This window comes from Chanodichthys erythropterus, chromosome 9 (assembly GCF_024489055.1).
Source record: "Chanodichthys erythropterus isolate Z2021 chromosome 9, ASM2448905v1, whole genome shotgun sequence".
Lineage (NCBI taxonomy): Eukaryota > Metazoa > Chordata > Actinopteri > Cypriniformes > Xenocyprididae > Chanodichthys > Chanodichthys erythropterus.
The window spans coordinates 30,439,409-30,727,766 of NC_090229.1; the positions used below are offsets into that span (position 1 = coordinate 30,439,409).

General features: G+C 37.4%; 11 protein-coding genes and 1 pseudogene across 24 annotated transcripts in view; 7 read left to right on the forward strand and 5 right to left on the reverse strand.

Annotated features, from left to right (window-relative positions):
* The window catches only part of star (steroidogenic acute regulatory protein), a 3,898-nt gene extending 466 nt beyond the window's left edge, over positions 1–3,432 (reverse strand). The window contains exons 1-7 of the mRNA XM_067393988.1: positions 3,178–3,432; positions 2,837–2,944; positions 1,555–1,682; positions 1,181–1,339; positions 808–992; positions 608–701; positions 1–172 (exon numbers count right to left, since the gene is read on the reverse strand). The exon at positions 1–172 is cut by the window's left edge and continues 466 nt beyond it. Coding sequence (XP_067250089.1) covers positions 53–172; positions 608–701; positions 808–992; positions 1,181–1,339; positions 1,555–1,682; positions 2,837–2,944; positions 3,178–3,385 — 1,002 coding nt within the window. The 5' untranslated portion in view covers positions 3,386–3,432 and the 3' untranslated portion in view covers positions 1–52. The remainder of the gene's footprint in view (positions 173–607; positions 702–807; positions 993–1,180; positions 1,340–1,554; positions 1,683–2,836; positions 2,945–3,177) is intronic.
* Positions 3,433–7,640: 4,208 nt separating this feature from the next.
* grk5l (G protein-coupled receptor kinase 5 like) lies at positions 7,641–69,829 on the reverse strand. 4 transcript variants are annotated; one of them, XM_067395302.1, is made up of 17 exons: positions 69,146–69,829; positions 30,708–30,803; positions 29,627–29,739; positions 27,334–27,453; positions 20,657–20,734; positions 20,459–20,556; positions 19,427–19,519; positions 18,794–18,857; positions 17,043–17,183; positions 16,598–16,788; positions 16,474–16,511; positions 15,638–15,727; positions 14,691–14,899; positions 12,465–12,602; positions 11,479–11,616; positions 10,442–10,573; positions 7,641–9,174 (listed from the first exon to the last, which is right to left on the reverse strand). In XM_067395302.1, exons 1-17 carry the CDS (start codon positions 69,195–69,197, stop codon positions 9,091–9,093), a joined length of 1,875 nt encoding a protein of 624 aa, XP_067251403.1. In that variant the 5' UTR covers positions 69,198–69,829; the 3' UTR covers positions 7,641–9,090. The 4 variants fall into 4 exon arrangements, with proteins under 4 accessions (XP_067251403.1, XP_067251402.1, XP_067251404.1 ...); XM_067395301.1 differs by lacking the exon at positions 69,146–69,829 and adding an exon at positions 66,784–66,863; XM_067395303.1 differs by lacking the exon at positions 69,146–69,829 and adding an exon at positions 66,784–66,861 and having other exon boundaries at positions 10,374–10,573.
* A 2,169-nt stretch (positions 69,830–71,998) lies between these two features.
* Positions 71,999–74,017, reverse strand: lsm1 (LSM1, U6 small nuclear RNA associated). The gene is made up of 4 exons (XM_067393989.1): positions 73,880–74,017; positions 73,450–73,518; positions 72,801–72,916; positions 71,999–72,605 (listed from the first exon to the last, which is right to left on the reverse strand). The coding sequence occupies exons 1-4, from the start codon at positions 73,923–73,925 to the stop codon at positions 72,435–72,437; spliced, it is 402 nt and encodes a 133-aa protein (XP_067250090.1). The 5' UTR covers positions 73,926–74,017; the 3' UTR covers positions 71,999–72,434.
* A 609-nt stretch (positions 74,018–74,626) lies between these two features.
* On the forward strand, positions 74,627–95,038 carry bag4 (BCL2 associated athanogene 4). Of its 2 annotated transcripts, XM_067395305.1 has the most exons (5): positions 74,627–74,978; positions 79,245–79,364; positions 79,456–79,647; positions 84,617–84,874; positions 91,018–95,038. In XM_067395305.1, the coding sequence occupies exons 1-5, from the start codon at positions 74,841–74,843 to the stop codon at positions 91,504–91,506; spliced, it is 1,197 nt and encodes a 398-aa protein (XP_067251406.1). In that variant the 5' UTR covers positions 74,627–74,840; the 3' UTR covers positions 91,507–95,038. The 2 variants fall into 2 exon arrangements, with proteins under 2 accessions (XP_067251406.1, XP_067251407.1); XM_067395306.1 differs by lacking the exon at positions 79,456–79,647.
* A 727-nt stretch (positions 95,039–95,765) lies between these two features.
* Positions 95,766–97,163, forward strand: LOC137026597 (dual specificity protein phosphatase 26-like). The gene is made up of 3 exons (XM_067393990.1): positions 95,766–96,015; positions 96,510–96,718; positions 96,807–97,163. Exons 1-3 carry the CDS (start codon positions 95,846–95,848, stop codon positions 97,001–97,003), a joined length of 576 nt encoding a protein of 191 aa, XP_067250091.1. The 5' UTR covers positions 95,766–95,845; the 3' UTR covers positions 97,004–97,163.
* Positions 97,164–97,946: 783 nt separating this feature from the next.
* Positions 97,947–102,343, forward strand: rsph14 (radial spoke head 14 homolog). The gene is made up of 6 exons (XM_067393991.1): positions 97,947–98,294; positions 98,476–98,578; positions 99,413–99,531; positions 99,620–99,845; positions 99,917–100,053; positions 101,882–102,343. Exons 1-6 carry the CDS (start codon positions 98,096–98,098, stop codon positions 102,118–102,120), a joined length of 1,023 nt encoding a protein of 340 aa, XP_067250092.1. The 5' UTR covers positions 97,947–98,095; the 3' UTR covers positions 102,121–102,343.
* Positions 102,344–102,561: 218 nt separating this feature from the next.
* Positions 102,562–137,172, forward strand: LOC137026475 (dematin-like). The gene is made up of 17 exons (XM_067393829.1): positions 102,562–102,733; positions 119,374–119,433; positions 121,661–121,708; positions 121,870–121,950; positions 125,083–125,220; positions 126,218–126,262; positions 127,928–128,066; positions 128,157–128,201; positions 128,296–128,445; positions 128,781–128,917; positions 130,007–130,112; positions 130,832–130,881; positions 132,795–132,909; positions 133,305–133,312; positions 133,633–133,698; positions 133,835–133,915; positions 134,000–137,172. The coding sequence occupies exons 3-17, from the start codon at positions 121,694–121,696 to the stop codon at positions 134,111–134,113; spliced, it is 1,290 nt and encodes a 429-aa protein (XP_067249930.1). The 5' UTR covers positions 102,562–102,733; positions 119,374–119,433; positions 121,661–121,693; the 3' UTR covers positions 134,114–137,172.
* Positions 137,173–137,640: 468 nt separating this feature from the next.
* On the forward strand, positions 137,641–205,392 carry si:dkey-220o5.5 (actin filament-associated protein 1-like 2). 4 transcript variants are annotated; one of them, XM_067393992.1, is made up of 15 exons: positions 137,641–137,857; positions 160,968–161,105; positions 168,611–168,744; positions 183,065–183,161; positions 184,564–184,775; positions 186,071–186,247; positions 187,648–187,740; positions 188,096–188,189; positions 194,760–195,007; positions 195,874–195,977; positions 196,121–196,241; positions 197,489–197,579; positions 201,950–202,119; positions 203,491–203,601; positions 204,137–205,392. In XM_067393992.1, the coding sequence occupies exons 1-15, from the start codon at positions 137,842–137,844 to the stop codon at positions 204,161–204,163; spliced, it is 1,833 nt and encodes a 610-aa protein (XP_067250093.1). In that variant the 5' UTR covers positions 137,641–137,841; the 3' UTR covers positions 204,164–205,392. The 4 variants fall into 4 exon arrangements, with proteins under 4 accessions (XP_067250093.1, XP_067250096.1, XP_067250095.1 ...); XM_067393995.1 differs by having other exon boundaries at positions 194,793–195,007; XM_067393994.1 differs by having other exon boundaries at positions 168,614–168,744.
* An 897-nt stretch (positions 205,393–206,289) lies between these two features.
* On the forward strand, positions 206,290–226,348 carry fhip2b (FHF complex subunit HOOK interacting protein 2B). 2 transcript variants are annotated; one of them, XM_067393997.1, is made up of 17 exons: positions 206,290–206,467; positions 207,376–207,454; positions 207,652–207,818; positions 207,898–208,002; positions 208,425–208,544; positions 208,662–208,850; positions 209,820–210,016; positions 210,143–210,260; positions 213,381–213,457; positions 213,566–213,758; positions 213,839–214,008; positions 214,089–214,229; positions 214,621–214,711; positions 214,931–215,071; positions 224,472–224,612; positions 224,770–224,870; positions 225,346–226,348. In XM_067393997.1, exons 1-17 carry the CDS (start codon positions 206,417–206,419, stop codon positions 225,446–225,448), a joined length of 2,184 nt encoding a protein of 727 aa, XP_067250098.1. In that variant the 5' UTR covers positions 206,290–206,416; the 3' UTR covers positions 225,449–226,348. The 2 variants fall into 2 exon arrangements, with proteins under 2 accessions (XP_067250098.1, XP_067250099.1); XM_067393998.1 differs by having other exon boundaries at positions 208,461–208,544.
* A 20,122-nt stretch (positions 226,349–246,470) lies between these two features.
* Positions 246,471–254,941, reverse strand: nudt18 (nudix (nucleoside diphosphate linked moiety X)-type motif 18). 2 transcript variants are annotated; one of them, XM_067393999.1, is made up of 4 exons: positions 254,901–254,941; positions 254,238–254,414; positions 251,641–251,854; positions 246,471–247,393 (listed from the first exon to the last, which is right to left on the reverse strand). In XM_067393999.1, exons 2-4 carry the CDS (start codon positions 254,391–254,393, stop codon positions 246,768–246,770), a joined length of 996 nt encoding a protein of 331 aa, XP_067250100.1. In that variant the 5' UTR covers positions 254,394–254,414; positions 254,901–254,941; the 3' UTR covers positions 246,471–246,767. The 2 variants fall into 2 exon arrangements, with proteins under 2 accessions (XP_067250100.1, XP_067250101.1); XM_067394000.1 differs by lacking the exon at positions 254,238–254,414 and having other exon boundaries at positions 254,901–254,924.
* A 381-nt stretch (positions 254,942–255,322) lies between these two features.
* adam9a (ADAM metallopeptidase domain 9a) overlaps positions 255,323–288,358 on the forward strand; it is an 89,108-nt gene continuing 56,072 nt past the window's right edge. Inside the window, exons 1-4 of one of the 5 annotated variants that reach the window (XM_067395316.1) lie at positions 255,323–255,813; positions 260,986–261,083; positions 264,440–264,498; positions 280,840–280,918. In XM_067395316.1, coding sequence (XP_067251417.1) covers positions 255,732–255,813; positions 260,986–261,083; positions 264,440–264,498; positions 280,840–280,918 — 318 coding nt within the window. In that variant the 5' untranslated portion in view covers positions 255,323–255,731. Of the gene's footprint in view, positions 255,814–260,985; positions 261,084–264,439; positions 264,499–277,591; positions 279,820–279,979; positions 280,072–280,839; positions 280,919–288,358 lie in introns of those variants that run through there. The other 4 variants (XM_067395313.1, XM_067395314.1, XM_067395315.1 and 1 more) reach the window with 4 other exon arrangements.
* On the reverse strand, positions 273,220–275,733 carry LOC137027414 (E3 SUMO-protein ligase ZBED1-like; annotated as a pseudogene).

Here is a 288,358-nt window from a genome sequence, read left to right on the forward strand (position 1 = left end):
GTGTCTGCTTGTGTTATGACATCTGTGTTTTTATAGGGTATAAATGTAGACGTCAGCAGGCAATGGCTGCTTCTACACTACCATTGGATGCCATTCTGTGCCTGAGGTGATTGGCGAAATCCACCTGGGTTTGCGAAAGTACCCGGTTGATGACAGTTTTTGGGATCCAACCCTGGAGAACAGGGACAAACCAGACATTAGAACACTCATTAAGCATATTTAGTATAGTGTGATACTACAGTATACTGAGAGTGACTTTTCTTATCTTCCTTATTAAAGGTTCACAGCTGCTTTAAAAGGTAAACTGTGTCATTTTTAAAGCCACCAAACACCCAATAAAACTGAAAAAATAACGTTTCTTGAAAACTCCCCCTACTGGTTGAGAAAGAGATAGTCCCACCTCAAACGCATGCTATTGGTTGAATTAATGGGCTCAAACAAAGAGAGCAATGTTTTGATTGCAACAACAGTGCAACTTTTCAGGGGAATCAGTCTAGTAACGGCTTTCTTACAAATATTAAACTGGAATACGAGAAAGTATTTAACATCCAAGTCATTTCATACTGTATGTCACTTCTCCTTTTAACTGAGAGGACAATTGACTTACCTTAAGGTCTAAACTAAGCAACCAGGTAAACTTTGTCTTATTGGGATCATCTGCACTTGGTCGCATCACAATACAGGTGGGTCCATTCTCAGCCCTCAGAAAATAAGAATTTTTGTAAATTGAATACATTGCAAGAGCTTTGAATTTTTTTTATTTATTATTTTGTAGGGGTTGGGGGAGTGATTCAAATTTTCACTTACCTCACAAATCCTTTCTTTTCAGGCATTCCAGGGTGCTGAGTGGACATCCCAGCAAGGAAGCATGTAGATCCCCTGCGCTTGGCACAGCGGACACTTACAAAATCTCGTGGGCCCACTACATTTCCAGGTGTTTCACCTGAAATCTCATGTGTGATCATAGTATCCTGACCGATCTTCTGAAGAATCTGAGAGGGACCAAAACTGTACTGAATACCAAATATCTCTAGGCAACTGTAGCTGTATGTTTTGTTACATTGTGATGGAGGCCTAAAGTAAGATATGAGAAAGCAGTCCTTCAAAAGTGCAGTGACTAAAAATGCACACAGGCCTGCAGCATAGGAAGCTGGCAGTCTGTAGATCTATTTCTACCCACCTTGACTTGTTTGACATTGGGATTCCACTCCCCCATTTGTTCCATGTTATCCACAAGCTCCTCATAAAGGTCATCTGTTTGCTGTTCCAGCATTACTTCCAACTTAAAAACCTTCCCAATGTCCGGTAATACTTTACTCATCACCTTATCCCCTTTGACCTGAGAGAGAAAAGCCCACATTAAAAAACTTTTCATTACTATTATTACAGTAAATATGGACCAAAAAAAAAAGGGTTTTGCCTCTAAAGGCCTGGGACACCAAAGTGCAGTGTAAAACTTTATAATAATATATGCATGTATACATGGCCTAATCAGAATGAATGATGAAATCTGATTATTATTATTATTATTATTATTATTATTGTTGGTATTACAGTCTCAATCTCAGTTTGCCAGCCATCCTGGTCACTGAGGATGCTGATAGACTTCTGCAGAGCTTCTTGTCCCTGCTGCACATAGCACTGCTCAGCTTCACTGTACGTCTCCTCTGCAATCCGACTGCCTATGCAAAAAACACACACATAAATGTGATCATCTCCATAAAGAAAAAACTCATACATACTAGATTTCTATAGAAAATGTGCATGAAAATGGTTCAGAATTTTCATTGACCCTTTCTGCAAATTACATTGTTATGCCAGTAAGTGGCAATAAGTGTCTTCATATGTTACTGAATCATTCATTCAAAAACACTGAATCATTCAGGAAATAAACAAGTAATGCACGTGTGCACTTCAGAATCCCGTTGGTAGTAGTACGACTCTTTTCACATACTGTTTTTCACCTACTACATAGGAAAGTCGGAATATTTGGATTTAGAGACTCATTATCATTATAATGTCATTATGAGTGAGTCATTGAATCATTCACTCAACCAATTAATTAAAAACACTGAATCATTTGGGAACAAAACAAGTAACCGCATCCAAAATCACATAGGTTGAATTCAGGTGTCCCATTAGCGTAACATTTTTAAGTCTCCCAATTTACTTGAGTGGGTACATTTGATAAAGAACTTACTTTACCGTTAAAGAAGTACATTCTATATAGTATGAATGTGTGTAGTGTGAATGAAATCAAGACATACATCCAATGTTGTCATTGTCATGTGACCTATGACATGCATTGTGTTGCTTCACTGCCATCTCCTCTGCCGTGGCAATATGGGACAGTAAAGAGTCCATCAGATACACACTTCATAATCGTGCCAGATGTAGTAGGTCATCTGGGTACTTTTCACCCACTATGAATACTATGGATTCGGACATACTACTTATTTTTTCACCTACTGTACTATATAGGGTAGTATGTGATTTCAGATGCAGTGACTGTCTTTATGTATGTCATTGAATTATTCACTCAGCTGATTCGTTAAAAACATATATTCATTCAAGAACAAAACAAGTGATTGTTTTTATGAGTAATTCACACTCACTAATATTCAAAACAACAGCACTATTGCTCCTGTAATATTGCTTAAGCCTTAAATGATATATACAGTATATTGAACAGACAGTTAAACAGGACAATAACTGAGTAAATCATTTTGAGAATTTAGTTGGCTATTATATTATTAGCTATTACATGTACAGTTGAAGTCTACAGCATCCATATTTCTTTAATATGAATGTTCAAGGTGTGTGGAATTTCTCTTACTGAGCAGGGAGCTCCTTCTTCGGATGTGGTTAATCCAAGCACTAGGTCCAGGTCCAGAAAGCTTGTTCAGCTCATGATGGATTGCAACCATTGCATTCTTCCTCAGACCTGATTGTGAATAAAAAAAAAAAAAGTTTTTTTTTTTATTAGTTTTTTTTTTTAAGATATGTATATGGTCAGTGATTTTGCCAAGTAAGACATGTTCCTGGATCAATATATTTAGTTGAAAAGCCAAATCTTGACATAAATTGTAAAGTTGGCCCCTTAATAAACTTGAATTATTATTTATTATTATAAAAAATATATTTCAGAAAGTATTGATATATAAAACAGCTTCTTACCTGTCATGTTTCTCATGTGCCTGTAGGAAATGCCAGCACACAGTTTGAACGTTGCAGGCAACATTATAAAATTTTCTTTACTGATAAATGAAATGCGGGCACGGTGAGTTAGAAGTGGAATCTGAAGAACAGTTGGATGCTTTGGCCCCTTTATAGCCCCATCAGACAAGGCCGTATTCTCGTCACCTCGCAGATAAAACAGCACCATCACTCAACGCACGGGGGCGACCCTGTGTGTCAAGGATGTACAGTGAACACGACGGCCTATCTGTTACCACTACAAACACATTGTTACAGATAACGGCTAGTGCCTGAAGACTACCCACACAGAACACTGGTTAGTACTGTTTTCACTTATGTCTGCTTGTCTTCCTTTTTTGAGTCACAACAAACAGTACAGTACAACTAAACTTATCTACAGATATATTTTCACATTTGATAAGCCGGAAACTCTCAAAATGTCACACATGACTTGCTCGGCTGGTTTCATTACAGATTTAGTTCAAGAGGTCAAGTTTATAATGTGACAAATCATCATCATCATCATCATAAGTCCAAGGGGTCAAATAAAATGACATCATTACTTGGTGGCATCCCAAAAAATGAGATAATATAGTGGCTTCTTCAAAAATAAAGCAGAGTGGCCACTTTTAATGTTACCAATTATAGCTTTCATCAATACCATATTCTGCAAATCCAGGTAACATCTTATTACACGCTGTGATATATAAACTCACATCAAAGCTGCAACAAATCAATTCTCCATCAATGACAACATTAATAGGCCGGGCTGACAGCCTTGGACACAACGGCAATGGAAACTTTCCTAGTTCTATGAAAATATTGGTTTAATGACTCGTGGTTTTTAGCTTGATGTAAAATCAACTTGTTCAAGAACATTTAAGCAATATGTTGTGGGGGGAAAGTGGCTTTATGAGTGAAACTACCTTAACCCACAACCCTGCGTCCTTCAAAGTAATTTATACTTCAGGCCTTAACCTTTATCAGACAAACTTCTAATCAGGAGGTGTGGAACAGCCTCAGACTGTTGAAATGAAGCTGGAACAGGTGCAAACCATAGCTGTCAATGGATTACAAACTTACGTACTCATGAAATAGCTTCAAGTCACCATTTTAATACGGTTACTGTTTGGTTACTGATAAACTATCCATTTATTTAAAGAAACATTTGAACACTAAAAAACTATCATGAATTCTCTATGCATGGGATATAAATGTATTTTTAGGCCAGTGTGTTCTGGATTCCCATGAAGTCTATACAACTGAAATCCTGGACACTTTTTAAATGAGTACATTTACAGTTGGGGAAGATGAATGAAATGTCTTTCTACCAATTGGCATGTGAATTTAAACTGCATAAGTATGAGAAAACATCTGCTGAGGTATGAAACTTCATGAGTCTGGTGTATTGTGTGTGTGTGTGTGTGTGTGTGTGTGTGTGTGTGTGTGTGTGTGTGTGTGTGTGTGTGTGTGTGTGTGTGTGTGTGTGTGTGTGTGTGCATAAAGGCTGAAGTGAAGTGGTGCCAGTTTCAGTCTATTAGTGGATGAAATCTGATTAAATGAAGGAATATTTACATACCGAATCTGGAAGAAAACTGTTTTGTTGTCCTAAAAAGGGAAAAGGCTTGACTGTGTACAGTAGATGTATTATTAAATGGTCAATTCTGACTCCTCTTGGAGCTGAATTGAATCATTCACTCAACATTGAACTTAAACATTCATATTAAAGAAATATGAATGCTGTAGACTTCAACTGTACATGTACTGTACTGTAACAGTGGCAACTGTTGATCTATTTTTACTCCTCCAACTAAAATATTTATAAACAAAGCCACAGGTCTTTATGAAATGTACCTACTCAGGTGAATTCAAGTAAATTGGGACATTTGAAAATGTCACGCTAATGGTACACCTGAATTCACCCTATGTGATTTTGGACACAGTTACTTGTTTTGTTCCAGAATTATTTAGTGTTTTTAACAAATTGGTAGAGTGAATGATTCAATGACTGTCAATGGATTACAAACTTGAATTAAATTAATTACATGATGACATTTTTTAAACATTATTGTAGCATATGAGTAAAGCATTGAATTGACACAACAAAAAGTGTGCCTTTTTGAAATAAATTACAATAATACTTTTATTTATAAATAAAAATATTATAATTTCAAAACTGATAAAAATAAGAAATGTTTCTTGGACACCAAATCAGCATATTAGAATGATTTCTGAAGGATCATGTGACACATTTTAAAATGTTAAAAATGTTTTAAATTGTAATACTATTTCACAGTATTACTGTTTTTACAGAACTCAAAAGTTCAATTATTTTTTTTTTAGTTATAAAATATTTTTATATTATCTCATTAATTTAAATTGACATTCCTAACATAAAGTAAAACCATTTAAACCAAAATAATTCAGTTTTCCTTTCCATTTATTATTCAGTTTTATGTTTATTTATCGTTCATGATAATCACGTACGTTATCATAATACAAACACATTCACATTTCTAAAAGAACTACACAGTTATGTTCAGGCCAGCACAGGTTTTATTCAGAAGGACTGTCAGGTTTGGCTTCACATGCAGTCAGCGTAGTACAACACCTCTCTTTAAAACGTGTGTGTGTGTGTGTGTGTTTGTGCGTGTGCATGTTTACATTGTGTGAATGACTGAAGTGACACACAAAGTGCAAACCGTATCATGGGCACTAACCTGGACTAGACTACTAAAAAGGAGGCACTTCATTGGGTTTTTTTTTTTCTCCAGAATGTAATTAAAACTCACTTCATGACTTATACAAAAAATGAATCCAAAAGGAGCCATGTCCTCAAAATCTCATCTTCTCTAATTCCACTAGTTTTTACTCACCAAATAAACATCACTTCAGTTCCCTTTTAGTTTGGTCATTGTTTTAAAGGCAAAATTCCCTTTTATGCAGCAATTACACGTCACCACCAGTTCATTCTTCACATTGTTGTATGGAGGACAAACAGGAAGTATACATAAGCAAAGCATTAACTCCTAGTCTTAGGAAAGGTTCATTTTTCTAAACTTCACAGCTGTTAAATGACTTCAGAGGATATTGTAGAAATACAAAACCAATAGGTTTGAAGTTTAAACCATCAGGCCTTCAATTTACAACCCTTTTGTTTAAATTAGAGAAATAATTTACTGTGACTCAAAACTTTCCCGTCCATTTAGAAAACTCTAAATAAAATTTAAAAAAGTGGCAAACCTTTCCCATATGTTTCCATAGACCAAATCAACATCTACTTGCTGATATAACATAATATGAGTTTACATCAGTCCCTCTTAATGATATAGAGTGCTAGAAACACTTAATGAACTAATACAAAAATAATATGCACTTTATCTATGCATACTTGGGGAAAAGTCTGATTCAAAATCACTGTAAAATCAGTAACACGACTCTCAGTTGCTGGAGTATCATGTTAATAAAGTTTTATAATAACTAACCCACTGTGGTTAGAAGATCCCCCAATTTAGATACACAACCAAGTGGTAAAAGTGATGGATATTCCCTGTAATGGTAAATAAAGTACTTCCAAATCAACAATGGTCACAATTTTTAAAAATAGGAGAAATGCATTAACATAAATCTTTTCTGAATTTCACATGAAAGTGACCATGAATCGTCTCAACTATGTGGCATATAAAGTGAACAACAGCATGGCACTAGTATACACAGAGATCAGACCCCTAAAGCGTTAACAGACACAATGGTCCCGCTCAATTAATAATTGATTGACCATGCAGAGTGCAGTGCAATTTATGTAACATGTCATAATACAGTGCAATAACCAGTTATTACACACATTTCAGACGAGAAGAAATTTGAAATGTTAGAACCTGCACTAAGTATACACTTTTTTTCATTTTAAACCCTTCAGATGAAATTTCTAGCATGGTAAATTAATGGCATAACTGATCCATAATTTGGTAAACACACATCAGTTTAATGATTGGAAATGACATGGCACTTAGCATACGTACTCGTGAAATAGCTTCAAGTCATCATTTTAATACACTTGATTTGTCTTGAGATTCGCTATTGAACTTTGAGGCATAAAAAACCCTTGGAATGGTATTGTAAATGCAAGATTATGAGGTTGAGATTCATATTCTGTTCCTTCTTGAGTCGTTCCATTTGGTTACTGATAAACTATCCATTTATTTAAAGAAACATTTGAACACTAAAAAACTATCATGTATTCTCTATGCATGGGATATAAATGTATTTTTAGGCCAGTGTGTTCTGGATTCCCATGATGTCTATACAACTGAAATCCTGGACACTTTTTAAATTAGTACATTTACAGTTGGGGAAGATGAATGAAATGTCTTTCTACCAATTGGCATCTGATTTGAAACTGCATAAATATGAGAAAACATCTGCTGAGGTATGAAACTTCATGAGTCTGGTGTATTGTGTGTGTGTGTGTGTGTGTGTGTGTGTGTGTGTGTGTGTGTGTGTGTGTGCATAAAGGCTGAAGTGAAGTGGTGCCAGTTTCAGTCTATTAGTGGTTGAAATCTGATTAAATGAAGGCATATTTACATACGGAATCTGGAAGAAAACTGTTTTGTTGTCCTAAAAAGTGAAAACGCTTGACTGTGTACTGTAGATGTATTATTACATGGTCAATTCTGTCTCCCCTTGGAGCTGCCGAGATACAAATTTAGCACATTTTTAAACCCTTTTCCACATCAGCAAAATCTCACAGTAGCTCAGATTGAAGAGTCCAGCAACATCCTCTGATTCAATGCCAAATTGCCTATGAAAGCTGAATTAATCACCTTTTATCATATATTTTCTGTAAATCGGGTAAATGAGCCACTTATGAATAATGTGATGAGATGAGAAGTACTCCCTGACTGATTTATTGTGCTGTGATTGGCTATGTGTCTGCTGGTAGGTGGCCTACCAACCCAAAGACCACGCCCACTGAGACGGCTCCGCCTTTCACTATGGTCAATGGCCTTTATGCACAAAGAAACTGATCATACAGAGATACTTTTAGCTTATGTTTGTAGACCACGTAGTGTCCGACACATGGAGCAGATGAGATTTTAGAAAACGGACGCTGGTCTTAAGTGGACTGGAAGAGGCTGAAGCTGCCAAATTCAGTTTGTTTTTCAGTGATATCACATAATTTGCAGATGACAGGGAAGGAAAACATATACAGCTCAAATGAGCTCCTATTTCCTTGTGCTTTTAGGCCTTTCGTCACTCTCTGCAGCGAAATATGGCAACGGTTACTCAAAAACGTGTCTTCCTGTAATAAGCTCTTTGGCCTGAGAGAATGCAAGGCAATGCACATTTTGGGTTGAGGTTGGAGGTGTTACATGTAGACGGAAAGAAAAAAGGGGTAGATAGGTAGGTATAGCGAGAGAGGGATGGAGGAGGAAACGAGAGTGTGCGTGTGTTTGTGAGTGAGTGTGTAGTCTCTTAAGTTCACTATATTAGCTTTCCTTTGCAAAAGAACATTTAAAAAGCCCCCTTCCCATTCCCTGTGGAGGCCTCTCTTTGTCGATAAAATCCCCTGAATAATATGAGTTAATATTCTGTCATTGTCAGTGGCTCTTTACTGTTCCAGCAATCCTGAGGGAGCGTGAGGTGAAGGAATAAATGTTCTCCTTTCGGTCACAAAACGGATAAATAAAGGTCTTTAAACAGGAGTTTGTTTTTTCTCCTGTCCTCTCAGCGGGCCGTGGATGGATAGTGAGGGCCAAGGCAAGGAAAACAGACTCTTCCACGCTCTGTCGACTGGTCTTTAAAGGGCAGGAGGAGTTCTTCACTCGTATTCTTTCCTCTCTTTATCGCTCACTCGCTTTTGTTCCCTGCAGTCCCGCAGCGATCTGTCCACTAGGGGGCAGAGTTTGACATGGAGTCAACAGAGTTGACACTGGAAGACGAGACCCGGCTTTGAGCGATGGTCACCTCTGGATGCTGAAGGATGAGAGACAATGACAGATAGAAATAATTAATGTTAGTTATGATTTATAAATTCTCTCTCACATATAGACAAGTACAATCAGGGTCCAAAATTAACACTCGCCAGCAGTGTTGGGGGTAAGGCACGTTACTTAACCAAATCTTTTTCCCCCAAAACGATTGAAAAATTTTCTCTTCCCTTTCAATTTTCTCTAGAAATAGGTGCTAAATGAAAATAAATGTGTGTGCTTTAGTTCAGGCCAGTTGGACTTGTTTATTTGTAGGCAAAATATCAGAATGTGGGTATTGCCTCACAATGTAGATCTCTGCATCTGTAGAATGTAACACATGCAGAGGTTTACAATGCAAAAGTAACTTAATGCATTGCTTTTGACAAATTGTGATTAGATATCCAGGACGCCTAGTTATTTTGTAGTTTATTTACAAAACACATACACTACCATTCAAATGCTTGGTGTCAGCACAATTTTTTAAAAAGAAATTCATACTTTTATTTAGCAAAGACAGTAAATTGATAAAAAATAATGTAACAAAAGATCACTGGAGTAATGGCTGCTGAAAAATCAGCTTTGCCATCACAGGAATAAATTACCTTTTGAATTATATTAAAATAGAACACTGTACTTTTAAGCTGTAATAATATATGCAGAATGCAACTTTTTGAGTAGTGTATGTATTTCTCGCAGTAAAACATCAAAATAAAAATATGAAGAACAAAATCTTGATGTGTCTTAACGTTTGCAGTTTAACATCTATATATTTCAATGTTGATATTGTCTCATTTAGATATATATTATTATTAAGATTAATGTCAAATACAGATTTATGGCCGATATGAAATGACTGAAAATAACTTAAAATATATGATTCAAAATCTAATTTAATCCTGGAAATAAAAAGAAACTTTTAGGATTCTGAAAAACATAAAACAAAGAAACATTTTAATGTACAATGAAGAAGAAACATAAAAAAAAAATCTGCACTCTCTCTAAGTCACTAATCAAATAAGTAAATTTGTGAAATTTATCAAGTGAATTCCGGTGTAAAAAACAAAAACAAAAAAAAACAAAAAAAACATAATTTTCTAAATTAATGTGGCAAAGTTATTTTTGGCCCCTGGGTACAATGCTTCCTGATTGTTGCTGTTCTGCTCTACATGTGTGAGCGTGTGGTGTCCTGATGGGGTGTTTAACCTGGTCTGTAGTTAACTATTGTGTTCTCTGGGGTGTTCCTCTGTGGTGGAGGTGGAGGGGATCCTCACATGTCTCCTAAAGATCCTGTCCAGCAGGCTACGCCGAGGCGGCTCGGGAGGCTGGTTCCAATCCAGGTCAGGGGGCCGTGTTCCCTGAGGCCCGAATACATTAAGGTCGCTGAAGCACTCTGTCTCGATCATCTGCAGCAGGGAAAAAGAATATAAAAAAAAGGAAGGACAAAAAACAGACAAAATAGCAAGAGACAGACAGATACAGATAATCAAAAAGTCAAATAATCTTTTCTTAACATCTTTACAGAATGGATAATTACAGTTTTAGATGCTGATTAGATCAGAACTGCTCCAACGTTATCTATTTTTAAATTTATTATTTGATCTGGCTTTTAATCTTTGAATTAAATCTGTCTTTCTATGTTTTGTTGTTTACTCGTGGCTTTGTCTTTGTCTGAATTTTATCTAATGGTTATTAATTTTTGTACAGCACATTGGTCAATGGCAGTTGTTTTTAATTGTGACCCTGGACCACAAAACCAGTCATAAGGATAAATTTTTTGAAATTGGGATTTATACATCATCTGAAAGCTGAATAAATAAGCTTTCCATTGATGGTTTGTTAGGATAGGACAATATTTGGTGGAGATGCAACTATTTGAAAATCTGGAATCTGAGGGTGTAAAAAAAAAAAATCATCCTTAGCAATGCATATCCACTCACAAAAATACATTTTTGATATATTTACGGTAGGAAATTTACAAAATATCTTCATGGATCATGATCTTTACTTAATAATCTAATGATTTTTTGTATAAAAGAAAAATCGACACAACTGTGCTATATAAATAAATTGAATTGAATTGAAAAATGCAGCCTTCCAGTCATGCTAATATACACTATTACCAGCTATAAGCACTATTAACACCTATACAACTAAGGGTCAGCGACCTTTTTAATTTTTTCTTGTTCACTACTGTGCCAAATGGAATGTTAAAGATGATGCCAGGCTGAATGATTCATTATCGTGTTATCGGAAAAAACGTTGCCATATGGCATTACATTGGCAGCAGGGGATTTTAGCAGCTTCATACCTCATTTTGCCATGGGATGGAGACACTGCCAGTGGCAAACTTGGAGTAGAAATCATTGTCTGTTTGGTCCAGGTTGACACCCTTAACGGTGGAGAACTGCTCAATGTCCAGAACATCTTTACAGTAGACCGCCCTGGGCTATGAAATTAGCAAAGAAGGGAAACAAAAATAAAAAAACAGTAATAAGGGAATTCAACCCTACTCAAATATACACAATCTACAACATGCTTTCTGTCATCTGATTGACAGTCTAAACTGTTTTTTGTGAGTAAAAGGCCTTGTAGAATAATTATAAAAACTTTCCCCTTCAGCTTGTGGTACACGTTTGGTACTACTGATTTTTAAATGTAAATGTAAGAATAACTTTTATATTGTTAGTAATATTTCAAGATTGATTGGTTTACTTTATTATCCATACATAATTTTTTAGAAAAATCATGTTAAAATATGAGTATCAAATATTTTGAGAAAGGTTTATTAGAACATCTCTCAATCATCATTGTATTGCATTGCATCATGTTTTTTCCTCAACAACTACAGTTTTAATCATAAAACAAGGCATTTGAATACCATCTGACTAAGACACATTACTGAGCGATATAGAGTGACAACTGATATTTGTATGTATTTTATACAAGTTGTCTGCTATACTCTTATAATGTTTATAAACTGATTTTCATCACAAGCTATCAGAGTTTCATCTTACATTTTGGCCACATAAATATGAGCAACTGCACTAAATTGCATTTTTGATAAGTCTGAGCTTCTTAATAAAACTCAGGTGTTTTTACCTCCAAGTATGAACTCAATTTCCTGCTATACTATATGAGCCATAAAAGCCTGATGTATCAAATATGGGTTTTTTTTTTTTTTTGTCTCAAGGTTCAATAAACTGTTCCATTAAAAAAAATTAGATCGTTCTGACTATTATTTAATGTGTCAGGCTTTACAGTGTTAACATCGACTTCATGAGAACAGAAACTCACATCAGGCACAAAGGAAGGTTCCAGAATGCCAGCCTCTAGCCTCTTGAAGTTGATGTTCTTGAAGAATGGGTGGGCTTTGACTCCAGCAGCTCCATCCGCCTGGCAGCCGAGCCTCTGCTTGGGATCTTTGGCTAACAGCTGTGGGACAAGAAGCGGAGAGTAGCCAGCCAGACATTAGAAACACAGGTTTGTACATTCTTTAAGAGTGGAATGTAAGAGGCAAAGCTGGTCAATGGCTTCGAAACACTAGGAAAAAGAGCTTGTGTGCCAAATGAAGACATTTAAATGGAGCAAACATCCTAAAACTAAGGTCAGCAATCACAAACCAGACATCACAAAACCGCACACAGGAACGTGTTAGGCTTGGAACTTTTATGAGCTCAAATGTGGAGGCCATTTGCATGACGCAACATAGATTTTCAAATTAAAGTCAGTTAAAAGGATGGTTCACTTGAAAATTGTCATCATTTACTTATCTTCATGTCATTCTCAAATCCATTTCAATTCAATTCACATTTGTTTGTATAACACTTTTCACAATATATATTGTTTCAAAGCAGCTTTACAGAAAATGCATGTGTCTACATTATAATTAAGAGTAATCTGTTATCAGAGGTTACTGTGTCAAAGTCATTTTCATATTTCAGAAATGTACAGTTCTGAGATAATACATATCATGCAGTTAGCCTACAGGTATTAATTTTAGGCAGAAACAAGGTCATTAAAGTAATTATTACAAGTTGCGAACACAATGATTACAATATATAGAAAATCTGACTTTCATTCTTCCATGGAACACAAAATAGTAAGGCTGCATTTTCCATATCAGATTCAGCATAGTGTGAATAACAAGTACTCCATATGATATGAGCTATTTTTAAGTCATTTAAATGAGTTTCAGCAGAAGGCCAACTGTTGGTCTTCATGCAAAATCCTAAATCAAATGTGGGCTTTAGCTTCTTAAAAAACTTTAATTGGGTCAGAGTCAGTTAACTCAGAAGATTTTAAGCTTTTTTTTTTTGCCAAAATATTGTTAGAAAAATTAAGTACGCTTTTATATTATAATTGTACAAAAGCAAAAGATATTCTCTGGACAAAGCAAAATAAAATAGTAATTTTATCAAATTTGGTGAATGTAAATTTTTTTTTTATAAATATTTCAATATTATCTTATGGTGTAATGGTGGCTGCCCCGATTAAACTTAAAGTATTATTAAAGGGTTAGTTCACCCAAAAAATGAAAATTCTATCATTTATTACTCACCCTCATGCCGTTCCACACCCGTAAAACCTTCGTTAATCTTCAGAACGCAAATTGAGATATTTTTGTTGAAATCCAATGACTCAGTGAGGCCTACATAGGGTGTAATGACATTTCCTCTCTCAAGATTGATAAAGGTACTAAAAACATATTTAAATCAGTTCATGTGAGTACGGTGGTTCAATATTAATATTATAAAGCGACGAGAATATTTTTGGTGTGCCAAAAAAAGAAAAATAAGGACTTATATAGTGATGGCCGATTTCAAAACACTGCTTCAGGAAGCTTCGGAGCATAATGAATCAGTGTATCGAATCTGCGGTTCGGAGCGCTAAAGTCACGTGATTTCAGCAGCTTAGCGGTTTGTCACACGATCCGAATCATGATTCGACACGCTGATTCGTTTGTGCTCCAAAGCTTCCTGAAGCAGTGTTTTGAAATCAGCCATCACTAAATAAGTTGTTATTTAGTGCTAACTTTAGTGCTAACTGCTAACTTTCAAATCCCTAAAAATTTGTTTTTGTAAAATCTGGTTTAAAGCAACATGAGGCTAAGTAAATGACATATTTTTCACTTTTGAGTGAACTGTCCCTTTAAGATTACCAGAAAGACAGTCGCATGACAACTCTAATAAAAGACAGCTGAGGTTCTTTACAATACATTTAGAGTATTAAACAATCCTGAACTGAGCTGGTCTCAGAGAGCTCATTATCAGCTTCTTTCCCAGGCGAAAACATGCACTAGTAGCCAGAAAAATGAGCCAAACATACAGAATGGACTCAATTTGACCAGTTTTGTGCACTCAATCAATGGACTCTTAATCAGCTTCTATGGCGTGTTTGACTGAAGAGATAATGTAGCTTTGGATACAAGCTCTTAGTTGTACTCTGCTGTGTCATCTTTGATTCTGACCAGCACAGAAACTTCATTCTTTTATGTTTATGCGTGTGTGTGTGTGGCCTCACCATCCTGCAGATGGCTTTGGTGTCTTCTGAAAACTTGTCGCTGTACTCCTCTTCCTCCTCCTGCACCCTTTTCTCCACTTCTTCCCTCTTCACTCGCTCTTTGCGAGCGCGGAAAGGCGATCGGCCAGCGGTCATCTCATAGATCAGACAGCCCAGCCCCCACCAGTCCGGACTCATGCTATACCGCTCGTTATTGATCACCTCTGGAGCTGTCCCATCAATACAGTTTGAGTTCATCAATCAATAAACATTTCAAATGTTTCATATTGTCATGAATAGATATCTAGTAGGACTGAGTGGTGCAGCTAAAAACAGATCTTGATATTTTTCAGCCTTTTGATTATATTTGGTATATACACTAAAAATTCAAGATTTTTCATGTTTTTCAAAACCACAGTAAAACAGTAATATTGTGAAACTGTATTACAATATAAAATAAATGTTTACTATGTTAATATATTTTAAAATGTCCAGCAGCAATTACTCCAGTCTTTAGTGCCACATGATCCTTCAGAAATCATTCTAATATGCCGTTTGGTGTTCAAGAAATATTTCTTTTTATTAGCAATGCTGAAAACAGTTTTACTGCTTAAAATTTTTGTGGAAACCATGATCATTTTTTCCAAGGATTTTTTGATGAATAGAAAGCATTTATTTGAAACAGAAATCTTTTGTAACATCATAAACATCTTTACTGTCACTTCTGATCAATATAATAAATCCTTGCCATTGAAAAGTATGAATTTCTTTCGACTTTCGAATGGTACTGTGAATCAGTACATTTTTTATTTGATTGCAAAAAATACATTATAAAAAAAGTTATGATTCATTTATAAATTATAGATGTTATTTTGCTTCAATTTTAAATCAACAGCAAAATCATAAATATTTTACACAAGCTCTAATATTTCATACATTTATAAATCAATACAGCTAAAGATCATTACCCATGTAGCCCACAGTCCCCACTCGACCACGGATCTGTTCTCCATCAGGCACTTTAATGGCCAGCCCCAGGTCTGAGATCCGGATATGACCTGTAGGGATAGAGAGGGAATGGTAGCAAACAAACCAGAAAAACAAAAAAAAAACAAAAACAAACAAACAAAAAAAACAACGTTAAATGCTAAAATGTTAAATGTAAAATGATTTATTGTTGCATTTTACAATTTATTAAACTTCAATTTACTTTTATTTAAATAAACTTGTTACACATGCTACACATTTTTTGTATGCATCATTTTCTGTATTTTATAATGATGTCATGTTTAGTTGAAGCTTTTGTGTGAATTGATGAAAAACAAGCTTTGCTATCAGATGGAAGCCCAGTATCTTTGGAAGCTTTTATCTCACAATTCTGACTTTTGCGAGATATAAACAATTGTGAATTATGAAGACAGAATTTTGGGATATTATCTCACAATTCTGACTTCTTTTCTCAGAATTGTGAGATATAAACTCGCAGTTGCGAGTTATCAAGTCCAATTCTGACAAGTCCAAGACTTACTGTTTTACTCATGACTTCATAACACGCAACTGTGAGTTTATATCATGCAATTCTGAGAAAAAAGTCAGAATTGCGAGAAAAAAAAAAAGTCAATATTGTTACATAAAAAGTCTCAATTACCTTTTTATTTTTTTATTCACTGGCGGAAACAAGTTTCCATAAGTATCAGCCAGTAACGTGAAGAAAAAGTGGGATCAGTACATCCCTAGACCAAATCCAATTTAATGTAATGCCATATTCAACTCATTGAATGAATGAAAAATTGATTTGACTTACCATTATCATCTAAAAGTATATTCTCTGGTTTTAAATCCCTAGAGTGAAAGAAAGCAACCATAAAATTTCATTATTATTGAGGATGGATGCATTTGAGGATAGTAACACATTGGTTCCTGCTCACCTGTAGACGATAGACTCTCTGTGCAGGTGTTCTAGACCGCAGCAGATCTCGGCTCCATAGAACTGCACACGCTCCTTCTCAAAGCCCGGGGTTCCCATGTTATAGATGTGAAACTTCAGATCACCACCGTTCATTATGGTCAGCACCAGACACAGGGCATCTTTGGTCTCATATGCGTACGCTAAACTAACCTGAGAGTCAGAGAAAAGAGGATGCCGATACTCAAAAATACATTCTTTCCCCCTTTTCAAGCTGTTAGCAAGCCTTTATTGGACAAAGAATTGGACGGAGACAGGAAAGAACTGAGGTATATGCATTTGAGCTTTTATTACATGGCCACTTGTGACTGGATCGCCCAAGATGGATGTTTATACCAGGTGTAAACATGAGCAAAGTAAAGTAAAAGAGATGAAAGGATAACAGATAAACGAATGATTCCACTTACCACAAACCTGCTGTTGACCTTCTCCAGAATCTGTTTCTCATTTAGAGCCATGGCCTCCCCCTTTCTCTTCTTTATCCTTTTCTTCTCAAGCTTTTTGCAGGCATACATTTTACCTGTGGCTCTCACCTGGCATGCACACACCTAGGCAGGGATGGACATATATTATCACCACATATACGCACACATGAGAACATGGGAATAAAAGCATAAATTCTATGTTCATCATCATAAAGCAATCAAGTTATATGGATTAGTTTTACAACTTTTTGAAGCGTCAAAGTGGTAGTTGCATAGTTGGAGGGACAGGAATTGTTTAGATTTTATTAAAAATATCTTCATTTGTGTTCTGAAGATAATTGAAAGTCTTACAGGTTTGGAACGACATGAGGGTGAGTAATTAATCAACGAATCTTCATTTTATGGGGAACTAACACTTTAAGGTTTGGTCACAAGGTTTGCTTTGGAGCTGTCCATTGTCAATACTGTACAACAGCTCACCATGTCACTTTAAAACTTTTAAAGCTTTCTTTTGGCCAAAGTGGTGAATTCGCATGACCAATTTGAACATGAGCGAAAACTGCATAGGTTATTTAATCACCTTCATGAGAAACTTCTGCTCGTACAGATTCCTTTTGAAATGACTGGATTTTGCTTGTGAAACACTGTTAAATGTTACCCCACCTTTACAAGATAGCATCTTAACTGAAACGAAACCTCAACAAAAAAAAAAAGGTTGCTCTGCAAGATTTGAGGGTGAAAAAGTTTTGCTCGTGTTTAAGTTGGTCGTGCAAATTCGTTGCGTTCATCAGCAGAAAGCTGCTTGGTTCGAAAGTCACTTCATACATTGCTAAACTATTGACAATAGACCATTATTTAGGGATGCACCGATATGAAAATTTCAGTCAATAAGATAACTGATAATTCTTTATATTTGAAAGCTGATAACCGATATATTGGCCGATAAATCTAAATGCAAATTTTTATATAATTTTGGAGAACCTGCTTACAGAAACACAAGTCTCACCATTAAAAGCCATATCTCAAGCACACAATTATAATGTTCAAGTTATAATTTTATGTAGCCTATATGACAGACTTGTGCTGTACATGTTGCACTTAACTATTTTCTGTAAAGTGATTTAAATCATATTTCAAGCAATTCAAAACCATCACTGCGATCAGTGCGCATCTGAAGTTCCCCAGCTGAAGGAAATAATCCATTATTTATTGGCTTTTTCTTATTGGGCCGATAATGATAACATTAAAAATGAACATATATTGGCTGTTACCGATATTGTGGCCGATATATCATGCATCCCTACCATGTTTTTTGTAAAATGTCACTAATTTGACTGTACCTCTTCAAGAACTCTACACACTTTTTATGTGAGTTAGACAAGTGACTTGACTCAAAACTGATTCCAAAAAGTTTGAATTGATAATAATATATTCATCAACTATTCTTTTTGTTCTATCTGTCATCTTTCACAAAGCTATTTGCAGTGCATTCTGTGACTACTTTATCTATGATTAGGATACATGCTTCTTTACTGTTTGGCCAAAAAAAAAAAAAAAAAGGGCAGGATGAGGTTGCTGTCTAAATTTTGAAACAGCTTTGTGTCAGGATCACACTTGTGATATCTAAAAATACTGTCTAGGTAGGTAGCTAGAGAGGTTTTGATAGAGAGCAAATGAGGAAATATTCAGTACAGACACAGTGTGCATGTCATGACTTTTCACAATACCCTCACCTCTCCAAAGCCTCCTTTCCCCAGAACTCTATACTGCCGAAATGTGTCTTTTGTGATGGACTGCCTGGAAATGAAACCACAAAATCTGATATCAAACCATCACAGACAGGAAACTGACATTTTAACATTCAGACCCATTAATAAAACTAGGTGGAGCACAAGCTACATTACAAGTTATACACAACATTACGATTATAAAGCATAGTCAATAAGAAACACATTTTCCACCTCATCTGTGAAACAAAGCCTTCATAGAATTGTGTTTGCAGAAAAAGTGAGAAGGAAATTTTTCATAACTTTTTTATGGGCCACTCAAATGTAAAGTTGTTCAGTTCATATCTAGCATAGACTTGGACGCTGCAGAGTAACTTGAACGTTTCATGACCCAAAAAAGACTGTTTGCTTTCACGTGTTGAGCTGTTAACAATTACACTAACAAATAATTTAAACGGATTAACGTCCGCACTGCCATAACAGCTGAATATGATTTAGACAAATGAAACAAAAGCAGGACGTCTGGTTTAAGCAGAGCAAAGAACGTCCTTCAGCAAACTAAAAGAATGAAATACACGACATTTAAGTAGACTAAAAAGGTAACAGACAGAGAAATAGGAGATAAAGTGTGTAACCAACCTTTCCAGCATTTTCCATTGGAGAAAGCGGTCGAAGTACATACTGTTCTGATAGTCAGAGAATGGAGCACCACTTAAGTAGTCATGAAGAGCTCTGTTGAGATTTAAAACAGCATGGAGAATGTTAGACAATAAGCCGCACGGCTAGTGCACTTGACCACAGACAGAATATGCAACGGTTCCAGAAGTAATGTTTGCTTCTTTAGGGACAAAAATGTGTGAATGTAAATATATGTGTAAATGATCAATATCCCAGAAAAACTACACAACCCTTAATCCTGCATACTGTCTTTACTATATAGTATGCAATATTAGGTTTACATTGAAAATAGCAGAGTATGTGAAAGGTGTCCAGACTGAATACAATTTCCAGTGGATTTTTTGAAGTTACTGTTGCAGTCTGTCCCAATTATGGCAATGCCTACTACGTACTACATATCCTACAGGGTCAGTAAGATTTTTCCCCCCAAAGAAATTAATAGTTTTATTTTATACAGTAAAGACATTTACAATGTTAAAAACGTTTTCTATTTAAAATAAATGCTGTTATTTTGAACTTTCTATTCATCAAAGAATCCTGAAAAATGTTTCTGAATGATTATTTCTGAATGTGACACTGGAGACAGGAGTAAATTCAGCTTTGCCATCTCATAAATAAACTACATTTTAAAATCTATTTAGGTAGAAAACATTTAGTTTAAAATTGTAGTAGTATTTCATAATATTTCTGTTTTTGCTGTATTCTTGATTAAATAAATACAGCCTTGGTGAGCTTAAGAAACATCTCAATGGTTGTGTACTTCCCATCACTAGCGAAGAACATATCTTTAGCAAGTATACAAACTAATATAAAAAAAGTATTTATATAATATTTAATCTTTTATATTATAAATAACATTTGAATACAAATCTAAAAACTCCACAAGATATCTGTAACAAGAACGGTTGGGGCCAAGGTTAAAGTATTTGAATGTGCTTAATTTAAGAGCAACAGTAGTCCAGGTGTTTACAAGTGTATTTGCATTTGTCTTACTTGCGACAGTCACTGAAGATCTCCTTGCAGGGACTCAGTTCTAGATTTTCTCTGCAACTTTCAGCAAGACCTTCAGCAACATCTACACACTCAGAGGACTGTCAGAGAAACAACATGCTCTGATTACTGATGCCCACTGGGACATTCAAGGTCCAAAATTAACACACACACACACAGTAAAGTTAAACCAAATCGCACCTGCTTGGTGAGAAATTTCTTGATGATCTCATCTCCTCGACTCTTCCTCTTCTCGTCTGGTGTCACCTCGTAGTCCTCCTAAATTACCAGATATAAACAAATTACTCACGACAAGTTATAACTGAACATTGAGATAAACAAGCCATAACATAATCCAAAATATAAATTACACCTTATGACATAATGCACTTTTAGAAGTTATTGAAATAGTAGGCAGGCTCAGAAGCCAGTCTGATGTATTTTGCACATAAAAATGGCAAATTGCAGTTTCTAGGAGTCAAGAAAAAAAACAGGCTTTTAATGAGTCATCCACTGAGAAACAAAATTGGGTTTACAAGTTCCCAGCCCTTCTTGAGTTCCCAAGTTTTTAAAGTTCCATACTATTAAGATCAAACTAAATTATTCACACTTCACTCAGAGTTATTTCAGATTTATCTGCCCATCATGACACTTAAATTCAAAAGATGATATTTTGAAAAATCAGCATCTTTTTTTTTTTTAAGTTAATGTTTAATGAAAGTCCAATGATTTTGATGCCACTGACTTTCATATTATGGACAAAAACAACTGAAACATTCTTCAATATATTTTATTTTGTGCTTCACAGAAGAAAGAAAGTCATATAGGTTTGAAATGATATGAGGGTGAGTAAATGATGACAGAACTATAATTTTTGGGTGATCTATCCTGTTAATTCTGCAATAATAATAAAAAAAAAATTAATTGACAATCAGTTTGTTATTGTTAACTAAAACTTAAACTATTATAATTTGTTTTCGTTAATTCATATAAAGCTACAATAAAATATACAGTATCTCACAAAAGTGAGTACACCCCTCACATTTTTTTATATATATTTTTATTATATCTTTTCATGTGACAACACTGAAGAAATGACACTTTGCTACAATGTAAAATAGTGAGTGTACAGCTTGTATGACAGTGTAAATTTGCTTTCCCCTCAAAATAACTCAACACACAGCCAGTAATGTCTAAACCGCTGGCCACAAAAGTGAGTACACCCCTAAGTGAAAATGTCCAAATTGGGCCCAAAGTGTCAGTATTTTTTGTGGCCACCATTATTTTTCAGCACTGCCTTAACCCTCTTGGGCATGGAGTTCACCAGAGCTTCACAGGTTGCCACTGAAGTCCTCTTCCACTCCTCCATGATGACGTCACAGAGTTGGTCAATGTTAGAGACCTTGTGCTCCTCCACCTTCCTTTGAGGATGTCCCACAGATGCTCAATAGGGTTTAGGTCTGGAGACATGCTTGGCCAGTCCATCACCTTATTGGAGGTGTGTTTGGGGTCATTATCATGTTGGAGTGCTGCCCTGCGGCCCAGTCTCAGAAGGGAGGGGATCATGCTATGCTTCAGTATGTCATAGTACATGTTGGCATTCATGGTTCCCTCAATGAACTGTAGCTCCCCAGTGCCGGCAGAATTCATGCAGCCCCAGACCATGACACTCCCACCACCATGCTTGACACACTTGTCTTTGTACTCCTCACCTGGTTGCCGCCACACATGCTTTGACACCATCTGAAACAAATAAGTTTATCACAGGACATGGTTCCAGTAATCCATGTCCTTAATATGCTTGTCTTCAGCAAACTGTTTGCCGGCTTTCTTGTACATCATCTTTAGAACAGGCTTCCTTCTGGGATGACAGCCATGCAGACCAATTTGATGCAGTATGCGGCATATGGTTTGAGCACTGACAGGCTGACCCCCCACCCCTTCAACCTCTGCAGCAATGCTGGCAGCACTCATAAGTCTATTTCCCAAACGCAACCTCTGGATATGACGCTGAGCATGTGCATTCAACTTCTTTGGTCGATCATGGCAAGGCCTGTTCTGAGTGGAACCTTTTCTGTTAAACCCCTGTATGGTCTTGGTCACCATGCAGCAGCTCAGTTTCAGGGTCTTGGCAATCTTCTTATAGCCTACACCATCTTTATGTAGAGCAACAATTTTTTTTTTCAGATCCTCATGTAACGGAGGCCAGCTAGTAGTTGCTGTGCGAGTAAACCTCACTCCTCTGATCTCAAGAGATGCTCTAGCGACTGATGCTAGAGGTTGCAGCCTTTAGCCTCCTTGTTAGAGCGTCCGACTCCCACGCCGGAGACCCGGGTTCGAGGCCCGCACGGAGCGGGGCGAGTACGACCTGGGTAGGGGGGTAACACTTAGAGAGTTCTTTGCCATGAGGTGCCATGTTGAACTTCCAGTGACCAGTATGAGAGAGTGAGAGCGATAACACCAAATTTAACACACCTGCTCCCCATTCACACCTGAGACCTTGTAATACTAACGAGTCACATGACACCAGGGAGAGAAAATGGCTTATTGGGCCCAATTTGGACATTTTCACTTAGGGGTGTACTCACTTTTGTGGCCAGCGGTTTAGACATTAATGGCTGTGTGTTGAGTTATTTTGAGGGGTCAGCAAATTTACACTGTTATATAAGCTGTACACTCACTACTTTACATTGTAGCAAAGTGTCATTTCTTCAGTGTTGTCACATGAAAGGATATAATAAAATATTTACAATAATGTGAGGGAAACGTTTTGTCAGCGCTGCTCTGATGAATTAACTTTTCACATCAGTCTATTATTATGGTATAATCTATTTCAGAACCCAAAGCATGTAAAAACAACTATGGTGTGTCAAATTATAATGTCAGAGAGACAATCTCTTCCAGTCTAAGTAGATTTTTTATGGTCATTATAAGCTGCAACGTGGACCAGACTTTATGTATTAGTCAAAGATCTAGCCACATGACACTAATGTGGACCAGACTTTGTGCCGATACTGAAAAATCTTGAGACTAATGAAACTGAGACAGACAGAGAGTATTAAGTAAACTCATATCACTTATTCAACACTGGAAAAAAGAAACTACATCCAATGACTTCATTACTGATGGTATCCATTTCTATATGCCGAATGAGGAAGATGCATCATGTAATTGAGTCTGCGAGTGATTACACAATGAATGAGCTCCACAGTCTGGCACGTCCTTTCCCTAAGGGCCGAAAATGTGCCTGTGTGTGTGTGTGTGTGTGTGTGTGTGTGTGTGTGTGTGTGTGTGTGTGTGTGTGTGTGTGTGTGTGTTGGGGGGTAATACTTGATGACACCCTCATCAACACTCTCTCCAGCCCTCGTGCTCTGTGGATCCCATTACGCAAGACTCTCCATGACCACCTGCACCCCTCTCAGTTCCATCCAGATTGATGTAAACACATACACACAAGATCTCGCGCCCACACTGAAGCATATGTACCCACAAATATGTTTTCGCACAAATCACGTGTCCACACCCGCTTCACACGGCTCTGCTGTAGAGAACGAAAGGCACATACACATATGCTTCACGGCCGCACACACATGCTTCATGAAGCCCACCGTGTGTGACTTCAGGTTGCTTGGTAACCAGCCAGTCAACACGGCAGGATTCCATAAGGTCCTGGAGCGCCACAGCACGGCCCAACAGCGTCACTAAATACACTGAACGTCATTACATAGTGGGGGACTGTGTGTGTGTGTGTGTGTGTGTGTGTGTGTGTGTGTGTGTGTGTGTGTGTGTGTGTGTGTGTGTGTGTGTGTGTGTGTGTGTGTGTGTGTGTGTGTGTGTGTGTGTGTGTGTGTGTGTGTGTGTGTGTGTGTGTGTGTGTGTGTGTGAGCATACTGTGTCTCGACACATACAGAATGATTTCCATTCCCCTTAACACATTTGGCAACTCATCCACTGGAAGATTGCCGGGAGTAGTGACGGAGAAAAAGAATGTTACATGGAATGTTCAGAGTTCAATAGAAGTCATGTTCTATTGAAATAATTTCAACTAGTTCCTATGTAAAAGGGATAGTTCACCCACAAATGAAAAATTTGTCATACTCATTGTGGAAGCTCAGACATGCTTGTGTGACGCGTAAGAATAAACCTCATTGGTTATTGTGCGTCAAGCAAGTTTGAGCTGTCATTGACCATATTTCATGAGCTCCATGTATGTGTGTTGATCAAAGTTTAAATGAGAATAAAAGACTAAATTAAAAGGATTAGTTCACTTTAAAATGAAAATTAGCCCAAGGCTTTACTCACCCTCAACCATCCTAGGTGTATATGACTTTCTTCGTTCTGATGAGCTCAATCGGAGTTATATAATAAATATCCTGATGCATCATATCTTTATGATGGTAGTGAATGGGAAAAAATGAGTAAGAAGCTCAAGAAAGTGCATCCATCTATTATAAACATACTCCACATGGCTCCGGGGGTTAATAAAGGCCTTCTGAAGCAAAGAGATGCATTTGTGTAGGAAAATTTCCATATTTAACAAGTTATAAAGTAAAATATCTAGCTTTCACCAGACCGTCTTCCTTCCGTTTTCAACTAATTTTACGTAATTTGAATACAGAAAGCATAGGATGTAGCGTAAGCATTTTGAACCTCAAGAGTTTTACACTTTCTTCGAAAGTTGAATACGGAAGGTGGTCTGGTGAAAGCTAGATATTTTCTTTATAATGTGTTAAATATGGATTTTTCTTACACAAATGGACTGATTCACTTCAGAAGGCCTTTATTAACCCCCTTGTGCCATGTGGAGTATGTTTATAATGGATGGATGTACTTGAGCTTCATACTTGTTGGTCCCATTCAGTGCCATTATAAAGCTTGGATGCATCAGGATATTTATTAATATACGTAACTCCGACTGTGTTCATCAGAAAGAAGAAAGTCAAATACACCTAGGATGGCTTGAGGGTAAGCTTGTGGTAATTTTCATTTTAAAGTGAACTAATCCTTTAAATCTGTTCATCATATAAATAGATCACGTCTTTTCGGGAAACTTGGATCAAACTGCTTAATTCATATAGATTACTATTCTGAGTTTTGGTGGATTGGACTTACACCAGAGAGAAAGAAATCTGTTATCTAAGTCCTGCGGGTGGAATTTCAATTTACATGTAAACAGTGCTTTACAGTTTGTTAAGTCGCATCACTTTCTGCCATTCTTGTGAGTATCTTGCAAAAATGACCGGGTTTATTGACTTTATCAGCATAAATTTGTTCTTACCCTCATATGTTGGTATGTTTATGAATCTGGATTATTTTAAAGTGTGTGTCCACAGTTTGTAAGTAACAAGGACAAGTTATGTTTGCCATTCTCAACCATGATGTGCATACAAAAGATCAAAAATTTAGGGTCAGTAAGATTTTTATTTTAAAAAATAACTTATTCAGCAAGGAGGCAATAAATTGAAAGTAAAGACAAGAATCCAGAAAAAAAGATCACTGTAGGAAACATTAAGCAGTACAACTGTTTTCAACATTGCTAATACGAAATGTTTTTGAGCAACAAATCAGCATACTGAAATGATTTTTGAAGGATCACGTGACACTGAAGACTGGAGTAAACATTATGAAAATTAAACCTTCACAGAAATAAATTACATTTTAAAGTATATTAAAATAGAAAACAGTTATTTTGAATTGTAACAGTTTTCCCACAATATTACTGTTTTTACTTTATTTTTGATCAAATAAATCCAGCCTTGGTGAGCATCAGACTTAAACTTTTTTTTTTACTGACCCCAAACCTTTAAACAGTAGTGTAATTTTTGTTAATATTATTATTAATAATAATAATAATAGTATAATTCAATAATAATAATAATAATAATAATAATAATAATAATAATAATAATATACACAATGCTGCATATAAAAACTCACAAAAACTTACTGGATTATTACAATATTTGCAAATGTTAGAAAATTAAAATTGATGTTTCCTAAAAACAATAAAGCAAGGACAAGGTTATAAATGTTATTCTTTTAATCATGTACAAATGACTATTTCTGCATGAAAATATTCACACAACGGGATTACACATAAATAAGCATCTACGCACAGTTAGTGAATGTACAATGTTTAGATCTTCTGGCTATACTTGTAAAAAACAATGTGTATTGTCTATGTATATGTTTATTCCCTGGCTCCACGTACTGCCATTGTAAGCACTTTATTGGAACAGTAATTTTTGCTGGTTACGTGCCAATGTTCTTTTTTGGCGTGCTATTGTACCACAAATACTGTTGATTGAAGTTCATCTAAACTGAACCCAGAAAACATCTTTTTCAACTTTATATTTTATACTGTTGTTAAATGATAGTAACATTAGGAAAGGAGACAGATTAAATTCTGCTTTCTCTGCCATCTTTCGAATGGGAAATGATGGAATTTGCAGGGGAATTTGCTATGCCTGCATGTTAAAGGTCACCGCATGGAAAAAAGCAGCAAATATAAACACTCGCAATCTCTCACACTCACACGTTGGGTTTTCATGTTTTATGGGTGACTTTCCACAGACATAATGATATTTATAACGCACATTCTATCCCCTAACCCTAACCCTACCCATCACAGAAAACTTTTGCATTTTTACATTTTCAAAAAACACCACTTTGTATTATTTATAAGCGGTTTTCCTCATGGGGATCAAAAAATGTTCCCACAAGGACAAAGATTTCGGATACATCTATCCATGTGGGGACATTTTGTCCCCATATCGTAGGGTTTACCAGGACCACACACACACAAACACATATATAAAGAGAGAGAGATAGGGAGAGAGAGAGATCCAATCATAATAGTGGTTTGAGAACAGACCTACGTCAGTGGCTTTGAATGGTACAGTAGAGCTACCAGGCCAAAACAAATGGCGGGCTGCCTCTGACACAGGGGAACTGGGCCAATCTGATGTGTGTGATAACATCAGAGTATTCCGCCTCCACTGAGATGGAAAAACAAAACCCAGACCAAAAAGGTCAGCGGCATACACATTTCATTTGTCTTTGTGTACAAATAAACCTAAATAATGTGCGAGGAGGTTTCTCGCAATAAAGTTCTTGCACTTCTTTCGTTCTGTCACACACACAGAGATCTCACACAGAGCAGACACAGAGAGTGCCGTCTAACTCGCCACAACAATTGAGATCCCGCTAATTTCTGACGTCAGAGCAGGCCTCAAAATACCCCCCGGGCTCTTTCCTTATGGTGGCTCGCACAAACACAGACATGCACACTTGCTGCAGGCAGAACATATGCGTACATACATCAAACACAGAGATGCATCGAACTGAAAATACATGAATGTGTTTACATTCAATTTGTTATTCAAATCCAGAACTGATTTTGTTTTTGTATGTCAGGCCATGAAGGGCATTTTTTCTTCTTCTTGACTACAGAATACACTTTAATTGGGTGAATCTCACAAAGCCGAGAGTATGCAGAGTATTTCACCCTATAAATCAAAACATTGGAAAACATATATTGCATAAAAAAGTTTGGGGTCAGTAAGATTTGTGTGACAGTAAAGCAATTTATCATGTTAGAAAAAAAGATTTATATTAAAAATAAATGTAATTTAAACTTAATACGAGCATAAGTGACTTCTTTCAAAAACATAAAAAATCTTACAGACCCCAAACCTTTAAGTGATCATGTTTATTATATTTTTTTGGCACTATAGTGATAAGAATTGTGGGGTCCTATTTTATTTCTAATGACACTTAAATAAGTTTTATTTACTTCAGGCAAAATATTATTTTCTTGACTTGATTTTGGGGTGAAGCACAACACTGAATCTCCAAATTAATGTAGAAACAACATTAAGATGGTTAAATATTTGTTTAATGGCATCTTTTACTAAGTACTATGAATGAAGGGCAGTATCACCAATACCAATACTGCTACTGATGCCTTTAACAAGCTCATTGCTTCTGTGCATTTCTGACATATTGACATTTATTTGTCACTTCTGATAACAGATTACTCTAAATTGTAATGCAGAAACATGCATTTTCTGTAAAGCAATTTTGAAACAACATATTGTGAGAAGCGCTATACAAATAAAAGTGAAATGAATATGAAATGAAATGCAGACCAGAGGCATTTTTTAATGGATGTCAATGGAAGAGAGGCTTTACTATGCTGAATAAGCTGCTTTTATGGGAAAACAGCTTATTGTTTAATGAATCAACAGCCTATCGACTAATCTTTAACACGTTTGCCATTAAACATTAGTTTTGGATTGATCTATTTTTAGAGTTTACACAGAAAAAATGCTGTTTTATAAGAGAAGTCAGACAATTTTGCAACATGTAAGATTCCGTTTACGACACTGAACGTAAATGACTGACTGTTGAACAACTTTAAAAGAAATTTAATGACGTCAAGGCTGTAAGGTAAGGTGTGTATGGTTATCAAGGAACACGTGATCCTAGTTGGTCATTATGCTAATGGTAGAGCCTCAGACCATCAAAGGTCCAATGGTAACGCCATGGACCCTCGTATCTCCCAATAATAAGACCATCTCTGGTAACCCAGGGATGACTGTACGATGCTTTTATGTTTAGGACTTTTTTTTTTTAATTTGACTTTCAGACATTCACATGCATCTCTGTATCAATAAATATTCAAGTATACAGTGCCAGAGCACAAAGACTTTTTGTTAAAATGAGGAGGAAAAAGTTCCAAGACCCCATAAACAAGATGAACACCTTTTCCATGTCCTAAAAAAACACAAATATGCTGCCCCATGTTTTATGATAGTGACTTCCTGTCATGGGTTCAGGTTCCTGGGGTTCAGACTGTTTGGGGTCTATAGGGGTGTTGGAGAGACCAGACAATGGACTCATTCAGTGACCACATGCCGGTACTGATATTTTGGGCTTTATTCCATGATAGCCAATCTAGTTATGTGGGAGGCATGTACTCCAAGCCAGTGGAACATTGGTGGAGGGGTTAACAAGAATCCTGAGAGAGTTTAAGCAGGCAAGAGATTTTGAGAGAACCAGTAATTAGTGACTAAAACGCTGTTTTGATTACCTTAAATTCGGTTTTAATTAGAACATAAAACAGGTGCATTGACCATTGGAGACGTGTGTATGTGTGCCCTGACATACCATGGCGTCCAGAAGTTGGATGCATCGCTGCATCTCTGGTCGGGTCTCACAGTAGAGGCGGAACAGAAGTCTTCCGATGGGCTGCTTCTCACACAGGCTGAAGTAGTCCCGCTCTGAGACACAAAACAAAAGGAAAACTTCTCAAAAATGTGCTGTGGTGCTATCATGATATAGTAATTGATGGTGACTTTGGTATATACTGTGTAAAAAAAAGATGTAAATGGGAAAGTATATACTTTCATAGGAAAGTCATACAGGTTTGGAACAACCTGGGGGTGAGTAAATGATGACATTATTTTCATTTTTGGGTGAACTATCCCTTTAAGTATGTATTAAGACAATGAGTAAGTATTGGAATGTGATACCATGTCATAAAATCACATATCGTTAGCCTCATAGCATAACTGCCCAAGTCATTTTTTCAAATTGTGATATCTGCCTTTGAAATATGATCTGGGCAATTATGCTATGAGGCTAACGTTATGGATACCGCAGTCCCCTTTTTCTAGCATGTGTTAGCATCTAGCTAAATTAATTACATTAAAATGTATCATTACTTAACTTTATACATTTCTAATTTTGATCTATAATATACACAACAGTTTAGAAGTTTGGGGTCAGTTAGATTTTTGTTTTTTGAAACAAATTAATACTTTTGTTTAACAAGGGTACATTAAACTGTTGCTGGGGCGAATTGAGTCTTGAACTGGTTGTTACTGTTAAACAACTGAAAATGTTGATGGATGTCACTCCTTCTCATCTGTAGCTAAAGAAATTGTGCACAATATTACATCAAAAACATGCAAGGATGCATATTTTGCAAATCCACTTGGACAAGTATGACATCCGGGCACTTGACGTATACTACTGTAATTTGGGAAGCTCCAATCCTCATCTCAAATACTACTTCTCAGATAGTAAGCAAATTGGGATTCAGACAATGACAAAACTCAGAGATGACTAAACAATGCTGAACAGCAAAATGACATCACAGTTTGGCCAGGAGACCACCACAGCTGACAAGGAGCCAGAAAATAACAGGAAGTTCATGAACAAGACAAGTTGAGTGTGGACAGTTTACCGATGGTTTTGCTCAATTCTGTGCACTGACTGATATGAGGAAAACGAAGTATCTCCCTCCATTTTTTACTTCTTCCTTTCCGTTTTCCTCCTCCACCTAGATAGAAAAAAAGACAAAAGTAGCCATTACAAAAAAAAAAAAAAAATGTCTAATCAACATCAATATAAACAGGTAAAAACAACATTTAAACTTGTAACCATATAAAGTCTGTTGTATCATATTTGATATGCTAGTTTCTAAATTATCAACATGATCAAAACTTTGCTGGAAAAACCTGTTGTACCCAATCTTCTTCATGCCTTCTGCCCTCTAATTGATAGATCATGCTTTTTTTTAGCAGGTAAAAAGCCTTTTAGTATACTGTAATTATAAAAATGTCCCCCTTCAAATCGTGGTTCACGTCTTTTTGCAGTGAAATCTTTACCTACTTTTATAAAGTTTATAAATCTAAGATTAACTTTTTTTTTGTTATTAATATTTCAGGATAAACATTTACTAGACAGAAGCAACTTAGGTTTACTTGTTTATTCATATATACATTTTGACATGACTTCTATAAAAATAAAATTAAAAAAAAAGATGTATCAAATATGATACATAAAGTCTTTGAGGAAGGTTTATTTGAACAACTGTCATCATTTTATTGCATTACATCATATGTTTTGCTCACACAGCTTTGATCATAAAACTAAACATTTAAATATTTTATATATTTTAATAACACATGTAAATATCAGTTGTCTCCCAATTACGTCTTATTAAAATATTTAAAGTCCCTGTAAAGTCAATTCTGAGAATTCTTTCTAAACACTTTATAAATGTTACAAATGTATTGCTAAAACACATTACAAAGTGTGTGAATTGAGTAATGCTTAATTGTGAAGTTAGAGCGTTAAACAGTTTTTCACCAAGTCTCTGCTCAGGATTTTTTGGGCGGAGCTAAACCGGGGGTCTAATGACGCACATCGTCCCCCGAGCATAGCCCCTCCCCTAACACTATATAACTGTCGATGACGCACCGAGCGTGGCGCCGCCTCTACAGCGGTTCACTCGCTGTGTCTCGAGCCTATGGTCTCGAGTGTCATTACAGTCATACAGCCCTTTGTACATTTAGCTAGTAATGCCTTCGTCACGCAAATGCATATAACATGGTTGTTATAATATACAATACAGCTCGGTCTTCTTATTTCCTCCCGTCTTGCGGCACCGTCATTTGTCGACTCGAAAACAGTCCGGCAGTAGGCTACGTGCCCACCAATGAGTGTAAGTTACCGAGTTTGCGTATGTTATAATTAGTAGGTAGTCCACAGTAACTCTACTAAAATGTGCAACCCTCAAACGTGATTCTTTTGTTTATATGCATCAGCAGACCCCGCGCCAGACACAAATACACGGACGGGCATTACATTTTTTTCAGGGGGGCACAAATGAGATCAACCTTATATTGCATAATAACATTAATTATTAATTAAATGGATTTAAAAAAAAAAAAAAAAAAAAAAAAAAGAGGAAGAACTAAACATGTCGCATGGGCTCGACATTGCCCGGGACAATTAGATTTTTTTAAAGGGGCAAGAAAGAGAAATTTCCTTGCCTGGCCTGATTAAAACGCCAATAACATAAAAATGACTAGAGAATCACCAAAATGCGATAATGCTGCTGCATTCATTTAGTCTAAGTGGCTTAGTGCATAATAATTATCGATAGTGCATAATATATAGGCTGATGTAATGTACTGACGCTAACAAAATGTTGCGCTGTTGAGGAGCTCGCGCTGCCTCTCGAGGAGAAATCGAAACAAATGTTGTTTTAGGATGTTACAAGGTATGTAGAATTCCAGCGAAGAAAAAAGTCATGTCTATTCTCAGAAAAACATAAAACAAACACAACAGAACTACTGTATGTAGAAGCTATTCACATGAACTAAAGGGTTTATCCTCTCATTTATTTAATAAGCTACTCCACATAGGAAGAACAGACATGCCAACTAGTTACTGACCTGATACAGACACATATGTGAAACGGACTGATGTTGTCTTGACCTAGAGCGAGGTTTACGTGACATAACGTCACTTGGAAGTAAGCTGGGCAGCCAGAAATCTGCTCAAACGGCTGCTCAAATTGGTGCTGCAGTTCCATTTTTCACCACAGGTTTACATCATAGGTTTACATTGGAAATTTGTGGGGCGCTGTAGAGCTGGGAGGGCTCTGAGACAGGCTGCCCTGCTTATCATGATTCATGCCTGCCGAATCCTTGCGCTATATTATAATATACCCTGCTCACTTTACGACTAGAAAATCTAAAAAAAATATTTGTTGCAGAATGCTGGACACATTTACAATATATTATTATTTCAGTCTATTTTTGGATGAATATTTTGTTGGGCTATGCCCCACCCAAACGAGCGGCGGCTGAATAATGCAGTAAAAATTAAAATGTGGAGTTTTTATATTTATGACATTCAGTTAAACAGCATCACACGACCAAGAGTGCCGAATAATACCATCACGACTGAAAATGTGACACTGATTTCATATGGCAGTTCTATAAACAAGTAATTAATATGAATTTATTTACATTTTAGAAGCAATATTCACTGTTTTTGTTCCGTTTTAGCAGCGAAAATGGTTCAGACAAATATCATAGCAGAAGCGCGTCAGTCTCTGCGGTTCTGAAACTGTGGTGCTGCGGGTCTGCAGCTGGATATGTCTCAGTCTCACAGCAACACTCGGGCTTTCGCCTAGCATTACCTCGCTGATCTCTCCTGCCAACTTTGGTGGTCTTTGATTAAAGAAACGCCGTATATCCTCAGACACTGTCACACGAGATAGTTCAGCAGTTGTTTAAAAAATGACCGCTAACATTAAGCGGCAGCACTATGCTTAGCACACAATCAACAAAAATATCCGCGCTCAATATTTACAAACTAATCAAATCCGTTTATTTTATTTTTTTTTATTTATTTATTTTTTTTAATCAGATCGAACAAATTTTTATCCGGTAGTTATGATACAAAATGATAACTTTTGATGATAGTAGCCTATTGATAAAAAAAAGCAAGGACTGGTGGTTGGGGGGACGTGGAGTTGTCGACTCGTCCAGGGCAGGCACTAGTGACTCACAGGGCAGGCCAGGCCCCCCAATGCCCGCCCATGGCGCCGGGACTGTGCATCAGTATGTTTGACTCATTAGACAAGTAAGTTGAGACGGCAGCTCTGGCGAGTGGGTGTGGTTTCAGCGCCGAGAGCGGACACGCCCCCAGCGTTTGAGAGCAGAGAGCGCTGCCTATTTTTTCGCGATTTTGATAACTTATTTCATTTACCTGCAGATTTTTTTAATCATTCAAATTTGGCTGGGTGGTTAATAACACATTTTTCTGTGGTGTGAAAAGCTCAAAACACATACTTTAAAATGACTTTACAGGGACTTTAAATGTTTAGTTAATTATTTAAATGTTTAGGTTTTATGATCAAATCTCTCTTAGGTTTACTTGTTTATTCATATATACATTTTAACATGACTTTTCTCAAAAACAAAAAATTATGTATCAAATTTTTTTACATCAGCTGAGAGACCAGATGCTGACATGTTTTATATGACCTGTAATTGGGAGATATCTGTGACAACTGATATTTATATGCATTTTATGTAAATAGTCTGCTATAATGCTATCAGACCTTAAGCATACTTTTTGGCCATATATAAATAACAACATCTGCACGCACCAATTTGCATATCATACTATATGAGCCATAAAAGCACAGGTTCAATAAACTGTTCCATTTATAAAAAAAAAAAATAATTAAAAAAAATATACACTATTATTTCATATACAGTATCAGGCTGTACAGGGTTAATAACTGTGAAAAATATTAACCAATAACAAAATATCACACATTTTTCAAATTACAATTCCAAATCCCTATAAATAAAATACAGTTTACAGGACAATAGTTGAATTCCAGTTGAATATGCTGATTTATCTCAGAAATACTTCATATTATACAATGCGTTGCGAATGCCGTTTCATGCTGTCTTTAAATGCCAGGATACTTTATGTGACCGCTAATTAGCTTTGAACCTCATGAAATCTCCTTGTGACTTTGAACATGTGCAGTGTAATAAAACATGTCAGCATCTGGTCTCTCAGCCTGAGAGTAAGTAAGCTCTAGTTAAAACGAGTGTGTCATTTCTGACGTCAACACAGGTCAAAAATATGCATTCCCTCCCAAGAGAAAAGAGGAGCTTTTACAACAAACTATGTCACGCTCTGCAATAACTGTTTGCCTTTTGAATCATTCAAACTTATAGAGGCCAATAAAACAGAGCAGCTTCAGCTACAGTTAGATACAGTTAGTACAAAAGTGCCCTTTATCGCTTCTTTTCACTCGGGATTTGAATTCAAGGAGAATACGCTGTATGGTGCTCCCACTCTGGAATGGGAACATGGAGCATTTAGCCATTGACCATTCCCAGCACTGTGAATAATGCTGAATGTTTCCTAACACAAACAACCAGGGTAGTTAAAGCCCAAGTCCAGTCCTTAAAGACATTCATTTCACGTACATGACAGGCCTTGCTAATTAGGAGCCACTGGCTCATGAGATGCCACAAATCAAATCTTTTCCCACCAAACTGCAGGATCTTTAAGGGATGTTAGTACAAGCCAAATTTAGCCACCTTAAATAAATATGAGAGGAATGTTACAGTAATTGTGTGTGTCTAAATTAACAATTTAAGAGCAATGAACCATATGAAAATTACTAGTGGAATATTTGGTAAAACTTTACTTAAAGTCTTTATAATGCATTATAAAATTATATTAATGCATTAATTATACCGTATAAATTGCATTTTTTGTCCCATGAATAATTGTAACTACAGTTATAATACATTATAATAGTTATCTATTCACTGTTACACTTTTAGAAAGTTTGATGCATTAAAACATGACAAACAACCAATTTCAGATGCAACAAGGCATCTGCAAATATTATAACGCATTTTTACTTTGGTTATAATTTATGAAAATAATGTACAGTACTGTGCAAATGTCTTAGGCACGTCAGTATTTTCACCCCCCCAAAAAGATTTTAAGCCAGTTATTTATATCTTTTGCTGTAGTGTGTCAATAGGAAATATCCGTTCACATTTCCAAACATTCATTTTGCCATTAATTGTAATAATCCAGTGAGATTTTTGAACCTTTTTTGGGGGGGTGAAAATACTGACGCGCCTAAGACTTTTGTACATTATGAATTCCTGTGTGTTACTGAATATTTCACACAATATTATTTATCTTTTTCCTTTTTAAATTCCCTTCAAATCTTATTTTTATGCAGGAAATTCAGTTTAGTATATGCTCCTGCAAGTCACTAGCTGAAATACACATCAAGTGCGGCATTTGGGACAGGGCACTTATTCAACTAGGGGTACTTTTGGCCCTGTGGACTTTTGGAAAATAAAATCTCAACACTTTTTACACTGTATCACAAAACAATTCTGTCAATTGTCTGAACTGTCATATTTTGGAACCAACAGATTTTGTTTTTTTCAGTCACATCTTCTACACATTTTATTTTTTTTTTTTTTTTTATCAAATGGCAAACTCCTTTGTCTTCCATATGCTAATTTCATAGCTAGTACTTTATGTATCTCAAATACAATTAAATATTTCGCATCAAATACTGACGATTTAAAATAACCAAATTAGAAAAAATATATTCGCAAATGATGATATTTAACTTGATATTTGTTTTCTTCATACCTCATGTTTCAATATTTCATTTCAAGCTCTTCACTGACACTGTTACTGTCTCCTTAGTAAACAAGGAAAAATTGTTGATACAGACTAAAGATATGGTCAAATGATGAAATGGAGAAATATTTCAAACAAAAAAGCTTTCAATTGTGTAATTCTGTTGTGTAAAGTGAATTTGTGTAACCAAAACATTTCGCCCTCAAGCAAAAAAATAATGTGTTACAATATAACATTACTCCCAAAAAAAATAACTAATTGTATAAATAGTTACTTTTTATGGAAGCATTGTGTTATGTTACTTTTGCATTACTTTTTCTCATGTGGACTGGGCTTGCTTGTTTGTTTTTTAATAACAAAAAGGTTATATTTGGCAAATGTAAAGGCCTTTTTCACAACAAAAGTGAAATGAATTAGCCTCAGGCTGGAGGAAATGCAAATTCACAACTTTCAGCTCATTCTGGATTGCAGAAGAACAGGACGCAGGAGAAGTTCAATACTCTTACTTCAGCAATATTAATGATAACAAAGTGATGTTTAACCAAGTCAGGCTTATTAGTATGGTTGAACTGGATCATCAAAAGTCAGCAGCAAATACATAATAGGAGAGATTAAATACAAAATGTATATTTGAGTAATTTAATATTTAATTTTGTGTAATATTCTGAGTTTACTGCATTTTGCCGTTTTATTAATTTTGAGGAATACCGAATCTGTTTTTGTGCAAGTGAGATGAGTAAATGCAAACTCACATTTAGTCTAGATCTACAATAACCATCATGTTCACACAGCACACACAACACCTCTGCACTTGCTCCTGATTTCTCTCACCATTGGAACAGGAGAGGTGTCAATCAATAAATGGGTAAACAAAGTAACTTGCATTACTTATATAAAAAATAAACATAGTTATTTTATTGAAAATTTAAAAGTAATGCGTTACTTTACTAGTTACTTGAAAAAAGTCATCTGATTATGTAACTTGTAATGCTTTACCTACAACACTGCTTTTAACACACACACACACACACACACACACACACACAAAAAGGTTTGTTTTTTTATAGAATAGAAAAAAGCCGGAAAAGACTAAACCATTTGCAACAAACGCAATGATCTGATCATGAGAAATGCATTATTTGCCAAAAACTTGCAGCTTACATAATCATTAATGTGTGTGTGTGTGTTACAGATTCAGGGGAATGTGACGGCAGGAGTAATGGTGACCATATTGCCACAGAAAGAAAAAAACAGATGCTAATCACACCAGAGAAGAATGTTTGCTTTACATCATCCTGCCAGAGGTCTGTTCAAGTCAGAGCACGCATCACGGGCCAGCTGAAGTCAATGCATCAAACAACGTTAAACACCTGGAAGAATGTGGGTCAAAAAAAAACAGAGATGTAATTAACCTCCTTCCTTTCAGTCTATCCAACTAGAAGAGTCAGATCGACAGCGAAGGTCAGAATGCTTGATGCTCACTCATCCAAGTAATATAAACAAGAATCGAATTTTCTGAGAATGACATTTAGAGAGCTTGATGGAGCCCTTGCTGATTATTACAGCTGGAAAAGTGAAGTTAAAGCACCACCCTTATGACTGAAGCGGGATAGGGATCCGGTCTCATTATTTGGAGAGGTTTAGGTGGATGCAAGGCGTACACAGTTTCATGTAAATGTTTTGTACATATGTGCTCAGATCAGCTCGACATGCATCAGATCAGAACAACTGCAGTAACCGTTTACTTGGTCTTTATTTTTAAATTACTGGGACTCTGATGTGCATTATAAGATGAGATGATGAAAGAGAGCATTGGTGAAATCTGCAGTGCTTCATCCACTTGCATTCCACAACAACGCTACTCTCATATGTCTCCCTGTGCCAAAACTATTGAAAACACTGTCTGAACAAACAGATTGAATCATTTTCAAAATGACAGTGCAGATATTCGGTCCTAACAAATCAGACAGTTAGTCAAATCTTTATCATGAATGATGACTACAGAACTACTCCTCAAAAGTAAACAAATCACATACACACACGGCTAAGCTGAAAACACTGTGAAGGAAAGCGGATCCCAGCTTTTAGCATTTACAAGTGCTTGGCAAACTCACTGTGTTGTTATCATTATCAAAATGAGTGAGGATTCAGTCCTGGAATTCCAGTCATGGCATGAATTACTGTGTGTGAGCCACAGCACGGTCAGGTGTATCTTCATTTAGGAATAGCAAGCATCCTTTTGTATTGGGCCCGTTTCAGTTTCTCACAACCAGCTTCAGTAAAAATGTATAATATTTCTTTTGAACGAGTGGGGGAAAAAAAGGCCCGTAGGCCTCAAAAAATGACCCTATTGTATACAACAGAATTTCTATTTAAAAATGGGTCCCATGATGGCTGGCCAGCAGGATTTTTGTATTTTGAGAAGTTCCTGCAAATTTTCAGAAGCTGTACTAGGATGTGCTTGATGTCATATATTTGATTCATAATTTTATCAGTTCTCAAGTCTTCAAAACATTATTTCAATTTGTCTGGATCAGTCAAAAATGTGGACACACATTTCTCATATTTTAAAGGGTTAGTTCACCCAAAACTGAAAATTCTGTCATTTATTACTTACCCTCATGCCGTTCCACACCCGTAAGAGCTTTGTTAATCTTCGAAACACAAATTAAGATATTTTTGTTGGAATCCGTTGGCTCAGTGAGGCCTCCATAGCCAGCAATGACATTTCCTCTCTCAAGATCCATAAAGGTACTAAAAACATATTTAAATCAGTTCATGTGAGTACAGTGGTTCAATATTAATATTATAAAGCGACAATAATATTTTTGGTGCGGCAAAAAAAAAAAAAAAAAAAGACGACTTATTTAGTGATGGCCGATTTTAAAACACTGCTTCAGGAAGCTTCGAAGCGTTATGAATCAGCGTGTCGAATCAGCGGTTCGGAGCACCAAAGTCACGTGATTTCAGCAGTTTAGCGGTTTGACATGCGATCCGAATCATGATTCGACACAGAAGAATCATAACACTCCGAATCTTCCTGAAGCAGTGTTTTGAAATCGGCCATCACTATATAAGTCGTTATTTACTTTTTTTTGGTGCACCAAAAATATTCTCGTCGCTTAATAATATTAATATTGAACCACTGTACTCACATGAACTGATTTAAATATGTTTTCAGTACATTAACGGATCTTGAGAGAGGAAATGTCATTGCTGGCTATGGAGGCTTTCAACAGATTTCAACTAAAATATCTTAATTTGTGTTCCGAAGATTAACGAAGGTCTTACGGGTGTGGAATGGCATGAGGGTGAGTAATAAATGACATTATTTTCATTTTTGGGTGAACTAACCCTTTAAAGCATGCTCAAATGCTGAAAAAACAACAACCCAGTAACAATTGTGCTTATATTTATACACTACCATTCAAAAATTTGTTTGGGTAGCCTTATTTCATGGATTTTGTGAGTTCATTACTATTATTTTTTGACTATTACTGGTAACCTTTGACTGTTCATTTATTTTGACAATAGATCTCACAATTTGGGCAGCATTTATAGAGTACACTCACTGTGCATAGAGTGATCAATACACTAAAACACACACCACAAAGACAATGACAGGAAATCAATTGTGTGTCTCTCTGTGTCCTTACATACACATGAATGTATTACATGTCAGAGACGGGCTTTAAATAAAAAAAAAAAAAAAAAAGAGAAGGCCATATTATGTTGAAGAATTAGTGAGCCTGTTTAATTTGTTCCACAAGACTCAGACTACACCCTTTTGTTTCATGTTCGTTTTATGGATGTGAGCTAATGTGCACAATATAAAAATATGCTTCACAACGGTCTGCAGTGCGTCAGTCAGAAACATGGAGAGCGGCGGCAGATACACACCCCGCATGACGGTAACATTGTCGTCATTTACTGCATTGCAACTTTAGGCCGTTTTACTGTTGATGATTGTTTTACTTGGTGATTCAGAGGTTTAAGTCTTTAGAGAGCACATTAACTACAGTTAAATGCAGATTATATGACAATTCAAATAATGGGAAGCAGAGTTGTTATAGGAACACAACTGTAAAATAAAAAATACAATGAATTGTAGAACCTGTTCAAGTAATTATGTTCACGCGTCTGTGAGCGTCACATTAAGGGTTTGTTTATTGACCGCAATCCACAAACTGAAGTACAAACCATTTACAACAATTTTACACCACCTCAGTATGTAAAATCCAGACTGCTGAAATGTATAATTGTATTGCTCTGTATACTTTATATAATGCCTCAAATTACATTCTTCAGACTGAGTGATTTTAAACTCAGGAAATGAATTCTATGGAGCTTCTGTACTTGGTGCACTTCAACTTCACATTATGACGTCCACTTTCTTGATCCCATGGATTCAGTGTCTATTTTCTTTTTCTGCAACCAGAGCGCTGGTGTTTTAGTTAGTGGTCTGGTGAGACTATAACAGGTATTGACTCAACAGACGCGGTGTCATGGAAAAACGAGTAGCCTAAGCGATTGCATGCAACACCTAGTCGACTTGATAAACAATCTATGTTCAACATCAGTTAAGGGTCTAAAATTAGCAATGAATTGATAATGGATTATGATCAATCATTAACTTTTAGTCTTCATGGCTTGAAATAATACCAAAATCCATTCTGCAAATTGTTAAACAGAAAACGTTATACTCTTTTGGTGGCTGAAAGCATAATTAATATTAGTCTAATTATTAAATAAACACATGATGAAAATCTAGTATTTTTAAGAATTATTTTGCAAAACACATTTTGCAAAATCTGGAGAATTTTGTCATGTACTTGTCATGTCATGTGTTTTAAATTATTTAATTAAGTCAAAAATGATGACAAGACAAAAACTAAAATATTACAATTATAGATAATAAACAAAATTAAAATATCATGGGTTTTAATTAAGCTAGTAATTAAAATACAGCTGAGGAAAATATTAACAACATAAAAACAGTGCAAGATATTGACAAATGCACTAACAATGTTTTTAGAAGATGGAAAAATTAGGAAAGAACTTATTTAAATAAACCAATCCAAACAGTTTGCATATTATTACAGCACATGTACGTTACACTTGGCTACACATGCGCAAAACTAAACTAAATGACTTGTGACTGCTTGAAAAATTGACTGTGAATTTAACGCCTGCTGTCAGCCATCACAGTTGTTTCAAAACCCCATAAACTTGTGATTGACCACACTTTTATCATGATGATCAGTTACAAGACCTGCTAGAGAATTATTAAGGTGTGAAAGCACGAGAGGAAAAGAAACAGTCGACCGACCACAACCTAGTTTCACTTTCTGAGCACAAAACGGCGCTTTTGTGTATACTTACTCTGTGTATGTGTGTACTATACCTCTGGCTAAATATACATGTGTGACTGTGTGAACTAAAGAGGAACCTGACCGCACTTTGATTGACGAGAAATCTGCAGCGCAGCAGCAGCACTGCTGTTTCCTTGTATGGTTATAGAATCGATCTTTGGGGAGAGGTTTTTCAATGATGTCTTGTAGGCCAGCTCACATCGACTGCTACATCGGATATGGTGGAGGTTACCAAGTATGACAGATAAATGAAGAAGGCCTAGATATCGACAATAGTTCAACCAAAAATAAAAATGTAGTTATTTTGTTTTTCATTATATGTTATTTACTCATCCTAATGTCATTCTCCATGATTTTTTTTTTTTACATGAGAAAAAACAAAAGCATACAAGTTTGAAAAGAAACAAGGGCAAGTACAGTCAAAACAAAAATTATTCAGATATTTTAAATATATCTTTACTAGTGGGTGCAGGACACTATAGTTCATTTATGTAAGTGAGGATAGCAAAATAAACTGTGACATATTATACCCCAAAAATCTGTAATACAGTGGACTACCAGTAAAATTGATAAAAATTTGGAACCAAAAATTATTCAGACACTTTGACCTGAACATGTTTTGCTCAAGTGTTATCTTTTTTCTGACACAGTTTAACTCTGAGATCTTGTCATATTTTATTGTTTAAATAAATAAGGTGTCTGTCAACGGCAGTGATGTCTGACACACATTGAAGTATATGGGCGAGACATCACTGCCGTTGACAGAGCGCGATCAGACATCACTAAAGGAATCCTGAACGGAGTTGGACATAGTGGTGTATTAGAGGTAAAAAATTATATAAATACTGTTCGGTTTCTCGCACAAACCGATCGTTTCGTGTCTTAGGACATTAATGTGTCGTCACGAGCCGCAGGGTTTCATTTGGATTTGTCTAAGCAAGGTTTATTCACTCTTATAGATGAAGTTCCCATCAACCGCCATTATTTGAATGACAGAGAGCAGTGGTTGCAGTTAAAAATCATAATTTGTGATTGACTGAAGAAAAAATTTCACCTACATCTTGGATGCACTGGGGGTAAGCAGATAAACATCAAATTTTCATTTTTGGGTGAACTATCCCTTTAACAATGTCGATAGAAAGGAAAGATTTTAAAATGAGCAGTTTATTCATAAATACGTAAAATCGCTGTGGAAATACAAATCGGTAAAAAAAAGACAATGAGCGCAGCTCGAGATTGTTTTAATCTAATCAAGATTGTTTTAATTAATCAAATTCAAAATAAATTTTTATGGACGTATTGGATATTAAACTTCAGAATAATGTCACAGAGTTCATTCATGAAGTTTTGTGAACAACACACGGCATCAGTGGTACGTCCGAACACATGCGCACTTTGGTCAGAGCATTTATTTTTGGTTTGCATTTTTTATTTTTTTGCGTACGCCACATAGTTTAATGCGATTATGGTTACTAAGATTATGAGCTTAAATCGCAGTACTTTAATCGAAGTATTGCCCCTAACTACCATAGTATTTTTTCCCTACTATAGTAGTCAAAGTGGTGCGAGATCTGCTTGGTTACAAACATTCTACCAAATTCCTTTTTTTTTGTGTAAAACAGAACAATGAAATTTATACAGGCTTGAAACAACTTGAGGGGGAGTATATGATGACAGAATTTTTTTTTTTGGGTGAACTATCCCTTTAAGCAGACGGTCTAGTAATACTTTAATGTGCTGAAAAGGGGCAGGGCTACCAACAAACCAATCAATTCCTAATGGACAAAATCAAGTCCCGCCCTACATTTTTTCTTGTTCAAGAAGTCGTTTCACTTGAATATACGTCACAAGAAAATAAAAGTCTATCACAACTTCCGTTTACATGCTGACTTTAAATGTGCAGGAATACTGTAGTTCTTTATCTCTAACAGATCGCTCATGTTGTGCGTTTTTTTCTTTTGTGCGAGCTGCAGAGCTCAGACACAAAAGTGCATGCTTTTGCTGACTGCATTTTCTTGCTTAATCGTTCATCCACACAGACTGTTCACCAGTAAACCACATCCTGAGGAAGGGAACAAATCAGATGAAAAATAGCAGGCCCATATCAACCAGACAGAAAAAACACAACTGTACATGCACTGTATTGTTGCAAACATGAGGTAGCAGGTATATTTTTACATCGGGGCGTTTTCTCTGAGAAGGCAAGGGATGTAGTCTACATAAAAAAATAAAAAAAAGCTGACGAAAAAATAGACAATACAAAAACTAAAATAGTTAGGCTATAAGTAATAAGAGATCAAATCAGTGTATACATTTTTTTTTTTAGCTACACTTGTTTTTGATGGTCCACTTTTGACATTCTATGTAACTTTGATGAGCGTTAGTTGACATGTAGTTGCAGAGTATTATTAGACTGTCTGCTTAAAGGGATAGTTCACCCAAAAATGAAAATTCTCTTATTTACTCCCCCTCAAGTTGTTACAAACCTGTATAAATTTCTTTGTTCTGCTGTACACAAAGGACGATATTTGGAAGACTGACTACATTTACACATGCACCAACAATGCGATTATTTCTAATAATCAGAGTAAGGAAAAAATGGCATTAAGATGTTTACATGACATGAGCAGAACTCTTCACTCCAGTTTGCATGCTATTTTCATTACTCTGATTATTTTGCTTATAAGTATGGTGATACCACACTCGAATAGGCCACACTCGAATAGGTAACATTATACATGTTACCGGCCATTGTTTTAATCTAATCAAATTCAAAATAAAATTATGGACGTACTGGATATTAAACTTCAGAATAATGTCACAGAGTTCATTCATGAAGTTTTGTGAACAACACACGGCATCAGTGGTACGTCCGAACACATGCGCACTTTGGTCAGAGCATTTATTTTTGGTTTGCTTTTTTTTTTTTTTTTTTTGCGCACGCCACATAGTTTAATGCGATTATGGTTACTAAGATTATGGGCTTAAATCGCAGTACTTTAATCGAAGTATTACCCCTGACTACCATAGTATTTTTTCCCTACTATAGTAGTCAAAGTGGTGCGAGATCTGCTTGGTTACAAACATTCTACCAAATTCCTTTTTTTTGTGTGTAAAACAGAACAATTAATTTTATACAGGCTTGAAACAACTTGAGGGGGAGTATTTGATGACAGAATTTTTATTTTTGGGTGTACTATCCCTTTAAGCAGACGGTCTAGTAATACTCTAATGAGAGTTAGTTGACAACCACACCAAGTTGCTTCGTTTGGCCAGAACTGGCCCCCCAACTGAGTTTGATTCCTTCCAAGCTTTTTTTTCTCCATTCTGTCACCTGAACCTGAAGGAACCTTTGGGTTCCTTGCCACTGTCGCCCCTGGCTTGCTTAGTTGGGGACACTTAATATTCAACATTATTATTGATCTGACTGCACTGACACTATTGGATGAGAACTGAACAGATTTGGATGATGACATCACTGTTTTTCTAGAGCTGCTTTATAGCCATATTGAACTAATTTAATAATTGATGATCATTACAATGGAACTGAATCAGCACTGAACAGACTATAAAATAAGACTAAAAACAGACTAGAAAAAAATAAAAGGTGACTTCACTTGACAGTTGCAAAAATACTTCTAGTTAGTAGATTGTCTAAAGCGGACCATCGAAATAAAGTGTTACCAAATTTCTTTTTCTGAGCGTAACAAACAGTGTCTCTTTCGGCCCACTTTGAACTCATTGTGTTCTCAATGAGATTGAGAATGTAAGGGGAGAAATGCAGGTGAAATTCTCATAAGAGAAGGCAGTGTTTCCATGGCACTGTGAATGGCTGATTACTCAAATAATACAATATTCCAAACCAATCATAATTGCAAAAGTCAGCAAATCGGCCTGAAAGGGTCACAGTGGTGGAATGGTGACAAAGTTTGGTTGTTTTCTGCTAACCAGTTCTTTTGGACACTTCAATTTCAATGAACCGGTTTAAAAACAAACAAACAAAGCTATTAAAGCTATATTAAAATACATGCTCAAACACATTCCAATAAAGCCATGTAAAAATTCACTTGAAATACTTTTAAACATTAATGATTTGTGAGTGAGGTAGTTTGGGGGAACATTCAGCTCTGTTAAATTAAAACTGATTTTCATGACACCTGCAAGTGTTTTCAGAGCATCTAATGATCATTTATCATGTCATAAAATTAATATTTAATATTAATAATAAAAGCTAAAGAACAGTTGATAACTAAATTGCTACATAAAATATGCTTTTTATTTTGAAGCAATTTAAACATGTTAAGGCCAGTTCACACCGCATAGACAAACACGTTTGTTGGGTTTTGTCTGATCAGTGTGTTACCCCTATTGGCGTCTGTTGGAGTTGGTTTTCACCTGACTGACCATGTTCAATCAGTGTTTGTTGGTGTTGTTAGTGTGAACATGACAGTTACACTTCATAAAATTCGAAATCCAACTGCCAACTTGTTTGTTGGCGTTTGTATGTGCAGTGTGAATTGGCCTTTAAAGGCTAAACCATTACTAAACATACCAATGCTTGTTGACAGTGTATCAAACATCACAGTCTTATCTAGCATCTCTTGTGCTCTGATGGCTGAAAGCAGATGTCAAACAGGAAACACTGGCAACATTCAAACACACTATACCACAATAATAAATTCTGTAAGTCAAAGATCAACATCAAAAGCATGCATAAGCAAAATGGTGCCTCTTTGGTTTACATGCACACCCTGACAGAAAGACAACCACATAATCAATTAAATAAAAGGTGACGTTGATGACCAATAAGCTGCACGTAATGAATGAAGAGAAAACAGACTTCTCTTGTGATGGCAACATGTCAGTTTCTGGAAAGCGATTTGCATGTACGCCACACAGTCAAATAGTGCCACATGCAAACCTCAGTGGCATGTAATCATGCAAAAGACTAGGGTTTTAATTTGTAGTTCTTGTTTGAATGGCATTCTTTTATTTACCTCAATGTCAACTCCGCTTCTTAAAAACTCATTAAAAGCACTCAAACGCAGACAACATGATTTAAGCATGACAGAATTTGATAATGTAGCACAGCAGACTAAGTGACTACATTTTCAAGACTAATTCATGGTTGGATGTGACATAATGAGCATTTTGGCCCATGGGGATTTTAGATAACAAAAAAATGATTTTATATTTATTTGTTAATTTAAAATTATATAAATATTATAACACATCTATTTTTTATTTATTCATTATGATTTCATTCCAGCTTATTTGTGGCAAAATTGTTGGTCAGTGGAAATGATACCACAACAAACTCAATGCAGGATTGTTTCCCTTGGTCAGGGATGAGGGTGAATAAAATCTATACATGAAAAGTATTTGGAAAACGTAGCTTAACTAAATTAAGGCATGAAAAACTATTAAATAGTATTACATAAAATGTGCTAATGGTTGAAGAAACTTTATGACAGCACTTCTGGTGCTATGTTTGCCATTTGTGTACATTCACTTTCACGTTTTAAGAAAGAAACTACAGTCACTGAATTCACAGAGCTAGCAGACTTGGTTTGCAAAGCATTCACAAACTTGTTCAAGATACACACACACACAAACACACAGACACACACACAAAGTGTGAGTGCATGCATTACACAAGCCTTTTATTGAGTAGAGAGGATCTTCCCGGAAGACAAGACAAAGCTGTTTATACTTATAATAATAGCCTGCACAATAAAAAGAGATTGTTTCTTTACTTGTGTTTAACCGTCTGTGTAGCACTTCTAAAATAATGTCAAACAACTCAAATAGTAATAATACATTGAATCATTATATATACACACACACTTTTCTAGCTTGTAGACCCTTTTTGTGTAGGAATGGGTGAGTTTTGTGTAGGAATGGGTGAATGGATGCCCCAGATATATAAAATGTGGGGATGAAAATGCCCTCACAGTGAACTTCTCTGTTTTTCATCCCTTATCTAAAGATAAGTATATTTCATAATAATTTATTACAGGTGTATCTACCTAAATGCTGCCGGTGCTCATCCCGGAACCAGTTGGAGGATCTGTGAACCACTCTCAAAAACCTGACTTCCCATAAAGACAAATACTTCATTACAGTCTTTTTAAAATTCACCTCTGTTTTGCAAACATTTGAATATCCAAAGTAACTAATTAACCACAAGGGCATTTAGTGGGTTTATGTAATGTAATGATTTCTTTTTCATTGATTTGATAGTCAGAAGTCATAGTTGTTTAAAGTTGAGAATTTATTATTTAAGGAACAGTTCACCCAAAAATTGAATTTCTGTCATAATTTAATTGTAAATTTGTAAATTTTTGGCATGGTCAAAAGTTTAGGGTCAGTAAGATTTTTTTAAAGAAATTCATATTTTTATTCAGCAAGGACACATTAAATTGATAAAAAGTGACAGTAAAGATTCTTACAGAAAAATAAATGCTGTTCTTTTGAACTTTAACTCTTTTCATCAAAGAACCCTGGAAAAAAGTACCAGGGTTTCCACAAAAATATGAAGCAGTACAACGGTTTTCAACATTGATAATAAGAGATTTTTCTTCATCTCCAAATCAGCATATTAGAATGATTACTGAAGGATCACGTGACACTGAAAACTGGAATAATGGCTGCTGAGAATTTGTTGTTGCAGGAAATTTTTTTTTAGAAAATATTTTAAATTCTTATAATATTTCACATGATTACTGTATTTGTGATACAATAAATGAAGCCTTGGAGAGCATAAGAGACTCTTTTGAAAAAAATCGTACCTTTGAACGGCAGTCTAAATTTTATCAATAACAAGCTGTGTTTTAATATGTCTAGGAAAAAATGCCCTTGAAAATCAATTTCAGGGTCAAATACTGTGCATCAATAAAAAAAATTGACCATATATGGAGTGATATTAAGGCAGCAAATTTTAAAGTATGTGATAATAAACAGCGTGAAATAATGGTAAAAGGCATGGCTTTATCAGGTTTTATGTCAGCCCATGTCAACATAAGTGAGAACACACAACTGGTTTCCAAAAGACGGCCAATGTGTTAGAAACTAACAAACAAAACCTCAGCACAGCTGGTGTTTATTTAACTCTGCTTTGCCACGGCCCGGACTACTAACGGTAGCCAACACAGTCTGGGTACAGAAAATAAAAGTGACCAGACTACCTGTGTTAAGTGAAAACAAACCTGCTCTATACATAGTTGATGATCTTGTCCATGTGCTTATGTGTTTAAGGACTTCTCCAAGGTGTGGCCCCTCAAACTACAACAGAAGCCTTTGTGCCACAGGATGTAAAAAAGTGCCGCCTTTTCCAAAGGTGAAGGCCAGCACTATTGGAGGAAGAGGCCTTTTGTTGAAATGTTCCAGTGCGATGCGGTCATTTGTCTTTTTATTATCGCTGTAAGGGCACTGGCTTCAAACGGCTTTACAAAGAACTCAAGGAGTCATGACCAAGAGAAACTTAGCAATCAGGCCATGCTCACTTTGGCTCAACTTAACAGTGCTTGCTTTGTAAAAGATTCAACATAAAGTCTGCGCCATTTAAAGGGACAGTTCTCCCAAACATAGAAATACTGTCATCATTTACTCACCCTCATGTCATTCCAAATCTGTAGGAATTTCTTCACAAAAGGTCATTTTTGGAAGAATGTACTGGCTGTGTTGAGGTGAATGAGGACAGTCAAGCTCCAAAAATGACAAAAAGCACCATAAAAGTATTATAAAAGCAGTCTATGCAATTTCTTTGCTTCAGAAGTCATATGATAGCTGTATGTGATGAACAGTTTAAAATTTGAAACATTTTCACAAAGAATTCTTGGCAAATTCATGATGTCTGAAACATGAACGAATCCTTCTTTTGAGTCAGATCTTTATAATAAATATGTTGATCCAGTCTGCAAAACCTGTTGTAAGATGCATTTACGTGTCAGACCAACCAATTTTTCGAGACTCAATGATCCGGATCATCTGTGATTAACATAATTTCAGTCTGTTAATTAAAAAAAAAAAAATTCTATGGCTTCAGAAGACTTACAGAAATATAGAAGAAATATAGAGATTTTATGGTACCGTTGCATACTGTTTAAAGGTCAATCTTCAAAAGTGTCCAGATATTCTTTAAAAATTATATTTTGATGAAATAAAGTCATACAGGTTTGAAACAACATGAAGACAAGTACAGTACTGTTCAAAGGTCTTAGTATTTAAAAAAAAAAAAAAAAAAAAAGGTTTTACATTAATTTTTTATATCTTTTGCTGTAGTGTGTCAGAGTTTACATTTCCAAACATTCCTGTCATCATTTATTGTAATAATGCAGTATTTTTGTATGCTCATGAAGAAGAGTGCTGGAAAGCATTTGTGCGTAGTCAAGTAAGTGGTTAAATACACGTGCACCTGCGCGGGATTAATGGAAACACAGCCCACTGCGAACACCCTTGTAATTCGCTTCAACCTTTTCGAACTTTATGAACGATATTTTAGGTTTAAGTGGTGTGTGTAAAGAAACTGAAGCAGAGTATGAGTGTTTCTAAATCAAGTAGTGCCATCTGCTGTGAAAAACTAAGTTTAGAATCGATTCGAGAGAGAATCGCGATCGGAAAATATCAGATTTGCTCCAGATCTTCACATCTCCATGTGGAGCATAGAGCATACCGGCTGTTGTCAGACACCTTGTGCATACCAAAATCTCACTGGATAATTACAATTAATGGCAAAAGGAACGTTTGGCAATGTAAACTGATATTTCCTACTGACACACTAATGCAAAAGATATAAATAACTGGCTTAAAACCATTTTTGGGGGGTGAAAATATTCTTTTTTGAGTCAATGACAGTCAAACATGAAACAGGATTCTTGTGGTACTCAGATAAATGCAAATGGCTACTTCCTTTTTTACAGCTGTACAAAGATATCAAATTTTTATAATATCGATCTTTGATCCTCAATGCGTATATCAGATTACAGAACAACAGGAAGGCATTTATCTAATCTACAGGCTGTGTGTCATCAAAAACGTTTTTTATTGAAAGTACAAAAAAAAATTTTTTCTGAAAAAATAAATAGCTTGGTCATATTGGTCAAAACATGCTCCAGGCTTTAACTGCCACTAAGTTAAGGAACACTATTACTATCGCTTGTATTAAGGGTTAGCGGTTTAGAACAAGATTGAGGACAGGTAGGCTAAAACTTTTCTAAGGGATCAGGTTCACTGAATTTTGCCTGGTGAATGATAAAACTGGCAAATCCCTTTTGGACTTCCATTAAAACCCAAGACACATCTAGGGAACATCCCTTCTGTATAGTATGTCAAAAGCAGTAAACCAAATGAATAATAATATGCCCGAATGGGCAGAAATCATTAAACAGCTGGTGAAAAATATCCACTCGAGAATCTAATATGTGCATCCGATGGATAGTTTCACTACCCTATGAGTAAAAGCAGCACACAAGTAAGTCATTATGTTAATGCCTTAGCAATGCCATTAAAAAACAATACCCAGACCATCTTAGCAACTGCATAGCAACACCCTGCCAACCATCCCTAACAATCTAGCATCAATCTGGCCTTAGGCAATACTCACATTTTCATAAGGAAATGTAAAAAATGAAAATTCCTTCTGAAGAACCGAGCAGCTGTTGTGTTCCTGCAAACCTGAATGCAAACTTTATGAATGTAAACATAATGCAAATATCTAATTGTCTTTGTTTACATATTGTACAACTTTAACGATCTTTCTTGCATTCTCATAATACAAATATGTTGAAGAGGCAGATTTAACAAGTATGACACCAGTTTTTATACCTAGAATCTAAAAATTAGCTCAGTTTAATTCACTTTATTGAATATCATTTCACAACTAACAAAGATGACACTACATCAGTGTTTTTTTTAACAATAATCAGAATTTTGAACAAACACCAAAGAAGAACAGCTTGTGGCAAACAGCTGATATACGTTCAATTAGTTCTCCTGAAGCCATGCATACTTAATGTGACATTTGATAATTACCAGAATTAAAAATAGCTTTTGAGCTCGGGGGCAAAATCTGTTGGTACACACAAGTCAGATGGGGTTGGATGCAAGTACGTTGACTGGGAACACAGTCGGGCTAGTGTGTGACCTTAGAGCAATTCAGCAGTGATTGTGAATCAAGTTCAGGCCTATTGTGCAAAAATGAAAAGTTCTGCTGACCCAGTGAGATCAGTAGTTCAGACAGTACTCCCCCCATCATAAATAAATGTAATAAATACTAATATTTATAATACATCTAAAGAAGCATTTAAAAAACTTAATTATTCCAAATCAGCATATCAGAATGATTTCTGAAAGATCATGTGACACAAAAGACTACAGTAATGATGCTGAAAATTCAGCTTTGCCATCACAGGAATAACACATTTTTACTATATTTTTCCCCAAATAAATGCAGCCTTGGTAAGCATAAGTGACTTTTTAACATTTTTAAAAATCTTAATTCCAAACTTCTTTTTTTTTGCCGGTTGTGTATACTAAATATTTTTCATTCAATTTTAAGTTTAAAAAAAACTTTAATTTTCTCATAATATACATTGCAACATCACCAGTTAACTCACAGAGTCTGAAATGGTTCGATAAAGAATTCGGTCTCTCTAAACCCCTCCTTTCCGAGAGCCTTCCCTGCTCTGATTGGTCAGATGTCCCAGTCGGTTGTAATTTGGTCTACCGTTTACAGCATATGTCAGAAACAAAATGCCTATTACGAATGAACCCATTTGAATTTCACATCTGGAGGGTTTCTCAGTTTTTCTATACACAGTGATAGGTTGGTTTTACAATATCAATTTTCAGCCCAAGTTCTCATCCTTTGGAAATGCATGCTAAGTAGATTTGCTATCGCAGAGATGGGAAAAAAAGAAAGAAAACAAACCTCCTTCCCGATATGTCGACAACATTAACCAAACTAACCTCAGCTACAACTACATGTTTGAGGGTAGGTCAAAGTAGATACATTTCTCAGACTGGCAGCCGATGAAGAACCTACATTGACATTATGCAAAATCTGTTACAAACTTATGTAGGAAAGACTGGAATTAACTAAAATTATTCTGTTCTGCCCTTTATGAGACAATAACGACATATATCATGCACTTTGATCTTTGAAACTTTGCAGACCTTTTACATTCACAAACAGCTATATTACATTCAACAAGAAATTATATCCAAGAAAAGCATAAAAGGGCAGTTTAATCGACTAGTTATTCAGGCAACCCATCAATTAGTCAACTTTGATAATGTAGTTTTGCACATTCCTAATTAAAAGACATTTGCAAGATAACCAAATGGTGACAACACAGCACTTCAAACAGGATGTTTTTTTGTGTTTAAAAAATGTAGGGTAGATTCCCCTAACAGTAAAAACAAACTCTCCCATGATCCTTAATGTTGAGCCCTGGACAAGATTGTTTTTTTTTTTTGTTTTGCTTTGTTGTTGTTTTTTTGTACGAATTTTACTCCCAGGTGCAAGGGAGAAAACATGAAAATGTATGTAATATATGTGTGTATTTGAGATATGTATTTCAGAGAATTGGCATGAGTGGGTGTGTGAGCGTGTAAATCTGTCTATGTTTAATCCTTGTAGGACCTGTACCACAAAGGAATCATTAAACTCTTCCTGAGACTTAAGCCAGGTGTCGTATCTCTCCTTGCACTATAAATAGCCACAGTGTGGAATGTGAGAAAGCATGCCGGTCTGAATGCCATCATGGATGCTTTGTGCTGCAATTACATAACACAAAAGCATCACATAGCATTTGCAGTCAAAGTATGCCACACAATGCTGTCACCAAGGCATCATCTCAAAAGTCCACAGGAAAAGAATAGATAACAATGGAGAAAAAAAAAGTGGAGGAGAGGCCGGTTACCTCTCGATACCTGCCCCAACATGAAAGATCAAGGAGAGGCAGATGGCATTTATCTCTTACACACACCATTCTTTCTTTTACACAGCTCATTCAGGTAAACATAAAAGGCCTGTTGAAATTAGGGATGATGCTTTAAATGGTTGCATGGAATGCCATCAAGAAATCGGACAATGGTTTTGTTACAGAACTTCAAAGCAGCGAAGCAGAAATACGTTCACAGTAGTTGTTTTGGACAGGGGGTCAAAGTGGTTTCGCTATTCCTCGTAGAGCCCCTAACTTCCTCGCCAGCTGTTCTTGATTTCCTCTACACCACTGCTGCTCCCTCCACCTCTTCCCCCTCAAGCTCCTCATATTCGTCCCATGGACTCCACCTGACTGTTGTTACGAGTTCAGAGGTTTCTTGTTACATCACTGTCCAATAAGAACATTCTGAGCAAAAAAAGTTTAGTGCTGCATTAATTATGATCTGAGAATAAATCCAATTTCTTTCATGCTATTGATCTTTTTCCTAAATGAAACCAAACAAAAGGAAAAATAAAAGAAAGCTTTGATGTTTTCTCCTGAATTGGAATAGCTGTTATTCCACTCTACACAAGCCCCACCCCTCACATGATCGGCTATTAAATATTTAGGAGAATATGCTTGTGCTTTCAACTACCAATAGGAGTGTAGTCCCTCTGCTTCATGCAACACATTTTGCAATTTATCCCACAAAATATTAGGATAGCCACCCCCCTCCCACCACCCCCAATATATGACAAATCTGGGACTACTTTACAAGACCTCAGACCTGTATTTCTCTGTAATGAACACCAATCATGCCCCTTCCATTTATGAAGGATGTTTCTGTTTGAAGAATTTTAATATGTATAGGGGAAACTTGTTTAAGTTGAGCAACTTTTAGTTAAGTTGTCCTCTATGCCAGCAGAAATGAGATAGAGGTAATATTAAAGGATTAGTTCACTTTAAATTGAAAATTACCTAAGCTTTTCTCACCCTCAAGCCACCCTAGGAGTATATGACTTTCTTCTTTCTGATGAACAAAATCTGAGATATTTAAATAAATATCCTGATGCATCCGAGCTCCGGGGGGTTAATAAAGGGCTTCTGAAGTGAAGCGATGCATGTGTGTGTAAAAAAAAAAAAAAAATCCATATTTAACAAGTTATGAAGTAAAATATCTAGCTTCCACCAGACTTTTTTCCATATTCAACGTACAAAGAAGTTGTAAAAGCTTATGCTACTTCCCATGCCTTCCCTATTCAACATATGGAAATAGCTTAACAGGCGTGACGCCAGTTTACACTTTCTTCGTAACTTGAAAGGTGCCCTAGAATTAAAAATTGAATTTATATTGGCATAGTTAAATAAACTCCATTATAAACTCTCAAACTCCATTGTTTTCTCCTTCTTATATAAATCTCATTTGTTTAAAAGACCTCCGAAGAACTTAGAACATAACACCGACTGTTACGTAACAGTCGGGGTGTACGCCCCCAATATTTGCATATGCCAGCCCATGATCGAGGCATTACACAAGGGCAGCCAGTATTAACGTCTGGATCTATGCACAGCTGAATCATCAGACTAGGTAAGCAAGCAAGGACAACAGCGAAAAATGGTAGATGGAGCAATAATAACTGACATGATTCATGATAACATGATATTTTTAGGGATAATTGTAAATTGTCTTTCTAAATGTTTCATTAGCATGTTGCTAATGTACTGTTAAATGTGGTTTAAGTTACCATCTTACTGTATTCACGGAGACAAGAGCCGTCGCTATTTTCAATCTGTATAATTCATAAACACAACTTCATTCCAACAGTGTGTAATGTTAGCTTTAGCCATGGAGCAAAACCTCAAACTCATTCAGAATCAAATGTAAAAATCCAAATAAATACAATACTCACATAATCAGACGCATGCATGCAGTATGCATGACGAACACTTTGTAAAGATCCATTTTGAGGGTTATATTAGCTGTGTAAAGTTTGTTTATGCACTGTTTAAGGCAAGCGCGAGCTCTGGGGGCGGAGAGCGCGAGCATTTAAAGGGGCCACAGCATGAATTGCCGCATTTCTAATTATGCCCCAAAATAGGCATAAATCAATGGGGTATTTTGAGCTGAAACTTCACAGACACATTCAGGGGACACCTTAAGACTTATATTAGATCTTGTAAAAAAAAACGTTCGATGACATCTTAAATACAGAAGGCGGTCTGGTGGAAGCTAGATATTTTACTTTTATAACTTGTTAAATATGGATATTTTTTCTTACACAAACTAATCACTTCAGAAGGCGTTTATTAACCCCCCGGAGCTGTGCGGAGTACGTTTATGATGGACGGATGTGGATGGAAGCAGCTCATACTCGTTGGTCCCATTCACTGCCATTATAAAGCTTGAATGCATCAGGATATTTATTAAAATCTGACGATTGTGTTCATCAGAAAAAAGAAAGTCATATACACCTAGGATTGCTTGAAGGTGAGTAAAGCTTGGGCTCATTTTCATTTGAAACTGAACTAATCCTTTAATACTCCTTATATCCGAGGACTGTTAGCAGCTGAAATTACAAGAAAATAACTACAGTATAAGGCCATAGAAATAAAATTTTTCCTTCAAATAAGTCCCACACATTAGGGGTGAGCTGTGTCATGGGATAAAATTAATCTTTGGGTTTTCACAGCAATGTCATAAAAACATTTTTTGGTTCACCAAAGAACCTCTCAGTGGTCAGTTCTTAAAAGTCCCATTTCATTCTTAGTGTGAAGAACATTTTAATAATCTAAAGTGCTTTTTTCTAAATTTTGTGCAATACGATGATTCCATGGATGTTAAAGGTTTTTCATGGAACTATCAATGCCAATAAAGAACCTTGTGCACAATCCCACATTGAAAAATTCCAATGTCTTATTTTGCTGCACATTATTAACCTTATAAATCCTGACATTTGAAATAATAAGTCTAAAAATTCAATTTAATGCAACAGTTTATTGAACCATTTTAAAATTATACTAAACGTTTTTTTACTTTTTACGCTGAAATTATAAACTATCAATCCGAAGACATAAGGCATAGACGATTGCGTATAACAGGTTTTTCAGCAAAGTTTGTCATGTTGATAATTTAGAGCCCTTAGAAATTTGCACATCAAATATGCTACAGTAGGCTTTATAGGGTTATTATCTGCATAAACCAGCCAAGAAAAGATTCAGTATTTGATATAATTTAGTGTAGTAAAAATGTTCAATATTTTGGTAAATTACATTATACATTTAAAGGCAAAGCTCACAATTACTATTGATTGAGCTGCTGGCACACTTTACCCCCACAGCTACCAAAACATGCTTAATTGAATAATTTATAATATATTTTTAGCAAAATGATTTGACCTGTCATATAAAACAGGAAATTTTTCAAAAAAACGTTTAGCCTTACTGCTTGTCATTTTTCTCATGTGTATCTTTGAGTCACATACAGCTCTGTATGATGAGCCTATTCTAAATATTTATAGCAGGAAATACACAGTGTGGTAGATTAAGGATGCCACATCTTTCCCCACTTTCCTCTATATACTGTAAAAATTTGAGGGTATTCAAATTTTTTATCAATAGGACACATTGTATTCGTTCGGACAATGTTATATGCAAAGCATGGCATGCACTCATGGTTTGTAATATGCAAAGCAGAATTTCAGACATGTAATGAGATATTCTACCAATCATCCGTCCTAAATGACATTCAAGGTTGGCACCATGGTACAGCGGTAATTGGGTAAATCGTATCATTCCCACTTTTATCTCCAAAAGTAAAAACAATCAAAAAGGAGGCAAAAAAGCTCTAAAAAATTATTTTAAAAAGCTGCTAATGAACACACATGTTGATGGATTTTTTGTTTGTTTGTTTTTTTAAAGCCAGTCCAAATTGAGCCTAAATATTTCACAGTTGGCTCTGTTCTCACTCTCACATAAACACAAGCAGGCTCTGAAGGCGAGGTTCAGACTTCATGATGATGGACCTTCCCTTCCATTAGAGTCTCTCCACTGAGAAGAGCTTTTAAAACTTTACTGCATTACGTCATACAAAAAAGACTGCAAGAGACTGCAGTTAAGGACAGGCAATAAAGCCAGTAAAAACCTTTAGAGGAAAATGTGGCAGATGAAAATGAAAGAAAACTCCCTTGCACTTCAGCAGGACAGAATGTGGTTAAAAGTTCAGCTGCTCTGACTCGAGCATTCTTAGCTTCATGTCATTGCCCTCACTGATGATGCAATTGCTGAGCTGCTCTTCATGGTGGAACATCAACTACAAGCACCCAAATCCTGTTGCAACATGCTTTAGTTTTATCAAATGTTGTTCATTCTGTACTGTTGTGGTGAAAATGCAAAATGGAACTCTATTTTACACCTTTTTTTTTTTTATACACCTACAAGATACCATCTAATTAGTCCCAAGTCCCAAGTCCAAATTCTCTCCAATGTAACACTGCCCTTTACAGGAAATATTATTTAGCTTTTCTCTACAATGACTGGCAAGTAAATAACAGGTGATCCACAAATATTCAATGTTATATTAATTTCTAAGAATTAAAAAAAGCAAATGATTGAGCAAAACAATGTCTAAATTTCACCATTATTTAATTTACACTTAGAAAATGCATAACAATGCCATAGAAAACACATTTTTAAAAGAACCATTTTTTTTATAGTGTGAAGAACAATTTTAAATCTAAAGAACCTTTTTCCACTATAAATAACCTTTTGTGCCATGGAAAGGTTCCATGAATGTTAAAGGTTCTTCATGGAACCACAGATGTATATAAATAGCAATTATTTTTAAGAGTGTACATTCATTAACAGATTGAGATCAGATGGATAATTTTCCCTTATTTTCCAAAACTGCACCTTGGCCCAGTACTTCTAGGGCTGTCAAAACCCAGTTCATGCCAACAATTATCTAATCATTTAGCAATGTATTGTATGAGTACCAGGACAGCTCAAGGTCACACTATCTTGACCTTTCCTAATGTTGGAACTCTGTTCTAGCACCTCTTCACTCTCAGTGAGCTGCTCTTAAAGGAACAGTAAAAAAAAAAAAAAAAAAAAAAAAAAAAAAAAAAAGGTCTTTTATTTACTTACATCGACACGGCTTATACAATAACAGTTTGTAGTACCCACGCCAATCAATATCCAAAAAAAGACCACAAACGCACAATTAATAGTAGTCCATAAGAACACAAAGCACTATATTCCGACTCATTTGAAGCTTCATGAAAGGCCAGAACTATGTCTTGAAAATTGATGGGTGATTACCATTTAAAGGAATTAAATAATTAAAGGATTAAAAGAGATTTAAGAGAGAGAAAAAAAAAGAAAAAGTCAAAAGAACTAGAATTTATTAGTAATCAATTTGAACTTTTGCAAATAATATTTTTGTTTTAAATTTAGCACACATTCACTTTTAACCAAATTCCTAATATGTTGTTAATGCATCTTGTCTTGTCACAGCACATTTAATATTGAATTACATGAATCACTAGAAATCTAAAATGGCGAAACTCAATTCAAAATGGCACAATTTGACAAAAAATTCAAGTAGTTTGCCTGACTACTGGATATTACTTTCAGTCACTTAACCTTTCTATCATAAAAAAGTTGTCGAATACTAAATGTTTAGCCGATTACATCTTACATTCACATTCTTTGCTAAAACTGAATCGTCACGCTGGAATTCATGTTTGCCTTCTGTGAACAGTAAAGCCCGCCTTCAAACATTTTAACATTGAGAATGTTTACATACACGCCGATATGATGAAAAACTCCCAAAAATCAGCTTATTGAATTAAACTGTTGTCCCGGGTTACATGCAAATCAATAATCCATAAAAGCAAGTAAACAAGTCTTTAATAAAAAAATTATCTGGTAGTGATGTCAAAACCTAATAATTTGTGTATCTGCCTCCAAGTATTCTATTTGTAATGTGAAATGTGATGTGAAATAAACAAGCAGTATTTTGACTGTACCACTTCTACTTTGGCTGGACGAGATGAGAAAATATTTTTATAATTTCTTTGGTCAAGAAAGAGTCAGAGGTCAGCGCCGATGGCCTCATGGGCAGCGCGCCGACATGTAGGGCCAATGCGCTTCGGGCGACCCGAGTTTGAGTCCCGGCTTGTGGTCCTTTCCCGATCCCGTCCCCCCCTCTCTCTCCCACTTCGCTTCCTGTCTAAATCACTGTCCTATCATAATAAAGGCAAAAACAGCAAAAATAAATCTTTTAAAAAAAGAAAGAGTCAGAGTTTGCCATACATTTCCAACCATGACATCCTTGCTCTGCCTGAAAAAATCCAAAGGACCCTTTCCAGTTACATATCACACATGCACACTTCAATAAGCCAATAGAATGCATGTCAATGTGTTTACATGCCAGGCAAAATCAGGGTAAGGGGCAAAAATGTTAATTGGTTAATTGGTTTAATGTGTTTACATAACCACATGCATTGTCGGATTATTAAGCATAATCGGGTTAAGAACGTGCATGTAAACACACGAGCGCTGTTTAAACACTGAAGCAGACCAACCTAACAATGAACTTTTAAAACTTTTTGTCATTCTACCAACATTCAAAGTGGTGCATAATAGAGTGCACCAGAGCAGCATCAAAGAATATCAAATATTGTGGAGGGACAATTTGGCCCATATCTGATTATTGGGGAAGGGACACGTCCTTGACAGTGAAGGTCATACTTTTTCTAGATTTTAAGATACATTTCCCAAACCCCCTGCCATCTTCTCTTAATACATCCACATTTGAATAAAAAAAACATTAAAGTCTGACTTCAAACATAACCCAGCCATTTCAGTAGCACACGTGACTTTCCCTCGACCACTTCTAAATGTAACCAATGCCACAAGTCAGTCAACAAGTTAGTATGGATATTGACCGTGTGGAATTAGATCAGACAGAAATGACATCAGCTAAGGCAACAGACGTCCGCTCGCAAACCAACCAGCCATTTACAACAAGTCAAATTCAATTTTCACGCCTATCAGTCTCAGCCCAACACGAGCTTCAGCACCTCTGCTACATATTTGTGTTGCTTGTACCACAGCACATCCATCCTTGTGGCAGTCATTTCTAGACTGGGTGTGGATAAACAATGGTTCAGCAAAATGTTATGTGAGAATTATGTATGCCTGGCCTACATAAAGTAGCAATAATAATAGTAATAAATAATAATAGTAACACATTTTAGCCTTTAGAAGACTAAAGTCAGAGTTAATAAAATAGATTCCATTGTTATTGTTATATTCATGTAATATTGCTACGAACCAATTTAAAACTGTTTTTCTATTTATAGAAATGAACGATTTTTAAATAGCCATTGTTTGATCATGCAGTACAGTAAATACAGTAAAATAATCATGGTATAGCTTTTCACTGAATGAACACTAAGAATTATGCTTAATTTTCAGTTATGCTATATGCACCAATATACCAGCCTACATGGTTTATGCTATTTAAGTAAACCATGTCAATAAATGAATAATGGCACACTGACACTTCTATGAATTACTTTGAATTATTCATTGAAATGAGATTTGAGAATAAAACTTCTCAAATCTTATGCAGCTAATGAAGAATAAATCGGAAGTTTACAATCACATTTATGCATTTGACAGACACCTTTAACCAAATCAACTAACACTATACTCAAAGTACACATTTTTATGCATTCTCTGAGAATCAGAGCCATGGCCTTGGTGTTGCATGGTCTACGGTTTCATCTACAGGAATTACTTTAAATACCTTTTTAATATACTATTAAATTATCTATTTTATCGTTAGGACACTTAACCAATGTTAGGCCAATGGCCAATAAAAGCATTAATTCACAGTGTTGCTTAAATGTACACTGCCAGCAAAATCATTGCCAATGCCTATGCCTAGTACTAAAGATGCTTACTTCAGCAAGCATCACCTATGATAGACTACCTACATAAGAAGATGCTTTGTGATGATAGAGTGCATTTTAACACAGGAAGCTGTATATTAACAACACAGGAATGTAATACCTCGATGCAGTGACACAACTTTTTAGCATCTGGCAAAAACAGCAGCACAAACCAACCCTTTATGTGTGTAACAATATTTCTTTTTCTCTTTTAGTTCTTTCACCTTTCTTTCACTGCCTTGCATTCGCTCTTACTCTTTTTTTGGTCTCTGCACTTTAGTCTCCTCATTTGCCTCTGACTACCTCTTCACATGGGTCTGGATGACGTTTATTCTTCAGGATTTCACACGGCACAGTTTCCAACGAAGAGGAGCAGTCTGCCAGATCCAGAGTTCTTGAATGGGAAGGAGAGCCCCTCGTCCACCGTCGTCATGGGTTACGACATGCACTCCACATCGCCTATGCTGTCTGAGGAGGCCAGGGTCAGATTACAGCCTTGCTTAGGAATTCACCCCCCACCATCTCTCAGACACAGTCACTCACTCACTCATTCTTTGAAAAGAAACCAATACAATGCTACTTCCATTAGAGGTTGCCAAAGGAAAAACATTACCTAAGGTCCTGGTTAACAGGGCTGCTCTTGGGTATTGTTCCATGGTACATTTAATTCTGTCAGCTTAATAATGGACCAATCTACAAATTGGGATGGGTCAGGATGATTGAATAGTTAACCACCAACTGACTAGCTGGCTAGTGAGGTCGACTAGACTTATAGATTTTTTCCCCTAACAATTAAAAAAAATACTTCAGCGTCTCACAGTTTTTCACATTATGCATGAAGTTTTAATTAATTATATTAAATATATAGAGCACTGTGTTTTTTTTCCATTCTGCTTCACATAGGGCTGGGTGATATATCGCATGAGATTGTCACGCGCATTTCGTCAGTAAAGCCGGTTCCCTGAATACCGCTAAAACTTGTAGTTCACTGACAAGCCACGTAATATCGCGTTCATTATCGAAGGCGATTAATCTGCGATATGAACGCGATATTGCGTGGCTTGTCAGTGATCTACGGTTCTGTCTATTAAATGCCGCTCCATTTGAAAGCAGGTGATGGCGATTTAGCGGTAATCAGGGAACCGGCTTTACTGACGAAATGCGCGTGACAATCGCATGCGATATATCGCCCAGCCCTAGCTTCACACCACATAGCTGTTTTTAAACGTAACGCATGGATGGCTGTTTTTAAACTACATGAATGGCTAGGGCTGGGCAGTAAGACGATATATATCGCAGGAAGGATATAAAGGGTCTATCATTAGAGATTTTGCCATATCGTTTATATTGTGGTATGAAAATAGCAATAAAACTACTAACTACTTAACTAAAAGTTATTGAAAAATTATAGTGATAAAGAAACATGGATTAGTGAGAAAATAAAGAGCGTGATTGTTTAGTCATGAAAAGAGAACTCAATGTGGTACTTGCGCTAATAGACACACCTGAAACGCGCACAGAAAGCCACCTCTCTTAGACAGCATGCAATCTCAAATTCAGTTCTCTTTTGTGGCTAATTTTGATTATTCAGTTTACTTTATGTTAAATAAACCCACTTAATTTGTAACTTTGTTCGATTGTATTTGTCTTATTTGCAATTTGCTTCTTTGTTCTTATTTTTAAAGGGTTAGTTTACCCCAAAATGAAAACGATGCCACCCTCATGTCGTTTCAAACTCACAAGATTCATCTTCAGTACACAAATGAAGATCTTTCTGACGAAATCTGAGAGATATCTGTCTCTCCATTGACTGCCTTTGCAACAAACACTTTGACACTTCAAAAAGATCATAAAGAGGTCAGAAAACGAATCCATATGAATTGAGCGGTTAAGTCCAAATTTTCTGAAGAGACTCGATCATTCTTTTATGATGAAAAGATATAATTTATGCTTTTACTCACATGTAAACATTGAACATGAATAACACACAAGAACAAACCTCTTCCAGAAGCTCAAACGTGCTGCCTATAACACACGAGAATGAACCTCATTGATTACGCAGCACGTTTGAGTTTGTGTGTTATTCATGTTCAGTTGAGCTTCCGTTTATGTTCGCGAGTCAATGTTCACATGTGAGGAAAAGCCTAAATGGAGCAGAAACAACGCAACCTCAGCATCCATTTTCAGGCCTTCCTGTTTTGTTCTCCAGCACTAGAAAGCTTTGCTAATATTAACGCAGGTCCTAAAGCTCTTGCCTGATCATAACTCTTCTTTTTCCAGTGATATTCCTCTGACATTTTCTCTTTTGGAATGTCTCTCTCTCAGCCATCTCTCTTTCTGTAGTCTTTCTTCAAATCTCCTTCTTGCTCACTCTCTATCCTCCCCCCATCATGATTGTATCTATATGACCCCTACTGCTGATTGGCTACAATTGTGTTGTGGTGCTCGGTCCGATCCACTTCCAACAGTGTTTCTCAGAGATCACTTACTGCACCTTTAAGACTGGTCAGTTGTCCAGAAAATGCACTGACATTCAATTGTCAAAGTTATGAAAATACAGAGATAGAGTTGTGGAATATAATAGTTTTTACAATGCTGCTGTAAATGATTCTGCATCGATGCATAAAAATGAAATAATCAATTATTTTAAAAATTAAATAGACCTATAGTACATATTAATGTACTGTTTTATTGTAAATAAAGTACTCTTACTATATATGAATATGAAAAAAAGTTGCATGTGTCCTTTGGGATCAAAGCACTTGCATCTGATGTTTGCAGATAACAACAAAAGAACTATATTGTGATTATTAATATAGTAATTATTATTTAAAAAAAGAATTGGATGAAGATGCATCGAGGTGCACTGAGAATCGTTTTATAATCAAATTGTTACCCTCTGTATTGTAATCAACTAGAATCATGAGGCAAGTGAAGAATCACACCGGCTCTACACTGAGATTTAACTGATAGTAATAGAGTGCCCCAGGGATGACGCGTTTTTGTAGGCAAAACCCGGAAGCGAGTTAGCATTTTAGGACTTCCGGTTCCAACGGCGTAAAGTCTATGGGTTTTTTTAATGGCTTTTTGCTAAATCGCCTGAAATAAGGTCTGTGGTTAACAAAGCCTCTAAATACTTTCATGTTTTGATCTATGACATAAAACACACCAGTTATAACCCGCGTGTGATCTTTAAAACTTTTACTGTGTCTTTAAATCGGCGGTTGCTAACAAATTGCTAAAAGGGACTACTTCCTTTGGCGGGGACTTTAGACGTCATCATGACAAACAGGACATTTGGACAGCATTTCTCATGAAAAAGTGGATAAGTATTCATACACAGCGCAGATCATAATCAGTGAGCATGTTTTTAAATAGAGTTGTTTTCTAAATAAAGTTTGAGGACGTTTGGTGGTGGTGACGACGTTGATCCGTGACCATGGTGTGCTGTAGTCCGTTTATAGCCTACTGTTAGCCTTTTATATCTGACGACTTTATTTAGGCTTCAAAATCTATAAATGGTGTGTTAACTTGTAAAGATTATCTTGATAGACAAAACGTGTAAGTGTCATAACCCTTTGTTAAACACAGAGCTTATTTTCTGCAATTTTCCAAAAGTCTATGGAAAAACCCATAGGCTTTCAGTCGAGGGAACCCGTGCGCGCTAACTTCCGAGTTGGCCTACAAAAACGCGTCATCCCTGGGACACTCTATTATTTTCCTCATAGATCTTTTACTGTTTTTTGTTTTACTGTTTATTCCACCTCCAAACCATAATTATTCAAAATTGTTTGTGGAACCATTGTAATGGTAAAATGGTTCGATGGTAAAAAGTGGGTGATCTATAATAGAACGAAGCCAAACCAAACAAAAACATTTGCTAAAATAATGCCTAATAACCGTCATCAGTGACATCAGCTGAAAAGAAAAGTTGTTTCAGAGGAAGAGTGCATTAATACATTATTAAGAAAAAAAAGTATTTCTTTGGAATAACATCCACCAATGAACCATTCCCATTACATAAAAACTAAATGGGTCAGATTTGATTTCATGTTGACTTTACATCCTACTCTGAGCTGACCCTGGACTGAAGACAATGAGGCTATTTTATATGGCCTATCTGCCTGTATTGTCTATGTTAATGACACCAGATATCGGAGGTCATGAACTTGACTGATATGTTTGCCTTATGTCATTTTGATATTTCTCCTCTTGCGAATGAACTTCCCTCATCAATCCAAGCAATTCTTGCAGCTCATGCTTGTGGAAATTCACAAGGCATAAAAAAACTATATAATGTCAGCCTATGTGCAATGGGACTTATTATAATATTGAATCGCTTCACTTGGTGCAGCAGCTTGCACAGTGTCTACACCGGAAGCAACAGTTGTCGCATCGCGTCGCCACAACTAGACGCTGTCTAGTTGGAATTTGTCTTGTGTCACATCCAGTGTAGACAACATCACTGATTATTATGGGTTCTATTTGTCTTTTGGCATGTCACGCCACTTGCATCGGATGTAGACATGGTGTTACAGTAGTAAATGTTGTCACTAGTGGTGGCAGAAAAGGCTGATCATGATCAAAACACTCTACTCAACTCTATGCAAGTGTGAGAACAAATGCTGCAATGCCGGCTCAACGTATCAATGCATTGCAAACTATGTTAGAATGCAATCCATGATGTGACACAAGAACGAGTTCTCAGCAAGTCCCTAGATTATAGTCCATATAATATGGAAGCCCATTTTGTGCCTTTATATCTGACATTTGCGAATTTACATCCTGTAATTAAGTGGAGTGAGAAACTTAATTTTTTTTGTAAACTCTCACACTTTTACCAATTACTTTTTATCTTTTACTGGGCTTCCATATTATAACGTGCATAAGTATAAGATGTTTTCTGAGCTCTGGCTATGTCAAAGTGGACTGACAGTTCAAAGAGAAAGTTATAGTTAAACTGTCATAGGCTTATAGCAGGCTACATGAATAATTGAGAATATTCAATGAAATTAAATATTCAAATTCAGTAAAGATTAAAACTACACACAAGGGCCTACCTTTTTCATTGTCAACATGAAGTCCGTGCTTGAACATCTCCAAGCAGAATATCATAGCAGACGTAGATTGGCTTTCTGTTTAGTTTGGGGCTGCCTGGCTCTGGCCGGACTCTCTAATGATTTCGGAAGCATGGCTTCAGCCATGTAAACAGACTGTGTGGCCTGTAAACTCTGCTTTTCCTGTTATCTACTGCTAGTCGAACATTTGGACAAGACTCTGCGTGCCTTGCGCCTCATTTTCTGCTCTGAACACAGCGTGATAAACAAATGGGGGGGGGGGGGGTCAGTCACACACATGGACAAACAAAGCAGACCCTCACTGAACAAGTGCTCTCTCTCACACATATGCACACACACAGAGGCCTGCACACATCAATAAACACAAGACCACTTTAAAAAGACTGATTTCCTGATGTTCACTGTATGTTCAGAAGGGTTTGAACTTGAATAAGAGCAGTAGCATGACGAGAAACATGTTTGTAAAAAGGCTTTTTTCAATATTTGTACAAAGCGTTGTGAAATGTCCCTTTAACTATTAAACTATGTACACTCACCCACATTACCATCGACAAAAACACTCTTGCAAAGCCTGCTGTCTTTTAAAAGAATCTCTTTTGTCTACTATCTAAAGCGTGGAAAAGCAAAATAAACTAAAAAAAGTTGCTTTTTTAATAAATGCACATTTTAAAAATTCTCTACAGTTTATTCAGTTAGATCAGCTAACATTACTGGCCTAGGCTAGTGCTCTCTGTTCAGCAACATAGTAAGAGTACACTGTAAATCTTACACTTGTCAAAACCTGGATAGCGTTTCCCAAAAGCATTGTATGCCTAAGTTGATCGTAGCTTCAATGGTGGCAATGGAGCTACGATCAACTTAGGTTTACGGGGAAACGCAGGCCTGGTCATTTATGGTAAACTCTGAGCAAAGGAACTCAATGTTTGGGCTTGTGCCTCCAGTCGACCAGCCCACAAGAGAATTTGGGTAATTAATGGAGCCAATGGAGCAAAAAATTTGTGGAAGCTATATGGCTAACAAGATTCACCAGCTCCATATTTTGCCATTTTTGCTGAACGATGTCATAACTGTGCTCTGAAGGATCACGGCGGATGGCAAGAAGCACAAACTGAAAGACACATTGAGATGTAACCTTAAGATTAAGATCACAACAAACTGCAAGAAGCAAAATTTGAATGACTGATTGAAATGTAACTGTTGACTGGGATCAAAGGAGATATAACAGTTAGCAATTCACTTCGGACTCACTTTCTAAGCAAAAAGTGAAGTGTGAATTGTAAATGGAATCTTGTTTAATGTCATGTTTCTTTTGAAATGGACAGAAAAGTGGCTACCATATCTAAAACAAGTTTGTTGAAATCTCGTTTCTCGCCTTTCCTTCTCAAGACCCATCAGGACTCCATTATAATTTCCATGATGCACACAGGTTCAAGAGAGCAGCTTTGCACTAACAGTGCTTTTAAAGCTAAAGCGTTTTCTCACATTGATTGTCAAAATGGGGGAAAATGTAAAATTAAAAACTTTGCCCTATGATAATTCTATTCAAGGCCTGACAAAAACACAACACATACTACAACTCTTTCTACCCAAGTATTACGGTCCTGGTTTACATTTGGCTCATTCTGAATCAAAGTCAGTTCAAGCTCCAGCGTAATAATGGTCTTCTTACGAGGCCTTCTATCAAAACACCAGCAAAGGAAGTAGCGGTTATTGTGGTATTCGTGGTAACGACGACAAGCGTCGTTCTCATCGCCTTTTCGACTGCTGGTTTGACGGACCTACCGAGTTAATATCAGCTAGTATTGTGTGTTTGTGTGGAGAACGTTAAAAAGGTGGTAGCTGTAACATATCTACCATTTCCTTACACACAGCTCACGTTATGTAGCCTACCTCGCTGAAAATGTATCGTACAGAAAACATCATAAAAAAACGGGCTATTCAAAGAGAGAAGTTTGTAGTCTCCCTACACTTAATCTTAATAACTTGCATTTAAAAAAAAAAAAAAAAATCACGACTCGCTTTTCAACGCGTAAAACGGATGTGGGAGACTGATGTTTTCAGGCGTTCAATCCGTAACACGTACCAACTGTCAAACGATACAATGTTACAGCATTATGACGCTGGCGTTATGACGTCGGTTACAGATGAAAGAACCGCTGGAGGTGTTCGAAACAATGTTACATGTAGTACTGGATAAATTCAAACAGCATCTGTTTGAGATTACATCATCACAAAAGGTGCACGAGCAGCGGTTTCATGGCTTTTCCTGGCTGTAAAAACTAGCATAACTACACACGATTAAAATATAATAATAAATCACATTTTGTTCATTTTCCGTACTCACCCTCTCTTGCCTTTAAGAGTACCGTGTTTGCAACAATATTCTCCAGCTCCATCAAAAAACCACCGTGATATTGCCGTGGAAGCCGAAGAGTAGATAGAGCTCCTTATTGCTCCTCCCAGCAGAATACGCTATTATCCGTCCTTATAAAAGTATTTAAATCAAAACCTAGGCATTTTAAACTATCAACACACGTATACACAAGTAAAACAACGAATCGCTGACACACGCGTGTGGTTGTTGTAGTTTGCGCCACAAAACGCGTAAGGAAGGCATTGCCTGTTGAAACACAGCGTTGTCGAGCCACTGGCGACAAGTCCCGTTAAAACGTACATGCCAAGAGATAGCAGGCCGATGTCTACATCCTTTGAGGGTGCACGGCAGAAAACGGATCAAATAGAGTAGCTACGGTCGATCATAGATGAGTTGTTGAAGTGCCGCTGTCACTATCAGCGTGCTCCCTCTCTCGGTGCGTAATCGAAGCAGGGCTGGGTTTCTGCTTTCAATTGTAATTTTTGGCTGGATCCCAAACGGCTTTCCCCGTGGCTCCGTTCAGATTTACAGCGGTAGAGCGGCATTCAAATGGAGTAGCGATGCGAAATGATGAGCACTCGCGCAGTTATAACGGTATATGAAATTCATCGTTAGCGCTTGTCATGTTTCCTTGTCATTTCTATTCAACAAGCATTTGGAAGGGGCGTGTTCAAATGCAGCTGTGACGCACGGGCCTTGAAGAACAAGCATGCATGGCTGTCAAAGGATATTTGATAGCAGCACATTCAAGCCGCTCCCGCTCTTTCAGTCTGCACTGGGCGCAATAATAGAAAGAGGGATAGCCCGGGATTGAAAGCCAAGGCCAACAAATAGCAAAGAAGACAAATTACACTTTTTTTTTGTTTCATTTAAGTGGTGGCCATTTCACTTAACATTTACATGGCGCGTACAAGTTTTGCGTTCTAAGCTAATTGAGCACCATGAGGACTTTGAACAGATGTCAATTCGAGCGGGCAGGATTTTATTTCTCTATATAACACAAACAAGAATGCTTTTGAGCACACGTGATTCAGCTGCTGAGTTAATCAGCCATGCTGACATTTTGACCAAACAAAACACAAATGCGATTTGTGCTATTGCTTCTATAAAATAATTCAAGATATCAATACTGAATAACTTAAGTTTCAGACCAAATTTGATTTAGTTTGTATATTTTTGCTTCTTTGTCGACAAAAGCATTAAGCAAAGCATCACATACTACTGAAATCCGGACTGGAAATTTCAATGGTAACAAAGAAAATTTCACCTCCCAAAGGGATTTCTAATCACCCGGTTCTAATTCCGCTCCGGGTTTTCTGTTTTCCATTTCCACTCACTAGTGAGAGAGAAACTCGCTTTAGGGAGTGTGAACATCAAACATTATTTGTAGTCACCTGTATCATTGTGCTTTCTTATTTAAAGTAATATAATAATACTAATAAACACTTAAATCCAAGAAAGTTAAATTTCCTCCCTAATGACATTACTGTACATTTGATGTATTCTGAAATACAATGAGCTTATTAATAGGAAACAATCATTAAGAGCTTATAAACTGTGATTGGGCATCAAACTCAGCCTTTGACCTCTAGATAAAATTATTATACTCACTGTACTAAATGTGCAATTTAGTCTAATATATTAACTGTAGCCATGACATGCCCTCTTCTCACAATGCGAAAAAGGACCGTTGTCTTAACACAAGCTTTTGATGTCCTTCTCTCTGAGAACTGTTGCCTCAAAACAGAACAAATGCAAAATCACCCCCTAGCTACCGATGAATGCAAGGACATATTTTACATGAGAAACCTTAAATCATATTGGGCAATAAGGGCACCATATAAGCATATGGGTCAATGACTTGACACTATTTTTTGTGTGTGTGTGTCCATATGGTTTCGTTAAATTTAAAAGGGTTAAAATTTCAAAATAAATTTGCAAATTACTTGTATACATTCTCTTTTTTGAGAATAAAGTCGAAAATGTCTGATTTTAATTCATTTTGAGAGAATATTTGGGGGATGATTGCAAAAACGTTAGTGTGGTGTAACTGTAAAAACTACCAAATAATTCATCTTGTTTAAAAAAAGGTGAAATTCTCAATAAAGAAATTCTCAGAAAATAAAAGTAAATGGAACACCATTGTTCTGGATATTATAAATAATTTGGGCAATCAGATCAAATTTCTGTCAAATCAAATTTCTGAAGTGTCAAGGTGGTGCAACCACCTTTCAAGGAGCCATTTTGTTCAAATTGTGCAAGACCATGTGACATGAGTATTAACTTTTTAAAATATTCCCTCCAAGGCCATGTGCTTAACATAGGTGTCCATGATAATAACCGAACCGGTTACACCATTTGACTCCTATTACAAGCCTTTCTGTTATAGGGGCCAATTTAGTCCAATTGAATTAAAACAGACTTGATCCTCAAAAAAAGAGAATGTATGCAAGTAATATGCTAATTTATTTTGAAATGTTAACCCTTTTAAATTTAATTAAACCATATGGATACAAAAAAAAATTGTGTCACATCATTGACCCATATACTAAACCTCTGCATACTGTATGTGGAGATTTTAAAAATAAATATAAAAAACCTTAATATTACTTAAATATAAAAATATAGTTTTATTTTATAATAATTCCATTCTCTTTGTCCTAATCTAGTGTAAATACACCAGTTTTAAAACACCAGCCCTCTGTGTTGATTGGCTACTAAGAACATTTCTGGAGATTAGTAATAAAAAAAACATAATATGTCAAAATTATATTTGGTTTCTCAGAATCAACTAGAGTGACAATTAATTGAAAGACTGTCATTAGTATAAAACAGGTTTAATAGAACAAAAATATTTTCAGTGTTTCATGCGTTTTACATTATACCATTATACAGTACACCAACTTAATAACCATAGCGTCATATCCATAACATAGTGAACACTGAAATAAACTTTTCTTGTATACCATTTACAGTTACTTAATTTTAAACTAAAAGCCAACAGGCCAAGTGCTTCAGTTTGGTCCATCCTTTATCTCACTATGGCATCAGCCATACAAAAAAACAAAGATGGTAGGCAATTCTCAAAATGTGCCTTTACAGCAACTAGTGAAACAAAATCTTGAAGTCACAATCTTGTGAGACTCACTCTATCTTGGACAGAATGATTTCAATGTCAAGACAGACTGTCATCTCATACCAAACAAAACCATCCAATAAAACAGAAATAAAATCATCCAAAAAAACCCTAAATGTTGTTTCAGAAATCATCTAACGTGTCAGCTTTAGGGATTGATAAACCTCGCTCTTTCACTGCCTGTAGCTTCAGTCTCTCAGACTCCTGCTTGGCTTGCTGTTCTGTCCGCTGTTCCTCCAGAATTTCCTCAATGGAAACTCTCTGGAGGATTTGATCACATTCTTTATCCAGATCCTGGAAGGAGAAAAAATAACACAATATTAAATACTACTGTATAACTAAAAAATTAGAATTTTTGTGAGTAGTGGCAAGATTTCGGATTTGTTACCCTCATGAAATGTCATCTCATCATAAACCATATGCCTTGCAAATATTACACAAAGTCATAAAATCATAACAAAAGTAACAGGACAATGAACATGTACTTACTACTTCTCCAAGCAAGACGACATTTTCTCCTCTGACGACAAATATTCCACGAGGTATGTCACCAAATTTTTTTCCTACGTGGATTCGTTCAACTGTTTGATGCAAAACTAAATTGGCTGTGGAAGAAAAAAAAAAATCATGCAACAGGTTCACTGCTCAAATATAAAATGGTAAATTTTACAATAAATTTAAAAAATGTTAATAAAAAAATAAAAATAAAAAAACATACTAAAGACTGTCAGTTTTTCCTTTTACATTACTACTGGTCTTAAAGTCATAATTCAACCAAAAATTTATATTCTGGTCACCCTTATGTCATTCTAAACCTGCATGACTTTCTTTTGTGGAACACAAAATATTTTTTGAAAAACATTGGGGTCCAAATAACATTGACTTTACTGTATGGACAAAAAAGAAAATGAAAATGTTCCCCCCTAAATTTTCAGTGTGTTCACTGAATTGCATACAGATATGAACTGACATTAAATTACATACAAGTATTGACCTTCAGAGGAGTGTGTAAATGATGACAAATCAAACAATATTTAAATTATTTAGACCTTCACCTGAACACCAAACATCGGAATATCTTGGAAAAAAATAATAAATAAATAAAGCTTGCAAAATAATGTCAGGCCACTATACATACCAAACTGATCTATGCTTCTCAGGATCCCAATCAATGTTCTTCCATCCCGAAGGAGAACAAGATGTTTTTCTAAAAACGGGGAAAATTTAAAGCATCGTCAGTTACATGAATACTGTTGAACTTTAAGATTTCTGTCATTAATTCATTATATGGTATCACACGAACACCTGTATTGAGGTTATTATTCACGTTATTATCCACGCGAACTCGGTATTATTTGATTCATCTGACTAGTTCAGTTCGCAGAACAATAACAAAGAGGACTAGATTTCTATATTAAGCTTAAACATGTAACACCAACGTGACTTTTATAAATGCTCAAAGAGCCTAAGCGAACATCATTAACGTTACACAACGCCAACTGTGTGAGTGTGTCTCTCGCCGGGGTGAATTCATTCCAATATATTTAATTATTTTGCAATTAACTTACTATCAATGTCCTCGATGAGGCTCGCAGTCCCTGGCATGTAATTCATTTTGCTGACATTTGGGAGTTTTTAAACGTAAAGTATCAAGCCATGGACCATTTCAAATGTGTATCCTTATTTCACAGGATGTAACACAGAACCAAGTGCTTCCGGTTCAATTTAACCCTTTAAACTCCCAGCTCCTTACTGCTTTTTCCAAAAGTCCCAAGCGTAGGTTTAATATATATATATATATATATATATATATATATATATATATATATATATATATATATATATATATATATATATATATATATATATACATATAATGACGGCCAAATTGAGATAAAGTTATTTCTCTGTGTTTTTAGTTAGATTCACTGATGATTATAAAATCTAACCAGTTGCGATATTCGATTCATGAATCGTTAAAGTAGAATCTTTTCAATGAACTAGATGAATGAATGAAACCTAAAACATTTTAACTCAAGAGATGTAAATTAATTTAAGTATTATTTAATGTAACTAAATCTTATATTTATCTTCTAAATTAATGATATTTTCAAGTGTTCAAACAACTGAACCGTGACTTATTACAATAAAACTCTCATGTACATGTTGATGTTATTACGTTGTGATGTAAAAGAATCACTGAAATGGTCGTTTAAATTTTTGGAAAGAACTTTGTCACATGGGTGTGGCGTCACCATTGTGCTCGTCTCCTATTGGCCAGTTGAGATGTCAGTCAAGGCGCGTCTGCTGGCGAGTTGAACTGAATGACAGCGCCGTGCCTCAGCAGTGTATGTACCAAACAAAATGGGAAATATATCCAGTTGACGCACTCTAGCTATAGCATTTTTTTAAAAAAACGTGGTGGCCGATAATTAAAGACCAGTTTTGAGAAGATCTGTTTCATTCTAAATCAAGTTGTGATTGATAGAAGTGAACTTAAGACAAAAAGAGTTAGTGGTTTAGTCACGAATGGCTTTCGATTCAGTTGGCAGCGACAGAGGCGGAGGTGAGGCTGCGTGGATCATGCATCAGCAGATGCAGTCTGATCCCAAGTCATCCTGGCCTTCCAGCTACAACTCGGAGAACAATAACTGGAACAACGGCATGGTGAGTCTTTTGTCATCTGATACTGGTAGAGGTCGCTATGAGAAATAGTATAGAAGCCGTTACAGCATTTGCAACCATTTCTATCGCTCACACGGCAAAGCAACGAGCTGTACGCCACTGACTCAACAGTATGGCCCGCGGGGTTTGTTAGTAAATTATCAGGAAAAACCACATGTTTTCTGTCTTGCATGCTAGGGTTTGCATGGACACTGGAGAGTATTGTTTAGCAGCGCAAATAAGTATGACTGCTATAGAAACGCTCATTTAACGTGAAAGGTAAAACTGTTGCAACGCGTCATTACACATGGATTTCATTCATAGCTTGTGTTGTCCCACCTTAAGTAACCTGAGTTTAAAATGCCTTAAAAAGGCCGTGTTGATAAAGCTGAACTGTGTGCAGTAACTCTTGTTTATTCCCTGGATAACTTTTTCCTGAGCCTGAGCATGAACAGTTAGCACTCACTGATCATCCTCATCAGATAATAAAATGACTTGTCAAATATGTAAGTTATGTATGTTGACCATTCCGGCATTCACTTCGAATGAATGAATTTAGACTACAAGATAGATTCAAAATTATTTAAAATGTATTTTCCATCAGAAAATCTCACGGTGCTAGCTAAATGATTCTGCACATCATGTGTTAAGTGTAGTAGCATTTGTTTTTCTGGTGTTGCTATAGTTACTCAGGGGTGGAAAGAGTAATGAAGAAATATACTCAAGGAAAAGTACCATTACTTTCCAAAAAATGTAGTGTGAGTAAAGTAAAAAGTACTTGTCCAAGCGTAAAAATGTGTAGCTTATTTAAAAGTACTCTTGAGTACTGAGTAGTGAGTACTGAGCTGTGGATTCTACCTCCTTATATAATAACCAGTACATTGCAATTTTAAAATGTAGAAAACACTGTACTTTAATTCACATTATCTTTTGCTGTTTGTATCTTATGAGAGCTTTTGTATAGTTTTTGTATTTTGTTCTGAAGATTGATATATTATGAGCAACAATAGCTTGCTTAGTGTTCTTTAAAGGATTAGTTCACCCAACAATGAAAATAATGTAATTTATTACTCGCCCTTATGCCGTTCCACACCCGTAAGACCTTTGTTAATCTTCAGAACACAAATTAAGATATTTTAGTTGAAATCAGATGGCTCCGTGAGGCCTCCATAGGGAGCAATGACATTTCCTCTCTCAAGTTCCATAAAAGGTACTAAAAACATAATAAATCAGTTCATGTGAGTACAGTGGTTCAATATTAATATTATAAAGCAGCGTGAATATTTTTGGTGCGGCAAAAAAAAACAAAATAACGACTTATTTAGTGATGGCCGATTTCAAAACACTGCTTCATGAAGTATTGGAGCACAATGAATCAGTGTATCGAATCATGATTCAGATCTCGTGTCAAACTGCCAACGGCTGAAATCACGTGACTTTGGCGCTCCGAACCGCTGATTCGATACACTGATTCGATACACTGATTCATAATGTTCCGAAGCTTCCTGAAGCATTGTTTTGAAATCGGCCATCACTATTAATTCGCTATTTTGGTTTTGTTGGCACACCAAAAATATTCTCGTCACTTTATAATATTAATATTGAGCCACTGTGCTCACATGAACTGATTTAAATATGTTTTTAGTACCTTTATGGATCTTGAGAGAGGAAAAGTCATTGCTCCCTATGTAGGCCTCACGGAGCCACTGGATTTCAACTACAATATCTTAATTTGTGTTCCGAAGATGAACGAAGGTTTTACGGGTGTGGAACGGCATGAGGGTGAGTAATAAATGTCAGAATTTTCATTTTTGGGTGAACTAACCCTTTAAGGCCATACAACTTTAAATCTAATCTTTTCCTACAGAGATGAGTTAAAAAGAAATAGAGATAGCCAGTTTCTCTTCAGAATGGCACCAGTTTTAGCGTTTTGTGATAAAGAAATGAGTCGGGCTCAAATTGATATGGTAGAACTGATGCAGCATTACTGTTCATATCACTGTGTGTATAATATAAGTTCTGAGGAAGCTCCTGAGCTGACATTCAGAAATTATAACGTTTCATTTCCGACATGCTGTAAGTGATAGACCAATCACAACAGACTGGGCCGTCTGACCAATCAGAGCAGAGTAGGCTCCTGGAAAGGAAGGTTTTAGAGAGACAGAATTTTTGCAATGTATATAAAGGTGATGTGCAATGTATATTATGAGAAAATGAATGTGTTTTTTGACCTTAGATGCATGTAAACCTATTGTAGGAGACCTCCAAAACAAAATGAGGCACCTTTTTAAAGGGTAGTTCACCCAAAAATTAAAATTCTGTCATTAATTACTCGTACCATACCTGTAAGACCTTCGTTCATCTTTGGAACACAAATTAACCCTTTGACGCGTACGATCACACCGGTGTGATCAGTCTTGGCTGGCCCCAGGAGCGTACGATCACACCGGTGTGATTAGAACGTTCAGTGCATTACGTGATCAACTGCCAAATTCAAATGTGCGTGCGCGCTTTAACTGGCGCTAAACCAGAGACGGACACACGCAGCGCTTTTCATATATCACATATATGCAGTGTTTTCAACCAAATAATGTTCATTTCAGGTTTCAGACATTTAAATACACATGGGTACTAACAAAACAATATATTTAGAGTTTGTAAAATACACAATGATGTCTATAGAAGCGGAAATAACAACCCTTTCCATTATAACTTGACAACACGTTTAATTCATATCAGATACGCATTGTGAAAGTAACTTAAAAGCTGACTCTATTCTTCCCCAGTTCACCGGCACACTTACTTTCATTTATTTCGGAAGAAGTGGATAAATTCACGGGTTGTAAATCCAACAGATCCGATTCTCTGCGCGGTGCAAACTAACATGGCTGCGCCCATCGCTCATATGGCTCAACTAACGTGATCGGTATAAAGGTGTTTAAACAGCAAAACACATCCACTTGCACATATTTGGCAATCGGAATATTAGATATTTCATTGCTATAGTTAACAAATTTGTGAATATTTTGAATAGAAAAGGAAAAATTAAATGAAAGCAGATCATCATTCAAACAGTGCTGCGGTGTGCCACATAACAAGCAATGACGCGTCACCATGGAAACCATAAAGTGATACGTTCTAAATAACGGTCGCCTTAAAAAACTCACGCTGGGGGGTCAGACAGAATATTTGAAACTTACGTGCGAAAGGGTTAAGATATTTTTGATTCAATCTGATGAGGCCTCCCTTGACAGCAAGATAATTTACACTTTCAATGCTCAGAAAGGTACTAAAGACATATTTAAAACAGTTAACGTGATTATAGTAGTTCAATGATCTCTGTGAACCCGTGAATCAAGTCTATAGGTTTTACCTGATCTCTGATCAGATTTATACATTTGTAGATGTTTTAATTAGACATTACAAACTAAATTACTATAACCATTACTAAATTACTATTACTAACCTGTTTAGCTGAGCCATCCATGGAACAAACAAAACAAGCCCTGAAAATTGATAAAAGGCATTTTATACATATACACTTGATATTCAAACTTATTATATGACTTATAGATCCGTGGAGACGGATATCGGATTGTTTCGAAGCCTCGACACAATTAGGCTCATTTGCTTCAATTGTTTTAGTGTTTCATGAAGCTTCGCACTGCCTATCACTAGTTTACAGAGATCATCGCTCCCCCTGTGGTGAACCATTGAAATTTCGAAATGTTTCGAAAAACACATGACTTTGGCTGTTTGATATACGCTCCGAACCACTGATTCAAATAAAAGATTTGTAAAGCTTCGAAGCCTTATGAAGCAGTGTTTCGAAATTGCCCATCACTAGATTTGGTTGAATAACGTTTTTATTATTATTTATTATTTATTAATTTTATTTATTTATTTTTTTTTTTTTTTTTGGTGCACAAAAAAATTCTCGTTGCTTCATAACATTAAGGTTGAACCACTGTAGTCACATGAACTGTTTTAAATATGTCTTTAGTATCTTTCTGGGCATTGAAAGTATAAATTATCTTGCTGTCAATGGAGGCCTCACTGAGCCATCTGATTTCATCAAAAATATCTTAATTTGTGTTCCGAAGATGAATGAAGGTCTTACAGATGTGGAACGACATGAGGGTGAGTAATTAATGACAGAATTTTCATTTTTGGCTGAACTAACCCTTTAAAATAGCATAATAGGGGCACTCTAATATTTTGTCTGACCACATCTATAACTGTATCTGCATATACTCATTTTTACGTTAGGAATCTCAGTATCCTGGCTACTCAAATTATTGGTACCCCCAGTCACACACAGCAGGACCTTACGGCAACTCGTACCCACCCGGAACAGAGGTCAACGGACAGGCATCGTACAATCACCAGGTACTGCGAACACTCCATTCTTATGCAACACACTCTGTCCGTTAAATACACAGCAGACTTATCCAACTTCACTCTGCTGTGTCCTTTTCAGGCAATGTCAGCCTATCCCAATGGGGTGTACAGTCCAGCACAATACTCCACGAGTATGCTACATCCTTCCAATCCGTTCTACTGCAGTGACCAGGTTCCTTCAAGACAACCTCAGTATCACAACCAGACCTGCCCTGAACAAAATGTGAGGGGCTCAGCTCCTCCCCCTTACCCTGTACCTCACTGCCAAGGGGTAAATTCAGTTACATATAAACATAATATATGAATTTAAGTTTGGTTTTCACCAAGCACATTTCTGGGTCAATTGCAATAAGAGTTTTCATGATAAAGAAATGAAGAAAAAAATAAATAAATAACCCTCCCCCCCCAAAGTTTGGTTAGTCCCTACCAGCTATGTTATCGTTAACTAAAACTATTAAAAATGCATTTTTGGTATTATTTGGCATATTTTTATTATTATTATATTCCTTGAAAAACTTAAACTTAAAGGCAGGGTAGGTAAAAAATGTATAAAAAACTTTTTTTTCAAAATTTGTTTAAACTTTATATATATATCAATACATAATTAAAATGTAAGTACTCTGAAAAAGAAAGTATAAAAATCGAGTGTCTGTAGACCTCTCATGACTGTTTTAAAGACAGCTCATTATTTCCATTCAGTCCACCCCCTCCCTTCTGGGCTCCTTCCAAAGCCACGCCCCCAAAACGCATGAACGCGCGACTCCGACCACTGAGCTGGAAGACGCATTATTTACCTGAGACGAGCGGAGAGGAAGGAGCACAGTGCATGTAGTGACAACTTGTCAGAATCACATGTAATAAAAATAACTTTATAATTATGAAGATAAACAAACAAGATGTATTTTAGTACTCACTATCAAGCTAGCATATTGATATTGGTAAAGTTTAAAATATAAATTTTTTGATTCGCTAACGAGCTAGTTATCTATAAGGCAAACAGGTTGCATGATACACGTTTTTCCATTACCATCATTTACACTGTGATGAAGATTTTGTGTAAGATTCATAACATATACGTTGTTCTACAGATAAACAGAGTAACATACACTCAAATATCAACTCACAACTGCATTGCAGACACAAAATAATAACACGCATACAACAAAGTGTGTACGACACACACAAATACAAGATAAAGACATCAGTAAACATAGGTAGAGAATATAAAAACAAAACAAAGGCGAAAAAAACGTGCAGGTAAACTTACAGGTGAACATGGTAAAAGAGTTAGACAGAGGGTAAATATAGTTCTAAGAAAAGTTCCTAGATGGAGTAACGTTAGGCCTACTATCTGTTAAACATGTATTTAGTTATCTAAAGCAAAATTATGCACAATTCAACACTATAGCTATCATCTTGAGCTAGGCCTATAGATTATTTATCCTCTCTACTACGGCTCGCTAAGTAATGTTATGTTAGCTATATTACGCAGCTACGTGTGCTAATGACACATGCTTCATGAAAAAATAAACAAAAAAATATGTATGATCAAAATACAAAAAGACAGATTTACCTGTCCAGCAGAAATAAAGCCATCAAGGAGTCACTTTTCAGCCCCTTGAGTTCCCTCAGTTCTCGCCATCGCTGGAAAGCCACGCCGATATTAACCTTTACTCTATGATATTAACTCGCGTTTTATTTCTTTGTTTATCCAAAGACTTTTTGTTCATTGCCTTTTCTTGTACTGTTACTGTCTTCCTTTTTTTGCCTGGTTTGCCTTCACTAACTGCATAGGCCGGTACTGTGAATTTTGCTTGCTGTTTCTCTGCCCTTGTTTTGGTATTCCAAGGATCGCGTGCCTCTTGAATTCCCCAAATCAAACGTGCGCGCGCAAGTGGGCAGGTCATGTGTGGAAAAATGGTGGTTGCCATGGTTGCGAGAGAGTGACAGTCGCCTAAGCCAATCCTGTGTTTCGTCCCGAATGGAAATAATGAGCTGTGTTTAATACAGATTAAACGGTCTAAAGTCACTCGATTTTTATACTCTTTTTTTATCAGAGTACTTACATTTTAATTATGCATTGATATATATAGAAAGTTTAAACAAATTTGGAACAAAATTTCTTACCTACCCTGCCTTTAAAAGAAATGTTGGCTTGGTATCCAACTTAAATTACTAAAACTGAAATAAAAATAAATTAAAGATAAATAGAAATATTTTTTTAAAAATTCATAAAAATGACAAAAGCACATTACCTACTAAAACTTAAACTAAAATTGAAATAAAAAAAGCTAAATATTAATAAATACTATAGTATAAAAATAATACTGAAATAACACATTCTGATCATTATTTTCAAAATATAATCTTTAGTTAGGAAGTATTTTTTTTAAAGGGGCTCTATGTGAGATTTTTACTTTAATAAAGCATAAAAATACCCCAATATGTTTGCAGATATTTAGGAAACATGCCAAATTCACCTACTTGTTTCTCAGAATATTCTTCTTTGAAAATGTGCGTTGCATTCCATGTCGGAATGTCTGTTTTTGTTTTGGTCCTTGCGAAACCTCGTGCTGCAGTTTATCCAATAGTATTTCGACATCACAGGTTGCCAGTTGGCGGAAAACACCATGTATTACAACCATGGAAACCAGCAAATGAACTGGGTCAGAGAATCAGGCAACAAGTACCAAAATGAATGGCTTACTGAGCTTAAACTGTCAAATACATACAAAAGTATGTAAAAACCAGCGGCACAGGTAATCTTGGCGAATACACAGATAAACACTGTCAGTTTTTAATCGTTAAATAGCTAAGAAAGTGAACTAATGTTGTGTGTAACAGTATTGGGTCTGTTGAACACCGTTCGTAGACTCTTAAAGGGACAGCAGTCCAATATTCCTGCTGCTGTCTGTCATGTTAATCAAAGAACAAAAGACAAAGAAAATCACTTTCTTCTCTTGACTGAATACGTTGTATAACTTTAATGGTAAGAATTATTTGCAATAGTAGTAGTAGTAGTATAATAATGTAGTATTTCTTACCTGAATAAAAACCCAGTTAACCTGAAAAATTTAGTTTCATAGCTCTCTTTATTCTATTGCATTTATTTGAGCTGTTTATATTTTATTACTGACTTTTACTTGTTTTTTTTAATGAAAATAAAACTCTGCATTGAAGAAAAGTAGATTTTTGTTTGTATATGTTTTCCTTTATAGTTCTTAGAAAGAAAATCGGAATTGGCAAAAAATAGGGATCGGCCGATCACACTTACAAAAATGTGGAAATTGGAATCAGCCAAGAAAATTGCACTCGGTGCATCTCTACTAAAAAGCCTCTGAAACCATCTAAATATCTCTGATCAACAGCATATCAAAACAGATAAATCAACTCATCACCTTACAGTGTTGAAGTCTCCTCAGCTTTTATTGTCAATTGCGCTCCCTATTGTTGCTGGCAACCATATGCTGTAAAAGCTATCAACCGGGTCTTTGAACGAGGGGGCGGGCCAAACAATATTTTGAATTTGGACTGCAGTACCAGTACCTTTGAACACTGGGTGTCATTATTACATAGAGCCCCTTTAACAAATATCATGAATTATTCATTCATAAATGTCATTACATTTTTGAGTCACACCACAATTTTACAAACTGAATTAACCTTCTCATATTTTCAAATATTTTAAAGTGCCCCTATTATGTATTATATACAAATATTACCTTTCATGCAATGCGTAATGTAGCTGTCTGTGAATGTAAATGGTCTGCAATGTTGTAAAGCCGAAAGTGCACAATAAATAAAGTTATTGTATCTCAAAAGAAAGAACTGACTCTGAACAGCCTAAACGAGTCGTTAGGAATTCGAATCCCATTTCTGTGATGGCCACACATCACAAAGTAACACATTTGCCTAATGCCCAGCATGGTCTTCAATGGCTGTCCGTGAATGTCTACTTTGACCCGCCCTCAAACACTGTATACATGTCAAGATGATGCTGTTTTCTGCTCAGCAAAAGCAAATTCTCTTTGTAAACACTCCCAAAGATGAGGATTTGAAGAGTCAGTGGATAAAATTACAACAGCGATACAACAGCAGAATAACATTTTCAGGATTGTTTCTCAAATCTCCTTGAGGTCTAAATGGGATTTACAAAACGCCATTAAAGATAGGAGAATATCCACTTTATTTGGACCAACTTGCTTCTCAGAATCACAGCCTGTAAGTATGATTAATTATGGATGTATATATTTTCTACTGGCTGTTTAAGATACGTAGTTTTGTGTTTTATATTGTGCTAGGTCTCCAGCTAACCATCTAACTCTGGTTATCACTGTCTTACAGAAATACTTAATACTGTAAATCAGCTGTGGCTCACTGTTACCAAAAATTGTGTCCATTAATGCAGATTATTTGTTGTTCTTACTTCTCTGAGTAATGAAAAAGGATGGAGCAAGATTTGTTTTACAAACTTTAATGTTACATCAGTTATTCACGTTAGTGCTTTGCTAATGTTTGCACTATTATTGATACAGTTAATGATAGTTTCCACAAGTGCACCACAATAAATTAGAAATATACACATCGGATTGTTGATGAACATACACTTGTTAATGCTGATGTAGAGGAATTACAGTTGCAACATCTCATAATATACGTCAAACTGAGTAGTATCACTGAGAAACGTCCTACTCAAGTCATTCTTGCGATAGAGGTTTGGGTTGAATAACTACTCCAATGTTTCATCAGCGGACTCACGCTCAGATTGATATGGTAAAATCAACACCATTGTTACTGTCTTTACAGTCTATACTATAGCTGAGCTACGGAAGCCTCTGGAGCTGAATCAGTTATGGTAATGGGCGTTTGTTTCCGTATGCGGTGTAAGCAGTAAACCAATCACAACAGACTGGGCGGTCTGGCCAGTCAGAGAAAAGCAGGCTTGCGGAAAGGAGGGATTTAGACAGACTGAAGCATCGAACGAGTCGTTTGAGAATCAATGAAAAATGTGGTGATGTGCAATGTATATTATAAGAAAGTTAAAGTGTTTTTTGACATTTGATGCATGTAAACCTGTTAAAGGAGACCTCCAAAACAAAATTAAGAACCTTTTAAAATAGCATAATAGGGGCATTTTAAGAGACTTATTGACCTCTGAATTCCTCTCTGTATTGATTGCACCACATGAAAAAATACCTCTCATTCTTAGTTCTTTCTGGTCTTCTTTCTGGTCTTCTTAGGCTCCTGGCTACCCAGCAGGATCTTACCCACACTATGGAGAAGGATGCCCTCCGAATGCCCCCTATCCTAACCAGCAGCCCATGCTCTCACGACCCCAGCATGAGGCCTGGTCCCACTCTGGAGGGTATGGGCCTACACCGCCCCAACAGCAGTGGCCATCCAATACCCAGACACCCCATGGCCACTACGGCAATCATGTACGACCACCTCACCCCCCGCCTTGGCAAGGACCCGCACCGCCTCCATATGAACACAAGGTATTTGTGATGTTTTACATACATGTATTAATGTCCATTTTAGCAGTAGCAAATTTTCTGCCGCTGAATAATATTTCCAGAAATTGCTCTATTTACCTCATTTCCAAACATTCTAAACATTTTTTTGCATAATCTTTGATGAGTAAATTAGAAAGTTTTCTTTTCAAATCAACTTTATCTAACATAGTTTCTGTAAATTGAGAAAATCTTAAAGGTGCCATCGAATGTTTTTTTACAAGATGTAATATAAGTCTAAGGTGTCCTCTGAATGTGTCTGTGAAGTTTCAGCTCAAAATACCCCATATATTTTTTTTAAATACATTTTTTTTAACTGCCTATTTTGGGGCATAATTAGAAATGCGCTGATTCAGGTTGCGGTCCCTTTAAATCGCGCACTCTCCACCCCCGGAGCTCGCGCTTGCCTTAAACAGTGCATAAACAAAGTTTACACAGCTAATATAACCCTCAAAATGGATCTTTACAAAGTGTTTGTCATGCATGCGGCATGCATGTGTCGGATTATGTGAGTATTGTATACTGCTATATTGTTTACATTTGATTCTGAATGAATTTGAGGCTGTGATCCGTGGCTAATGGCTAATGCTACACTGTTGGAGAGATTTATAAAGAATGAAGTTGTGTTTATGAATTATACAGACTGCAAGTGTTTAATAATGAAAATAGCGACGGCTCTTGTCTCCGTGAATACAGTAAGAAACAATGGTAACTTTAACCACATTTAACAGTACATTAGCAACATGCTAACGAAACATTTAGAAAGACAGTTTACAAATATATCACTAAAAATATCATGTTATCATGGATCATGTCAGTTATTATTGCTCCATCTGCCATTTTTCGCTGTTGTCCTTGCTTGCTGTCTGATGATTCAGCTGTGCACATCCAGACGTTCTGCCCTTGTGTAATGCCTCGATCATGGGCTGGCATATGCAAATATTGGGGTGTACACCCCGACTGTTACATAACAGTGTATGTTGTTGAGATTCACCTGTTCTTCTGAGGTCTTTTAAACAAATGAGATTTATATAAGAAGGAGGAAAAAATGGAGTTTCAGACTCACTGTATGTCATTTCTATGTACTGAACTCTTGTTATTTAACTATGCCAAGATAAATTTAATATTAATTCTAGGGCACCTTTAATGTTGCCATATGGCAACGTTGTACCACTATGGAAAAATAGTTATGTTGCCATAGGGCAACGCTATACCACAGTGGAATTGCAGTAATGTATTTCCCCATTGGGATTTTTTTAAAGATAGTAGCATCAACAATATGATTGATGTTATTTATTTATTTTGAAGTGTTTTTTGTAGTATAGTTCTATTCATGTATAAATAACAAAATTTCCCTAAGTAACCCCCCCAAAATATTTTGATTTGCATAATTTAATCTATTTCATGTAATAACTTATTTGAAAAAAAAAAATTAATGGTTAGAAGAACGTAATGCATACCATACAGGGTTAAACTGAAGGAGAAAAGTAAAATGAAATGGAGGACCTCCTCCTGCTCTTTTAAGAAAATCTTCCCTTTGTTGTTTCTAGGCTAGCACTGGTCATAAGTAAAAAAAACATTAAACTTTGACTTGGAGGTGTTGAGGAAAAGTTACTGAAATAATTAAATAATGTTGTGTCTGAAATGTGCTATACACATAAACCATTATGGAATCAGTATAGAAAATCACTATGGTGGTATAAATAATGGTAAATTGAGTCCTGTGAACTACATCACTGTACTTTTTAAAGTCGTCATGAAATTGCAATTCACCCAATCTATACGTTTAACCTTTTACCACATTTTTTATGATAATGTCATAACTCGATTTTCCTCTGAAAAAAAAGGACTTCTCCAGTCATTTAGTCTGTTTAAACCTGTTTTTCTTTTTTTTTTTTTTTACAAAAAGTCTTAGGTCACCATTAAATGTTGTTTTAGCAAAAAACAACCCCCCTTACACTTGAGCAATAGCAGGAACTGGCTCTCTTAAACCTAAATGGAATGGAAAAGGACTGGAAGGCCAAGAAAACTTTCAAAATCTGATAAGTTTCTCAGAGTTTCTTCTTTGAGAAACTGGAAGTCCAGGAGGTCACACTAAATACGTTTTTTGCTTGGAAACTCTTAAGAAAATACTCAAAAACTCGCAATTATTAGTTGTGCTGATGATCATGTGCAGTTTATCTCATAAATACATTCTTTCTGATATGACTTGAAAACACAGTAACTGCTGAAGCTAAACCTTGACCCCCACTGGCCTGCCCCAACGTCCTACCATTAGTTGAACCAGAAGTTGACACATATAGACAGCTAAGATTGATCTGTTTCAAACGCACCATAAAGCTAATGCCATCACACTCACCAACAATCAGAAGCCATTTTGTTCTGATTTTTTTTTTTTTTTTTTACACAAATTTCCTGTATTTTCTGTTTGTGATCTTATTAAAGAAAGAGAAAAATAAATATGGATGGTCATTAAAACATTTATAAAACAACAAAGCTGGTGGTGGCCTAAGACTTTTGCACAGTACTTTGTCACAATGCAGAACAAAAGATCTCTTGCTACTTCCGTTCCATCACGACTTTAAATCAAAGGATTATTCTGCATTTAGAAATAGTTCACCCAAAAATGAAAATTGTGTTTCCCTGAAAAAACAAAATGGCATACAGGTTGGGAACAAAATGAGGGTTAGCAATGACTAATTTAGTAATGACTAATAATTTATAATTATTAATAATTTTTGGTGAACTATTAAAGATTATGGTAGGTCATAGAAATGACAATATTAAAGGTTGGCATCTTAATGTTTGTCATGCTGAATTTAAAGACATCAAGCTCTATTACATGCAAGGTTATAATTGAGCTAAAGCACGTTTTGGCATTGTCGAGCTGCAGTCTTCATCTCTATGTCCTGGTATACAAGATAGTGGGTATTTGATTTTTGAATGATTAATAATACACACTGCGCGTCAGTTATTTTATGCGTTATTTTAGTTGGACAAAAACATTTACATGACATTTTATAAAGACAAATTATTGATTTAGTCTGCCAGATATTGAACTTCTAAAGTGCATGTAAACGTACTGACTGGCACTTAGGCAAACATGTGGGAAGGCTTATTTAACAGTTAAGAGACTGCTGGATTCACCTCATGTAACCCCTCCATCCCTCCCAAAGCTGATTACATAAGACAGCTCAAATCTCCCACGATAAGAACATGTTACTGTACATCACATGGGTTGTATACTGTATTTGTTGTATAGTCTCATTTTAATAGTAATTTCTGCAAGAAATGAAGGTGTACAAATCAAGGGAATCTTAATCTAAGACTTTCAGTTGTTCAAAAAGACTTACAGTTGTACTTCCTGACCAAAAACCCAAAGTATACTTCAGTTTTGATGCAAACACTTAACTTATGTGTACAGCCAAAGACATAGCCTTTCAAAATATATATTTGATAATGTGCAAGAGCAGGCATATGACACATTTGCACTAGGTTTCATTCTTGTTCAGTGTCTGTGCTATTTCTCTCCAGAAGTTGAATGTCTTTCTACCTTGGTGAAAAATAAAAATACTAAAATGTATTTGAAATACATTTATTTTATGCTAAGTATACTACAAATGCATTTACATATTTATGTACTTAATATAAACACCCTGCAATTGTACTTTTAGTTTACTAAATTGGTATACTTAAAGTCTGCTAAATTGGAACAAATATTTTTGTGATAAGGTCCAACTAAAGATGTACTTAAGTATATTCGTTTGTTCTAAAGTGGAACTATTGCAAGTATACTTTAGGTACACTTTAAATATCTTGCATTCAATGATCATACTATCCTTACTAATAGTGATATTAAACACATTTTAGTAAGTTTATTTCAGTAAGTCTCAAGCAATATCTCAGAAAATATATTAAGGTGTTTGTGGTTAGTATGATATAAATGTAGGCCTATTTTAAATACATTTTGGTAGGCTTTTTTTTTTCTGCATCCATTGCCTCTGACATGTTTTCTCAACGTCAAGCACCTAACTTGGAAACTCTTAAGAAAATCCAAAGTTACAAAAACTCACAATTATTAGTTGTGCTGATGATCATGTGCAGTTTATCTCATAAATACATTCTTTCTGACATGACTTGAAAACACAGTAACTGCTGAAGCTAAACCTTGACCCCCACTCGCCTGCCCCAACGTCCTACCATTAGTTGAACCAGAAGTTGACACATATAGACAGCTAAGATTGATCTGTTTCAAACGCACCATAAAGCTAATGTCATCACACTCACAAACAATCAGTTTTGCTGTACTTTTGCTAACTGAACTCAATTGAGTGCACACTATTGGGAATCTGTGTTGCAGATTTGGCACATTTCTCAGAAGGAAACCTTTAGATTCCAGAAGCTCATTGTAGCTAAAAAGTCTCAGCATGTATTTCAAATCTGAGAATGATTACATTATTTTTAGTTTTTTTGCAAACCAAAGAAAACATGAGGTATAAAGTAAAAAATCGAGTTTTTCATGCTAAAATGTGCTGTAAGGGCAAAAATTTTTGCCTACAGATCAAATGTAACAATGAGCATTTTTCAAATAAAATCATATAATTTGTTAAATATTTAAGTACTACTTCAGTCGTTTATTTTTGTTGAATCCTCTGTTTACCTGTTATGATTAAATGTACAATTTAATGAACAGTATTTGAGTTCTACTTGTTGAGTATAAAAATAGTATTGGCCTAGATAAAAGTTTACAGGAAATGTGTTTTCAGTTGCAAAGAAATAATCATGAAGTCAGTTTTATAATTATGACCTTTACATTTTTTATAATTTGCCCACACTTTGAATATTGGGTTGTTGTTTTTTTTTTTTTTTCAAATATTTACTTACAAAACTTACAAAAGTAAATATTTGTAATTTTGACAAATAAAGATTAATGTTATGTAATGACAGATCATATAAAGTAAAAGGGAAGCAAAATATCATCTTGATATTTAATGCTGCTGGTTTTACTTTCGTGTTCTATACATGTCGTTTATTTTCACGCACTACTTACTATGCACCACCGCCTATATTGAGATTTTTCTCAGTGACTTTTCTCGCAGTCTTTTAATCCATATAATTTGTGCTGTCATTAATGGAAAAATCTGTTTGCTTATACAGTAGCTATACTTGTAACAGTATAGAGAGAACAAAAAGTAACCCCAGTTTTGAGCGGCCCATACCTATGTGGTGGTAAAGCGAGAGCTCTTGTGTAACAGCGACCCGGGTTCGATTCCAGCCCGTTCTGGTTCCTACATTCAATATACATATATATCTGTTCCCATTGTCTCACTGATGTTCACTGGTTAAACAAGTTACTGGTATACTAAGGGTTTCTCTAAAAGGCAAATTCTTAAGATGTGCCATCATTTATAAAGATTACTTTATTGTAGCTTATTTCAAGCACACTATAATGATGCCATTAGCACACTTCAAGTTTATTTGAAATGCCATTGCAATGTGTTTTAAAATCACTAAAAGTCAGTATAATATTAATGTATGTATGTAAGACTTTTACAGTATAATTGAATTGCAATTCTAATGTCACCAAAATAGATTTGAAGTTTATGCTGAGTGAATTCTGCATTTTAAAACTTAAATACAAGAGTATATTTAAAGTGTACTTAAGTATACTTGAAATAGTTCCACTTTAGCACAAACAAGTTATATTTAATACAACTTTAATTCAACTTAAGCAATGCTTTAGGACAACTAAAATGCATTTAGTACAAAATTAGTTGTTTAAATTTAGCAGACTTTAAGTATACCACTTTATAGCGTGCCACAAATTCATTTAGATATACTAAAGTACATGTGAATAAATTGTGCTTCAGTATACTGTTTTTAAACTAGATTTGCTGTTTTCTCTCAGCCCCCTCACACTTGTCAACTCAGGAGTCTACTGTTGTTTTTCCATCCCTTTTTTGACTTTAAAACAATGGACCAGGCCAGTGTTGCCACCATGTGGACTATTTAGTGAGGAAATTGATTATCGGACTTAACACATGCAAAACCCACTTTGTGTTTTTGGAATTAGTATATTGTGTAATACTGAGGGTTTAATTGTATCTAAATGAATATCTTTCTCTTAGGATCCACCATATCACAGTCAGCCTCATATGCACCCTCGAAACCAGCCTCCAGGCTCCAAACCACGTGCCAGCGCTCCAAACCCAACTCCACCACCACCCAAACCCACCCAGTTCAGCGCTCCACCTCAAATCTACACCAAGGGTCCGTCTGGAGGTGGAGGACCTGAGATCAAACCAGCCCAGAATGAACAACCTCCAACGTCTTCCCGCCCAGGGTCGTCCACCCCAGGCCCATTAAGTGATAATCCTGGCCTGGCTCGAGTTCAACTGGTTCTGGCCAGAGTTCAGCTCCTCCAAGAGGACGTGGATGAGTTTGTGGGGAAAAAGACGGAAAAGAGCTACCGGTGTCTGGAGGAACTTTTGACAAAAGAGCTGCTGGAATTGGACTCGGTGGAGACCAATGGGCAGGATGTCGTTCGACAGGCTCGCAAAGAGGCCGTTCAGAAGATCCAGGCTATCTTAGACCGCCTTGAGAAAAAGGCTTTTTAATAACAGCGTGAAATGATGATGGTTCTGGATGTTCTTTTGTTGCTTATTCTTTTTAACGATCTTTTCTCATGATCAGAGAATAGGATTTTCAGTTTCCCAGTTAGTTGCATTAAATTGCAAAAATGTTTTTGGGTCATGTATCCTAATGATGGTAATGTATTAGTGGAAATACAGGCGCAATATGTCCTAATCATTGCAGTGCCATACTCGAACCAGCCTTCTGCCATCCAGCAGTTTGACATCTGCTCATGTCAGATTAAACATAATTAAACATAAGTCTCATTGCATAACACATCTTAAGATTTTTTTTTTTTTTTTCTTGAGTCTATTCAGACTGAAAAAAATAAAACGGCTAATTCAATCACATTTTAATATTTCCAGGGTTTTTTGGTAGCACAACTTTTCAAAATAAAAAAAAAGCCTCCATTGCTCACTTTGCACTTATATATTGTTATATTGTTTAACACTGCTATTATACCAATACATTCATGATTTTATTGTAAAATATCTTGATTAATAAATAAAGGAAGGTCAGTTTTTGGTAACTCGCTCTTAATCCATTTAATTTCACCCACTTCTTTTTCTTTTTGTACTAGTTTCTTCATTTGTTTCATTGTCACTCTTCATGGAAATGTATGTTGTTCAGCAAAAAAGGTCCATTCTCCACTGTTAAAAGTGTAGCGATGCATGATACACCGCTCATACAGAAGTCAACATGGCAAATTCATGTGAAAAATGTTGAGGGGGAAATGTTCTGCCTTTGCGCAAAACTCCCGATTGTGTGTATTCCTCTTGAAATGATTTGATGTCACTGGCAAAATTTTGCAGAGCAACTGTAAATCTTACACGTGCTAGTTTTCATACTCAATCATTGGTCTGTCTTGTCCAAACTGAGTGTTATAAACCCACAACCTGGACGGACTTTAGACCAGCTCACTGCCATCGGATCCATAGTTCCCCGCTACTATTACATCTGGACTTTAAAGACTCTTTGAAATCTAAATAACCATTTTGTGGATTTTACACCAATGTCAGTTAGATATGATACCATCTACATGCTAATGTACTGCTGAAAGTTGACAAACGTTCAGTACCACCTGCCTCTAACAAGCAATATCGAGTAGCAAATCATGATTTTCCTAGGCTGTGATGTAAACTAGGCTATTTTATAAAAAGAGATGCCCTTTGAACTTGTTTTAATATGAAAAAACAAAACAAAAATGCATTCATCAAACCATTTCCTGGGGTTTCTAAAATGTTTAATAGACCTGTATCTCAATGCATCTCTTCAATGCACCTCCATCTCAGTTCACCTTCAACAGTTTTTCTCAATCTCTTTGGCACATTTTTCAAGTTCAATTGTCACAACTGTTTGCTGGAACATTGGAACTCTATTGCATGTCTACAAAATGTAGTTACTCACCCAAAATATTTAATTCATGCTTCAAAACCCAGTTATTGTTTCAGTAAATCAGCCAATGCCATCAACATAAATAAGTATTTTTGTCATTGTGTGAGCCACACTGTTCAAAAGGTTTACATGTTTTTTCACTATGGAAATCTATGTTATATACAAATTGTATGTGTTTTCTACTTTTTAGTTGACACTGACTGTTTCTTCACTGTACAAGAATGTCAGTTTTGTCTAGATGAATGCTCCTGCGTCTCACATTGAGCTTTTTAGATACAGATTTCAGCTGCAGGTAAAGATTTACTAGGAAAAGTCAATACTGTAGTACACAAAAAGAAAATGGGCATTTGGTAACACTTTATAGTAGGTGTGCCTGTTACAGTGTACTTAATGTATTGCAAAACACTTGTGCTGCTATTTAGGTGGATATGGGTAAGGTTGAATTTTTTTTTTATTTTTTTTTTTATATATAAATAAGTACAATGTAAAACTTTTAAGTGCATTGTATCAAATGATTCATTTACAGTAAATGTTAGTACAAAGTAGTTAAAGACACCTAATATAAAGTGGGACCAAACATTTTGATTTACACAGCACTTTTATTGTTGAAGACATGTCTTACATGTAATCTGGAAATTCACAGTTGCTTGTTCTTTTTTACATATTCTATACAGTATGTCTTTCCCTAACACCACACGTTCTTACATATCTTCCCATTGCTCTTCTACGACAAGCAATTGTGTTTAGTCAGTTTATATATGTAACACATTTCTACAAAAATAAACTGCTGTTGCTGTTTAGTGATTTAGACGTTCCTGCAAGTTTAACAGTGCCAATGATTGTGCTGGGCCAACTCCATATAGCCTATTGTATGCTTCCAAACTTGATTTGTGAGATTACTATAGCAGCCCATTTGCCAGTTTAGCAGACATTAATATTCCATGTCATAGGTATTTATGGAATATACATGCAAGTCTAACAGATTTTGATAACTGAATGGATCATTTTACATGCGATGGCTCACACGATGAAAGAATGTTTAGTTGTGAAGAGTTGTTTTAGTTAAGTTGTGAAGAGTTTGACAGTTTCACTGAGAATCAACTCATAAGTTTTGATCAGCAAGCCATGTGTATTTAGATATTGTGCAAATTCTAGACAATTGTATGAAGTCTTTTGAACATATGTGACAAAGTACATGCAAAAATCCAAATCTGATGTGAACAAGAAACAAATTGTTTAGAGACCTGAACTTATTGTTTTGAGAAAAAAAAAGTCTTGTTCGAGAATTGAGCCAAAGCGATTGAGAAAAACTAATACAGGCCATTGTGTTAATATTTTTGTTTACATCCTGCAGTTCGGAGGACTTTTGGGTATTGTTTGTTTTCTTTTTCTTTGTGAGACTATTGATTTGTAGCTGATTCAATGGATGCATCTGCGTCAGTGTTCAGGTGGCGGCAGCCATTGACATGGCTGATCTCCAGGCCTGTTTACAGTCAAACAGTGGGCCTTTTTTAAAAAGACATTAAGGAATAATATACAGTTTCTATCTGAAAGACTGGAGTGGGGATGCGGACTATGGACAGACCATCAGCACTTCTCCATGGAATAAAAGCTCCCTTTAAATTCACTACATTTAATACTTTGCACCAAAGTCACTGACGTCAAGGACCGTCCAACAGGTCTTCCTCCTACCACAAGGACTTTATGTCTGTTTTGTAACCAGGAAAAACAGTGCCATAATATCAGCAGGTGCTTTTTCATACCACAGCAGAGAAGTATCTCAAATACAAAAAAAAAAAAAAAAAAACCTGCAAATCAACTGAGCTCTGCATGAAGTCTCGGATTCCATGTTTATCTTTATTGTATGTGTTTTCTGTTCTCCTCTGTAAATGATCAATTATATATTCCTGAAATTGTTATTAGATTAATCTTTAAAGAAAAAAAAAAGTATATTTGTATAACGATTATATTTGAAAACTCATTTCCCAAATAAGGACCAAAACCCTGCCTGCTGAAGTCCCCAATGTAATGCATGTTTTTGAACACAAGCGGGGGCTGTTTCTCCATAATGTTGTAGGACTGAATAAAGGTCAACTGACTGTAGGGTCTCTCATATTAAACATCAAGACATTCAAAGTATTGTGTCATCGGCTCATAACATAACTTTACAGTAAACAGTGTATGAATTTATTTATATTTATACCGGTGAATAGCTTCACTGTAGTAGTAGCTCATTTGAACAAAATATTTATTCACAGTTAATCAACCTCTTATAAAAAGGAAAAAAAAAAAAAGTACTTTCTTATTGCCAAAATTTAGCATAACGAATTAATTAAAATACTGTATGCTTTACTGACAATTATGTATTGTTCCTAATGTGCTTAAAACAATTAGATTTGCATTTTATGAAAGAAATATCGCGAGGTCAATTCTGAAGACAGCCTAAGTGTACATTTTCTGTTTTGGTTTTGTGTAAATAACTATACTATTGCGGTACACTATTGACAATATTATTGACAGTTGTCACAACATGCTGATTCTATACAGGACTGAAAGACCAATCACAATTCAGTATGCAAATATACATCACTGGCCAGTGGTATACATTCAAATATTACAATAACGACATTTTGAAAGGTGAACATTTTAATAATGTGAGTCAGTAAAAAATATTTCAATTTTTACTTAATATTTCTTAATGGGAAATGTATAATCTTCTTGCAGTGGTCCATTTTAATAACCAACTTATGTGATGTTTTCATTCATGCAGACTATGAACTGACAGTTTGAATAACTTTAAAAGGAGTATAGCCTACGGAGCTGATATTGTGTCGTCGTATAGCCTATAATTAGATCAAGCAGAACAACTTCGTGAGGCCAATAGCCTACCAAAAGAAGTGGACACTAAATGCCTATTTACATCTTCAAATGTCTTTCAGGTCGAAATATTCAGAAGATACTTCAAGTTCAGCTAAAGCGAAGATTGATTTCACCTCTCCCGTTTTAGCTTTAAGGGAGATTGAACGTCTTCTATCAACAGGAACAGCTATCAACTGTAATGCAGATGAAGTCTGGCCCAATCTTTACATCGGTAACATGTAAGCAGTCTGCATTTTTCCCCATTTCTCCAATTAACTTATATTTATAGCTTTTAATAACTGTTTTAAACATACTTCTGTAGTATCTACTGTATTTTTTAAGATTTTTTAGTCAAGTTATGTAGTTATCTGCACGTTGAGTGCTGCTTTTCCTAATGTAGTACATGCTGTTGAACACAAGAGGGAGTCCATATTGTAAATGGGCTGATATAAAAATTAGAATATAGTTGTGCAGCGCTTAACATAAACACAACGTTTAATTTCAATTGAGAAAATGGTCTTTCATGCCCAAAGAAGATTTTGGAGTATTCAGTGCTTAAAAATGAGATAAGATATTATATAAACTGTTTTACTGCTAGTTCCATTAACAAAAATCCACTGAAATAGGCCTACCTGCAAAACAAGAGTTCTGCTGACATTTTATAACGGCTGATATTGTATAACATTTTATAATAATAATAACAATAATAATGTTGTGTGATTCTCTTCTTTAGAGATATAGCTGAGAATTGTGCAGAGGTGAGAAGGTGTGGCTTCACCCATGTCCTGAACTGTACCCACAACTTCAGACATGGTGGCAAGATTTATGATGGCATGGGCATCACATACATGGGCATAGACGCACAAGATTCACCCTCGTTTGACATGAGTGCCCACTTTAACAATGGGGCTGAGTTTATACATAGAGCACTTAATGAGGGAGGTAAGTGGTTGTGTGTGTCCAAAACCTAAACCAGTTTACCTTCCTGAAAAGTTGAGAGTCACTAAACTCAAATATCTTCTTATCAAAGGCAAAATCCTGGTTCACTGTCAAATTGGAGTAAGTCGATCAGCAACTATAGTTTTGGCATATCTCATGCTGAAACAAAACATGACGCTGGTGGAGGCAATCAAGAAGGTAAAAGATGAAAGAGGCATCTACCCCAACCAAGGCTTCCTCAGACAACTGATCAACCTTCACATTCAATTATATGGCTGTAGAAACTAGATGCACGATCACCATTCACCATCCACCAATGAAAATTGAGGGAAGAGAAGAAATATGGATCAATGTGCATTTTAATATTTTTAGGGCAGTAACTTTGAGCAATTTGTTTATTTGGTCAATTTCCCTGCTTTGTATGGGTTTAAATGAACATATTAAAATACCTGACAATGTATTATCTCTCTTGCTTTTTTTATTTTTTTTGCTGAATAAACATGCACATATACTCAAATGCAAATATTGAACATAACGCAAATATTGAACATACACTCTAAAAAATGCTGGGTTGTTTCAACCCAAGTTTGGGTCAAAAATGGACAAACCCAACCATTGGGTTAAATTTTTAAATGCATTTTTTAACCCGACGGTTGGGTTTGTCCATATTTGACCCAAATCTGGGTTGAAACAACCCAGCATTTTTTAGGGTGTATGAACAAGTATGCATATAAAAATAACTAGAAAAAAAAAGGGTAAAAAATCTACATAAACAAATTAAATAGCCTATATTGTAGAGCTCACAAAAGTTTTTATAGTTTTCTTATTCAAAGAGTTTCTGTTACTGTCTATGTACAGCCTTTCTTCAGTCAACAAAACCATAAAGTTGGGTTTTTTAATTAAAAATAATTTTTAATGAAGAAATTTTTAAACATATTAGTAAATTAATTAAATAAAAGCACTTTTTACAATATGCAGTGAAGCCAAAAAGTACAATATCCCATAAAAGGTCTTGAACACCGAATATTTTCATTGATACATTTCTGTATTATATACAGTATCTCTCTTGTTGTTGAAGGAATTACGGAGTTTACGTTACTGCCTGAGAAGAACTATGCGTTAATTCCGTAGTTACCATAGGAACCTAACTATCCACGGAAGAATAAAAAAGCAGAGGAACTTATAACTAGCGAATAAGGTAATATCTTTAACAATTTGCTGGCCTGCAACTTCTGATTTTGAACAGGCAAATAAATTAGGAATACTTGTTTTACATTGTGAATGTATAATGAAACTTGAGAGTCGGCCATTAAAATAAATAACTTTTAGATATCTAAACATATTTAACGAAATCACATTTGAATCACCCTGTCGAAGAAGATGGCAAGTCCGCAAACATCCGAACAGCCCCCGCCGCATATTGACCCGACACAAGCGCCGGTCGCTTTCGGTAACTGGGCGCTTCCAAAGCTGATCATGGAGCTGCAAGACGTCGAGCTGTTTACCCGGCAGAGGGCGCTCGCTGCCCTCTGCGACCTCGTCCATGACCACGAACGGGCATATGAAGCCATTCTCAATGGTAAACACATCTTTAATAACTTTTTTGTCCATCCTAAGAAACGAAATTTATCCTTAATATCGAAGCAATCATTATAATTAAAAATGTGTGTATTAATCTAATTTTTGATGATCCAACACGCTTTCAAATTGTTTTATGCCCCTGTGTATAGCAACCATAACATTTCTGTACCCCATCATAGGATGTATGGAAAGACTCAAGGTTCTGCTGCAAGATGAGGATAACTTAGTCAGGGTCAAAACTACTGAAGTGCTTTATGTGCTTGCTTCACACAGCTTGGGAAGGTGAGTCATACAAGAATCCGTGGGCCTACACTTTTCTCGTGTTTTAGTTTGTGTAAGCTTTTGGCATGAATGTGCTTGGCCCTGTATTGTAGCGTATGTGTTTTTCTAAAAGACAAGTTATGTAAATATATTTTCTATGCCAAACTGTTAGAAAGTAAGAGAAACCTTAACAGGATTCAATGACAAGTATTATAATATTTATTTAGGTATATTTATATTATTATATTTATTATAATATTTATAAATACATACATTTTACAAAAAGAAAAAATGCAACAGCATAACAGTACTTTTAATACTTTTATTCAGCAAGGCCACATCAAATTGATAAATTGACTGTAAATTTAAATTAAATTAAATTGTCTTAAATGGTTTTATGGTTTTGCCATCACAGGAATACATTACAATTTAAAATTAAAATTAAAAAAATTAAAATAGGAAATTTTAAATTGTAATAACATGTCACAATATTTCTGCAATTACTGTATTTTGATCAAATAAATGCAGTGTTGGTGAGTAGAAGAGACGTTTTTCAAAAACATCTCACCAACATCTGAGTGGAAGTATAAATTCATAAACACACCTTGCATACTAGTTTTTAGTTTTTAACACACTCTTGATGCTTTCAAAAATATCAAAAAAAGTATTATTTCCAGTAAAAAAAAAAAAAACCTATTCTGATAAAATATTTTAGAGTGTCCAACATTTGAATATTGAATATTTAATATCACAAGAATGGATGTGATATTTTTGTGATATTACAACTGTAATTTCGGCAATTTTGACCTTTTGTTACCAAAAACATTCATTATATTGATATATGTGTTCACACAGAGATGCCTTTTTGAAATTTGATATTGTGGGTCCCCTTGCAAACCTGTTAGAGGACCCTGAGAATGCCTGTCGTAAAAATGTGCACCAGGCACTCAATAGGATCGCTGAATTTCCCTCAGGTAACTATTGTTTCTTGTTCTTCTGTTTCACAGTAAATGTATTTCAGAAGCTTTTAATTTGAAGGGTCCTCTGTTATATTCTCTACAGGAGCAGTATTTATGGTGTGTATGGGGTTGGTGCCTAGATTGGTGATGAAGGTCTCAGATGAAGAAGAGAACATCCGTGCTTTAATTCTCTCCACATTAAGCTGCTGTGTGAGTGTGAACGCCTTGCCTGCACTGGAGAGTGATGCGATTCTGGTCCTGAGAGATCAGCTGTCTCACCCCTCCCCCGCCATCCGCCAGGCTGCCACATCTGCCTTAGTGGGAATCAGGTAGGCAACATGGCATCCAGCAATCTAGTTTGGGTTTAGTTCACTAGTGTGAATTTCTCTCCTGTTCTTAGTGTGCCTGCAGATGGGAAGATGAAGGTGTGTGAGGAGGATCTTCTGCCCATGTTGGTCAAGCTGCTGTCAGATGATGACCAAGGGGTTGTCGCTAATGCTGCAGGGACCATTATGAACACAGCTGTTATCACTAAGGGTCAGCACAAAATCAACTTTGTGCATGTTTGTGATTTTTTTGCCAATCAGTGAACGGCAAAGTTAGAAACACTTCAACATCTGGTATAATGCTGTGTTAAAACATCCAAAAATTTTAATTCTGTCATAATTTATTCACCGTCATGTTGCTCCAAACCTGTATGACATTGTTCTTTAATCTGTGGAATGTAAATGTAGATATTTTGAGAAATGTCTCTTTTTTTCCCCTCTTTTTTTTTAATTGTCCATATAATGGAAGTCAATGGTCATCAAAACATTTTGGTTACCAGGAATCTTCAAAATATTTTCTTGTCTGTTCTTGAGAAGAGTAAAGTCATAGATAGAGTAAAGTCATTTAGAGCAACATGAGGGTGAGTAAATGAAAACCGAATTTTAATTTTTTGGGTGAACCATCCCTTTAAAACCTCTAGATGGTGTTTTGATCAGGGGTTTTCAGACTTTTTGATGTCCTGGACCCCCAAATATGATGGTCCACATGTTAGGGACCCCCTTAAAGGATAAAAAAATCAAAATTTCAAGCTCTAGAAAAATTGCAACAAATTGCAAAAATTGCAAAATTGCAAAATCTACTAACATAAACTTGGCTTTATTTCTTTGAAACAATGACATTGCAGCCAACTTAAAGGAACACTCCACTTTTTTTGAAAATAGGCTCATTTTCCAACTCCCCTAGAGTTAAACAGTTGAGTTTTACCATTTTCGAATCCATTCAGCCGATCTCCGGTTCTGGCGGTACCACTTTTAGCATAGCTTAGCATAATTCATTGAATCTGATTAGACCGTTAGCATCGCGCTTAAAAATGACCAAAGAGTTTTGATATTTTTCCTATTTAAAACTTGACTCTTCTGTAGTTAAATCGTGTACTAAGACCGACAGAAAATGAAAATTTGCAATTCTCTAGGCTGATATGGCTAGGAACTATACTCTCATTCAGGCGTAATAATCAGGGAACTTTGCTGCCGTTCCATGGCTGCAGCAGTGCAATGATATTACGCAGCGTCTCTCACAAACGTCTCCATGGTTGCAAGGCACGTTCCCTTTGCAAGCAGGGGCTCACGGGCGCTGCGTAATATCATCTAGCCATATCAGCCTAAAAAAATTGAAAATTTTAATTTTCTGTCGGTCTTAGTACACGATTTAACTACAGAAGAGTCAAGTTTTAAATAGGAAAAATATCAAAACTCTTTGGTCATTTTTAAGCGTGATGCTAACGGTCTAATCAGATTCAATGAACTATGCTAAGCTATGCTAAAAGTGGTACCGCCAGACCCAGAGATCGGCTGAATGGATTCAAAAACTGTAAAACTCAAATGTTTAACTCTAGGGGAGTTGGAAAATGAGCCTATTTTCAAAAAAAGTGGAGTGTTCCTTTAAAGGCCTTCATTAGACATCAAATGTTCCTCAGGCAAATAGTAAAAACAAAAAAATTACAAATGTCAAATATTATCTGAAGAATATTCAGTTTCTATAGCTTTTTCTGCTCTCCATCAAAGTACATTTAGACCTGAGAAGAAACAAAATGTTGACTGTTGAATAAAATAATAATAATTTTCTAATAATTATAATATCGTTTTTAGAAAGAAGCAGTGGTAATATCAAAATCTGTAGATTTCAATAATTTTATTAGTTAACTTTTTTAATGTGTTATATATATATATTTTTAAATATATATTTTACACTATTTTTTCTCTGAACTTTCCTGCTGACCCCTTAGCACTCCCTTGTGGCCCCCTGGGGGTCCCAGACCCCAGTTTGAAAACCCTTGTATATTATTCTATGCAAGATCTCATTGTCTGCCTATTTCTAGGTAAGTCCGAGGCGCTGAATGCAGGTGCCATCACACCTCTGCTGCAGCTGGTGGTGAGTGAGAATGTAGCAGTGTGTGCCAATGCCCTCCGTGCTCTTACAGTCCTGGCCGAGGTTCCTAGGGCCCGGGCACAGCTGCTGGAGCATGTGCCTCTGCTGAAGACTAGACTGGCACACCCTAACTCCATCATCCAGAGAGCTGCCTCCACTGCCATTGAAGTCATCTCCTGGAAGCCATGAGGGATACAAGAGTTCTGATATAAGCCAGACCTGATGTGATCTTTTAAATAAAATTAAATAATTAACCACTTAAAACACAGTAATTTAAGAAAATGTCATGAATATTAAGTTAACAGAGCAGAATAATAATAAAAAATTAAGAATTCTGAAGGATGCGATGTTTATGTTTGTAGATAAGCTGCGTAGCAACTATTCTAACTTGCGTGTTTGACTGAAATGCTTTGTATTGATAAAGTCTAAACGAGATAAACATGTATCGTAAGGCCAACTATGTCATATTGTTTTGGTGTGGTTTAATCCCAGTGTAGTGTAAATGTGCAGTGTCATGTTTTCGGAATACCCCTCGGTACGGCGAATGGATTGAACCAGCGGTCAACGGCAGCGAGCACGTTCGCGCTATCTGTCACACGACATGCGGAGTCACGACAGATAAATATTTGTGGCTGGTTATTGGCAAGCAGTCCGAGCGAACACAGGGCACGCGCGGAGTTTGGTTTGCCCGCTCCAATCTATGAAGTCATATTTATTTTTGTAGAATTAAACGTGAGGATTATATCGCAGGGAGAAGTGCGGGGTGCAGGCTGTATATTTTGGGATCACATTTGCTGGATAGGTAAGTTTATACTTAACATACAGTGTCTTTTTGAATGAATTCAAGTAAAATTATTTTGGACAGCGCAATAAATTCTCCGGGATTGAACCAATTCCGCCACGAGTGCAATTGGTCTGATACTCAAGCATATCTATAAAATTAGCTTATATGTTACTTATATAAGTCGAACAGTAACATAAAAGGAAAAAAGAGCAAGTGTCCAGTATGACATAAGGTGATGTGTCTGGTTCTTCGTCAACCTAAAATCACAAATCGCCACAGGATTGATGCAGTCGGCGAGATTATGGCAGTGGATGATGCGATGCTTTTACATAACACGAGGCGACAGAGCCGGAGAACAGGTGCCTATGGCAAGCCGTTTGAGCACTTAATAGTATCTGGTTTTATGTTGCTAGCGCTTGTAATGTGTACGTTATTAGTATATAATCCTTAAGTAACTACAATCTTTTTCACTTTCACTAGTAGCCTATCTGTTCACTAGATACTTTTGCTGCTATTCATTATCCCTGTAGTGACAAGTAACTATTTCATTGTAACCGGTAACAAAATGGATGGGGGGAGATGGCCCCCTTAAAGGGTTAGTTAATTTCCTGATAATTTACTCACTCCCATGTCATCCAATGTGTTTATGTCTTTCTTTTTTTTAGTTGAAAAGAAATAAAGGTTTTTGAGGAAAACATTCCAGGATTTTTCTCCATATAGTGGACTCCACCGGGTTGAAGGTCCAAATTGCAGTTTCAGTGCAACTTCGAAGGGCTCTACACGATCCCAGCCAAGGAATAAGGGTCTTGTCTAGCAACATTTTCTAATAAATATGTATATACTTTTTAACCACAAATGCTCGTCTTGCACTGCTCTGCTCTGACACATTACGTAATCACGTAGGAAGGGTCACATGTGACAGGCGAAAGTACCGATCCAGTGTCTACAAAGCGAACGTGCAAAGACTAAGTCAAACGGCCTTTACAAAAAAAGGTAAAACAATGATGTTGGATGATTTTGAAGTTGGAGGAGAAAAAGAGATTGGAGATTTTCAACCTACTGCTTTGTACGACTAAATCACGCGTGACCTTTCCACTGTGATTACGTAATGCCTGGTGCATCTCAGAGCAGTGCAAGATGAGCATTTGTGGTTAAAAAGTATATAAATTGTTTTTTTTTTTTTTTTTTTTTGACCAATCCTTTCACTAGACAAGACCCTTATTCCTGGGAAAATCCTTTAATATTTTCCTCAAAAACCTTAATTTCTTTTCCACTGAAGAAAGACATAAACATCTTGGATGACATGAGGGTGAATAATTAATGCGTTAATATAGGAAATAAATAGAAACATTTGCTAATTTAGTTGTTACAGCACAAAATGTCAAATTTTAAGAGGGGTAAGATGGCCCCCACCTGGGGTAAGAAGAAGAAGGTTAAACCCGGATAAACTTTTACAGAATGCATAAATGACTTTTGATATAATTCTTAATACCAGTAAAAGAGATTCATCTGAAAGGTAAACTTATTCTATGAATATTTACTTATTTAATTGCCAATATTTTAATTGAAGATATGTAATAATAGCAACACTATGAATGCAAATGTAATGATTTCACTCAACTAACCTAAAAAAACATTAATGTGTCCAGGGTCACAAATCCCTCATTAAAAAATAGACATTGATACATTGTTTTCCAGAGACACAAAATTAGATCAATTAACATCAAAACTGTTTAAACTATAACAAAATCTCACAAATATTGATATTCAGATGAAATGACAAAATTAAAAATAGCCTAGCCATTCATCAAAAGTGCTGAGATGAGATTTTGTGGCATCTATGGTCAGGAGGAAATAGGGGGTCTTAGACCTTTTATTTATTAGATGCTAGAAACTTCCCCAATAATTGCAAGTATTTATTCAAGCTTTACTTTTACTAGTACTAGTACTCACACATCATATTTATTCAATACTAGTGCTCGTTTATTATGAGACAGAAGAATCTGTCCCTATTATTATGTTACACTGAAAAAATAAAAACCTTGGATCAACTTAAAAAAATTGAAGTAATCAATCACACAAAATATTTGACATTGACTCAAAGTAAATAATTTAATTTAGTTTAATCTGAAAAGTTTAAATCCATGCAACCACTTTTTAAAGGTTGATCAAACTAATTATTTTAGTTTGGAACAAACTAATTATTTTAAGTTAGAACAAACTAACAAAACTAATATTTATAGGTTAAAGTAAATTAATTATTTTAGGTTAGAACAAACATATTTATAGGTCAGAGTAAATTAATTATTTTACTTGTCTCAAATAAAAAAAAATGCTTTTAAAACATTTTGATCAATGACTATCATAACACTTTCCTTTAGAACACATTATGTTTATTGTTCAATAAACTGACATTGAACATCTGTTACAATGTATGAATATTAAATTAGGAAGGTTTGTCCTGACAGAACACATTTTCATTACCATAAAACATCCTAAAATACAATTAAATGTTTAAACAGGTATACAATACTGTCTTTATACAAATGTATATGATGATGAACAGTTTCTTTCAGCTGAACACCAGAGACAAATCCTGGAGCTGTTCCTCAGACAGTGAACAGTGGAACTCCTAAGACACTGACAGTTTCTGATACAGAGCTGTAAGCAACTAATTTATATGCAATTTAGCAAGCTCCTGGCCCTCTCCATTGGTCAGAAAATCTAAACGCTTTCATACAAATCTGTGCATACACTGAAAACACTGCAATCAGTCTCTCCAGTTGTCCATAACACTTGGCCTACTTCGGCCTTTGAGGCTGGTAACCATCGAACTTGTAGGGCTGGGCGATATATCGCATGCGATTGTCACGCGCATTTCGTCAGTAAAGCCGGTTCCCTGATTACCGCTAAATCGCCATCACCTGCTTTCAAATGGAGCCGCATTTAATAGACAGAACCGTAGATCACTGATAAGCCACGCAATATCGCGTTCATATCGCAGATGAATCGCCTTCGATAATGAACGTGATATCGCGTTACACATTACACATTATTGTCCCTATAAGATTTAAAAATGTTATTACTAGTAACAATAGGAATCCACACTAGTCTATAATAAATATGTACTAATGTCTGTTCAGTTACTTCTAAAAATCTGGAACAGATGTGAACAACTAATGATAAGTATATATAAACAATATAACAAAGTTATATAAACAAATACTCAAAAGTGAATGGTCAGTGTCTAAATCACTGATTCCAATGGAATAATTAGATGTTACTATTAGGATAAGTATTAGTAAATAATTTAAATATATATTAGTCACTATTAAAATAAGTGCAAGTACAGGCTATAATAAATAGCTAGTTAAATTAAAAATATATACTAGTCACTATTGGATTACTAGATATTCACTAGGCATTCAAAAAATAGTCATGAAAATAATCACCGTTAGGCGCTCAGAAAAAATCTTTTCAACCATTTTACTTCCTGGTTTTTGAAAACAGTAATATGTTTGCATACAGTTGTTTGTTTTCAGTTGTGTCTAGTCAACAGCGAAATTCGTAATTTTTGACTCGACAACCTAGTTGCAGAGTTGTTTTAAATTTCGAATGAAATCTCAGAGGAGTGTGCGGTATGTTAATTACTGAGAGCTCATCAAATCCCTGATTACGATTGATGTTAATGATCAGTAGCTGAGGTATAATAATATACAGTAAACTCTCTTAATAAGACAGGTTTCTAAATCCAATTAACCAGTGGCTCTTAATACCAACTACTCCTCAAAGTCTGCCTGAGCTCTTCTGAACAGACATCTGCATGAGCAGATACCTATTTACGTATCACTTTATATCAAACACCCACATTGCACCTGACATCCATACCTTGGAGAGGACGAAGGTATGTGGCCGATATAATTGAGATCTGTGGATCAATTGACCACATGTAGCAGTCCATCTGTTTGCTCAAAAGCAGCCATCTGCTGTGTGATGACTCATCAGCCAGCTTCTTACCGCTTATTAAAGACGTCTCTGAAACCCACTATCAATCACAGACAATAAGCCCTTTACTTACTATGAGGCTGATTTAGAAGGTGTTGAAAAACAGGCTGAAAATACAAATTCATGTGTCAGGGATTGGGGCTTAAAGCATTTTTATATCAAGCAACACAGTTACACATAAGTGTATTACATTGTCACTCATTAAAACAGGGACCACCTGTATAGGTTGTCACTTTTGTAAAGAAAGACTAAGCATCTGCGCACATACACATTCAAACGCACATACCTATAGACTAAACATGTAAATGAACGGCAAGAACGCATTAAAAGTCTTCTGTTTTCAGTTAAAAAGATGTCATTTAAGCAGCCCCTAAGTTAATAATGAATGATTTTTAAGAAACAATCTCTGTCCATTAATTTTCCTATTATCACTGTGAAGCTGCTTTGAAACAATCTGTATTGTAAAAAGCTGGTGCTGGGATATTGCATAAATAGTGTGTTTGTTTAGTGTAAACAGTGTCTGGTGTTAGATGAAGTCTAAGATTTGTTTGAAGAGACATGAGTCTGATTGACAAGTTCACCAGATGGATTTGATTACAGCCTTAGGACAGAATAAAGCAAAGATTTATGTGTAGTCTTTTGTACTCACTCTTCAAGCTTCTTAACCAGGGAGGGATTACATAGGACCCTTCTAGAGGATTTTAATTAAAACTTGACCAACCCCATTGCAATCTGATCTTTGCAGGGATGAATGTATAGGAATAAGAGAGGCAGACAGAATGCGGGTATGTTGATAGATAAGTGATAGCAAAACATTGCATGGTTGATTATCCCAACCATAGTTGTCTTCTTAGTGTTCAATTACAATATTCAGTAATGATGAGCATTTTAAGAATTGATTTGAGCATTTATTGACTGGATTATTGGCAACTTGATTCAGCTTTGATTGACCGTTTATAAAGAGTGTCAAGCTTTAGCCTGGTGTAATAGGCTGCGAGAGAGAGATTGATTCCTGAAGAGGTTGAAGATGATTCCTGCATGTGGAAAGTAGAGGAATGGTGGCAAAGGCCTGAGTTTAGGGACGGCAGTTGGGATGGGAATGGGGGCTAAAGAGAAAACCCAGAGTGAGTCTGACTAGAAAACTGAGCCCTGCAATGTTTCAGAGGGTGAAAAAAACAAAACAAAAAAAAACAGACTAAAGCAAACAAGACCTTTTATTGTGTTAAGCTAGGTTGTTCCTTCAGCAGTAGCAAACCTGTATGGTTTTCTTTCTTCAGCAAAACAAAACAAGTAGATACTTTGAAGAATGCCTCTGTGTTTTTTGTCCATGCAATAAAAGTCAGTGAGGTCCAGTGCTTTTTTGGTTTACATTGACTTTCATTGTATGGTCAAAGTCAGTTATCATTTACTTACTCTCATGTCACACCATAACCTGGGTGACTTTTCTTGTTCTTATGTGGAATACGATTGATATACAGTATAGTTTAAAAGTCAATGGGGTGTAAAAAATATTGGTCCTCATTATGAGGGTGAATAAATGGAATTTTCATTTTGGTGTATACTATCCCTTTAGTAAAAGTGAATGTGACATGAATTGTAGCCAAGTTTGCTGTCCCATACTTGGAATTTGTGCACACACAGAGCAGTGAGTAGTGAACACATGCACACACACACCGTGAACACACACCCGGAGCAGTGGGCAGCCATTTTTGCTGTGACGCCCAGGGAGTGATTGGGGGTACGCTGTTCATTCACCTGTTCATACACATGTGTGTAAATATACAAAGTATATAGAAACTCTAGATGCACAGGCTAATAGGTCCTTAACTCAACCTGCTTGTAATCGCATCATCATCGTTAGGACACAGATGATTGGTTCCTGCTGTATCAGTAGCCAATGAGCTCACATGCTCAATCTTCAAATACATGAGTAGCATTTGCCTTAGCAGTACAGTGTGCTTTCAGAAACCCTCCACCTTCCCCAGCTCCACCTGTATAGATCTGCTATGGGTAATTCATGTATGCTATATTGTACAGCAGCTGCATGACTTACTTACTCACAGCAGTGTGTTGTGTATGTGTTGGCAGTCCTTATAATATAATATAATACTATATTATTAGTACAGTATAATACAAGTATAATAGTATAATACTTGCTCTGCAGCAGCAGCAGCGATAATCAACAGAAGCAAGTGTTGCAGATCTATTCCGCCAAGACCAAACATATCAGCATTGTCATACCCATTACCATGCCAAACACTCCGAGAGTTGTCATGACAAAAATATGTTTTTGACCAGTGTCAAATTACTTATAGTAATTAAATATTTGCTTAATTATCACCAAAGCCTGCTGTCTTTTACTGTAGATAATTAAACCGTTATGCTGCCTCAGAAGTCTCAGAGGTGAAGTGTCACATGGAATTCTGGAAATTTAAATTTACTTTTTTTTTTTTTTTTTACTGTAAATTATAAGATGACTTGTTCCTTTTTCACTTTCAAAAACTGTACATTTAACAGTATTTTCTGTAAAATTATGTGAACTGTCCCATTTGATATATTACAGTTTTTCACCATCTAGAGTATGGGAACTTACTATTAACCAATTAACAGGTTTTTACCATAGCATTTTTACAGTTTTGTACTGTAAAATAATTTTTACTGTGTAGTTTGTAAATAATTAATTGCCTAGTGTGGGATTAAAAGGCACCAAAAGGCCCCTGGCGGAACTTTAATGATATAGTGTTGATATAAGGGCAACAGCGGTATGTCAAAATTTGACACCATATGCAAATACTTTCTGGCATATATATTTTAAGGAATTTTTATATCATGCTTAGCATTACATAACCTCTTAGCTAAGTATTTTATAAGAACTCCTTTATTATTATATTTTTTACGGTACAATGCACATCTTTGAGTAAGTGTTTGTGCATATTTCGCAGATGACTTCAGAGTGATTGATGCAGCCATTTTGAGCTCTCTTTGCGAAACCTCAGACTGCATATATTATGATAAACCACGAAAATGTTTTAGCGTAAACAGGTGTTTAGGGAAAGGGTTGGTTTTGTTATTGATATTTTTTTTTTTTTTTGTCGTCTCAATGTTTTACATGTGAAACGTGTACATGTTTTAAATTCATAATAGAATACTCACCTCGGTTACAGTAAGGCTACACCTCTGTGCCTGTGGCCATAACCTGCTACAGAGAATTTGTGGACCAGTGGTCGAACAAGAAGGTGATATTAAAATAATAACCAAGCAAAGTGTCATGAGTTTTATATAAAAGTGAAATACAGGTAAACGTACTGTATGTGATATTTGTGCATTTATTTCTGTGAAACTCACTTAAGGCAAACAGCATGTTTCCTGACTGTGTGTGAGAGAGAGAGCGAGCAGGTCACACTATATCCTCTCTTATCTTTCACAGCAGCTTTCTGGTCATGTGTTTTTGCTGAACTGAGATAAGTGTGTTTCTCTCTGAGAAGAAACACAAGGATCTGTTTTGGAGGATGGCCTGAAAATGACAGGCAGCAAATAGAGACAAACATGTTATGAAACCTCATGTGACAACATGATTTTTTGGTATAACTTCCAGAAAGTTATCGTATCTAAACTGGTTTAGCTAACCTGATTTTGGACTTAAAGGATTAGTTCACTTTAAAATGAAAATTACCCCAAGCTTTACTCACATATACACCATCCTAGGTGTATATGACTTTCTTCTTTCTGATGAACACAATCAGAGTTATATTAATAAATATCCTGTCGCATCCAAGCTTAATAATGGCAGTGAAATCGCAGTTTAAAACACTTACGCTACATCCTATGCCTTCCGTATTCAACTTATGTTAATTTTTTTTTTTGTAATTTGAATATGGAAGGCGGTGTGGCGGGAGCTAGATATTTTTCGTTAGAACTTGTTAAATATGGATATTTTTCTTACACAAATGCATCACTTCACTTTAGAAGGCCTTTATTAACCCTTTTAATAAGAATTATGGTCCCACTTTATATTAAGTGGCCTTAACTACTATGTACATCAAAAACTAAGTACAATGTACTTATTGGGTTCATATTGAATTGCAAAACACTTTTGCTGCTATTGAGGTGGGGTACGGGTAAGGTTAGGGAAAGCTTTGGTGGTATGGGTAGGTTTAAGGGTAGGGGTAAGGTGTAAGGGATGGGTCAACAGTTGTAATTATGTTATTAAAGAAATTAATTACAGATGTAATTACATGCAGGTGTTTTTAAAATATAAGTACAATGTAAAAACATGTATGTACACAATAAGTGCATTGTAACAAATTATTAATTTAAATGTAAGTACACAGTAGTTAAGGCCACTTAATATAAAGTGGGTCCAGAATTATATCAAAAGTCATTTAAGGATTCTGTAAAAGTTTATCGGGGTCATTTCCATATGGAGTATTTTTATGACGAATGGATGCACTATTTTCAGCTTCATACTCATTGGCCCTGTTCACTGACATTATAAAGCTTGGATGCATCAGGATATTTATAAATATAACTGATTGTGTTCATCAGAAAGAAGAAAGTCATATAAACCTAGGATGGCTTGAGGGTGAGTAAAGCTTGGGGTAATTTTCATTTTAAAGTGAACTAATCCTTACATTTTAACAGCATTGCCATGTAAATTTTATTTTACAGGCTTTTAGAAAAGGGTTTACTAACGGGCTGTTTACACGACACCGTTTTCAGGTAAAAATGTAAAACTTTTTATGTGTTTTGGCTGTTCATTTATATGACAACTGCATTTTTGGTGCCTGAAAATGCAAACTTTTGAAAACTGGTTTCAAAGTGCAAGGTTTTGAAAACAGTCTCTGTGTAAACAACAAAAATGCGAATCTGTGAAAATGATGACATCATGCACATGCGTTTTACATTCCAGTCCAGCCATCTAATGGCCTGCCGGCATTTTTAGACGTTTTCACGGAATTCTGTGAATGGGGATCGTTTTGACAATGGTGTCGTCATTACGCGGAAAACTCAAAAGAAAAACATCTTCGTTTTAAGCATATAATTTTCGTGTAAACATACCCTAAGAGGTCATTTCAAGCAATTAAAATGCAAATAAGCAATTAATTAATGTTAATATCTGTTACTGGGGATTGTATAGAATATATCGGTCAACTAATTGATTTTTAAATAACTAATGCTAATGTCAATATAAGCATCAGTTAGATGGCTGATATAAAACTGATATGTATGTTTATTTATTTATTTATGGTATTGAGTAACTTAAATTTTATATTCAGACTCTGGTTGTCACATGTTTGTTTTGGACTGGATTGGTTTAGTTAGTTCTTGTACCTGTTTCCTTTGTTCCTATTTTCTTGCCACTAGTTAGTTTCCATAGTTACTGATTAGTTCCACCTGCATTTCATTTAGCTCCCTTTGTTTGCTCAGGGTATTTAAGCCCTCAGCCCTGTGTTTATGTTACTCCTGGGGCCTGTTTCAGAAAGGAGGTTAAGTGAAAACTCTGAGTATGTTAACCCTGAAATGAGGGTAACTCTGGGTTTTCTGTTTCAGAATGGGAGGTATGTCAAATGAAAGCAGGTTAAGTCAAGCCTGTTTCTGAAAGAGAGGTAACTTATACTCAGAGTCAGTTACCATGGTAACTTACTCTGTGAACCTAACCTGGTCAGGAGCAGGTTTTCTTCGGTGAACCCAGAGTTTCTTTTGGTCTCCTCCCCCTTTTTAAAGTGCAAGTGATGTTTAAATAGTTCACTCATTCATTCACGCTGCAAAAATGCTTATCTTACTTTGTATTTTCTGTCGTATTTCAAGTACAAATATCTAAAAATTCTTAAATCAAGATGTATTTTGCATATACGAAAATTATATAAGATATTTAGTCTTGTTTCCTGTGGGAATCTAAATTAAGTACATTTTACTTAATTAAAATGATCAATATCTGCCAGTGTGGTAATAAAAATAATCTTAATACAAACCGAAAACAAGATTATTCGGAGTGTCTATTACTAAGTGCAAATTTATAGTAGCTCCACCCACCAATGTCACACGAGGTTAAAACTGACACACATTCTTGTGGCTGCAGTGGTGTAGGCAGTAGTGTGTTGGGTGCGGAGAATTAACTTGTGATGCGATTGACTGGATTCGAATCCGCCTTCTGCCGAGCTAGCTATTCTGCCTTTTCCTATCCCATATCACATCAGAAAGGCATTTATTTTCAATAAAAATGAAAAAGAAAAAAGAAAAAAAAGAAAAAAGAAAATGTTCTAAAAGTGGAAGTAAATTGGCTAACGAGTGTTTAATAATGATAAAATCATTTACACTCTTATTATTGCATCATGTTAAATAATTTTTTTGCATGTGGGATACCATGAAAATGAATATTAGTTCAATAACTTACCATTCTGCCAGTTTTCACCTATGATATTATAACAGTGATAAGAATTAAACTTGCATTGACTCAGAAGTATGTGGATGTCCTTTTGTCACGTGCTGTTGCCATGGTGAATCGTAATATCGGAGCTCCATTGATGATGGCTTTTCATAGTCGTGGTGCACGCACTTAACTCTGAGTCAACCTACTCAGAGTCGACTGAACTAACTGAATTCAGCTGTTCTGAAACTGAAAACTCAGTTTCCCATTTCAGGGTAAGTCAACTCAGAGATCAAGTTTTAACTCAGAGTTGGTTGAACCTCCGTATTGAAACGGGCCCCTGGTTGGTTCTCGTTGATTCGAGTGCAAAATAACAAGATGAGTGCAAAATAACACTCGTATTGTGTTATTTTGCTTCTGTGGTTTTTCCAGTGTTCCTAAGTTATGTTTAGTTTAATAAATATTGTTATTGAGATCTTCCTTGTCTTCATCATGCGCTGCTACCATCACACAATGTGAATGGTATTTTTCAGTGCAAGGTACATTGTTACGCCAGTAGGTGGCGACAAGCAATTGTCTTTTTTTAGTAGCCGCATTTTCATTACAGATTTGCGCAAAACTTTTGCGACATTTTCTAAATGTCGATAAAAAACTATTGCGAAATGACGGCTGTGACAAGCATGGCGGGGCGAGAGCCGTGAGAGAACCGCGCAAGGTAGCTGGCACTCAGTATCACTCCACCGGCTTCGCTCCGTTCTCTCACAGCTCTCGCAGTGTTTCCATAAACATTTAGATTACATAAACATCCATTTAGTTTTTCGACTAAAACTCTTGCGATGATTCAGTTTCCTCTTGCGATTATTCATTTTCCAAAACATACTTCTTTCTGAGAGCTTTTTGGAGCATAATACTTGCCTTGGCTTCTGAAAGCCCTTCTCCCCCATGTATGCTTCCCTGGGTTGCTTCTCAATACTCCAGTGGATGCTTCCTCATTTCTTTGCTCGAGTGAGAAAGTTTCCTGAGGACCTATGATAGAGGATGCACAGGTGCATAGATATCTAATACTATTAGTTTCTGTTATGTTAATTATTAATTGTTAATATATGAATACTATTAGTTTTAGATGTCAAACTTTAATAACATAAGGGTGCAAAATATTAATTTTTCGAATTGCCTGAAAAACCACCTCATGTGAGCTTAAAAAGTTGTTTGCGATATTTGGAAGTTTTTGGAAATTCACATGTTTCCATTGAGCGTAATTTCAATTTGCAATTACAATTTCCGCAATTTGAAGGGTAATGTAAACGCAGCTAGTGAGTCATTGAATCATTCATTCAACCAGTTGTTTCAAAAGCCTGATTCATTCAGTAGCAAAATACCACTATTGTGTGTTTTTGCTGTAAGTGGTTTTGCTGTGGCTTTGTTTGAAATTATTTTCATTAGTACTGCAAAAACAGACAAAGTAACTGGCAATACTCCAGTAAGTTCTCAAAACCAGCTGTCGTTGCTAGCTACATTGTGACATTTTCGAATTAGTAATGAGTTGGGCCATTCACACAGAACACATTTTGCATTCTACTGCACTCCATTGTTTTTCTAAGCATCTAAAAACTCAGCACTGAAGTTAAAAGTTTAAATAACACATCTCTAGACCTTGCTTTTTTTTTTTTTAATCCACTACCTTGCAGTTTTGAACCAAAAAAAAAAAAAAAACATGTTCTATGGTGCAGTTCACACAGAACCAATTTTTTGCATTCTTTTCCGTTCTTTTTCCATAAACATGCACTAGACAGACATTGTTTGACTATTGCATTCATGTCTTGGGTCTTTTGCAGGATCTTGTGCATGACACACCATTCTAGAAATGTGGCCGTCAAGTAAATCATCTTTTAAAAAATGCATCTCAAGAAAGTAGTCCCACACACAGGAGCACACATACTATATATACAGTATATATTAACCATCTCAACCACAGCTGTTTCTTTTAATAAGGCTATTTCTTTCTATAAGGTCATTCTTTTCTAGCGGTTATAGTTGTACCAGGATCCCATGGTGCTGTTGGCCAGAGATCTGTATTGTGTTTCAGTGTTTTATGCCCTGTCCTGCTGCCAGTACAGCATTCTAACACAATAACGGCTAAATGGATGCTTATAAACATCAATCAGTGGGGCCATTAGCTTTCAAATCTGCACTCATGTTTCAGTTTGTCTAAAAAAACACACACACACACACACACATACCAACATTGCTGACAACATACTTAAAGCAGCTACACTCGAATTGAATATAATATCTAAATTGGTTTTCATATACACACACAAAATAACAACATGCTCATGAACACACAGATTCAAACACCCAGGCATCATCCAATAAATCTGTGCAGTGTGCCGCCCATGGGCAACAGCACAATGGCTGGGCTCAAAACACTTAATCCCTCACATTATGTGTGTGTGTGTGTGTGTGTGTGTGTGTAGGCGCGTGTGTGTTGGTGCGTCCGTGCGTATCTGTGAGTGTGAGAGAGAGGGAGGGAGGGAGAATTGCTCTTCACAAAACCAGGCCCACACACAGCCTGCTGTCTGCAATAACATTAATTGTTATGAAGGCATTCAAAGCCTGGCCCTCTACCTGGTATTAAGAGCATTACTTCTCATTGTTTGCCTTTTAATTATTTTATGGCCAATAACGGGTGAATGGTTGATATTAAAATTCTATACTATTTTGTCTAAAAAGATTAAAAATAAAACACTAATGCAGTTGTTTTCAATGTTTAAATTTAATTTATGACATGCAACATGATTTTTGAACATTTTGTCACAACTAAATTTCATTATGTTCAATCCACTTAAATCTGTAAAATGGAAATTTACATAATGCTTAAATGTTGGGACTACATGAGTTTTTCACTGCAGAACAACGCACATGTACCACGATCTCAGTGACACTGCAATTCTATCAGGGTACATCTCATCACACTCACCTTTAAAGAAGACTTATGTAAGAAACCCTAACATGGTGCTTTTGTATTTTAGCTAACACAGTCTGACATCTCACATCTCTGTAAAACCTTGTGTCCTCCATGCAGCACAGACAGATGAACAGACCTATCAAAGCTTTTGTTCAAAGAGCAGCTATTCTCTCGGATTATTTATAGCTAGATTGTCCCTGTGCTCTCCTATCTAGTGGAAAAATCAAGACTGGTCTCTGGAGAGAAAACAGCAGACAAACCTCTTAGACAGATGAGAGATGCTTTCCAAGACCGATGTAAGCTCAGCTGTTCTTTTGACTCTTGACTCATGGACAAAGTTTTTCAAATTAATCTACAGATCAAATTGTATATACTGTACAATGTTGTCATTATTAGATGTTATTTACAGTATTATAAAAATAAAAGTAGATTTTTTCATTTTCAGAACAAAAGTTTGTCACTCAAACTTCAAGCTTTTAAATGTAATGTTATGAAGCGTAAAATATACACAGAATATATTAAAAATCTAGCTGATATTATTTTCATATTATGGCCAATAACTATTGTTGTTACTGTTAACTAAAACTATTGTTTGGTAATTGAAATAACAAAAAAATAACATAAAAATGTAAGATGAAAAACTTAATCTTAAAAACATTGAAAAATAGAAATGTTTTATTGGCAATTAGCTAAAATAAATGCTAATTTAGGCATCATTACAATGTACAGAATGAAAATGAATAATCACTGATATATTATGTAATTATTATATGCTGGTATTTTTAAAAATATAATCACAATGTAAAAGCATGTATGTACACAGTAAGAACTTGTATCAAATGATTTATTTAAATGTTAGTACATCGTAGTTAAAGACGCCTAATGTAAAGTGGGATCAAAATATCTAATACCAGCTGATAACTGATATGGTACAGATATATTATTCTTCCCTATGAAATACATTGTAATATTACTAAAATGCGACTGGTGTTTCACTTTACTAATATAAGGCAATGTAGAGGCAATTGGACAGATGTGAATCATGGGCAAGACGTGCTTATCTTTACATTCATATGGTGTTATATTCATGACAGCAACACACAAGCATAGAGTTGTCAATAGTCACCCAAAAAAAAAAGATTAATACTGTACGCACACAGCAAACACACACAGCTCAGTGTGTATCCTGTGCCTTCCTCTTCTGCATCCTTCTCAAATCACTTGCCGTTCAAGAGAGGAGGAAGAACACGAGAAGCCTAAAAATATCCTGCAGCATCTCCCACATTAAGCTAGCCAGACCTCTCACCCTCTTCCTATTCCTACTGCATTATGTAACATTGGATCTGTTGCTATGGCAAATGACACTTCGCAGTCCACACATCTGAACAAAGCCGAATTTAGTCGCTCTACAGAGACACATGCTTTTATTGGCCTTTTCGCCACTTTATATTGAAAAAAGAGTGGAGAGTGGATAAGTAAAATGGGGAAAAGATTGGGAATGTGATGTTTGTTTACATAAAATGTGTTTTCATAAACTTTTATCAAAATGTAACTTAATAATCTAATTTTAATAATAATCTAACTTAATAATATCACAGACCACTTGACATCAGGTCCCACCAAAATGATTAGGGCCCGAGCACCAATGGTGCAAGGACCTTCCTGGAATTGCTCTGTTTATTATTTCCCTTTTAAAATTCTGTTTCACTCATTTTTTATGTCTTAAATTGCATCCTTGAAGTCATTAACAGAGAAGAAGTCAGTAATGTGGATGAGCATACTGAAGATTTTGTGCAGCTAGTAGGGGGTGAGAGCTGGTTGGTTTGTAAGCTGCTTTGATCCTGGTGTGACACAGATTCAAAATAAAATTGAACTCAGCCGGAGGACAAAATTGCATTTTATAAAATTACTTAACCACAATTGTTTCAAGCCATAAAATGCTGATAAAATGTTCTAGAAACAGGAATCATAGAGTATAAAGCCAAATGTCCAAGCCAAATAACACATCTAATTACTGTCATGTTATTATATACATCCCATTACAATGCCAGTTAAAATAAGATGATTTCATAACTGCAGAATTGTATGATTCGCTTTACGCCCCTGAAATAATACATGTTTTCAGAGTTTAATTAAGATTTTAAAAACCATTATAAACATTTTTCAGATTTTTTTTTTTTTTTTTTATAAATAGAAAGTTCAAATGAACAGCATTTATTTGAAATAGAAATCTTTTCTAACATGTCAATTGGTGACTGTCACTTTTGATCAGTATAATGCTTCCTTACTAAATAAAAGTATTCATTTGTTTTAAAATAAGAAAATAAAATCTTACTGACTCCAAACTTTTGAAGAGTTCAAAAAAAAAAGAATAAAGTCCACAAAGTGTGGTTGGTCATTTAAGCAATCTCATCTTGTCTATGTGGTCCAGCGGTCTTGGCTCTGTAAGTTTTTTTCCCATTCATTTTCTCCTTTGCCATTTCAGAAAAAGTAGTGGGCCTCATTCTTCTCATATGTGAGAAGAAACACATCTATTGGGAAGAGGGGTCCAAACATGTCGGGATCCTCAAGGGAAATCAGACACATATGTGCACATGAATGTGCAAACTTGAAACGGTGCTGTTGGTGGTTGCCAGGGCAGTGCTTTTAGTGCATGACCATGCTGCTCTGGGTGACTGTATACTGACTAAAGATCTCACCCTGAAATCTCTATATTCAGGATATATATTAGGGGGGAGAGGGGCACAACCTAATGCTTTTTGACTTTTTCAGTTTTTCAGAGAATTTCTTTTGTTCCACAATAATTTCACACGTCTGGTACAAATATGTGGCTTTGTTTCATTAATACAGTGTATACTTGTTTCTTTATTTACCCCAAAAGAAGGGAAGTCAAATGTGACAACATGCCCATGTTTAGTTAGAATATTCTGTTTATTAGACTAAATATGAGCTACATATTTTTCTTTTTGAGCGATCCACATTCCAGTTCAAGGTCAGAGTTCATGGAGGCATGAATAATTGAGTGAATTTGACATTTGTGAATTTAGAAGCTCAGCCTAGATCAATAACTCAGAGACACTGCCTGAAGAGGTAGCACTTTAGAGAGCAGTGTCATTCAGATTTATTGGCTGTCACAGAATATCATGTTTACTTCATTCTTATTTATGGACTTCTAAAATAAGCAGATTTATCATGCTGAATAATGTTGTAGATTTTTACAATAATGCTGAATTCAGTACACTGAACAGTTTTTGCATGATGTTCAAATTGACTGTCATGTCATGATGAGTAATGAAATCCTGTATTTGGGTGTTTCAGGAATGGTCTAGGGCGAGGAGACCCTGTAAATGTATGTCATGAACCTTCTTACCACCTGAGGTAAGATCTGACTGTTCTGTCTTTCTCTTCTTCGGTCTATCTTATTCACTCTAGTTTATAGTTGTATCACCTACATTACATTATATTGAAAATCTGGAATTGTTGTTGCTGATTTATTTCCTGAAAGATCCAAAAAATCTTTCTAATTGTCTACTCTACAATTTACACAATTTAACAAACATTCTGGATCTGGATTTCCACATACTGTTCTGGCAAATAAAAATTGTTCATGTAGTCTGAATGTACAATAAATGGATTAAAGGGACAGTTCATCCAAAAATGACTAAGCCAACACTAAGCCATTTTTCAAAACATCATCTTTTGTGTTCCAGAGAGAAAAGGTCATAAATGACGACAGAATTTTCATTTTTGGGTTGAACTATCCCTTTACAAAAGTAAACTGATTGCACACACTGATCTTTGTGCCATATTAGCTCATTTTAATGAAGCAAAAATATTTTTGAGTGATGGAATAAAGCCTGTAAATGTGTTATTCCTGTAATTTTCTGGACTTTTAGTTCCTCATGCTAATCCTCAGTCTCAATGCTAACCATAATTTTACTAATTTTAAGATGACTGACAGGATTTGTAGCCTGCATTTGACATAGTTACTGGTTAAATGGGGGAAGGGAGGCACAGTCATCTGTCACGCTATCCGTCTGTGCTGACTGCAGGGATGTAATGTTTTTATCATCTCTCTCCATCTCCATCTCATCCCTCCCCCAACCTTCTCTTTCTCAATCCTTCCGTCTCTCTTCATCCATCGTCTCTATCTAATTTATCTGCCCTGCCCTGCCCTGCCTTCTTCCCTGTCACCCCTGTCCTCTTACCTTTTCCTTCACTGTGTCCATCTCTGAATCTGTATCTCCTTGTCTTCTTGCTCCCTTTCCAGAGTAAACATGGTTTGTGGGCCTAAATGGAGTTCTCAATTATGTTTAAACAATTTTCTATCTTGATATCTTGAAATTATTTTTGAGTTGTTTTCAAGTGAAAATATCTCAAATCTGTAGAACCACATACATTTACATAAGAAGGAAAGTTATATTATATATTAAAACCTTTCACCAGTGCTGTAATATGTAAATATTTTTTTTAGCTAGTTAGTTATGCATAATGATATTTTTATTTAACACAGTAAACATAATGATTTAATTTGCTATTAAAGGGTTAGTTCACCCAAAAATGAAATTTCTGTCATTAATTACTCACCCTCATGTCGTTCCAAACCAATAAGATCTATGTTCATCTTTGGAACACAAATTAAGATATTTTTGATGAAATCTGGGAGTTTTTTTTAATTTTTATCCCCTTTAGAAAGCAACATAATTACCATATTCAAGGTCCAGAAAAGTAATAAAGACATCGTTAAAATAGTCAACGTGACTACAGTGGTTCAACCTTAATGTTATGAAGCAACGAGAATACTTTTTGTGCACAAAAACAAAACAAAAATAACGACTTTATTCAACAATTTCAGTCTCCTATGCTGTTCACGTTGTATAGACAGTGCAAAATGTACAAACACAATGCAAGAGTGGATGTCTCTTTATCATAACTGAAGCAAAGCAAAATATTTATCACCATACAATCAAGACCGCTCACTGAGCTCTTAATTTAATACATTAGCCACCGAAATCCATTTAGACTGTCAATCTTAAAAACCATCATACTGACAGGGTCTGGCTTCATATTGGAAACCATTAAGATGGCCTGACAAGATCTCTATGAGCATATTTTGCCATATTTTTTATATGAATCATCCAGTCACTTCCTTTATTTTTTAGCAGTGTTTTATTGTACAGGCATGCTGCAGGGTTATTTTGTCAAAGGAATGAGAAATGTGTCCTTTTCAGTAGAATACAAAAGACTCACAGGATGCTAGAATAAAGCTTTTGTATTGTGATCCATCAGAAAAGCCCAGAGAAACACTGTCATTGTGCTCATAGTCTATTGACTGAGAAGGTTTTAAGGTCCTTACACTGCTGACTTTTCTGTACTTTGTGTGTATTAGCAACTTTCTGCAACCTGCTAGGGGTCTTTTGGCTTGAAGTTGGTGAAGGTGATGTTGAAAAGCATCTGTAAATCAATCCTGGTCACACAAATCTCTGCTTAGTTGCTTTGAAACAATATGTATTGTGATGATGTACATCTGCATGGAGTCTTTTAGAGGCCATTTGACATCCATCTAAAGCCTTGTTCTCATCTACAGTTTCTTTTCTTTCCACAGTGACCTCATAAAGGGAGCGCTTTCTCTTTCAAAATGATGCTGCATAAGGTAAATAAAAGTTACGTTTTTATATCAGATTTGTTTTAAGTAGATTGCTTATTTGTTCATAATAAAATAAGAGGTTTAATAAATAAATAAATAAATAGGTCATCATAAATAAAAAGATTAATGTAATGTTTGACCTTTGACATGTGTGTGTATGTGAACAGCAATCGGCCCGTACCTCCCCGGGCACTGTTTGTTCTCTACGTGCAGGAGGTGTTCCTGGATCCCCAGCAGTCACTATAGTGGTGTGTATAGTAGTGCATGCTGGGATATAAATCTCAGCAAGCTTCCCATACTGCATAGGCCTAATGTAAAACTACACATAACTAGGCCCACACATAATTCGGCACAACAACAAATCAGGTTTTTTTCAAAGCAAAAGATAGAATTTTATAGTATGTTTATGGGTGTTTCTCAATCAGCTCCCTAGTTCAGAAGTCAGGGCATTGATCAGGGAGTCGGCCATTTTAACCATCTGTTTTTTTGAACGAAAAATTCATGTTCACAATGTATATTTTAATGGACCTAAAAAAAAAAATGGTCACAATTGTAGTCCTCACGGGCAAAAATGACCACTTTGAAAATGAATGAACAAATTTCATCTAGTTTAAATGATTATACCATGCCCAACAAAAGCTAATTTTTTGCGATATCAACCTCAAATTTGGAACACAACTTTTAGCTTTTATTTTCTCATAGTTTTAGAGTAAAACGTGTTTTGGATAATATATATAAAATATATTATAGAATTTTTTTGTGCATTTTTGAATAACAATAAACTCAAACTTCAAGTTCACTTTTATTTTTTACTTCAGCTTCACTTCGGCTGTCATGGTGTGGCTGTGGTAAACTCATGACGACAGAAAACTAAGCAGAAACGATTTTAATTGCAATAATTAGGAGAACATAGTAAATATATCTGAACAACCACATAAACTAATGACAACATCGAACAAAGAACTCTAACACAGGCGAAACGGCTATAGGGAAAACAAAACTAAAACACAGTGAAAGATATAGGATAGTTTAGACAGATTCAGGATAGATTTAGGATAGATTCAAGGTTTATGACAGTTTAAGTTTAATTTCATTTTCAGGTCTATACTCAGAAAATAGTTAAAGGTAATAAATGAATGGAATAGATGGATGGATAAATGGATGTAAACTTCTGCATAAATATAATTTATTACCATAAAATCACCTAAAAATGCAAAATATAAAAAAAAAAACATTATTAAACTAAAATCTAGTACATGCATTTCACTGAAATTTAAAAATAAAAAATCTGAAAGACTGCCACGCAAGGAGCACCAGAGTTAAGGACTGTCTCAATCACAAAATCCTTCCATTGCACAGAAATGTTCACTCCCCAAAAAGTCCCTCAATGCACAATGGTGAAAACCAGGGAGCATCGATACTCACTCCCCTACTGGAAGTTCTGAAGCGTGAAAAATAAATTGCGCCATCTCACAACACATAATGAAAAAACAAACCGTTATTAAACTATATTTCAGTATAAACATACATTGCTATACAGGTACTTAACATAGTAAAGCTAACATTTATAATTAATTTACGGCTGAAATGTTGCAGGTATATGTAACAATGAAAGTATTTATCATAATGTACTTTAAAGGTGCCCTCGAATGAAAAATTGAATTTATCTTGGCATAGTTAAATAACAAGAGTTCAGTAAATAACATACAGTGAGTCTCAAACTCCACTGTTTCCTCCTTCTTATATAAATCTCATTTGTTTAAAAGACCTCCGAAGAACAGGCGAATCTCAACATAACACCGACTGTTACGTAACAGTCGGGGTGCATGCCCCCAATATTTGCATATGCCAGCCCATGTTCCCAACATTATAAAAGGCATTAGACAAGGGCAGCCAGTATTAACATCTGGATCTGCACAGCCGAATCATCAGACTAGGTAAGCAAGCAAGGACAATAGCAAAAAATGGCAGATGGAGCAATAGTAACTGACATGATCCATGATATCATGATATTTTTAGTGATATTTGTAAATTGTCTTTCTAAATTTTTTGGTAGCATTTTACTGTTAAATGTGGTTAAAGTTACCATTGTTTCTTACTGTATTCACGGAGACAAGAGCCGTCGCTATTTTCATTTTTAAACACCTGCAGTCTGTATAATTCATAAACACAACTTCATTCTTTATAAATCTCTCAAACAGTGTAGCATTAGCCGTTAGCCATGGAGCACAGCCTCAAATTCATTCAGAATCAAATGTAAACAATATAACAGTATACAATACTCACATAATCCGATGCATGCATGCCGCATGCATGACGAACACTTTGTAAAGATCCATTTGAGGGTTATATTAGCTGTGTAAACTTTGTTTAGGCACTGTTTAAGGCAAGCACGAGCTCCATGGGCGGAGAGCACGAGATTTAAAGGGGCCGCACAGCATAAATCGGCTCATATTTTATGATGCCACAAAATAGGAAGTTAAAAAAATTAATGGGGTATTTTGAGCTGAAACTTCACAGACACATTCAGGGGACACCTTAGACTTATATTAAATCTTGTAAAAAAACATTCGATGGCACCTTTAAATAATATTAAAAAATAACTGTAATTCATATAAATGAATATATGAATAAATGCTGTTTTTCATAACAGACTGTCTATTTACACTAGTGCAAATAGGGTCCCTTGTTGGCAAACGCTATTTATACTCACTCCGCCCACCAATGTCCGGTTGGGCCACAAAATTTTTAAAAAAGACATTCAATGTTTTCTGCGGTGTAGCAGTAGCGAGTAAGGCTTGCAGACCTGGCTTTTAGCGTGATCAACGCAGGTTCAAATCCGTCTTTTGCCGAGCTCGCATTTTTTTTCAATACAAATGAAAATAATGTTCAAAAAGTAGAAAATAAACTGCGAACTAGTGGTTAATAATATTAAAAGTGTTTATTTGGTAGGATTAGGGGAAGGTGTTAGGAGGGTTTTTATTCTCCCTATAAGGCAGCATCCATTTAATAATGTTAATAGTTATAATCATTTACACTCTATGATATTATTGTATCCTGTTAATGTACAAAACTACTGAGGTGCAAATAGTATCTGCCAGTATAAAGTATAGATAGCATCTAATTACTATTTATTTACACTTAGTGCAAACAGCCAATGCCTATTCATAAATTCCAGTAGTGAATCGACATGTCATGTCACCATCAGTCCATCCAAACGTGTAGTGAGCCACTGTCCTTACTGTCTTTACCAGTGCCCGAATTCATGTACATAATATGATTTATGACCTAGGGAGCAAGGGAGCTGATTGAGATACACCTTATGTCTCTGAGGTTGCCAATAATTTCCCCTATTCCTTTCGAATTTTGGATTTCTACAGGCCAAAATGGACAAACAAGTGATTGGGTATAAGGATCTAGCAGCTATACCTAAAGACAAGGCCATTCTAGACATAGAGAGGCCTGACCTAATGATGTATGAGCCCCACTTCAGCTATTCACCAATGGATCGCTCAGAGGTAGGTATGCATATATGTACCTGATCAATTGCTTAAAATATAATCGGTCAAACACATGGCAGCAACTCAATTCATTTAGACATGTAGATATGGTCAAGACAATCTGCTAAAGTTCAAACTGAGCATCAGAATGGCTAAGAAAGGTGATTTAAGTGACTTTGAATGTGGCATGGTTGTTGGTGCCAGACAGGCTGATCTGAGTATTTCAGAAACTGCTTATCTACTGGAATTTTAACGCACAAGCATCTCTACGGTTTACAGAGAATGCTCAGAAAAAGAGAAAATATTTAGTTAGCATCAGTTATGTGGGCAAAAATGCCTTGTTGATGCCAGTTGTCAGAGGAGAATGGCCAGACTTGTTTGAGCTGATAGAGAGGCAACAGTAACTCAAATATCCACTCGTTATAAACAAGGTATGCAGAAGAGCATCTTGAACCTTGAAGCAGATGCACTACAGCAGCAGAAGACCACACCGGCTGCCACTTCTGTCAGTTAAGAACAGGAAACTGAGGCTACAGTACAAAAATTGGACAATAGAATTGGAAAAAATAGATTGGAAAAACATTGCCTTGTCTGATGAGTCTCAATTTCTGCTGCCACATTAAGATGGTAGTGTCAGAATTTGGCGCAGACAACATGAAAGCATGGAACCATAAACGGTTCAGGCTGGTGATGGTGGTGTAATGGTGTGGGGGATATTTTCTTGGCACACTTTGGGGTCCTTACATGTCTGTCTGTCAGCATGTGTGATGTGTTCACTGGTTAGTTTCCTGCTGGATGTAATGTCTCGCCATCAGAGTGCCTGGACAAAGATCAGTACGCACACACAAACACACGTCATGTTAGTTTGGCTCTCCCTCTGTAATTTCCTTTTTTGTTTCGCTGTAATGGAAGCTTTACGCTTCATTAACTCTGTAAACCTGTCTGTGGAAATGCCTGGATATCTCACTTACTGCCAACAGCTGACCTCTCTCACACTGTCTTTTTCTCTCTCTAGAGGTCATTATCTCCTCGCTCTATTTCCCCTCCTCCATCTCCAGAGGTAAGTTGCATTGTTCATGTCTGTGAAGTTAAAATCACAAATAAGTCATATGCAGTCTAATATCTGTCAACTTATTGGCAGGTTTATATGCTGCTTATATTTTATCAACACTCTTAGAGGACCGGTATTAATTGTTGTGTAATGAAAAGACGGTAGTTCACAAATAACATAGACGTTTAGGTTACAAATTATGTACACTACTGTTCAAAAGTTTGTAGTTGGTGAGATTTTTAAATGTTTCTTATGTTCACCAAGGCTGCATTTATTTGATCAGATATACAGTAATAACAGTAATATTGTGAAGTTTTATTACAATTTAAAATTACTTTTCTATTTTAATATATTTACACTGTAATTTATTCCTGTGACTGCAAAGCTGAATTTTCAGCAGCCATTACTTTAGTCTTCAGTGTCACACAATCCTTCAGAAATCATTCTAATATTCTGCTCAAGAAACAGTTCTTATTATTATCAATGATGAAAAAAGTTTTAGCTGTTTAATATTTTTTGGAGATGGTGATATTATTTTCAGGATTGTTTGATAAATAGAAAGTAATAAAAACAGCATTTATTTGATGAATGTAATGTGTCCTTTCTGAATAAAAGTAATAATATATTATTATCTTAAAATCATACTGACCCCAAACATTTTAACGGTTGTGTAAATGTAGAACTTAATTTATTCATTTTATAAGTGTTGTGACAAATTAATTTTTACATTTTAAAAAGTCTCTCAATTAATGTGAGTTCATGTACAGTATATATAATAATTAGTCAAGAATTAGAAAAATGCTGTTTTAAATAGCTTTAGTTGGAATTCAGACCGCAGTACACCGCTGCCACCACTTGACATGTTAGTTCCTAAGACTATAATAATTTATAATTGTATTTTTTATTACCTTTTTGACAAAATTTGAATATGCTCAAGGTGTTCCTGAAAGAAAGTTTTTGAAAGAACACAGTTGATAACATTTTCACGTAATGTGAGTACAAGGAACACATGATGAATGAGAGTCAAACAAACAGTCTTTATGTAGAAATCCACAGGGAAACGTAGGAGATAAACAGAGAATACTCTACAGCAGTGTTGCAAACTGCTTTCAATTGAAAGTAGCTAAAACTGGTAACTAAATGTCACTAGATGACATCATAATGGCAAATTCATTGATCTATAAAAATATGGATATAGATCAGTGGGCAAAATAAGAATCTAGATAAGGTTTGTCCAAGAAGTTGCTAGATTTGTCCCTAAACTTTAAAAAAAAAAAAGTCCCAAAAGGGGAAGGGAAGTCACTAAATCTAGTGACAAAATCGCTAAATTGGCAACACTGCTCCACAAACGTAAAACATTGACGAGATCGGACAACCAACTAAAAGAAACGGAGTATATAAATACTAGAACAACTGAGGGAGCTAATGAGTTAATTAATTAACAACAAATGAACAGAATGAGAAAGAAAAAGACATGAAAACCATGGTCACAGAAACGCAAAGCATAATCCTGACAAACATCAGATTTTTTCTTTTTAAAAGCCCAGTATTGAAGCAATAAGCCACCAGTGGCCTTGCAGCTGATATTTTACCATGTTCAAAGATCAAACTATTTTATGATCTGCTTTAGAGTCTCTCTGCATGATCACACAGTCCTTCTACATGTAATTCCAGAACAGTCTATCAAAGGATGTGCGGGATTGGTCAGAGCCCAAGTCATCGGGAAGCTCGTCTCCTGCCTCCACGCAGCTGAGTAAAAGCATAACTGTCAGCACGAAAGTCCCACATCAGCAACAGCACTTCCACAGGCCAGGTTAGGCAGTACAGCCCCTCATAAACACAACAATGAAACCTCAGGCACCATCACACACTAAAACTAAACAACCTTAATTTTTCCTTCCAGACAATGGAACCAACATATTCAAGAAGCCGCCTATATATAAACAAGGTATGAAATATCAGTACTGCTCTTATATCAGATTCAATGTAAATTATTTTCTTGGGCATATTGAGTATATGTATGTGTACTTGAATGGATGTAGATGTCTCAGCAGCTGTTCCGCACTCTAAACACATGGAGGATTTAATCATTGAGTCATCGAAGTTTCCTGCCGCCCAGCCTCCAGACCCCAACCAGCCCTCTAAGATAGAGACAGACTACTGGCCCTGTCCACCCTCACTAGCTGTTATAGGTAATACACTCTCACACTAAGATGTAGTTTTTGTTGTTGTTGTTTCTCTTAAAGAATCTTCAGGAGAAACACTAACTGCAGTTCAGTTAGCCCTATAAAGCCTACTGTATCATATTTAATAAGGCCTCTACATTATTAACATGATCAAAACTTTGATAAAAAACATGTTGTACAAATCTTCTACATGCCTTCTGTCATCTGATTGATAGTTTACATGCACAGTACATGCAAATGTAAGTAGTATTTGGTATCGTGACACAATTTTATGATGTGGTAGTATTGACGTTCTTACACTCTTCATCTCATATTTATGGACATTTCTGTTTGTGCAACAGAGACAGAGCGGAGAAAGAATGTGGCATCCAAGACAGCTGAGGGAGAGGAGGGTGAGGAGGATGATAAGTATGACGACAATGATCTGTCTGAAGACATGTGGAGACTTCGGCAAATGCAGAAACAAGAGCTCAACAAGGTGTAAAATTATCTGTACAATTTTCTTATTCAAAGAATTACAGTGGCTGTTCACGGTGTGACGTCCTGCAGTTTTACTGTTAAACAATTTTAAATGGCTTTTTCTAATTCTTTTCCAATTTTTTTATAAATGTATAATTTTTTTCTGTAAGGGTGCATTAATACAACTCAATTTAAATCAGTGAAACAAAAAAGTCAACAAATGTGACAATAAAGACATTTATAAAGTTATAAATAAATAAATACTTAATAATAAATAATAATAATAAATACTTAATAAATACTTGTTCTTTTGAACTTTATATTTATCAAAGAATACTGAAGAAATGTATCACATTTTCCACAAAAACATAAAGCAGCTGTTTTCAACATTGATAATAATAAGAAATCAGCATATTAGAATAATTTCTGAAGGATCATGTGACACTGAAGACTGGATTAAAGATGCAGCTTTGCCATCACAGGAAGAAATTACATTTTAAGTTATATTAAACTAGAAAACATTCAATTTAAATTGTAATAATATTTTATAATGTTACTCTTCAAATTATCTGATCAAATACATGCAGCCTTGGTGAGCATATTTTAAAAATATTAAAAAGTCTTACTGACCCCAAAAGATTGAATGGTAGTATTGTACATGCAGTCTTTATGTCCACCTATTAATAACAATATTTGTGTATTAAAAAATATATATATTATTATTATTTCACACTACAAACTCAAAAAGGTAAATACAAATTAAGGGAATCTTTAATAAAACATAGTGACCAACCACACCACCTAAAATACACACTTTCCCTTTTACACTCATTTAAATTTTCTTCTTAAACCTTATTTTCTTTAGAAACTGAGGCTAAAGGTTTATTAGGTTGATTCTTATTTGTCAGATCTTTTGTCTCACTCGACCTTCAAGTGAAGGCCAAAGTTGGTTTCAAATGAAGGACAAATCTTTAGGGATTCTTGCATTTCCTGTCGAAACAGGGAGCCATGCTGATCAATTCAGTCTCTCAGCCTGAGTATATTGTTTCAGTTTCCACCTCACCCCCCAAACTCCCTCTTCATCTCTCACTCTCTCTCTTTGTCACAGATTCAGTCTAATCTAGGAAAACTGATACTAAAGGAGGAGATCGAGAGATCAGCCCCTGTCCGTAGGAAAACACGGTCCCTGCCCGACAGGACACCCATGAATCTGGGTACATTTGAATGTGTGTGTATGTGTGTCATCCTGGTATTCCCTATGATTCCTTATGTAATGGGGAAACAGCTTTCCATGAGGAAAACAGCTTATAAATCATATTAATCCTAAGTGATGTTTTTTTAAAAATGTAAAAAATGCAGAAAGTTTTCTGTGATGGGTAGGTTTAGGGGTACTGTTAGGGTTAGGGGATATAATATACAGTTTGTCCAGTATAAAAATCATTATGTCTATGTCCCCATAAACCCTCCGGAATTCGATTTCAACCAAGGGGGACACCCCCCACCCCCTAAAAAAAAAATGACACGTAAGGAACAGAACAACAGAAAGATAAGTAGCGTTACTGACAGCAGCTGTTGAATGTAGTGGAGATCTGAGTCAGTCTTTCCAACTGCAGTCAGAGCTTATGTATGACAGACTAATAATCTGAATCAGATTAGATCTTATAGGTCTACAGGGGAAAGGTCAACGTCTCTAGAGAACTCTTTCATTCAACAATTTCATTATTGCATTCCATTGAACCCTGCGTCACCGAAAATGGTTGTGATTCCAGTTAAAACATTGACCTTATGTGGCCCCTTCTGGTTGAAGAAATGTACTGCATCCACATGATAAACATTCCTAATGGAAAAACTAGTTGGCTTCAACACCACTACTTTTATATGATGAGTATTTGGATGCGATTTTTTAACATGTTTCTTCTTTTCTTTTACACAGCATCCAAATCCCCCTCATTTCCTTCCTACACTAAGACTGGGCTTTCTAGGGTGAGAAAATAAAATCTAATTTGATATGTCAGCTTTGTTGGAGCCATCCTTAAAGGGATAGTTCACCTCAAAATGAAAATTATCCCATGATTTACTCACACTCAAGCCATCCTAGGTGTATATGATGAACACAATCAGAGATATATTTAAACATATCCTCCTGGGACCCAACATTTTTTTTTTTTAATTTAGCATTTTTTTCACGTCATTATATTGTTTAGAGCATAAGAAACAAATGAAAAAATAATTTTTTTTAAAAATTATATTTTATTCATATGTTATGATATGTCCTCTGTAGTGGACACCAGGACTAAGTTGTTTAAAAAATAAAATGACATGAAATTACATTTATAGGCAAAAACAATGGAATTTTTTTTTAATCACCAATCAATTTTTAGGCTTCAATATTGTTTTTAACCAAACTATGTATAAAGATATGACATACTATGTTATGAAACATATAATGGAATTAATTGATATACCATTTTACTTTATGCAATATGAGGGTAAAATGGCCATACATCGGTTTTCCCATTCAATACAATATATCTATACACTGTATCTAATTTGCATATTAATGTATTCTTGGAGCAACATGCAATGAAAAAAGAAGTGTAATAATGGGAGCAATAATTGGTAACATTTTCATAATAATATCTAATAATTAATAGGAATACTGACATATAATTTCTTTCCCTATTCACTTGTTGTGTCTCCTAAAATGCCTGATAAACATGATTTAAGTCCTGGTGTCCTCTACAGTGGACATGTATGAAATCAATGTTCTGTTTCATAACAGAAAGTCATATTTTGATTTGAAACCCCATAACATTTTCCTGAGATGTTGATTTATAATAAACAATTTGAAAATTAATCAGATTTAAATACATTTTAAATTTAATCACAAAATATTATCATATTTCCATAAGAGTGCTAATTTTCATTTTCAGTCATAATTAAAGACCAAGAAGTTGTTGTTGTCATGGGGAAACCTCTAAAAATCTGGTATCTCTGCAAAGCCCTGAATGTGCTCTTTACAGGACATCCAGACTTAAAACTGTGACATGTATGATGTCAGAGAAAATCACTCAAATATAATGTCCACTACAGAGGACAGAAGTCTATTCCTGGGTCCCAGGAGGATATTCTTAGTCATCCAAGGTTTATAATGGTTGTGAATGGGGAGACGCGTTTTGAAGCCAAAAATAATGCATCCTTCCATAAAAAAAGTAATCCATATGACTCCAGGTGGTTAATAACGGTCTTCTGAAGTGAAGTGATGCGATTTTGTAAGAAAGATATACAAATTTAAAACTTGTACGCAGAATGTGCAAGTTGATTTGCGGTGGAAGAGTATCCTTTGACCTGATGCTCAATATAACGGCAAACGCCGAGGCACATAGGATAGAGCAAAACAAATCACCGGTCACGGATTATAAGTCAAAAACGATAATTAGAAAAGAGGAGCTTAAATTTGTTGCATGGCCCTATTTGTTTGAATGGCGAGAGGCATCTAAGCTTACAATACTCCTGCGTCATACATTGCATCAGAGGATTAGTCATTTGGCGCAAGTCGACTTGTGCATTCTGCATAGGCTAGTTATTTGAACTTGTAAAGTTTTAAATATGAATATAAAATGCATCACTTTGCTTCAGAAGGCCTTTTTAACCCCCTGGAGTCAGATGGATCGCTTTTTTTTTATGGATGGATGCATTATTTTTGCCTTCAAAATGCATCCCCCCTCTCATAAACATTACAAATGTTAAATATATTTTAAAATATAGCTTTGATTGTGTTTGTCTGAAAGAAGATAGTGATTGAGGGTGAGTAAATCATGGGATAATTTTCATTTTAGGATGAACTATCCCTTTAATTACACTGATATAATTAGTCTTGTGTTTATGTGTTACAGCTGCAGTCTGCAGAATTCTCCTCTTCAAACAGTGATAAAGGGAGTCAACGTAAGTCTGGGGATTTAGATTTTACTGTTCTATTCTATTCTATTTTATTCTATTCTATTCTGTTCTGTTCTGTTCTGTTCTAAATAGTAATTTTGAGTGCCAGCATTTTTTTCCAGTATTAAAAGCACCATGGCTTCTATATATTTTTATTATACAATATATTATATTAAGAATCATAATTTTATTCTGTTTTCGAATAGTATAGAATAATATTCTATATTAGAATACAATTTTAATAGTATACTAATATTTAGAATAGTAGAGTCATTTTTATCATGTTTATTTACACTTTAATCAGAATGCCTAGGTTTATTATTCTATTCTATTCTGCTGTTGTTATCTATTCTCAACATTTTTAAAGGAATAGAAATCAAATTGAATTCACTAGGAGAGATCTTTTTGTGAATGTTTTTATACCTCCTGCTCATTATATTATCATTTGTTTCTCTCTCTCTTTACAGATTTCCAGGTATGTATTAATTTGCATTCGAAAAAAGTGTAACCAAATAAATTGATATTCTTCACAGCCAAAACTGATCACATTACATGTTTAGTTAGTTCATTTAGCAGATACTTTTATTTAAACCAAGTTAAAATGAGGAATACTACAAAAGCTGTTCATCGTAAATAGACAATAGCAGTATTAGCTTTTCGGAAATAATCAAAGATTTTAGTGAGTCAAGTTTGCAACCTTCAATCTCACAATTTTACAATCAGATTTTTATAATAATGGCACAAATCACAGTTGTGGTTATATGTGGTCTTACAGTGGTCTTCTCTCTTATATAGAATGGAGATGCCCAAAGCAGAAGGATAGACAGAGGGAATTCACTCCCTAGTATGCTGGAACAAAAGGTGATATAACCATGTCATCTGCCAACTAATCAAGAGTGTTTTGTAATCATCAGAGCTCTTGTACATATTGTTGTATGTGACATAAGTGACTGCTTGCTCTTGGTCAAAGTTCATTAATTGTGTGTTCGTTTGGCAGATTTACCCATATGAGATGCTCATTGTGACCCACAGAGGCAGAAACAAACTCCCACCTGGTGTAGACAGGACACGACTGGAGGTAAACATTGTTTTTGCTCATTATTTGACCCTGTTGCACTGTTCTGTTGGGAACAAAGGTTGACCATTGAACATCTCTCTCCAGAGGCACCTGTCACCTGAGGAATTTCAGAATGTCTTTAGAATGTCAATAGAGGAATTTGACCGGCTTTCCCTTTGGAAGAGGAACGACCTGAAAAAGAAAGTCTCTCTCTTCTAATAGAGGAGAAATGCGTTGTTTTACAAACACTGTCACATGTCTGCACTTCCACTTGTGAAAACAGTACAAGCGATAAAAGTTAAGGAAAGACAAGTAAATGTGATACAAGGAATGTGATTTTGGAGCCAGCAAAAAAATCAGTTATTCTTATCATTTGATAAGCCCCATATCTGATTGCAGCTAACAATCATGTCTGAGTCATGGATGTTGTCTCTTTTTCTAGTTGCAGCTACTATGTCAGGACTTTACTGAGGTTACTGAGTCCTCTTCTCTGTGTGCTTTGTAAAGCTAAAATGATACACACAGACATGAAGGCTAGCAGTACACATGAAGCAGATATGAATCGCTCTAGTCATTTAAGTAGACCAAATCCCTGCAGAACAGAATGATTCAGAAGTCCAGTTGAACCAGCAGGAACCTGTGAGTTTCATTCACTATGAAGTCACTGCCACACTTCTCAGCCTTTATGCGCTAAGCATGAATTACCTTCAGAATATGGGTCAGTGACATAACGCTCATTCCCGCCAAGATGTATTAATTTATTAAAATACCTAAAAAATGCAATTCATACATATAATGACTTCACTACACCTCTTCTATGATGAGCATGATTTTTGGGGAGCACACAGTAAAAATTGCGGTGTATAATGAAGTAAAAAAAATAAAAAATACAGCACTGATATAATGAAATCACCAAGCCCAAATTAAAAGAATGAAATACTTAACAAGAAAACCTTATTAAGTAGTTTTGCATAATCTTTTATTATTATTTATTAGAAAAATATCTAATATTTTAACAAAACTGCTTTACTGCTTATTAATATTGAAAAAACTTTTGTCTGCTAAATCAAAGTCATGTGGTCCAACATAACACAGGAAATTATATTATAGAGGTTGATAAGGTTCTTAAAATGTCAAATAATTTAACCTTTGTATGACGTGTTAAGGTTAGTTCAGGTTGTAAAATGTCACGTGGTGCGACTCCCCAAAATCTTCATTATATTTATGAATTAATAAATCATGATATTTCTATAATTAATTCATGATATTTATAACAAATATTATATTTTTAGTCAATAATGTACACTTTATTTGAAAGCAATATGAAACCAATTTACATTAATACAAAGAATGCAAACTTGGCACTAGATTTTTTAAAATTCTTTATAGTCTTATTTGTCATTGACCCATATTTGTGAATTAAGCAAAGCAGCTATTGCTGATAGTTTGGAAATTAGTACAGTTTATACAAGAGACTTAAGATGCACATATATTGCACACCCTCATTCTTTATACCTTAACACCAATATAAAACAAACAGTATAATACCTTAATACCAATGCAAATACCAGCGGTAAGATATACGTACACGTATAGCAACAATTCTCATGGCAACAGGGAATGTTACAGAGTGAGTTTGCTGTTCCAAAGAGAGCTACTGTACATTAGTGAGAGTTTACTAAATATTGGATATGAGACGTATGAATCGTGCATGGCAAATGTATCCTGCTTTTCTTCAATGATGATGGATTGTGAATTGTGAGTGTAATCAATACTTCTCTTCTTCCGCAAGATGTATTGATCAAACAGTTTCACTCGCTCCTTCTATTCTTCCGTCTTTTTTTCGCTCCCTCTTCCCCATTTTGCTGCTATTGCCTTGTAAAGCACCTTTACTGTTTTGGTTCTATCCTCTCTTGTTGTTGACGGGTGGAATTTTCTTTTTTACAGTGTTCCTGTTTTATAGGATAAGGATAGGTTAGGATATAAAGGGATTTAATTTGTTAACACCTGATGGTTGCTGCTTGCCTGATGGTTTGATTTTTCAACCCTAGTTTTTGCTTTCTGTAGATTTACAGAATTTAACTGGCTCCCTTTCAGTGCATGGGTGTGAATTTGAATTGAATTGGTCACGACTTACAGGATGATGAATTGGAATTACAGGAAGATTAATTTACTGAACTGCAATTTTTTTTTAAATCAACACAATTCACACAACAGAGATGTATACTTTGATTAACTATATTAATTATAATTATATGAAAATGAATGAACTAATCTCAAATCTGTTCTGAACGGCACAGATCCCTGTAGTTCATATATTCTTCTTGCCCACTTCTAATGACATCTTATGTGTGTTGATCTCTGAGCAAATGAAATTATTATGCTTTTATTGCTCCAATGACCAAATGAAGTGCTTAGATAGAGCGCATGCTTTGTACCTAGAGTTTGTACCTACAGAACGTAATGTAACGAGCAAAACAATCACTAAAAAGCAACACATATCAACTTGAGAATGTAGAAGTACAAAAATAGACATTCCACATTCAGTTTTTTAGAAGTACTGCTCAAAAGGAAATATGAGACTGCTGGCTAGAGAGCTATTCTTAGCTTTTTGCCTATTTACAAACCATTAGTATTATTTGTTGTTTTAATAGCCTGCTGCCAGCAATTTGCTGTTCCTTCAACAGGACAAAATAACTTATTTTATGTGAACACAATCTGACACCCGATTTACACTTCACAATACTCAGTAATCATGAAATTATGCTACTTATCAATCATGATAATCATCGTTTTTTTTTTGTTTGTTTTTTTTCCCCCAATGACAGCTTAAAGTTGTGTTTTGTGGCTTCAGAAGTTAGGCCATCTTTATGAAATACTTTTTGCTGAATATTTTGCAGTAAGGCACTCGTACTACATCCTAAAGCACTTGATTCACTAATACACTTAAAAGGTTGAATGTTTTCACAGTGCGAAAATATGCTCTTTTTAACCACATGTACATGCATCTGACAATTTTCATGTGAAAAATGTTCCAAATATTAACATAATATTTATCTTTCTCTACTTCATGAATAGTGCTTTTCTTCTTTTCCTTTTTTTATGTGAAAGTGTGATGAATGAAAAAATAAATAAAATGGATTTAGTAAAGTGAGTGTACATTGTTGTGATTTTATCAGTGGTATTGTGGTTTTAATATTTTGATTTGTAAGTGGCTTACTAATGATTTTAACAGATCATTTGAATTAATATTAAGTTTAATAAAGTTTATGATTTTAACAGCATTTTGTGTCTGTTTTTTTTTTGGGGGGGGGGGGGTGAAAATGTGATTAAGCCTTTCACATCCTATATAATAGGATAAATAAAGTTAAAGTGGGAAACTTTTGACAGTCATCTTAACATAACTGTGGATGTCTGGATGCTAAAGTGAAGAAACTTAAAGTTTTGTGAGCGAACCATAGGTTTCTTACAAAAGCATTGATATATAATTTTTCTTCCTCCTATTGAATCACCAGTATTAAGGTCATGTAAATTGCGCCATGTTTTCATTTGTAAAGTGATTTTCTTATTATTTTCCTATTATAAATTAAATTAACATTTACTACCTCACATAGATAAATACTTGACTGTTCATTGGTATTGTCTAAATTCAAGAGGGTGGCGCTGTTGAGCTGCTGTACATTGGCCGATTTCAGAAGCACAGCTGGAGGCGGAGAGTTCAGTGATACAGAGATGTGGAGTGGATGTTGACAATGTAGCTGCTTGTTTGGACAGTTTCGCTGTTATCTTCGTTTGACTGTCGCCTGACCTGCAAGTCTCCCTTGATTCACTTCGAAATTGCACTTAAATTTACTTTAACTTCGTTTACACATCCAGGAACAGACACAGCGATGAACTCTGGACGCGACCGAGAACATTTCACTTGGACGCTTTGATCATTTCCAGCGATGGACAAGCAAAAAGGTATTTCTCTGTTGTCACATCAGTCTGTAGTCTGTATGAGAGTCTGAGTGCAGCGCTCCTGTGAAAGCTTCATATAGGCAACATCACATCCACATATCATCCACACAGGTATTTTCCATATGAAAAAAAAAAAAAAAAAACTTTTTTTTTGAGTCAGCTGGCGTGGAGTGGCATTGGCACTGGCACTGTCATTTTGAGCTATCGAGCAAGATACTGTAATCTTAACTGTCCTTGTAAGTTACTTTCCACTAGTTAGTAATCCTAGTAATCATATTAAATAGTTTTAATATAAGATCTCTTATGCCGGTTTTGTCTCATTTAGTCTCCCAAAGCCTGCAGAAAAAGTCTGTGGCCAGTATCATTAACTTTTTTTTCTTTTTTCTTTTTTTTTTCCCTTTTTTTTTGTAGTTGAATCTTTTATATAAAGTGACATAGTGAATTAAAGTGCCTAAATGTCTTGATGAATCAGTCCCACTGGGATTCAAACAACCTTTCCACTACCAAAACTACACCACCACTGTAAAAGATCATTCATTTCTGAACATATCTCAGTAGCTCTTTCAGAACTCAGGTGTTGAATTTTTCATTGTGGATTTCTCATAATTGCAGTTAGTGTTGTTGTAGCCATGCAGATTTGATCATTGTTCTGGAATGTCAGTTAATAGTCCTACAGCTTCCCCCATCAGCCACTCCACCACAAATCTCAGGAGAGGAGCAAGTTTCTCAGTTTGTTTAAGTTAAGGTCAGAGAGCAGTGCTAATTTCACCAGCGGCGGCATAGTGTGAAGTCTGACAGGAGCAAATGAGCTACTCCACCTCCTCCTGTGCTCCTTTCTGTTTCTGAAAACAAAACAAAAAAATTGTTGGGAAACAAAACTGACATTATGGATAATATTACCGTTTAGCCTGGAGTTGGAAGATATTTAAAAAATGTGCTAAATATTGAAAAATTATATATGTTGTTGATATAAAATTAAATAACTTTGCAATAATTTTCATTTAAATATATTTGTTGTATGAGAGCTTAAGACAGATTTAAGTCTCAGCAACAAGAACGGTGTTGGAGTTGATCATTTCAAATAATTTCAGTGAATCAGTTCAGTCTTTTTCAGTGAATTATTAAAAACAAATGGTTGAAGAGCATTCACACACCCAGTGAATTGCACTGATGAAGCAACCTGAACCCAACTGTTGACATTTGCATTGTGGCTATATCTGATAACTTGACAAAGTTGAGAAAAGTTAAACTTTATGGAAATGAGCAGCAACTACCAATTGGAGTGAAGACAGTGAGTGGAGTGGAGGTCATATGATCTGTCACTTACTGCAGTCAATGGTCTGAAAGTTGAAGTGAATCCTTGCAGTTATTAATTTTCCAATTTTATGTAAGAAAATGGCACACTGTGAGGTATAAAGTTACAATTGCAATAACAAAATATTAAGTCACAACATTTTATTTTGTTTTGACTTGGAACTGGCTAGGTAGTCATTTCCAAAGTAGGGCTGTCAAACGATTAAAGGTGCCCTAGAATGAAAAATTGAATTTATCTTGGCATAGTCAAATAACAAGAGTTCAGTACATGGAAATGACATACAGTGAGTCTCAAAATCAATTGTTTCCTCCTTCTTATATAAATCTCATTTGTTTAAAAGACCTATGAAGAACAGGCGAATCTCAACATAACACTGACTGTTATGTAACAGTCGGGGTGTACGCCCCCAATATTTGCATATGCCAGCCCATGTTCCCAACATTATGAAAGGCATTAGACAAGGGCAGCCATAATGTTTCAGGGCAGTCTAAATGTTTCGTTAGCATGTTGCTAATGTACTGTTAAATATGGTTAAAGTTACCATTGTTTCTTACTGTATTTACGGAGACAAGAGCGGTCGCCATTTTCATTTTTAAACACTTGCAGTCTATATAATTCATAAACACAACTTCATTCTTTATAAATCTGTCCAACAGTGTAGCATTAGCCGTTAGCCACGGAGCACAGCCTCAAACTCATTCAGAATCAAATGTAAACAATATAACAGTTTACAATACTCACATAATCCGATGCATGCATGCCGCATGCATGACGAACACTTTGTAAAGATCCATTTGAGGGTTATATTAGCTGTGTAAACTTTGTTTATGCACTGTTCAAGGCAAGCGCGAGCTCCGTGGGCATGGAGCATGAGAATTAAAGGGACAGTAGCCCTGAATTGGCTCATTTATAATGATGCCCCAAAAATAGGCAGTTAAAAAAATGAATTAAAAAAAATCTATGGGGTATTTTGAGCTGAAACTTCACAGACACATTCAGGCGACACCTTAGACTTATATTACATCTTTTTAAAAAAAGTTCTAGGGCACCTTTAATCGCGATTAATCGCATACAAAATAAAAGTTTGAGTTTGCCTAATATATGTGGGTGTACTGTGTGTAATTATTATGTATATATAAATACAAACACATTCATGTATATATTTGAGAAATATTTACAAGTATATGTATTTATTTATATTTTTATATAATTTATGTTATATATAAATACAAATATTTTGTACATAAAAATATTTTGTACATAAATAACATATTTCTCTTAAATATATACATTAATTTGTGTGTATTTATATATACATAATAATTACACACAGTACACCCACATATATTATGCAAACTCAAATTTTTATTTTGTATACGATTAATCATGATTAATCGTTTGACAGCCCTGTTTCCAAGGTAAAACAAAATAAAGGTATGTGTTTGGTAAGATTTTTTTTAAAAATGTTTTTGAAAGAAGTATTTTATGCTTTTTTATTTAAAAATATATATATTTATTTATTTATACAGTAAAAACTTTCATATTTAGGGGTTCAAGCACAAAACCCTATTGTAATTGCTCAGATTATTTTTTGCTCAGATTATTATTTTTCTTCTTCCCTAAAACTGATCGGGCAGCCCAAACTGTAAGGCCGAGAGACTTGAAACTTTGTCAGATGGTAGTAGTCTTGCTCGTTACTCAGATACCCGGACTCATCCAAAATTGCTTATAACTAGACTTTTTGTCCTATAATCAAGTTTCTTATATCATTGGATTCCTTGGCTCAAGACAGGCAAAACTAAATTTTGAATTACGGTCGCTAAGGGGCGCCAAAACAAGATAAGAGTGGAGCCACATTTACTAAAATATAACTTGAGAACGAAATTAGATATTTGCACCAAACTTGGTACACATGTTTAGGGGCTCAGTCTTTGGTCACGATAAAAAAAAAATGCGTCGATTGGACACTACGTGGTGCTATAACTTGAAAAAAAGATCTCCTCATTCTGAACAACTTTGCCTCAAGAACCAATGCTGTCAATCAAATCGTTCATTAATTATATGCGAACTAGTCCTAGGTTTTTCGCCCCCTAGGGTCGCTATAACACAGTCATTTAGAAAGTGGGCGTGGCTAAATATACCCAAAAGCCTATAAAGCCTAAACGAAAACTCAGAACTTCACAAAAAATAGGTGAGCACATGCAGCATATGACTCTAAAGAAGCATGCCAATTTTTATGGCGATTGGACCATAGGTGGTGCTATAACTGTTAAAAATCTTTAAAAAACATATGTTTTTAATGTTTTTGGATGAAAATGTGTATAATTTTGGGTGTGGTCGACTTATTTTCACAGGAGTCACGTGCTTAGACTCCTGAAACCTTGCCGAGTCCAAGGACACCAGACTTGCCAGGTTTCGGCTTATGGTTTGTGCAACGTTGTGATTTAGCGCTTAAAAACTTTTGCGAATATCTTCGAAACCGTTAATCCGACCGAGACTAATCCAGCGTTGGAAACACGAAACCTAAGTTGATTAACTAAATGTTTTAGCCCAAGTCTCAAAATTTTGATAGGAAATGGCAAAAAAATCCAATAAAAGACGTTCTAGGGTCATTTTTTATGCTCTCATATATATAAGTATCTATAACTTCAAAAGGAAATTAGATATTTTCACCAAAATTAACACACATATGTATGGGCACACTCTGAAGACACCCAAAAAAAGTGGTGGAGATCAGGCAATAGGTGGCGCAATAACTGTCAAAAAACTTTTTAAAAACATATTTTTTCTTATTAAATTGCCTCTATTGGCTGTAATTGGTCTTGTCCATCTATGATTTAAGTGTTTACATGCTTGCTGAATAAAATATAATACCTTTTCATGTGCTTAAAGGCCTTAAAGTGCTTGAACCCTGGTAAATGCTGTTTGCAGCTTTAATGAGAATTGTTATTGTAATTTAAAATAACTGTTTAATATATTTTAAAATGTAATTTATTCCTGTAATGGAAAAGCTGAATTTCCAGCAGCCATTACAGCCAAAAAACAAACAAACAAAATCTTATTGACCCCAAAGTTTGAACAGTATTGTATGTAGGTAAATTTTACTGCTTATTGTTATTTTGGTGCATATACAGTTGGTGCATTAAAAGCTAATTAGCAATTTAGATGTATCGAGTGAAAACTAATGAGGAAGATGCTTTGATTTTTAAAAGATTTTAGCTTTTTTAGTTAAACACAATTTCAAGCTGTTTTAGAACAAATACATAAATATATAATGTATATAACTCATTTAGCCTGGTCATGCTGTTTTTTTTTTCTTTTTTTCAACAAGATTTTTTCCTGTTCCCTGTTCTGTCACTATCGGTCAAAACAAGAATGTGACCTCCCACACCAACACACACACATAGGCGTAATTTGCGGGTGGGACATGTCCCCACCATTTTTTTTTTTAAATCCACTGAAATAGTGTGGAAGGCTCAAGAAAAATCCAAATCCAACATTCTTCATAATTTAATGTAACACAATGTAATACATGTAACACAAAATACATCTGCGGTGACCAGACTGGCCTGATCTGTAAAACACACACATATTAGGATTTATAAAAAATAAACAGCAAAAGTATGTGTGCACACTCTGGACTGTACACAATCTGATCGAAGTGATGAAGTACACAGAATGCTTTACATTTACACATTTAGATTAAATATGTTTAAATAAACACACAAATTGCATGAAATTTTTAGATTACATAAAATTACATGTAAAATTACCCAGAAGTTAAAATAAGTGACTTTACGGTATGTATAGAAATGGATGTGCTGCTTTTCTAATACTTTTCCCATGACATGCTACATTTTAAAGGTTTAATGATCATGAGGATTGCTTAGCTGTAAAAATGTATCTCTATATTGCAGAAATCACAGTCAGAGTGCAAAGAAATATTTTTACTTGAATAATGTTGCTGCCATACTTGACTTAGAAGATCGCTTTAGCAACATGTACATTTCCAGACTCGCCCAGTGGTTGGCTGATTCAAATTGCTGCAATGATACTGTACAGAGAGGCTGCTCACTGCAAAACTAATGGGCGGAGCTTGACATCCAGCTCCCCCTCTCTGTACCTAAGGTCCAACCACACCCTAACTTTAACCTTAAGTAGGTCAAGCTCCACTCATTTGGCTCTGCAGTGAGCACCACTTGACTGCACAGTGTGCTGTTGGTGTCACTTGGCAACTATACATTGCGCATCCCATTCCAGTTGCACTGTCCATTAAATGCGCTAATATTCAAAGATCTGGGTGCTTCTGTCTCTGCTTAGCCTGAGTAAAAAAATAAAAAAACAAATGGCTGAGCCTGACGCTGAAGTCTGTTGATGTCCTAAAATTACAAATTAAGTACAAATTAAGCATATCATTATTTTCCTTCCTTCCATCTACCATTTCAGTGCAGTCCTTGTAATAATCCAGCATGCAATGTATCTGGTTGCCATAACAACTTCACACACTAGCTGATGCTTTGCTGTCATAAAAGTGCTTAAATATTATGTATGAAGTTACAATAGTTCAAGATTTCAGCATGAATATATAAAGCAGATGTAACCCCCCCCCACCCCATATAAAACACCACAGTCCCCACCTGTAACGTGTAGTGATTGTAGTAAGTGCATGACGAATAGGGATGTCCAAAAGAACAATCTTAAATCACAAATCAACAGACTGAGATAGAGCCGATGGAAGTGGAGACCCAGGTGGAGCTGCAGAGCCAATAAGACCATGCAACACCATTGGATCAGGAGACTGAGGTGGAGCCACAGTGACAAGCGTCCACGGTGGAGCCAGGGTGACTGAGGACCAAGATGAAGCCGGGCTGAAGGAAGAGCCTGACGTAGCCAAAGGGGTGGAGGGACAAAGTGCAACTGAAGGCATGGAAGTCCGTGGCGCAGGCAGAGCGACGGCGCTGGAGGGACGAGGGAGCCCGGTGGAGCCATGAGGACGACGGTTCCAGGTGGATCCAAGGGAGGGAAGAGCCAAAATGGAGGCAACTGGTTGACAGGCTGAGGTGGAGTGATGGGCTCGGTGGCTGGAGGCAGAACAAAGGGATCCTTTTGCCAAGGCGGAGCTGGAGAACATCAGAGGAGGAGCCAAGGGACTGAAGGGAACCAGCAGAGGTGGAGCAGAGGAACTGGCTGTTATAGGCGGAGGAGGTGGGAGAGGTAGGCTGGGCGGAACTTTGTAGACACCTGAGACTTGGAGCTGGGAGGGACCAGCAGAGACACAGGAGACCTTGAGCTTGGCAGGATCCAGGAGACTTGGTGAGGGCATCTGGTCAGAATCTGCATTGGGCTCATGCTCACAATTGGCTCATTCATGCTTGCTGGAGCAGACATTGTGGCAGGCTCGGGTTCTATGTCTAGGTGGGCTCTGGCATATGCTCCGTGCAGGGTATGGGAGGTGGCTGGCTGGGCTCTGGGTCTGAAATGGGGCTGGTGATGTCTTCCTAAGCGGGGCAGATGGTGAATTGAGATCCTTTATCCACCACCCACTCCACAAACACAGCAAAATTCAAAGGGCTCTACATGATCCCAGCTGAGGAATATGGGTCTTCTCTAGCGAAACGACCTGTCATTTTCAACAACAAAAAAATGTATATACTTTTTTTTTTTTTGCCACAGATGCTAATCTTGTACTAGCTCTGCGATGTGCCATGCATTACGTAATCACATTGGAAATGTCATGCGTGATGTAAGTGGAAGTACCGAGTCAGTGTCTACAAAGCAAATGTGCACAGACTGTCAAACGGCCTTTATAATAATAATGTCTAATTTTGAAGTTGGAGGAGAAAATAAGATGGATTTTTTCGCCATACCCCGGTACTTCTGCCTACGTCATGTGTGACCTTCCCAACGTGATTACGTAATGCATGGCATACAATGAAGTATGGGCTGTAAAACCCTGACTTCATCTCGGCTGGAGGGATAGGCTCTATTAGGTGTCAAATTTGAATCGGATTCAGCATAAGCGAGCATCCTAGAGGGGGGAAGCTCAGCTTCATCTTCCTCTCCAGAGGCCACTCTTTGATGCAGCTATTGACAACTGATCCTTAAACGGAGCACTGAATGACACGCTGGGTCCCCAGCTAGAAGGACCCGTGCCATCATCCAGCAACTCGACAGCACACGCCATACTAGAGGAGCGAGAGGTCTGTGGGGACTGATCCGGTGGAAGTGCTCCCATTGTAACCATCAGGTCTCCCAGAGTGCTAACCAGATTCGTGGCTCAGAGGGAACTCTTACCTACATGAAGAAAGAGAGTCGCGAATGCAATGCCGACATGGTCATATGCTCTCGCAGTAAGAACATGAACCATCCACTAACACCATGTTAGTGGCCCAGACATTTGAGACAGTGATCGTAGCCGCCAGATGAGGACAGGAAACAACAGCATCCAGAAACACACGGATGGAAAGACATCTTTAAAAAGAAACCTGTGCTTGCTCTTTTAGGGAAATCTGCTCATTTGCACCAAAGCGCCAAAGTATGAAAACACATACCAATCCACCTATGGATTGGACATGCCAGTGTTGTGCTAGCAGTTTTTTCGCAGATGTTAAACCGGCCAGCCAGACAATTTTTTGCCGCTTTGAGAAATTCAACTGAGACTCGTCATTGAGCAATAATACAGAGTCGGAATAAGTTCATTGGTATAGGACATTCAATCATATTTTATAAAATAGCACATATCTCCTTCCAAAAGTTTTTAACTTTTTCACATTCCCGCATCATAGCAAATGCTCTTTTATGAATGAAAATTCAGATTCACTCTGGAAAGGAACAGCAGCATATAGTGTTTCCTTGGTTACCGCTGTACACATAGCATCGCTGCACTCATAACTTATACATAGATAAGAGGAAAAAATTTTCATTCATTTTTTTCTGTAGATAGAGAGTTGCCTTAAGAGGTACATTCATATAAACCCCTAACACCAATTCAATATTCATATTTTTCCTGCTATGTTTCACACATCGCAACAGTGACATTCTCCTCTTTGCATCCATCTTCGGCGTGTCCAATCTCTGGCCTATGTCCTGTTTACTGACTTCATAATATTTCCACACAAATTACATTTTGGGAAATAATTGCAATGCAGTTTGTGTGTAAGTCCGGAATAGAGATTGGCCAAAATAAAACTAAAAACTTATTGGTCCCCACAACATAGGGTTTACCAGGACCATACACACACACACACACACACACACACACACACACACACACACACACACACACACACACACACACACACACACACACGTTTGTTTTTGTGAATTTTGGGGACATTCTATAGGTGTAATGGTTTTTATACTGTACAAACTGTATTTTCTATCCCCCTACACTACCCCTACCCCTAAACCTACCCATTACAGAAAACTATACACATTTTTACTTTCTCAAAAAAACTCATTCTGTATGATTTATAAGACTTTTGAAAAATGGGGACATGGGGTAATGTCCTCATAAATCACCCTCTCCTTGTAATACCTATGTCATACCTGTTATGATATAGACACGGAGGCAGAGATAAAAGCAATCCAGGTGAGTTTATTGGAACAATATGTGGAACACAGAGTGGTAATGGCTGTTATCAGGTTCTTGAGAGATGAATATAAAGTAATACTGTCCTTGTGTGGTTTGTGGATCCAGGAGTTGAGCTGAGATGGAGGGAGACGTTGGAGACACTCACACACACAGATGGGTAAGCACACGAAGGGACCAGGAGACGAAGGAGATGAAGGAGATCGCTGGAGCAGGTAAGTATGTTGAAGGGGAGTCCTTAAGGTAAGCATATACATGGCGTAGTGCAAACGAGACCGGACAGTGAGTGTGTGTGAGAGTGGTGGCTTTGTGGTGCTGGTGATTGCAGAGTGAATGAGGTGCAGGTGGCGGTGATTAATAAGCTGGTGATTGGGTGCGTGGGTACTGTGGTGAGGTGGAGCCTGGCGTGTCTGTGACAGTACCCCCCCTCCCACGGCCCGCTCCTGAGGGCCGCGGACCCCGACGTCGTGGTGGTCTTCCCCTGGGTCGTGGGGCAGGTCTGTCTGGATGGTTGGTATGGAAGTTCTGTAACAGAAGAGGATCAAGGATATCGTTCCTGGGAATCCATGAGCGTTCCTCGGGACCATAGTCCTCCCAGTCCACGAGGTATTCGAGTTTACCACCACGGCGCCGGGAATCCAAGATCTCGTGGACCACGTAGGCTGTGCCGTCCTCTAGGAGAAGTGGAAGGGGGGGCTCGGCGGCTGCCACGTCAGGCTCTGTGGAGGGAACAACAGAAGGGTGGTGAGGTTTAAGTAGAGACACGTGAAATGTAGGATGGATTCTACTATACTGTGCCGGGAGTTGGAGACGATAGGTGACGGGGTTGATCTGCCGAAGGATGGTGAACGGGCCAATGAAGCGGGGACTCAGCTTTTTGCAGGGCAGACGCATCCTGATGTCCCGGGTGGACAGCCAGACCTTCTGCCCCGGCTGGTAGACAGGAGCCTCGGAGCGTCGAAGGTCGGCTGCCATCTTGCGTCTGCGCAGGGCCCTCTGCAGCTGGTGGTGAGCTGAGTCCCACACCCTCTCGCTCTCCCGGAACCAGTAGTCGACTGCCGGAACGTTGGAGGGTTCCCCGTCCCAGGGGAACATCGGGGGTTGGTAGCCGAGTACGCACTGGAAGGGTGTTAGTCCCGTTGAGGCTTGGCGGAGAGAGTTTTGTGCGTACTCGGCCCAACCCAGGTACTGGTTCCAGGAGTTCTGGTGGCCGTGACAGAAGGTACGCAGGAAGCGGCCGATCTCCTGGATCTTCCGTTCCGTCTGCCCGTTCGACTGAGGATGGTATCCAGACGATAGGCTGACGGTCACACCCAGGAGGGAGAAGAAGGCTTTCCAGACGTGTGAGACAAACTGGGGTCCTCTGTCGGAGACGATGTCTTCAGGTAATCCATAATAGCGAAAAACATGATTAAACATTAGTTCTGCGGTGGCCATGGCGGTAGGTAGACCCTCCAGGGGTATCAGACGGCAGGACTTTGAGAAGCGGTCCACCACCACCAGGATGCATGTGTGACCGTCAGACTCGGGGAGATCGGTGACGAAGTCCACTCCCAGGTGTGACCAGGGTCTCTCAGGAACGGGCAGAGGAAAGAGCTTGCCGGTGGGAAGATGGCGTGGGCTCTTGGAGATGGCACACTCCCTGCAGCCCTGCACGTACCTCCTGACGTCGTTGGCCATGTTGGGCCACCAGAAGCGTTGTTTGAGCAACGAGAGGGTCTCCTTGACCCCCGGGTGACCAGTGCCAAGTGAAGAGTGAACGTTGTGCAGGAGTGGAGTGCGACGTGTCCGTGTGATGTACTGCAAGCCCGGTGGGCAACCCGGCGGAGTGCGTGTGGAGGCATTGGCGGAGGGAATGGTTTCTTCGGACCACTGGATGGGGCTCACGAAGATGGACTCCGGCAGAATAGTATCAGGTTTTTCGGGCTTTTCCTCAGGAGCATAGAGGCGAGATAAGGCGTCAGCCTTCGTATTCTTTGAACCAGGACGGTAGGAGATGGAGAAGTTGAATCTAGAGAAGAACATAGCCCAGCGAGCTTGGCGAGGATTGAGTCTCTTTGCGGCCTTCAGATATTCGAGATTCTTGTGATCAGTGAGGACTTGAAATGGGTGAGTAGCTCCCTCCAACCAATGCCTCCACTCCTCAAGGGCAAGCTTGACGGCCAGGAGTTCGCGGTCACCGATGTCGTAGTTGACCTCCGCCGGGTTGAGCTTGCGGGAGAAGAAGGCGCATGGATGGAGTCTACTTGGTGTCCCCTGCTGCTGTGAAAGGACCGCTCCCACTCCGGTGGTAGATGCGTCCACCTCTACTATGAACGGGAGGTCCGGGTTAGGGTGGACGAGGAGGGGAGCGGTGGTGAAGGCCTTCTTCAGGGTCTCAAAGGCGTCGGTGGCTAATGGAGACCAGGACAGAGACTTGGGCTGGTGACGGAGGAGGTTGGTGAGTGGACTGACGATTGTGCTGTAGTTTTTGATGAACCGGCGATAGAAATTGGAGAAACCTAGGAATCTTTGGAGTTCTTTGATGGTGGTAGGAGTGGGCCAGGACTGTATGGCGGAGACCTTCCCCTCGTCCATCCGGATGCCACTGTGATCAATCACGTACCCCAGGAACTGGACGGAGGGTTGGTGGAATGAGCATTTTTCAGCCTTGAGGAAGAGATGGAACTGCCGTAAGCGCTGGAGGACCTCCGCAACGTGGTGGCGATGTTCGGCCAAGCTCCGGGAGTAGATGAGGATGTCATCTATATAAACCAGAACGGACTTATGGAGAAACTCCCGGAGCACCTCGTGGATGAAATCCTGGAATACGGAGGGCGTTGACCAGGCCATACGGCATCACGAGGTACTCGTAGTGTCCAGTGGGCGTGACGAAGGCGGTCTTCCACTCGTCCCCCTCACGTATCCGGATGAGGTTATACGCGCTGCGGAGGTCCAACTTGGTGAACACAGTGGCACCGCGGAGATGTTCCAGGGCCGCTGGGACGAGGGGAAGTGGGTATCGGAACTTGATGGTGATCTTGTTGAGTGCACGGTAATCGATGCATGGCCTCAAGCCTCCGTCCTTCTTTGCCACGAAGAAGAAGCTTGAAGCAGCAGGGGAAGTAGACGGGCGGATGTAACCTTGTTCGAGTGCCTCCTTGATGTATTCCTCCATGGCCTTCTCCTCCGGTATGGACAGGGGGTATATGCGTCCCCTGGGCACTGGTTCACCCGGCAGCAGATCGATGGCGCAGTCCCATGGCCGGTGTGGAGGAAGCTTGGAGGCGCGTTGCGGGCAGAAGACGTCGCTGAAGGGGGCGTAGTCAGGGGGAACATCCACCGAGCGCTTCTCAACAGGGCTCTCGATGGACGTGGCATTCACGAGAAGAGACTTGGAGAGTGGAGGTTTTGGAACAGGAAGCGCTGGGAAGCAGTCTGGGAAGCAGTGATCGCCCCACTTCAGGACTTCGCCCGTGCGCCAGGAGATGTTGGGGTTGTGTTGTTCCAGCCACGGGCGCCCTAGAACCACGTCAGCGGTGGATTCCTCCAGAACCAGCAAATGGATGTGTTCAGTGTGCAGGATACCGATGCTGAGTTGTAGTGGACCCACGCAGTGACGGATGTGTCTGCGGCTTAGGGGTTTGCCCGTGATGGAGTGGATTTGATAGCTCGTCGGTGAAGGAGAGATCTTAAGGTTGAGTTGTCTACAGAGGGTGCCTGAGATGAAGTTTCCGGCTGACCCTGAATCAAGGAGCGCCACCACTGGAACAGAGATGTTAGCAGCAGTAAGAGTTACAGTTGTAGTGAGTGGTTTCATTTTCTGAATGGAGGGAAATATTGCACTCACCACGGGTCGAGGAGGACGGATTGGGCATGTGGAGAGATTATGCCCCATTGTTCCGCAATAGAGACAGAGATTCAGGGCCAGCCTTCTTTGTCTTTCGTTAGGGGTGAGACGAGAGTGATCAATTTGCATGGGTTCGTTGGCTGGTTCTGGGGAGCTGACGGGTTCGGACCGACGGAGGAGGTTAGTGGTGGATGACTGGCCCTGGTGTTCTTGAATGCACGACTGCATACGGGACCCCACGCGGATGGCGAGTTGGATGAAGCGTTCTAATCCCATGGAGTCCTCGTATGCAGCGAGATGCAGCCGCACGGAGGGTTCCAGCCCCTGACGGAACGTGGTGATGAGGGCTTGCTCGTTCCATCCGCTGGTGGCGGCTAGCGTTCGAAACTGCAAGGCATATTCGTTAACAGATAGGTTTCTTTGCTTTAGATTATAAAGTTTCTCACCAGTCGAGGAATCAGTCAGAGGTTTCCCGAATACTTCCCGGAAGTGGGAGACGAACGCCGAATAGGATTGGACGACTGGGCCTTTCTGGGTCCACAACGAATCTGCCCATTGCAGAGCCTTCCCTTGCAGTTGTGAAATAATGAACGCTATTTTAGCCGTGTCTGTGGTGTAGAGGTGCGGCTGCATCTCCAGGACCAGCTCACATTGGAGAAGAAATCCGCTGTATTCCTCCGCCGATCCAGAGTAGGGCGCCGGTTTGGCCATGGGACTGGCGGTGAATGCAGGTGAAGGAGTGGTGCTGGTGGGTGCGGAGACAGCCGTGTTGTGGGATGACGATGTTGAGGGCTGTGGTGTGAGTGCTCGACGCAGCACGTCCACGAGTTCCTGGAATGGATCGTTTGTCATCATGCCGTTAGTTGTTAGGGTCCGGTCTTCTGTTATGATATAGACACGGAGGCAGAGATAAAAGCAATCCAGGTGAGTTTATTGGAACAATATGTGGAACACAGAGTGGTAATGGCTGTTATCAGGTTCTTGAGAGATGAATATAAAGTAATACTGTCCTTGTGTGGTTTGTGGATCCAGGAGTTGAGCTGAGATGGAGGGAGACGTTGGAGACACTCACACACACAGATGGGTAAGCACACGAAGGGACCAGGAGACGAAGGAGATGAAGGAGATCGCTGGAGCAGGTAAGTATGTTGAAGGGGAGTCCTTAAGGTAAGCATATACATGGCGTAGTGCAAACGAGACCGGACAGTGAGTGTGTGTGAGAGTGGTGGCTTTGTGGTGCTGGTGATTGCAGAGTGAATGAGGTGCAGGTGGCGGTGATTAATAAGCTGGTGATTGGGTGCGTGGGTACTGTGGTGAGGTGGAGCCTGGCGTGTCTGTGACAATACCCATGTCATTATACAAATTTGTGTCCTGATATGTCACAAAAACACACACACAATCTCTCTTTTTCTGTTCTTCATAATATAAATTGCATAACATTCACTCCAGAATGGATTAATCTGTCATATTTCATTCATTACACATTTGTCTCATTTGTTTGTCTACTTAGGAGTTGTTCCCTGCTCAAAACACAGTTTAAATTAGTTATGGGGTTGTATTTTTCACATAAATGCTCACAGCTTGGATTCGTGAAGATCAAATTTGTTCAAAGTTGATTGTCAATCACACGCTGCTCTGATATTATGATTTTAGGTGTGCATATGTTTGAGACACCATTCTGTGAATCTGCTTGTTTGGCTATCATGTGATTACACCCAATAGTGGCATCAACTGCCATGTAAACATATTTAGATCCAAATGTATGTGTGTGTATGAGTGTATTTGTGTGTTTTTCCTGTATTTACTCATTTGGTAAACACAGTGCCACTTGAAAGCTTTGGTGGCCATCATGTTGTAGGCACAGGATATAGTAATGATGTGAGGACAGCGTTTCTTAAATGTATCATTTAGAAGAGATTTGGGGTAGAAAGTCACAAACAACACCTTTTTTCCACCTTTTTTCAGATCTGTGTACATATTCAGAATAGTAGTTAGTATTCCAATATACACTATTATTTTGGGGTCATTACAATTTGTTTTTAAGAAATTTAATAATTTTATTCAGCAAGGATGCATTAAATTATCAAAAGTGACAGTAAAGTCATTGTAAAACATTTCTATTTCAAATAAATTCTGTTATTTTGAACTTTATTGTCATCAAAGAAATAAAAAATGTATATCACAATTGTGTAATTATAATGTTAGTATTATAATTTTATTATTATAACATCAACTTAAACAGGGTTCCCACCAGTGCGTAATTAATCTCATCAAAAGAGAGTGATGCAGAGGCAATTGTCATTAGATTTTGAGTCTTTGCCTTGGACAGGCAACTTCTCGTGGCAGTTTTAATTTTGTTCTGGGGACTGAACCCCACTCTGCAGCCACACTGGAGAGCACTCACCACCAACTGCACAGGGGTGGGAATTACAGCTACAAGTTACTGTAGATCACCCTCAGTGTAATCTGCCAAAATGACGGACGGTCTTCAGATTTTTCCTTCACTGTTAAAAAAATTTAGTCAATTACGGAAAATTTTTGGTTAACTCGACCTTTGGTTGTGATTGCTATTGCTTTTGATCCCACTGAGAGCTAGCATGTTACCATGGACATCTGCTCAAGATTTCATTCATTTTTCTTTCCAGACAGACTTTCTATTGTATCAGACAAAAGGGTCAACTGTCAACAAGGGGTCAAATCAGTTGACCAGAGGTTATACACCCTTTTGAAGCATTTTGGCCAGGAATGCAAAATGTCTCTCTGTGTCCTCAGTAACACAAACACACAAAGTGGGTGTTTGAAGCATTTCCGAAATGTTGAAGACGCCCATGCACCTCAGGGCATTAGTTTTGCTAATGAATCAAATGGTCTCACCCCCTCATGGAACATGACATCTGTACAAGGATCCTGAAGTGATCCTACATGAATATAAATGCAGCCACTGTTGTGTGACATATGATGGAAGGCTTTTATTTCATATTGATTAATCAATGCCAATCATTGGAAGCATGCAAAACGTTTTGGCAATGTACTTGGTCCAAATTAAATTTACAAGCAAATGTTCAAAGTTTAACTTGAAGGAAGGTTAAATATAGAGATAATGAAATTACAGAGTTACACAGCTTGTACAAAGTGTATAGTAATTTACCTTGTCAAACAGTATATGTATTTTTTTCCATGAAATGGATATAAAATGTTCATTATCACTTTCTATAATGTAAAGAATCACTTTGACTTTTTAGTGTACACAGACAGTAGATCACCACAGAAAATAATTTGGCCTTGTCCCAAGGTTGGTGAAAACCTGTTGGGAAAAAAATGTGTTGACAATAATGCAGTTACAATGGAAGTCTACATTGCAGTATAAGTCATTTTGCATCTATTGCATTATTATTATTATTATTATTATTATTATTATTATAAATTATTATGGCAAAGTACAGCACAGATTAAGTCACATTTCCTGGAACATTCCTTTAATGCCATTGTTAAAAGATGACACAAGTTATGTTTTGAACAATGATTAGTAACTAATAGGATGGATCCATGAAAAAACATATTCCACATGATTAGTACAATTTATTAGCCAGTGTTAGTGTTTGAGATGCAAGGCAGAAATTAATAATTTAGCGGTACAGTGAGACACATCATCAATCCAAGGGTTTTCCTCTTTAGGTTGGGCCCAGTGATAGCAAGGTACAGTAATGGAAATCCAAGGAAAATTAGGATAGAAAAAATTACTTTAGAAATAAAGGTTCAGTAATAGAACCTCAGAGCAATAAAGGATGCGGGTTTGCGTGTGTGTGTTTGATTTCGACGGAAGCCAGTAGCTGGCTTCTTTGACCTTTGAAACGTTGTTATGACAATGCTCAATATTTATCCTCCACACATTTTACAGTTCCTGCACAAAGCAAGAATGGGTGGGGCAACTTCTTAGCGAACAGTTGTTATTGGCTCAAGTCTACGAGAAACAGTGGAATGTCAAAGAAATCAAATGTTATTTAAATGTGAATATATCTCAATAACACATGAAAGTGGGTGCATTCTTTTCAGATTCTCACATACATAATAATCTGATGAAGGCTACACATTGCTTTCTAAAGTGTGGCAGTGAGACATGGGGGAGTTTGGAGAAGAAAAGAGGCTACTGTGAAGACTGAGGCCTTGAGAATGACAATCTGAAGGACAGAGGGCCTTTGCCACAGTCAGCTATTGACATCTGGCTGGAGCTCTGTTTGCTTAATGACTTTACTGTTAGCACTCCATTGCCAGCTTTGTCACGTCTGAAGGTCAGTGTGTTCGATAAATGAAAACAGAAGTCTCATACTTTTTTTACAGGAAAGATTTTGGAAAAGGTGCTTACTATGTAAGTGATATTTGCCATCTCATTTACAGACCCATTTTTTTGAAAAATAACAGATTTCTGGTATTTTTTTACATATAATGCTTAACTGTGAGCTGTGCATTCACACTATCTTTTATTTGCATTTACTGTATACATTCATTTGTGACTGCAATATTGTCTAAGTTACTAGTGTAACCCTCATTCCCTTATGGAGGGAATGGAGACAATTTGTTGACGTATTCAGAAAGGCCAATGAAGTTGGCGTGTGGAATTTGAATGTCTTGCCACTCCCCCTGACATACGGGTATAAAAGGAGGCCAGCATGCTCCACACATTCAGGTTTGTGCTGAGGAGCCGAGACGATGTCTCAACCACTTCAGCTGGAGTTCAGAGTTGTGGCAGAAGAGACACAAAATCTACATTTCCACCATCAGGGAACGAGGATTATATTAGTAACCGTGATGTTCCCTTTCTGTTGGTCACTTTCGACGTTGTGTCCTTGCAACGCCCTGGGTAAATGACCTCAGGTCTGCCCATATCAGGGGACCCCCTCACCTCTTGGAAGAGGTCACTCCAGCTGTAGGGCTGAGTACACCTGGTTGTTAATGTTGGGGAGCATTGTCCTCTGTTAAGAAAGGAAACCACATCCTATACCCAAAGGGGACGTTAGTATGTGGAAAGTACATCCTATGGACTCACCTAATGGGGAGTACTGCATAGGAAAAGAGTCCCTGTGGTGGGCTCTACCTGACAAGGGAGTGACTACTAGCCACAGGAACTAGCAGCAGAGCAGGCTTCATCCAGGGGAAGACACAGGGTTTGCCTATAGGGAAATCAAACTGTGGAAAAAAACATCATATGGGATCACTACATATGGAGCACTTAGCCAGATTACAAGGGCTCACCTGAAAGGGGCATAACATGAGAAATGGGCCTGGTAGTGCGCCTGGGGAACTCTCTGAGACAAAAAGGCGGACGTTACCACCTCAGAGAGGGGGAGGGTGCCCATGCAAGCTAAAAAAAAACCTCAGTTGTCTCAGAGTTTTACATGTTCTCACCCAAGACTAGAGATGAAACTAGTTTCATGTGGAGATATTAAAATCCCGTGAAGGCGTTGGGTGTAGCCCAGCCCGCAGCTCTACAGATGTCTGCTAATGAAGCACTGTTTACCAAAGCCGATGTAGCCGCGATACCCCTGGTGAAGTGAGCTCTCACTTCCAATGGGCATGGTACGCTTTAGGCCTGATCAGTCCGGAGAATGGCATCCACAATCCAGTCGGCCAATCTCTGTTTGGAGACCGTGTTCCTCTTCTGCTGAGCTCCAAAGCACATAAAAAGATGTTCAAATCGTCTGAAGCTCTGCGTGCAGTCCAGGTATATGTGCAAAGCACGCAATGGACACAAAAGAGACAGGGTTGGGTCTCCCTTGTCAGGAGGAATCGCTTGTAAATTCACCACTTGTTCCCTGAAGGGATTAGTGCAGTGGTTCCCAATCCTGGTCCTGGAGGCACCCCAACACTGCACATTTTGCATGTCTCCTTTCTCTGACACACCCTTTTCAGGTCTTGGAGTCTCTACTAATGAGCTGATGACCTGGAGCAGGTGTGTTTGATTAAGGAGACTTGCAAAATGTGCAGTGTTGGGGTGCCTCCAGGACCAGGATTGGGTACCACTGGATTAGTGGGAACTTTGGGCACATAGCTGGCCTGAATTTCAGGCATGATTCACTAACAGGGAAGGCTTGCAAGTCCCCCACCCTCTTGATGGAGGTAAGCACAATCAGGAGGGCTGTCTTCATAGAGAGGGCGCTAAGCTCGATTGATTGTATTGACTCAAATGGATCTTTCTGTAAGACCAAAGAAAGATCCCAAGATGGAGTCTTGAAGGTCTTGAAGGATTCAACCTTTGCACACCTCTCAGGAAACTAATGATCAGGTCCTGAACAGGTCCCCTGGGTTCTGTCACTCACAATTTTGTGGGTTTGCCACTTTTGCGGCCATGTACACTTTCAGGGTGGATAGGTGCCTCTCGAGGCCCTACTGGAGAAAGGAAAGCACAGACCTGACACCACATCTCCGTGGGTCATCACCTCAGGAAGAACACCATGTAGTGAAGAACCACCACTTATAGGCATACAACCATCTAGTATAGGGGGCCCTTGCCTGAGTGATCTTGTTTATCACCACTGGTGACATCTATCTAATTTCAAAGCCTTTTGTCCACCAACAATTGTCATGTTGTGCAGCCAACGTAGAGAAACATGGAGGAAAAATAGGAAATTATATCATAGAGATCTATTAGGATGTGTAAGGAAAATTTGCATTATTTTTTACATATATACCTCATGATATTTCATGACAAGTCATTAAATTTAAACTTGTTTTTTATTAATGTATTTATTAATTGATTTAATTTTTTTTTTAATTTTGCACACACTTATTTGTTATCGACCCATTCACAGAATGGAAATGCCCATCCTGTACAGTTTTCCCTCAAATCTGTGCAATAAAAGCAAGTCAACAGATTCCATCTAGGCTTGCATATCTGTTAGTAAACTATCAGCAATTCTGGAGGCAGTTGTTAAAGATAGAGCTCTCTTCCTTTATTTTTCTCAATCTGAGAAAATTAAACAAGTTGTGGTGTGATTTACTGCATTCTCATAGCTTTTTTAATGTTCTTGAAATGTTTGTTTTTAATAGGGCTTCTGAAGCATTGTTAGATGTCAACTAGTACTCGTCCATGACCCTGTATAAACCCATGGGAATTCAGATGTTTACTCCCAGGAGATGCAGCCACAGCTGGAGCTCTAAACCACCACCCTGCAGACATGGTTCTGAATAGACACAATCAAGATGCTCAACTCTGGTATCCTATTTGGGAAAGCAGACTGAGAACTGAGAGCAGTGGTTTGATAGATCAGAAGTTCAGTTTCTATTAGGAGTTTCTAGCTTAGGAGTTTGTAAAACTATTGCAGTGCATTTTGGTTTTATTTTTGTTTAAACTGGCTAACCTTAATATAAATGGGAACACTGTTTTATTCACATAAACTTGTTTTTTATATGTAGTGGATTGTCAAAGCTGCCAATTTTCCACTGACTGCAGGTTTCAGTGAGATTTGACTGCAAAGAAGAAAGACTCAAACAGGAAAATTCTTTGAAACTGCACATATTGGATCCTGTGATCCTTTCTCTGGCAAATGATAAAAGCTCTCCTCAGATAAGAAGCAACGTTTACACTGCCCTCCAAAAGTTTGGAAACACCCCTGGCAAAGTGTGGTTTTGGATGATATCAGCATAAATACTTGTCATTTTTTGGTGCAAATACATTGAAGTAACTTGACATTATCATTGAAGACTAGCAAGAATAATTTTCATTTTGATTACATAATAATGGCAATATATACATGTCAAAGTCAGACATGCCCCTTTGCCAGCTGTGATGCCTGGTTACTGGTTTAAACTTGGCCCAGGTTTGTAAAAGATATTTGGGTCAGCACACCTAAATGCTATCGTCTTGTCTGATCTTGTCATGTTGAACATGCGGTTCCGAGTTTGCTTGGGCCGTACGCTCTTATGTCCATGTGACTTGTCTTGTGTGTGTCGTGTGGTGTTTGGATCTCAGCACTTTGGTCTAATTTGGTTTCCGTTCTGTGTCGCAGTGTGGGGGGCCTGTGGAAACACTCCGGAGTATGATTTCCACTGACTTACTTTAGTGTCAGCGAATTAACCTGTTACCTTAGCATAACATTAGCTGATTAGTTTGATAGCTTAGCGAATTACTAGCCAATTAACCTGCTATCGTATCAAAATGCTAACCTGCTATCTTTGCAGCCTTTTAGTACAAAAGGATTTTCATGATAATGATCTCATGATAATCACGATAATGTGATGCTTTTAAAAAAATCCCATCAAACATTTTCCTAGAAAAAACAGAGATGTGTATATATGGAGTAAACTAGATTGATTGACTGAAAACTTCAATTTTAAAATGAGTAGTGAAATAACAGTACCCATGTGTTTCAGAGTTCCCTACGAGCTTGTCAAAAGACCATTCACATTCAGCTTTATCACAACAGCAGGCCTGTGTTAAGGTTTTTCACCAAAGAGAGATTAAATTGGTGATTTGTGGAGGACTAGGAATATCTGACCTTATGATTTAACACTCCTTTTACACACTTTTAAAAAATAAATAAGTAAATAAAACAATTCTAAAGAAACCTTTGTGAAAAAGAAATACACTTTAGCGTGCATTAAAAAGAGTGCTTATGGAAATAATATACTTTAGAGTGCTTTTTTGACCCACTTGAGTAGGACTTAAGTACATCATTATATGTAATTTCATTAGTACTTATATTGTCTGTGAAATATGGTTAAAATGTACTGCTGTATGTACCGCCAAGCATTTATGGTTAAGTAAAATATACTTTAATGTAAGATCTATTGAAATTTGTATGTCATGTATTAAAATGTATTTGTATTAATTACACATTTGTAATGTTGAGGTTGCAGTTTAAATGCAATTTTAACTTTAAATGCAATAACAGTTCAAATTATAAATCAAGTACTTTACAGATTCTTTAATGTTAATCAACATCAAAATAAGTCAACTTCAATAAGTATACTTCAAATAAGTCTACTAAAACATGACTAAAGATTATTAAAACAATATTAATAAAACTTTTAATTTGACATTACAAAGTGCACTTTTTTAAAGTTTACTTAAGCGTGTTAATTAACATAGTCATCAAAATGTAACTTTAAGTACACTTAAGTGACATTTTGTTTCTTTAATATTATATTATCTGCCATTTATAGTTTTTTTTTTTTTTAAAAAGATTTGAAGTACACTACAAGTACACATTCAATACTATTAAGCATTCTTCCTTTTCAAAAGAGAGAAAGATGGTAGAACAGGGGTATGCAACTAAGTTTTTACATTTTCTGAAGAAAATATGAAAGAAACTTACCTGTGCAAAAGGTTGCAAAAGAGTTTTTAACGTGTTGCTATGTGGTTGCTCTACCTATCAGGTCCCTAGGTGGTTCATGGCTCAGATCCTTATTTCATAGCTCAGAATATGTTATGTGCCGAAGTTTAATGCTTTAAAATATGTGCGACAAAATAGTGAGAGGATTGACTGCAGCATAAAAGTCCCACTGATGTGTCTCTGTGTTATATACACAGTGTGTGGAGTCTCTGTATGTTTACTGTGGTGAGGGCTTGAACAGTGGTCTGTTTGTCTGTGGCCAACATAATAAGGCAAGACAGAGAGCAGGCCTCACTTTAAACCATTATAAAACAGGTAAAGGTCTCTTTTCCTTCTAAAGTCATCAAATATCACAGCATGATAGAAAATTTGCAAGCTTTGACCACAATTTCAGCCATTCAGGATGGGAGAAATGTGTTTAATTCACTATTAAATAACTCTTTAGGACAGTAAAGGTACAACTTCAGTGTGTGTTAGGGGCACATGTGCTGATGTTTATGTGGATACAGGTCTAATGTAATGAATGGGTTCAGCTGCAGGAATGCACTCATTGTTATAAAGTCACTTTAGTATAATTAATTCAAAGCAACATCGATCATGCTTATTTAGCTTAGGGAGTAAATAAATCAGCAGTTTAGGAGCCCTCCGCTCCTTACCAGCTCTTGAAGGAATGATTGAAAATCTGAAATCTCAGATAATTCAATCAGCACGACTTGAGCCTGTGTTAATTAATTGAACACAGATCTCTCCTGAAAACACTGAACTGTAGTTATAACAGCTTAGTCAGGCAGATAGTTAACTTTTCATCAAGCCTTCATCTGTTTTTGTTAACAGAATTTCAAAAGTCTTTTTATGTATAGATTTTATTGTTTTACCTTGGTCCTGCTTTCAATTCTAAAACAATGAAAAATCCATCACATATTCATCAAATGATCATAAACAGTGTCAGTCAAGTGCTTGAGTTAAGAATCAAGGATTTTTATAGTCATTTCTAATCATTTAATTGTGTGTATTGATGATACATATGTCTATTTTCCTTGATTTTGTAGTGCTGGCTCGGCTGGTTTCGGACCTGCAGGCATTCTTGCTGGTTCTGGACAGTGAGAATCTCAGTTATATTGCTCAGGCCCAGAAAAAATCCATCTCAGAGCTGCTATATAAACTACAGGACAATAAGGACACACCAGGTAACCACTTCATTAATATGTGACTGTATATGCAAGTATACACTGCTGTTCCAAAGTTTGACGTAGCACTAATACAATAAGGTTCATTAGTTAACATTATACATTAGTTAACATGAACTAACAATGAACTGCATTTATACAGCATTTATTAATCTTTGTTAATGTTAATTTCAACATTTACTAATACATTATTAAAATCTTGTTAACATTAGTTAATGCACATTGAAATAATATGAACAAACAATGAACAACTGTATTTTCATTAAAGGTGCCCTAGAATCAGAATTTGAATTTTCCACGGCATAGTTGAATAACAAGAGTTCAGTAAATGGAAAAGACATACACTGAGATTCAAACCCCATTGTTTCCTCCTTCTTATGTAAATCTCATTTGTTTAAAAGACTTCCGGAAAACACTCGGATCTCAACACCGACTGTTACGTAACAGTCGGGATCATTAATATGTATGACCCCAATATTTGCATAATGCCAGCCCATTCGACGCATTAGACAAGGAAAGGCAGTATTAACGGCTGGATCTGTGCACAGACAAGGTAAGCAAGCAAGAACAACAGTGAAAAATGGCAGATGAAGCAATAATAACTGACATGATCCATGATATCATGATATTTTTAGTGATATTTGTAAATTGTCTTTCTAAATGTTTCATTAGCATGTTGCTAATGTACTGTTAAATGTGGTTAAAGTTACCATCGTTTCTTACTGTATTCTCAGAGACAAGAGCCATCATTATTTTCATTATTAAACACGTGCAGTCTGTATAATTCATAAACACAACTTCATTCTATATAAATCTCTCCAACAGTGTGTAATGTTAGCTTTAGCCCGTTAGCCACAGAGCATAGCCTCAAACTAACACAGAATCAAACGTAACCATCTAAATAAATACTTTACTCACATAATTCGAAGCATGCATGCAGCATGCATGACGAACATCTTGTAAAGATCCATTTGAGGGTTATATTAGCTGTGTGAACTTTGTTAATGCGATGTATATATAGTTGAGAGCTCGTGTGGCTGAGGAAGCGCATCTCTTAAAGGGGCCGTGCTGAAAAAAATCAGTGCATAGTTAATGATGCCCCAAAATAGGTGTCACAGACACGTCAGGTTCCACCTCACTCCCTTACCCGCGCACTCAATCACCGGAATTCTAATCACCGCCACCTGCAGCTCATCACCACAGTCATCAGCCTCACTATAAGAACCCCACACTCACACACACACATTGTCCGGTCTCGTTCGTGATACACCCCGTTGTTCACTTACCACAAGGACTCTCTAAACGATCATTACCTGTATGCATCATCTCCTTCGTCTCCATTGTCTCCAGTACTCCTCGTGTTCCTACCTGCTTGTGTGTGTGAGTGTTCCTGTCAACCATCTCCAGCGTCTCCTTCCACCATCACCTGCAATATAAAGAATAAGGACAGTATTACCTCTCATTCACCTCCAAGACTTTCGTTATCACCATTCACTTACCTGTTTGCTCTGCTGATTGTCTCAATAAACAACCCAACTGCTTTTATCTCTGCTTCCGGTGTCTCTGTTGTAACAGAAGACCGGACCATAACAGCCTTACATCAGCATGAGCCATCATGACCCATTTCAAGAGCTCATGGACGCTTTGCGACGAGCACTCACCCCTCAACCACAGTCACCATCGCCAGGACCCCTCACCGCTGCCACTTCCGCATCCACTGTCACCGCTGCTTCACCTGTTTACACCGCCAGTCCCATGGCCAAACCAGCGCCCTACTCAGGATCGGCGGAGGATTGCAGCGGATTCCTTCTTCAGTGTGAGTTGGTCCTGGAGATGCAGCCGCACCTCTATCCCACCGAAACGGCGAAGATAGCGTTCATAATCTCCCAACTGCAAGGTAAGGCCCTTCAATGGGCGGATTCCCTCTGGACTCAAAAAGGCTCTGTCGTTAAATCCTATCCAGCGTTCGTCTCCCACTTCAGAGAAGTCTTCGGAAGACCTTTGGCTGACTCTTCTACTGGTGAGAAACTGTACAATTTAAAACAAGGAAACCAGACTGTTAACGATTATGCCTTGCAGTTCAGAACGCTCGCCGCAACCAGCGGCTGGAATGAACAAGCCCTCATCACCACCTTTCGACAAGGTTTGGAGCCTAATGTGCGGTTGCATCTCGCTGCATACGAGGACTCCATGGGACTCGAACAATTCATCCAACTCGCCATCCGTGTGGGTTCTCGTATGCAGTCGTGTCTCCTTGAGCACCAGGGCCAACCACTGACCACCACCCTCCTCCGTCGGTCCGAACCCGTCAGCTCTCCAGAACCAGCCACCGAACCCATGCTAGTGGATAACTCACGTTTATCTCCAGCAGAAAGGCGGAGAAGGCTGACCCTGAATCTTTGCTTGTACTGTGGATCCCCTGGGCATGTCATCTCCACATGCCCAACCCGTCCTCCTCGACCTGTGGTGAGTGCTATCACTCCTTCAATCCAAAAGATGAAACCACTCACTACTATCGTAAACCTTACTGCTGCTAATGCTTCCGTTCCAGTGGTGGCGCTCCTCGATTCAGGGTCAGCAGGAAACTTCATCTCCGGCGCCCTCTGTCGACACCTCGGGCTCAAGACCTCGCCTTCTCCGGTTAACTACCAGGTCCACTCCATCACGGGCAAACCCCTAAGCCGAAAGATGGTTCGTCGCGTCACTGGTCCTCTTCTACTGCAAGTGGGTATCTTCCACTCTGAGACCATCCATCTGCTGGTTCTGGAGGAATCCACCGCTGACGTGGTTCTAGGGCGCCCGTGGTTGGAACTCCACAATCCCACCATCTCCTGGCGCACGGGCGAAGTCCTGAAGTGGGGCGACCACTGCTTCTCCAGCTGTTTCCCAGAACTTCCTGTTCCAAGATCTCCTCTCTCCAAGAATATCTCCGTGAACACTACCTCCATCGAAAGTCCTGTGGAAAAACGCTCCGTCGATGTTCCACCCGACTACGCCCTTCAGTGACGTCTTCTGCCCGCAACGCGCCTCCAAGCTTCCTCCACACCGGCCATGGGACTGCGCCATCGATCTGTTACCGGGTGAGCCAGTGCCTAGGGGACGCATTTACCCCCTATCAGTACCGGAGGAGAAGGCCATGGAGGAATATATTCAAGAGGCCCTTAACCAAGGATACATCCGCCCGTCTACTTCCCCTGCTGCTTCAAGCTTCTTCTTCGTGGCCAAGAAGGACGGAGGCTTGCGGCCCTGTATCGATTATCGCTCACTGAACAAGATTAGCGTGAAGTTTAGGTATCCACTTCCCCTCGTCCCAGCGGCCCTGGAACATCTCCGCGGTGCCACTGTGTTCACCAAGCTGGACCTCCGCAGCGCGTATAACCTCATCCGGATACGCGAGGGGGACGAGTGGAAGACCGCCTTCGTCACGCCCACCGGCCACTATGAATATCTTGTGATGCCGTATGGCCTGGTCAACGCCCCCTCCGTATTCCAGGATTTCATCCATGAGGTGCTCCGGGAGTTCCTCCACAAGTTCGTTCTGGTGTATATTGATGACATCCTCATCTACTCCCGGAGCTTGGCCGAACATCGCCACCACGTTGCGGAGGTCCTCAAGCGCTTACGGCAGTTCCAACTCTTTCTAAAAGCAGAGAAGTGTTCCTTCCATCAGTCCTCTGTCCACTTCCTGGGATATGTGATTGACCACAGTGGCATCAGGATGGACGAGGGGAAGGTTTCCGCCATCCAGAACTGGCCAACTCCCACTACCATTAAAGAACTCCAACGTTTCCTCGGCTTCTCCAATTTCTACCGTCGCTTCATCAAAAACTACAGCACCATCGTCAGCCCACTCACCAACCTGCTCCGTAAACAGCCCAAGTCTCTGTCCTGGTCCCAACCTGCCTCTGAAGCTTTTGAGACCCTCAAGAAAGCCTTCACCACCGCTCCCTCCTCGTCCACCCCAATCCAGAATTACCATTCGTCGTGGAGGTGGACGCCTCCACCACCGGAGTGGGAGCGGTCCTCTCACAGCAGCAGGGGAATCCAAGTAGGCTCCATCCATGCGCCTTCTTCTCCCGCAAGCTCAGCCCGGCGGAAGTAAACTACGACATTGGGGACCGTGAACTCCTGGCTGTCAAGCTCGCCCTTGAGGAGTGGAGGCATTGGTTGGAGGGAGCTAACCACCCTTTCCAAGTTCTTACTGACCATAAAAACCTTGAGTATCTGAAAGCTGCCAAACGACTCAACCCACGTCAAGCCAGATGGGCAATGTTCTTCTCAAGATTTAATTTCACCATCTCATACCGCCCTGGATCAAAGAACCTCAAGGCCGATGCTCTCTCACGTCTCCACGCTCCCGAGGAGAAGAATGATGACCCTGAAACTATCCTGCCCGAGTCTCTCTTCATGAGCCCCATCGAATGGTCGGAAGAGACCTTACCCTCCTCCAATGCCTCCTCACGCACTCCGCCGGGTTGTCCCCCAGGCTTGCGCTACATCACCAGGACACGACGCACTCCACTCCTGCACTCCGTACACTCATCACTTGGCACTGGTCACCCGGGGGTCAATGAGACCCTCTCGCTGCTCAAACAGCGCTTCTGGTGGCCAAACATGGCCAGCGACGTCAGAAGGTACGTGCAGGGCTGCAGGGAGTGCGCCATCTCCAAGAGCCCACGCCATCTTCCAACCGGCAAGCTCAATCCTCTGCCCGTTCCTGAGAGACCCTGGTCACACCTGGGAGTAGACTTCGTTACCGACCTCCCAGAATCTGATGGTCACACCTGTATTCTAGTAGTCGTAGACCGTTTCTCCAAAGCCTGCCGTCTGATCCCCCTGGAAGGTCTACCCACTGCCATGGCCACAGCAGAATTAATGTTCAACCATGTCTTCCGTCATTATGGAATCCCCGAAGACATAGTCTCTGATAGAGGACCCCAATTCATCTCTCGAGTCTGGAAGGCGTTCTTCTCCCTCCTGGGTGTGACCGTCAGCCTATCGTCTGGATACCATCCTCAGTCGAACGGGCAGACGGAACGGAAGATCCAGGAGATTGGGCGCTTCCTGCGTACCTTCTGTCATGGCCACCAGGACTCCTGGAACCAGTACCTGGGCTGGGCCGAGTACGCCCAGAACTCCCTCCGTCAAGCTACAACAGGATTAACACCTTTTCAATGCGTGCTCGGCTTCCAGCCCCCACTGTTCCCCTGGGACGGGGAACCCTCCAACGTGCCAGCGGTCGACTACTGGTTCCGGGAGAGCGAGAGGGTATGGGACTCAGCTCATCACCAGCTGCAGAGAGCCCTGCGCAGGCGCAGGATGACAGCCGACCTTCGGCGCTCCCACGCTCCTAACTACCAACCGGGGCAGAAGGTCTGGCTGTCCACCAGAGACATCAGGATGCGCCTGCCCTGCAAGAAGCTGAGTCCCCGCTTCATTGGCCCATTCACCATCCTCCGACAGATCAACCCCGTCACCTACCGGTTACAACTTCCTGCACAATATAAAAAGAATTCATCCAACCTTCCATGTGTCACTCCTAAAACCTCACCACCCTTCTGTTCTTCCTTCCACAGAACCTGACGTGGCAGCCGTCGAGCCCCCCCTTCCACTCATCCTGGACGATGGAACTGCCTACGAGGTTCGAGAGATCCTGGACTCCCGGCGCCGTGGTGGTCTGTTAGAATATCTGGTGGATTGGGAAGGCTACGGTCCCGAAGAACGCTCATGGGTCCCTAAGAATGATATCCTTGATCCTACTCTGTTACAGACTTTCCACACCAACCACCCGGACAGACCTGCCCCACGACCTCGAGGACGACCACCACGACGTCGGGGTCCTCGGCCCTCAGGAGCGGGCCGTGGGAGGGGGGGTACTGTCACAGACACATCAGGTTCCACCTCACTCCCTTACCCGCGCACTCAATCACCGGAATTCTAATCACCGCCACCTGCAGCTCATCACCACAGTCATCAGCCTCACTATAAGAACCCCACACTCACACACACACATTGTCCGGTCTCGTTCGTGATACACCCCGTTGTTCACTTACCACAAGGACTCTCTAAACGATCATTACCTGTATGCATCATCTCCTTCGTCTCCATTGTCTCCAGTACTCCTCGTGTTCCTACCTGCTTGTGTGTGTGAGTGTTCCTGTCAACCATCTCCAGCGTCTCCTTCCACCATCACCTGCAATATAAAGAATAAGGACAGTATTACCTCTCATTCACCTCCAAGACTTTCGTTATCACCATTCACTTACCTGTTTGCTCTGCTGATTGTCTCAATAAACAACCCAACTGCTTTTATCTCTGCTTCCGGTGTCTCTGTTGTAACAATAGGCAGTTAAAAAAAAATTATAAAAAAAAATCTATGGGGTATTTTGAGCTGAAACTTCACAGACACATTCAGGGGACACCTAGGACTTATATTACATCTTGTAAAAAAACAATCTAGGGCACCTTTAACTATTTTTATTCATTCACTAATTTTAATGAAGATTAGTAAATACAGTAACAAATGTATTACTCATGGTTAGTTCATGTTAGTTAATACATTAAGTAATGTTTAACTAATGATCCTTATTGTAAAGTGTTACCCATTTTTAATGTCTTTGAAAAAAGACTCTTACGCTCACCAAGGCTGTATTAATTTGATCAAAAATACAGTAAAACCAGTAATTGTCACAGAATGACTCAAAGTGAGACAGGACCCAAATACTGGGTTTATTTACAAAATAAAAACCAATCTATAAACTAAACAAAACAAAAACAGGAGGAAAACAACATGGAAAAGTCACAACACAGAAGCACAGCTAAATACAGGTAGCGATGAGGTCTGTAGTCTGTGTAGCAAAACATTGACAATAGCAGACTGTGAGTGTGGTGTGCGTCTCAGTCAGTTCTCTAGGACGTGAATCAGTAGGCAGTGACCTTGACATCACTACACAAGTATTACAAATGTTTGTTGATCAAAATTATTCATTACTATTTTTCTTGTTTTTTTTTTTGTTTGTTTGTTTGTTTTGTTTTGTTTTGTTTTTTTGTTAATTTTTCATACTTGTTAATCTTTAATGGTAATTCATTTCCCCCTTACAAAGAATGCACTTTTCTTAAACATCCCATATGTGTGCTATCACTTCTGCACAGTTCCAACAAAGCTGTCATGTTTTATACTTTTTTTTTTTTTTTCATATATGTCTGGAAACACTGCAGATTCACCTGCAGCTGTAGTGATTGAGCTGAACTGAACTTTATCCATTTGCGGGATATAGAGAGTCAGTGCAAGGTCATGGTAAGATTGGGGGGGACAGATGTTCAATTCATAGACCGCTACTCTCATATAACCTTAGATATTTACCACTATATCTTTAAGACTTTTATATTATGTAAATGACTTCTGTTATGGATGTCGTGCCTCTTCATACTTCAGTTTATAGCTCCACTTTGGGTTCTTTTCTGTATAAATTAAAATTGTACGTGTTTATATTTTTTATGTTTAGCAGAGGATGCAGAGTACATGATTATGAACTGTCCCTCTGGAGGCCCCAGTGATCTCAGGGAAAGCACCACCGCTGAGGCTCATTTGACAGAGGAACATCTTTCAGTCACCTCTATTGAACGACTGCAGCAAGGGGTGAGTCCAGCCCTCTAGCCAACATGACTCCATGATCTGATATAACACTGAAAGATTTATTGACATGGTATGAACTCTAAATAGAATGTTACAGCTTTTAAGTACTTGAAAAGATTTTTATTTTGTATGAAAGCCAATTTTACATATAAGCAAATATTATTTGAGTTGGTATGGACCCTGTTTGCTTGCTCATTCCTCATAGTCTTATCATGCACCATTTATCTGTTCATAGTCAGTTTTCCAAATAAAAAAATCTTTCTAATCTTTCATCACAATGTAATTACTGCTCCAGTCAGATCACGTCACCAACCTTTTATTCAGCCAGCCCCTCCAACTCAGTCACATACCGCTACATTTCAATTTTAGTTTGAGTTTTAGTACATTTTTAGGTGCTTTTGTCTTTTTATTAGTTTTTATATTTCTAATTAGATTTAATTTTTTTTTATTTCAGTTTCAGTTTTAGTAATTTTAGTACTTCAACTTAAAACTCATTTTATTTCATTTAGTTGCTGAGGCAACATTTCATTTTTTTTGTTTTTTTTTTTTGTTTAAGCTTTTCATCCAGTGTTTGCATTTTATTTTATTTCAGCTATATTTCAATTAACAAAGACAATTATTTTTTAACACAGTTACTACATATTAAAAATATTGAGGAAATTTTTTTATTATTATTAAAGCATAATTTTATTCAACAGTTTAGTTGTTCTCTATGGGTGCTTCTCAATCGGAAGGCTGTGTCCTAGTCAGGCTGCATATCAAGGCTGCCACGTTATCAAGCGACGTCAAAGGCCATCTCAATTTGAAGTATTCATGGATGGCAGCCTTTGTTTCACGTCCTTCATTTTGAAGAATGCATCAAGCATATCCTATGCGCCCTCCAGTCACCCACAATCCTTTGCACACATTCAAATTCACAAAAAAAAAAATGTTTGCAGAAAATGAATCTGTGCTGAACTGTTTTTGTTTTATTTTGTTTTATTTTGTTTTGTTGTAAATTAATCTTATAACGCAAAATTGTTCATGTAAGCCGCTGGGAGACCACAGACAGTTGTAATTAACTGTATTGCATTAATGCAAAAGTCAGTTAGTATAAAGATTTTTAATATAAAGTATTTTTTCAAAATTAATTTTAACAGTATTTTCACACCGTCAGTACAAGGGTACAAACATTGTAGCCATACAGACTTATTGTACTAGCCTGTCTTATTCTAGCATTTAATGGTAAGAAGGTAAACCTGTTACTTCATCATTAAATATAACACTGCTGAAACACTGTATGGATCAAACAGCATCCAGGGTTGGAACTATTCATTATCATAGAAAATCTATGATAATGTAGTTTCAACGTAACTCTGAAGTCTCGCTCACAAGCAGCCAACTACATGCCTTGATGAATAAAATAGTTATTATCCAACAGCAAAAATGTTATTAGCTTCTAAGTAATATGCTTGTGTCTTTTACCAGTCTGAGGTAAGAGGTGAGTTAAAATATTATAATTTACAAATATTTTTCTCATATGTTGCTTTACCATGCAAACAACATTGTGACATTTGCCAACACTGTCTGAATGGACACCCACTGCCAGGCATTAAAAGCTGTTTTATGTGTATGTGGGGGTATTTGAATCACAGTGGAGAATTCCAGAAATGCATTATAATGATGTCACATACTATACTGGCTGTAGTAAGCGCACAATGAAGGAGATCCAAAGAAACACTTTATTTAACAACACTAACACTCAGGATATTTCACAACCATGTAAACTCAAATGATACCGGACAAGGAACAGACAGAACTAAGGGTTTAAATACACAGGGAACAACAATTAACAGAATTAGAAACAGATGTGGAACTAGTGAGTAACTAGGGAAATTAACAGGCAAACAGAAATCAGGCAAATCGTAACAGGGAACAGAATGAAAATGAAAATGAATTAACAGAACAAAACAGAATAAGACCTTTACAGAAATTCCCCTTCCAAAAGTCCAACTAACAAAGTCTAACTGAGGATGGAGGGAGGAGGCTTTGGAGGAGGATGAGGGGTTGGCGAAGGGTAGACCACAGGAGGAGATGTTGGTGGGAGAAACCAGGGCAGCAATGATGGCGGGAAGAGCCAGGGAGAATACGAGAGCAGGAGGAGCCTGGTGGGGACCCAAACCACAGCCAGGATGAAGGCCCACGGTGGAGTCAAAGGATGAAGGAGCCAAGGTGAAGAGGGATGGAGCTGATTGAAGTAAAGACCCAGGCAGTGCTAATGAGCCCAAGCGACACCACAAGCATCTGAGGTGGACTCAGGGTGCCAGAGGACTGAGGCGGAGCCAGTGGGACCGAGGACAAATGCGGAGCTTGAGGAAAGGTGGAGCCCAATGGAGCTGAAGGCCCGGAAATCCATGCCGCAGGCAGAGTGACAACTGACCAAGGCAGAGTCGGAGGGACATGGGAGCTCGGTGGAGCCATATGGAGGATGGTCCCAGGTGGAGCCGACTGATCGACAAGCCAAGGTGGAGTGATGGCTAGGTTGGAGCCAGGGGATCCTCTTGCCAAGGCGGAGCGGGAGACCGGAAGACCCGGGGTAGATCCACGCAGCAGAGTGGAGTTAGAGGAGGAGCCTAGGGACTGAAGGGAAACTATGGAGTTGGGGCCAAAGGCCTGGCTGTCTTTGGTAGAGGAGGTGGGAGAGGGAGGCTGGGTGGGCCACTGAAGGTGCAGGAGACTTGGAGCTGGATATAACCAGTGGAGACACAGGAGACTTGGGGCTAGGTGGGATCAGCAGAGATACTCTTGGGGAAAATCCTCTTCCAAATCCTCATAATAGTTTGCAGAAGGACTGTGGGTGGGGCTCCATTCCATCCCCTCGATCTCCACGAGCACACCCACTGGCACGAACAATGTAGCTGTCTCACTCACCTGGTCAGATATTCTGTTGAACTCTGGCTCCAGGGCTATGATTCGCTCAGTCGTTCCTTCTGGCTCTGACATTGCGGTAGACTCAGGCTCCACGTCTGCCGTGGGCTCTGACATAGGGTCCATGCAGGGTGTGGGGGCAGCTGGATGGGCTCTGGATCCGGAATGGGGCTGATGATGTCCTCCTCAGCGGGGGAGACAGTGAACACGAATTGTTATTCACCAGCACCCACTTCGCAAACGCAGCGAAATTCCCCTGAGACCCATCACCGGCAAGCATGCCTTGCATCGTATGCTGAGGCTGGTGTAGTAGAATATCCAAAATGAGTGATCCGGATGCTGCCGGGTAGTGGGAGATCCAAAGAAACACTTTATTTAACAATACTAACACAGAAAAAACATAACCACATAAACTCAAACAATACCTGACAAAGAACTGACAGAGCTCAGGGTTTAAATACACAGGGAAAGGTAATTAACAGAATTAGAAACAGATGTAGAACTTAAGGCTGATTTATACTTCTGCTTCAAGTGTACGCCTTAGCTATGGTGTAGGCTGTGTGTAGCATGCATAGCCTACGGCAAAGCCTTATGTGCAGCTATTCAGAAAGGTAACAACGTGTCAATTCTACGTGGACCACACGCGCTTTGATTGGTCTGCTAGAACCCCTCCCTCAGGTCAAAAAACTAGAAAGAGTGAATTTTTTCAACTTCCATAGAAATTAAAAAACACTCTTTTAGGGGACACACAGCATGAATCTGCAACAAAAGTCATTTGCTGCCATCACTGCTAAAGCTTCTCTGACAACGTACATGATAAGCTGCTGCTTCTTCAGCTTTTGACTTGATAATCAACATGACACTGACGCAGACACTGACTACTAGCGGTCTGCATGCATGTCGATGAAAACAAACACATAGCCTACGGTGCAGAGGCTCCAGCGTAGGTAGGTCAGATGCAGAAGTATAAATCACCTTTAATAGGTAACTAGGGAAACTAACAGGTTAACAGAACTCAGGCAAACTGTAACGGGGAACAGAATGAAAACAAAAACAAAAGAGAACGAGACTATTACAGATGTAATTCAGCCCAGTAACAGTGCAAACAACAGTGTGTCAAGGTCGTGGTGTATGAATAGGTTGTGTGATGACAACAAGATATCAAATATAACATTCCAATGATTGATTCATGATGAAAAAAACAACAAAAGCAGCACTTGCTTCAAGGATAGAATCCACCTCCAAATTATGAGTGAAATTAATTTTAACTTGTTGAAAGAGTGGGGGATTGTGTTGTGTGCAAACTTTATTTTATTTTAACTTTATTACAAATTACAGCATCATACATGGTTTAAAAAAAAGAAAGAAAACAGACTTTAGTTAATTAGTACTGTCACAACCAACATCTTCTAATAGCTTTTACCTCAATGGACAATTTTTCCACTTGAAATTAATGGTCGCTCTGAATTTTTTGTTTGTTGCTTTAGCCAGTATGACAGCCATCTTGGACTTTAACTGGTCATGTGATCTTAACATATCGGCCACACCTGAGGTGACTTGCTTCATGTAAAATAAATCAGCTTTTGTAAGGTTACTGATATTATGTGTAATTAAACTGATTTTAAAAGTATCAGTCATTTCTTTAGTAAAAAAAAAAAAAATTATAAGGAAAAAATTTATTTGTTTTAAAATTATAATAAAATAATAATAATAATAATAATAATAATTTCTTCATAAAAAAGCAACTAAATAATCATATTGTCAAAGGGACAATATATAATATATATATATATATATATAGGAGTACATTTTTTTTAAAGAAGTCTCTTATACTCACCAAGGCTGCATTTAGTCAAAAATGCAGTAAAAACAGTAATACTGTAAAATATTGCTCATCTTTGTACACGAAAAAAGCACATGACAAAAATGTCTTTATTTCCTCAGTTGAGAAAAGAAATTAAGGTTTTTGAGGAAAACATTCCAGGACTTCACTGGAGTACAATGGGTTGAAGGTTCAAATTGCAGTTTCAGTGCAGCTTCAAAGGGCTCTAAACAATCCCAGCCAAGGAATAAGGGTCTTGTCTAGCAAAATGATCGGTCATTTTCTAAAGGAATAAAAATGTAAATACTTTTTAATGCTCATCTTGCACTAGCTCTGCGATGCACGACATATTACGTAATCACATGGTCACACATGACGTAGGCAGAAGTACCGCAGTAGGGCGAAAAACTCCACATCATTTTCTCCTCTAACTTCGAAATTATCCGCCATCGTTGTTTTACCTTTTTTGTAAAGGCCGTTTGACTTAGTTCTTTGCATGTTCGCTTTGTAAACACTGCATTTGTACTTCTGCCTACATCACATGTGACATTTCCAACGTGATTACGTAACGCGTGGCACATCTCAGAGCAGTGCAAGACAAGCATTTGTGGTTAAAAAGTATATACATTTTTATATATTATTTTATATATTTTAATTATTTTTTAGAAAATGAACAATTGTTTCACTAGACAAGACTCTTATTCCTCGGCTGGGATCATGTAGAGCCCTTTGAAGCTGCACTGAATCTGCAATTTGGACCTTCAACCTGTTGTACCCCAGTGAAGTCCATATGAAGAAGAAATCCTGGAATGATTTCCTCAAAACTTAATTTCTTTTTGCCTGAAGAAAGAAAGACATAAACATCTTGAATAACTTGGGGGTGAGTAAATTATCAGGAAATTTTAATTCTGAAGTGAACTAATCCTTTAACTTGAATTTACAGTTATAGTTTTACCTGTAGTTTTAATTTAATACTTAATTATTGCTTTCCAGTGATCCACAAAGCAGGTTTATTGAAGGCTCCCTCTATAAGTATCGGGAACAGGATTAGTTCCTATAAATGCATAATCTGTTACTGTAAAACATACTAAAGGTATTCTTGAGCAAGTCTTAAACAGAGGACAATATCAGATTCATAGAAAAGTGCATACTGTTTAAAAGTTTGACATTTTTTTATGTTTTTAAAAGAAGTCTTTCATGCTCACCAAGGTTTTTTCAGCACCCATTACTCAAGTTTTACTCAAGTTCTTTTCTCTGGTTTTTTACCTGATCCTTCAGAAATCATTCTTACATGCTGTTTTGCTGCTCAATAAACATTTCTTATTATCAATGTTAAAAATAAATATGCTGATTGATATTTGTGGTAATGGTTATTTTTTACAGGATTCGTTGATGAATATAACTTTTAAAAGAACAGCATTTATTTGAAATAGAAATTTTCTGTAACATTTTAAATGTCACTTTTGAAGTATTTTTAGAGGATGGTAAAAGTAATGGGCCTGGGACTAAATTGTTATGCTTTCCACCTGGCCCAATAAGTACACTGTTCTTTTGAGGTCCTTAGTGGTCCCTTCCTGTGACAGGACCCGGGGCAGTGTTCCCAACTGTTGAGTGTGGTGGTGTGCCTCAATATGTTTGACATAGACATATGTAAGGGATATAGATGTATAATGTAATGAATACCCTAAAAACATCATGGTGTGTGTATGTGCCCTGATGTGTATTTTAGAGTACACTAGTGTTTGATGGTGTTGTAATGTATACTCTGGGGCTCATTACAGTGTGTACTTGCACTGTGATGTGTATTTTAAGAGACACTAGCTCTATGGCCATAATAACAGGGCAGATGGGCAGGCTGCACACTAGTGGTTACGAGGCCCAGAGCGCCGGAGTTGGACCAAATCTTGTGTTGTGGCCACCTGATGAGTATCTCCCAGCATCAGTGTAGCCTCACTGTGGTCTTCCCCCTCATCTCACCCAAGGGTTGTGCAGGGCACGAGGTCAGAGGTCAAATCTTGCCTCGTAACCAAGGTCTTTCAAGTGGGCAATCACATATAAACAACAGGGACAGAAAGTACTAAAAGAGAAGAGCATCGCTGGAGGAGGAATCGCTATGAAAACTCACTCATGGAGACAGAGAAGACAGAGCAGTTAAGGCATGTCACATTAGCAACGTTTCTGTGAAATTCCGAGAGCAATAAATGTCCAATTGTCCATTGTCGATAGTATAGTGATGCATGAAGCACAGCTCACACAGAGAATCACTTTCAACCCAAGCAGCTTTCTTTTGGTCAAAGCAGCAAATTTGTGTGACCAACTTGAACATAAGCGGAAATCTTCTGCCCTCACGTGGAATTCCACATTGAATTGATTCTTATAGAAACTGTTAAATGTTATTTATACCAGTGTATCATTAATATAATATTATAGTTGTTGTTAATAGTATGAATTTGAAATATTGCCTTGGCAACTAGCTGAAATAAAAAAAAATTCCATTTAACATATTTTGCATATTTTTAAAATGGTTTTAGTTAACGATGATAACCCTGATTTCAGTAAGGACCACTTTTGAGAGTAATACATTTATTGACAATTCTTGAATTTGGCGAAAGGCTTAGGCTTTAAGGTGCTCATGAAACCCTCCTGTTTTACCCTGGTCATTCACACCTCTGAGTTTCAAAAAGTCTGTGGAAATGGGCGTGTAAAGCTCTGGAAAAGTGGGAGTGTAGAGGGGGGGAAGAGGGGAGAGAACAACCAATGAAGCACAGACATACAACACACTCATTATACAGAATAATGAATATTACTATATGAGCACGGAGAGAATGACAACAAACTCCGAAACACAAGGGAGAAATGCGAAAGAATATTTAATAGGGCTAATAATAGGCTACTTTGATTACATTTACGAGCACTGCAGTCTAAAAATCAGTCTTTTAGAATAATCGTGTCGTCGCGTTCAGATAGGATACACCACTGTATCAGTGTCCAGTTTGCACATATAATTCATTTGAAGAAGACTTGATGAAATATTTGTGCATAACTACACCGTGCTGGTTCATGTTTGGTGCAGGAGAATGTGTGAAATAAAAACTTTAAACAAAGATACTTTATTCTGTATGAGCTATGTGCCATGTGGCTAGTGTTATTAAACTCATCGCTGAGCACCGCGCTGAAACCAATCATATGCGCGCTCCATGTGTATATCATAATAACAATCGTATTTTTCATGTGTTTGTATTCAAACTCCAGTTCTGACCACATCGCAAGCAAAATACAAACAACACATGTGCTGTGCTGAAGGAAACAGCCTACGGCTCGTGTGTTTGAAGGCAGCTAGAGCAGGCAGAGGTGAATGAACCGCGCTTTTGGGACATTTGAATTCTCCGCTGTAATGCGATCTCACGCGAACATGTTTTCCATTTGTGCTGGTAGATTACAGCAAAACAATCCACATGCGCACAAACCTCTGCTCTGGTCGCGTCGCAGGAAAACACATTGTGTTGTAGCACTGAGGAAACGAAAACCAACGATATGTCTCTGAATGACAAGAGACCGAGGTGAGAGAAGTGATACTTCCTCATGAATAATACCGCAATTATAATCGTATACATACTACAGTGCAGTGATTAGACTGAATGAGCTTTATGTCATGAATATATATGTCGAGAATCTACGTCAGCATGTTCGAAAGTAGCCTACACGATGACGTCAGATTTTGTGACGTTGCTCCGACTCAGCTTTTCAAACAGGAAGACCGCTCTGAAAAATGCAAAAATAACTATTTTGCACTTATGAATAACATTAATGAGTACCTTTAGTGTTTTCAATGATGTGCAGCCTATACATATCTGTTTACATCTCAAAAAAGTGTATTGGGGTTTCATGACCCTTTAAAACTGAGTAAGGAACCCTAGGGTTCTACATAGAAACCCATTGAATCTTTTTTTCTAAGAGTGATAGGCTGTCAATCTAAAAAAAAATGACAAAGAACACCATAAAAGTGCTTCATGTGACTTGCATGCACAGTATTTTGAGTCTTCTAAAACCATATGACAGACTGATGTTTATGCCATTTTTGACTGAAAATCTTTCCTGTTGCTGGACAGTAAATGGTATTCACTGTATACAGTTTTTTTTTTATTCACTTTTATTCATACTATTTTAACTAAAACTCTTAGTACAAAAATCTAAACTGATCACACTTGTAACACAGCTAGCCATTTTTTCAAATCCTGATCTCATGCTTTCATTCTAGTTGTACATATTTTCGTTCTACATAATCACTTTTTCAAAACAAAAGATCATTGTGATATATGTAATGGGAACATTTGGTTTAATCACTGAAACACAACAGTATGATGTTCTTTCAGTTTTGTACTTTTAACAATCAGTTAATTCAGTAGCAAACCATGCAAGATATGTGTTTCAAATCAGCCTTGTTGCTGAAATAATTACAGTTACACAGGCTACAGATGCCACATTAGAAAATACACTCAAATTATCTTGCATTGTTTGCTATTATGTGTGTGTATATATAAAAGCCAAGTCAGAAAGTCAACTTTATTTTTAGTGCTTTACAGTATAGATTGTTTTGTAGCAGCTTCACAATAGTAACAAATTTAATAGTGTCATTATACAGCTCAATTCAGTTAAGTATTGATTCAATGCAGTTCCATACCTGTGTAAAAATCATCAGTTGTGCATACATGCTGTATTAGTGCATTTGTGCACATGTACTTTACGTGCTAGTGCTTTGACAAACTCCTGTACACTCCACTGCACACTGAACAAGCAAAAGACACGAGAGTAGTGTTTTACATTTTTCACATCTGTGTAGTTTGCTGTGTGTGGCTAATCATTTGATGTTTGTGTGTAGTTACTACACAGAAATACATTTTTTAGAATAGTTAAAATAGTTTTGAATGAAGTGTTTGCTTTTGAAAGAAATGTGTGATGTTTTGCATGTTGTTTTATGGTTTTGTGTGTAGAGATTTGAGAAATGGAGCCACAGTCTCAAAAACTGTTTGTAAGAAATTTGAAAAAAACTATAATTAATAGACAAATGTAATAAACTGAATGAAAAGAGATTTAAATGAAAAGTTGATAGTAATAGCATTATGAATAGCATTATGACTTTGATTTTGTGTATTGTACTAACACAATTGAAAATATGATGAAATGTTTGAAAAAAGTGCACTTTTGATGATCTGTTATGAAATTAGCACTTAGAGTTTTGAAAATTTACCAATTGCATGTGAAAATTGCACCAAAGCAATGAAAAATCTAACACGGAATGGAAGTTTGAGTGAAGAAATGTTTTTTCCCCCTTTTTTATTTCTTGACAACCATTATGACTATGAAATGTAATTATATGCAACATTTTTTATTTCACTGACAAAATAACAGCAGGCTGGACTGAAATGACTTGAGGGCAAGCAAAAAATGACAATTTTCATTTTTAGGCGAATTGTTCCTCTAATGACATAACTACTATATACTTTTCTTCTCACAACCCAGTGTGGACATTTCTAGATCATGGCAATTAAGTGCAATAGGAAGTTCACCTAATTCCAGAACCCTGAGCAAAATCAAAAGCTTGTTTGAAAAAGATTGAGGGGGAGGAAGTGAGGGGGACGGGCCATATCTTTAACAGGAAATGCCATGTTTAAACAAGAGGCCCTTCTTGGTGACCCAACTCTGCAGTATGATTGGCTAGAAGGGAAGAAGAAGGGAGGAAGTGGACTTTGGAAGGATAATTATGGCTGTCTACGTGATATAGGACAATGATGGAGTGATAGAGAGATGGACTGATAGGACAACTGCTCAGAGGGAAAGGAAGTCGGATGGTGCAAAGAGGATCTCCTGGGAGGTGTGGGAGGGATGAGGTCACCAGCCAAGTGTGTGCCAAAATCTTGGGGTTTCCATGCCAACCAGATGGTCTCAGTCCTGTGAGCATGAGCACATTGAGCCCACAGATTTGGCACATATGCATGTTTTCAATATTACGGTGTGAGGGGGCTTAGAGTATATACTGATAATGACCAGGAAAAAAATTGTGATGTATCCTTATTTGTGCATCTTTAACAATTTCTATATATCCTAATTATTGTTAATATGTAATTCATTTTTCCAGGAGCTCATTGCTTCTACATTCAGTTAAACTGCTAACAGTGATTGTAAATTAATTGCCTAAATTATTACATTATTTGCTAACTGCATTCTTTAAATTGTGATGTTGACATGCATTCTCTGTAAAGCTGCTTTGAAACGATATATATCGTAAAAAGCACTATACAAATAAATGTGAATTGAATTGAATTGAATTAACAGAGTAGCTCTTGACGTTAGCATAAAATCTACTGTTGATCATATTTAATTTCCCTTTCAATTAAACCATCAAAATATGAGAAAATATTTAACATTTATAATAAATATTACACAAAAACAAAACACTAAACTTGGTTAAGGTATTTATCTTATAAAATGATTTGGCAAAAAACTACAAACTACAGCTACAGGTTTTATTTTACTAGGCAAAAAAAAAAAAAAGTATAGAAAAAAAAAACCTCGCATACAAAGCATACATTGACTTCAACATATTAAGTTAATAGTTCTTTCTTAGCACTCTTTAGATGGCCTCAGAGGTACAGGTCCTGTGTAAAACATTCTTTCAATAGTCCTCATGTAATTTGAGTTTGTGTCTGTGTGGGTTAGTAAGAGGTGAGATGTTTTAAAGGCTAAAATTGGTTCCTCTTGTGCTTCATGAGGTAACATAACAAGCTCAGTTTGACAGGGTTAAAATGACCTGCATGTTTTAATGCATGTTTGCCTGTGCAATGACAGCAGAAGCTCTCTTCATTTAATTAAGATCTTTTAAATTGTTCAAATTAAAGGAGGTAAACATGGAATGTGCAGTAAATGTTTACAACCTTAGTGAGCATTCAGGACCCCTTCTACCTCCGCTACCCATCATAAAAGTGTTGCGAAGGTTTTTTGGGGGTTTTTTACTACTCCATGGCACGCTATCTACAATGATGCATTTTCAGGGAATAGTGGTTTACTCACTCTTTAAAGTCAAAATGAGCTACAAAGAGCAATTCACATGTACTATTTTCTTATTTATTTTCTCTTCTAGCTTCATACATACATAGTTCTTATGATTCTTATCATTTTTTATCCTTGCTTTTGGCATCCCTTACAAATGTTTTCCAGTCTTACATCTATATTTCTCTCTGGGTCTCTATCCCTTGTTCTCTCACATACACATGAACACACAAAAACTCCTTTCATCTTTCATTCACAGATATGTATCTGATCCCCAGAGCTATACACGCTGTGCTCTCAAACTCAACCACACCTCCCCCCAAGAGCGAAAGGGGTAAACAGAAAGAATGAAAATATGCAAGAGATAAAACAGAAGAAACACTCAGGAAAAAAATGTAATTAACATTCAGAAATTCTTGAGTCACACGTCCACGTTCCAACTAGGGGTGCAACGGTTCAGATTACTCGCGGTTCGTTTTTTATCATGGTTTTAGTTGTCACGGTTTCAGTACGGTTCGGTATGTGCTGTGTTCAGGGAAAATAGGACAACTGTCAAATAAAAATAAAGAAAATAAGAACAAATAGTCAAACTACAAGCAACAGCACAAATCAATATAATAGAGAAAATCTTCAAATATAAAATAACACAGCATACCTTCACTGTATAAATTAAATAAAGATGAATCATTATTGAAGTTACAAAAGCTACTCTGTGAAGAGCAGTGAGTGATTTCTTTGTCATTTGTTGTTTGATTAACATTAAAAACACAGAGAGCAGAAATAGTTTCTTTCCCTTTAAGACAATGCACAATCCAGTACATATAAGTGCATATGTAAGTGACTGCTCATAGAGCAAACAAAGTTTACAAAGAGTGACTGTTTTGTCCACACTTTTTGATTATCACTGTTGTAATGTTTTGGGAAGCCATAATGCATATCCATCGACTGAAACATACATTATCTGAACTCTGTCTGTCTGTTTTCCACATTGCTATTTTCAACAAACCATATTAGCCTATGAGTCATCATTCGAGATGAACCGTGGTGCAAGTGCGTGCCGGAACGTAAGTGGAGAACAGTGCGGTTCAATGTTCTTTTTTTTTACCGAGAACCGTTGCACCCCTAGTTCCAACATGGAGGCAAAAATTGGAGATAAAAGGGTTAAGACCCTTGCTTCAAGTCAGTCCCTTTTAGTCTATTATTTGGTAATTTTCTGCAGGTTAAAAGCATTTTCTTAACAAATATTTAAACAGGACTTGACTTTAATCAAGCTATAAAGACCAATCAAGCAAAACAACAACAACAGCAATAATAATAGCCAACATAAATGCTTCAATAATCTCCTTATGGCATTTGTCTTCAGTTGTGCTTTAAAAGTGCTTTTATTGTAAGTACACTTCACTTTTTTCTTTTCTTTCTTTCTGTTTTTTGTTTTGTTATTTTCTTTAGGAGGATTTCTCTTTTGGACGTTATGTCAATGCAATTCCCAAAGAAAACTCGCATTGAATCTTGAAAAACATCAAGTTAAGGCAAATGGGAATTACATGAACTTGAAGAGTACAGAACTTAAGACCTTAAAAATTCTGCTTTCTGCATTTGCTTTTTTGTTTTCAACTCCCAGAAGGCTTTGTTTCAGTGCCACTGATTTTCCCTCAATGTCCGACTACAAATTACTGACCCCACTGCAGACCACAGCCATTGTCCTTCAGCTGTGCTCCTCTAGAACAGTCTGCACCATACTCTCATAAACACTGTGGACCGACTGACCCTTAGTACAACTAAAAACATAGTCTCTCTCTCTCTTCCTATAAATGTCACGCTGCACTTAAACTCTGGGGTTTAAGCTCCCTATCAGCTCAGTTTTGTTTTCCTCCATGTAAACCTCAGATACAGTGCCTCTCATGTTCACATTCAGGTGATCACTCTGGCTAGCTGTGTTGCTGTCATTTATAGCTGTGTGGTTTGCCATGAACAGCTCATGTGAGTTCTGATTGATCAGGGTTCAGATTTTGTTGTGTGGTCCTCACTGTGGCTTTTCCTCTACAGTGTTGATTTAAATATTTAATTATATAGGGTCAGTTAAAAAGGAAAGAAATTAATACTTTTATCCATCAAGGATGCATTATATTAAGGAAAAGAGACTTGTATAATGGTATAATGTTTTTTCGAATCAATGTTATTCTTTTAAAATGTCCACAAATTTATGAAGCAGCACTGCTACTGATACACTGATGATAATAATAGAATAACCAAATTTCTTGAGCACCAAATCAGCATACAAGAATGATTTTTGATGGATCATGTGACACTGGAGACTGGAGTAATGCTGAAAATTGTGCTGAAAATTCATCTTTGGCATCACAGGAATAAAGTACATTTCAAAACGTATTAAAATAGAAAAAAGTTATTTAAAATTGTAGTAATATTTCAATATTACTATTACTTATTTTACTGTATTTTTGTCCAAATAAATTCAGAATTGGTATGCATAAAAGGTGTCCTTACGTTAAAAATACATTTAATGTGCTTTTCTTTGTGTGTTTTCAGTCTATGAGTTCTGCTGTCCCCCCACAACCCCCTTGTTTAGAGGATGAGGACTGTTACGAGGAGGCAGAACCATTTGTCCTGGCCAGTCAGACTACAGGTCAGTGTGACAGCTGACTAATATAAGACAAGTAGCTGAATATTACAATGAATATCACAAATTTAAAGCAGTTGCTATATTAGTTCATTTTTAAAGTGATAGTTCTCTCATTTACTTACCTTTGTGTCATTCCAAACCTGCATGATTTTTTTACATGGTACAAGAGACGATTCAGAAGTTTAAAGAGTTAATTCACCCAAAAATTAAAATTCTGTCATTAATTACTCACCCTCATGTCATTCCACAACCGTAAGACCTCCGTTCATCTTTGGAACACAAATTAAGATATTTTTAATAAAATCTGATGGCTCAGTGAGGCCTCCATTGTCAGCAAGATAATTAACACTTTCAAATGCCCAGAAAGGTACTAAAGACATATTTAAAACAGTTCATGTGACTACAGTGGTTCAACCTTAATGTTATTGTTACAACCGGCTCACAATTGTAACATGAACGAGAGGCAGCACGGACAGGCAAGTAGAGAAAAGAGATGATTTATTCAACAAAATAACATTTAAAAAAAAAGTATTCAAACAATCAGTAGTCAGTATATGGGCGTCAGTAGTGAAGAGTGCATGGTAGAGGACTGTAAGCTCCAGGTCAGCATGGATGTTAACACAAATAAATATAATCAACAGAAAAACAATAGAAGATAATAGAATAGAATAGAAGTCGCTAGGTCAAGTGCAGTCACATTGTAACGCACCCCCGCCAATCCACAGTGCTTTAATCCTTATAGCCCCAATGATGAGCCTCAGTTGGCAAAACCACACCCCCACAAACATCATACCTACAAACCAAACACAAAAGAAAAAACACAGGCCCAGCACTGACTGGGACCTAACCGTTATGAAGCGCTGAAAATATCTAGTGATGGACGATGTGATGGGGAATATCTGGTGATGTTCAAAACACTGCTTCATGAAGCTTTGAAGCTTTACGAATCTTTTGTTTCGAATCAGTGTATCAAACTGCCAAAGTCACGTGATTTCAGTAAACAAGGCTTTGTTACATCATAAGTGTTTACTTAAAGTTGCAAAAACAACTTTCGTTTTTTTTGCACACATCAAAAAGTATTTTCGCCACTTCATGACATTAAGGTTGAACCACTGTAGTCACATGAACTGTTTTAAATATGTCTTTCGTAGCTTTCTGGGTATCTGAAAGTGTTAATTATCTTGCTGGCAATGCAGGCCTCACTGAGCCATCGGATTTTATCAAAAATATCTAAATTTGTGTTCCAAAGATGAACGAAGGTCTTACGGGTGTTGGTGACATGACGGTGAGTAATTAATGACTTTTGAATTTTCATTTTTGGTGAACTAATCCTTTAATAAATCAACTGACAGCCATGTGTGAGATTAAAAACGTTGTAATGCTAAAATCTCTGTCTTTGCCTCAGATAAAGTGGACTCAGACAGCAGTCACTATGAGTCATACGGTGAAGAGGAGGAAGAGTTTGTGAAGGACAGAGCTCACTACATCCAGTGGAGCTCCTCGCAACCCTGCTTAAGACCCGTGCCAGAGTCACGCATTTGCGGATACCTTTGGAGGAAGAAGTGGTTGGGTCAGTGGACCCGCCAGCTCTTCATTATTAAGCACGACTCACTACTGGTGAGAGCCTCAGTTCAGTTTCATCTATTTAAAAATATGCTTCTATTATTCCCAACTGCTTTGTTATTTTGTTAACATGGGCATCTCCCATTTATGTGCTATTAGGTAGTGCATTTCTCTTAGGGCTGGGCATTGACACAAATTTCACGATTCAATTTCGATTCAATTTGATTTGATTCAGTATCTATTAATTTTTTTCAAGGAAAACAGTACTGTATCTCAATTCTGTAACCTATACAGGGAACCCCAGTTGGTACACCACTTTAATATTAAGGGCCAGATTTACTAAACAGGGCAAATTAGCACAAGAGTGCAAATGCGGCGATGGGAGTGGCAAGTTTTGCGCATGATTTACTTTTTTAATTAAAGCACATGGACACAGTCAAATCATTTACATAATGACCAACCAAGAGCAGTGCAAATTAGCTTTGGGTCACAAATAAGCAGAGCTGATGCTCATTAGGTGCGGGTCGGCACAGGTGATTGTTACATACACACACACACACACACACACATGTATACAGTATATATATATATATATATATATATATATATATATATATATATATATATATATAGGCACATACTGTATATATGCAGATTTTACGCATATGCTTTTCTCAGGAAACTAAATAATAAGTAGAGTAAAAATAGCATGGCTTGGCAAATGATATGTTCTCTGGCATTCCAAAGAAATTAATAAGAGTGGAAAATATTTTCTCGCTTCTACCAGGCACTTTCTGTTCTCTGCGGTGTCTCCTCCTAGCAACAATTGCAACCATGTCGCAAAATGTGTTAAGACATGCTTTTTTGGGGCATTAAATAATGCCGCAAATACAAGTAAATTGACAAGCGCAAACATTTGTAGCAAATTAGCTCTAAAATTATACTGTATAAATTATAACTAGATATAATTAATTATAAATATTTAGATCAGTTAATAGAATTAACTTAATGTAGTAAAATTAATTTTGGATTCTATGGGAAATAACATTCTTACTGTACAGTACTACTCAGAGCATGTAGTCAAAATCTGCATGATAAGGGACTCCAGTATATGAGCATGAAACACGGACAACTCTAGAGTTCAACTAATTGCATTTAAAATTGCAACTAATTGCAACTACAATACATTTTCATTTACTGTAATAACATGAAATTACATGCGGTTAAGTGTCTAAAAACATTGCATTCAGTCTACATCTGTCTTGTATTTACATTTTTTACATCCTTACAAAGCACTGCATGTTGTAAGTTACTGTTCAGTTTGTAATACAAGCATTTTTCCCTGGCAGTGTTTTAAGTGTGCTAAAGACTTACACCCTCTACTGGAGCTACACCTCACGGGTTGCTACGTGGTCTACAAATCTAAAAACAGCAAGAAAATGCAGCACGAGCTGAAGGTGGTGGCCGGTGCCGACACAATCATCTTGGGCTTCCAGAGCAGCATGCAGGCTGAAGAGTGGAGGAAGGTCTGATCAAGTCTAAACTTAGACTTACGTATACATTAAACTTAAAGTCGACAGTAGCGACAGATCTTTTCTTCTATATTGTGACGTACACTCACTGGCCACTTTACATCCGTACATCAACTGCTTGTTAATGCAAATATCTAATCAGCCAATCACATGGCAGCAACTCATTGCATTTAGGTATGTAGACATGGTCAAGATGAAGTCCAAACTTAGCATCAGAATTAAGAAGAATGGTGATTTAAGTGACTTTGAATGTGATATGGTTGTTGGTGCCAGACGGGCTGGTCTTGAGTATTTCAGAAACTGCTGATCTGGGATTTTCATACACAACCATCTCTAAGTGAACGGCAGTTCTATGGGCGAAAATGCCTTGTTGATGCCAGAGGTCAGAGGAGAATGGCCAGACTGTTTTGAGCTGATAGAGAAGCAATAGCAACTCAAACAACCATTCGTTACAACCAAGGTCTGCAGAAGAGCATCTTTAAACGCATAGCACGTTGAACCTTGAAATACATGAGCTACAGCAGCAGAAGACTACACTGGCTGCCACTTCTGTCAGCTAAGAACAGGAAACTGAGGCTGCAGTTCGCACAGGTTCACAAAAATTGGACAACAGAAGATTGGAAAAACGCTGCCTTGTCTGATGAGTCTCGAGTTCTGCTGCAACATTTAGATGGTAGGGTCAGAATTCGGCGTAAACAACATGAAAGCATGGATCCATCCTGCCTTGTATGTAATGGTAACGGTTCAGGCTGGTGGTGGTGGTGTATTGGTGTGGGGATATTTTCTTTGCTCACTTTGGGCCCCTTAGTACCAATTTTAAATGGCACAGCCTTCCTGATTATTGTTGCTGACCATATCCATCCCTTTATGACCACAGTGTACCCATCTTCTGATGACTACTTCCAGCAGGATAACATGCCAGAGAGTTCACTGTACTCAAATGGCCTCCACAGTCACCAGATCTCAATCCAATAGAGCAACTTTGGGATGTGGTGGAACAGGAGATTCACATCTTGGATGTGCAGCTGACAAATATGTAGCAACTACGTGATGCTATCATGACACCAATATATGGACCAACATATTTGAGCAATGTTTCCAGAACCTTGTTGAATCTATGCCACAAAGAATTTAGGCAATTCTGAAGGTAAAAGGACCCCCTTACTGCAACCCAGTACTAGCAAGGTGTTCCGAATAAAGTGGCTGGTGAGTGTACATCCGAGTGTAACGGATTATCAAAAAAAGTTTATCAAATGTAGGGCGAGGACTTCTATCCATCGGTTGTTGATTGGATTTGATGTGGCCGTTGCACTCAAAATACATAGGGTGAGTTTTCATTTCATGTCAACTTTAAACTGTAACTTTAACTTTTTTATTGTTTGTCTCCTTTGTAGATTATAGAAGAAGTGAGTGGCTCCTCTTATTATGAGCCTGAATCCCAAAGCTCCTCATCCATCTTGAGAAGCGAGAGGCTGGACTCTTGCAGGGTAAATCACACATACTCACTGACACCATGCCAGTTTCTGCTCTCTATGTTAACAACATTATCAATGTGATGGACACAGCAAGAGAGTAACAGCATAACTTCATTTCTCTGAAAGAGATGTTACTGAATTAGCTTGGAGGTTATTCATCTGGAGACTTTTCCCTTACGTCCATTCCATAGAGTCTCTTTCATGAATGTTCTGCTGGCTTGAGCCATGTACTAAACTGATTAGCAAAGTCTTGTGTTCCATCTTAAGCCAATTTGTAAATAAAGGACTGACTTACCTGTGTTGGAGAACATTCTGTGCTTGCTTATGTCAATTAGCGAGTTCTTACGATCTCTCTTTCTCGCTGTAGTCAAGTACTGTCCTCCATACAGACTCGGATGAAGAGAAAATCTCAAGTCTTCCATCTGCAATTAGCAGTGTGGAGATTAAAGACAAAGACAGAGGTGAGCAGATAAATTTGCACTTGGACACACAAAGGAGTTAGTTGGATGATGAAAAGTGGGTGTTTTGTACCAAAATGGAACCAAATTTTTGGAGGGGAAGGGTTGAAAAATAAGAGAGCTTGTCTGCATCTGAAATCACATACTTCCTTATTATATAGCAGGTGAAAAACTGTATGTGAAAAGAGAAATTTGTTTGAATCCACAGGTTTTCATAAAAAGAGTCGGCAAGATTCTGATGTGTGCATCCAGTGGACACTTTAATATCCCATGAAGCCACGAGAAATAGATTTGTGAATGGTAGTGTAGCAACGCATCTGACGCTGGTAGGTCACATGACAATGAGAACATGATGGATATAGTAAGTCCGAATTCTGTAAACTGTAAACATTCAGTGAAAGGCTCTCTCTATGAATGCAATGATAATCTTAAAAAAAAAAAAAAAAAAAAAATTGGGTTGAATAAAGTGACATTTTTGTACTCACCCTTCAACCACCGAATATTGAAAGGAAATTTAAAATTGTAAAATGATTAACAAATTACTACAACAGACAATGGATAACTCCAAAAGCTTGTTTCTTTCTGCAGCAATATGATGAATGGGTTAAATATCACTAGTAATATTTGTCTGTATTATGTAATATGTGCCTTTAATCAAAAATGTTCATTAACTTTAGCATTGAGTGATAATATTTCAAAGTGCTTTCTGTCATTTTGACAGATAACATATATTCTATTTACCCGCTTTAGAAACATTCCAGTACACACTGCTAATAGGGATTAGAAGTGAAAAGGAGAGACAATCACATTTTAAAGCAGGGGTGTTCAAACTCAATCCTGGAGGACCACTGTCCTGCAGAGTTTAGCTCCAACCCCAATTAAACACACCCAAACCAGCTAATCAGGATCTAACTAGGCATATTGAAACTTCCAGGCAGGTTTTTTGATAACAAACCTGGAAAGTGATGTGAGGATTTGGGGAGAAAACAAGAGATTGTTAGTGCATTCCAGTGAATCATTCATATGATATATTGTATAGTAAATTGGGAGAGCAGACCACAAATGCACAGTATACTGTGGTGTGAAAAAGTGTTTGCCCCCTTACTGAATTTATTATTTTTTTGCATGTTTGTCACACTTTAATGTTTCAGATCATTAAACTAATTTAAATATTAATCAAAGATAACACAAGTAACACAACATGAAGTTTTTAAATGAAGGTTTTTATTATGAATGGAAAACAAAATCCAAACCCACATGGCCCTGTGTGAAAAAGTGCTTGCCCCCTAAACCTAATAACTGGTTGGGCCACCCTTAGCAGCAAACGCTTTTTCACCCCACTGTATATTGTCTTTTTTCATTGGAATACAAAGAAAAAATTAATAATCATGAGGAAAAGAATGCAGCAGACTGAAAAGAGCTCTTGCAACAGATATTCTTGTGATACCATATCACATTAAAATATCAAGCGTTATGTTCTTCTGACAACTGAAAATAAAACATGAAGGTAAATTGACAGCTCATTCAGTCAAACTGGCTGATAATTATTAATTTGGGTAACACTTCAATATAGGGAACAGGTATTCGCTAATAACTACAAATTTTGCCTCAATTAACTCATAATATACTGCTTATTAGTAGTTAGTAAGATAGTTTTTGTAGCGTTTAAAATTAGGTATGAGTAGGATTAAGTGATGTAGAATAAGGTCATGCAGAATAAGGCATTAATATGTGCTCAGTAAGTATGAATTAACAACCAATATTCTAGTAATATGCAAGCTAATAATAAGCAACAAGTTAAAAGTGAGTATTGAACCCTAAAATAAAGGGTTACCATTATTTGTAGTGGAACCTTATTATTTGAAATTAGAACATAATGGTCGAGAAGTAATTACTTATTCAAAAGAAGTACCTACCCCGAGAGTATGTGATTTCAGATGCAGCCCTTGAAAGTCCCTATCAAGGAGAGCCACTCAGCGACCATATTTGCAACACTTCCGGGCAGCGTTTTGGGCAAAACCAACTCCTGTCAACTTAAATGGAGAAATACTGAGATCTCACATTTAAATATATTTCAAATCAGAATTTAAATCTCACATTAACAGTCCCTCAAATGTTATTTCTTGTGCTTAAATGGCATTAAAAAAGTGCACATTTCAGATTGTTTTAGCTAATGCGCATATGCAGTCCTAAGCGTGTCTCAGGACACGGATTGATTCTATGGTAACTGGAGCCACTGCAGTGATTTTACTTTACCAATTGCCTATTGGCTCTTATCTTTAGAAGGTGGGACTTATGCCGCCACATTGCTTGTTGCAGTTTCTCCCATTCATAGTAGTATGAGTGGACTGTCTTGGTAAATAAACAGTCTTTGGCTTGGTGATGTCAGCCATAAAGGAAAGTTGTTTCAGAGGGGGATCAAGTTATTACATTTTGATTGCCCATTCATTCAACAACCATTTCGTTCAAAAGATCTGTCGCTGTTTCTGTTAAATCATGACTTTATGCACTCCAGCCTACCAAGTTTGCAATTTGTTATTTCATTTTAATGAAAAATTATGCAATTTTTGCACAATAAAGTGCCCTGATGAATCATTCACCATAACATCAGGAACAAATTTTAAGAATGTAAAAAGGGTATGTTTTGATTCCATTGTTTAATGTCTGCATTTCCCATAGTTCTTTGTTGTCATTCCGAAACTCAATGCTGTTTCTAATTAAAGGAGTCTGCCAACAACATAATGCTTAATACCCCTTATGTGGAGAAGGTCTGCATACATTGCATCTGTGCTAGCCCTGCTATTAGCACAAATGTGTCATTGTTCACTCGCTAGTGTTTTGGTGTTATTCATTAGGGGCTAAATTCACTGCATGCCGTACAGGACACTGGCTGGGTGTTTTCCACACTGTGTCATTGTCTTTGGATGGATTCCTGTGAGATTTTATTGTCACCTTTGACATTGAGGTGACAACCACAGCAATGAACTCAGAAGTTGGGTTTTAAATATTTGGGTGAACTTTTTGATAGTGGCTCAGCATTTATGGAAGAAGAGCATGTATTTGTTTATGTAGTAGGAACTAGTAAGCTATTTATTTTATGAAAGAAATAAGCTAATTAGATTTTGGGGAAGATCAAAAGTTTAGTTGAAACTTAGAAGTGGTTACGGCTTACCACTTGCTGAGTAATGTTTTAATGTTTTGTTATTGAAAACGTGCGCTCACTGATTACAGACGTGTAGATGTCTACTTCACGTGTCTCCACAAACAACTTAAAAGGGAAACCTTCAAACAAGTTTATTTGTTTATATGTGTTTGCATAAGCATACTTTGATTATAGACTCGGATGTTTGTTTTATGCTAAAGTGTGTAATTTCTGTGCTACTAGCTTCAGCCAAACAGAATGGCAAAAATTGTTTGAAATGTTTTCAAGTATGATCTTCTAAACTCTCCCCCTATCTACAATTGGTTGGTTAACAGACACCCAAACATACGTCACTGGTTGAGCCAAGTCAGGACGTTTAAACAATTCTTAGCGATTTCCAGTTTTGATTCCAATAAGGTTTACATTTAGCTATCCAACATATTCATTATGTGTCTTTTATTTAATATGGACCCGCAGAAAAAACCTGCAGCAACAATTTAAAAGTAGCCCAACTTGGCAACACTGGATATGTGTGTGCAACGAAAACCGTGCAATTACCGAATCGAGTTCTCTTTCGCATCTACTTGCGCTTGCATGGTTTAAAATCACATTAAAATGCGCACACAGGAATCAAAATTTTAATTTTGTAAGAAGTATCTGATTCCAGAATTGAAATCAATTTATTTTCGTGGCCCAACCCTAACGTTTTCGTTTTTCTTGTTTATGGCAAATATACAGTGAAATACAAGAGAACTTGTCGGTATACTGATAGTTTACTAGCTATATACTTCAGCATACTTTTTTCAGCATAGTTTTCTTTACATGAACTTAACATCATACTTATAGTTTACAAATGTATTATTTTTTCATTTTTCGTATCCTAAGTTTCTATTTATTTTTTATACATCAACAAATTTACCTTTAATTGTACTTTAAAGGGATAGTTCACCCAACATGAAAATACTGTCATTAATTTACTCACCTTCATGTCGTTCCAAACCCATAAGACTTTTCGTTTATCTTCGGAACACAAATGAAGATCTTTTTGATAAAATCTGAGAGCTTTCTGTCCCTCCGTAGACAGTCCCTCCATTAAACTACCACTTGGATGCTTCAAAAGGTTCATAAAGAGGTTGTAAATCAAATCCATATGAATTGAGCAGTTTAGTCCAAATTTTCTGAAGAGACACAATCACTTTATATAATGAACATTTCAAATTTAGACTTTTATTCACATATAAAAAGGGCTTGACATTAACTTTTTCGTTCAGTGGCTAGTGGTTTTTCCAAAGTTACTAGCCACTCAGAGTTTACACTGGCCCCAATTTTGCTGTTGGGAAATTACATTTTTTATGATTAAAGTTGACTTTGGCATGCTTAAATTACTTGATTTTGAGTTGTTTTACTTGATTTAGAAGATTTAAAACCCTTTAAAACTTTCAAATGCAGATTGGCCACCCAAATCAAGACTACATTGTATATCAGCTGGTATGTACAGGTGAGCAAGGGGTGGGCAATATGAGCATATTAGAAATTTATTTTTATGAAACTATATAAAAAGAACAAAGAAGCAAAATAGCAAATTACAAATACAATAGTAAATTTAAAAAAAAAAATCTTCTTTTCAGATACAATAGGTTTATGTAACATGTATACATTTATTTAACAAAAGTTGTTGTTTGATTAACATTAATGACAGAAAGATGTTTAATTGGGCTGCTGAATTCAGGGACGTAATATACTGACACACATCCAGTTCCACCTATTTACGTATACTTAAGCCATAACTGACTATTAACGCGAGATACTCCACACGATGGGCATTTTTACATCTGTGTGTGCGTGTATTTGACTATTCAGGCGCAAGGAGAACCGACCACACGCGACAGAGAGAGAGAGAGAGAGAGAGAGCGCGCACGCGAGAGAGCGTTTCTGTTGTGTCATTCAGCGCAATTCCGCCTATCCACCTTCACTAACTGCAAGTTAATCGATAACGAATTGTAAATGAAATGTAATTTTGTGATACGACAAGCTTGGCTACCTTTCATTTGGCTGTAGGCTGAAATTATATTCAACTCGCCAAAGTGGCTAGTGGGAGTGGCTGTCTTACACACCACAGCTGAAATCTACCCACAATTTGGTGGGTTGGCAGGTGTTAATGTCAAGCCCTGCATATAAACATTCATCACCTCACACATTGGTTGTGGTAAACCAACGGAAGCATGTTTGCTTGACGTGCGAGAGCCAGTGAAGTTCGTTCTCGTTTGTTACTCTGCACGTTTGAGCTTCCGCATGTGGTTTTTTCTCACGCATCAAGCAGGTTCAGTTGAGCTTCTGTTTATGTTTGCTGATCAATATTTATGTGAGTAAAAGCCTAAATTAAATCTTTTCATGATATGAAGTGATGTAGTCTCTATAGAAAATGTGGACTAAACCAGTCAATTCCTATGGATTAGTTTTTCGATCCCTTTATGAACTTTTTGAAGTGTCAAAGTGTTGGTTGCGTAGCTGTCAATGGAGGGACAGAAAGCTCTCGGATTTCATCAAAAAGATCTTCATTTGTGTTCCAAAGATGAACGAAAGTCTTACGGGTTTCGAACGTCATGAGGGTGAGCAAAAAGTAGACTTGTAGACCCTTAAAGCTGATTTTTTTAACTCCTATGTACACTACCAGTGGATTTATACCAATGATTTATGTATTACATAAAGGGACTGGCTCATTTTACTATATGACTTGATGTTTTATTTAGAGATTTAAAATGATTTATTCTGGTAACTGCTTATAATAGAAGCCAGTATAAAGTTTTTTACAATACACTCACATCTTGAAAGAATTGTCAATAAAATGTGTGTTGAGAGCACTGTGAAGATCAGATTCAGTTCCACCCATGTACTGTACTATTTACTCTAAACTGTTCCACCCCACATGTTACTCTAAACTTAAACATATAAGTTTATTCATAGTGTGTTAAGCATGAGCTGGAGTACTACCTCAAAGAAGCCATTATGTGTGAAAAAGTATAGACTACTTTAAACAAGCCAAACATACTTAAAATATGTATACCTTTCATACTGTAAGTATATCTCAATCAAAAGATCAGGTATATCATAAGAACACGTATAGACCAAATATATTAAGACTTTTCTGTGTACTTGTTACATAAAAAGTAGATTGAATGTATTGAATGTATGTATTATATTTCTTTAGTTTACAAGAAGTTTACTAAAAGCACAATTATAAACCTCTTTTTTGTAAGGGAATGGCATACTAATAGTTGCATCTGCTTTTCAGCTGAAATAGTATAAAGTATTTAAACTAAACTCAAATTAAACATGGCAACTTTAAGAACACCAGCCAACAAATGTCACGATTTGAAATGTTATAAGGTACACACAAATTATTATCAGGCACTGATAACATGTGTGGACAGACACTTCTGTCTCTCTCTGTCCACTGTCCTCAGCGGCCTTCCTGAATGTGCTGATGAACTGTCAGTGGCAGAGTCTCTGGTGTCGGGTGGAGGACGGGGTTCTGAAGATGTATCGAGATGAGGAGTCAGAAGAGACCCCTCAGTACACAGTTCAGCTCAGAGGGAGTGAGGTCCGTCCCGGCCCAGATACAGCACATGCTTACCGCATTACCATCACACAGCACGGAGACCAGGTGGCTGTACTAGAGGTACGATAAAGATTTTTGCTCATGATTTTTTTTATTTGCTTACCTCAGATGTTGATCTCTATGCTGTGAACTGATTTAGAGAAGCTACAGTAACAACAGTGTTGTTTTAATATTATTTATATACTATTATAGTATTTATTAATATTTTGAATGAGCTTTAGTTTTCAGTTTAATTTTAGTTTTTTAGTTTTAATAATAAAAATAATTTTTATTATTATTATTTTTTTTTAAATATTACTATTTACCTTTAATTTACTTTTATTTTGGAATTTAAACTAAAATTGGAAGTTTAAGTTTTCATTAAATTTTTAATTTTATATTATTTCAGATTTATTTCAATTAAAAATATTTTAATAGTAACAACATGGCATGAAGTCATGTTAGGATATTATTTGCTAATATTTTTTTCGCTGCTCACATCGTTTTAGAGGCAAACATTTACACACTAACAGAAAGTCCCTGGATATTTAGGGCATGATACTATGGTAATGCCTTTTTTTTTTTTTTAAACACATGCCATGGTTCCGAACAATACCAAAAAAGTACATTACAATAGTGCTTTCATTGATTTTTTTTTTTTTTTTTTTTGTTCATGTACTTTGGTATATATAAAATTAGCACAGTATCTAATCTATCTAATATATATAAAATTAGCACAGTATCTAATCTATCTAATCAGCACTGGTATCTAACCATCTGATACCAGTGCTGTACCATGGTACTTTAACAGTAAGGCCTACATATAAAGGACAGGGATATTTATGAGCAACGTGAATGTGGTGTATTTTGATTTCTTGTTGTTTTGAACTGTTATCACTGTTTTATTAATTACTGTAGATTTTTTTTCTTCATGTATGAATGTACAGGCAAATTGTGAAGATGATAAAGAGCAGTGGGTTCAGCTCCTGCAGGATGGGAGTTCCACTGTAGCTGGTTCTCCATATCAACACACCAGCCACGAGTCACTGAGGTACGCACAATCACATGCTGTCTGTCTGCTGCCAGAATTCCATATGAACCAAGGATGAATCACTGAACTACACACACACTCACAAAAATACTCACATTCTTTCTGCATCCTCTTTCCATTCTTCTGTTTCCTCTGTTCCTTAGTGGTCTGAAAAGCCGCAAGTTCCCCACCTCAAACATGTACATGGACGACCCCTTTCAGCAGCTGTGTGGTGGAATTCACTCTCAGCCCATCTATTCAAACTCATCCATACTTGAGCACATGGTACGGTCCAGCAGGGGGGTTTTAAAAGACCAATGAAGAATGAAGTGCATGTGACCTATATAACTAGATTTTTTTAAAAATCTAATAGTAGTTCTCTGGTTTGAGCATACTGGTCAGTTTTGTCTGCAGATTAGTTATATATCACTTGTTATGCTTAGTGTTTAGGCATTTTTTTAAATCAACAAAATAAATATGTTTGTACACTCCCATTCAGAAATTTTGAGTTCAAAACATGTTTGTTTGTTTGTTTTTTAAATAAAAAAGTAATTGATCAAAAGTAACAGTAACTACATATATAGTGTTACAAAAGAGTACTATTTCAAATAAATGCTGTTCTTTTGAACTTTCTTTTCATCAAAGTGTTTTAAAAATGTATCATGGTTTTCACAAAAATATTACAAAACTTATGTTATGAACACTGATAATAATAATAATAATAATAATAATAAATGTTTCTTGTTCAAAATGTTCACCAAATCAGCATATTAGAATGATTTCTAAATTATGTCTGAAAGACAGGAGTAATGGCTGTGGAAAATATAGCTTTTCCATCATAGGAATAAATTACTTTTTGAAATATATTAAAATAGAAAAGAGTTATTTTAATTTGTAATTATATTTCACAATATTACTGTTTTTACTGTATTTTAGATTAAATAATCTTGGTGAGCATAAGAGACATAAAAAAATATTACTGATCCCAAACTTTTGAATGATTGTGTACGTGTTAACGCACAATTGGTACTGTGTTCCTTATTAGCCGATTTTTTTTTTTTTTTCAGACAGATTTTTTTTCAGTAAATATCAGTCAATATTGGATATATATCGGCTGATACTCCATGTGATGCTCATTTTCTCTATATTTTTACATTAAGATTACATTTACTGTCATCTAACAATCCCTTAAAGTTATTTGAAAACTAATAACACTAATCATTTAATAACGCTGTTAAATGTAATGTGTAGCAAATCTCAGAATGAATATCCATCCTTGGTGACATCAGCCATAAAAAGGAAAATGGTTTCAGAGGAAGTTACCATATTTTGATGAAAGATTACAAAGACAAGCATTTTTAATAACGTGTTAATATTTCATAATAACGCATAATTGTTCTCAATGTGCACTATGATAGTAAATTTTGATTTCATGTTGCCTTTTTTGAATTCATGGACAGTCCTTGCTTGTTCATTGCAAGTCTGACAAACTAACATTACTTACTTATACATCTGTTCCATCCATTTGTCAGTTTCAGAAACCCTACACTGGTGGAAATGGAGAATTGGTGTCATCCAAGGATTCTGCCAACTACAGCAATAATGAAATCTTCAGCAACCACAGTGAGTCAGTCATATTACTCCAGTCCCTAATCCTGAGTTGCACTTTTTAAGAAAGGAAATGCATTAAGATTAAAATATACTGTACATTTATAGTTCTCTCTCATTTTGTCCCATTTTCTACTCTCATTGCCCGATCCCACTCATTCTGTCACCAACTTGGTTGTAAAAGTCATTTTAAAACTGCTTTTACATTCATAGGAATTTTTTTCACTCTAACCTCATTGCTTTAAGCAGATCAGCATCATCACATATAATCAGTCTTTCCAGGTCATTTTTCTCTCATACAAATCTTTAAGAATACTTTAATGCATTTGGTCAATAAAATGAGAGATGCAAATGGATATTGGAAGTTATGATCTACATTTATAGACCCTCTCACGGGCTCTAGGTGACCGTGAGCATAAGCTCATTTCCCACTTGAGCACAAACATATGATTAAGACATACACAGCTTTCCTTACCCATCACTCCCTCGTCTAGGGCAAATACTTGACAATTTAGAGGCATCTGCTTTTAATTTGAACAGTGTTAAATAATTATATGGTGGATGGTGCCTGAGCTCAAAGCTCAGCTTTCCATGCTCATGGTTTATGGATATCCATAACATCCCAGAGCATAATTTTGTGATTTTCAGATGTTTTATTAGCTTAATTAGGCCAGTGTGATCTGTATAAAACAATATTTTACTTAAAGCTGCAGTCCGCAACTTTTTTTGTGTTAAAAATGTACAAAAATTATATAATGAGAATATACAACATGAATCAATTTTCCAAACCGTGTTATTACTTATTCTGAATCATTATGGTACACTTATAATAAGTGTTTATATTCTGACTATTTCAGACCGGACTGGTAGGACTCACCGCAGAGTATCACCGTAACTGCGCGACTCGCCATAGACATACACGGAGAAAAGTAGCTCCGGCTACAATGTTCCTCCGCAAGACGCGTGCAGTTCTGTATATTAACCGCTAGAGGGCCAAATGTCACGGACAGCAGCTTTAACATTACATAATTAATGTTAATGAATGTTTAGCTAATGCTCTTAATGTTTATATTAATGCTCTGATCTTTTATTGTGCAAATGGACATTACGTTTTTCTACTGACAAAAGTGTTTCTAGTGACTTTGATTTATTAAATTGTGATTATGGACCTATTTACAGTGCTGTTTTTTTTTTCCTCGTCAGGTTTGTCAAATACAGTTTGTACTGTAAAACTTTTACTTTGTGAAATATTATTACAATTTAAAATTAATCTTTTCTATTTTAATATACAGTATTTTTTAAATGTAATCTATTCCTGTGATGACAAAACTGAGCTTTCAGCATCATTACTCCAGTCTTCAGTGTCAGTTGATCCTTCAGAAATCAAACTAATATGCTGATTAGGTGCTCAAGAAACAGTTGTGCTGCTCAATATTTTTGTGGAAACCTTACTTCTTTTTTTTCAGAATTCTTTAATGAGTAGAAAGTTCCAAAGAACAGCATTTATTTGAAATTGAAATATTATAATATTATAAATGTCTTCTTTACTGTCACTTTTGATCAATTTAATGCATCCTTGCCAAATAAAAGTATTAATTTCTTAAAAAACACCTTTACTGACACTTAAAGTTTTGAATGGTAGTGTTGGAGCTGTGTTTAGAATACGTCAGTGTGTAAGCATGTGTTTTATAGTGTGTACTATAGGGCATGTGAGGTGACTGTGTTTCTGGACTGTCTCAGCGGAGGAAGGCAAGACTCTTGTGCTCCCATTTTGGTAGGGATCAGTGGTGGCTAGCCTTTTTTTTCCCTTCTCCCTTGTGGTTTTGGTCGCAGTGCAGGGATGTAGCATTGTGGCATGCATGCACACACACACACACACACACACACATCCTTTAAGATTCTTCAGTCAAAACCATGAGAATATCATGTTTTCTTTTTGAACCCAACTTTCCAGGACGTGCTATACTCGGGGAGGAGATTAAGACAGGGTAAAATGTAGAAAAGTGAACATCTACATCTAAAACATCTGCAAGACGATGAATAACCATACAGTACCTTTTAGAAAATAAATGATCTTAAAATGCTTTTCATACTCAAACTAGTTTTGCTTACTAACACTGTTCAGCAGTGGACTTCTGAAAGTTATGAATATTTCCACAAAATGTCACTTTCACCACATCTTAAATGATGTTTAGTGTTTTAAAAGCATTCTGTGGTGCACAATCACACAAAATTACAGAAATTATGCACAATATAAATATTTAAATTAAATTGATCTTGATTTTTTTTTTTTCCTTTACACGTCACATCTCTCATATTTTATCTCAAGCCCTTCATTGACACTATTCATGTTATTCACGTTATCGGTCAGTTTTTACGAAGCCCCACCCATGTACATCAGCATGTTTTACTAATTTTTTCCCTCGTTTTAATTAAATAGTGGGCACAATATAATAATGTGTTCTCTTGTTTTAGTTAAATCAAAACGAGTGAACGAATTAGTTCACAGTGCCCACAGTTTTACTAAAATGAGAGAATTAATTCCTAATTTGTGGGAACAAATTCGATATATATAAAACTATATATATTTTTTTTTTGGCTGTATGTAGACTTATGCCGATATTCGGTAATGCGATAAATCGCGATAATGAATATTCACGATATTGTAATCGTCGGCACTTCAGAATACCGTAAATAATAATTTATTACCAATTATTAATTTTTTATAAGGCAATTAAGAATACTTTACCCATCAATCGTATAAAATGCACAACACCGCTGTATTCTGCGTCAAAAGGACACGCGCTTAGAGATGTAAACAATCCCAAAGTGCACGAGAAGCACATGGCTGAACAAGGAGACGAGCTGAATGAAAGTGCGCGTTCACTCTCTGACAGCAGAGGGCGCTGATGGAACAGCAGCGTGCAGCGGTTACCACGGAAACCGTGCAAACAAAGTAATTTCATTCATTTTTTTGTAATCTCAGTGTTGTTCATCACAGCACCAAATACTGAATACTTAAAAACGACTTAAAAGTAATTTATTTTCAAACCTAAACATTTTTATATTTTAATCTGGACTACAACATGCCCTAATGATTAGAAATGCTCTGATTATTTGTTATTGTTCAGTAAAACTTACAGCTTCATTAGTTAACATGTTAATTCATTATCACTAAACTGACAATAAAAATACTTATAAAGTATTAATTATTATTAATTAATGTTAATTTCTTAGTTACTATTTAATAACATTACTAAAATCAAAATAACTTATTTAATGGACCTGAGATAAAACTAACAATAATCAGTTGTGTTTCTAAACTAACATTAACAACAAAAAAAACTTTCTGTAACAAATGTAGCTATTGCTCAATCTTAGTTAATGCATTAAATAGAGTAAAGTGTTATCTGTTGTTCGTTATAGCCTAATTCTTTTGCATTTTAATCTGTTTAAAAATTTCAGTCAGAGTTGTTTTTGTTTTATTAAAAAAAGAGTTCTTAAACCTGTTAAATTATGACAAAAATGGTTTTGCAACTTATTTTAATACCGCGATAATACCGTATACCGTGATAAAAGCTTCATCAATTAATCGCAACATGAAAATTTGATACCGTCACATGCCTAGCTGTATGTCATGTCAGGTGTGACTGTAAAGAATGCATACAACACAGGGGTGTCTTTAAAGAGTTAGTTCGCCCAAAAATGAAAATTCTGTCATTAATTACTCACGCTTATGTTGTTCCATACCCCTAAGACCTTCATTCATCTTCAAATTAAGATATTTTTCAATAAAATCTGATGGCTCAGTCAGGCCTGTAACTGAAACTAAAACAGAACATACATGTTACAGTGCTTGACTCCTACGTTTTTATACAAAAATGACATCATTGTAACATACACTACCAATTTGGTTTGAGTACATAAAAAAAAAAAAAAATTAACACTTTTATTCAGCAAGAATGCATTAAATTGTTAAAAATTGACGGTAAAGACATTTAAAATGTTACAGAAGATTTATATTTCAAATAAATACTGTTCTTTTGAACTTTCTATTCATCATTTTAAAAAATGTACTAAGTTTTCCACAAAAATATTAAGCAGCACAACTGTTTTCAACATTGATAACAGTAAGAAATGTTTCTCGAGCAGCAAATCAGCTGAAGACACGAGTAATGGATGTTGGAAATTTAGATTTATCATCACAGGGGAAAAAAATCATTTTGAAATATATTAAAATAAAAAAATATATATTTTAAATTTTAATAATATTTCACAGTATTACTGTATTTTGTAATCAAATAAATGCAGTCTTGGTGAGCATAAAAGACTTCTTTTTAAAAAAAAATACAAAATCTTACCAATCCCCTGTGCGTTTGTTTTAGGTACAAAAGTGTTTGAGATTGAAAGGGGTGTACAGAAGCTGGACCTGACAGGAAAGAGTCGTGTGCAGTTACGAGCAGGGTCAGAGATCAACCTCGTGAGCGTGGGGACAAAGCCAGCTAAACGGAATTCCTTCAGACGGTCCCTTGCTTTCTGCACTGAACGAGCACAGGTAAGAACTATCCAACTGATACTTCCCTTACAATAAAAGCACAGTAGCCATTGGTACAGTGATGATATCAGATTATAATACCATAGAACTTTTATATTGTATCACGGTACTGAATGATTACCATATTCGTGCATCATGGCATTTGGTACTCCAAGGGAAGACACTTCAAGGAAATCCATGTTGTTACCATACTTACAAAATTACCAGACAGTACCACAGTAATACCATATGTGTTTGTTTGTTTGTTTGTCTGTTTATTTTTGTTTAGTTTTTTTGATCATATATCATGGTAGTACCTTGTTATTCTTGGAATACCATGTAAATTCATGATATTTTAGTATCACTGAGATACTATTATAGTTTTTTGTTAATATTTTGAAGTAGTTTTTATTTTTATGTTCCATTTTGATTTTAAAGTTTAAGTAATTTTGTTGTGTGTTTTTGTCATTTTTATTATTTTTTGAATATGTCTATGTAGTTTTTATTAATTTTTATTTTGGTTTTAGTTTGAGTTATTTTTGTACATCAAGTAAACTAAATGAAAATGAAAAATGAGAAAATGCACATTTTTTATATATATTTGTTTTATTTCCATTAACGTTTTTTTTTTTTGTTGTTGTTGTTGTTGTTGTTGTTTTTTTCAAGTAAAATTTTTTTGTTTGTTTTAAAATGTTTCTTTTGTTTTAGTTAACTAAATCCTTGTATGCTGGCATTGCCATCTGATGATATCGCTGTATCATGGTGCTGCCACAGTGCCCTTTTGCACCACAGTAATGTTAGAAGAACCACAATAAACTTAGTACATGCCCAAAAAACATGATAATACCATAGTATTATTTGTAAGGGCTGATGGGAGCCGTTTAAAGTGGTACTTGGGTCTCGGTAGATGACTGCTGAAGTTGAAGTTTTATTATTACACTGCCACCTGTTGTTTGGATTGTGTAACTGCAACACTTTGCAACAAGTTAGTATTAAATATTGATTTGTAAGATAAATTACATGAGACAAAGATGAGAATGCTTGATTTTGGGCCATTTTTTAATGTATTTTTTTTGTGGCTAGTCTTGTTTGGCGCTTTGTTTGTCAGTTGCTGCTGCTCTTGTGAGTTCAGTAATTACAGTGGGTTGGATTGGGAGCCACTTCCTCCCCAAGGAGCAGAAAATAACGCTCAGATAAGAGCTGTTTTAACTGACCATTAGACCCTACTTTATCAAACAATGATGAGTAGGCTCAGTGGAGGAGTCTGTTGACTTTTGACATGTTTTTAGAAGCAGCTGTGACTCTTGTTTGCGTCATTTAGGATATTTGACCATTTCACCCTATAAAAGGAAATGTCTTGAACACTCACCTCTGTTTTTTTGTCTCTCAAAGGGGGGCTTTCTGACCCCACTCTTGAGAAGAACTGCCTCAGCAAAAAACACACTAAAGAAAGCTCCATCTGCCCTGTTTATCGAGCATGGCAAGGTCTTCCAAAGGAGGAAGGTAAGATTCCTTCAGCATGAGCACACTGCACAGCCTCCCACATGGATTTGTGATTGTATTGGATTTCCCGATGACTCAGTAGATGAACTGACAACTAAAACCAGCCTCTGACTTGAATGACTTTTGACCTTCATTATATGGACAAAAATGTTCCACTGAAGAAACTAAACTAATAATTAACTAATAAGAGTCATAAATTGCATGATTAAGACCAACACATAATTTTTCTCAGTAAATGTCACCCAGGGTTATTATTGTTAACTAAAACTAAAACAATTTTTTGTGAATTGAAGTAAAGCTGAATAAAAAATATTAAATGAATTGAAACTAAACTCTTACCTTAAACTGTAAACCTAAACAGTAATATTTTTTTATGCTGTCAAATCGGTTAATCGCATCTAACATAAGTTTGTTGTGTGTGTGTGTGTGTGTGTGTGTGTGTGTGTGTGTGTGTGTGTGTGTGTGTGTGTGTGTGATAATAATACTAATAATAACATTGCTATGACCCTTAACCTCTTTCTGTTTGTGTTTGTAGGAGTGGGAAACCAAAGCTTCAGGTTGACATCAAGAAAAGACTCTCCCATATTCCCCTCATATTGTCAGTATATTATTGCACTGAAAATAATATTCTTTCCAAGCATGTGGATCATGCAGTGGTTTGGATTTTTAAAGTTCTTTGTTTTTTTTTGGGGTCCTTGGTACTGCTAGGAAAATAACTGATCAAACAAACACTTTAGCGCCATATTCTGTTCATATACAAAATTTCATCTTCACACACAGAGGGTTACAAAATAGGGAGCAACTGCAAAACATTTTTACATTTCTAGTAAATGTTTGTTGTGATGATGCTGATGTGCATTTCTTTAGAATTGTAAGATAACTTCGACACCATCATTTCAGGTAGAATAACTATGTGTATAGAATGGAGTTTTACGTGTATCATCATAGCACAATATTTATCCTTATGTAAATCACTTTGCACTTGAACTCAACCTAAACTGTGTTTGCGGTTTTCAGGATGGCATTGTTATGGTCAAAATCAGGAATCATCTGTGAAGATCAAACAGGATATGCTTATAGCCTAATGATTATTGATTATGATTATTGAAGAGTAATTACCTCTTTCTTTTTTATTTTCACAAGACTCACAAATCTGTGGTAATTTATCAACAATTGTACAGTTTATTTCAGTGCACATGCAGTATATTATGTGTTGAACTTTTTTAATTATGTACCATAACCATGTTTTTTATGAAGCATTGATTTGTCATTACAGCTGAAGAGATTTTGCTGGTATTGATCCCACTTTAGGGAAGTTTTTTTTTTTCTGTAAAGTTTGGTAACTTGTTTATGATAGAATAGCCTAATATTTCTGTACAAATGATAACTGTGGAGAACAAAAACACCACTAATGAGCATAGTATTTGTACAATAATTAAAGCAATGCTGGATAAAGCATAATTTATTCGTTTTTCCTTGTCTATGAATCTTGTTATTTTTTCCTGCTTGTTTTATGTAAAATGGTATGGTTGCCATAATGTGATGATTTCATTCAAGGTTAATGTAGGACCAGTGAGGAGACTTTTTTTATATCGTTATATGAAATTTCTTCTATTGTCCTTGAAATATGGTTAAAGTGTACTGCTGTATGTACTGGCAAGCATTTATGTACACTAAAATATACTTTAATTTCTTATACTTTAATACTTGAATTTCTTTGATTAATATACAGTGTATGTACAACTTTAAATGTAATATTGAATAACATATTACAGTTAAATTCATAATCAAGAAGGCTACTTGACATCTGCTTTAGTATGTTAGTCAACGTATTGAAATAAGTGTACTTATTTAATGCATAAAAGATTATTCAAACATAACTTAAAATGTATTTAATTTATTTAAAAAAAAAAAAACAATATATATATATATATATATATATATATATATATATATATATATATATATATATATATATATATATATATATAATTTTGCATTATTACAAAGTGCACTTTTTAAAAGTGTACTTAAGTGTATTAAGTAACATAGTCATGAAAGTTTACTCTTTAATAGAGGGGTCTCTAAACTTGGTGCTGGAGGGCCATTGTCCTGCAGAGTTTAGCCAGCCTCCAACCCCAATTAAACCTGAACCAGTTAATCAAGGTCTTGTTAGGCATACTCGTAACTTCTAGGCAGGTGTTTTGAGGCATGTTGGAGCTAAACTCTGCAGGACAGTGGCCCTCCAGGACCGAGTTTGGACACTCCTTCATTAAAATGTGGTTGTCTCTCCTTTTCACTTTTAATCCCTATTAGCAGTGTGTAGCTACTGCTTTAAAGTGACTTTCAGTAATATTTTATCTGCAAGTACAGTTAAAATTTGAAGTACTACAAGTGCACAAGTATTATTCGTGAAATTTCATATAAACCCTTGTGGAATTTGAATTAAGGTAGGCTACCTTTTCAAATATCCTGTGGGTTTATCAAATTAACATTTTTTGCACTGGACATGATTAGCCTGATATGGAGATAAATTCTACATAATTTGAAAATTAAAATTGATTGACTTTTTTTTTTTTTTAAAGTTTCAGATTTAGAAAGTTTCAGTCACACTGCTGTGTATTGTGTACACTGTCTGTACACTTTGACAGTCATAACAGTGGGGGTCAGTGTTTGCTACTGCAGGCAGATAGTGAAGCTCAAGCTAAGCAGCCACATAAACAATGTTTACAAACTACATTAGCACTATATATTAACGATATAAAAATGTCCAAAACGTAATATAGAATTTGATAAGCTTTGCTGGGAACCAGCCATGGACATGTTTAATAAAGTGACGGCCTTTCTGCAGCAGGCTTTGGAAACAGTGAGTAAACAGTGACTTTTGAATATCTTCAAACTAGCCTGTTAGCTTAGCTGAGCTAATATAGAAAACAAATCTCGAGACACTTGTTGCGCGATACTGTAAAACTTTATAGAGGTTTTAACTGCTTTAAATATACGAAATACGCAATTTGGTAGACTGTCAACGTGTTGTCACGCCTTTCAGTGTTTTATATGAAGATATATACATTGTCTTCAGTTTAGCTTGTGTGCTACAGAAGTTGAGTACATTTCAGAATACAGTAGATTGTGTTGATTTGCTGTTATTTATTGTTTATCATGTCCATGGATGCGGTATTTACGATATTAGGGGATATATTAAGGGTTTTTTTGTTCCCCATACACGTTTGGGTTTGTCATTCGAGAATTTATTCACGTGGAAGGTGCAGATCTGTACGCGCGGGTCTGGACAAGTTTCTGACAGGACAAAAATGTCCTTAAAAAGGTTGACAGCATATATGCATATACAAAAGTACATAACATTTGAAGACTTAAGTCACACTTAAAATGCATTGGCATTATAACAAAATATCAAACCAAGTGGCATTTTCTTTTAACAAAGTTTGGGGTAAAATTTTGAAATTGTTGAAAAGAGACAGTAAAGACTTTTACAATTTTGCCAGATATTTCTATTTCAAATAAAGGCTGTACTTTTGAACTTTCTAATAGTCAAAGAAACTGCACAACCGTTTTCAACATTGGTAATAATAATACAAAATGTTTCTTGAGCAGCAAGATTTGATTATTATTTCATACATTTTTTAAGCCTTTATTATGTTTTAAGGGTTGTGCATTTACAGGATCTCAGTGTTAATGATCATATACAAGTAATGACAGTAACAAAAGTGTAATTGCAGTAAAATACTGTTGATCCTGTTCTGATTCTTATAGAGAGAGCCTTCGATAAACCTGCTGGACTCTTTTGTGGATCACTGGAAAGCAATAACCAACTATTACATTGAAACTTCAGGTAAAACTATAAGTTTAAATTGAAATTAAGCAGTCATTTACTAATGTATTTGAGTGTTTATAACGTACAGTGTGTTAAACAGTAAATTATGCCATGCTTCAATCTTATATCATTGGGAAAAAAAGAGAAAAATATTAAGAGGAAAGGTAAAGTAGTTAAAGGAGAGTTTAAATTGCATGTTTGTCTCTTGTACAAAGATGAGTCTTGTCCGGTGAAGCACACAGACATCCCATGGAGGCTCAGACAGATGCTGGACATCCTGGTGTATGAGGAGAAACAGCAAGGAGAGGAAACAGGTCCCTGCATGGAGTACCTGCTCCAGCACAAAATACTAGAGACACTTTGCACACTGGGAAAAGCACAGGTAGGAGGACACAGCCTCAAGACACAAATAAAAAATATATAAAGCTGTAAATAAACTGAAATATTCCTTCATTGTACAGTATCCTCCTGGAATGAGTCAACAAGTGATGCTGTTTTTCTCTAAAGTCCTGAGCCAGATCCAGAAACCTGTGCTACATTTAATCAATGTCTATCGGCCCGTACAGGTAAGACATGATCAGTAAAAACTATTATTGAATGGAAAAGAATTGGGTGCAGTTTTTTTTAAAACATTGTCCTTTGAAAAAAAAAAAGTGTATAATGTATAAGTGTATAGTGTAAAATGTATTTGGGACAATAAGAAGAAGTTTCTTATGCTCACCAGAGCTGCTGTTGAAATTTCAAAATAACAGCATTTATTTAAAATCTGTCATAACCTTATAAATGACTGACTCCAAATTTATTTTTTTTAATAAATAATGAAAAATCTTTTAGGTCAAGATTCCTTTAGCTTTTATATCATTATGTGGACATTAAAACAATAAAAAACAATCAAAACAAATCAATTTTTTTAAATATATATTTTTATTTAATTGAAAAAATGAAAAATAGTGTCTAATTTATTCCCACATGTCACTCTCTGTTATAGAAACTGATCCATCTGTGTGGCCTCCCTGATTCACAGACAGAAAAAGAAGAGTCTCAGTTTCTCTTTGCTGTTTGCACCCGAGTCAAAAAAGACCCGTATGTCCTCAACTATATCCTGGAGGTACTTTCTTTATTATGTCCTCTGAAACTACTGTGTTGACTGTCATTTAAATTGAATCTGATTTAGATTGTGAATCTTAAAAATGATAACAAACACACCAACATTTCCATCACAAAGATTACCAAAGACTCTCAGAAGAGGTCCAGTTCTACCTCTGACGAGGCTGTGGAGAAGGGCTGCAGTGAAGCCTCCCGTCCTGAGAGGGCTCCCTCTCCATCGTCTCCCTCTACCAGTTCTGCCACCTCCAGCTCACCTCAGGAAGCCACAGGCATTATCCCTGTACTCATTCACCTGGGGAAAAGTGAGGTGATTCATCATGAAAAAAAAATAAGACGAAATGCATGACTGGAGAGAGGTATCCCAAGGCTTATTTACACCAAGTTTTTACTTACCCTTAGAGTATATCTAAATACTTTTTCCTGAAAAAAAAAAAAAAAACTTCTTTTTTAATTTTTCATTCACCTTATTTTATGTGCAGTTTGGGATATTACATAAAAAAATTCTTCTGTGGACCCCCCAGCATTGCCTTGTGGTCCCTTTATTAAAGTACACATGAAATCAAAATTGACCTTATTTATTTTGTTAGCTCAAATTGTTAGTTTTGTGGTGAACAATTCATCCGTGCAAGTCAATTCACACAAAAAAATTGCAACGGTGCCCCTTCTCTAATGACATCAGTTTGACGGCTTTGGTTGAAATCGCTTAAACCTCTCCCCTCCAACCGTTAGTCTGCTGTGAGCGAGATATGGAGAGGAGGAGCGCTAAAGTAAAACTCTGCCCTCTATTCAATATTCCGTTTCACTTGGAAATACTGGAGAAAAGTCGTTTGCAACTTCCAGTTCAGGCGGACTTTAAAGAAAAACAAAAAAAACAACATGATGCTAAACAACACAAATTACATGCTAAATTTCATTTTGTACAGTTCTAAGCACCTTTTTTTAACATTTGGACACCATATACAGTAGAGTCACCAAATTTTGAGATGAAATGAAGCATTCAACATTTTTTTTTTTAATTCATCCTTGCCGCCCCTTGGTTTAAAAAAAACCCCAAAATAATAAACAATAACCAGTACAATTGTTTCCAACATATTTGTAAAAATACAGTTAATAGTTCAGTGATGTGTTGTGCATTAAAGCCATTGAATTTCACTTTCATTCAAGTACAACACTCTTTTCAGAAAATGGTTAGTCTGTAAAACTGTAAAAAGTTGGTCAGTCAACTTTACATTCAGAATCATTGTTTTTAATTAGACTCCATTTCCCTCTCTCTTAGAAAAGTCGTGTTGTGCTCAGATCCATGGAGAGTTTGCTGCTGCTGGTCAGTTTACCACAGGAAGACACTGGATATCTGCTGGCTGAGAGAACTCCACTGTGTCACCTACTCGCTCAGAGACTGACTGAACTTTACTGCCTCATACCCTCATCACTCGACCCTGCAGACATCCACAGCTACACCAGTGTACAGTGGAGGTTTGTGTCTGTTATGAAGTGCTGAATTGTTTACACTTTATTTAGTGGACATGTCTTATCTCCTTATTACCTTACCTTGTATCCTCCTCATCTCCTTATCTTGATAATCTGTTGTTGGTTTTGCAGGACTCCGTTCACACAGGACAGTACAGTGGAGAGCCAGTCATTTCCTGGCAGTGAGAACGTCCACAGATTCTTCTACTTTTTGGACTACTGCAATGAGCTCATCAAAGAAGCACCAAGGGTTTGACAAAATCATTAATTTTGTGTTGAGCATGTATGTATTTTATCTGTACATCTACATTAGTTTGTAGTCCTGAATATGTCCTGAATAAAATCATTAGCTACGTTTCCATCCACCTATTTTTATGCACATTTTGGGATATCACATAAAACATTTGATGGATGGAAATGCCAAGATGCCCATAAATGTAAAAAATGCACATATAAAAAACATATGTGCTCAATTAAGGCACAAACATTTTTTTTATCCAATAAGAAAACATGCATAAATTATGATTCAAACACATTAAAAAAGTCATGTGACTTTTTGCGATGGGACGGCATAACCAGACTAACCAGCAGTCTTGTTTCACAGCATCTGAAATGTTGTTTTGGTCCTTCTGAAATGCCTTAGCCAAAGTCTGTCATCAAAGTGACTCTGAAAGAAAGATAACAGGACCGCTTTTATTGTATTTTGTCTGTGCACTCTGAGGCACAAGTCATTTATTACATATGAAAAAAGACTTGGAATGGGCATTTTTGTAAATTTTTCATTTTGAGTACTGATGGGTACTTGGGGGTGGAGCATGTCTGTCATGGCGATAATTAAAATATTTTAATTAAAACACTGTTATGAACATTTATGTTGATAAAAATATTACATGAAAATATGTCTACCAAAATATGAAAATGTGACTAGAAAAATAACACTGCTACTTAACGCATCAGTGTTTTCATAAAAGAAACATCTAAAAGGAATAGCTGCATGAGGTGAAGCTGAAGAATGAATGAATACCAGTAAACTGAATGAAATATCCTATGAGAATAATCAGATATCCTAGATACACAACATAAATATAACATTACAACTTGTATCTGCACAAAAGGATGCAAATACAAGTGAAAGCATTAATCCAATTGTGGATGCGCGCTTCACAAACAATAAAGATCAAAGAATTCACAACAGTGTATAGTGTTCTCATTATAATAATATGTATATGACAGATTGGCACTGCACATTCTTGCACTTAACTGTATTTTCAAAGAGAAAAAATAACTGCTGGATTATTAATAATATCATCAGTCTTTGAAAAAGACACATCTACAAGGAATATGTCTCAAATAACCCAATCGTAGTCAATAATGTCAGCCATTGCTGTTTGAGCTGATGCTGAAGAGTGAATGAACACCACAACACACTATTTAATAAACTCAACCAAATATGAGATTATTTAGATGTACAGTGCCCTCCACAAATAAATATGAGCAAAGGCGGCTGTGAAAAAAAAATCTGCATTGTTTATCTTTTTGATCTTTCATTCAAAAAATTCACAAAATTCTAACCTTTCATTGAAGGAAAAAAATTGAAAATGGGGGGAAAAGCTCATTATGAAATAAATGTTTTTCTCCAATACATGTTTGCCACAATTATTGGCCCCCCTAAAAAATTCTTCTGAGTAAACTATCTCTGTATATTCCCATTCACATTTACACCAGGGTGACTAGGAGCATGAAATTGTGCAGCCATGACTTTCTGTTCCACAGGAGTACAAATATGTGTAAACACAAAGGCCAAATCCCCTTAATCATTCATCACAATGAGAAAAAACAAATAATATAGTTCTGATGTGCAGCAAAAGATTGAGCAAAATAGAAAATGGGTATAAGAAAAAAGCTAACGCATTGAAAATCCCCATTTCCACCATCAGGGAAATAATTAAGAAGTTTCAATCAACTAAAGATGTTACAAATCTGCCTGGAAGAGGACGTGTGTCTACATCGTCCTAATGTGCGTTGAGGAGGAAAGTTTGAGTGGCCAAAGACTCTTCAAGGATCACAGCTGGAGAATTGCAGAAATTAGTTGAGTCTTGAGTCTCAGAAAGCCTAAAAAAAATTACCAAACAGCACCTACATCCCCACAAGTTGTTCAGGAGGGTTTCAAGAAAAATTCTTCATTGCACATCCAGCATATTCAGTTGTCAGACAAGACTGGAACTTCAAATGGGACCGGCTTCTGTGGTAAGATGAAACTAAAAAATAGCTTTTTTTTTAGTTGGAGAGATAAAAAGTACCCCATGCCCACAGTTAAATATGCTTCTTCATCTTTAATGCTGTGAGCCTATTTTTCTGCTGGAGGTCCTGGACATCTTGTTCAGATACATGGCATCATGGATTCTATCAAATACTAACAGATAAAAAATCAAAACCTGACCACTTCTGCTAGAAATCCAATAATGGGCAGTGGTTGGATTGTCCATCAGGACAGTGATCCAAAACAAACATCAAAACCAGCACAAAAATGTGTCACTGAGCACAAAATGAAGCTTCTGCCATGGCCATCCCAGTTCCCTGACCTGAACCCTAAAGAAAATGAGTGGAGTGAACTGAAGAGAAGAAGTACCAACATGGAGCTGGAATCTGAAGGATCTGGAGAGATTCTGCATGGAGGAATGGTCTCTGATCTCTCCTGAGGTGTTCTCCAAACTCATCTGGCATTATAGAAGAAGACTCAGAGCTGTTATCTTGGGAAAAGGACATTGCAATAATTGGGTGCCAATAATTGTGGCCAACATGAACTAGAGAAAATTATTTATTTTATAATGAGCTTTTCCACCCATTTTCAATTCTTTTCCTTCAATGAAAGGTTAGAATTTTGTGAATTTTTTGAATGAAAGATCAAAAAGATAAACAATGCAGATTTATTTCCACAGCCGCCTTTGCTCATATTTACTAAGGGTGCCAATATTTGTGGAGGACACTGTATACAACATAATAGTTATATTACAACTTACACCTGCACAAAAGAATGTGACTGCTCATATGAACTTGATCATGCTTTTCTGAAAGTGTAACTCCTGTTGTGGATGCAATCTTCCCATGAACCTGGCAACAAAAGCACCAAGAATTTACAACATTCTATTACAATAGTTTTCTCATTATAATGTTCTGTATATGGCAGATTGCTGCTTAAAGACATAACCCACTGTGTTTATGTGAATACTCTCCAAAAAGAGCATTTTGACATTTTTGTGTGTATGTGTTTAAGCACGGGTTGGGGTTGTATTTTTTATGGTATAGAAATGGTCTCACACTGATTATAAACATATTGCACAAAATTATATGGGTTTTTTTTCCCCTTTAGGTACTTGGTGTTGAAATGGCCAGAGCAATTCACCTTCAGTGGCTTAAAGGAGTCATCCAGCCTCACCTGCTTCAGATGTGAGTAGAAAACCTCAAAGGTTGCTGTCTGGCATCATAAATTAGAATTGTGAGTTTGCAGGATGACAGGAAGAGTGATGCTGATTTTTTTAAACTCTGAGTGTCTAGGTCAGAGGTTGGGATCCTGGTACACACCGCTCTACTGTCCTGTTCTGTACGTCACATGCGTTCTCCTGTGCTCCTGGAGGAACTGGTTCAGTTTCTGTTGGGCAACGACACACATTGTGAACAGCGGCAGGACACACATACACACATTCTACGTTACCGCCTTATTGAACACTGCAACCACATCTCAGACGAGGTAACTAGGTTTAAAGATTCATATATTTTCACTCTTGAGAGCATCACTTTAAGTGTTACATGTCTTTTGCCCTTTGTTAGATCAGTATTACAACGTTGCATCTCTTCGAGGAGCTTTTACAGAAGCCCAGCAGGAGCATCTTGACCAATCTGGTGCTACGTAATCTTGAGAAGCGCAGCTACAGGCTGTCCGGATCAGGGGCCGCAGACGAGAGACATGCAGTTGAGAGTGATCTTCTGGAAGAGTCTGAGTGAGCAGAGAGACGGAACACAGATACTCTTACTTCTCATAGTGGCTCATCATTTATCACTCACTCTCTTTCTCCATCAGGGAGCTGGAAGAGGATCCATTTTTCACAGACATGTATGAAGACAGTGGGTTCAGTGGCCAGGAGCCTCTTCTGTCTCTGCCCAGTGGCAGAGAAAGACCTAATCCCAGTGCGCACACACAAGTCGCTGACATCGTCAACAGGTATCATTAGAAGACAATGAACTTTTTGTTTTGTAATATAAAACCAGAGCATGTGAGTGTAGTGGAGAGGTAATATTTTCTCCAGAGCGGATAGCGCCTTTCTGAAGATTCTGCTCGCTCAGTCAACTCAGGGCCACTCGCTCAACCCAGAATGCCCTTTTTAATATGCTGTTTTGAGAATATGTGAAATAAGCAATAGGTCAATAAGCAATAAGTTTATGGAGTTCAAATATTGTTTTAAATGGATAGTTCACCCAAAAATGAAAATATTAATATTTCACCACTCTGAGATTATTAAAATATTAATATTAATTGGCCTGGTTGATATATTGGATGTCTATACATGTGATTGATTGTTTGATTGTTTCTAATTTGTTTTTAATTTTATTAGCTTCTTGTGTTTAGTGCCCCAAGAGGCAAAAACATCCCATCTTGTTCAGGGAGCAGGATACGACACATATGTTCATGATGCGCACAAACAGGTGAGTTGGCACACTGAAAACAAAATAAAAATTGAACCAAATTTTTTGTTACATACTAAATACTCTTTATACTCTACTCTTTAATACTGTCTTACTCAGTCAAGTTGAAATTACAATAACTATCAACTGTGAGCAAAAACTATCACTGTTTTTGCTTTTTTCAATTTGGTTTTCAAGTATTCTGATACTGAAACTGTCCCCCTCTCTCTTTCTCTATAGTTAAAAGAATGTACTGCTCTTTCACGTGACTGGAACTGGTCAGATTCTGCCAAAACCACTGAAAACAACCCAGCTACAGAATTCTATGAAGGGCACTTCCTACAAATCCTGTTTGACAGGATTGCACGCATATTAGAGCAGGTAGAGTAGTATTCTCAAACATGCTTTACTCTCAGCTTGAATATAAAGTGGATATAAAAGGTCTACTTACCCCTGTTAAAACAACTGGTTTTTGTGATGTAAAAAATTAAATGAAGATAAATCGTATCAATACTTTGGCATGTTTTATGTAAAAATTACAACCTTGTGCAATGCCACTGAAAACCAAAGTAACACATTTCAGAGAATGAAAAAAAAAAAAAAAAAAAACTTGGAATAACTAATAAATGTGCACACCCCTGAACCTAAAACTTAGCTGAAGCACCCTTTGATTTTATTACAGCACTCAGTCAGTTTGGATAGGAGTCAGCCTGGTACATCTTGACACACATTTTTGGAAAAACCTAAATTTCCTAAAAACCTACTGTGCACGACCCTCTTCATGTCCCCCCACAGATTTTCAATTGTATTCAGGTCTGTGTTCAGGCTGGGCCATTCCAAAACATGAATCTTTCTTTGCTTATGTTTTAGGCAATATTTAGTGGGGCTTGGATGTTTTTTTAGCCAGAAAAGGTTTGCATCTTTGCCACCCTACCCCATAACCTAGTTTCTATTGTTAGAGATTTTGCTGTATTGTTTACATCATGGTATATAAAGTGGGTACGGAAAGTATTCAGACCCCTTTAAATTGTTCACTCTTTGTTATATTGCAGCCATTTGCTAAAATCATTTAAGTTCATTTTTTTTCCTCATTAATGTACACACAGCACCCCATATTGACAGAAAAACACAGAATTGTTGACAATTTGCAGATTTATTAAAACGTCTCGGTTACGTATGTAACCCTCGTTCCCTGAAGGAGGGAACGGAGACGTACGTCAGTAGTGACCGACGAATTGGGATATCGCTAGAGAGCCCCTATCAGCTTCGAGAGAACTAAAACAAGCCAATGGAATTGGCGTGCGATATTTGCATAATGCGCACCTGCCCTAACAGGTGGATATAAAAAGGGGGGCAGATGCAATCGCACTCTGTTTTTCGCTGAGGAGACAACCGGTGTCCGCACTGCAGCGAGGGTACAGAAACTGTGGCGACGGGACGTACGTCTCCGTTCCCTCCTTCAGGGAACGAGGGTTACATACGTAACCGAGACGTTCCCTTTCAGTCGGTCACGTTCGACGTACGTCAGTAGTGACCGACGAATTGGGATCCCAACTAAAACGCCACAGTTACGAAACCCCTTCCAGTGCCCAGCGCAGGCTCTAGCCGCCCATCGCACCAAGGGGACGGAGAAGGGGGCGAGCTTACGCCGGGAAGTCTACTGCTGTTCCGATATACCCACTAAGTAAACTAGACTACACTGGGGAAGCGAACCCGTAAGGAACGCTGCGGAAACCACTACCTACCCAGAGGGGAAGGAATTTACATGGAAAACATATGGACTGGCCCGCAGGGCAGAACGCATATGAGTCCCTGGGATGGCTCCACCTGAGTAGGGGGAGACTCATCTGACAGGAGAAAGCTCTGCTAAGGGAAAGACACGGGCTCACCGTAGGGAGTAACCGTGGACAATACACATATGGAATCACTCACGTAGAGGGATTGCAACATATGGAACCCAACCAACAGACAACATCGAAGATGGATGTTGGTCTGGCATCAGACACTCCGCAATGCCCGAGCCGAAGGTGGAGGTGGAGGAACTCGACAGGGTTCACCAAACGGGGAACACGACTGGAGTCAACAGATGCACATATCCTGCCCAGGGTGCGGGAGTGGCATTGCAAGCCGACACGAGCACAGGTTCAACGCGTCTACCGGCTGGTGGAAGCGAGTACACGGGAAGAACCAGCTTACACGTAAGCTAAAAACCCTAGCAAACGTGTTGGGTGTCGCCCAGCCCACAGCTCCACAATCTGTCAGCGAGGCGCCATGAGCCAGCGCCCAGGAAGAGGCCACTCCTCAGGTGGAGTGGGCTCTCAACCCGAACGGGCAAGGCACGTCCTGGGAACATAAGCCAGGGCGATGGCATCCACTAACCAGTGGGCCATCCTCTGCTTGGAGACAGCCTTTCCCTTCTGCTGGTCTCCGTAACAGACAAAGAGCTGATCTGAGGTCCTAAGCTTCAAGTTCTATCCACGTAAACACGCAGGGCGTGAACTGGACAGAGCGAAGCTAGGGCTGGGTCTGCCTCCTCCGAAGGCAGCGCTTGCAGGTTCACTACATGATCTCTGAAGGGAGTGGTAGGAACCTTGGGCACATATCCAGGCCGGGGTCTCAGGAAGACGTGAGAATCCCCAGGCCCAAATTCCAGGCACGATTCGTCGACCGAAAATGCGTGCAGGTCCCCTACCCTCTTAACATGAGGCCAATGCAACCAGGAGGACGGTCTAAGAGACAGTACTTTTAACTCGACTAATTGCAAAGGCTCAAGGGATGACGCCGAAGTTAGCTAAGAACTAAGGTGAGATCCCTAGAGGGTAAGGAGGGTGGGCAAGGAGGAATCAGTCCCCTCGCCCCCCTCAGGAACCTGATGATCAGACCGTGTTTCCCCAGGGCTTGCCATCAACTGCATGGAGATGTGCAGCGAAGCGGCAACATACACCTTGAGGGTGTAGGGAGACAGCCTTCGCTCCAAGCCCTCTTACAGGAAGGAAAGCACAGATCTGACCGAGCATGATCGGGGGTCCTCTCGTCTTGCGAGAGGAGCACCATTCAACGAATAGGTTCGACTTCAACGCATAGAGGCTCCTCGTGAAGGAGCTCTAGCGGAAGTGATGGTGTCTACGACCGCCTGCGGGAGATCACCCAGAACCTCCGCATCCCGTCCAGGGACCACACGTGGAGGTTCCACGGGTCGGGACGCGGGTGCCATAGGAAGCCCCATCTCTGAGTCAGGAGGTCCTTCCTCAGAGGAATCGGCCAAGAAGGGGCTGTCATGAGGAGCATTAGGTCCGAAACCCGGGTCCGAGTGACCAATATGGAGCCACTAACAAGACCTGCTCCTCATCCTCCCTGACCTAGCACAGGAGCTGTGCGAGAAGGCTCACTGGGGGAAAACGCATATTGCGTAGGCCCCGGGGCCAGCTGAGTGCCAGGGTATCCGTGCCGAGCGACTCGCCGGTCAGGGAAAACCACTGGCCGAGGGCAGTTCCTGGGGAGGCAACAAGACTACCTGGGCCTCGCCGAAGTAGTGCCAGATCAGCTGGACCGCCTGGGGATGGAGCCGCCACTTGCCCGCAAGTGGAGGCTGCCGTAAGAGCTCGTAGGCTGCACGGTTAAGCACACCTGGGACATGAGTGGCCTGAAGCGACCTCAGATGCTTCTGACTCCAAGCAAGAGATGGCAGGCGAGTTGCGATATGTGACGGGAGCGTAGACCAGCCTGATGGTTGATGTACGCAACGGCCGCCGTGCTTGTCCGAGCGGACCAGTACGTGCTTGTCTGACAGCAGCTCCTTGAAGCGGCCCAGTGCAAGACATACTGCTAGCAACTCGAGGCAATTGATATGCCAATGCAGTCGAGGCCCCGTCCAAGACCTGAACCGCATGCCCGTTGTACATGGCCCCCCATCCGGTGGTAGAGGCATCTGTGTGGACCACAGCGTCCAAGGGGTACTCCCGCCCGCAGGAACAAAGGGTCCGACCACCAGATGAGGGTAGGGCGGCAGCTCCGTGTCACGAGGACACTGAGCATGCTGCGCTGCCATGGCCATCTCGGGACCCAGTCGCGGAGCCAGTGTTGAAGCGGCCTCATATGGAGCAACCTGAGCGGCGAAACGCGGCTGCAGATGCCACATGCCCCAGGAGCCTCTGAAGTCTTTCAGTGGGGCCGCCGTCCTGCGCTTGAGCGAACTCAGGCAGTTCAACACCGACTGGACGCGCTCCTCAGAGAGGCGCACAATCCAGGCGACCGAGTCTAGCTCGAGACTGAGAAAAGAGATCCTCTGCCCGGGGGCGAGTTTGCTCTTGTCCCAGCTGACCCAAAGACCCAACAGGCTGAGGTGAGCTAAACCATCTCCCTGTGTACGCACAACTGCTTCGGGAGCTGGCCAGGAACAACCAGTCGTCGAGGCAGTCGAGAATGCGAACGCCCTGTTCCTTGAGGGGAACAATGGCCACCTCCGCAACCGTGTAAGGCATGGAGCGACAGGGCCAGCCCGAAGGGTAGGAGTTTGTACTGACATGCTCGGCCCGAGCGCAGAATCGAGACATGAAAGTATGCATCCTTCAGGTCGAATGCTGCAAACCAAACCCCGGGACGGACGCACTCGAAAATGCGCTTCTGCATGAGCACCTTAAACGGCAGCCTGAAGGTACCGGTTCAAGACGCGCAGATCCAGGATTGGCCATAGCCCACCGCCCTTTAGGGTACAATGAAGTAGGGCTGAACCTGACTTCAAATCAGCTGGAGGGACCGGCTCGATTGTATCCCTCGCCAGGAGGACAGCAATCTCCACTCGGAGAACAGGTGCAATGTCCAACGACACCTAAGTGAAGTGGACACCCCTGGACGCCGGAGGACACCGGGCGAAATGAATCGCATAGCCGAGTCTGATAGTACGCATGAGCCAGCGGAACGGGCTGGGGGCACTAACCAGGCCTCCAGACACCGAGCCAGCAGAACCAAACGCACCACAGACGTACCGGGGGTGGGGCAGCGAACCAGAGTACGGGGACCCGACTCGGGCGGCGTGGTAGCGGCCCAGAGTGTGATCAGACTCTGCGAGGTAGCAGTGCGTATGGGAGACGGCACACGGGGCGCGGCCTGCACCAACACACTGACACCTGCTGGCGAGGTGAGAGGGGGCTGGGAGTAGCAACGCGGGGCGCTGCACATTGCCAGCCACACTCTTGGGACGTAGAGGATCGGAAAACAGTTCTTAGTGGGCGGAACAGACCAATTCTCCACCCGGCCCTCCTCCGGGGGAGAAAGAACCGTTTACGTCAGCTCCAGGTCGCCATATCTCCAGGACCGTCTCCCGCTAGTCAGGTGACTGCGGGTTGAGCGGGCTGGGTTCAAGGCCAGTTTGTGAGATGAGCGCATCGAGAAAGCACACTTTGACGACGGCACATCCCAGCAAGACTTGCCAGGGGTGTTTCTGGACCACCATGGTGGACATTGTCTGGCCAGGGGCCTGCGCTTTGATTTGCATCCTGCGTAGCTCAACCCCGACTCAGAACTACCCACATGCAATGAGTGCTTTGACCTACTGCAGACTTGCCAGGGGCCAAGACTCATGCAGGGCAGAGGTGGTGTGCCCGTAGCACTGCCACCCCACCCTAGGGGGTAGTGAGAGAGAAAAAGCTTGTAGTGCAGATTATGACCCTCTTGGCGTTCCATATTAACGCCAAAAAAGGCCACAAACTGCCAAGTTTTTTCATACACATCCGGGCTAAGCCAGGGGGCGGGGCAAGGCGAGTACGCGTCGCACGACACCCCCAGGGGCACGGGAAAGCATGGTTGCCAAGTCTGAATCCGATTCGGCATGAGCACGCCACAACCGTGGGACGCTCAGCCTCATCTTCATGTTCAGAGCCCAACAATACTCTCTCCAATGTAGCAGTCGACATCTGATCCTCTGCTGGAGCCCTGACTAAGATGTTAGGTCCTCCATATTTATTTTAAGGAGGACCAGCAACACAAGCAGAAGCTACCAGCCATGTTGGACAGTGAACGTGGCCGCCCAACTGGACGACACACGGCACCCTGGGCACCGACGTGGCCATGTATCTAAACATGATCCACCCACGAACATAGTCACAACATGTTTGCGATGCACTAGAGGAGTGGGGGGCCCACGGAGAATGACTCGGCGGGTATTGCCCCACTGTGATCCTCTGGTCACCCAGGCTTATTAACCAAAGTAGCACTTTTCTGATTCAGAAAAATAACTAGATCGGGGAATAAGTGAGGGGACTCCACCTCATTAAAGGCAGCCGAGTCTCGACCGTGCATCTAGAGCGCCAGACAGCGCGCAGGGTTGCCGTGGCAACGCGCGCTGTCAGCCGGCAATTCGACGGCACACGGCGCGCTGAGCGCTCAAGCCCTTACGAGAAAGGCGAGCAAACAACGCGCCGACGTGGACATATTTCCATAAGAAAATATGACCACCCACAAACACAGTCTCAGCACGCTAAGCAGACATGAGAGAAAATTATCGTGGCCGTCAGAGAGGATAGGAAACGACCGCCTCCAGAAACGCACAGACAGAATGACATCTTGAAAAAGACGCAGTGTCTGTCTGTGAAGCTCTTTAGAAGGGGAAACTTCAGCTCTTTTGTGTCGAGACACACAGGGAGCGTCACGACGTGTTTAGAAAAACACAGGAGGAACCAGACCAAATCGCAGACCAACCAGTGGAATTACAGCGGAACGCTGGGAAAACAGTAGATGTTTCCACCCGGCTCACTCCAACTCGCGACCTCGCTGCAGGCGTCGTCACACCAACACAAGCGCCGAAACTTCTTCAGAGGCTTGAAGTTCAAACAGCCGCAGGACACCAGGTAGGCTCCGAAGCGAAAGACAGAGTGCGATTGCATCTGCCCCCCTTTTTATATCCACCTGTTAGGGGAGGTGCGCATTATGCAAATATCGCACGCCAATTCCATTGGCTTGTTTTAGTTCTCTCGAAGCTGATAGGGGCTCTCTAGCGATATCCCAATTCGTCGGTCACTACTGACGTACGTCGAACGTGACCGACTGAAAGAGAACTGAAATATCACATGGTCCTAAGTATTCAGACCCTTTGCTGTGACACTCATATATTTAACTCAGGTGCTGTCCATTTCTTCTGATCATCCTTGAGATGGTTCTACACCTTCATTTGAGTCCAGCTGTGTTTGATTATACTGATTGGACTTGATTAGGAAAGCCACACACCTGTCTATATAAGACCTTACAGCTCACAGTGCATGTCAGAGAAAATGAGAATCATGAGGTCAAAGGAACTGCCTGAAGAGCTCAGAGACAGAATTGTGGCAAGGCACAGATCTGGTCAAGGTTACACAAAAAAAATTCTGCTGCACTTCAGGTTCCTAAGAACACAGTGGCCTCCATAATCCTTAAATGGAAGATGTTTGGGACGACCAGAACTATTCTTAGAGCTGGCCGTCCGGCCAAACTGAGCTATCGGGGGAGAAGAGCCTTGGTGAGAGAGGTAAAGAAGAACCCAAAGATCACTGTGGCTGAGCTCCAGAGATGCAGTCAGTAGATGGGAGAAAGTTGTAGAAAGTCAACCATCACTGCAGCCCTCCACCAGTCGGGGCTTTATGGCAGAGTGGCCCGACGGAAGCCTCTCCTCAGTGCAAGACACATGAAAGCCTGCCTGGAGTTTGCTAAGATGGTGAGAAATAAGATTCTCTGGTCTGATGAGACCAAGATAGAACTTTTTGGCCTTAATTCTAAGCACTGCTCATCACCTGTCCAATACAGTCCCAACAGTGAGGCATGGTGGTGGCAGCATCATGCTGTGGGGGTGTTTTTCAGCTGCAGGGACAGGACGACTGTTTGCAATCAAGGGAAAGATGAATGCCTGACAGAACTGGAGAGGATCTGCAAGGAGGAATGGCAGAGGATCCCCAAATCCAGGTGTGAAAAACTTGTTGCATCTTTCTCAAAAAGACTCATGGCTGTATTAGATCAAAAGGGTGCTTCTACTAAATACTGAGCAAAGGGTCTGAATACTTAAGACCATGTGATATTTCATTTTTATTTTTTTTAATAAATCTGCAATAATGTCAACAATTCTGTGTTTTTCTGTCAATATGGGGTGCTGTGTGTTCATTAATGAGGAAAAAAAAATGAACTTAAACGATTTTAGCAAATGGCTGCAATATAGCAAATAGTTAAAAGTGCAGAAAGATGCCTCTCTCAGACAGCAGATGATCCTGAATTCAGTTATCTTTTGAGGCTTATTGCACTGAAATGATCAAATATTGTTACGCCCAGTCTAGGGGAAAGGGTGCAACATGAAAGACTCTGAGAAATGTAATGAAATTGAACAATGATTTATTGATTTAAATTTATTGAAATTTGGGACTTATGATTCAGGAGCCAACTGGGCCAAAATAACAAACAAAACTTCCTTGTTTTAAACCTCTTTCCTAAACCAGAAAAGAAAAGAAAAAGTACAAATCTAACTCCCTAACCAAAAACAAAAAGATCAAACAGTTTACAATAAACAAATATGTCATCAGATTCCCTACTTTCCCAAATAATAAGTATTAACAATATATATAGCCAGGCAAACAAAACTGAAAAGGCAATCCAAACTCAGCGTCAAAACAGGCATGTGGGTCAAATATAACAAAGTTCCTGAGAACATACAAAGTACAAACAATTTCAATTCAAAGAAACAATACTCACAGTCTCTAATACTCTTAACACATTCAAACTCTCTTAACACACAACTTCTGCTCAAAACAAAAGATCTCTGTCAAGAGGAAGTGATGACATGCTTTTTAAAATATTGTGCACCAATCGGGACATAGCATCAATCAGCCTGCAGGAACCAATCAGGAAGAAGTTCCTAGACAAACACAGGGTGCTTCTCAATATCCCTCCTCGTCTCCTCGCTCCTCCGTCCTCCATCCTATGACCCGGAAAACAATCGAGCTCAGCCATCTTGAAGGACATCTCAATTCTCTAATTGCACCACGAGGAGGCGAGGATCGAGGAGTGAGGAGGCTTTCTGAGGAGTCATGAGCGAGGTTACACAGGTGCATCCTTTGCGGAAGTCTTTCTCCTCGAGTAACCTGATGCACGCATAAATTCTCCTCCCCCTTCTTATCTGTTACAATAATTTAAATGTATGCTTTACTTTTACAGATTAAATAAACTTTATATCTCATATATTTCAACTAGGCATCTTTCTTTATTAATATTTATTATATTTTTTTAAATAACCAAACTTTAACAACATGTGGGTAGATCCCTCGAGCGCAGCTGATGACGCTTTGAAGTGACGCTAAAGGGAGCGAGGATTTATCATTTCACTTGATTCAATTCCTCCGTCCTCTCGTCTTTTCCTTGCGTCCTTCCCTGGCATCCTGGAGGGGTGGAGCTAAGACGCAAGGAAAGGAAACGAGGATGCACAAATAAGAATTGAGAAGCACCCACACACAGAGAGAGACACTCACAGAAAAACAGAAATAGAACAAAACACAACCATAGGGTCATAATAAATACACACATGATTATATCAAAATGCCCATCGTGTGGAGTATTCACATGAGCATAGTCACTTATGTCTTCACTGAACATAAACAGTTGGCAGAAAACCATGTTTGTCAGTGTATTCTGTATATAAGTGACAGCAGCATAATAGTACCAAACAATAAAATGCAAAAATAAAATCACTCACTGATCTTAACTGAATAACTTTCATATCATAAATAAGAATGAATGATAAGAATCAATTTTCCATTTTTTTTTTCCCCAGCCATATGAGCTAAATCTGCAGGTGACATCAGTTCTGTCCAGATTAGCTGTGTTTCCTCACCCTCACCTGCATGAGTACCTGCTGGACCCGTACATCAGCCTGAGCCCTGGAGCACGATCTCTTTTCTCCACTCTAGTCAGGGTGAGAACCATGTAAAAAGCTGATAGTTTGTAAGAAAGTTGCTTATGTTGTTGTGAATGAAAGCTTGCTGCCTGATGTATCAGCTACAGACTTTCAGAACAGCAGCCCTGTCTGCATTTATTTCTCAGGAAAATATGAGCATTGTGTTTTCCTGTAGGTGATAGGGGAGTTAATGCAGAGGATCCAACACATCCACAATGTGACAGACAGACTGATGATGATCAGGAGACAGCTGATGGGACTGGAGGAGGAGACTATGTAAGTTAGTCACTACATGTATTAAGATGCCAGTTCAACCTCAAATGAAATTTCTGTCATCATTTACTCACCCTCATGCCCCTCCAAACCTGTATGCTGATATGTTTTAAAGGCTGGAATTCTCTGCAATTCTACATTAAAAAATCGACTCAAAATATCAAACATGTTTGATATCCTATGAATGGTTGGAATCAGAGTTTAAATCTTAAAATGGAGTTTGTGCTCGTCATACACTACAGGATTTTCTGTGCTATCTGTCAGCTCAAATCTGCAGACTGACTTTCGGCAGCTAGTGTCAATGCTTAACAGACTATTGGGGTAGACATCTTGGCAAAAGTTGTGTAGTGTATTCTAGCCTTAAATGGAAAGAAAATGGCTCAGTGATGACAATTTATGGCTGATCTGTCCCTTTAAGAATCATTCATAATGTGTAAATGTTTTTTTGTTTTTTTTAATTGTCTGTTCTCTCTGTCAGGGTGGATCACATGACCCTGTTGAGAGGTGTGATAGTTCTGGAGGAGTTCTGCAAGGAACTGGCTGCCATAGCATTTGTCAAACTACCCATAGAAGAGCAATGAATCCATGATACCTAAACCAATGACAATACAAAGGATCAGGACCCAACAACAGCTGTTGGATGGCTCCATCAGTGGGAGAAAATAGATTTGCACAGAACAGACTTAAGTGGCGATATTTGTAGATTTGTAAGTCTTTTTTGATGATTGTTTTCAGGGAGCTGTCAACCTGTCTGATGGCAATTTAAATTTTGCCCAAGAAAAAAATTACTTAAAAAAAATAAGACTGGTGCTGTTGGATTTCACAAACTCTGTCTGACGTACAAAGTTGCTTATTCTCCACAGCTGGACGTCTTGCTGAACAATGATGACAATTCACTTTAAGGGGAAGCAATAGAAAAAAAACATCTCTTGCATAATACTTAAGTTTTTACTATATACACTGTGTTATATAGTTTTAGGCCCAGTCATTCACTCCTCTTTGAATTTGAGTATTTCTGGTTTGATGTCTGCTGCAGTGTAGTGTGTAACACTGGTAAAACTGACTTCCACAGCAAGCCTATTGTTTAATTCCCTCGGTCAGTTTTTTTTTTTTTTTTTTTTTTTCATTCAAATATGCAAATCAAAACCTTTCTTACCATTCTTACAATATGGATTTTAAGCTCTTGCACATCCCCTCTTTAATTTTTTCCCCCTGAAATATTAACTACATTTGTTTAAGTGTATCATTATGGTGTGTAAAGTAACTTTATTTATCTTTGCTCTATGTCTCTAAAACATGAATAATCAATGTTGTTATATTTCGGAATATTTTATGGCTGAATCTAAGGGCTGGAGAGGTATGCAGATTTGTGAATTTGTAATTTGCCATTGGCTGGTACTCTCAATAGATCTTTATTTTCTACAGAGGTCTTATGTGATGATGACTGTATGCAATACTTGCTTATTTCTGTTGTCACAGCAATAAACTCATAAAATATTAATGCAGAGTTCATTGTTTCAAATGTCTCTTGGTCTTAAATGTAAATGTAGCTTGAAATAATGTTTTGCTGCAAAAGGCAGTTTGTAAATGGTAAAATAATATTATATATTAAATAATATAAAATAATAGTTTGTCAATGCATGTTCTCATATACTCTCAATGTTTACTAACACAAAACCATCAATATACTGTATATAACCTTTTTAGTTCATAATGTGACATATTTTGCTTTAAACAAAGTTAAAGGTATATTTATCGATTTCTGAGAAACACTGTTGATTTTTGAAATTGACACCCAAACACACCCCTCCCTTTATTGCTCCACCCTTAAAATAACAAACACGCTATGCAACACAGGCAACCACTAACAGCATTATGCAAGTATGGATGAATTAGCTGTGATTCAACAACAACAGCATATCTTGGTTCTGTGAAATGACAAAAAACATCTCGGGTTAACGCATATAACCGTGGTTCCCTGAGAAGTGCTTCAGACGCCAGTCACGCTGGAGGCATTTCCCAATGTGTCTTCGGATGCAGTGCGAGTTCCCATTTGAAAGAGAACCAATGTTACTTTTGTATCGAGCAGAAACAAAGCAACCTCTGTGTCCAATTTCGGGCCTTCTTGCTCTCTAACTCCTATGACATTTTCTTCTTTCAGGGTTCCTATGCAGTCTGGATTTGATTTGAGTAATCTCCAGTGTTTCCAGACTATTTGTAAAATATAGAATTAGGAATTTCTAAAAAATAAATTAAGTGATTTTATGGAAAAAGTTTAGTGATTGTTTAGTAATTGTCGAACATAAATTAATTAATTCAAGGCACACATTTTCATTACGAAAAACTGTTTGTCTTTACATAAATGAGTCTCTTTTGAACTTCATGTGAACTAATGTGCATGTGCCACTCAAACCTGCAACAGACTGTTCTTTGCTGTTGGGTCATCATGCAACATCAAACCAGGATTACAGAATCAAACCAATGTGTCAGAGGTGAATATTTGCAGGTTATAAAGCATTTTATGTTTCATGTAAGCACATGTTATCACGTCAAGAAAACCAATGAAAAAATATTTAAATATTTATTTGAGAAAATATTAACAGACACCATACTATATACCAAATATAATACTGTATGAAGCATTCATGCTAAATAGTGTCTGAAAAATCTATAGAGAGTTTTTTTTTTATTTTTTAAATGTGTAGGAACCTTGCTCTTTGGTAATATCTTAGCTATCCCTCTTACTACAATCTTTCTACAAATGTCCCACTTGCTCACTCTATCCTCCTCCATCATGAGTGGTTACGCCCCCTATTGCTGATTGGCTACAAGTGTTTTGGTGCTCCATGGATCAGTCCGATCCACATTGTTTTTTTTGTTTTTTTTTTCTTTTCTTATTTACACTGCCAGGACTATGTACAAACACAATGTGTTTCACCACACACAGAGAACAGACATCTAGCAAATATCTGCAAAATTGTTTAGGTGTTATTAATTTTTTACAGAGTTTCTCAGAAATCGGCTACTGCACCTTTAAACAGGCTATTCAATGAGACAATATAGTAGGAGACTTGATTCTATTAATCTGTAATTGATTGAACTGTGAGGTGTAGTCTTTATATGACAGCTGGTTGGATGTGAGGGGTTGAAAAGAGGAATTGTGAGTCAGTCAAAAATATATGTTTTGCTTTGGAATAACATGGAGTGATTGTTCAGTTTGGTTCAATAACTGTGTAAAGTTAATCAATTGTAAAATGAGTTCAATTTTATCAATAAGCAGCTCTACATAAGGCAATAGTGTCATTATTCACTTTGAGTCAGTTCATTGTTGATTCAGTTCAGTTCGATAACTGTCAATGTTGCAAAATTCGTCAATTATGAAATTAAGTTGAATCAGCCATAAACCAGCTCTGCAGGAAAAAAAAAAATGGTGGTTTCAATATCAAATGTTTTAATTTATCTGTGTATAAGAATAACACAGCTTCTGTGTTATACATTATACTGCAGCTCTAACACTTATACTCTGTGTTCCATTATACTGCAATCACAACATAACTAATCACAACTGCAGGAAAGACCCATTGAAATTCAATTTGCAAATATTACAGTGATTTAATTAGTTGTTACAATAAAGACATTTTTCCTTTAATAATTGCTAAAACATTAATAAAGTTAGCCTAAATAATACAACACAAAACACCTAATGGCTAAATGCTAAAACACAAAGTCTAAACTGAGAGAAGATACTTTGTGTTTTCATTCATAGGCTTTGAACAGGCAGGATGGACCCTTCTTGAATCTTCCATAGTATCTCGGTCCTCAGCCTCTGATCGGTCACTTCATACCATCTAAGATCAATTTCCTCATATTCCTCATTATACTCCAATAGCACGAGAGTGTTTAAACATACTCCATCAGTTTTTCCAGGAACTCTTCCAGTGTGCTGCACTCCCAAAATTCCACATGTATTAGCTGGTCATAAATGGAGGGCATGCACTTCTTAACCAGTTTTTTGGGGTGAATGCAAGAGTTTGTGCTTCGACTGAGGCCACAACAGGAAGCTGGAAGTTGTTGCTCAGCAACAGCCATACACTGTCCTCATCACTGTTGTCACTGTTACCATTGCTGGAGGTGAATGCGAGAAGAAACCTTTGACAGACAACATCACAGGGTAAGACAACAGGCTGTAAAACGATGAACCAGGGACCTTGGCAATATTTTATCCCGGCATCAATGAGTGTGAGTAACACACTCCCCACAACAGAACCTGCCTTCTTTATAAGTTTGTTAACTTATTCTTCTCCTTTTCCAACTTTCCCCCTCCCTAACACGTGACAGAGAAAAAACTCACAGAAGAGACTATGGAGTCATAGAAGTTCTTAAGGGGTGCATGACATACACCAAAGGATCTCAGTCTCATTAACAAATGAATTCGACTTTGACCCTTCTTATAAACTTGCATCGTATTCTCAGACCAGTCAAGCTTGTTATTCAAATAAACACCCAGATACTACAAATACAGATTGTCACAGACATACCAGGCTCTGCACCCAGCCAATCACGTCACACTCCCTCACCAGAGTACTGATCACACGCACCTGACACTCATCACCAGTCCAATCAACAGCACCATAAAAGACACTCACAGTCACTCAATCATTGTCCGGTCTTGTTAATGCATACTAACCTGAATGCTTACCTTACGGACTCCTTACCTGTCTCCAGTGTATCTCCTAGATCCTCTGTGTTCTCCAGTCCTCCGTGAGTGTCTCTGTGCAGTCTCTGTTCCAAGTCTCCTGGTCACCATTGAATCTGGTGTGAAGATCAAGTTAACGTAAACTTTACCTGTGTCTCCGACCTCCTGTGTAACGTAACAGAAGACCGGACCAACACCGCTGAGCAACCATGATGAGCAATTCAGATCCATTCCAGGATTTGGTTAACGCGCTCCGTTGCACTCTCACCAGCACACCCACGCCAGCACCACCAGCGAGCGTAAAAGTACCATCATGTCTCCACTCACCAACCTGCTTTGTGGTAAGCCCAAGTCTCTGTCCTGGTCTCCAGCAGCGGAAAAAGCCTTTGCGGAACTCAAAATCGCCTTTACGACTGCTCCCCTCTTTGTGCATCCCGATCCAGAACTTCCTTTCGTGGTTGAAGTCGATGCATCCACCACAGGAGTGGGAGCAGTCTTGTCCCAGCAGCAGGGGAAAGCCTCCATCCATGTGCTTTCTTCTCCCGTAAACTCAACCCGGCGGAGAGAAATTATGACATCGGTAACCGAGAGCTACTTGCCATCAAGCTCACTCTGGAAGAGTGGAGGCATTTGCTTGAAGGAGCCCTACATCCCTTTCTGGTTTTAACTGACCATAAGTATCTGGAGTACCAAGCAAGATGGGCACTGTTCTTTACATGCTTCAACTTCACCATTTCCTATCATCCAGGTCCCAAGAATGTCAAAGCCGACACTCTATCACGTATCTACAGTCCCGAGGAAAGCTCTGAAGAACCATTATCCCAGAAAAGCTCAATGTTAGTCCCATAACCTGGTCAGAAGAAACATTACCAGAGTTCAATGCCTCCACCAACACTCTGCCGGGTTGTCCACCAGATTTACAGTATATTCCACGGACACAACGCATTCCACTCATCCACTCCTCTCACGCGTCGTTGGGCACTGGCCACCCAGGGGTCAATGAAACCCTCTCGCCACTCAAACAGCGCTTCTGGTGGCCCAACATGGCAACGGATGTCAGGAGGTACGTTAAGGGGTGCAGGGAATGTGCCATGTCCAAGAGCCCTCGTCATCTTCCCTCCTGGAAACTACAACCTCTGCCCATTCCAACTCTCCCGTGGTCCAATCTAGGAGTTGACTTTGTTACTGATCTCCCAGCTTCTGATGGACATACCAGCATAATGGTTATAGTAGACAGATTCTCCAAGTCTTGTCGTCTGATTCCACTCCCAGGACTTCCCACAGCTCTGACCACTGCTGAACTCCTGTTCAACCATGTATTCAGATACTTCGGATAACCTCTAGACATAGTATCTGATCGTGGCCCACAGTTCACCTCTCATGTCTGGAAGGCCTTCTTTAAGCTCCTAGATGTGACCATTAGCCTCTCGTCTGGATACCACCCTCAGACGAACGGGCAGACGTAGAGGAAGATACAGGAGATTGGCCGTTTCCTGCGTACCTTCTGTCATGGCCACCAGAACTCCTGGAACCAGTTCCTGGGCTGGGCTGAGTATGGCCAGAACTCCAGGCAGTGGATTAATGGTTCCGGGAGAGCGAGCGGGTCTGGGACTCAGCGCACCTTCAACTCCAGCGAGCCCTCAGGAGACGCAGGCTTACAGCAGATCTTCGCCGGTCTCAAGCGCCTGTATATCAGCCTGGAGATAAGGTCTGGTTCCATCACTATTTTCACAAATTAATCCCATCACTTACCAGCTACAAATCCCTCCTGAGGGAAATGTCAGACACACAGGCTCTGCACCCAGCCAATCACGTCGCACTCCCTCACCAGAGTACTGATCACACGCACCTGACACTCATCACCAGTCCAATCAACAGCACCATAAAAGACACTCACAGTCACTCAGTCATTGTCTGGTCTCGTTAATGCATACTAACCTGAATGCTTACCTTACAGACTCCTTACCTCTCTCCAGTGTATCTCCTAGGTCCCTGGTCATCGTTGAATCTGGTGTGAAGATCAAGATCATTAATCCTGTCTTGATATATCCTCTGTCTGGTAACCTCTGTTCCATGTCTCTCTGCCTTCATCGAACCTGGTGTGAAGATCAAGGCAAGTATCACTGTCTTGATATATACTCTGTCTGGAAACTGTCTGAAATACTCATCTGTTCACTGTTCTGGTTGTCTCAAACATCGTAAACTTTACCTGTGTCTCCACCTCCTGTCTAACGTAAGCTGTTACAATCTCAATTTCTGATTTTTACTGTTACCACTTGAGGAGATCTGCTAAAATCAACCACAATTTCCCTCTGTCTTACTAGCATTTAGCCTGAGACAGTTTTCCTCACACCAGTCTGCGAAATTCTTTAATAGCTCCCTATATTCACTCTCATCATGGTCAGTTATGCAACCAACAATTGCTGAATCATCAGAAATTTCTGGAGATGACAAGATTCAGAGTTATATTGAAAATCTGATGTATAAAAAGTGAACAAAAATGGAGCTAAAACTGTTCCTTGAGGAACTCCAGTACTATACTTCACTACTTGAGACACCTAGTCCTGCATCCTCACATACTGTGGTCTAGAGAGATAATCAGTTATCCAGTTGACCATACTCTGATGTACTTCAGCATTCTCCATCTTACTTTGTAGTAATGTAGGCTGAATAGTGTTAAATGCACTAGAGACATCAAAGAATGTAATTCTGTCTGGGGTCTCCAAATGACTCAAAGGGCCCTATCTTGCACCCAGCGCAATTGACTTTGTACACCGACGCATGTGTCATTCCTATTTTCCACCCGCGCAAAGCGCGCTTTTCCCTCCACAGAAGCACGTCGTTAAACTAGTGAATGAACTTGCGCTCCCTGGGCAGTTCAGCGCAAAAAAGGAAGCGTGTTCTGGCGCAAACAATCCCTGGTGCTATTTTGCTGTTCCATTAAACACTTGTGCCACTGACCAGAAAAAACCTAGTCTAAAGTCAGTGGCGCGTTGCGTGTTGTTCATTATGCTATTTTAAGGGCGTATGCTTGACCATAATGTATAGCGTGCACAACGCGCATACACTTTGCTCATGTAATCTACACAGATGCAACAGTTATTTTTGCAAATCATAAATTGTTACACTAAAAAAATATGAACACATGAGATGACGGAAATCATTGTGGTGTGCCACGAAGATGTGAAAAAACCTGTTTAACCGACGCTATTTTGGGTGGGTTTCTCCCATCCCCATACAACACAACTTCTCTGTCTTTCACTTCACATCAGTCTCCTCGGCTGTGAACCGCTCCTGGCGTGCACCTGGTAAATACCCTATAATAATAGCAATCCATAATGGAACTTGCGCACCTGCTTTTAAAGGGAATGTTGGATGACGCTCTGATTGGTTTATTTCACGTTACGCCCAAACCACACCTATGAATAATGAAGCTACTTCAGACCAACCCATTTTAGATTTGCGCCGGGCGCAAGAGCCATTTATCCCGCCGGGAAAATAGCAACAGCGCCGAGACCCGCCCACAAAGTTACTTGCGCTTCGCGCTTTGACACTTGCGTTTCAGATCGTTAAAATAGGGCCCAAAGAGTTAAGTGCATCATCTACCCCAACACCAGTTTTATGAGCAAACTGTAGTTTATCCTTGGCACCACACAGTACTGGCTTTCAATAATTTAATACGTCTCTCAAAAACATTCATTAACTGTGCTGTTAAAGCAATTGGTCTATGGTGCTGCTAAACTCTGTAGGGTTTGTTAACTTTGGTACAGGTACCACACCTGATGTCTTCCATAAAATGGGTATCCTTTCCAGATGCAAACTCAAATTAAAAATATAATGAACCACCCCACAGATCTGATCAGCACAGGCCTTAAGGACTCTAGGATTAATACCATCAGGACCTGGAGATTTCTTCATCTTAATTCTCCTTAACCCACTTCTTACTTGTTCAACTGACATAGAAAAACCAGGAACATACTCACAAATGGGCACAAAGGATAAGCTTAGAGCTGGAGGTGAATGTGATGAAGAGCTCTGTGGTATTTTACCCAGTGAGGACTGTTCAAAAGCATCAGATCAACCATCAAATCTATTAAAAAATAAATTAAATTCATTCACCCACATCCATCTCCCATTATGCTAAAGAAAACTTGTACGTTAAACCAAGTTTAACCAACATGTGCGTTAAACCAGAGGACATGACAACTGTGAGAAGCAAACTAGTAGGTTATATTCAGAATGTAAATAAACACATTTAATTTTAACATAATTGTATTCTTTATAGGTAGACTTGCTATAAATATCTCCTGCTAACCGAATACAAAAATCACAAAATAGTCACTCACTTTAACGTTTGTACATGCCCCTTATAGCTACTAGGAAATTATATGCAAATATAAAATAGACAGGCAGATAAAATAGATAGACTTAATGTTTACTATACATATTATTAAGTAAATTAATGTGAAATGCATAATTTCATAATATCTTACACTGTATTTCTCATATACATAACATATATCATAAGCTCAAAAATCACTACCAGCATTCATTTATATGAAATTATTGATATAGCCTAGATGACTGTGGTAAAATGCTACAAGAGTGCTATGTGTATTTTAGAAAATAATGTCCCTAATGTCCAAAGTCCCTTGTGAAAATGAAATACACTTTAGTATACTTTTAAAGAGAGTACTTATTATGGAAATAATATACTTTAAATCTGTCACAGTCTTATTTTTTGTGCTAAATAAAATTGTAAAAGTTATACACTATAAATACACTAATTAAAAGTCTATTTCTACTTCAGTGCACTTGAAAAAGTATACTAAGTACAACTAATGCTTAAATTGATTTTAGTGCATTTAAATAAAGAATACTACCGCAAAAATATACTATGTCTAGTAGTTTTATTAGTGTATTTCTTAAAAGTGTGCTTTGAATACTTCAAAAATTAGTTCAATTTTAGTAGACTTTTATAGACTTGTAATCCTAAATTTAAATTAAATTAATTTTATTAAAAATATATTACTAATGTACTAGTTATAAGCAGTGTCGGGTAAGTTTCTTCAAAAATCATCAATGTTGTATTTAAAATACTTTTCTAATTACTCAATAAGTATTCAACTAATTACTTCTTAAAATCCCTATAAACCTTGACGGATAGACAATTGAAAGGAAACTCTTTTAATGATTTAAATATGAGTCAAACATGGAATAGTGTAGCATTTTATAGCTTTTTAAAACATTTTAGCTTTATTAAAACATACTATAATACTTAACATTTTTTAGTAACATATAGGGACGACACAATACCAAAAATCTAGTATTCGGTATTGTAGGCTACTGGTACCACCAAAAGTGCAGGTAAAAATATTTAAAGAGACATTTTTATTTTATCTTTTTCCAGGTAGGTCTAATAGTAGTAAGTAAAAATACCACATTGAATAATCAAATATAAAATAACTCTATAAAGTCATAACTGTATAAATTAAACATAGATTAATCCTTATTAAAGCTTTTCTTTTGTTATTCGATTATCATTTATAATACAGACCAATAGTAGACCGTTGTTACAGATCCCTTGTTCCCCTGGACTCCATTTCCCATCATCCTCCTGTTCTCCACACCTGCACTCACTTCCCTCGTCATCTCCCTATCATCACGGATCACCTGCACCTGGACTCTCTCATTAACACACCCTTTATATTGCACTCACTCCATTCACTCCTTGTCGGTTCTCTGTTTATGTTAAATGTTTGTTTGGTGCCTCCTGCCTTGTTTAAGTAAAGAAGTATATGTATTGTGGAAATCCGTATCTGCCTCGTCTCTCTACACCAGTACGCGTAACAGAAGAACCGACCTTAAACCGACTGGATTTCCACAACATGGAGGGATTCTCGGTCTCCCAGGCTCCAACTTCTCCCATGCCTCACACTACAACCCTGTCAGCTGGCGAGCGGCTTATCGGGCTCCTTCAGGTGGGTCGTTCACTGGAGAGGTATGTGGAGGAGTTTGAGCTCGCTTATTTGTCTGACTGGCCTGAAGCAGTTTTGATCTCCCTGTTTTTGGATGGATTGGATGACGACACTATCCGTTTTGATGAACCTGTTTTTTGTTTCTCCTTAAGCTAAACTATCAATTTAATTTTGTGGTTAAATGGCTCCAAATTCTGCGTGGATAAGGTTTGGGATAAGTGTTGTCGTCCAGTCCATCCAGAAACACGGTTGGCCGGGCCAGTCAGTCAATCTCCGGCTTCCTCCGCATACCTGTCCAGCGAACTCCCTGCCTGCCCCATGCTGGACCCACATTCCTCTACTGGGCCCAGTAAGCGGAGGAGGAGGAAGAAAGCGGCTCCAGTGTCTCCAGAGCCGGCTCCAGTGTCTCCAGAGCCGGCTCCAGTGTCTCCAGAGCCGGCTCCAGTGTCTCCAGAGCCGGCTCCAGTGTCTCCAGAGCCGGCTCCAGTGTCTCCAGAGCCGGCTCCAGTGTCTCCAGAGCCGGCTCCAGTGTCTCCAGAGCCGGCTCCAGTGTCTCCAGAGCCGGCTCCAGTGTCTCCAGAGCCGGCTCCAGTGTCTCCAGAGCCGGCTCCAGTGTCTCCAGAGCCGGCTCCAGTGTCTCCAGAGCCGGCTCCAGTGTCTCCAGAGCCGGCTCCAGTGTCTCCAGAGCCGGCTCCAGTGTCTCCAGAGCCGGCTCCAGTGTCTCCAGAGCCGGCTCCAGTGTCTCCAGAGCCGGCTCCAGTGTCTCCAGAGCCGGCTCCAGTGTCTCCAGAGCCGGCTCCAGTGTCTCCAGAGCCGGCTCCAGTGTCTCCAGAGCCGGCTCCAGTGTCTCCAGAGCCGGCTCCAGTGTCTCCAGAGCCGGCTCCAGTGTCTCCAGAGCCGGCTCCAGTGCCTGTGGGGATCTTAATTGTATTTGAGGGAATGAACGAGCCCTCAGCTCCAGCCGCCGCCTACGAGCCCTCAGCTCCAGCCGCCGCCACCGAGCCCGCCGCTCCAGCCGCCGCCGCCGAGCCCACTCCTATTATGAACTATGTTATTGTAATATCCAGCCCAAAAACTGTTTACCCTCCCTGCCTCCCTCTCCCGCCTCCTATGTGTGTCTACATCACTGAACCTTCACCTCAAGCCCCCTCGCCCAGATCTCCACCTCGGACCTCTGGGCGATTACCTTCACCCCGGCTCCAACCTCCCTCTGCTCCACCGTTGTCCATCAGTCCTCCAGTATCACCAGTCTCCATCCTACCTCCACTCTCACCTTGGTCATTCATCAGCCTGCCCTCCCCTCTGGACTGCACTCCTCCGTCTCCGCTCCGTCACTCCGTCCCTCGGATTCAGTTGGCCTCCTCACTCTCCCCAGTGTTCGTTTTGTTGTCTGTCGCCTGTCTCCTACTGCTGCCTTCTGGAGCACCGGCTGCGCTTCGGTCAGCGGAGCCTTGGATTCCGCCATCTCCCGCCGGTCCTTCAGCGTCGCCTGGGCTCAACGCCTCGAAGGCTTCGGCCCCTGACCCTCCATGGCCGCCTTCGGCCCCTGACCCTCCATCTGCCTCGTCTCTCTACACCAGTATGCGTAACAACCGTAGCATGTTTTAAAGGCTGCTGTCACTAATACATTATGGACAGAGACAATATGCTGTTACACATTCACATAACCAACGCGAAAACGGCAAGACTGGCATTTTGACATAACTGTGTGTGTATTTGAATGTTTGTGTAATAAACCGCAAAAAATTTGACACTCGTGAGAGGCGGCTATGTGTGTGCGCTTTGGTTGAGAGCGCACTGACTGAAGAGCGTCTCTCAAAGAGCATGCAAGTAGTTTTTTCTCCCTAGGACATAGCTTATATTAGCAAGTACATTATAAGTAACTGTAATTAAATTATCTAAAAATTAACAGTAATCCCTATACTTAATAATACTTTACTTAGTAATTTAATTACAGTAACGTAGGGTAATTAACGTACAGTAGTTAGTAACGCGTTACACAACACTGGTTATTAGGGGTGTGACGAGACAGGTATCTGACGAGACGAGACGAGACGAGAGATTGAGTTCACGAGACGAGACAAGATTTTTACACACTATTTTTAAGAAATCCTCAATGGTGAAATACATGACTAGAAAAAATATTCTGCAGGTGCATTTGAAATGTTTTAACTAATCATCTTGTAATGAATGTCATTTCAGTTCTACTTTCTTAGTATGAATTGTCATATGCAGTAAAAGACAACAATACTCAAGCACTGTAAAACGTTTTGCCACTAACTCAACTGACTGACTTCTCTCCCGTATGATTTCAGTCCCTTCAGGCCTTACTGTACATGATTTATGAGCTTCTACAACTTTTGACCTCCTAACTGAACTCCTTTCCACAAACTGGAAAAAAATCATAGAAATAAAAACAGCATAAATAAAAATGGTAACACTATTAACATTAATGTATTAACCAACATCAACTAACAATGAGCAATATATTTGCTACAGTATTTATTAATCTTTGTTTATGTTAGTTAATAAAAATTGTCATTCATTGTTAGTTCATGATAGTTCAGTGCATTAACTAATGTTAACAAATGAAACCTTACTGTTTGTGCTTAATACGATTAAGAGAAAACTGTTATTCATTTATGGCAACACTTTACAATAAATGCAACCATAATTGCACTCTCTCAATATTCAAAGTGCAAATAAGACCAAATTTTTCTCTGATACAGAGCTAAGAGATGGTTACAACTACACTGCCCAGCCTAAAATAGCTTTCATATTGAGAGATATTTGCATTCATCAGGGAGCCGCTTTCAAATGCGAGGTATTGAAATCACGTTTGAATGCGGGCTCGCGTTTACTTTCATGATCGCGCGTAACTCTGTAAATATGGAGTGGAGGCAACCGTTATCCAACTGAATTAAATGTTTTTTATTTAAATACAAAGCAAAACGACAGTGGAGGCGTAATGTAAACGAAGCGGTGGCATATTCTTTCCTAATCATCCTAACCACTCTGTCATGGCAACATCACAAGATTACTTTTCGCCTCGACGAGAAATCTTGTCACATATTAGTCTCGCGGGATCTTGTGCCATGAGATCTCGTCACACCCCTACTGGTTAAGTACATTTTCCCAACTGTGGTATTTAAAGGTGCTCTAAGTGATGTCACGCGTTTTTAGGCCAAAACATTTTTTGTCACATACAGCAAACATCTCCTCACTATCCGCTAGCTGCCTGTCCCCTGAACAAACTGTAAAAAAACACGGTCTCTAGCTAGCTTCTGTTTTGTTTGACAACACTTCGAACGTCAACAGGAAGTTACATCCACCCAGGATCATTTAGAGCACCTTTAAGTAAACTTGATATAAATGCACTAATTAGCACTAACATTAAATTGATTTTAAGTGTAGTCAGATAAAGTAAACCAAATATACATAAGTGTTTTATAAGTGCATTACTTAAAAGTGTGCGATGAACGCTTTATATAAAAAAAAAATTGTGAATTTTTATATATACTGTCACTAAGTTCTATTTTAATGGATTTTCATGAAAAATATAACATTGCAGGTTAAATGTGTACTAAAATTCACAATTTAACAGTAAGTATACTTTTAGCATAAAGTATCTAAAGTGCTATATTTTATATATTTTAATGTGGGGAAAAAGTGCTACTAATGACATACTATGTACTTGATTGTCACAGTTCACTGGTTCACTGGTTACTCTGGGTATGTCTCAATCAGCTCCCTAGTTCAGTAGTCAGGGCATTGTGTATTTTAGTGCACTTTTTTCACCTGGGTAACTGTACACTGTAAACCCGGATAAGTAGAATCTACTTAAAAAAACCGAGGTAACTCGTTGCCTTATTTTTTAAGTAATGTTAACTTAATAATTTGAGTTCATTTAACTTAAAATGTTTTGTAATATTAATTACTTTGTAGTTATTATACATAGTATATTTAAGTTCAATGTACTAAGCAAGTTAACTTGCCACCAATCAAAATGCATCCATGCCTCCCATCATGCATTGCTGCATGAATAAATTATGAGCTGAAATGTTTTAGTAATTTTCTTTATTCTCACTATTTAAGTTTTGCTGTTTTTCTGTGACTTTTTAGTAGCTTGTTTTCTAATGTTCAGAGTTGATCTGTTTATCAGAACATGTTGCTTATCAGAGATTGAGCTCTAAATGAGTTCAGTGATTCAGATCAAATAATGATTATGTGAAAGCATAACCAACACCACCTGATCATCTTATAACTTTGCTTGTCTGGTTAGTTTTAATGCAGTTAAAACTGCCCAAACAAAATGTAATATTAAAAAGTCAAGGGTCAAGAGCTCAACTAAAACAAACCCTCATCTCGATGGTGGTAACTTAAAAATTGAGAGTTTCTCATTTGGTGAAAAACTACAGTATAAAAAGGTAAATGTTTGGAAAAAATGTCTGTAGAACAGCCAAAACAAATGTTCCAACTGTTCATCAACAGCTCCTTGAATTCACACACACCAGGACAAAATGGCGTCATTACCTGCCACAAACCAGTGTGTAGGAGGCGTGGCCAGGAGAAAAACTTCATAATTTAAGTGCATTTAACTTACATTTATTAACACATTCAAATACACCCACAAATTAGTAGAATATACTCATATTTTATAAGTAAAGCAAACAAACTTAAATATTTTAAGTATATTGTAGTTATATTTTTAAGTTAATATAAAATCCGGGCTAAGAGTGTAATGAATGCGCACAAAGGAGTGGAGAAATAAAACAGTAGTGTCTTTAATAAAAACAGAAAACTCAGGAAAATTGCAGAAGAATAACTTAACTTGACCACATTAACATTACAAGACAAATGAAAAGAAAAAACTCAGGGCTTAAATACATGGGGAGAGTAATCAAGATACAACAGAACAGATGTGTAGAACTAATTAACAACCAAGGAAACTTCGAGCAGTTTCACCGCTTATAGTATATGACCGTCAAACACTTTTAAATTTGCAAATCTCTACGGATGCCTTATTTAACCAAAGTCAGAGAGGCTCAAATCATTCTCCCCCTCCCTGGCTGGCGTCCCTACCTTTAAGTTTACGCCGAACTCCGTGCTCCTTGCCTGTGAAAAGACGACGGAAAAGACGGGGGAAACGAGGAGGTGTAGCTGTCAAGATCAAATTCCTGCTGGCAGCAAAAAGAGAGTTTAGACCTTGTTTGGTCATCCCAAATCATGATGTGGATTATGGACGCTTTGTTGTATGGCGTCCATCGGATCCTGTCTGTTCCTGGATTATGCCAGCTTTACCTGCTGCCTCTGCTCAGCTGCCCCGGCCCCGTTCGCCTCGTCTTCGTCGTGGCGGTGTGCGTGTGCAGAATCTCCGCTTGCTGTGTCGGACTACACAGGCGGCGGGGGATGGCCCGGTGCGGGTAAGAATGGCCGTTTTCCGAATTGTTACCAAGCAACTGCACATTTTTAAATTCCCCGCGAACTGTGAGAAGGGGAGGAGGATTGGCGACTATTTTTAAAGAGAACTTTTCTTGTCGTTCTCTAAAGACAGATGCGTATAAAAGCTTTGAACTTCAACTCCTGGTTCTGGGTTCTGTCAATCCATTGGTGATTGCACTGATTTATCGACCCCCAAAACCTCATAAAGATTTCCTTGTTGATTTTTCTGAGTTTTTAAGTGGTAATACTAATTTTGATAGGTTTTTAATCCTTGGAGATTTTAATGTTCATGTGTGCTGTCCCTCTAATTTGTTGGCCAAGGACTTCATTAGCCTTATAGACTCATTTGATCTGGTTCAACTGGTGAAAAGTCCCACTCATTCACATGGTCATACACTTGATCTTGTGTTGTCTCGTGGTTTTTCAGTACTGGACATTGAAGTTGGAGATTGCAGTTTTTCTGATCATAAACCTATTTTATTTACTGTTCCTCTGTGCTCTACTGTTGCTAAATCATGTAAACCTGCCTGTATGACTCGTAAAATATCTTCCACCACTAGAGATGCTTTCTCATTAATGTTCAACGAGTTCTCTCAATCTCTATCCCCTTTTCCATATGTTCAAAGTGCTGAAGAGCTTATACATTGTTTTAATGATGTTTGCACTAATATCTTGGACTCTGTAGCTCAGCTGCAGCTTAAAAAATCTAAACCCAAGCCTGTGCCCTGGTTAAATGATGCAACACGTGCTCTTAGACAGACTTGCAGACAAGCAGAAAGGAGGTGGAAGAAGGATAAGCTCCAGATTTCATATGAAATCTTAAGGTCTACTTTGTCTCAATACCAGAAAGCTGTAAGATCGTCAAAGTCTAGGTATTTATCTGAGCTCATTGATAAGAATGTTCACAGACCAAGAATGCTCTTCAATACTATAAATGTGGTTGTGAATCCTCCTGTTTCTAATTACCTTTTTGAAACAGTTGATATGTGTGAGAGTTTTTGTAATTTTTTTGTTGAGAAGATAAGGAAAATTAGGCAAATCATCAGGCCTGCTACTTATGATCCTGCTGTTTGTTCAAATCCCAGTGCTACCTTTAGCCAGTTCAGTACTGTTTCCTTTTCTTTTTTACATGAGACTGTTAATCAGCTAAAACCATGTGGGTCTTTTCAAAGAGGTTTTTGATGTAGTTGGCCCTGTTTTTCTGGTTTTTATTAATAAATGCCTGGAATCAGGAATTGTGCCTGACTGTTTGAAGCATGCAATTGTTAAACCTCTTTTAAAAAGTCCAAATTTGGATCCATCAGTTTTATCTAATTTCAGGCCCATCTCTAATATTTCTTTTTTCTCCAAAATTTTGGAGAAAGTGGTTTTTCATCAGCTGCAGATATTTTTGAATGACAATAAGATTTTTGATGTTTTTCAATCAGGTTTTAGAAAGTTTCATTCTACAGAGACAGCACTTGTAAAAGTTTTAAATGATATTTTAGTGGCCACTGACTCAGGTGACTCTGTTGTGCTGGTATTATTAGATTTAAGTGCAGCATTTGATACAGTGGACCATGAGGTCTTGCTTACTCGTTTAGAACAAGTAGTGGGCATTAGAGGAACTGCATTAAGTTGGTTTCAGTCATATCTTAACAGTAGAAGCTTTTCAATCAATATTGGTCGTTATTATTCTGGAGCAGTCCCCCTGACCTGTGGGGTCCCCCAAGGCTCTATTTTGGCCCCTTTATTGTTTTCATTATATATGCTTCCTTTAGCCTCTATTTTTGAAAAGCATGGCTTGTACTATCACTGCTATGCAGATGATACTCAACTTTACTTGCCTTTGAAGCATAGAAATGGTGTTGACTCCCTTATTGCTTGCCTTTCCGACGTCAAAGCCTGGATGTCTTTGAATTTCTTAAATCTAAACGAGAGTAAAACGGAGATCATTGTGTTTGGATCTTCCGAAGTCCCAAACATTTCTCATGGAAATTCTGGTGTTTTATCCTGTTCAGTAAAATCAGGTGTAAAAAACTTGGGTGTCTTTTTTGACAGTGCACTTAAATTTGATAGACAAATAAATTCAGTTGTTAAATCTAGTTTTTACCACTTAAGAATGTTGGCTAAAGTAAAGACCTTTCTTTCTTTTAAGCACTTTGAAATAAGGAATTTAAAATTTATTTCCTCTAGGATTGACTATTGCAATTCCCTATATTTGGGAATAAACAGTTCCTTAATTTCTAGACTACAAATGGTCCAAAATGCGGCTGCACGTCTTTTAACTGGTGTTCGAAAACACGAACATATTACTCCTGTGTTAATGTCGTTACATTGGCTCCCAGTACGCTTTAGAATTGACTTCAAAGTGCTTTTGCTTGTTTTTAAATGTTTAAATGGCCTCGCTCCCCTTTATCTCTCAGATCTGTTATATGAATATCGTCCAGAAAGAACTCTTAGGTCCGCCAACCAGAGTCTGTTAACGGTTCCAAAGTCTAGATTAAAATCTAGGGGTGATCGAGCTTTTGCCATAGCCGCACCTAAACTTTGGAACACGTTACCGATCCACATTAGAACTGCACCAACATTGCATATTTTCAAATCAAAGTTAAAAACGTATTATTTCACTAAGGCCTTTGACTATGACTTATGATGTTGTTTTTTTGTCTGATGTTTGTTGGTTTGTATACATGTTCATGTATCATTGTACAGCACATTGGTCAACTGTAGTTGTTTTTAATTGTGCTTTATAAATAAATTGAGACTTGAGACTTGAGGCGTGTTCTCTAGAGTGACGAATCACGCTTATCTGTCTGGCAATCTGATGGATGAGTCTGGGTTTAGCGGTTGCCAGGAGAACGGTACTTGTTTTTCAGGGGTTGGGCATGGCCCCTTAGTTCCAGTGAAAGGAACTCTTAATTCTTCAGTATACTAAGACATTTTAGACAATTTCATGCTCCCAACTTTGTGGGTACAGTTTAGGTATGGCCTCTTCCTGTTCCAACATTACTGCGCACCAGTCACCAAACACCCTCTTAAACCTTGTGGAAAGCCTTCCCAGAAAAGTTGAAGCTGTTATAGCTGTAAAGGGTGGGCCAACTCCACATTAAACCCAACAGATTAAGAATGGGATGTCATTAAAGTTCATGTGCATGTAATGGCAGACGTCCCAAAACTTTTGGCAATATAGTGTGTGTGTGTGTGTATATATATATATTACATCTGTAATAATGAAGTTGCAATTTGGTGCATTTAGGCCTGGTTTCACAGACAAAGCTTAGATTAAGCCAGGATTAGTTCAATTAGGACATTTAAGTAGGTTTTTTAAGTTTTAGAAACACGCCTTAAAAAAACATTACTGGTGTGCATCTTGAGACAAAACAATGGCACTGAGATAATTTAAGACATGCCAGTGCAATCTGCTTTCTGTTAAAATAGCTCAAACGTGCATTTTAGCCTGGGACTAGCTTAAGCCTGGTCTGTGAAACCGGGGATTAAAATATACTAATATACTTTAATAATGAATTACAGTATATATATACATACAAACCCGATTCCAAAAAAGTTGGGACACTGTACAAATTGTGAATAAAAACAGAATACAATGATGTGGAAGTTTCAAATTTCAGTATTTTATTCAGAATATAACATGTATCATTTTAAGGGAAAAATAAGTTGATTTTACATTTCATGGCATCAACACATATCTTAAAATTTGGGACAAGGCCATGTTTACCACTGTGTGGCATCCCTTCTTCTTTTTATAACAGTCTGTAAACGTCTGGGGACTGAGGAGACAAGTTGCTCAAGTTTAGGAATAGGAATGTTGTCCCCTTCTTGTCTAATACAGGCTTCTAGTTGCTCAACTGTCTTAGGTCTTTTTTGTTGCATCTTCCTCTTTATGATGCGCCAAATGTTTTCTATGGGTGAAAGATCTGGACTGCAGGCTGGCCATTTCAGTACCCGGATCCTTCTTCTATGCAGTCATGATGTTGTAATTGATGCAGGATGTGGTCTGGCATTTTCATGTTGGAAAATGCAAGGTCTTCCCTGAAAGAGACGACATCTGGATTGGAGCATATGTTGTTCTAGAACTTGGATATACCTTTCAGCATTGATGGTGCCTTTCCAGATGCGTAAGCTGCCCACGCCACGTACTCATGCAACCCCATACCATCAGAGATGCAGGCTTCTGAACTGAGTGCTGATAACAACTTGGGTTGTCCTTGTCCTCTTTAGTCCGGATGACATGGCGCCCCAGTTTTCCATAAAGAACTTAAAATTTTGATTCGTCTGACCACAGAACAGTTTTCCACTTTGCCACAGTCCATTTTAAATGAGCCTTGGCCCAGAGAAAATGCTTGCGCTTCTGGATCATGTTTAGACATGTTTTTTTTTTTTTTTGACCTATAGAGATTTAGCCGGCAACGGCGAATGGCACGGTGGATTGTGTTCACCGACAATGTTTTCTGGAAGTATTCCTGAGCCCATGTTGTGATTTACATTACAGTAGCATTCCTGTATGTGATGCAGTGCCGTCTAAGGGCCCGAAGATCACGGGTATCCAGTATGGTTTTTCAGCTTTGACCCTTACGCACAGAGATTGTTCCAGATTCTCTAAATCTTTGGATGATATTATGCACTGTAGATGATGATAACTTCAAACTCTTTGCAATTTTTCTCTGAGAAACTCCTTTCTGATATTGCTCCACTATTTTTCGCCACAGCATTGGGGGAATTGGTGATCCTCTGCCCATCTTGACTTCTGAGAGACACTGCCACTCTGAGAGGCTCTTTTTATACCCAATCATGTTGCCAATTGACCTAATAAGTTGCAAATTGGTACTCCAGCTGTTCCTTATATGTACATTTAACTTTTCCGGCCTCTTATTGCTGCAATAAGAGGCCGGAAAAGTTGTCCCAACTTTTTTGGAATGTGTAGCTCTCATGAAATCCAAAATGAGCCAATATTTGGCATGACATGGCATTTCAAAATGTCTCACTTTCAACATTTGATATGTTATCTATACTCTATTGTGAATAAAATGTTTATGAGATTTGTAAATTATTGCATTCCTTTTTTATCCACAATTTGTTTGTACAGTGTCCCAACTTTTTTGGAATCGGGTTTACACACACACACACACACACACACACACACACACACACACACACACACACACACACACACACACACACACACACACACACACACACACACACACACACACACACACACACACACACAATATATATTTATATAATATATATTTTATATATATATATATTATATTATATAATATATATTTTATATATATATTATATTATATAATATATATTTTATATATATATTATATTATATAATATATATTTTATATATATATTATATAATATATATTTTATATATATATATTATATTATATAATATATATTTTATATATATATACATACATACATACATACATACATACATACATACATACATTAATATTTGGTTGCATTTTATTTTGTGATTTCACTGGAACGGAGAACTATGTATGGGCATGGAATTAATGTGTCATAACTGACAACATATTGTGTGATTTTATAGAGAAACCCAGATTTGGAAAGCCAGAACATCCCTGCAAATGAGGTTCAAGATTAATATTTCAAACATGCAAAGTTATTAATGCTTTGGGGCCATGACCTAACGGTTAGCAGCACACATGCTTCAGACACATTGAGCTTTGGTTTTCATGTGTAAAATGCAGGTTCAGTTCTGGCCTGTGTAATATCCTGATCCTCTATTAGAGCAGCAGAACATCAAAACTGACTATGAATAGGCAGAACAGACCTGTCTTTAATCCTCTGTATTATCTTTGCTCTTAGGCTTTGATTGGTCACTTCATGCCATCTGTAACTGTCACTCTCCAATGGTGGTGGGCTGTTGATTTCAGGCCTGCCCTCTGAATTTTCCAATAACACAAGCATGTTGAAACAGATTCCGTCCGTTTTCCCTGGTATTCTCCCATTGTGCTGCACTCCCAGAACACCACATATAACAACGTTTATGGACGACGAAGGCATGCACTCCTTAATAAGTCTGTGCGCAGCCCACGTGATGTATGTTTTAACTGATACTTCAATTGGAAGACTGGGATGAGAACTGGCATTATTATTGCTCAGCAGCAGCCACAGACAGTCCTCATCACTGGTGTCAGTGTTACCACTGCTAGAGATGAATGTGAGGAAAAGTCTTTGGCAGATAATGTGACAAGGGAAGTCAGCAGGTTGTAACACAGGAAACCAGGGATTTTGGCGATATTTTATTCCAGCATCAATGAGGGGCAGTATGTCACGTGCACGAAGAGGAAGTGGAGATTCACGATCCCACCACTGAGCTTGCAAGGATTCAGCATCCGCCTCTGCTGTTGTCTTCAGAGTGCCCCCTGGTGACACAATGAGAAAAAAAGAGATTTTTCCTGTTGACAAGTAAATAGGTGCCTAATAATTGAGCTACTTGGATAATTAATAAACATTTTACTATTTGGAAAAAAAGAAAAAAGAAAACAGGAGGTAATATCTGTTGACTTATATTTCGAACCTTAAAGGAGTGAATGTGTAACGGCAACCACACTGCAAATTAATTAGGGTTGCACAAAGAAAATCTGGTTTTGTTTTTTCTTTGATATGAAAAAAATGCACAAATTTTCACCAGATTACTTGAATAGCTCTATTTGGTTCTTTCCACTTAAAGGTGCAATAAGCGAATTCTGAGAAATAATGTTGAAAGTGGATTGAACCGAGCACCAAAACACACTTGTAGCCAATTCACCCTTCGCAGGGAGTTTGATTGACAAGCGATCTAACCAATCAGAACGCCAAATCTGCCATTTTGTCTGACAAAGCAGTCAGGAGTTAGATTAGGAGTAAGATTAACCTCGGTGGACTTAAACTTGAAAAATGGTGTGTACTGAAGTCTTTCTGCATTTGAAACAACATTCCTTCTCACGTTCATTCATGTTTATTTGATGCTATACCTGAACTAGTAGGAAGAGATGATCGGTTTACGAGCCTCTTGAGCTGAGGCGCTACAGCAATCTGGGACAACGCATTAAAGAGCCACAAAACTGTTTTTATTGTTTGAATTTCTTAAACTACACAGTTTGAAAGCTGGTACTTTGTTTAATATCATAAGTAACCTTCTTTGTCTTGTCTGTCGACTTGTGGTCAGTATCCCCTTTGCTCCGCGATATATTTTTCACTGCATGTGGTGTGACAGCGCCATGGCTTGTCGGACAAAGCAACAGTAACTAAGGGGGCGGGTCTTTGCAAAGGGTCAAATAGCAGTAAGGGGCATATATATAATGATAGAGGAGGTGCCTGTTGCATAAGGTGTGACTACACTTGTAGTCGGAGAGGAGTTGAAAACGGAGACGTGAAATTGTACGTACAGTTTCTGCTTGCATACATGTGTTTGCATACTCAAGTAAATTAAATGCAATATTTGTACTTTATGTACTGCTTAATACAGCATCTGTTTGTACAAGAATAATGTTCAACATAAGCCAAAAATATTTAAATACCAATATAGTAAGTTTATATATTTTTATTAGTGTTATTTTGATAAACACGACACAATATAACATTACAATTATATGAAAAGGGGTTTTACTGTTATTAAAACATGGATTTGTGAGCATTAGCAGAACTGAAGGTGTCAGAATAAACACGAAGCACACGTGACCGTTGTCATGCAGTGAATCTGGCCAATCGTGGAACAGCTGTGTCGTCAACAGAGCTTTTGCAGACGCTCTGGATAAATTGCGCGAGGTGAGTCAGCCCTCTGCTCTACAACTGCTCTCGCGGTACTTAGATGCCATACATCACCAGTGACATGGCATCGGTGCTGTCTCAAGTCGAACAAAATGAATAACCGGCATGCGCTGCTTTAAATCAGATGCTGATCATTGGTTACCGCAGCGCTGCATGAAGTCGAACACACCTATGGCTGCATCTGCGGTCCTCATTCCTCCATACAGCATGTCTAAATCTTGTTCACGCAGGTGAGCAGGGAGTCAGGGACCCTGGGTAGAAAGGTCCCTTTAGTGACCTAAGCTTTTAACTGTAAACTTAATTGCCTACCATCTGTAAGCTGTTAGTGTCTTAAACCATTTCTTACACCGTGTCTATACTGGTCGCGTTGCGCCACACCGCAACAGCTAAAAGCTGTCCACACTGGATGTGACAAAACGACCATTGCAAATCCATTCGTCCTTCATATCAGAAGTAGTGTGAGTGCATGAAGTCATCAGAAATAGAACAGGGCATCAGTTTACCATCTGGAATTTGCCGTGTCTCATGACACTGCATCCAGTGTAGACAGCATCATTGATTATAATGGGCTCTATTTACTTTTGTCACGTTGTGTCGCTCGCTTCTGATGTAGACACGATGTTAAAGGGATAGTTCACAAAAAATTAAAATTCTGTCTTCATTTACTCACCCTCAAGTTGTTCCAAACATGTATACATGTCTTTGCTTAGCTGTACACAAAGGAAGATATTTGGAAGAATGTTTGTAACCAAGCAGATCTCCATTGACTACATAGTATTTTTTTTCCTACTATGGTGGGGGGTGAGATCTGCATGTTTATTAATTATTGTTCATTGATCAATCATGGAAATCATGGTGTAAACATTGTACAATAAATGTTTATTTGGATTTTTAAATTATCTTTAAAAGTACACTATGTAACTTTGGCCCTCTAGCGGTTTAAAAAACAAAAATGCATGCATTTTGTGGAAGAACACTGTTTTGGTTGTGCTTTGGGTCTGCATTATTGTGCAAATGAATATGACCCTTCAAAATAGATGAATGCTTTACAATAGAGCTGCACGATCTTGGATTAATTGAGAATCCAAATTTTTTTGTTTCAAACAGAGATCACATATCTACCATGATTCTAAACAAACAACTAAACAAAATAACATACTAGAGGTTCTGACAAAATGTTAATTGCTGCAGTGTACTTTGTTTATGTTTAATTCATCTGAACGGTTTGAATGAACGATTCAATGATTCAATCATAAATAGGTATCATAAATCATAAATAATGTGTTTGGCATCGGCTGCAGCTGGATGCAACCAATCGGTTGCATACTTTATGACAGGATGCATACTTTATCACAGATGAAATGAAGTAAATGCAATATGTGTCAAATATATAGATGTTTCTGAGACATTTTTCATTCAATACTTTATGTACTGCTTGATACAGCGTCTATTTATACAAAAATAAAGCTCAACATAACATAATCCTACTATTTAGGGTAGGGTCTACATTTTTTATCAGTTTTATTTTGATAAACATGACACAATATAACATCGCAACTACATGAAACGAGCTTTTACTTTTATAAAAATACAGATTTGTGAGCATTAGTGCAACTGAAGGAGTGAGAATAAACATGAAACACATGTGTCATGCGGTGGATTCGGCCAATCGCGGAACAGTTGTGTCGTTATCAGTGGTCGTGCAGCTGCTCTTGAGCCGGCTGACTCCGGGTACTTTGATGCCATACGCCACAGTCATGTGGCATCGCCGCTGTCTCAAGTCGGACAAAATTTTCAAGTCAGCCAACGATTGGTCTGCGCAGAGCAAGTCGAACAAGCCTAAACCTTCACTTGTTTTATTCCTGGATGAATCAGCTTGACTGAATTAAATGAATGATTCACTGACAAATATTTTTTTTTTCCAGTGACTTGTCTCTTGTGGCATAACAATGTAATTGATACAATCGGTATTTGAAGAGTCAAGTTACTTTCAAAATGTGATTTGCTCTATTTGATCACTTCCATAGACATCTGTGTTTAAACAACTATAACTATAAAATATAAACTTCTTTGATAATATGAATATTTTTAACACAGTAATAACAATGTGGTTAAAAAGACTGTGAAGCTGTTTCATACCTATACATGATTACTGCTTTCTCTGGATCAGCGGCAGCACAAACGCAGATTTGAATGTTCCAGTTTGATTTTGTCAAAGGTTTAATAGGCAAATCGTTGTTATTTGGGAATGAGATTGTGTGAGTGTTTGAATCAAGATTGTGATCTTTTAATGATTAATCATGCAGCTCTACTTTACAATGAACTCTGTTAGAGAGCTGAATATGGCAATTTAGCTGTTCAATAAAATACCTTACTCACCTGTTGAGTTATAAAAAAAACTTTTACAATATTTTTAAATCCCTCAGTTCTCACCATCTCCGAAAAGCCAAGCCAATGTTGATTCTGGTTTTATTGCAAGCTCTGTTGTGTTCTCTTTTTGCCAGCAGTCTCACCCCTGTTCAACATTTTTTTTTTTTTCTTTTATGGGTGATTCCTGGAGGTTCGAGATTTAGCCTGCTCCATGTCAACCTTTCTCACTCATTGTGACAACTAACCTATGCCACTCCCACACCATACGCACGTCAAAGTAGATGAGACATGCATGAATGATCTATGTTTGCAATTTCCTGTGAAAACCACCCCGACAGGTCTAAAATATAAACACTTATGATATAAGAATTCAATTTATTTCATTCTATTTATTTAATTGCAGCCTGGGCGATTTGACAATTGCACTAAGCCATATTGTGATATCAACTTTATTTCGGTATTATGCAGCTCTAAAATCATTTAATCTAACCTGTTTCCTCAGCGAGGAAGGTGAAACGAACCCACTTTGGCCCATGTTCTTCAACCAGCAGCAGTGTGACTGGCTGGCAGTCTATTCCTGCCTCCTCTTTGACCTCCCTCTGTAGTGCCTCTAGAATGCTTTCACGTTCTTCCATACGACCCGCAGGAAGATACCAACTGCCATAACACTCTCTCTTTGCCTCCTGAACCATTAACACCTCCTCCTGTATAACACAAGCAAACACACATGCAAAACTTTTATGTCTGGAGAAGTTGACATTAATCATGGCTAGTGGAACATGGAGAAATATTGGTTACACACTATTTTAAGGTGTCCTCGTTAGAGTGTAATTATACATTTAAGCACTGATTAATATTAATTAACTACTTGCACTTACTATTGGGTTAGGGTAGGATTAGTGTTTGGTTAAGGGTTAGTTTCATGTAATTATGCATAATTAATTTATAGTTATTACTGTAGTAACTACATGTAACATGTATCTGTAAAATAGTGTTACTGAATTATTTAGCAAAGATGTATCTGAATATTTAGATGAGTATGCAATTTAACATATTTTTAACATATTTAACATAAACAAATAGGGAAGAGCGAGGGAGGTGTGTTAATTGGTAAGATTTGTAACCATTACACTTGTGAATGAAACATAGACATGAAAAGTGCATACTCAAAACTGAAAAGCAATTTTTTTATGCTTCAAAACTATTTTGGCATGTCAAAGCAGTTTTTTTTTACAAGGTAAAAGCAAACTTATATACATCTAAAAATATGTGTCATACATGCTGGTGAATTGCCAGTATACAAAATATCTACATTTTAGGTTAAAGATTAGCCATGAATTTAATATTTAAATTCATACACAAATATTTTGTACAATTGTACACAATAAATGTTTCTTGAGCAGCAAATCAGCATATTAGAATGATTTATGAAGGATCATGTGACAGTGAAGACTGGAGTAATGATGCTGAAAATTCAGGTTTGCATCACAGGAATAAATTAAATTTTAAAATATTATCAAATAGAAAACAATTATTTTAAACTGTAATAATATTTCACAATATAATTGTTTTCACTGTATTTTTAATTAAATAAATACAGCCTTGGGAGCCGATGAAACTTCTTTTAAAAACATTAAAAATCGTACCGATCACAAACTTTTGAACGGTAGTGTACATGCATACATGTGTGTGTGTGTGTATATGTGTATGTATATATATATATATATATATATATATATATATATAATATACACATTATACATACACACTGCCATTCAAAAGTTTAGGATGAGTAAGATTTATTAATGTTTTTAAAAGGAGTCTCACCAAGGCTGCTTTTATTTGATTAAAAATACAAAAAATATTGTAAAATTGTGAAATAATATTATTTTTTAAATAACAGTTTTTTATTTGAATATATTTTAAAATGTTATTTATTCCTGTGATGGCAAAGCTGAATTTTCAGCATCATTACTCCAGTCTTCAGTGTCACATGATCCTTCAGAAATCATTCTAATATGATGAATTGCTGCTCAAGAAACATTTATTGTGTACAATTTTTTTTTCAGGATTATTTGATGAATAGAAAGTTTAAAAGAACAGTGTTTATTTGAAATATAAAATTTTGTAACATTATAAATGTCTTTACTGCCACTTTTGAGCGATTTAATGCATCCTTGCTTAATAAAAGTATTAATTTCTTTCAAACAAATAAAAATAAAAATTCTTACTGACCCCAAACTTTTGAATGGTAATGTATAATGTTACAAAAGCTTTGTATTTTAGATAAATGCTGTTCTTTTGAACTTTCTATTCATCAAGGAATCCTGAAAAAAAGTAAACAACTGCTTTCAACATTGATAATAAGAAATGTTTCTTGAACAGCAAATCAGCATATTTCTGAAGGATCATGTGACACTGACTGGACTAATGATGCTGAAAATTCAGCTTTGCCATCACAGGAATAAATTACTTGTAAAATGTAGAAAACAGTTATTTTAAATTGTAATAATATTTCACAATATTACTGTTTTTACTGTATTTTAAATTAAATAAATGCAGCCTTGGTGAGCAGACGAAACTTCTTTTAAAAATATTAAAAATCTTACAGATCCCAAACTTTTAAATAGTACTGTATGTATATGGATATCTTAAAAACTGCAGCATAAAATTACTCTGGGATGGGACAGTGCATTGTGATGTTTTATATATATATATTATATATACACAATTATATATACACATTTATTTATGTTCATATTTTAAATCTAACTTGGCTAGCAAAAATTAACAGATCTTACAATATCTGGATCATGTTAAGGATGACCAAGAGTGTTTCTGTTCTGTCCTAAATGGACACAATATGGGATTATGTGAAGTGGAAGAGAAAGCCACCTTAGCTGTGTTGTCTTCAGTTTTATGCCTTGCTAGCTACCAAACTACTTTTTTTGCCAGTACAAAGAGAGGAATGTCATGCTCCCAGTGGAACTAATTAGGTGATGTTCAGCAGGGGGGCTGAATGTAATAAGTGGACACTGGACAGACTCTAAAATACTTAAAAACATGCAAGAATGACACCATCTTTACCTTTGAGTTGAAGATTACTGCGCTGACGATGTAACACACGTTTTTCCTCAGTGTGACGGGCTTCAATTCCTGAAGTGAATCAAACTCTCTCAACTCAAGTCCCTCACCCTTCAAAATCTTCTCTAAGTTTTCCTCCAATATTTTCGTTGAGTCCATGCTGAAGCTGCCTTAATTCCACTACAACATAATGAATATGATTATCAAATACTCGTTCTGTTTCAGATTTAGTGGCTGCTTACAGAGACAGCATATTTAGGCATAATCACACTTAAAACTCAAAGCCAGATGCCAATGGAGAACCTTTAAAGTTCCACAAAAATATGTTAATTCTCTTTTTCTTTAACCCATCTATGTACTGGTGCTTAAAGATAACACATTCAAATACAGTGATCTGCAGAATATCTGCTTATAACAATAACTGTTCAGTAGATGTACTTATTATATTATCTGGAATATAGCTTTCGAATAACGTCCATTATAACACAGTGGCTTGACCTTATCTTAAAGGAATGAAAGTAAGCTGGTGTTTGTACGTAAAAGTTAGCTAAGCAGGATAAATACACCGTGAAGCAAGTTAAGTCATCCAAGTTAATTAAGCATTGTTATTATTGTTTAACTTATGCATCTACATTCATTTAAAAATCCATCTACATTTACACTAACCTAATACCAGTCGTCATAAAACAGATGATGTGAAGTCTCGCATCGGCTGCTTGAGCTCTCGCGATAATATGAGACACTTACCTGGGGACCAAGTCAAATTACATTATTTGTATTTTCGTTTTGTTCCATAAATGTTGCTAATTTCTGCTTCCTTGGTGATAGTGAATAGATTAACGTCAACTGTAGTCAAACAATGTTTGTTTTTAAAAAGAAAAACGTCGCAGTTATTTTCGTTAGAAAAGTGTTACATGTAACGTTACGTGTAGTTTTTATACTATCCCTAACTCATCTAACAACAATAACAGACAAAGAGTATGTTACTTTTAATAGTCACTTAAGTTATTAGTTTTTGAAAAATAGTGGCTATTTTCGTTGGCGGGTGAAAGTAAGTTAAATGCGAATAAGAATTAGTGTTCTAGTGATTTGCATTGCCATAGCAGGCCAAAGTAAAGGGTTAAAAAGCCAAACTGTTTCTTGACGCATGCTCGGTTTCGCCCTCTACTGACGGGGCTCATTGGAGATGCTAGTCCGAGCGAATTGCCTAATCCAAAGATTTCGAACAGAGTACTGAAACGGTACCCTTTTTCTGATATACAAACACATCCCGACCAGTGAGCTGTGACGAACTGTTTAACAAACTTATTACAGATGGATAAAGTATAACAAAATGACCAGGTAGCTGAAACTGTGCGGTATTTATTTTTTCTCCACGGGAACGTTATGTGGAGAGGGCTCATTGCCATTGCTTGGAGGACAACGCCTGGATAAGGAAGAGAGGGCAACATTTGACGTTACTTCGGAACGGACTTTGATAACGGATACTTTACAGACATGGTTAATGCAGTTTGTTCTCGTCTCGTTAAAAGCGCCTTTATCTGGCTAATGCTTCACGCGCTCATCGACTGCAGTGGAGGTGAGAAAACAGCAACAGTCCAGAGCGACCATTGCGAGTCATATAATGTCCACAACAACACTTAACGTTACCAGTGTTGACTGTTTGAATGTATTGGCATACAGGCACCACTATGACAAGCTGTTTTAAAATGTATTCCTTAAAGTAAATTGTAGCTATTTTGATGTTAGTACTTTCGGGCCAAGTAGCAAGTACTCCTGCGGTGACTAGTAATTTTTCAGTTCCACTAGAAACTATAGAGTAGATTATAGAACTCTAGATAGAAACTATCCACTAAAGAAACTATTCATTAAATACTAGAATACTATTCAAATTACTAGAATCTATTCATTTAGTCACTAGTAACCTGTAAGTAAAATGCATGAATATCACCTTTGCTACTATTGTTACCTGGTAACAAACTGGAAATTGTTGCTATTTAATTATATTAGAATCTGTGGCCAACTGTTCACTTTCAGCTAGCGTTAGTATGTCTTCCAAATGTTACTGGTGCCTATTTTAGTTTTACTGTCAAATATTCATATTTATACTAGACTACTATCTGTTCCAGTTTTTCTAGTACAAATGGACACTAGTACCTTCAGTAGTGTGTATTCCAAGTTTAAGTAGGGACATTTTTAAATTTACAACCATCTACAGACATGCTGGAAAAAGAATCATCATTAGCTAGCAAATGTTTTATTCTACATATTCTATATTATATATATTTTAAAATAATTTTATACATATGTAATTTGAACGCATAACAACTAAACTTTTAATATGAAATTTAATAATTAGAAGTAAAACATGGCAACCATGTATGAATGAAAATGTAGGAATGCAGATTTGTCTTAAACACTAATTATTTGCCATGAAAAAGTTACAGAACTTTTATGGTGCTTGACACATTATTGTTTAAAGTTTCTGTAAAAAAAGACTAACAATTTCTGAGGGCATTCAGGGAACTGTCCTCAGTCAGTTTAAATCTTATTTGACGAATAGAAGTTTCTCTGTTAGATTAGGTAACTTTTCTTCATCGCCTACTCAACTCTCTTGTGGAGTACCGCAGGTTTCAATTCTTGCACCTATTCTTTTTTAACTTCCTCTGGGCTCCATCTTCAGAAAACATGGTATATCATTCCACTGCTATGCAGATGATAACCAAATCTATTTACCTCTGAAACATAACACAAGTGCTGCTCTGGAATCTCTTTTTGTATGCCTAGATGAAGAGAAAATGTGGCTCTCAATTTTTTTGTTTTTGAACGAATCAAAAACCAAGGTTCTAGTCCTCTGGGAGCAGAAGCATCGAACTGGACTACCTTGCTCCATTTACCGTATCCTGCATTGAAAACTTGTGTGTTTTTTGGGATCAGAACTTCACTTTTGAAAAGCAAATACATTTTGTGATTAGTTCTTGCTTTTTTCAGCTGAGTCTCCTCTCTAAGATTAGATCCTCACTCTCTGAAAAAACCTTAGAGATTGCGATCCATGCACTTATTACATCTCACTTGGATTACTGCAATTCTCTTAACTATGGTATGTCCAAATCATCTGTTGCTCGTCTTCAATTAGTGAAAAATGCTGCTTCAAAATTTCTCAAAAGAAAAGGCAAATTTGATCATGTTACTCCAATTCTGAAATCGTTGTACTGTTTACCTGTACATTTTGGAATTGAATTTAAAAATCTTCTTTTTGTTTTCCAAATCTTTAAATAACCAGTCACCGAGCTATCTGTCTGAGCTACTCCACCCCTACAATCCCACACGAAATCTGAGATCTGGTGATAAGAGAATTCTCTCTGTCCCCAGATTGCGATTAAAGCAGAGAGGTGATCGAGCCTTTGCTATTGCTGGCCCCAGGCTGTGGAACAGTCTACCGGCCTATATCAGATCGGCACAGTTTCTAACTATTTTTAAATCTTCTCTTAAAACGTACTTTTTTACCTTAGCTTTTAATTCAGTAAGAGTGTCTGGTTTGAATGTATGGTTTCGCTTTGTACTTTCTTTCTTTTTTCCTTTGCTTTATGTTCAGCACTTTGGTCAGCCATGCTTGCTGTTTTTAAATGTGCTATATAAATAAAACAACCTTGAACAATAATACTAATAAAATGCTACTGCCACTACTATAAATAATAATAAAACACACTAAGATTTACAAAAAATTAAACACTTTAAATTAATTATTTTCCTTAGTTTAAAAAAAATAATAACTTACAATAGTCAAAGATGACTTTTCACATCTTCCCTCAGTGTCTGTCGCTGGGCTCATGAATATTAATCAAGTTGACTGATTTACAGAACTGATTTACAGAAATCAAAACGTGGACGGTTATGTTGTATATAATTTGCAGGTGTCATGGAGCCACTATCAATAGCGAGTATAGTGCTTGGTGGTATGACCAAAAATGTGTCTCAGATTGAAGGAACTTTGGAATGGGACACACTTAAAGGGATCCAAATTTTCTGAAGAGACTTGAACGCTTTATATGATAAACGGATTGAATTTAGGCTTTTATTCACATATAAACATTCATCAACTCACACATCAGTTCACACAAATGGGAGCTCAAGCATGTTTGCTTGACGTGTGAGAACCAATGAGATTTTTTCTCAGCACTTTTGAGCTTCCGTTTGAGATTTGTTCTCGTGCATCAATCAGGTTCGGTTGAACTTCTGCTTATGTTTGCTTATCAATGTTTTTATATATAAAACATTGATAAGTAAATTTAATATTATATTTTAATATTTTATACTTATACTATGTGCTAGTTAGTAGGAATACATGTTAAAAGGCTTGCCATAGACCACTGGATGTAGTCTATTTGTTTAATTTTAATTTTTTTTTTAACTTGTAGTGAAATCACTATATCCAAAAGATGTGCATATAACATTACAACATTGGTGTTTCACTGTAGTTTCATTTTGAGGGCCAAATCAATGTTTGTTTGAGCCTTTCAGGTTTTGCAGTGATGATGTACATTGTCTATCCTATAGAGTTATTTTATTTTAATAGGAAAGAATATCATGTCTGGTCTACATATACCTCCATCTCTGCCTCTTCTGGCCACGTGTAAATATAAGAAGCTTAAGCAGTTCAATAATGGCATATTTGGGCTAATTCCGAATTTATAGGCGCCTCCTCGCCCTTTAGTCTAAAGAGCTTTTAATTTATTATCAGTATGAAATGTACAGTATGAATCAGTATGAAATGTAATTTTTGCCACTTTTAACAGCCAGTTTGCTCAAATCCAGTAGCTTAACATCTCTGCATTTTTCCATAATTTGAATTAGGACAAGGATGTTGTCTTGGTTGAGTAAACTTGAGTAAACTGACAAAAAAACTGGTCTCTACTTGAAAGTAATTCTTGAATTACACTTAGTAAAACAGGAAAATGTTGTAAAATATGTGTTAAATACATATGTTTATATATTTATTTATTAGCATGAATAAATATATGTTCATTATATATATTTTTTTCATTAAATGTTTAATTTTCTTTGCAAAAACAAATATATTTTAGTTTAATTTGCTGTAGCTAATAATGTAACATGGCAGATATAAATATATTATTTTCACAAATTCAGCACAGTTGTTTTGAAACCATGGCATAACAATGCATGTATATGACCAGTAAACAAAGATGTAGAGACAGTGACAGTGACAGTGACATAACAATTCTGTCAACTGGCCCAGAATGCTCTTACATTGGCTGTGGGCCATCAGGCCCATTAAGCCCTGTGTAATAAGTAAACTGTAAGTCGATTTAAAAGCATCTACTTACACTTATTTTAGCATTTAGCAGGTATAGAAATAGAGAGGCTTCTACATAAATGCTAACACACAGGCTAATAGAGAAATTGAGGGCATGTTTTGAGAGGAGAATGATGTGAAAGCCTGAAGGTGATCAAGATAAATAGTTCTCTGAGAATTTTGTGTGAATGTTCAGTAAAGAGACCAAGGAAGTAAGGATTATGAATTGTTCTGTCTTATCTACCCTTTTCGGGAAAATTACACAGGAAGTCTGATTCAACTTGTTGACTGATGACTCAGGAGTGGGTGGGATGCCTCTCCTTCCTGAGGTCTTTCTCTCTTCATGATTCCCACCAACATAAAAACCACTTGGCACTTGATTGCCAACCAATAAATTGCACTCAATTTAATACCCATAGTCACAATAGTAGTTTCATATAAACATGTTTTGTTGCAGTGAGAGGAATAATGGAGGGAAATAGTCAACTCCTGATTAACCCCTCCATGCCTGAATTATGTTCCACTGAGCAAAAAAAAAAAAAAAAATGTTATCCACTTGATATTTGTTCTTCTTTAATGTATAAATGAGTCCAAAAAAAAAAAAATATTATTTTTTCTGTCCACTACAATGGACATTAGGGCTTAAGCAACAAAATAAATTGTCATATTTTAACCATACAGTTCTTATGAGCTAGAGTTCAAACACAATATGTGAACTATAGCATTGAAGATTTTGAAAGTAACACATACTGTAACAAAGAGCAATGCAATAAGAATGTAGAGGAAATGTAAGATAAGATAAATTCTCAAAAAACTTTATTATTTTTTTTTTTTATTATTTTTGTTTTTTTACAGTGGGTGAATGGGAATATGTGTGTATATATCTGTGTGTGTTTGTGGGTGTGATTGTGTGTACTTGCTGGTTTTGATAAATTTATGATTGTGTGCATATAGCATCAGGGCATCTGTGTATGTGTGTGTGTGTGTGTGTGTGTGTGTGTGTATGTGTATATGTGTGTGATTTTCAAATTAACTTTGAATATTAACACTTGATATTATTAAGTTTATAATCGGTGCAAGTTGATGATGCTACCATGAACATAAATCTGCATATAAAAGATAAAACGGAACTCCTCCTGTCAAGTTGGTTAGCCATGCCTGTCTTTTGTGATGCCTGAAGCTCAATCAGATTAAGTTATGGGACATACTTTCATTGTGATTAGTAGATCAGGGACCAATCAGTGACCAGGCAGTAATTATATTATAAAAACATAAAATCTTATTGGTTTAAACCAAAATCCATGTCCATTCCAATTGTCTGAAGGGGTTAATGACAGTTGCTTATTCAGTGCAAGTTTTCCTGCATATCTTAATTCATTGTGTGTGTATTGATCTTATGGGTTGACGGTGTTGTGACGGGACTGTTTCTGTTTATAGGCTCTATAACCCAGCAGACCTCTCAGCTCTCTTCATATGAAGTGACTGTACCGAGACGCATCAGTAGACATAGAAGAAACCAGGACAGTGCAGATAAGGTAAACAACCTCTCTCTCTCTCTCTCTCTTATAGTAACGACTGAGACAAATCAGACACAATTATTTGTTATAGTTAACCAATAATTGTTGGGGCCTGTCCCCCATCCCCTGAGAAGTTCTTAGTTACAAGTTTTATTGTGCTAAAGAATGTGGTTTCCACATTGAGAGCAGAGAAGAGACACACGATAACGTGTCTTTGCGTGCATCTTTCCTGCATTATCCCCTTATAACACAGACTCTCTTGCATTAATGTATAGACAGACTGTTCTATAAATGAACATGCACATCCCCAGGAAATGGTATCCATTATTACCGTTGCTATATTACACTCATTGTATTCACATGTTTTATGATACATTTAAGGTAACTTCAATTTTGTCATGTTTAGTGTCTATGGGTTCGTATCGAGAAGATTTAAAGGGATAGTTCACCCAAAAATGATTTGATGTTTATCTGCTTACCCTCAGAGCATCCAAGATGTAGGTGTCTTTGTTTCTTTAGTAGAACACAAATTATGATTTTTAACTCCAACTGTTGCTGTCTGTCAGTCAAATAATGCTAGTGGATGGGAACTTCTACAATAACAGTAAATAAAACTTGCTTAGAAAAGTCCAAATTAAACCCTGCAGCTCGTGATGACACATTGATGTCCTAAGACACGAAAAGATCGGTTTGTGCGAGAAACCGAACAGTATTTATATAATTTTTTACCTCTAATACACCACTATGTCCAACGGCATTCACCACTCGATTCGTTTGGTCTGATCGCGCTCTGACAACGGCAGTGATGTTTCACTCTCATTGAAGTATATGCGCGAGACATCACTGCCGCTGTTAAAGAAAGGTGCAGTTTTATTACCTGTCCTTTACATTTACCAGTAAGAAATTCTGTTTTAATTACACATTTTTTAGTGTCCTTCTTACACGTAACATGTAGTTACTGTAGTAATAACTATAAACTATGCAAAATTACATGCAACTAACTCTAAACCAAACCCTAAACCTAACCCTTCCCTATAGTAAGTACATGTAGTTAATTGTTATTACTCAGTACTTAAATGCATAATTACACTGTAACACAGACACTAAAATAAAGTGTAACCAAAATAACTTTTTTAACATTATTAACAAATTATTACATTATTTAACAAATAACATTTTCTCTTTTCATTTTTATTATTATTTTTTATTATTATTATTATTATTATTTTTGTTTTTTTGTGAGCTCCCACACAAACACAAGAGTTACTTGACTAACTGTGTGGATAGGATCTTTAGCTTGTCCCACTCATTCTCTGTACATACTCGCCTCCGTTTTCCGTTTTTCGTGACCTATCAATGATGTTGTTCTGATCATATCCATCCATACCAGTGGTGCTTCAAAGATAATACCACAGGAACCATCTGGCAGGCACACATGCCTGGCAGCGTGGGCGTAGTTATTAAAAGCCTGCTTTTGCCAGGACCACGCTGAGAGATGCATACCACCAGCATGGCACAAACAAACACAAAATATTACTCTGACCTCTATGTCATTGAGAAACTCAGAGTTTGGTAGATGAGAGAATGAGTTTGAGAAGAAGACAATGTGTTGGTGAGAAAAACGATTTTTGCTGTGATCTCATGTGAGTGACAGGTTGTCCCACCCTTGCGGCAGTAAACGTCATCAGTAAAGAGAAGAAATGAGGGGAAGTTACTTAATTCAATATTATGAGGGAACATTTTAACTTTGATGGTACGTCTTGTGGTATTTTTTCATATTTATAGACCTTAGCAGTGTTATTTTAGTATTATTTATATACTGTTATAGCATTTATTAATATTTTGAATTGGCTTTTATTTTTATATTTGCACTTTTCATTTTAATTTTTGTTTAAGTTTTAGTAATTTCTTTGTCATTTTTATTAGTTTTTGTATTTTGATGTTTCCATTTAGCTTTATTTTAGATTTAGCTTTAGTAATTTAGTACTTAAAAAAATATATACTTTTGTACTTTAACTTAAAACCCTAATTTTATTTTGGTTAGTTGCCAATGTTATGGTGTTGGTGTGGTAGAGATGAGGCGTACACAGACTTCCACAAAACTGGGTATTTAATCAATGAAGGAGCAGACATACAACCAATACACACTTTAACTAACAATAAGAACCGACAAGGAGTGAAGGGAGTGAGTCCATTATAAAGGGAGTGCAGATGATTAGGAGCAGGTGCAGGTAATCCGTGAATAATGGGGATATGACGAGGAAGTGCTTGCAGGTGATTAAACAAGGAGGATGATGGGAAATGGAGTCCATGAACGAAGGGAGCCAAAGCAACTTATATATTTTTGTCATGCTGTTTGAGACTATTTATGAGGTGGTTTATCATTTTCCATAAAGTAACTTTTTAAATCCTTGTATTTCAAAAGAGTGTGAAAAGTCCTGTTCTCTCTTTCTATAATATCATAGAGTTTAAGGCGAGACAAAGAGCAAGAGGAAGAGTCATGTTTGTTATTGCTAAATAACTGTAAATGTCAGATAAAATTTTTGCATGTTTCGGCAGGTGTAAAATTAGATCTTTCTTCAAAACCACCCGTCACACCCACCATGTTGGGGAAGCCGCCACTTCCTGACACCCATCAATCTTACAATCTAACATATTTGTTGTAATGTCATGTAAAATTCATTTCAGAATTTAGGCACATACGTGTGTGTGTGTGTGTGTGTGTGTGTGTGTGTGTGTGTGTGTGTATTTTGTTTATAAGCTAATATATTCAGATCAAGTCTCATTCAGATCAGATTTTGCCATGCAGTACCCTCAAATTCTAATGATCTTTCTGCTGGTTTAGTGTTATGCAAGAGCTTTTTACTTCTCAAATTTGTGCTAATCATGTGTTGCACCAACATTATTCAAATGTTGCTGCAGTTGAAGTTGTTTTCCTACTGTACAATAAAGGCAATGAAGTCCTAATTCAGTCCAGCATGACCGTGGTCCACATTGCTCTGTCTCTTTCTGACGTGATTAATTTCCTGCATGCACAGAGGTTTATTAATTTATGGGGCACAGTACATTTTTAGAAATGCAGGCTAAACGAAAGTATTTGTTTGGTTTCATCACAAACAAATATGAGTCAGTGGTGATAGGAAAGAGATCACATAAACTGTAGCAGGAATGCAATGCTAGATGTGTTATGCTTTATTAGTGAATCAGTATACTAACAAAATGCCCTTTACTTACAGTTGAGCTCACTGTATTACATTTATTTAATAAATGGCAAGAAAAGAATTGTAGACTCTTTTTATTGTGTCTCTGTGCTGCATGTTTTCTTTATCTGTGAGGTGACGGTTTCTGTAATTTTTTCCCTTTTTTTTTCTAAGGTGTCATACATAATCCAAGCTCAAGGAAAAGAACATGTCGTCATTCTGGAGAGAAATGAGTGAGTATTTTATTTTGCTTCTCTTGCTTTCTCTCTTTAATACTAAAAGTCAATTTGTACACTTGCCCAAAGATTTGATTTGATCTGCACAGGAAAGGTAAACGAAGAACAAAAGATGCTCACAATGTTTAATCTTGTGGCCAAAATTAAAAAATTGTGTGCTTTTCACAATGGAAATGATTAAAATAAGGTAACCTTAGGCACACCAACAGCACACATTTTGGACATCACCTTTATAGTTTGAAGTGTCTGATAATGAGTACTGTTGTTGTGCCTCCAGGGACAGGGTTGAGAAACACTGGGTCAACACAAGCCTAGGTTACTATGTTCAATGAAAAACAAATGAAGCCAAGGCACTCAAGATTAACATATCTAAAAAAAGCCTGTATTTAGTCATGGCTTAAATAATTTAAAAACGGTTACAACAACCGCACATCACCATGTTGCATGTAACACATAACAAACAAGGTGTGGGAAGTTAAAGGGTTAGTTCACCCAAAAATGAAGATTCTGTCATTTATTACTTACCCTCATGCCGTTCCACACCCATAAGTCCTTCGTTAATCTAGGGAACACAAATTAAGATATTTTAGTTGAAATCTGATGGCTCGGTGAGGCCTGCATAGGGAGCAATGACATTTCCTCTATCAAGATCCATAAAGCTACTAAAAACATATCTAAATCAGTTCATGTGAGTACAGTGGTTCAATATTAATATTATAAAGCTACGAGAATATTTTTGGTGTGCCAAAAAAAAAACAAAAAACGAAATAACGACTTATATAGTGATGGCCGATTTCAAAACACTGCTTCAGGAAGCATTGGAACATTATGAATCAGTGTGTCGAATCAGCTGTTCGGAGCGCCAAAGTCACGTGATTTCAGCAGTTTGGCGAGTTTGACACGCGATCCAAATCATGATTCGATACGCTGATTCATATTGCTCCATCACATGCCTAATGCGAATACAGAAGAAGTTCTATTTTCAGTGTTTCAGACTACCACTTTTGTTAGACGCAACACGTTAGTGTGCAGTTTTTGTAACTGTTTTTAAATTATTTAAGCCATGAGTAAATAAAAGACTTTTTAGATGTCTTAATTCTGAGTGCCTTGACTTCATATGTTTTCATGGAATTAATTATCCCAAATCCAGAGAGCACCAAGAGGAGATTTTATATCCAAATAGCACTCTCTGCATTCTTACTATGTTCAGTGTTTCACAGTTTTCATACTTTACCTTTGGTTTGTAATTAACAATGTATTTAGCAGTGCCAAAGGTATAAGAAACCTCTGAAGCAGGGATTGATAACTAGATAACTAGACCAATATCCTTTTTTATGATCATTATACTGATCATTGTAGTGTCTAGTATGCTGAACTGATTTTCACAATAATACATAAATTATAAATTATTAATTATAAATTATTATTGTCACAATAATACATAAATCATCATTAGAATACAGCAATAAGAGCATGTTTATTAATAATAATAAAATAATAATAACAATTGTATTATTTATGCAAGATTCTGTTTTCATCTCTGAAATTGATTTTTTTTCCTACTCTTTCTTTTTGTTGTGTGCCACTATTAAGCTTAAAATGCTACATATTTCTCACTTGGATGTTATGTAAAAAAATTAAACTCGACCAAGCTAAGGTATGCTATTCAGTAAATACACAACCTTTTAAAAGTTTGGGGTCAGTAAGATTTTGTTAAAGAAATTTATTGAACAAGGATGCAATAAATTGTATCAGAAGTGACAGTAAAGACATTTATAATAGACGTTTATAAAAGATTTATATTTCAAATAGATGCTGTTCCTTTCAACTTTCTATTGAACACATAATGCTGACTATGATTTCCACAAAAGAAAATATTATATAATCTGTTTTTAAAATTGATAAAAAAAAAATTAAAAAAAAAATTTCTTGAGCTCCATATCAGCATATTAGAATGATTTCTGAAGGATCATGTGACACTGAAGACTGGAGTAATTACTGCTGAAAATTCAGCTTTGCCATCGCAGAAATACATTACATTTTAAATTGTATTCATATAGAAAACAGTTATTTTAAAGAGAACCTATTATGCAAATTTCACTTTTCCCTGGTGTTTGAACATGAATGTGTCGGCAGTGTGTGTACACAACCACCCTATACTGGTAAAAATTCACCAACTCCTCTTTTAATCCTCATAAATCGTAAGCAGTGTCTCAGAACAAGCCGTTTGCAGATTCTACCTTGCCTTTTTTGGCCCCGCCCACAACTGCTGACAGACTTTGCCGTATTATCAAAGACCCCGTCCTGAGCGAGTTGTATACGGTCTGCCATTTTCTCCAGGCCAGAGCAGCTGTAGTGACAAGAATGTCTCGTATGCAACTCAGGTGTTTTTTTGTGGATGTAAATGTGAACATAAGACTTCATGTACTCCTGACATCAGAGCCACTGAAGACACAGGGGATTAGTTTTATTTTTGAAGGGAATATACCTAAATTTGTTTATGCCTGCACAAAGCATTTTACACCAGACTGCTTTGTGAATGAGGGTCAATACAAAACAGGTTTTGCTAAAATCTAATTTGTTTTACGGATATAAAGTTCAGTTTATTAAGCACCCCCTGAAAAGGCATAAGGTCTGTATTCATGTGTTTACTGTTAGTTGTAATGTGTGTTTTTGTATAATTTGCTTTGTATGTTGATGATAATGCAAGGGAAAGAGAGTTCATGGATAAGACTTTAATGTGGACTGCTTGTACTGTTTTATTCAGCTCTTAGTGATTTTCTGGAGTGAAAACTGATGCTTCATCTTTTGTATGATATACAATAAACATAATAAAACTCATCAGTAAAGTTTTGGCCATCATTCAGACGGGGTCCGCTACAACAGGCTTGTACTAGTGGATAAAAGCAAGATGACAACATAGTTATATTATATTTTATATTTTATAGTTATATTTTATATGACAGCATATATTCTCTGACTCTGTAGGCATCATTGTCCGACTCCGGTTCGGACACTGCTACTGACAGTTTCATAAATTTCCACTGCATGAGATTGTCCTGTTCTGTTGTTGTCGATATGCTGGAGCATGAGCTCTTGAAGCTCTGCCCTCTTCTTGAAAGGAGGCTGGGAGCAGCAGCTCATTTGCATTCTAAAGGGGCACACATAAAAACTGTGTTTTTGCTCACCCCAAAAAAGTGGCAATTTTAACATGCTATAAAAATGATCTGTGCGGTAATTTGAGCTAAAACTTCACATACACACTCTGGGAGCATCAGAGACTTTTTACATTTTGTAAAAAGGGGCATAATATGTCTCCTTTAAATTGTAATAATATTTCTCAGTAGTACGGTTTTTACTGTATTTGTATGGCAATTACTGTAAAAACAAAGTCCCTTGATCATATCAGATTTGACATGGAGCTGAACAATGCACAGAGGTGGACGTTTCACTTCTTGTTCTCTAGATCTCACATAATGCATATCATGCCAGATAAAACTTTCCAATACTCCCCTAATGCATCTCCAGAACATTCTGTGATTTTCACTTTAATATTGACATACTCAAATAGCAAAAACATTTGGTAGCTCTTTATTTTGTGTCCTTATTACATATGTTGCATGTTTGTTTTCTGTAGAATGAACAATAAATTATGCATAATTTCAAGCATCTAACCCTACCCTATAGTAAGTACATGTTGTTAATTGATATTACTCAGTACGTAAATGTATAATTACACTGTAACAAGGACACCTTAAAATAAAGTGTAACCAAACATTCTTTTCCCCTCAGTTAAACAGTTTGTTGCTTCTTTGAAGGCCTAGAGCTGGGAGATGTTTTGAAGATGTTTCTTCAAAGTAAAAAAAAAAAAAACTGCTTCACATTTTGAGATAAGATATAAATAACACACTGTATGACCACGTAGCACACTGAGTTTCACAGTCAGTGCTAAATGTGTTGTGGCAAGTGTTTTAATTCCTTCAGAAAAGTTGATTTCCAGCTATGGTTACCGTCTGTTGCAGAGGAGATTTGAATTAAAGGTCAGCTCATCACCAGATACTAGGTTTTTTACACAATGTGTGGCCTTCTCAGATCATCCAAGATCTTAAACAATCTTAGAACAAGCCCGCTGTGCCCGGTAAACTCGAACCCCTGATATCTGTGATATCTGTATGATGGTATCTCCCTTGTCAGCATTCTTAGGAAAACAAAAATGAGGAAGCAGAAATAAGAAACTTGAAATCTTCATTTCTGAAATCAAAAACAGACCGTAATTTAAAGACAACATGAAGCCATTGTTGTATCATGTTTAACTTCTGTAATGTGTGAAATAATGGGACTCTGTTTTACCATACGTATTTGATTGGATCAGGGAAAGTTAGGCCATGATATTATTAACTTTGATATTTAAACAAACATCATTAATAATGTTTAGTGATGTTTTCCCTGTCACGGCTGGTTGCACAACGAAGGAGAGGATGTGTGGATCTAATCATAGCAGTTTAATTACATAAATAAAATAAAACAAAAACAGAGGAAAAATAAATAGAGCATCAAAAAAAAACAACCTATACATAAATGTAGAGCCCTCTACCCTTCTAGGATTTAGTTGTTTTAGGGTGGAGCACCGAGTTCTAGTAATGTGTTTCTCGACAAAAAAAAACAAACTAAAACAAAACAAAAAACACGGCAACTATAGTCTCGCACAGGAGTCTTCATACCCTTCTTCGGATGAGCTCGACAAACGCTGGGGGCACGGTTATGGGCTGGGGGCATGGTCCAGTCTTTAGACTGACGTAAAATGCAGTCCACTTCGGGACATGTTATTAAGCTGTGAGAGAACTACACTGTTCCCCAGGCAGCTTTCTGTGTGTGCGCTTTGAGTTGGAGCAAAACAGACAAGCAAAGTATACCTACTTTTGGGCTTTGGATCCATCCCTAAATGGTCAAAAACAGTTGGGAGAAAATTGGATGTGTATAAGTATATTAGATTCATGCTTTTGGTCTTAACCCTCTGGAGTCTGGGGCTGATTTGGGGCTTGGAGACGTTTTGACATTTGTGCTTTTTTCAGTTGTTCATAAACATATAAATGACAAAAGTGGCATTACACTATACTCAGCACAAACTAGGCTACAATAATATGTGAGGAACATGTATGTACATGTTTGTATTTTTGAAGGAATAATGTTTAGGCGTGGTTATTGAAAAAACAAAAAACTTAAGTCACTGAAATAAGGCCAAAAAAAGTATATTAAATCTGTGTCCACAAGACTTCTGGATATTGGATGTTGTAGACTAGAGTTTTTGCTTCAGAATTACGTAAAAAATATGCTGCCTACTCCTTCATATAAAACAATATATTGATTTAGTTTTTGTAAGACACTTTTTGTCAAGAAACACAGTATGCGTGGAGGCTGAATCATCATGAATAATGGGCCATTTACACCTGAGAAGACAAAATAATCACATAATAATTACCTGAAATGACTTGCATATTAATGAGGCCTTTCAGTCAGGTAGGCTGTGAAAAAAAAAAAAAACCTCTGTCTCAGCTCATCATAAACAGCAATACTGTGAAATATTATTACAATTTAAAATAATGGTATTCTATTATATTCTTTAAAGGTGCCCTAGATTCAAAAATTGAATTTACCTTGGCATAGTTGAATAACAAGAGTTCAGTACATGGAAATGACATACAGTGAGTCTCAAACTCCATTGTTTCCTCCTTCTTATATAAATCTCATTTGTTTAAACGACCTCCGAAGAACAGGCGAATCTCAACATAACACCGACTGTTACGTAACAGTCGGGGTGTACGCCCCAATATTTGCATAATGCCAGCCCATGTTCCCAACATTATAAAAGGCATTAGACAAGGGCAGCCAGTTAACATCTGGAGCTGCACACAGCCGAATCATCAGACTGGGTAAGCAAGAACAACAGCGAAAAATGGCACATGGAGCAATAATAACTGACATAATCCATGATAGCATGATATTTTTACTGAAATTTGTATATTGTCTTTCTAAAAGTTTCCTTAGCATGTTGCTAATGTACTGTTAAATGAGGTTAAAATTACCATTGTTTCTTACTGTATTCACGGAGACAAGAGCTGTCGCTATTTTCATTTTTTAAACACTTGCAGTCTGTATAATGCATAAACACAGCTTCATTCTTTATAAATCTCTCCAACAGTGTAGCAATAGCCGTTAGCCATGGAGGGCAGCCTCAATTTCACTCAGAATAAAACTTTTAACATCCAAACAAATACTTTACTCACATAATTCGAAGCATGACGAACATCTTGTAAAGATCCATTTGAGGGTTAATTAGCTGTGTGAACTTTGTAAATACGCTGTAATATAGTCGACAGCTCATGTGGCAGGAAGCACGCGTCTTAAAGGGGCGGCGCCGAGTGTAAATCAGTGCATTGTTAATAGTGCCCCAAAATAGGCAGTTAAAAAAAATAATTAAAAGAAATCTATGGGGTATTTTGAGCTGAAACTTCACAGACACATTCAGGAGACACCTTAGACTTATATTACATCTTGTGAAAGAACGTTCTTGGGCACCTTTAAAATATAATGTTTTTCTGTGATGCAAAGTGTCTGAACAATTATGTTACCTCTATGGCATTTCGTATAGGCTTTTAGCCTTAAAGCATGCACATTTGGAGAAATATTGATGGATTCTTATATATTTATGTCAATTTTCTATACTGAGAAGTAATATTTATTGTCCTCACTAAGAGTGCTGGATACTGTGTTTTCAATTCATACTTGCAGCCGGAGGGCGCTCTGTACACCTTTAGTCCACAAATTATCCTAAAGACGAAGAGGACATTTCAGGAATGGTGTTTTCAATTCATACTTGCAGCCGGAGGGTGCTCTCTGTACACTTTTAGGCCACAAATTCATATAAAGAAGAAAAGGAACTAGGAACTAACGGCATGTCTTCTAGAGATCGCTAACCATGGCTTTAACATCCAAATAAACACTTTTCAAGACAATAAATACACGATTGAGACGATGTATACATGTATTGCCTCTGAATTTGCGTCTGAATAGCGCTGGCTCCGTGGGCGTGGCCACATTAGCGGGTAATGAGCTGAATCTCGGACTTCTGACATGGCTCTCTTTTCATACAGATTACATAAACACAGAATTTTTGTTTTCGATTTGACTTGCACGATTTAAAACCTGACATTTCAACGTTTCTTTAGACAGAAGTGTAATTTTTTTTTTGTCATTAGTATTCATAAGTTACAGTTCATTTTCTGAGAACTATCAGATTGGACTTCGTTCAGAGGGAGAGGAGAGATCACGCATCATGTTAGTTTTCTTTATTTTACAAAAAGCACAACATTGTATTTTTACTCTGAGTGTACACAAATAAAAGAAGACATTCTATAGTTTCAATTGATATATTACTTATGTCTCTATGACAAGAAATGACAGAGTATTTTAAGTTTGTTTTGCTGCAATGTGAAAAAAATCCTGCAAAACGTGCCGGCGTGTTTTCGGACCTCAGGGAGTTAAAGTGACAGCAGCTTAAAAAACACCTGCTGTCACCTGTGTCACTAATATTAATCAAACAACAAAAGAAAAAGGAAAATCACTCATTGCTTTTGACTGAATAACTTTAACATTAGCTTTAATAAGAATCAATGTATATTTAATACATACAGTGTTTTATTTTTAATTTGTTTTATTTGTATTTATGTTTATTTACAATCTATAGGCGGCTATTAACTGAATACTGTTTGACTTGCATGAAAAACTTAACTTAACTAAAACTAAACTTTTTTTAAATCCTTTTTTTGTTGTATTTGTCCTATTGTTTGTAATTTCCTTTGAATTTATTGTATTAATGGCTAATAAGTTAGTTAGACTTATCTATAGTCCTAGAAGGGTTATCATATCCTCAGTTGTGTTTGAAATAGAGGTAAAAGAAATTAAAATGTAAATATAAGATGAAAAACATGAAAAGGCAACTAAATTAAATTAAATAAGTTACATTTAATTAACATTTAATCATTTAGCAAATGCTTTTGTCCAAAGCGACTTACAAATGAGGAGAACAATAAAAGCAGTAGAACCAACAAAAGAGCAACAATATGTACAGTAAATGCTGTGACAAGTCCCAGTTAGTCTATATACAGTCAAACCAAAAATTGTTCATATTCAGACATTTTTGATATTTTTTATATATTTTTACTAGTGGATGCAGGACACTATAGTTTATGTGGAGGATAACAAAATAGCATGTGTGAGGATAGCAAAATAAAGTAAACTTTGACATATTATACCCAAAAATCCGTCATACAGTGGACTACCAGTAAAATTGATAAAAATTTGGAACCAAAAATTCAGTCACTTTGACCTGACCATGTTTTGCTTAAGTGTTATCTGATATAATTAAGATTTTTTTTCTGACACAGTTTAACTCTGAGATCTTGTCATATTTTATTTAAACTAGTGAATAAAATGTGTTCAAGGTGTGTGAATAAATTAATTATATATTAATTATATATATTAAAATTAATATATATATATATATATATATATATATATATATATATATATATATATTAGTGCTGTCAATCGATTAAAAAAAATTAACTAATTAATCGCACAATTTTTTTAAATTAATCGCGATTAATCGCAATTAAAAGACTGAAACTTTTTGGATATGTAAATGTAAAATGTAAATAATTAATGTAAACTCAAGACAAAGAAACTATTTAAATTCAAAATATGATTGTTTATTGGAATTTTTGTTTAACTTGTAACACAGATTTTCTCATGTAAACAACATACCTGCAATAAACCATCAATATCCTCCAAATTAACTGTTGGCTTGAAGGCCATATTTATTACAGAAATAAAAACACAGGCATGTAAGTGCCATTTGAATTTCAAAACAATCAATGCCAATAAAAAACAAAAATGATTTCCATGTTGAATTCTAAGTGGACTGCAAAAAAATTCCAAAGTATAGTCATTGCAAATATGGAAATTGGAAAATAATAATAATAATAAAGGAATGAATACAAACAATTGTACTCATTGTAACGTTGTATTGCTGAGAGTTGAGAACATTAATTATAAAGTAGAAACTATTTTGCTTAGTCCTCCTTTACATTCAGCCAGTTGCTGAGACAGACCAGTCTGTTGACATTATCAGGGGACAATGTGGCCCTTTTCTTTTGAATGATGTGACCTGAGAGTGAGAACAGTCTCTCACAAGGCACCGTTGTAGCAGGGGTTGACAGATACTTGCATGCTATTGGTGCCAGCCTTGCATGTGTTGCTTCTCTCTTTTTCCACCACTGTAGTGGACAACCCTCCATGTGCAATTTGGGCTCTGCTTTGTAGCGGTTAAGACACTGTTCTATGGACTCTTCCTCTTCATCTGACTCTGAATCAGAAGAAACCAGCAAGACGGAGATCCTTCTCTTCTTTGGTGGCTGTTGGTCTGTTGTCTCTTTAGACTCTTGTTTTCCAGGACTCTGTGCCATTAACAGCTTGCTTAGTGAAGCCCACACCTCATTCCTTTCATCTTTGGGAAGACACTTTAGGTCTTTAAACCTTGGGTCAATTGCAGTAGCGATCTTCAGCCGTGTGAGATTAGTGCTGTCCTTCCTTTTAGATAGGTCTGAAGTAAAATCATTTTTGAATTTAACTACATAGGCTGGATCATCCTCTGTGGACTCCATAATTTTGAACAAGTGGCACAAGGCTGGCAATACCACTGAGCAGGAGATGTACTGCTCTCCTCCCAGCAGTTCAGTTACATATCTGCAATGGAAAGCACAAGATGTTGCTATTAAATGCAAAGAAACAAATTTTGTGCCAGTATGTAACATGTACACTTACACTCTCACACTCACTCATTCTCTCTCTCTCTCTCTCTCTCTCTCTCTCTCTCTCTCTCTCTCTCTCACACACACAAACACACACACACACACACACACACACAAACACACAAACACACACACACACACACACACACACACACACAATTGTATTTTATTTACATTACATTGTTCAACACCATATTTATTTCTTCTTCCCCTTTTTAATAATGTAATAATGTCACACAGATTGGGGGATAGTGAAAACAGACAAGAGACGGAGAAAATAATATTAATCTACCTGCAAGGTTCAAGTAGTTCCTCCAGCTTTTGCAGTTTGGCGAGCTCCTGTGTAGTCAACATGGCAACATTGCTCTTTTGCTGAGCCAGGGTAGTGGTCAGTGGAGATTTGTTTCGCTGAATTCGCTTGACCATCTCTAGGGTAGAATTCCATCTAGTCGTAACGTCCTGAACGAGAGATTCTTGTTTCTGTCCACATGCAACTTGCTGTTCCATTAGTTCGTGAGCGTTGGATGGACTATGCTTAAAGTGCCCAACAATCTTGCGACATTTAGCTAGGACACTTTCAAATCCACTGCCGTGAATGGAAACTGTGACAGTTCGTTGCAAAATGTGGGCCGTGCAGGGCAGGTGTTCAAATGGAAGTAGTCTCGCGGCAGCAACCATATTACGAGCACTGTCAGTGCCAAGTGTGCTTAACTTGTCCTCGATTTCCCATTCTCTTGCCACATCGAGAAAATGATCCGCACATGCCTCAGCGTACTGTCGTTCCTCAGTTTTAGACACGGTTAGTGCGAATGAATGCAATTTCCATTCTTTATCAACGAAGTGCGCTGTGATGCCTAAGTAGTTGTCATTGCTCACAGAAGTCCAGTGGTCCCCTGTCAGTGCGATGTGTGTCGCTTGCTGTAACGTGTTCATCCTCCGTGCCTTCTCATCGTCATACAAAGTGTGTATTTTTGACATGATGGTTCCTCTTGAGGGCATATTGTATGAGGCGTCTCCGGATGCAGTTCTAATGATGTCCCGCAGTCCATCGTCATCTACTATGTTAATGGGTCGGCAGTTTTTAGCTATCCAAATAACCAAAGCATTCATTACCTTATCACTTACAGATCTTGTCATTTTACCACGAACGCACTCCTGCAATTTACATTGGCGAGGCCCCGTAGAGATGGTTTCGGTGGGGTGTTTTGCTTTTTAAGTGATATGCCAAAGACGAATTACTTCTGTGGTAATTAAATTCGGCTTTGCAAAATGCACAGATTACTTTTGTTTTATCCACAGAACCATCCGGCAGAGTTTTATACTGAAACTTTCCGTCTAAAAGTCCTTCCTTGGTCTTATCCATATTTCTTTGCACGTTGAACACACATGGGCCACAACCGGAAATAAAAAAAACTGCAACCACGTTAAGTGCGTTAATTTTTTTTAACGCGTTAAATATTTCAAATTAATCGCATGCGTTAACGCGCTAATTTTGACAGCACTAATATATATATATATATATATATATATATATATATATATATATATATATATATATATATATATATAATATATATGTGTGTAAGAGAGAGCAAGGGAGGGGGAGAGTAATAAAAATGACAAGAGTACATAACAAAATTGCTAAAACTTACATTTATCAATACTAATATGTAAAAAATAATGCAAAAATATCACTGAGTAATTGAAAGAATTTTGCATCGAGCTAGTGCTTCAATTTAGATTCTGATTCAGACATGAAATTATTCTTTCAGAGGAGAAATTTCAGGTTTCAAATTATGTTATCGTTAGTGTCGTGTAGCCAGACCTTCAGACTGACGGCAGAAGGTCTGGACTTTATTGCAGCTTTCATTGGCCAAGGACCGCCCAAGAGGACGTTTGACTGACATGCAACGCAACCAATCACAGATCGTTTTGTTCCGCGTCATGGGTGTGAAAATATAAAGTCGATGTCCCAACAATAACAGACCAACCAATACCAGACCATCTAATAAATTATTCATTTATATATATATAAAAGGAATTTATGCCTGTATAAAAGGAATTTATACCTGTATGATATTATGCTGTAGCCACATTAACTGCATACCCTACTTAGTAATGGTTATAACTTTATAACACAACAATAAATAACTCACACAACTTATTCTCTTTAATACCATGTAGTAGCTTTCTGCAGAAAGAGTCATGGAATCATCCAGATTCATCCAGTCACAAATGGAACTTACTATAAAGCGGAATGTCATGGAATTTGGCAATTTTTGGATGAAAAAATGGCCTGTACAATGAATCAAATCATGATATGGACTAGTGTCCGTGAATATTAAAGCTCAAAAAGACGGCTAATCTGATGTCTGCATGTACTGCATATCTTTGTGTGAATGAGCGCAACAGTTTTGTGTATTACACATACTGAAGCAAGCATGATGCTTGTGGTGTTTTCAGCGTCTGCCGTTTCACTATGAGGACATGAACACATGAACTTCATCTCCAGATCTGCCCTGAATGACTTCACAAGCATTTCACAATTCTATCATCCTATGATGGATGATAAAGGATGATAAATCCTAGGATGATAAAACTATCATCCTTTTATATACACACAGAAACTTTTATTAATTTTCATTGATTACATTTTAAAAGATTAACTATATTGTTAGTGTTATAAATTGTGGTAATTGTGGTAAGTTTTGTAAAGTGGTAATTTTATTACCACCACTTTTGAAAGTAAATTTGTATTTGACCTTACAATGTTTTTATATTCTATGTACTCCTGACAGTAAAATAAGCCACTATAAACTTAGAGTAGGTCCAAGAAAAGAAAAAACATATATACTGTGATGTGAACCCACAAGAATCTTAAAAAATACTGTGATACAGACTTTTGTTCATACTGCCCAGCACTATAACAATATAAATTAACCTTATGGAACATTTTTAAATAATAAAAAAAGACATGTCATGACCCCTTTAATGCCTGGTTGGACTGGACAGTAGGTGGTTAGTAAATGTGACCGGCTTGGTGCTGAAATGAGCTTCAACGTGCCTTTTTTTCAATAATGGAGCTTTCGGTGAGCGTGCATGGAGGCTGTGGCGGTGGAGTGCATTTCCTATTGTTTTCAATACTTATTTTACCCACTGTATGTTTGCACAATCTCTTTTTTTTTTTTTTTTTTTTCAAAGCTGTACACACTACTTCAGTCAGCACTTCCTCTCAGCTCTCTTTCAAGCTCCTGCTTGTGACTATAGGTCACAGGGTTATGCCGCCATTGCTCTAATGCCTTCTCTCATCTTTTTCACATTTGCTCATTCTCAGCCCTGATTTTGGTCTTTTTGGTTTCCTGACACTTGGTGTTTTACATGAACCAACTAAATATGACGGCTATGCAAATAAGACATTATAAAGCATCAGGAATATCTTATATGCAAGATAGATGTTTGTGCATACAGTACCGTTGTGGGATCATTAATATATTTTAATGTTTGTGAAAGAAGTCTCTTATGCTTACCAGTGCATTTGTTTGATCAAAACAAAACAAAACAAACAAACAAAAAAACAGTGAGAACAGTGTTGTTGCAGAATTACTTTTTTTCTGTTTTAATACAGTATATTTAAAAAAGTAATTTATTACCGTAATGGCAAAGCTTAATCGCAGTTACTCCAGTCTTCAGTGTCACATGACCTTTCAGAAATTTTTCTAGTACTCTCAAGAAATATATTTTATCGATGTTGAAAACAGTTGTGCTGTTTAATATTTTTTGGGAAACGGTAATACAGTTCTTTTAGGATTCTTTTGATGGATAGAAAGTTTGAAGAACAGCATTTCTTTGAAATTGAAACCTTTTGTAACATTATGAATGTCTTTACTATCAAGTGGCCATGAATTGAGAAATCAAATTTTCCTTGATCTTTTGACATATAAGAGGTCATTGTACTATGAAAATATTCTGTAAGTTTCAGAACTCAAAACGTTCTTGTCCAAAAACAGCTTTTATTGAAACCAAGCTCAGAAAACGACTCATTTCAGATTTTGTCACATTTTTACGTCATAGTGCGATGAAAGACTGCGTCTGTAGAAGAAGATCAACACCTACTTCTACATTAGTGCCTTTTTAGCCCCGGCCACCAATTCGCACATATCATGTAGATGTAAATACGAGAGAGACACAAACATTGTGGACTGCACTAGAAACAAAATGATAGAGATGCGTCTGAGGATCACAAGACATTTTAAAATGCCAACTTGTGGAAAAACACAGTCTCTGCATTCATTGCCATCCTTGTGATCTTAACATTAAAGGTCCCGTTCTTCGTGATCCCATGTTTCAAACTTTAGTTAGTGTGTAATTTTGTTTTTAGAGTATAAATAAAATCTGTAAAATTTCAAAGCTCAAAGTTCAATGCCAAGCGAGATATTTTATTTAACAGAAGTCGCCTACATCGAACGGCCAGTTTGGACTACATCCCTCTACTTCCTTCTTTAATGACGTCACTAAAACAGCTTTTTGACTAACCTCCTCCCACAGGAATACACAAAAAAGGGGGCGTGGTCTTGTTACGCTCCCACGAAGAAGAGCAAGAGTTGCGTTTGTAGAGTGTGTTTGTCGCCATGTTGTCGAAACGGTTTTATTTTCATCCCGCAGTCCAATCACCTTTGTTTGGCCTTCCCAGATCAATGGTTACAATTTATGTTTAACTCGGTTCCCGAAAATTATAATTGTGGTATCCTTACTGCAATAGTTAATGTTGGACTGCAGTGCACATAATGGCCACAAGAGGGGACTATGTTTATGTATATGGCTGTTTTCCGTATGAGGTACTCTTCTGAGTGAGTGCTAACGTTGTACATTTTCTGTCGCTGCTTGTGGAGATTAAAGAGTTCAGTCTCCCGGGAATTATTGTCTTTTGTGTTCATTCGGCACAACACCACAATAATCCACATGTAAAACTATGTGCAGCACACGTTATGGTAAGAGGCGTGACCTTTCCGGGCAAGGAGCGCTAAGCTGCTGTTGAATCGCAACACAGGAACCGCTGGCACAATCAGAACTCGTTACGTATTTCTGAAGGAGGGACTTCATAGAACAAGGAAGTCATCAGCCCGTTTTTATGACAGTGGAAACAGCGGTATACAGATAAGTAAATTATGTGAAAAATACTGTTTTTTTTTTTACACGCGAAACATGAACATATGTTATATTGCACACTATAAACACAATCAAAGCTTAAAAAAAACACGAAAAATGGGACCTTTAAGAAAGCGTGGATGAACTTTCGAGTCAGTAAGACACTGTTCATTTGTTCATTTCATTTTACTGCGGATTCGTTTTAAACAAGACAGAGTTTGACGCAGGCTTTTCAGAGAGACTGAATATAAAAGATGCAGTGCCATCTACATTGGATTCAACAGTAATGTCACAGCACACAAATGTGAGTAACATTGTTTTTACCATGTGTCACTATTGCTTTGTCATTTATGTACGGAGTATTTATACTGTAGTGCCTCAATCAAACTGAATAGTTGTAATTTGCTGTTTTTTTTATTTTTTATTTTTGCTTCGGCATTTATGGGGCTAATTATTGGATACAGACAAAAGCAGGTAGAGAACGCTGCTTTTGTTATAGTTTTGATCTAAGCCATTCTTACAGCTTCAGTGAGCGCCATCTTCTGTTTTGTCATCGGTAAGACATTACAGTGTTTCATTTTATTTAAAACACAACACTGCAAATGACAATGTATACGTTTTTCACTTTACCGAAAAGAATGAACTATAATAGCCTATAAGAATGACAGTGTCACAAACAATGGTTCGTTCATTCATTCATAATTCTGTTTACACAAAACAACGTAAGTTCAAGTTGTTGGCAAATGTTTCAACTATGTAACAAGATATTTTTCAAAATTGGAAGTTTTCAAAACAATTCCACACGTGTAATGGCAGGGACATTGAAAGTTATTTTATTATGCAAAACTGTTACTCCATCCATAGCAGTGGAGCTGCCTCCAACTGTCCTTTCACTTACTTTCAAGTCTTGAATACGGCATGCCTATAAAAACAGTGTTAAAAAAAAATGGTCAGAAAATACCTTATTAATTCTAAATTAGGATGTTTTTTGATTTAAATGTCTTGATAACATTATAAGTGGACGTCAAAAAAACATTACAACATTTTTAATAAATGCAGCTCATGACTCCTTTTAATGCAATTTTATCTGTTCTTACTAAAAGATTTATTAATAATTTAATATAATATATATTAATTTCTTTAAAAATACTGACCAAAACTTTTAAACGATAGAGTGTGTCACCAATTTTAGGCATGTACAGATTTTGCCCTATGTATTGACAGTCTGTGTGTGATGCGAGAGTGTATTAAATACCTTCACCAATGAATCCTTACCCTACATCTTGTGTGTGTGTGTGTGTGTGTGTGTGTGTGTGTCTCTCAGATTGCTTCTTCCAGAGGATTTCACTGTGTACTCTTATGCCAAAGATGGCTCGCTGGTCACTCAGAGACCAAACATGAAGGTAAGTCACCAAACACATACAAAAACTGGATGAATCTTTCTGCCCATGTATTTCCCCAGAAATGTTACGTCACACCAGTACTTGGTTTCTTTTAAACAAGGGAAAGCATGTAAAACCAGGCAGTTTTGGCACTTCTTTCCTAATCTGTTACGAGCTGTGTCACATTTTTGTCAGATGTGTCCGATCTGTTTCTAAATGGATTATTACAAGTTATTTTACAGCATCTCTCTGTTCTTTAAGTCATTTATAGAAAATGATTGGCTATATAATATAATTGAATTGTCAACCGAGCATCACCCTCAGTCTGAGAGTTTAAGGATAGGTTTATTTATATTTGGCTTAGACTCACAGGATGTGAAACCAAGAGCACTCAAAAAAGTCACTTTATAGACTGCAATAACGAAGCACTGACAGTCAGTAATGTAATACTGATATATTCTTTTGTACCACAAAAATGCTCTCGTCTCACTAGGTGTACGCTATTTTCACCTTGTTAGCAGTGTTTCTATGCAGAAAATGGCACAGGTGAGAACAGCTCCCATGTATCATGTTACATTGTTTGCTGTTGTTGATGCAATTTCCTCAGGGCGTCGACCAAACACTCACACAGCATCTGATGCCAAGAGCAGTGGAGTAGTTCTGGGAAGAGCTGCATTACTCACACTAACTGGAACTGAATTTTACATGACTGTAAGAAGTGATCGAGGCACAAAACATCATTTAAAAAGAATGTAGAATTTATATGCACTGAAAAAAATGGTGTAGAAACAATTTTTGCTCAGAAAATGCTTGTAAATTTCATAAAAACTTACAAAGAAATGGCAAGTAACACAATGAATTAAATGTGAAATTTTAAAGTAGAAAAAAATAGGGGGGGGGGGGGGCATATACTCCAATAGTCTTTGTTTTATTTATAACCTTGAAAAATATTTGGAAAGAGAATAGTGGGAAGTGCATTCCCAGTGAAGTTCTTTATCGTTGTGTTCACAGATAGAAATGAATGTCTGCTGAGAGAGATGTAATTTGAGTCACGGGCCCTGACCTGAATGAAGTCATTCAGTGTTTGCTACATGCAGTTGTGATTTGTCATACTTTCTTTCATTGCACCGACTTACTGTCTCAGTTCACCTACACTGTAAAACATTTGGAGTAGGATTTATTTGAAAAAGCTAAGAAACAATTTTCAGTAATGTACAAGTTGTACAGTGAGTATAAATTCAAATTCAAAAGCAATCTTTCATTCAAACTGTAAGTCTTCAATCTGTAGACAAACTGATGTCCTCTTCCTACCAAAACAAAACACACGCAATGAATTAATAATTCATTACATCGAATCAAGCACTATTTTAGTATATTTAAGGAGGAACAAAGCAAAAAAGCACAGACTCAAAGCTCACACAGTTCCAAGGCTCATATTTAAATGAATGATATATTTTGCTAACAAATGAAATATCAGATAATGCAGTCATTATCTAGTATAATTAGGTAGCTAATTGGCTCAGTAGCATGTAAACACAACTCTGTTAGCTATATTAATAGTTAATCTCGGTAACATGTTAAAGCTAGGGTAGGCAATGTTTTTAATAAACACTTTTTGTTATATTGTTTATATCGGTTCTACACATCCTGATAGCAATCAATAATTAAAATGGTATAAATATTAAAACAAATGTATATATCTTCTGTTGAAGTCTCAGGACCAAAAAATATTCATCCAATTATTGCAATGATAGGATGCCCCTTCCTATATATTTGCATACCCAGACACACAGTTTTGTTTTGTCTCTTGAAGTTTACCTTGATCATTTGCCGGTTCACGCCTCCTTCTTCACTGAACATGGACTTTGTTACAACATTCGCTATTATTGCAATGTTCTTCAACTTCAGGAGTTATCAAGTTGACAAAACCAAACAATTCTAACAAGATAGCAAACCCAAAGTTTATGATTAACTCTTGCTGTGGTTATTACTATGTCAATAATTTCAGCTTTGGGGAATGACTCATGGAATGGAAATTTAGTGGATTAACACCTGCTTTTGGCCATTGCTTCTCTTAGCAGCATGAAAAACAATGTTTATTCAAAAAGTGAATGGAGTATATACAAAAAGTGAGTAAAAAGTGTTCCCTTTATATTCACTGATCTTGTCAATCACTTCAGTTCAGCACAAACTTTCAGAAAACTTTCTAGGTAACTAGGTGAGTCGGCTCTCATCTGTGTGTATTTACCTCCTGATTAGATAGTCCATTTGAATGTGCTCCTCCCAAATTTGTTTATAAAAAAAAAATAATTTGTTGCTTGAATTCGAGACACAGATATGTAAGAGGCGGACAGTTAGCTAAACATATACTAGTTTAATTAGTGAAACTTAGCGTACATTTTAAAACCTTTATTTGAATATGGCAACATTTTTATTTTAAAATCTTTATTTGAATATGGCAACATTTGTATTTTAAAACCTTTACTTGAATATGGCAACATGTTATCTCATTCTACAATATTTCTATGATTAATTTGCTGACAGACCCCTCCTCTATCAGCCAATCACTGTTTGTATAGTTAGTAAGCATGTTGACATCATCCACAGCAACGAGGTCAACCCTGTCCTTACTCCTAGCATAAGACTTCTCTCTATTTCTTAATAAAAGTTTGTCTCAGCAGCTTTGTGAATAGGTTTTAAGAGAAAAATCTTAACTAAGAACTTTTACTGCCATTTAGGAGAACTTTTAGTGGTAAGATAAAATGTTTTGTAAATATGGCCCCAGATCTCTGAACAGTTAGTTTCTTGTTCACATCATTTTTAAATTTCTTATCGATTTAAGCAAATTGCATGTGTTTTGGCATGTTCAAAAGAGCAAGTTCATTTGTCTACAATTTGCACAATAACTACATGGCAATAACTAAATGCACATTGTTTAAAACCTTTTGGATATGTTCTGAAATGCCTTGTAGTTAGAACTTTAGTGAAATGCTGATCTGAGACTGTAGTGATTTGAAAGTCTGATGACGCAGTTCCTTGTTACAGAACAGGAAACGGCTACATAGTGATTATTGCCTTGTCATACACTTTCCTCCCACACAGCTTTCCTCCCCATGTGGACATCAGTCATATCAAAAAAAAAAAAAGGTGTGAGCAGCATCAAGTAAAAGGAAACATTTTAAGTGAATGTGAATTAATTTTAGTTTCTACACACCAAACTAAATTTATTACTGACTGTTCAAACAGTTTACCCAAATAATCTGTCACTGGTTGGATAAATCAATAGTCTTGCCCTTAAACTCACACAATTGGTTGATCCATTGTTGCTGCAAATGTCAGGCTGGCTGTGATGTTGAAACAAACATCATAGAAAAATTATATTTAAATTTTCCAGAGAAAATAACCACAAATTATTTATTTATAGATGTCTCTGTTTATTAAACAAAGCATAAGAGAAAGTGTTTAAACCATAGACTGTAAAAAAAGATGGACGACGCAACGCCGCTTCCTTCCATTGTATTGAACTGAAGCCAAAACGGACGTCGATGGGCGCTGACACGTTACGCAAAAACGTCAGTTTGGAACCTGGGCATGCGCAGAAGGAATCATCAATGGAGCCCGGAGGCGGAGTCGCGGTATCAAACTTCCGCCCAGACGGCTGCGTCATCATTGATGTATTTTAAATAGGCTATATAAATTATATGTAATTTAAAATTCTACCTATAAAACAATAGGCTATTCTATTTCTAGAGCAAAAATATTTTTGAAACAGCAAATTCAGTAGATAAACTCAATATAATATGCCACTAGAAACAACTCTAAAATGTCAGAAACGGTCCTGCCATTTTAAATAAAAGGTTTAAAGGTGCCCAAGAACGTTCTTTCACAAGATGTAATATAAGTCTAAGGTGTCTCCTGAATGTGTCTGTGAAGTTTCAGCTCAAAATACCCCATAGATTTTTTTTAATTATTTTTTTTAACTGCCTATTTTGGGGCACCATTAACAATGCACTGATTTACACTCGGCGCCGCCCCTTTAAGACGCGTGCTTCCTGCCACACGAGCTGTCGACTATATTACAGCGCATTTACAAAGTTCACACAGCTAATATAACCCTCAAATGGATCTTTACAAGATGTTCGTCATGCATGCTGCATGCATGCTTCGGATCATGTGAGTATAGTATTCATTTGGATGTTAAAAGTTTTATTCTGAGTGAATTTGAGGCTGTCCTCTGTGGCTAACGGCTATTGCTACACTGTTGGAGAGATTTATAAAGAATGAAGTTGTGTTTATGAATTATACAGACTGCAAGTGTTTAAAAAATGAAAATGGCGACCGCTCTTGTCTCCGTAAATACAGTAAGAAACGATGGTAACTTTAACCTCATTTAACAGTACATTAGCAACATGCTAACGAAACTTTTAGAAAGACAATTTACAAATATCAGTAAAAATGTCATGCTATCATGGATTATGTCAGTTATTATTGCTCCATCTGCCATTTTTCGCTGTTGTTCTTGCTTACCTAGTCTGATGATTCGGCTGTGGCTGCCCTTGTCTAATGCCTTTTATAATGTTGGGAACATCATGGGCTGGCATTATGCAAATATTGGGGCGTACACCCCGACTGTTACGTAACAGTTGGTGTTATGTTGAGATTCGCCTGTTCTTCGTAGGTCTTTTAAACAAATGAGATTTATATAAGAAGGAGGAAACAATGGAGTTTGAGACTCACTGTATGTCATTTCCATGTACTGAACTCTTGTTATTCAACTATGCCAAGGTAAATTCAATTTTTGAATCTAGGGCACCTTTAAACTAACGTTACAGGAGATCGATTGCTGTAGACCAGGGGTCTCAAACTAAAATTGGCGGAGGGCCGTTTCTGTGATTGACACCTCATAGGAGGGCCATATTAACATTCAAGCGCAAGAAAGCGCAACATTTCAGAAAATTTACTTTCCCTTGCATTATTTCTCATTTACATCAAATTTGCCTACTAAAATATCTTTATACCTATACTATAAATATTTTATTTACCGTACTAAATATAAACAGCAGTGTCTCTCTCATTGTTACAGAGTGTAATATAATTATATAATACTATTACTAATATAATACACTAATATACTATTGATTGCAATAGTCTGGTGCAACTTCTCACATCCAACAAGGTGCATGAAATAAAAAAAATATATATATAGTAATTTTGGAACAAAACCATCAACACTTGTGGCGTGGAGGGGTCAGAAATTAACAAAAACTGGAGCTATATATATCAACTTTATTTTGCCAAAAAATAAAATTCTCTCATTGTTACATACATTATTAGTTAAATATTTAGTGGAAGTATTTTCCCTTACTTTATGTTAGCTTAAATAACATTTAAAATTTTGCATTTAAAACATTAAAAACTGACCAAAACTGTAGGCTACTGAACAAATACAATCCCTGAATACATTTGTACCCTCTTCTGTTCCTTGACAGCCTGGCAGCGCATTTGTCCAAGATGCCGTTTGAGCATCGGTAACGTTTAATGGCTGCATCAGACGCGTTTCGGTGGTTTAAATCGACGCTCGTGACTTAAAGTCGAGTGCTTTTACTGTAATTTAGGCAAGCACGCTCATAATAGAAGCGACGCGGTTGAGATCGGGGCTCATGGTTGCATAGCAACGACAGACGCAGCTGGAGCGAAAGCGCATTGGAAAGAAGGAGAATACGGCGCGGCCGCTTATGTGATGCGTTATGTGAATGCCCCCATTGTTACAGATCCCTTGTCTTCCTGGACTCCATATCCCATGATCCTCCTGTTTCATCACCTGCACTCACTTCCCTCGTCAGCTCCTCATCATCACTCATCACCTGCACCTGGACTCTATTGTCAGCACTCCCCATATATTGCACTCACTCCCTGCACTCCTTGTCCGTTTTCTGTTTTGTTAAGATGTATGTTTGGTGTTTCCTGCTCTTTGTTCATTAAAGTATTGTATCATTGTGGAAATCCGTGATCTGCCTCGTCTCTGCACCAGCTACCGTAACAGAAGAACGGACCTTTACCAACTGGATTTCCACAGAAAAAAAAATGGAGACTTTCCCCTGCTCCCTGGATCCAGCTCCTCCATCGCCTCTCACCCTAACAGCCAGCGAACGCCTTATCGGGCTCCTGCAGGTAAGACGTTCGCTGGAGAGGTATGTGGAGGAGTTCGTTGAGCTTGCTTACTTGACTAACTGGCCCGACGCTCAGTTGATCTCCCTGTTTTTGGATGGATTGGATGACGACACTATCCGTTTTGATGAACCTGTTTTTTGTTTCTCCTTAAGCGAAACTATCAATTTAATTTTGTGGTTGAATGGCTCCAAATTCTTTGTGGAAGAGGTTCAGGATCAGTGTTGTCGTCCAGTCCATCCAGAAACACGGTTGGCCGGGCCAGTCAGTCAACCTCCGGCTTCCTCCGCACACCTTTCCAGCGAACTCCCTGCCTGCCCCATGCTGGACCCTTATTCCTCTACTGAGCCCAGTAAGCGGAGGAGGAGGAAGAAAGCGGCCCCAGTATCTCCAGAGCCCGCTCCAGTGTCTCCAGAGTCCGCTCCAGTATCTCCAGAGCCCGCTCCAGTATCTCCAGAGCCCGCTCCAGTATCTCCAGAGCCCGCTCCAGTATCTCCAGAGCCCGCTCCAGTATCTCCAGAGCCCGCTCCAGTATCTCCAGAGCCCGCTCCAGTATCTCCAGAGCCCGCTCCAGTATCTCCAGAGCCCGCTCCAGTATCTCCAGAGCCCGCTCCAGTATCTCCAGAGCCCGCTCCAGTATCTCAAGAGCCAGCTCCAGTCCCCACAGAGCCAGCTCCAGTGCCTGTGGGGATTTTAATTGTATTTGAGGGGATGAAATGGCCCTCAACTCCAGTCTCCGCCGAGCAAAGTTCTCCAGTCTCCGCCGAGCAAAGTCCTCCAGTCTCCGCCGAGCAAAGTCCTCCAGTCTCCGCCGAGCAAAGTCCTCCAGTCTCCGCCGAGCAAAGTCCTCCAGTCTCCGCCGAGCAAAGTCCTCCAGTCTCCGCCGAGCAAAGTCCTCCAGTCTCCGCCGAGCAAAGTCCTCCAGTCTCCGCCGAGCAAAGTCCTCCAGTCTCCGCCGAGCAAAGTCCTCCAGTCTCCGCCGAGCAAAGTCCTCCAGTCTCCGCCGAGCAAAGTCCTCCAGTCTCCGCCGAGCAAAGTCCTCCAGTCTCCGCCGAGCAAAGTCCTCCAGTCTCCGCCGAGCAAAGTCCTCCAGTCTCCGCCGAGCAAAGTCCTCCAGTCTCCGCCGAGCAAAGTCCTCCAGTCTCCGCCGAGCAAAGTCCTCCAGTCTCCGCCGAGCAAAGTCCTCCAGTCTCCGCCGAGCAAAGTCCTCCAGTCTCCGCCGAGCAAAGTCCTCCAGTCTCCGCCGAGCAAAGTCCTCCAGTCTCCGCCGAGCAAAGTCCTCCAGTCTCCGCC

Bases quoted from the DNA above. Each gene is read 5' to 3' on its own strand.
- grk5l (XM_067395301.1), bottom strand. From the start codon at position 66,838: ATGATATTCTGCTTGGAGATGTTCAAGCACGGACTTCATGTTGACAAT. The intron at 20,557-20,656 runs GTGCGATTTGGT...TTTCTCTGACAG, and splicing joins AGAAATTTCTCACCAAGCAG to TCCTCTGAGTGTGTAGATGT. The intron at 10,574-11,478 runs GTATGAAGCTGC...TCCCTGCTGCAG, and splicing joins CCATCCCATGGCAAAATGAG to ATGATCGAGACAGAGTGCTT.
- lsm1 (XM_067393989.1), bottom strand. From the start codon at position 73,925: ATGAATTACATGCCAGGGACTGCGAGCCTCATCGAGGACATTGATA. The intron at 73,519-73,879 runs GTAAGTTAATTG...CCCCGTTTTTAG, and splicing joins CCTCATCGAGGACATTGATA to AAAAACATCTTGTTCTCCTT. The intron at 72,917-73,449 runs GTATGTATAGTG...TTTCTTCCACAG, and splicing joins GAGAAGCATAGATCAGTTTG to CCAATTTAGTTTTGCATCAA.
- bag4 (XM_067395305.1), top strand. From the start codon at position 74,841: ATGGCTTTCGATTCAGTTGGCAGCGACAGAGGCGGAGGTGAGGCTGCG. The intron at 74,979-79,244 runs GTGAGTCTTTTG...TTTTTACGTTAG, and splicing joins ATAACTGGAACAACGGCATG to GAATCTCAGTATCCTGGCTA. The intron at 79,648-84,616 runs GTAAATTCAGTT...TGGTCTTCTTAG, and splicing joins CTGTACCTCACTGCCAAGGG to GCTCCTGGCTACCCAGCAGG.
- LOC137026597 (XM_067393990.1), top strand. From the start codon at position 95,846: ATGTCTTTCAGGTCGAAATATTCAGAAGATACTTCAAGTTCAGCTAAA. The intron at 96,016-96,509 runs GTAAGCAGTCTG...TCTCTTCTTTAG, and splicing joins AATCTTTACATCGGTAACAT to AGATATAGCTGAGAATTGTG. The intron at 96,719-96,806 runs GTAAGTGGTTGT...TTCTTATCAAAG, and splicing joins TAGAGCACTTAATGAGGGAG to GCAAAATCCTGGTTCACTGT.
- rsph14 (XM_067393991.1), top strand. From the start codon at position 98,096: ATGGCAAGTCCGCAAACATCCGAACAGCCCCCGCCGCATATTGACCCG. The intron at 98,579-99,412 runs GTGAGTCATACA...GTGTTCACACAG, and splicing joins GCTTCACACAGCTTGGGAAG to AGATGCCTTTTTGAAATTTG. The intron at 99,532-99,619 runs GTAACTATTGTT...TATTCTCTACAG, and splicing joins GATCGCTGAATTTCCCTCAG to GAGCAGTATTTATGGTGTGT.
- LOC137026475 (XM_067393829.1), top strand. The intron at 125,221-126,217 runs GTAGGTATGCAT...TTCTCTCTCTAG, and splicing joins CACCAATGGATCGCTCAGAG to AGGTCATTATCTCCTCGCTC. The intron at 128,067-128,156 runs GTTAGGCAGTAC...TTTTCCTTCCAG, and splicing joins ACAGCACTTCCACAGGCCAG to ACAATGGAACCAACATATTC.
- si:dkey-220o5.5 (XM_067393992.1), top strand. The intron at 168,745-183,064 runs GTGAGTCCAGCC...GTGTGTTTTCAG, and splicing joins TTGAACGACTGCAGCAAGGG to TCTATGAGTTCTGCTGTCCC. The intron at 195,008-195,873 runs GTACGATAAAGA...ATGAATGTACAG, and splicing joins ACCAGGTGGCTGTACTAGAG to GCAAATTGTGAAGATGATAA.
- fhip2b (XM_067393997.1), top strand. From the start codon at position 206,417: ATGGACATGTTTAATAAAGTGACGGCCTTTCTGCAGCAGGCTTTGGAA. The intron at 210,017-210,142 runs GTTTGTGTCTGT...TTGGTTTTGCAG, and splicing joins TACACCAGTGTACAGTGGAG to GACTCCGTTCACACAGGACA. The intron at 214,009-214,088 runs GTGAGCAGAGAG...TTTCTCCATCAG, and splicing joins GATCTTCTGGAAGAGTCTGA to GGAGCTGGAAGAGGATCCAT.
- nudt18 (XM_067393999.1), bottom strand. From the start codon at position 254,393: ATGGACTCAACGAAAATATTGGAGGAAAACTTAGAGAAGATTTTGAAG. The intron at 251,855-254,237 runs GTAAAGATGGTG...TGTGTTATACAG, and splicing joins CAGTAATCTTCAACTCAAAG to GAGGAGGTGTTAATGGTTCA. The intron at 247,394-251,640 runs GTTAGATTAAAT...TTGTGTCACCAG, and splicing joins CTTCCTCGCTGAGGAAACAG to GGGGCACTCTGAAGACAACA.